Source organism: Ceratotherium simum, chromosome 24 (assembly GCF_057802395.1).
Source record: "Ceratotherium simum simum isolate JZ-2026a chromosome 24, ASM5780239v1, whole genome shotgun sequence".
Taxonomy (NCBI): domain Eukaryota; kingdom Metazoa; phylum Chordata; class Mammalia; order Perissodactyla; family Rhinocerotidae; genus Ceratotherium; species Ceratotherium simum.
In genome coordinates, this window is record NC_141923.1 from 5,855,485 (window position 1) to 6,139,419 (window position 283,935).

A 283,935-nucleotide genomic window follows, 5' to 3' on the forward strand; every position below is an offset into this window, starting at 1 on the left:
ACACTTGAAAATGGTTAAGATGGTAAATTTTATGTTACGTATATTTTACCACTGAAAAAATAAATAAAAAAACATATAAAGTGTTCGTTAGCAGCACCTTTTAATCCGCCATGTGATGGGACTGCTATAAGCACGTGTGAACTGCGAGCCCACGGGTCCTGAGGGAGGATAGGAGCACCAAGCACGCTCTGTGCAACCTCTCTTCCCACCACCCAGGATCCTTTCTGGCCCCTTGGGTTTTTTCCAGGGTTCAGCCGGCTGCTGCTGGGCTGGCTGGGCTGGCAGCCTCTTGTCCCGCCGCCTCCAGGGAGCTCTGACACCCTCAGAACTGAGGCTGGTTCTTGAGGAGGCCCCAGCCCAGCTTGGGCCATCAGACTCTCCCTGCCCAGTGCCTCAGGGAGGAAAGGGCATGGCTCATGCCGCGCCCTTCCTCAGGGTCACGACTGGGACAGCCTTGGGCTCTGCTGGGGGCGGGAGGGGGTGCTCCAGGTGGAGGTCCCCAGAGCAATACTGACCCTCTGGAGGCCCCCTCCCCCTTCTGAGAGCTCCCGGGAGGGAAGGAGGAAGGCCCTCCCCCAGCAGTTGGCTACCCTGGCCCACGTGCGCTAGGTCAGGCAGAGGAAGAAGGGGGCCACCTGAGGGCGGGAGCCACCCACGGGGGCGTGGGGCAGAGCAGGTACCCGCTGAGGGGCAGCTTGGCCGGCCAGGTCACGCCCTTGGGCATCGCAGTTTCTTCATCCGTAAAACATAAGCTTCTAAGGGCCATAGCCTCGGGGACTAGAGTAGGGCTGGTATACAGTAGGTGCCCAATAAATGTTGAGGGAATGAATGAATGGGTTGGACAGGTCAGTGCTGAGGGCCTCCTGGCTTTCAGGGCCCATTCGCTCTTTCACTCAACGATCCCTCGCGCATCCATTCCTCATTCATTCGTTCCTCCCTGCGCGCGGGCACTGCACTCATTCATTCATGCACTCTGCCATTCAAGCTCACACGGGTTCATTCATCCCCTGCCCCGCCGCCATTCCGTCCGCGGCTCAGCGCGCACGTGGCATCCCACGCCCGGGGTCCGGCCCCGCGCCCCCCGAGTGCGCCCGGGCTGGGCGCTGCGGGGGGAGCCGCCGAAGCAGCCGCGGCTGCGCGGGGCCGGGGCTGGCGGGGAGCCGGGCTGGGGGCGGGGGGCGGGCGCTCCCTGCGGGAAGCCGGGCGGGGTGGGGGGAGCCCCGGCCGTGCCGGCCCCCGGCGCGCTCGGCCTCGGTGGGGAGGGCGCGGGCTGGGGGCGGCGGCGGCGGCGGCGGGACCGAGCGCCGCGGCGGCGGTGGCGGTGGCGGCGAGCGGCGCGGCTGTCCCAGGGCCATGTGGACGGGCGGCCGCCGGCCGGGCCGGCTCCGCCGGGCGGTGAGTACCTGCGAGCCCGAGGGCAGCGCGCGGGCACGGGCGCGGAGGCGGGGCGGGCGCCACCCACGCCTCGGGGCGGTCTCTGCACCGCGCCGGAGGCGGCCGGCACCCCTCCTCCGGCGAGCGGGGCGCCTGTCCAGCCGCTCCTCCCCTGCCCGCGGCGCGCCCTCCGGCGCCGGTGCGCCAGGGCCCAGCCATGCACGCTTCAGTGGCCCGGGGGAGCCGGCCGGGCACTCCCGGGAGCCGGGCACTCTCGGCGCGGGGCGGGGACTCGGCCTCAGCGCGCTGCCCTGCCCCCCGAGCGCCTGGGTCCGATCGGCTGGGTCCTGGCCCCCAGCACGCGCGTCCCTGCGGCGGGAAGGAGGGTGGGACGAGGGGCCGGGGCTTGGCCTGAGGATCTGGGACCCGCTGCTGTCCGGGGCCAGGTGGCCAGGGTGCAGGCAGGCCTCCACCTGCCCTGCGTCAGGGGGCAGGGCCGGAGCCGGCTCGGGCAGGCCGCCCGGGAGAGGAGCCGGAAGGAGGCTGGACCAAGGGCTGGTTCATTGAGCGTTTGCAGCGCGTGGGCGCTCGCCAGCCCCAGGCACCTTCCGTCTCATTCAGTACCTGCAAGGCAGGTGCTATCCTTCTCCTCAGTTACAGGCGAGGAAACTGAGGCTCAGGGAGGCGAGGACTCCCCCAGGGCCGCTCAGCTGGCGCTCTCACCCTCCCTGAACCCGGCACGTTGGATGGGAATTTCTGCCCGAGCGTTTCCGCTTCCTGCCTGGTGTAGAGGTGTTTCCTTTATCGTCCGGGCCCCACCCCATCCCCAATGTGGTTCCTTTAGGGCAGGAACAGCCTGGACCACATCCTGGAGTCTCCGGAACCAGCAGGATGGGAGCAGAGTAGGCACCCAGGAGTGCGTGGGGGATGGCTGAATGGGCTGCGCCTGCAAATGTGGACCCCTGGATGGCCAGGGTCGGCCCACTTTGCAGACAGGGGTCAAGACCTTGGGGCTCGGTGGGGCAGGGTCTCCATGGGCCTGGCTCCCATCCAGGCCCTAGTGTCCTAGATCTCTGGAGACCATGGACAGGTTCTTTCCCCTCTCGGGGTCCCAGTTCCCTCACCCACCAACTGCAGCAGAGGCCCTTTCCCCTCCCAGGGCCAGTGAGGACGGTGGGAGAAAGCCCCTTATGAACTGTGGTGTGCTGTCCCGGCCAGGCCTGGTGTGGCACTGCAGGCTGGGGCAAGTGGCCTTTGGAGGCGGCTGTGCCTGGCATCTGTGACGTGCAGGGCGGGGAGGCAGCAGTGAGGGCCCTGGCAGCGTCCCCGAAAACCCTTAATTTTCCCGACTCTCACTATAATCAGGGCGGTACAGAGAAGCAAGCACAGAGCAGATGCGCCTTCTTCCCGGCTGCTCAGCGTGCCGGCGCTGGGCGCAGGGTGGCCGCACTGCCTGCCGGCCCTCCCGGGCTATTGTCTCATATTTATAGAATCCTGCACCCTGCGATCTGGTTCCTCTCCTCGTCAGAACCCGGAGCTGTTGGCACCTGGGGCGCTGCACGGGGAGGGCAGGGCTGCCTGGAGCCCTGGCTGTGGGACAGGCTTCCGTGGGCCGGGGGTGGCAGTGGGACATTTCCAGGTCGAGGGGGAGGTGAGTCAGAAGCAGTCTGGAAGATGATCTCCCTTCCACTCACGAAGACTCGGGCACGCAGTCTGGCCCACAGTAGTTGCCATTTATTGAGCACCTACTGTGTGCCCGGCCCAGTCTAAGCATTTTCACGGTCATCTCCATGGCAACACTTTGAAGTGTTGCCCGTACTCCTGTAGGCACTCAATGATGTTGAAGAATGAAAGAATGAATGAATGAATGGACGGGAGGGAATGAGAACAATCCAGGAATCCACGGCTTGTTTGGAGACTGTCCACAAATAATTTCTCAAATCCTGGGAGGCTCATGAGGCCCAAGGGCTGAGCAGGAGTTGAAGAGGGAGGGTGGAAGTACTTCGAGTGCAGCGTGGGTCTCCGGGTGTGGGGGAAGGGGGAGAGGGCAGTGGGTCCAGGGATGAGAAGAGCCTCAGTCCTGCCGGAACCTGGCAGTCAAAGGTGTGGCCATGGGTGGGGAGAGGTGGCTCCTCCCCCTAAAGCAGTGAAGATCCCTGGGGACAAATCCAGGGGTGACCCCGATGGCTCACTGTGTTGGCCCAGAATTGCCCCCAGGGTCCCCTCCTGGTTCCCCCTCCTGCCCCAGAGCTGGTCACTAGCCTGGGTGGAGAGGCCTGGACGGGAGTCTGGAGTCTTGGGTTCCAGTTCCTCCTCTGCGACTGACTCGCTGTGTGACCTCGAGCAAGGCCCTGCCACTTTCTGAGGCTCAGTGTCTGACTTCCGTGGGCGAGAGCAGGCACCAGACTGCAGCCTGTGATGGGCGAAGCTGACCAGAGCTGTCTCTGTTGGTTCAATATTATAGGAATGAATTAATGAGTGAGAAAATGAATAAGTGAATGAATTCCACATTCGCCTAGCATATCTCCTCATGTTCCCCGCTCTGCACCATTCAATGGGGCCACTTAGGTGAATCTGATACAGACCTCACCCTTCAAGAGCTCACAGTCCGCCAGGAGACGTGGACTTTGACTAGTGTGGCAGGCGTTAGGAGGGTGGTGGGGACATTCACTGCCCCCTAGCCGGGAAGGGAACCGGGCAGTGGCTCCGGCTCCAGCAGGCCCTGAGTCTGGAGGCTAGTACAGCGGCCCCTGGAGGCTTCCCGGGGTGGGGATCAGCTAGTGCCTGCTCTGAGCCAGGCCAGGGAGCTGCGACCACTGTTTAGATAGCAGGCCCAGAACAAGTCGAGGTGGGGGATGGGCCAGGCGGGGTCCTGCCTGGGGAAGACAGACGCAGAAGGCTCCAGTGGTCTGCAGGTGGTGCATGCTGGGATTACGGGGTGCACAGATGGAGAAGCAATGTGGGGTGGACTGAAGGGGACGGTGCTGGATGGTGGGTAGCTGGACAATGATGGGAGGCATGTAGCAGGACAGAGCAGTGATGGATAGGTAGAGAGAAAGCTAGAGGGATAGATGGACGGGAGGAGAGATCGATGGGTATAAGTGGCAAGATAGATAGGGGTGGATGGGTGGATGGATGAGAGAACTGATAAGGATACAGGACTGGATGGATAGAACAAGATATCAATGGGTGGATCGATTGATGGGAGCATGGATTTCTGACACATATGGAGGGATGAATGGATGGAAGGATCTAAAATGGATGCATAGATGTCAACAGATGGATGGATGGATACAGAAGTACATGTCAGAGGATGGATGGATAGAGGTATGAGAAAATGGATGGGTGCTAAATGGATACAGTCAATGCGTGGATGCTGGGGTGGGTGGGTGGGGACTTGAATAGTGTCAGTAAGATGATACAGGAATGGATGGGTGGATGGATGGATACAGGAAGAGGGGATGGATAGGTCACGAGTGTATGTTAATGAATGAACGGATACAGGCATGGAAAGGTGGGTCAGTGCACAAATGGACACGTCGATGGATGGAAGCATCCGTGGGTGGGCAGATGGATATATGGACACGAGACACAGTAACAGGGATGGATATATGGATGAATGGGTGGATGGGTGGATGGATACAGGAATGAGAGGATGAGCAGATGGGTGAGTACACATCAGCAGACGCAGGTACAGGCATGGAAGGACGCACTGATGCCTGAATGGGGACGTGCTAATAGATGAATGGTTACGTGGATGGAGGGGTGGAAGGATGGTTGGATGGATGGGTGGAGCATCTTGATTCCCTTGACGCTGGCATCTTGCTCACGTAAACTCTAGTCCCTCTGGTTCAGTAATACTATAGCAGGGAGGCTGTGGGGCTGGGGGGAGGGCAGTGGGCCATTAGGCCCCTCCAGTTACGTGTCACTGGAAGACACACTCAGGGAACGATGGAGCAGCGGCGTGGCCTCTTGTAAAAACAGGTGACCAGCCGGGAGTCCCACAGGGACTTCCTTGTCCAGGGGAGACTTCCTGGAAGGTCTGGACGACTCAGGTGCAGCTCCCTGCTGAGGCAGGAAGGCTGGGGCAGCACTCAGAGTGCAGAAACTGATGGCACAGCACGTGTGTGGATGCTGGGACTCGAGACAGCTGAGGCCTGTGGCCGCCCTCGAGGGTTCTCGGGCCAGCACGGAAATATCCAGAAGCAACGAGGCAGGGTGGTTAGAAGCACAAGCTTGAGATTTCTCAGACCCTCAGAGTCCTCGTCTGTAAAGGAGGGTGGTAATAGAAACTTCTGCACCGGAATGAGGGAGGCTTAAGGAAGGTGACTGCACTCCTGCGGGCGTTTGCGACAGCACCTGGCACACGGCAAGCCATGCTGTCTACCAGGAACCCTCAGAGCCCATGTCCCCCTCCGTGAAATGGACTAGCAGGTCCTAGCTTGGGGGGCGGGTGCCGTGAGAATTAAGTGAGGTGCTGTCTGAGCTCTCAGCGGATGCCCAGCATGCCCCGTCCATCCTGCAGGTCCCACTGGCGCCCTGTGGGGGGTGTTCCTCTTGCAGCCCCAGGAGGCAATGGGGATCCTGTGTCGCTCTTTTCTCGGAGCTTGCTGAGGCCAGCTTTCCACCTTGGCAGCAGGGTGGGGCAAGGCGGTGCTAGAGAGGGAGCAGGGCATGAGTGCATGACCTCTGGGGTCCCCATCCCGGGTCTGCCGGGTCTGAGCCATGTGACCTTGGACAAGTCATTTCGCCTCCCCGAGACTCAGTTCCTTTTAGCATAAAATAGAGTTTTATGAGTTGTGGCCGTCCCACCTGACAGGGCTGGGCGAGGACGCGGGGAGATGATGGGTGTGCTCGCCCCGCATGGCACACAGTAGGGGTTCAGGAAGGGGGCTGAACAGATGAGTCTAAGGCAGGGGCTGCCCGGCAGCCCCTTCGGGAGAGGCAGCCCCAGCTTCGGAGAGGTGAGCAGGCCCAGGCGAGCCTCAGCCGCTAGCAGCATCCTCCGGGGCCTCGGGCCCAGGCGGCTGAGAGCCAGTGGGTTGTTATGACAACGGGAACTTGTGTGATGCAGCTGGCAACTCCGGGAGAGGCTCAGGACTGGCTGGCCGGAAGGCTCCTGCGACCACATGTACTAGGGGGGTGGACAAATGAGAGCCCTGTGCTGTAGTCCTGAGGTCCTACTAGGTGCCAGGCTCGTGCTGAAGGCGCCCAGCACCCTCCTGGCCCAGCGCCTCCCACCACTGCCCCGGGCTGGGTACGGCCATCCCCTCGTGACGGTGAGGAGGGGACGTGACTTGCCCAAGGTCCCGTTGGGGTGCTGGAGGGGCATCTGCTTTGGGTCTGCTGGCCTCCGCGTCCGGTTCCCCCTGGGGCTGGACAGGGGCTGGAGGGCTGCTGCTGGCAGGGGTTGTCCAGGTGTAAAGGGCTGGCCGTCAGGGGTCTGCGGGGGGCAGGGAGGGACACTGTGGCCTTCCCAAGAGCCTGAGACTCCTCCCCGTGTTCTCCTCCCTGTGCCCAGCCCCGAGGAGTCTGCGCTGGGCCTGGGATGCTGTGAGCTGACAGCCTGAGCCTGTGATGCGTTCTCTTCTTCATTTGTCCGAGAGCTCCTTACTGAGCGCCCCTCTGTGCCCAGCCCCATGCGGAGAGCTGGGGTGGCATAGAGCTTACGTTCTAGTGGGATGCAGAGGAGAGCATATCAGTTACAGTTGGGGCCAGGTTATGAGAAGAGCAGGGGTTGTTGCAGGGTCTCTGAACTGATCTGGGAGATGGAAGGGGACAGGCTGTTGAACCGGAGCCCTGAAAGTTCGATGGGAGTTAGAGGATGAGAAGGAGGGGAGGCAGAGGGAGTGAGGCGCTCCTGGCAGAGGGAACAGCAGGTGCAAAGGCCCTGAGACCACATAGAGCTCAGCAGGCTCGGGAACTTGGTGGAAGTTCCTTTGCAGGCGGGGGGTGGTGGAGCAGAGAGAGAAGACACTGGGCCCTCAGGGCTTTGCAGGGCATTTGAAAGTGTGACATTGGCTGGTCGTCTGGTCTGTGGTTTTAGAAGTTGACACTGGCATGTTTGTGGGATAGACGGAGGACCGGCGTAGGGTCAGGGCCCCAGGGAGGGGTGAGTACAGGTGTCCAGGTGAGACATGGTGACACCTGGGACCAGCAAGGTGACTTGGGGATGGAGGGCAGTGGTCAGGTCTGAGAGAGGCTGAATCGCCAGGGCCTGGTGGTTCAGGGTGGGGTGGGCAGAGCAGGAGAAGGACGGGTCCTGTCCCTTCCCGGGCAGCTGAGCCCAGGGAGTTTCTCAGACATTCAGTCAGGGATTCAGGGGGGCGTCCAGAGGGGTGTCCAGCTGACCGAGAAGAGAAGGGGTCCCTGGCACTTGCTGTGTGGCGTAGGCACTGCCAGGTGGGGACCCAGGTGCACGGCCCTGAGCAGGCAGTGCCGAGGAGAGCCCTCTCCTTATCACCTGTGTATCGCTGAGGAATTGCACACAGCTGCTAGTAACAGAGACTGGAAATAACCATGGCTTAAGTAAGACAGGAGTTATTTCTCTCTCAAGTTAAAGAAGTGCCAGAGGCAGGTGGTCCAGGTCTGGGGTGAGGTTCAATGGTCATCAGGGACCCAGATTCCTTTGTCTTTCTGCTCCTCCATCCTTTATATCTGGCTTCTGCCACAAGTTTGGCCTCATGGCACAATATAGCTGCAATAGCTCCAACCATCACTTCCATGTTCTAGATAAGAAGCAGGAGGGTGGGGAGTGGGAGCAAAAAGGGCAAAGTCAAGCTGTCTGATCCCTTTTAAGGAGCTCTCCCAGCAGCCATACCCAATAACTTCTGTTTTTATCTCATTGGCTAGCCCTGGCTGCAGAGGAGGCTGGGAAATGCAGTCTTTTAACTCAGTGTCTTGCCTCCCGGAGTAAAATGAGTGTTCTTTCCCAAGGAAGAAGAGGAGAGCAGTGGGCAACCAGCGGTCTCCACCACCCCCTCCCATTTTCCAGATGGGAGCGGTTCTAGTTTCCCCTTCTCCAGGCCCTGTGCTCACCCTGTCATGGCGGTTGTCATGGCCATCTGTGTCCTGTCTGCCTCTCATGTCCCTGCACCCAGCACCACACCTGGCAGCGGAGATGGGGGAGTGGAGTGCGTGAGGCCCGGCCCAGGGCCCCTCCGTGCACACAGCAGGTGCTCAATCAGTGCAGGCTGCCCCCCAGGCAGACGCAGCGCCCAGGACATGACCTTCTCCTCTCTAGTACTTTCTAAGCCCCGAAGCCCAGCTTCCATTTAGTGAGAATCAATGTAGGGGGCAGGAGGCCCCCTGCCACGTGCTCTCTGGATCGATGGGCAGGCGAGCGTTCGGCTGATCACTCTGGCCAGTGAGGGACGGGTGGCCCTGGCTGCCCCCCAGAGGGTGTGGGGATCCAGCCCCATGGGAGGAGAGAAGTGGGGGTCAGCGAGGCACTTGGAGAGCTTGACCTGGGACTGACCGAGGAGGATGCTCTCAGAGGCCGGCTCCCAGGCCCGGGGCCCTGACCCTGGCAGCCCCAGGAGGGATGCCAGGAAGGAGGCGCACAGAGAGGACCTTCACGGCCGCAAACCAAGCCCTGGCCCTGGGCGGAACCCCGAGCGCCAGACGCCTCTGCCCAGCTGGGTTGCTCGGCCCGGCCAGGAGGAGACACAGGCGTCCCCTGGCCTGCCCCCCACCCCAGAGCCCCTGAGCACGGGCACCAAGGCTGCCACCGGCCCCCTCGCCCGCCTGGGCCGCCGACGGGAGGCCAGGCTACCCTTCTCCAGGTTCCTGGATGAGGTCACTGTGCGGGTGCTGGACCCCAGGACCCTGGAGGCCTTCGGGGGGCTCAGAGGCCGCAGCCCAGAGCCCTCCCCGGGTGAGCGAGGGCCAGGCCTGGCCCAGGACCCCCTTGCAGGAGCTGCGGCCCCAAAGAAGATGCTGGCCCTGAGCCCCCAGCTGTCCTCAGAGACGGCAGCCGAGGCTGCAAGCAGAGCGGGGCCAGGCAGGGCTGTGGAGACCAGTGGGCTTCTCGTGGGCAGCGGCGAGCACGGAGGCCAAGCTGCCTCCCCCTGCAGACCTCCAAGCCAGGTGAGTCTGAGTGCCAGCCCACCCCCCAGCAGCAGGCCATGGGGCAGAGGTCAGCTGCGGCCCCTTCCCTCCTCCCTCCACGTGCCATCTCCCCGAGTCCTGGCTGACCCCTCTGAGTTCCCTCATCACACCCCTTTTATAATATCTGTAATAAGAAAGACCTTAAGCGCCAAAAGAATGAATCTCTAAGGTGAAATTTCTGGCTTTGGGGCAGGCAGAATATTTCTAGACCGAGTGTGCATGAGTAAACAATAATGATGACAATAATAACATCACCGCCGGTTGGCAGAGCCCTCGGCAGTTTACCATGGGAATTCATGTAATTATCCCCTTGAATTTCTGAACTTCAGACACTGCCACATGAGGTAGGATGTCACAGTCCTGTCGGGCAGTCAGTGGGTCCACGTCCTTCACGGCCACCCCTGTTTTATGCAGTTGGGGGCCTGGGGTCACACAGGGGACTGGGCTTGAACTGAGGTCTTCAGATCTAAACGCAGGTCTCTCTCAGCCCCCCGTCCACCCACCCACACACACACACACATGCACGCTGGCCTCACACGGATGGGTGAAAGGATTTGGTGACTTGCTCAGCTGTCCTGGGGATGGAGCTGTGCAGAACGTCAGGGTGGCAGCCCCCCACGTGCCTGCAACCCCACCTTGGTGCTGACCTTCTGTCCCCAGGGCCGGGGTGGTTCCTCGTGGGCTGTCAGGGACATTGCCTCATCCCGACTTCCCCTGACGCAGGACCGCAGTGGGGGCTGCAGGACCAGGTTGGTGGAGATTTCGACCAGGCCCTCCCTGAATGGCTTCCCTGCGGCGAGAGGTTGTTTTAAAAACAAAATCCTGGGTGGTCGCCATGGCTGATACTTGCTGAGTGTTTATGAGTGTTGTCTGAAGCTCTTGGTCCGAAGCCTCAGTGCACCCCCAAGGAGTGGGTGCCGTCGTTATGCCCACAATGTCCAGAGGAGGAAACTGAGGCCCGCAGGGTCATGCAGAGGGGCTGGGTTGGACCCGGGCAGTCTTAGCCCCGCCCTGCACCTCCGCTGCCTTGGCGTTGCTTGCCCTCCAGTGACCTGCCTCTTTCTCCAAGGAGAGCCAGGGAGCAGCACGGCTGGTGGGGAGTTCTGGGTCTTTGAAGCCCACCCGCCCTTCCCCTGCGCATCTGCTGTGGCCAGCTGGGCCGCGCTCGCCCCGGGAGTTCTCAGCTCAAGGTAGACTCGGCTCAAGGATCTGCTGCCTGCTGTGTGACCCTGGACAGGTCGCCCACCCCCGCCCCGGGCCTCAGTTTCCTCGACTGGGAAGAGGCAGTGATAGTCATGATTGTTCCTTTGCCTTGTCACGGGAAAGCATCCAGAGGGCACCCAGGAAGCATCGTGTCCCCAGCCTCCTCCACAGGGGCCTGGCGATCTGAGCCCCCCAGCTCTCTGCCGCTCTGGGCTCTGCACACCACACAGACCTCACTCTGGGGGCCGCTGGGCCCCAGGGGAGCCCCAGAATGCTCAGGCCTCCAGAGGATTCTGTCTCAAGGCTCCTCGCATATGCCTCTCAGGGCTGCCAGGCAGCACAGAGCCTCGGGGACCAGTGCGTGCTGGGGGGCAGGGCTGCGTCCTGGCCCCAGCTAGGAGTGTCCTTCCCAAGGGCCCCGCATTGGCTCCTTGAAACAGGAGGTGGGCGTCAGCCCCTACCCCGACCCCGCTGCCACCCAGGGTCGTATCCATCTGGGCCCCCTCAGCTGTGGCCTTGCATCAAATACTCAGAACAGGCCAGTAGATCAGGCCCACTTTACAGACCAGGAACTGAGGCTGAGAGGGGTGGGCCTGGCAGGGCCCTGGCTGGGCCGTGTGCTGACTTAGTGGACCCGGGCAAGCCGTGTCTCCCTCCGTGTCTTCACGTGTGTGTGTTGAGGGGCATTAGAGCTAAGGGGCGAAGGCGCCTGGCACACAGTAGGAATTCATCACTGGAGTGATGATGGCAATGAAGACGCTGACAATGCCCTTCTGCTGGGTGCCGCCTTCCCTGCAGGCCTGGACAGGCCTGCGTCCCCAGAATAGTTCCCAGGGTGGGGGTGAGCTTTGGGGAAGCAGGGCAGACTCCCGGCTTCCCACCTGCCTCTGCCTCGTCTGGCTGAGTGGCTCTGGGGGGTCCCTGGTCCTCCGGTTCATTGTCTAGCAAACCAGAAGCCACTGTAGGAGGTCTCTGGGACCTCCAGCTATCTCTGTCCACAAGCTCTCTCATACTATAGTGTGAATGACTGAAGCCAGCCATTTCCTGAGAACAAAAGGGTCAGAGAAGAGAGCAGGAGGCACGGGGCCCAGGGCATGGAATGAAAGGCGGCTGGGGGCTCTGAAGTGGCCTGTGTGGGGTTGTGACAAGACCCCTGAGCCACACCTAGAAGTCCCCAGAGCCACAGCTGGATCCTGTCCAGGGGCTTTCCTGCCAAGTGACCTCAAACTCGTCAGACCACCCTCCCGGCCTCAGTCTCCCCATCTGCAGGGCAAGCAGAGGTGTGGACGGTGCCTCTCCCCACAGGGGGACCCCCGAGGTGCCTCTGGAGGGGGCAGCTGCTTCCCGGCTCCCCGACTATGACCACGTGGGAATGTGGGCCAGAGTTGCCAGATCTTCCAGAATTTCAGTAGAAGCCAAAAATATGGATTTTAAAATGTAAACGCTCCCAATTTTTAAATGTTGGCTCAAATGTTTTAAAAAAATTTAAAACCCTCTTGCTGGCCAAATACAACATGCTGGTGGGCCAGATTTAGCGCAGGAGCCAGTTTGCAGCCGCCGGCCTGGGCCTTCTGCACGGGCACAGGGAGCCTGGGGCCTGCCTGAGGCCACTGGAGCCCAGACACGTGCAGGCTCGGGCCGGGAGTGGGATGGGGCAACTCCCAACCAGCAGCCAGGCCCTCTACAATCCCAGGGAAGGACATGCCTGGCCCCATCTGGGGACAGCCCCCAGCCAGGGCCCGGGTTCAAGTCCCCAACCTGCTGGGGGACTTTGGGCAAGTGCTCGCCCCTGTCCCATCCATCAGCTCAGGCCAGGAGGGCAGGGCGGCTCCCTTGGGGTTCCCGCTAAGGTATCGGGGTGACCCGCTGTGCCCAGCACAGGCTAGCCCTGCGGGGGAAGCTGAGGGACGCGAGACCGGCTCCTCACCCACCACACGGTCTGTGACAGCGCCGGGCCCTCCCTCCTCCTGGAGACACCCCTCCCCACCTGCTCCTCCTCTTCTCCTGGGCTGGCTCCACCCCTCCCTGAACCCTGACCTGCCAGGGCCCCCCCTGCCCCCCCCACCCAGTCTCCACTCGCTCCCTCAGCCATCTCCCCCAGTGTTGGGGCTCTAAGTGCTGGCTCTCTGCAGACCACCCCCACATTCACATCTGGACCTGAACCTCGATCTTCTCCCGCCCGATTAGGCTGCTCAGGGGTCACGCCTGGCAATTCTCTTCCTCCCGCACAGCCTCTAGTCTGGCAGGGCATCGGAGCGCCTCTCCTCTCCCGCCTGGGCCCACTAGCCTGGATTTGTCCGGGCGCCTCTGGCTGGACCCCTCGGGCACTGCGCTCACCACGCGGTGCATCCCCCCATGGCAGCAGGTCCTCCTCTGCTCAGCCCTCCGGGGGCTTCTGACCCGCTCAGGAGAGAAGCCAAAGTCCTGACGATGGCCCGCGAGGCCCCCAACTCTCCCCACTGGTGGCCAGCTGCTTCCCAGTCTCATCAGGTACCCCACCCCAGGGCCTGCTCCTCCGAGGCCCCCCGTCTTTGCTCACATTTCGCCTTGACCTCCTGTTGACAGGTGCCACCCCAGCCCGGCCCCCACCTTCCCGTCCTCGGCAGACGTCTCCCATCAGACACACTGGGGTGGGGGAGTGGGGGGGGGCGCTGCACCTATGTCCCATGTAATCTGTCCCTCTCGAGAATATCAGCTCCATGAGGGCAAAGAATTTCCTCTAGTTCGTTCACTGCTGAATCCCCTGGAACAGGACACACAGTTAATATTTGTTGAATGAATGCAAGAAAGCAAGGAGTGATGTAAAACATCTTAGAAGGATGTTCATCCCAATGATTAAATTAAAAGGCTGGCTCTCCGAGCACCAGCAGCCCTTTAGAAGCCCTGTCCCCGAGACACACGGCCACCTTGTCACTCACAACGTCCTTTGGAGGTTTTCCATCCTCCCTACATGAGGGATGGAGCTCAGAGAGGTTGAGAGCCTTGCCCGAGGTCACACAGCTACTTAGGAGGCCCAAGTTGCGGTCAGTGGGGGTGGGTGGCCCCTGTCTCAGCCACGCCTGGGATTCGTCTCCCCCAGTCCAGGCCTCATCTCTACCCTCCATTTCTCTGGCTTGTTTCCTCCCCTTGAGGTGGGGATGGGGGAGCAGGATAAGAGGGAAACTGAGGAAGCTGGAGCCCAGAGTGGACAGAAGCAGGCCCTGGGGGTTGAGCACTGGGGCTAGAGTCTGAGAGGCCGGCCCCAGGCCGCGAGGGAGGGCAGGACGGGCCAAGGTCACATGGCGAGTGGGAGGCAGAGCTGGGACCCGCACCCAGCAGGCCCCGTGTCCTGGACTTGCTCTCCTCTCAGTGGTCTCAGGAATCTCAGGATTTAGGGGAAGGGGCAGCGATGCGCCCAGGCCAGGTGGTCCAGGAGAGGATACCCACACCCAGCCGTGGGGCCGGAGCGGGCCTGACCCGCAGCCGCGGAGGAGTTCCCTGGGCAGGGCTCTGTGCCGTGTGCGGATGCCGTGCCGGGTACCAAGTGGGCTCAGGTGCCCCCCAGCGGGGGGTGGGCTTTAGGGAGCGGCCCGGGATGGTGTGCAAGTGAGGGGGACCGAGAGAGCGGGATGGAGGCTCGGTTTAGGGGCAGATGCCTCTGACTGGGGATTGAGAACAACAGTGCCTCCGTTCAGGCTCACTGGGGGGCCTCCGTACCAGGCCCAGGGGATAGAGACACAGCAGCCGAAACCCAGAGGCCCTGCTGTCGGGGGTCATTTATAGTGCAGGGGTGGGGCAGGGGCAGGGGCGGGCAGCTGACCAAAGAGAATGAGTCCACAGAGACGGGGAGTGATGAGAGGTCATCTGGCGGGGAGAGGGGCTACTTTAGACAGGTGATCAGAGAGGGAAGGCGCCAGCCGCGCAGAGATCCGGGCCGAGCATTGCAGGCGGAGGGGAGAAGTGCAAGGGCCCTAAGGCAGGAGTGAGCTGGGTGAGCTCGGGACCAGCAGGGTGACCAGTGTGGCCGGTGCGTCCCAAGTGAGGGGCAGGTGGCAGGGTGTGGTCACAGGGTAACTCGGGGCCAAGTCAGTATTTACCAACCCTCACTGAGGCCTGACTGGGGGCACAGAGTTGCCCCCCTCCGTGGCCTCCTGGGAGCGCCTACTGTGTGCATCAGTCACCGTGCCCAGGGGCCGTCCGGAAGATGGCAGCTGTAGGGGCTGACAAGAGCCCTGGCCCCGCATGTCCACACTCCCACACACAAACTGCAGGGGCTGCCTCTTGGAGCCTCTGTTCGTGCATCTGTAGAATGGGGTGATAAGACTCACCTCACAAAGTCGCTGCAAGGGTTAAATGGGATTTAATTCCTCTCCCGTAAGTGGACAGACTAAAGGGTGGACAGGCCTGCTTCTGACCTGGAGGTCCTCCTGAAGCTTCAGAGTTGCGCAGGGAACAGGAGAGCAAGCAGGTGGCAGGAAGGAGGCAATGGGGCTGTGGTCGCCAGGGAGCTCAGAGTGGGGCTCGGAGTCGGAGGGAACGGGCCATCCAGTGGGTGGGGACCAGCACAGGCAGAGACACTGCAGGAGGAGACAGCAGGGGGGCTGAGACAGGGACGCGTGGCACAGTCCACTTTGGCCAATGAGTAGGGCTTGTGTGAGGTAGTTGAGGAGTAAAGGTGGCCGCTAGGCTGGGCAACCCAGAGGGGACAAGGGGAGCGTTTAGGGCAGACGGTAACGAGGTCACAGGTATGTTGCAGGAAGAGGCATCCGGCCTGAGTATGGGGGGCACTGGAGGGACAGCGCCCAGAGGCAGGGACGCACTGTCCCACTCAGAGTACCCAGAGTGGCCAACCGTGTCCCACCTGTGTCAGGAGAGCACTGGGATCCCACTTGCCTGCTGGGCCCTGGAGGAGCCAGAGAGGCCCCTAGGGTATTTCCTGCCCCGTCATTTCTCACTGGGGACCTGGGCATCCCACAGGCCCCTCACACTCGTGGTCCCCACCCACCCCTGCCCTCCTCCTCCAACGGAGGCACCACCTCCGGCCCAAGACCCAGGCGCTGCCCCCTGTTCTCCTCCGCACAGCCCACCAGGCAGGCCTGGGCTATGGCAGGTGACTCTGAGCCAGCCCTTTACTGCTCCGGCTTTGGTTTCCTCATCCGTAGAACGGGCATCTCGGGAGCATCCCCAAATCTTTTGGTTAGTGAACTGCAGAGTCGAGACTTGAACGTGTGGCTCTGGCCTCCACACCAAGACCATTGCCAAAGGCACAGCACCTCCCTACAGGCCCAGCCTCATGGCTCCCCAGCCACACGTAGCCGTGACTGCTCATTGCACACACAACCAGAGCCTCATGCACACCCCCTGCCCCCCGCTCCAGGTGAGGTGCTGGGCTAGCCCCAAGACACAGCCAGAAAGACACAGTCCCTACCCCAGGGAGTGAACATGTGGTGTGGAGGTCTGGTGTGAACCCGTCAACGCCTCTGGGTCTCCATGGAGCGCTGCCTGGAGGAGGCAGCTTTAAGGGTGAGGGCAGTGGTTACCCCACAGGCACTGGGTCTGGGGAGAATTTGAGACATTGTGGTAAGATCCGGGCCAGGCGTCAGGTCTGGAATAGCAGAGTGAAGGGAGGGGCTGCTGAGGTGCCAGGGCTGGACCCCCCTCCCATTCCCTGTCTGTCTCCTGCCCTGCCTTGCCTCCCACCCCCTGCCACCAGAGCAACTCAGCAGCCTCTCCTGGAGTCCCTCCTTGTGGGGGGAGATTCCCAGACACACCTTTCAGAAGAGCTGAAACATTCAGTGTGAATAATTAATGCTAGATGTTTAAAATTAAATTTTAATATATTATTAATTTCAGACAAACTCCCTGGCAGGTCATTCACTGTGAGTGATTGAAGCAACTGGAGATAGATGAGGATAGATGTCCCCAGTCTTGGGTGGGAGGGGCCCCTGAGGAATGGGGTCCAGGCCCCGCTGGGCTCATCTCTCCCAGCGTTGCTTCACTGTCTGTAAACCGGAGTGACCGCTTCCCTGCCGAGCAAATGGACGGGGGAGGGGGGGCGGTGGCGGTATTGTTATTTTTGCCGTTCTGCTGAGGGCGGACTCCCAGGAGGGCAGTGGGAGCTTCCTTTCTCAACCATCGGCCCCCGGAGGGCAGGGCTCCCTTCATTTGCTGCCCCTTCCCCACCGCAAGAACTTAGCCCAGAGCTGAGACGTGAGGGAGGAACCATTGGTGGATGAACGGAGACTTGGACTTGGGGTTGGGTCGGAACCTGCTGGGCTGACCCTCGGAATGCACGGCTCCTCCTCCCCGCGCTGGGCCCGCGAGGCCAGGCCTGCTGGGTGCTGGGGGGGGCCTGGTGAAGGGACCGGGCTCCTGCCGGGCACTCACAGCCAGAAGGGAAGACGCAGGAAGAGACAGGCCACAGTGCCGTAGGAGCCAGCATGCATTGTCCGTGTGTATTGAGCACCTGCTGTATGCTGGGATCCAGTGCGCTCAGCATGGTGATGGGGACCTGGCAAAGGTGGGCCTGGGGTACATAGGGGGCTTCGGAAGGTGTTGGCCAGGCGGCCAACTCTTTGTCTTGGGGGAGGAGGGAATATAGAGGGGGTCCAGGCTCGTGGTCTCGGACAACTTTTAGAGTGTCGGGGATTGTGCTTGGCCGCCAATCCGGCCCCCTTGGGGATCCTTTCCTCTGAAATTCCTTCCCCCACCCCAGCCCTTTCTCAGACCGCTGGTGCTGAAGGGCAGCAGAGCGCTTTGTCCGCCTCCCCCTGCCCCCAATCCCGGCCTGCAGGTGAGGAAACTGAGGCCAGGGGAGTCCCGAGAAGGCCGGCCCGGGCACTCGGGGAGTTGGTGGCGAGCCTGGCCCAGGCCCCCCGGCCGGGCCTCCCAGCTCGGCGCTGGCGGCCGGGCTGCGCCCTCGCCCGGCGGGGCGGTGGGGGAGGCGGCGTGGGGCCCGGACCGGAGCGGAGCGCGCTCCCGGCGGACGCGGCGGCGGCGCCCGGCGCGAGGGGCCGGGATGGGCAGTCATCAGTCTTCCCAGGTGTGTCGCGTGGTCCCTGGGCTCAGCCCCTCGTCCCCTGTTAATGCTAGTCATGGCACAGAAAGACCAGGAAAGCCCCCGGGAGCGGCCTCTCCCGGACGGGCGATGGAGAGCCCGCCCCGCGCCCCCAGCTCCGCGCAGGAAGTGCGATCCCGCTCGGGCCGCTCGCGGTCCCCGTCGCTCGCCGGCGTCCGCAGGGTTAACGGCAACGGGTGTGTCCCCCCGCCCGGCGCGCAGAGGGGCTGCCCGGCTGCGCGGGGCTGGGCGGGGAGGGTCTCCAAGGCGCGCGCGGGCGGGTCTGCGCAAGCCCGGCAGGGAGCCCCACCGGAGAGCCGGGCGCGCAAGGGTTAATCCCTCGGGCCCGGGAGGGGCGAGCCGGGCCAGAACCTCAGCATCTGAGGGCAGCAGGGTCCCCGATTGAGGAGTCTGAGGTCCCAGATGCCATCCCCCTCGGATTGTGTAAGTGTCAATCCCGTAAGGCCCCCAGTTCCCCGGTTCGAACATTCTCCGACTCGGAGATTCTGCTCGGCTTCCTCTGGGAGGGAGCGCGGGGCTGGAAGGGTTAACGGGCGGGGCGGGGTGGGGGTGGAGCAGTGGGGGCCGCGGCCACCGGAGAGTTAACGGGACCGGGCCGGGTCCCCTTCCTTCGGGCGAGACCGGGATCGCCCCGGGCCGTACCAGCCCGAGTCTCCGGGCCAGCCCCCTCCTCCCCACGGGGGGCGTAACTCGGTGCCGGGGAGAGCGGCAGCCCAGGCGGGCTCACCTGTTACTCGGCCGCGGTCCGGGGCACCCTCTGAGTCCCGGGGACCGCGCCCGGGGGGTGGGGGCGGGCGGCGCGCGGGCCGGGCTCCCCACCGACCGAACCACGCGGGGGTGCCCCGCCGCCGCGCCAGCCCGTGCCCGCTGTGCCCGGCTCCGCCCGGCGCGGCCGCGGAGCGCACGCCTCCTCTGCTGACCCTCTCCTTTGGTTTCTCGCAGGCCTCTGCCGCAGACATGGAGAAACTCAGGTGAGTGGAGCGTCTTCCGTGCCGCGGCTCGCGGGGGCCGGGGTCGGGGGTGGGGGCGCTGGGGACGGCGCGGGGAGGGAGGAGGCTGTGCCCGAGCGCATCTCCGGGGCCGCGGCCGCCTCGGCGGGGCTGGCCCGGGCCGGGGTGCCTGAGTGTGGTGCGTGTGTGCGCGCGCGGCGAGACAATGGGGAGCCCCGCGTGGGGGCTCCTCGGCCGGGCCGGGGCCGCCGCGGCGGGGGGAGGGGGTGCGCCACGGGGGCCGGGCCGGCCCGCACGCCGGCCTCCGCGGTCCCCGGTGCCCTGCCCTGGACTCTCCGCTGTCCCCCGGGACCCTCCAGGTTTCCGCTCCTGCTGTTACGCACCGGGTCCTCGGCACCGGCTTGTCCCCCACCCCCCAGCTGACTGTAGCCTGGTTCTGAGCTTTTAAGTTTCCGCCTCGTGGGGGCGGGGGTGGGGGATGGAGTCCTCGCGGCTGGCCGAGGCAGTCGCGTCTTGTAGCCATTTTGGGGGAATCCCGCGACGGCGTCTGGGGAGTGTCCCCCGCGGCCTCCCTCCCGGTGCTCAACTTTGAGCCTCTGCGGACTCCTCCGGGCTCCCTTCACGGCAGGCCGGGGAGCAGCCGATTTGAATATTCACGACTTCCTCCGCGACTTCTCTCGGCCACCTTGACCCCCACTTTGGGAACACCCCTCCTGTGTTTTCCTTCCGGAGTCTGAGCCGAGGCGGTGTGTGGGCAGCAGGCCCGGCTCCGGCTGCTCGCTCCCAGCGCGGTCAGCCCCGGCCTAGAGGGTCTCTTGGCCTCACCCCTCCCCTTCCTCCCTCCTCCCGAGGCTGGAATCAGCATCCGTGGGGAGGACTCTAGGTAGCAGCCCACCCATTCACCAAGAGGCAGGGAGCCAGCAGAGCCTGGGCTTGCTCCGATGCAGGTCCCTGGGTCTGGGGGAGAGGGGCTGGGGGTCCTCCCATGTGACCCTTAGCGCTGTGGGTGAGTCACTTGGGAATGCCAGGGTGGGCGTCTGGGGACAGCTGGGCTCACAGAAGCAGCAGACTGGACACCAGAGCAGGGCCATCTCCTGGCCACTGAGCTGGAGTGCAGCCCTCCCTGGTGGGTGCCACAGGACCAGGACCCACTTGTCCTGGGCTGGGAGGAGAGGTCCAGTCTCGGCTTTAGGAGCTCAGATCCAAAACCCAATGTCCGTCAGCCAGGCCCCCTTGTCACGGTCAAGGTCTGGGTGGGGCTGGTGAGACCCAGAGAGGGCAGCCCTGGCTCTGGCCACACAGATGAGCTCAGGCCCTCCCTGGTACCCCACAGTGGCTGTCATCTCCCCGGTGCCCCCACCAGGGTTGAGCTCCCTATGGGGGAGGGGCACTACTTAACTCAGCTGGGACTGGAGAAAAAGGTAGTGTTCGTGGGGCACTCTGAGGCCAGCCTGGAGGATCCCCTCTGTGGTTCTCTTTCCCTCTCTCTCCATGCCCAGCCAGGGCTCTTGAGCGCCGACCCCTGTGCTCTGGGCAGTAGGGGCAGAGACGTGGCCCAGCCTGGCTGGGGACACAGGTGGGCAGGTGAGCCAGGTGAGCAGATCCACTGGCCGAGCTGCTGAGGGCACCAGGCATCTTTTAGCCAGGTGGGCTGAGGGCTTCCCCTGGCTGAGTCCTGAAGGCCGGTGGCAGTGGCCAGGGCCTGGGCTTCTGGGCTGCACTGTGCCACATGGCCTTTCGGACAAGGCAGAATTCTGGAGCTGGCGGGAATGGGGGTCCTGCAGGGCCAGGACCCAGCATAGCCTCCTGGAATTGGGGAGGCTCCTGCTCTCCTCTCCCTCTCACCCCATCAGTGTTCACAGAGCTGCCTCGAGGGCCTGTCCAGAACATTCCTTCCCAGCCATTGCAGGGGGGCTGCCCTGTAGGGTTCTGTCCTGCGTTTAGTTCAAGGAATCCAGGACCAGGAGGCCCAGAGGGATGTAGGGGAAGTTGGTCAGCGTGACCTCCTACAGGGAAGGTCACAGGGTTTGGGGTCCCACAGACCCAGTGTCTGGCAAAGTCTCTGGGCCTCAGTTTGCTCATCTGTAAAGTGGGTGTCCTGCCCCCCCACACACAGGGCTGTTGGGAGGCTGACGAGAGCTACTGTGGCCGGCATGCGCCCCGGGGACCTGGCCCACAGCAAGGGCCCAGGGAGCGGTCCATTGTGGGGCATCGGGACCACACTACCACACGTTCCCCAGGCAGGGGAAGAGACACCTGTGGTCGCGGGGAAGGGGTCCTGGGGGGTCCAGAGGGCGGCCCCTGCGCCTGAGTCCTGCCCCTTGGCCCTAGAGTGCAGTCTCTGCACATCGCAGGCAGGGCCTGGGGGTCTGAACTGAGAGGGCAGGGCAGCCCTGGGAGCCATCCGCCACTTGACACCCCCACCCCCACCCTCCACTCCCCCACCCTTGTGCCTGGAACCAAGCCTGGCTCCAGGGAGAGTCCGGTAAATACTTGTTGAAGGAGCAAAAAGACTATGTCATTGTGACTCTCCATGGCTCCCTTTGGGGGAAGGTACACAGCTGGGCTGTCCCTGCCCCAGCCCCTCTGCCTGACTCCCACTCCTCGCCACCCACCCCCTACTGCAGTGCTGCGTCCGAGTCCCCAACAAGCTGTCACCTTCAGCCTCTCTGCCTTTGCCCGTGCTGTTCTCTCTGCCTGGCATGCCCTTCCACCTGCCTTCTTGTCCTCATGGCAAACTATTTGTCCTCCCTGTCACCTTTTCTCTGGCTTTTGTGACCCACTTGCCCCTCACTCCCAGTGGATTCATGCCCCCTCTATGTACCAGGTCCTGCGCTGGGCGCTGAGACACAGTAAGAGCCAGCCAGCCCTCCAGAGCAGGGACACGGGCCCTTCAACAGATCCTCCTGGGGATCCCAGGTCAGGGACACTGGCCAGGGGTATCAGGGAGGGTTTCCTGGAAGCAGGGACACTTGAGCCAAGGCTTGAAGGATGAATAGGAGTTTGCAAGGAGGACAGACAGGATGAACTTTCCAAGAGGTGCAAAGGCCCGGGGGCCTGAGGAAGCAAGGATGTGTCCAGGGAGACAGGTGAGGGGTGGAGAGAGGAGATAGATGGGAGTGTCCTCTCTCCTCCCCCCTGCCCCAGATGGGAGCCCCTGCAAGCAGAGCCTGGGTCTGACCCCTCGATTTCCCAGCCCCACACCTGGCAGCGGCTGGCCCACAGTTAGGCTCCCCACGGTCTGGCACCCTTGGCTCTGACCTAATGTGTGCCCTCTGCCCCTTGACCCTCACTCACTCAGCATCCTGCCTCTGACTGCTTGAAAAACTTTCCCGTGACGCTCAAATATTTATAGATATCAGCAAGTCGCGGCTGGCTCTGTATGCAGCGCTGGCTGCTCCGTTAATCCCCGAGTTAATCCCCTCCTCTGCCTTCCTCTGCCCAGGGTCCCTTCCGCCCTCACTCCCCCGGGCCACTTTGTCCTCTGTGCGCCTTTGGGCCAGCCCCTTCCTCTGCGCGCGCTTCTGTCCCCTCCTCTGTCATCTAGGAAAGTGGGTCAGTCGCCTCTCATGGCACCTGGGATGCAGAAGGTGCCCAGGAAACCCAGAGCTATTCTGGTTACAAGTCCACCCCTCCCCCCAAAATAGAATTGTTTGAAGTTGTGAACCGTGATAGGCATACAGAAAAAGTCATGCGTATCCATGCAGCTTTGAGGTTAAGTTCAGGATGACCACCACCCAGGTCAGGAAGTTGAACGCTGCCAGCCCCCTAAGAACCCCCCAAGACCCTTCCCCAATCACAGCGCCCTCCAGCTCCCCAGGGGTCTCCGGGATCCTGACTTTTGTGATCAGAGGCTCCTTGTTTTCTTCACGGTTCGGCCACCTGAGAGCACAGCCAGCTAACAGAGTGAAGTCCTGCCCGGTCTAGAACCTCACGTACGGGGGGTCTTTGAGCGGTGGTTTTCAGGCTGGTCTTTTTTCACCAAAACATCATGTTTGCAATCGTCGTCCTTGGCGGTGCGTGGAGCTGTCCGGGGCGGGCTGTCCTGGGGAACGGCGTTTGGGGGCGACGTTACTGCAGCCTGCTTCTTCCCTGATGGGCGTCTGGGCAGCTGCCAGCCGGGACCACGGGGAACAAAGCTGCTGTGGAACCTCCTGCCCAGCGGTCTGGGAGCACGCGCTGCATTTCTGGGGGGGTACCCGGAGCGGAACTGTGGGGCACAGGGCACGTCTCCGGGGTCTCTGCAGTCCCCGCCCCCCAGGACCTGGGAGCTCCTGTGTCTCCACCGGCTCCCGGCACTTGGCACCGCCAGGTGGTGGGCATGCGCTGTGTCTTGGGGTGTGCTAATTGCGCCTCCCCGGATGCCCGCCCGTTTGGGTTTCCTCTCTGTGACTTCTGGGCGTGCTTTCATCAAGTTGTCCTGTGATTTGTAGGAGTTCTCCGGCTAGTCCTTGTCAGTTACGTGTGTGGCAAATACACCTCCCACCGCTTGCTTCTCCCTCTTAGATGGTCCTCTGATGAACAGACATTCTTAATTTTAATTCTGTCGAATGTTAGGCTTTTACTCTCTGATGAAAGCTGTCTGTGTCTTGAGAAACCCTTCTGATGTCATGAAGCTATGGGCCTTTAAACCACTTGAAAGTGATTTTTGTGTGTGATATGAGATTGGGCTCCTTTGTTTTTGGCACATGGACACCAAATGTTTGGGCCCACACTCAGATTTATTCATATCACCCATATTTGTTGCAGTCCTGCCTATGCCAGATGCTGTTCTCCATGCTGGAGATACTGTGGGGAGACGCCAGGATGACGCCCCGGAGAAAGAGACAGACGGTTGTCAGGCCGGCTCGTGAATGAGCCCACGCTGACCTCATCTCCCACCCCCCTCCCCTCGCCCACTCCCCTCTGGGCACCAGGCTTGCTTGCTGTTCCTCAAACACATCAGAGAGGTTCTTGCCCCAGGGCCTTTGCACATGCTGTCCCCTTCTGCCTGGAATGTCCTTCCCCGGGTATCCACAGGACTCCCTGCCTCCCCTCCTTTCACATCTTTCTCAAATGTCATGGGGGGGCCTTTCCCGGCAATCACCTTGCTCCATTTACAATTATACCCCCTCCCCCTTTCCTGCTTTGATTTGCCATCCCCCTGATCCCACCCGACTCTCAATTTGTTTTCTTTATTTATCCTGTTTATTATCTGTTTCCTCCCAGAACAGCAGCCCTCCCCCGATCCCCAGGGCTTAGAACTGGCACACAGTAGGTGCTCAGTAAATGCTTTTGAACAAGAGTGAACTGGGGAGACAGTGAGGAGGGAGCGCGTGTGGGGGCAGCTGTTTCCCACGCCTCATGATCCCGAGGGGGGACTCTCCACTCTGCCCCCCAAGAAGAGGAGTGCTGGGAGCACTTGCGCCCCCACCCCACTCCCTCGGCCCCCAGGGAGTAGTATTTTCTATTGTTTTTTAAAATCCCCTGACAAGAGAGCCTCCGGTGGAGGGATCCGACCTCAGCAGGAGTTAGAGGCCTTCCTGGGAGAGATGCTTGAACTGAGAGGAGCAGGAGCGGGGGAGGTGTTCCTGGGGGGGACCAGCAGGGGTGGGCAAAGGCCCCGTGGCAGGAGGGGACCGGCGCGGAGGCTCGGCAGGAGGGCGGGCAGGCGTCCGTCCTCACGGGTGGCTGAGTTCTGACCTCCATGCTCTCGGCCCCTGCCCTCGCAGCCATGGGGGATCGCCGCACTGGAGGGGTTTGGGGAAACTGAGGCCAGAGGTGGAAAGGGACATGTCAGGGTCTCTGGGCCCAGGAAGGCCACAGCCTCGCCCAGCAGCTAGACACTGCCCCGTGGGAGGCGTTCTTGCTGCACTTGGCCAGGTGGTGCAGCCCGCCGGCCCGTGGACGCCCAGGGCACCTGTCCCTTCAGACAGGCCACCTGCCTCCCCTTCCAGTGTCCCCCTCCTCGGGGCCACACCCCACGGCCTTCCTGAAGCCCAGAGCTGAGGGTGCACCTCCCACACCTCCAGGCCCCCCTTCAGCCCAGGCACAGCCGCTCCCCCACGCCGGTCACTCAGCAGGGCCTTGCCCTCCTCCCTCTGAGCCGTCACCTCGGGGCCTCCCTCACTCACCTGGGAGTCCCCGGCCCGGCCCTCTGGGTGGTCACTGCTGCTTTAATGTGCTCGTTGAGCACATAGGTGACAAGTATGTATTGAGCACCTGCTGTTTGCAGAGACTGTTGTAGGCGCTGGGGGTAGAGCGGTGACCACACAGGGCAAACGTCCTCTAGTTAAGGGAGACAGGAAACCTTTTAAAATAAATAAAGATCACGGTGACAAGTGCTAGGGAGACCGAAAACCCCACCAAGAACTAGGAGGGCGGCATGAGTGTGCCAGGGTCGGGGCGCGGCCTGGGAGGACGACACCTGGGCACGGACCTGAGCAGGCGAGGGGGCTAGGACGGCTGGGGGAGAGGGCTCGGGGCAGAGGGCAGAGCAGGGGCCCAGGTGCAGAGGAGGGAGCGCTCTGCCCCGTCAGAACCACGAGGGCCGGAGTGGCTGGCAGAGGACGAGGAGGCCGGGAGGCAAGGGGACAGCTGGAGCCTCGGAGTCCAGGGGACCCTTGTCCTCGGGTGAGTCGGGACCGCGGAGGGCTTGCAAGCGAGCGTGACAGGGTCAGGTGTGTGCTGCGCTGCGTCTGGCTGCGGGGGGGCCGAGCGGGAGGCCAGGGCAGAGACCGAGGCAGGACCGGGGGAGAGGTGACGGCAGCACGGCCCAGGCGGTGGCCATGGAGGTGGCAGAGGAGGTCAGGTTCTGCTGTTAGGGAGGAGAGCCAGCAGGTCTCCTGACGGGCGGGACATGGAGTGTGAGGGATGGGGGCATAGAGCAACTGACAGGACAAGAAGGGACAGCTGTGGGGGAGGGGCGGGCGTCTCTCCCACAGGCCTGGGTGTCCCCTTCTACTTAGCAGACCCCTGCTGCACACCTGCTGCAGGCCGGGCCCTGTCCTGGAGGGCACCCCAGTTCTCTGGGCAGAGTGGGTATGCAGTAGGCGCTCAGGGGACTGAGGGGCATTGTGGTCTGGGACCTGCCAACTCAAGAAGGGGTGTTCTGGGGGTGAGGCTGGCCGCCTGCTGGGACCCACCTGCTGCCTGCAGGACTGCTGTTGAGTTTCCTTGTCCCCTCCCTCCAGACCCTCTACTCTTCACTTCTTGTCCTCTCTCCCCCACCTAGCAGGCCCAGTGTGTCCCTAAGTGTGGTCCTTCAAGGCTCTCTGCCCCACTTCTAAACTTGATCCTAGTGGAGGAAGTCTTACGGACTAATTCTCACTACAGTGTGAATGACTTCCTCACTTCGATTTCTCCCTTGGGGATTCAGGCCGTTATAAAGAGACCCTCCACATAGACTGTCCTCTCTTCTTCTGCGCTGCCCTTCAAATTCTCCTGTCCTCACAGCCCATCTGAGTCCCCACTCCTCCAGAAAGCCTCCCTGATGAAGGATGTGATTAAGAAGTAGACTCACCGGGGTTTGAATCCCAGCTCCGCCACTTACTGGCTGTGTGGCCTTGGGCAAGTTTCTGAACCTCTCTGCCTCTCAGTGTCTGCATCTGTAAGATGGTGATGGTCATAACAGCACCTACCTTAGAAGGTGTTTTGAGGACTGACTCGTCCACACGGAGCTTGGGACGTGGTTAATGCTGGTGGCTAGTTCTGGCCGTTAACTGTCTGCCCCTCTCTCCAATGCTCTCGTTGTGCCCAGGCCCCGTTTCCCCACCCGTCGGGCAGGTAACATTATTCCCCCTGTGAAGGAGAAGACCCAGCAAGGTGGGGGGTGGGGGTGTGTGTGACCGCAGCCCTGGACTAAGTTAGGACTGTGAGAATTTCAGAGTGGGGTGGGGGGCCAACTCTGCACCCCCAGACTGTCTGCACCTTTCCTGGGAGGGCACATCCAGGTCCCGGGGGTGGCGGGTATTTCAGAGCCGGGACGGGCAGTGTGCCCGTTTCTCAGCGTCCCACCTCACCCGCATGCACCACGGGCAGAGGACCAGCCCTGAATGTCTGAGATCTCTGGGCCCACTCCACGCCAGGCGCCGTGCCCGGCCCTGCCTGTGCGTCCCACTTCACCGTCACAACAACCTTAGCGTTGCTGCGTCTCCCCGTCCCCCCACAGGCCCATCCAGGCCCTGGGGCTCATCGACCACCAGGGCGCCGTGTCGGGGGCAACGCCGAGGACACTGTCTTAACGGTGTTGGCACTGCCTGAGATGGGAAGATGGAGAGGGGCGGGCAGGGGCTACACGAAATGTCTGCCAGGTGAAAGCAGCAGGACCCTGGACCAGGTCTCCTGGCTCCTCAGCCCCCACTTCCTGAGCCCTGTGACCCACACGGGGGGGGCGGTGCTCTGCCGGGGGGTTGTGGTGTTGTGCCTCTGTGTCCTGTATCCTGGCGAGAGAGGTGAGGGCCAGGGCTGGGGGACCAGTGGTGACGTTTGGGGTGGCCGCCTGGAGAGGGGAGGCCATCCAGGGGGGCGTTGGAATCCTGGCTCTTGTGCTCATGGCCGGGTGCCCTTGGGAAAGGCCCTCACCCCCCAGACCACGATGCCTTCATCTGTGCGGTGGGCAGCACACCCCACCCCAGGCCCCGGGTGAGGATGCAATGAGGAAAACGCCACTGGCACACAGTAGGTCTCACTGGGTGACTGAATGATTGAATGGGGGTGATCTTAGGAGGAAGCTTCTAGAAAGAGGTCATGAAGGTCACAAGTGCCCCTTTGGGCTTTGATTACAGATTACAGATGGGGAAACTGAGGCCCAGAAAGGAGCCTCCTCCCTTGGCCCCCGTGCCTCCTTCCAGCCCCCCGGCTGATGCTGAAATCCACTGTCATATCTCCTGCCCTTTCCTTCCAGACTCGGTCTTGCTCTCGGGACTGTCTCCTGTGGGTGTGGAGAGGTGCGGGGTCGGTGGGGAGGTGAGGGCGGGTGTGACCAGCCAGGGACCGAGGGCATGCTGGAGAGGCCCGTGGGCGTGGAGGGAATGCAGGGCTGGGCCGGCCGCCCCACGCCCTGCCATCCAGGTCACCCGTGGGCCTCCCGCAGCCCTGGTTACCTTTGTGATCCCCAGAATTGCGGAAAACAGGCCCTCCCGCTGCTCCGGTTAATGTGTGTCCGTGTCTGTTTGCAGAGCCGGCTGGTGGGGTGGTCAGATTAGTGAGGCCAGCGGGGGTTAACGGTGGGCAGCAATGAACCTGATCATCAAAGTGTTGAATGGCAGCCCCTTGTCACCTGGGCTCCAGGGTAGGGACGGCAGTGCTGGGCGGTCAATTTGGGAGCCTGTAGGGAGCTCCTCATCGGCCATGGGGCCGACCCTGTGATCATTGCATCTGCCCGTCCTCCCCGCAGACACCCCCTGAACCCTGACTCTGGGTGGAGGGTAGGTGTGGCCTCGGGACAGGGGAGGCCTTGCTGGAATGGGGGTGGGGAGGAGAGGGGGATTCACACGGGCCCCCCAGGTCAGTGCTGCGTGCAAGACGTCCAGGCAGAGATAGAGGCAGCAGGGGGTACATACAGCTGGAGTCAGGGGAGATGGAAGTTTGGGGGTCCTCAGCGCAGAGCTGGTGTTTGTGGCTGGGGTCACCATGGGGTGAGTGTACCCAGGGAAGGGGAGGGGCTAGAGCCCTGATCTCCGGGACCTGCTGGTGTCAGGAGGTTGGGGAGATGAGGAGGCTGAGAAGGGCCACCATGGGGGAGGGTGTTTGCAGTAGGAGGGAGGGTTCGGCCGTGTCACTGGCTGCTGAGGACTCAGGTCACGTGAGGACCGAGAAGGGACCGGCGAGAGCCGGGTGGGCCTTGGTCCCGGCAGGATGGGAACGAGGACAGACATTTCCACAGAGCAGAGAATGGAGGCACCTGGAGAGTCAAGAGAGGGTTGTTCTCAATGTGGGAAAAGTACCTGCATGCTATGCCAGAGAGAATGATCCGGAAGAGAGGGAGAGATCAGTGGTTCAGGAGTGAGGGGGGACTAGCGGGAGCCTGGCCCGGAGCGGGTGAAGGGCTGCCTGGCGGCTTGTCTGTAGTAACAAGCGGGCGACGCCGGTGTTGAGCAGATGCTGGCAGGTGGGTAGACCTGGCGGTGTCATCTGTGGAAGTCCCTTCTGGGTGGCTTCATTTTCTCGGAAGCGGAAAAGGAAACGAGGTCATCTGTGGTGATTGGGGTGGGGAGGTGTTGGGGGGGTTGGGCAGAGTGAAGGCGTGAAGTTGTTTTCTAGGTGGGTGGGGGGGTACTGGAACAGAGGGTGTGGTAAGATTCCCGGGTCAGTCTGCAGGTGAGCAGAAAGGGAGGCCCGTCAGCTCCACTGTATGATTTCCTCTTGTCCGTGTGGGTGCGGGCGCCGAGTCTGTGGAGAGGTGGCCCCCACCACGGGCATTTGGCCCCAGTGTTGTACAATGAAGAGAGAGATGGGGAGGGAGATTTGAGGGAGTGACACAGTGGGGACAAGGTGGGCGAGGGGCTGTGGGAAGGTGGCGTGTTGAGGGAGCAAGGGGCATCAGAGGGAATGAGCTGGAAAGAGAGCGGGTGTCAGAAGTGGGATAACTGAAGGGTCTGGCATGGGTGAAGGCCCGTGGGACATCCCAGTGGCTCTTGGAGCTGGACTGGGGCCTGACACCCCTCCCCAGCCCCCAGACACCCCAGATCCTCCACTGTGTCACCCCGTTGGCCCCCAGTGATTGTTTCAGCAAGTGTCAGCTGTGCACTTCTATGTGCCAGCCTCAAGGCTGGGGCCCATGTTCCCTGCCCCAGCAGTCCCCTCTCCCAGCCCTGGGCTCCGGAGGCCAACACAGCATCTGTCCATCTCCTCTCTGTAGGCTTTTGTGGCTGGAAAGGACTGGCAGAGCCCGGAGCTGAGGGCCAGGAGGTCTGGGTTTGGGCTGCCCTGACTTGCCTGTGACACATCAAGTCACGTGGCTGCTCAGGGCTTAGGTTCTTCATCTGCAATCCAGGTCTGATGAGGACCAGTGCAGACAGTGATGGGCCATGGCCTGCAGAGTGGGCGTTGAGGCACACCCAGGGCTGATGGCCCGCTGTCCTAGGTGGCTCTGCCCCACCTGCCCTCCTCAGACCCCCAGAGCCCTGCTGTTTCTCTCGGTTCCTGTCTGAGGGCCAGAGTCCCCAGGCCTTTCCTGAAAGGGCTGCTGGGAGCTCAGGGCCGCTGTGCTTTCCTGAGACCAGGGCTGCCCCGAGGCCATGGGCTCCTCCAGCACGTGGCCATCAGGCCCTGCCATGTGCCCAGCCCCACACCAGGTGCTGGGACCCTGAGGAGGAGGACCAGACACAGCCCCTGCACCCGGAGAGCACCCCATGCGTTGTAGGGCTGGGACAGGGATAGCGAAGAGGGCTCCTGACCCAGTAGTAGGTTGGGAAGGCTTCCTGGACGAGGCAAATAGAGTGAACCAAAGAGCAGGGAAAGGGATGTCCTGCTCTTTGCAGGGGGAGCAGCATGTGCAAAGGCCCAGGGGCGACGCTGCAACTGCTCCATCCACCTGCCTGGTTTACCCTGCTTTGCCCACCCGCCTAGAGCTCACCAGGCTGCAGTGCTGCCAGCTGCCAGCACGTGGTTCTGCCTTGGCAGAGAGAAGGGCAGCAGGAGCAGGGCTGCAGCCTCCTGATAAGATGAGGCGAGATGAAGCATTTCCTGTCTCCTGTCTCTGGGTAGGAGGGAACCGTGGAGTAGCCATGTCACCCGAGGCCATGGGGTGGGGGGTAGTTCCACTGGGCCACCTTGGTGGGCGGGCCAGGAGAAAGCAGGACCTGGGCAGGTGTCCAGTTCAAGGAGTCGCTGCACCCCTGTTGGGTCCTCCTGGCTGGGGGCCCGCAGGTCAGCACTGTGACGTTCCCCTCCCCCAGCACACATGCACACACGTGTGCACACGTGGGCACCACCTTCCCACCAGCTTTCCACAGCAGGCTGGCGCCTGTGGCAGTGGCATCCGGGGTCCCCACCTCTGTGCAAGTGTCGCCCCCTGCGGGGAGATTCAGGAATGGTTTCTGGGTGGGGCTGGGGGCAGGGTCGGTTCTGCAGGGACCCACCCCTGGGCCCGCGCAGGGGGTCCTGAGAGTCTGCTGCGGCTGTGCCAAGGGGCCAACCAGAGGCCCAGCTGGGAGAGGACTGGCTGGGTCTGAGCATCTCTGGGGACAAAGACTTTCTCTGGGACCAGGGTCACCTCCGCCGGGGCAGCGCCTGCGCCCATGAGCACGCGTTCCAGTGGCAGATACGAGGGAGCCAGCTGCTCGGGGCTGCGTGAGAGGGCGGGGGCCGGGGCGCTGCTCCTCCCTGGCATTGGAGGGGAGGAGGTGGTCTTAGGGTCTTTCCAGCCACCCCCACTTATCCAGTCCCAAAGTAGGCCCTGGGGATATAAAAACGCCCCAGACCTTGCCGTCCCAGAGACGAGATCAGCTCCTCGTTGTGCACGTGCTCGTGCAGCTGCTCATTCCACATGTGTTGGTGGCGCTGGCTCTGGGGACACAGTGCGGGGCGCTGGGGACAGAAGGTGAAGGAGGAAGGCCAGTCCCAGGCAGGCAGGCAGGCGGGTAACCAGGTGGTCGCCCCTCCAGAATGAGCTAGAGCTGGGGGAGGACAGGCTGTCCCGGGAGGCAGGGCCTGAGGGAGGAGGGGCGGGCCCAGAAAGAGCCGGGAGAGAACGTTCCCAGACGGCTGAGGGACCAGCAAGGACAAAGGCCCTGGGGTGGGAAGAAAGGGGCTCAGGGTGACTCGTGCGCAGCCCGAAGGCCAGCGTGAGGGAGGGGAGCCAGCGCAGGGTGAGGCAGGGCAGTGGGCGGTCCAAGGGGACAGGACTTGGGGCGACAGGGAGTCGTGGGGAGTTCTGACAGGAGGCGGTCATGGCCTGGCTGGGTTCGGTGATGTGCCGTCTGGCTGCTGGGGCAAGATTGGAGCTTGGGGGGCAAAGGGGGAGCGGGAGACCCTGGCACCGTCGCTCAGTGATAAACAGGACGGCGACTGAGCCCCTGTAGCGCTCACGGAGGAGGGAGCAGCGATTGGTCCCCACCCAGGGCCAGCTGGGGCGGGCCGGCGTGCCAGGGTCCCCCCCAGGCCCTGGGTGGGGAGCAGTTAACTTGCAGCAGGAGGGAGTGAGTGCGATCCTGGCAGAGGGGACACGGGGACAAAGTCACCAAGACCAGAAGCTGCCTGCAGCCTGTGAAGAATGACGAGCAATTTGGTGCTGCCGGAGCATGACTGTCGGCCGAGCCCGAGCGCCGGGAGCGGAGGAGACGGGCTGTGCCCCGGGGTGGGGGGGGGCAGCCGCAGGGACGCGGGCCCTTGCTGACCACGGATGCCTCTTGGCATCTGGGAGCTGGCGGGTGGCGGCTTCAGCCCAGCCCCAGGGGCACGCAGCCACCCAGGCGCCTCCGCCGGCCTCCCACCCAGCCCCGCCCCCCACTAGAGCCCGCCAGGGATGGGAGCTGCAGGCCCGCCCGCCAGGGTGCGCCTCTGCCCCTGGTAACCCGGTCAACACCGCAGAGCAGGGAACCGTTTCCTCCTGCCTCCAGGGCCCCCGGAGCTCAGGTGCCCTTCCTCCCCATGTGCCCAGCACAGCACCATAGGCGTCGAGGGGAATGGGGAACAGCCCAGGCCAGGGCCCCAGGTGGCCCCGAGTGATGGAGGAGGGGCAGCAGGAGGCAGTCTGCCTGATGGGGACCCTTCAGCGAGGAGGAACCAAGAAAGGCTTCCCGGAAGAGGTGGCATTTAAGCAGAGCCTCACAAGAAAGGAGAGGATCTGGGGACTCAGAGAATGGAGGCAAGGGCATTCTCGGTGGAGAGAACAGCATGGAGAACAACCTGGAGGATGGGTGTGAGTGCGGCCACAGCGGGGCGATCAGAGGAATGGAGAGGCAGCTGTCCCTTTCAGCAGGGAGAGGAGGAAGGGGGCCTGGCTGGCTGGAGAGCAAAATGTTGGGTCATTTTGCCTGTGGGCGAGGTGTGCGGGGGTCAGGGTGTGGCCAGGCGTGGCTGTAGCCCCCTTCCGCCCCCTCTCCCCCATGGACGAGGTCAGAGGGCGGCCACATGTGGCCACAGCCGTCTGCATCTGTCCCCTGGGGGTGACTGGCGCCCCTCTGAGGCTGAGCTGAGGCAGGGGAAGCACCTGGCACTCGCTATGCCCCCTTCCACCCCCACCCCCCAGGGACCCTCAGCCGGTCCCCTCAGCCCCTCGAAGCGGGCCTGGCTGGTCTCCCCCTACTCCCTAAGCCAGCCACTCCCTGGTGGGGAGTCAGACAGCTGCTCCCATCCTGACCCCGACTGCTCCCCGGGGTCCAAGCGTGCCCTTGACTCCTAGGGCTCCAGGCCCCCGGGGGCCCATCTCGTCCTGAGAGACGCACAGGGCCAGGTGGCAGCTGTTCCCCACGTGAGGACACCCACATGCACAAGGGGCGCCTGGGATCACTGAGGCCCTGGTGACTCAGGGAAGGTCAGCCTTGGCAGCCCGGGCCAACCCTCTGTCCATCCACCTGCTCAGTGGTCACCAGGTGCTTCTGCCAGCAAGGGTGGGAAGTGGCTTCATGTGCCCAGCTAGGGTGACACTGCGGCTGGCCATACCCAGGGTAGTGGCTCCACCATGCCAGCTCCCACTGGGGCGATCGCTGGCCCTACTGACAGCCCGCGGCCAGGAAAGCCGAGTGGGAGGCAGTTAATTCCCTCTTCCACCGTCTCCCTGAGTGCGTCTACACTCCTCTCAGAACACTCTGGTGGGCCTTTGGGCAGGGGCGGCCCTCTTGCTGCCATCCTCTCGCAGAGGTGCCCCGGGAGGCACCCCCGGAGGCGGCCCCGGGAGGGGCCGGCAGATCTGGTTCTCACCTCATCCTCACTGCAGATTTGCTGTGTGATCTTGGGAGAGTTACTTAACCTCTCTGGGCCCCAGTTTTCTCATCTCTAGGATGGAGGCGCTCCCCATGCCACAGGCTGGGAATGAGAATTTTCCTCAAAACAAGAGCAGGTTGTCTGTGATAAATGCCCTGTGTGTGACTGGAGCCAGAGTCTGGGTCGAGTCACGGTCGTGCCCCCCACTCGCTCTGCCTCCAGGCAAGCGCTGCCCCTTTCCTGGGCCTCAGTTTCCCCCTGGGTCCCAGCCTCCCTTCTACTCTTCTGAAAACTCATCTGCCAGGAGTCCCTGCTGTCGAGGGGCCTTTTGGGGTGGGCCTGGCTGACGAGGGCTGGGAGGGCGACGCCCACAGGAATCGCTGGCCTCAGCTGAGCCACCGAGGGCAGACTGGTCACCTCGGGCTGCTCCCAAGGGAGGCGGCCCCTCCTGCCCCGCTCTCGGATCACTCAGTAGCATTGGAGCCTGCAGAACTTAACCACTAGCCCACCAGGCCAGCCCCATATGCGGTTATGTTTTAAGTGGGATTATACTGCTCTTTCTCCTAACGTGAACATTTGCCTGTGTCTCGAAGCGTTCTTTGGAAGCCTGGTTTCTGGGGCAGCATCCTCTTGTGAGGTTCCCGCTTTGGCCCCAGAGCCAGCGAGGCCACAGGAGCGTCCCTGGAGAGGCTGCAGGGAGGGGATTGGCCGAGGCTCTGACGTGTATCCTGTTGCCAGCAGGGCGGCGCCGTCGCAGGGCCAGGGCAGGCCTGGGTCCCTTCACATGTCCATCCACGCCGCTTCCTCCCCACTCCGTCCCACCCACTGCCCTGCCCAGACAGGCCACAGGCAGGGTTGGGTGAGAAGGGGTCCCAGGGAGGGTGAAGGGGGCCCTGCCCTGGACCCCTGACATCCATCAGGTCCCACAGCCTCCAGAACACACCCCCCTCCCAACTGTCCATACACAGCAGCCCGTCACAGCCTCCCAGCAGAGGTGGGGGGCTGGCGTCAGTGTCCCTCCCTCCTCCTTGCCTCCTGGGGTCTCTGACCAATGGGTCCTGCCTGCGAGGAGCAGGAGCCAGATAGGAACCCAGAGCTGGGGTGCCTGCCCTCCCACACCCCCGCTCCCCTCTGAGGCTGAGATGGCGGATGCAGGCCTGCGGGTGGGGACCCTGCCACTGGTGGGACTCGGGCCCACCAATGGGCTCAGGCAGCCAGGACTGGCAGGTGCACAGGCTGGGGGCACCCACCCCAGTTCCTACACTCTCACCCTGCCACCTTGCTGATGGCAAGTTTTCCTGCCAGGTGGGGGGCGGATCCCCATCCCTCTGTGACGGTGTGCCCATGGTGGGCCGGCGTGGCCCCGCCCCTGTTCTGAGCAGCTCTGTCCTCTTCGCCCACAGGCTGCGCAGCCCCTGGGTGCCCTCGTGCCTCGGGCAGCCCCGCGTCCTGCAGGGCCGGCTGGCCAGGTCCTCGCCCTCGCTCTGGGACAGGTAACATACCTGTGGTTTCCCTGGCTCCTCGATGTCTCTGCATCTGTCCCCAGACCTCCATCCCATGTCTGCATCAACTCCCCAGACCGATGGGAGGCCCAGAAAAGGGAAGGGGGTGGGTCGCTCCTTTCCGTGCCATCCCGTCTCAGAGGCGAGGCCCTCGTGCCCCCACAGCCCACAGCCCCTGGCCCCAGCCGAGGGCTCCGTCCTGGGTGGCCAGAAGGGGCTCCCGGGGAAAGGCAGGAGGGGATTTCTCGAGGCCCCACTCTGCGCTGGATGAGCCCATCATTCTTCCCTGGAGGCGAGAAAGCACTTCGGGGCTTTCCGTGTGCAAGGAGGGAACAACGCAGCACCCGCCCCCGTCAGGTCAGGTTCAGGTCCTGGTTTAATTCACCAGGACACGGGGCAAAGCGAGGGGACCTCACCAGGCTGCAACCTGAGCCGGGCTTCCCGAGCACCCTACCTGGGGTGGGGTGGTCCTGATCTAGAGGGCGTGGCACCGGCGGTCTGGTCACAAAGGACTTCCACACTCTCCCTGTGCTTCTGTTAAGGGGCTGTTTCCAGACGCCAGGGCCCCTGAGTCAACTCCCCACCCAGGGGGAGGTGGAGGCCACGGAGCCCCAGGCCCCCAAGCAACCCCCTCGGATTGCCAGCGACCTAGAGGCCCCACGTCCACACAGTGCCTGCCTTTGGCGTCATCTCCCAGTAGTTCTAATGACCCAGAGTAGTACAGCGACTACAGTGACAGCCCTGCTTCCCCAGTGTGGGTGCTCCCGTGTGTGGGCGCTCCCGTGTGTGGGTGCTCCCATGTGTGGGTGCTCCCGTGTGTGGGCACTCCCATGTGAGTGCTCCCATGTGTGGGTGTGTGGTTGCTCCCGAATGCGAGTGCTCTCGAGTGTGGGCGCTCCCATGTGTGAGTGCTCCCATGTGTGGATGTGTGGTTGCTCCAGAGTGTGGGTGCTCCCAAGTGTGGGTGTTTGTGTGTGTGCTCCCGAGTGTGGGTGCTCCCGAGGGTGGGTGCTTCCGTGTGTGGGTGCGCCTGAATGTGAGTGCTCCAGTGTGTGGGTGCTCCCGAGTGTGAGTGCTCCCGAGTGTGGGTGCTCCCATGTGTGGGTGCTCCCATGTGTGGATGTGTGGTTGCTCCAGAGTGTGGGTGCTCCCGAGTGTGGGTGTTCCTGTGTGTGTGTGCTCCCGAGTGTGGGTGCTCCTGAGGGTGGGTGCTCCTGAGGGTGGGTGCTCCCGTGTGGGTGTGTGGTTGCTCCCAAATGTGAGTGCTCCCAAGTGTGGGGGCTCCCGAGTGTGGGTGCTCCTGTGTGTGGGTGCTCCCGCGTGTGGGTGCTCCATGTGTGGGTGCTCCCGCGTGTGTGTCTCCTGAGCGTGGGTGCTTCGTGTGAGGGTGCTCCCATGTGTGGGTGCTCCATGTGAGGGTGCTCCCGTGTGTGAGTGCTCCCGTGTGAGGGTGCTCCCAAGGGTGGATGCTCCATGTGTCGGTGCTCCCGTGTGTGGTTGCTCCTGAGTGTGGGTGCTCCACGTGTGGTGCTCCTGTGTGTGCGTGCACACATCCCTGTTTTACAAACGTGGAGACTGAGGCTGAGGCCAGGCAGGGCTCGGGTTAATGCCCTGGGAGGGGAAGGCACTGGAAGGGATGGTGGCACCACCCAGGTGACCACAGAGCCTGGGTGCCCAGCCCAGGGCCCTCCGTGGACCAGGCAGAGGAGGGGACACGTCCATAGCTTCTGAGTAGCTGATTGCCAGGACTTGGTGATGGGCTGTGAGGGGCGAGGGGCAAGAAAGGGTCACCACGGCCTCTTGGGGTCTGACTGGGGACTGAGGGTAGCCATGCCCTCCCCGGGGTGTGGGGAGCACAGAAGGCAGACAGCTGGCAGCATTGGCCACACTAAGTGTGAGATGCCCATGGGTCATCTGGGCAGAGAGGATGCTGGGTGGCTGGACATGGAGGAGAGGAGCCCTAGAGCGAGGCCCGGGCTGGAGATAGGGGTTTGGGAGGGGTCCGCGTGGGGCTGGGCATGGGGGAGACTCGGCCTGAGACGTGCAGGGGCGGGGCGGGGCGGGGGTGCAAACCAGGGCCTGGAGGGTCAGCCTGGGCAGAGTCCTGGGGTCTGAGGACGCAGCAGAGCCGGAGCGCAGAGACGGGGAGAGACATGGGGGTGGGGGGCACCGGGGTGGGCGAGCCTGTGCATCCGCTGTCACTGAGGGGCCGGGAGGCGTGTCCAGGGCCAGGCGCCTGCAGCAAGCGAGCAGGAGGGTGAGGAGGGGGCGCTGCTGGCCCAGGCTTGGCCGGGGTGCAGCTCAGGGGTTGGTGGGTGTGAGGGGCTCGGGGAGGGTAGGAGCAGTATTTGAGGGTTGGTGGGACAGGGCCACCCAGTATATCTGGAAGGCCATCCATCCAGGGGCCGAGGGTAAACTGAGGCTCAGGCGGCCAGCTCAGTGAAGCTAGCTGCCTGGTGTGGAAAGGTCTCGACCCAGGTGCCCCTCGGCAGGTCCTGGCTCTGCGGAGCCCACCCCACAGCCCTGGGGTACACTTGCCTCATTGACGCACCTGTTCCCTGTTCATCGTCTGTCTCCCCTGGAGACTGAAGGCTCCGCGGGGTGGGGACCACTTTTGTCTAATGCACTGCTGTAGGTGCTGGGAAGAGGGCAGGGCGGGGAGAAGAAGAAGGAAAGAGGGGGACAGGTGGAAGGAAAAGGGGGGACAGGTGGATGCGTCGTAGGATGATACGGGTCTCATCAGGAGTGGGCAGTCTGCATGATGGCAGGGTACAACCTGTGGCTGCGGGTGGGTGGCCGAGCTAGGGGAGGGAGGTTGCTGGCTCTGAGAGGCGGGGAGTGGGGGCTGAAGTGGCCACACGCGTGGACAGACGATGCTCATCTGGGATGATGTGAGACTGACTTCAGAGGCTGCTGCCCCACCCCGACACCGACACTGTGTCTGCAGGGGCCCTGGATGACGTGGGAGAGCCCCCAGGAAGCTTGCCACGCCACTGGGGAGAAAGGCCTGGGCGGGGGGCAGTCTGGGATCTGTAACTGCAGGGTGCTGGAGGGGGGCAGTCAGGCACGCTGCCTGGAGGAGGAGACTGGACCTGCGTGGGCAGCTGTGGGCCTTCTGCCTCTGGGCTCCCTCCTTGCTTGTCACTCTGCATCCTCCTTGGAGACTGACTCGGGAGGACCTGCCCCGTCCTTCTCTGAGGTTCTCAAAAAGTAGACAACTCTTCATTTTTATTTATTTTAAAAAATGTAGACCTGGGCGGGAATCCAGGAATGCTTAATCGAAGTCTTCTGGGTGTGCGCCCGTGGGAACACATGCGGTTTACTCACGGCCCGAGACTGAAGAGAACTCTGCCCTGGGGGCTGGGGGACACTCCTGCCTGTCCCCTACTCTCCCACTCGGGTTGTGGTCTGGGAGGTCCCACAGCACATCCGGGCAGAGTCGGGGTTCCCAGGCCCCCGCACCACAGGTTTCCAGGTGACACAGAGGGACTTCCCTCCTGCCCCCACGCGATGGTCTGGAGCGGCCACTGTCCACTCCCTCTCTCCCGTCCCACAGCAAACCCACCAGAAATTACCATCCAAAGGGATGTTGGCTCCAGATGGTCCCCTGAGGGTGTGCACTTGTTCCAGCAAACTAATGGCCTGCTCGGGCCCCCACCCCGGCCTGGGCACCTCTCTCTCTGGGCGGAATTTTTCTCAGAGCCTGGGCTTTGGGGCCACAGGGCAAGATGGGGGCAGTCCCCACTTCCCAAGGGGCAGCTGAGGCTCTGGTGGATAGTGGGCACCTGGGGGCGGACGGAGGGGACCGGCAGTCAGGTCTGTGTGCCAGCAGCGCCCCCGCCCATGCCGTGGTGCAGGCTAGAGTTCTCCTGTGGCCGCACCACCCTGGGCTTCGTCGTCACGTAGTGCAGGGGGTGATGGGGCAAAGTACACGCCCAGAGCACTGAACAGCAGCTTGAATCTTGGCTCCACCTGTGGCTAACACCCAGCAGGACTTCCCTGGTGCCCCTCACCCATGCACAGCGGCCCCCTTCCCTGTAGAAATCAGCTCTGCGGCCCCACTATTAAAGACGAGTCATTCTGCTGCTCAGTCAGGAAAGGGACAGGGCCATCAGGGCAGCGCATGTTTACAAGTACCTAGACGCTCCGCTCTGGGTGCTGCGTGGCTGCCGACAGGAGGGGGTGGTCCCTGCTCTGGTGGAGTTCACGGCCAGTCCCCTGGGCGTGGCCACCACACCTGCCCTTTCTGCCCTGTGCCCAACTGATGCCCAAGTGAATTGACGGCACGCAGCTCAGAGGGAGGATTGTCCTGAGTCTCTGTTTTCTGAGCCTGGGGGCTCAGCATCCTGGGGTTCTAGAGGAGACCCCAGTCTGTGGGGAAAATAGAGCCTCAAAAGCCGGGCCTGGGGCTCTGAAGGCTTCCTGGAGGAAGCGGGGACAGAGCAGGCCAGGGCTTTGCTGAGCTTCTGATGCTGTGTGCAGGCAGCTGGCCACTGTGATGGACGCGGCCTGGGCATGGGGCATCGCGGCCCATCCTCTCCCTGGCCCAGAGGTCACACAGCCTGCTGGGGCCACGCAGCCAATTTGGGGAAGGGAGGCCTGGTCTAGAGAGTGGCACTGCCACCTCTGGGCCTCCGCGTCCCCAGCAAGCGCTGTGGAGGAGCAAAAGTGGGGGCCCCCTAAGCTGTGCCATCGGAGGTCGGAGACACTGGGGGCTGAAGGGCGCTCTTTGAACCACGTCCTGTAAGCCGCCCCAGACACTAGCCAGGTTCTGGGGTCGACATCGTTTCTCCTCCGAGGTGGGATTCACCTCTGACACGGCGCTGCTGGAGGCTGAGGGATGACCTGGGCTGGACTGGCTCAGTGTCCGAGTCCCTGACTCCCGAGGGGCCGTAAGCCTCGAGCGCCGCCCGGGGGGAAGGCGTGTGCGTGTGCGCGTGCACTCGCGCGTGTGAGTGCGGCCGGACGCACACGGTGCGCCCTCGCGCGCCCCAGCTGGCCCGCGCGGCCTCAGTCTCCCCGTGCTCAGCGCCGCGGCCCGGCCCGCCGCCGCGTGTCGTTGCAGCGCGCTGCAGGAGCAGAAGGGCGAGCTGCGCAAGCGGCTGTCCTACACCACGCACAAGCTCGAGAAGCTCGAGACCGAGTTCGACTCCACGCGCCACTACCTGGAGATCGAGCTGCGGCGCGCGCAGGAGGAGCTCGAGAAGGTCACGGAGAAGCTGCGCAGGTGAAGGGGCAGGGCCTGGATGCGGCGGGGAGGGGCCTGGACGGGACGGGCCGCACGCGCGGGGTGGGGCCGTGTGGGCGGGGCCTGGATGGGGCGGGGCCCGGGAGTGGTGGTTGGGGAGGGGCCTGGACAGGGCGGGGCTCGGGGAGGGGGGAGGGAGAGGGAGGGGAGGGGAGGGGAGGGGGAGAGGGAGGGGGAGGGGGAGAGGGAGGGGGAGAGGGAGGGGAGGGGAGGGGAGGGGAGAGGGAGGGGAGGGGGAGAGGGAGGGGAGGGGAGGAGGGAGGGGAGGGGAGGGAGGGAGGGAGGGGAGGGGAGAGGGAGGGGGAGAGGGCGGGGCTCGGGGAGGGGGGAGGGGGGAGAGGGAGGGGGAGGGGGAGGGGTGGGGTGGGGCCCAGGGATCTCAGCAGGCAGAGCTCTGCCTCCCAGCGAGCTGTCGACCCCATTCGCAGATGGGAAGTCCAGGGCTCAGTGAGGACAAGCGCCTTTTCCAGAGTCACACTTTGTGCCAAGAGCCACCAAGCCAGGATCTGAACCCGGGTCTGGCTGCTGCCAGGGACAGGCTCTTCCCAGGCCCCTCTCCATCCCCTGCTGATTCCTTCTCTCATATTTAGCAGGCACCATGACACAGAAGCGGCCGTCTCCAGACCCCAACTGGTCCACCAGGGCCCCAGCCACTGTCCCCTGGGTGTTTGATAGGAAAAGCATTGTCTAGCCCTGGAGAGGAACCAGAGTTTAGGGACGTTCCCTTGAGCAGCATGGCAGGGAGTGACGTGTGGGATGAGGTGTGCGGGATCCTGAGCGATTACCCCCTTAAAAACCAAACTTTTCTGAAAACTTTGTTCTGCACATTTAAGATGGATATTTTCCTAAAATATATTACACACTTTCCAGCCTGCCTTTAGGAAGAATGCAAAGAGAACGCAGACTTCGCTGCTGGCCTGGTTTGTTTTCAGTATTTATAGAGCATCACCTGATGCTGCCTGGACAGGAGTTGCCAGTGGGGTAGGCCATCCTGCTGGGCTTTCTGGATGCCAACATCGAGTCATGCGGGAACCAAGCTTGGGTAGTGCCGTCAGATCTTGGTGAAGGTCCCGGCTCTGCCACTTACTGCTTTAGGCGCCTCTAGCCTCAGTTTCCCCACTGGCGAGATGGAGGCAATAACACTACACACAGGGTGTCGAGAGGATCGACACTGTCCCGAACCCCTTCCGCCTTCACCTGTCCTCTGGGGGAACCGTCCCTCCTTCACACGTGTCTCTAGCACTCACTCCCAGGCCCATCACACAGTCAGTCTTAAGCCTCTTCCCTGCTAATCTGTTATTAGCCAGGCCTGCAACTGTGTGTGAAATGCAAGTAAACTGGCTCTGAGTGAGGACCCGTCCGAGTTGCTTGTGAATAACAGGCCGTCCCCTCTGGTGTCCAGGGGGTCCTGGACCCTGGCCCAGGAAAGGCCTCGACAGGTTAGCTTAGATCAGATGCTTTCTGCTGTGTGCAGAGGAGCAATTAGACCAGGGTGGGCCGGTGGGTGGGCTCAGGGGGGCTTCTCAGCGGGCAGTGTGGCTGGAGGGGTCACGGGAGGGTCAGGCCTGGCACCACAGTGACCCACTGCCTCCTGTTCCAGGATTCAGAGCAACTACATGGCACTGCAAAGGATCAACCAGGAGCTGGAGGACAAGCTGTACCGCATGGTGAGGGCCACAACCCCGGGGCCCCACGGCCCCCAGCTCTGGCCTCCAAGGAGCCCACCTGCCCAGGCAGGAGCTGGGTCACAGGCCTTGTTTCCTGTGAAGGCTGGTCCCATCCTTTCTGCACTGAATGGGAGGGTGCTGTCAGGACAATGGAGCTATAGGTTCAGAGCTGCCCCCCAAGCCTCAGCAGCAGGGTGTGAGCACCAAAGCAGGACTGTGGGAGAGAGGATGTGCATGCATTGGGCACAGCCAGCCCAGAGGCCCAGACCTGGGAGGAACAGAGGCCTGAGTTCAGGCCCTGCGTGAGCCAGAGCCAGGGTCAAGCCCCGACTGCGCCTCCCATAGGGACCCCTCCCTCTTAGCTCGAGGAATAAATGAGACAGTGCCGGCCCGGCTCCGGGGAGGGGCGAGCAGAGCCCCTCCTGGGTCACACCATCTGCAAATAACCAGCATGGCTGCCTTTTCTCTCTGTTGGTCTGGCTGGCGAGACCTGGGTGTGGAGGAATAGAAACGGTGGAGGTGGGCCCCCTGGTCTTCTCTGATGTCAGAGAGGATGCTTCCAGAGCTGGCCCTCAGGGAGAGGCGGGGGGGTTTGGGGCGCCTCCCTTCCCCCGAGAGAGGAGTTCCCTCTCTTTCTAGTTGGTTACAAGCTTGTTTTGTTTTTGAAAATCAGAAATGGGTGTTCAACACCTGCCTGTCTTCCAGGCGCTGGTGGGGGCTGGGCCAGCTCTGCTGGGACCCTGGACAAGGGCCCCTTCCTTTCTGAGCCTCAGTTTCCCAATCTGTCCAGTGAGATGGCCAGGCTTTGTGCTGAGCACAAGCCGTCCTCACTCCAGAGGAGGACGTGACTCCCGGGGTGCAGATGAGAAACAGAGGCTCAGGCAGGCTGTGACCTGCCCGAGGCCCACTGGCCTGGCAGTGGTGGCGGGATTTGAACCTGGGGCGGTCTGTGCTCTGACCCTGCATTCCCTGGGCGTCCAAACACCTCGTCATTATCAGCTGCGAGAGGGCACACGGGAGGCCTGACGGCACAGCTGGGCTGGAGGCCCAGGCCTGGGCTGACGGCTGACCGCCTCCTTCCACTGCCCCCACCCCCCGCAGGGCCAGCACTATGAGGAAGAGAAGCGAGCGCTGAGCCACGAGATTGTCGCCCTCAACAGCCACCTGCTGGAGGCCAAGGTGACCATCGACAAGCTGTCGGAGGACAACGTGAGTGTCGGGCCATTCTGACCCTGAGAGCCGGGCCCAGGCACTGCGGCCCCCGGGCTCGGGGGGCTGGCACACGGGCAGGGGGAGGGACAGAGTGGTCAGGGCCTCAAGGAGCACGGGGCAGTCGGGGGAAGACAGGGGCTGCCTCCCCAGAGACACACTGCCGAGGGTGCCTGGAAGACCCTGGAGGGAAAGAGGACTCCAGGGAGGGACCACCAGGCAGATCATCCCCTTCAAGGCAGGGCTTCCTGACCGCACTCAGGACTCCTGCCTTTAGCCACCCCGGTGGGCATCAGGGCCGTGTGGCACACCATGGGGCCCGGTTTCAAGGGCCCTGTGCAATGGGCCCGGCCGCCCTCCACAGACCCCTGACAGCTGACCACGCACTCACTAATTGGTGTCAGACCCTGCTAGGCCCTGAGAATATGGTGTGAACAACACAAGCAAAACAGTCCCCTGCCCACGTGGAGCTTATATCTGAGCCAGGAAGACAGACAGTAAACAAGATAAATACACAGCCATGCAGTGTGTCAGAACTGCTAAATGCCACGGGGGAAAATAAAGCAGGGAACCGTGCTAGGGAGTTGCTGGTTGTAGGGTAGCACATTTCCACAGGGTGCTTCTGGAAGAGGCTGCGGCAGCCCAGACCTGAAGGGGGTGAGGGAGCTAGCCACGGGATGTCCTGGAAGAGCCTTCCTTCCAGGCAGGGAGACCACAGCGGCGAAGTTGGGCCCGGAGCAAGGAGACAAGAGTGGGCTCTTTGCGGGGAGGGGAACCAGGGTCTGAGGTCAGAGAGATAACAGGAAGCCACATTGTATAGTCTCCTGGAGGAATCTGGGTTTTATTCTGAGTGAATAGGGAGCCATTGAAGGTTCCTGAAGAGAGGAGTAACAGGACTAGACTTACTCTTTTACTGGGCTCACGTGGCTGCTGCTGAGAACAGACGGTAGGGGACGAGGGCAGGAGCAGGAAGATCAAGGAGGAGGCTGTGGCAACAATCGGGGCAAGGACGACAGGGGCTCAGCCCGCAGGGCAGCCATGGAGGTGGGGAGAAGGGCTCAGATTCTGGTTATAGTTTGAGGATGGAACCAGCAGGATTGACCTAGATTTTGGATGTGGGGTGTGAGAGAAAGAGAGGGGTCCTGCCATTTCCTGGGCTGAGGACGCCTGTGGGAGGAGCAGGAGCGGGGACAGCAGGAGCTGGGGTCCACAGTGCATCCAGGTGGAGATGCCGTGAAGACAGCTGGACAGCGGGGTCTGGAGTTTAGGGCGGAGATCAGCATCACAAGGTGTTTAAAGCCGCAGATGGGCTGAGGTCCCCAAGGAGGGCACACAGAGGAGAGGAGGGGAGGCCCCAGACAGGGCAGCTCTCAGAAGTCTGTTAATGACTCAATGGCTGACCTCGGCTGGCCGAGCAGCGCCCACAGCCCTCTGACACTGGCAGCAGCCAGTCTGGGCCTCACAGGGGGTCAGTTCTCAGCTCTCAGCCAACTGTGCCCTTCCCAGGAGGCCCAAGCAGGCATCGAGGGGGTGGGGATCCAGGTGCCCTCCACTGTGCAGGCCAAGATGGGGGGCAGCAGCCTCAGCACAGAAAGCAGAGGTGAGGGAGCCTCCAGGACCAGGAAGGCAGGATAGCAGGGTGCCCACGCCGTCAACAGCTGCCCTGAGCCACAGGACACCTGGTCCTCGCTGAGCTGAGACCTGGGAGCAGGTGGGCCCTGGACTCCTCACTGTCTGAGCCCTCAGGGCGGAGGGTCCCTGGGTGGGGCGGGAATGAAGGCCCAGCCACAGGCACATGCAACAGAGATTTTCCACAGATGAGACCAAACCCCCTCGATTCCTACTGTTTGCATCTGTTTTCAGCTCAGGAGGCTGAGCTGGTCCCCGCCTGGACCTGGGGTCACACAGGCCCTCTGCCCCGACTCGCTCTGACCCTTGCCCAGCCCTGCAGCCACCTCCATTGCCAGGTCATGCTCTGAGAAAGCAGTGTGAGCAGCGAGCCTGGGACGTGGGGCGGCAGGGGCTGTGGGCTCCCTCTGCACCCCTTGTGCCGGCGCTGTCCACTGAGCTCTCTTTGGAGGGACTCGGGAGGCCAAGGGACAGGGAGACCAGGCCTGTCTCCATGTGGGGGGCCTCTGTGAGTTCAGAGGGCCCTTCTCCCACTGCCCTCACCTTGCGGGAGGTTCCCATCTGGGGCGGCAGCAGGACCGCCTGGCAGGGGCCGCTCCATGCACCAGCAGCTCCAGGTCAGAGCCGAGGCCCCCATTCTGCAGGCAAGAGCTTGAGGCCCAGAGACGATCCTTGTCCTGCCACCCGCACAGCCAGCTCTGCCCACTGGGTCTCCGTGTGGCCAATGGGCGGCGGTCAGGGCAGCAGGGACCTCAGCAAGGGGCAGGCCTGCGCCAAATGCCTTCTCTTGTCTTTCAGGAGCTCTATAGGAAGGACTGTAATCTAGCGGCCCAGCTGCTGCAGTGCAGCCAGACCTACGGCAGGGTCCACAAGGTGTCTGAGGTAACGTGGGCCGCCCCAGCCAGGCCCCACCCCCCCAGCACCATTACGGAGCCTTTTTTGCAGGTCCCACTCCAAGGCCACTCCCCTCCCTTGAAGGGAAGGTGCTGGGTGTGCCTGAGCCCCTCTGCCCCTCCTCCCTCCCACAGCCTTTTAGAGATGTGGTGGCGGGCGCCCAGGGGACAGCCCCGCTCATTTCCCTGGGTTTCCTCTGCAGGCTGCTCCTTGTCCCTGCTCCATGCCGCCTGTCCTTGGAGCACTGATGGGGCAGAGTGACCCAGTGGGAGCCTCACAGAAACCCTGCACTTTGGTTTGGGCACAATTACTGACAGTGCCCATTTCAGGAAGACTGGCCAAGGCCCCAGGGCTCTCTGGTGTCAAGGCCAGGCTGGCCTAGGGCCCCCCTCCCTGGCCAGGCTGCCCCTCCCTCCATGCTCTCCCCTCACGCAGGCCTCGGTCCATATCCCCTCTCCCTGGGCCTGGGCCACACCTGACACACTCACAAAATAGATCACACAGTAGCAGGACGTCCCCCCAAGACACCAGGCACCCGGAAATTGCTGGGCGCCTGGCCCTGGCCCTCAATCTTTGTCACATCTGTTTCTGTCTGTTCAGGAGCATCCAGGGCGCATGACTGCGGGGGGGGGGGGGGGGGGTCACAGACCCTGGAGCTGGGAGAGCAAGTCGGCCCCTCAGTGGGAGGAAATGTGGGAGGAAATAAGGGGGCTGCAGCCCCAAGAGGGGCCCGAGTCAGACCCTGGGTCTAGGCTCCGGGATCTGCGGGGTCCAGTGGGAGTGGGCTGGGGGGTAGCGGTGACCAGGGGAACCCCGGGAGCTTGTGAAGTACAGCGGCCTGGGCTGGCTCCCGCTGGTGTATCTGAGACGCCCTGGGCAGGTCCTGCGTTTTCCGCCCGCCTGTGGGTCCTGGGCTGACTGCCACCCGTCCCCGCCCTCCCCTCCCCCTCGCACCCGTCCCGTCCCGTTCCAGCTGCCCTCGGAGTTCCAGGAGCGCGTGAGCCTGCACATGGAGAAGCACGGCTGCAGCCTGCCCTCCCCGCTCTGCCACCCGGCCTACGCCGACAGCGTCCCCACCTGCGTCATCGCCAAGGTGCTGGAGAAGCCCGACCCGGGCAGCCTGTCCTCCCGCCTGTCGGATGCCTCGGCCCGCGACCTGGCCTTCCGCGACGGGGCCGAGAAGCCGGGCGCGCCCCCCTACAAGGGGGACATCTACTGCAGCGACACGGCCCTCTACTGCCCGGAGGAGCGGCGGCGCGACCGGCGGCCCAGCGTGGACGCGCCCGTGGCCGACGTGGGCTTCCTGCGCGCCCAGAACTCCACCGACAGCGCGGCCGACGAGGAGGAGGAGGCCGAGGCGGCCGCCTTCCCCGCCGCCTTCCGCCACGACGCCTTCCCGGGCTACGCGGGCTCGCTGCCCACGTCCAGCTCCTACTCGAGCTTCAGCGCCACGTCGGAGGAGAAGGAGCAGGCGCAGGCCGGCACGCTCACCGCCTCGCAGCAGGCCCTGTACCGGGCCGGCCGCGACGAGCTCTTCGAGCGCGCGCCGCCCGCCGCCGCCGCCTTCCAGGGCAGCCCGCGCTTCGCCAAGGCCGCGGCCGCCGTGGCCGCCCCGCTCGAGGCCGAGGTGGCCCCGGGCTTCGCGCGGACCGTGTCGCCCTACCCGGCCGAGCCCTTCCGCTTCCCGGCCTCCCCGGGCCCGCGCCAGGCCCTGATGCCGCCCAACCTGTGGAGCCTGCGGGCCAAGCCGGGCGCGGCGCGGCTGCCCGGGGAGGACGCGCGCGCCCGCTGGCGCCCGCTGAGCGTGGAGGACATCGGCGCCTACTCGTTCCCGGCCGCGGCCGGCCGCGCCTCGCCCTGCAGCTTCTCGGAACGCTACTACGGCGCCGCGGGCAGCCCGGGCGCGCCGGCCGAGGGCCGCGCCAGCCCCCGCTACGCCGCCTACAAGGCCGACAGCTTCTCCGAGGGCGACGACCTGGCCCAGGGCCGCCTGGCCGAGCCCTGCTTCCTCCGCGCGGGCGGCGACCTGAGCCTGAGCCCCGGGCGCGCCGCCGACCCGCTGCCCGGCTACGCGCCCGGGGACGGGCCCGGGGAGAGGCTCGGGGCGCAGCTGTGCGCGGCGGCCGGCAGCCCCGAGCCCGAGCCCAGCCCGCACAGCTCCAGGGACTCCTTGGAGCCCAGCTCCATGGAGGCGTCCCCGGAGATGCACCCGGCCGCCCGCCTCAGCCCCCAGCCGGCCTTCCCGCGGACTGGAGGCGCGGGGCTCAGCCGCAAGGACAGCCTCACGAAAGCCCAGCTCTACGGAACCTTGCTCAACTGAGCGCCTGCGCGCAGGCGCGGCCACGGGACACCCCCCCCACCACCTGCCCCCACCCTCCCGGCCCTGCCAGCGAGGACCCCTCTCGTCCACCTAACCCAGTCGAGCCTGAGAGGAGCAGCCCTCCCCACGTTGTCGCGTCCCCAGCCCCACCACGGTGGAACTCCCCCGAGAACGTTTTTCACATTCCAGCATCCCTCCCCACCTGAAATGAGCATTCCCCCCTTTTATAAAGTGAAACTATTTTTATAGAGAAAAAGGGTCTTTCTTAACGCACTTGGCCTCCAGCTCCCTGGATGGCCGCCTTGGCGTTTTCAACACAAAGCTCCTTTATTTTTCGGGTGAGGGCAAGTTGGGGCTTGCCCCTTGGAGGGAAGGACGGTGTCCTGTGGGGACACCCCGGTGAGCCAGTGACAAGGGAACCCCGAAGCTCTGTCCACAAAGAGGGGAACTGGAACGGGTGAAGGGATGTGAAACGTTTTAAACTGTTTTCGCCGTGTGGCCGACACACCCCCCGAGCTCTTCCGTGGTCCGTAGTCCCGAGTGGGGCCGGTGCTCGTCCCCCAGTGTCCCGCTCCCCGGCACCACCTCGCTCTACCTCAGACGTAATGAGGCCCTCTGACTCCCGTTTCCGTAGCTTGCTTTCCTGTTGTCTGCCTTGCATGCTCTGTCTCAGTTAGTACTGTATTTTGCATTCATTAATAAAAGACATCAGTGGAAAGAACGTGGGTTTGGGTTGTTTCTTCTCCCCACTGCCTTCTGATCCCAGGGACACGAGGCCCTGGTGTGCTCCCCTGTCCTTCCCTCTCTGCGGCCAGGGGGCTCCTGACAACATGCTCTGTTCCCCACCTGGCTTCCTGTCCGGTTTGAATTCTTCCACTGCCTAACCGGTAGATGTTGGGATTGCCTTTCATACAGCCTTCCTTTACCTTCTCCCACACATCTCTACTCCCTCATTCTGTCTGGCATCTCAGACTTTGCTTCTGCAAAAGTATTTCCCTGAGGCGTGTCTCGTTGTGGAGTTATCCTTCTTGGGAGTTCACAGGGAGTCTTGTATCTGTGGGTTGATGTATTTCATCAGTTCTAGAAAATTCTCAACTATTATTTTTTTTCTCTGCAGTTTTCTCCCTTGTCTCCTCCTGGGAGTGCCATCAGAGTGATGGCAGACCCTCTCACTGCATCTTCTATGTCTCTTCTGGATATGCCCCATTTCCATCACACTCCCTCTGCATAATTTGTCTTCCATTTCACTAATTCTCTTCTGCGCTGTCCAGTCAGCTGCCAAGCACAGCCACTGAGTTTTTAGCTTTAGTTATTAATGTTTTCCATTTTTAGAAGTTCCATGTGGTGGTTTTACACATCCACTGTGCTACTTTGATAGTCTCCTGTTCCCTGGAGATGTTTCCAAGCTTGTCTTTTATCTCCTTCCACACCATGGGCACAGCTGGTTCACCGTCTGGGTCTGGGGCTTCCACCCATCATGTGGGGTCCCGGCAGATCTGTTTCTCTGGGTTCCTGACCATGTTGCTTTGTTTCTTCCCGTGCCTAGTTATCTTGGATGCATGCTCATCGTCGCCCTTGAGAATGTACTTGTGGGGTTCTGCAAGGTTCCTCAGGGGGCTTTATGTCTGCTTCTTCCAGGGGGCTGGGCACTTCCCGCTGGGGACCACCTCAGCCAGGGAGCATGCCTGAAGTTCCCTGGCCCACCCAGCTTTGTGTAGCTCCAGGGTCTGCCTCTTGCCAGGCAACCCCAAGGAGGGTGGGCCTCGGCTGTGGCTCCCAGCATCCCTGCACTTGACCTGCCTCTGCGGGAGAGGCCAGAGCCCACCTGGTTGCCCCCAGGAGCAGATGCGCCCCAGGAAGCAGCCTCCCCGAGCCAGAGGGGGCTGCAGAGAGGCTTGGGGGTCAGCTCACCTCTCTGGGGTCCAGTTTCCCTGTGGGAAGATGAGAGAAGCAATCCTCACTGAACTGGGGGGGCAACTAGGTGGGTGGAGGGAAAAGCATGTGATCCCTGGGCACCCAGTGGGCACCCACCCAGCGGGCTCTCACCCAGAGGGGAACCCGAGAAGCCCCACGTGTCGGCCATGCGATTGGGCAGCAGGGTTGGGAACCCCAAGGGCTTCGCAGCCTTGGCCCAGAGGGCCGTCTCAGATTCAGGGTCATGGCCCCCACATTGTCACCTCAGAGGCCCCCTAGATGGCCTCCACACCTCACAGAGCTGTCCTGCCATGGCCTGCGAAGCCAGCCACAGCCACGGCGGGTGTGGGGTTCCCTCCACCAATCACCCCCTCCCTCCACTTGGAATCCTGCTGACCCCCAAAGGGACCGTCTGTGCACCCACCATCCGCCTACCTGTCCATGTACCCCCAGTGGGGCAGTGCAGCGCTGGGCTCTCCCTCCCGGCTGGCCGTGTGACCTTGGGCAAGTCCTGGGGCCCTCTGGTTTCCCCTTCCGGAGCCTGAGGACACTGACTGAGGAGATTCCAGGGCCCCTAGACAGTTGGTGGTCCCACTGTTGGAGAGCCCCAGGCTAGGCCAGAGGTGGGTCCCTGGGGATGGGGGCGGGAAGATCACAGGCTCCGGAGTCAGACAGCCCCAGGCACGTCCTCTGCCCTCTCAGCAGCAGTTTCCTCCACTGGACAGCGGGGATGGCAGCGACCTCGCAGGGAGGCTGTGAGCATCAGCTCCACTTGACGAGGCCACGGCCACGCACTGGTGGCACACACAGCCACGCCTGGCGTGTCAAGATGAAGCCATGTTCTCCCACGATGGCTTGGAGCTGCACCTCAGATTCACAGGTGAGGGGAAAGGTGGGCCCTCAGCCCCAGGGCGGGGGTGGAGGGACGGCCTGCTCTTCTTTTCTTTCCTGAGCCACACTTTCTAAATTTAGCTCTCTCATTTTAAAATTGCAAATGGTGAACTCCCAGACACCTTGCAGAGGATCAGAGTGAGCCTTTAAAAATGCTCTCTGGAAGAAGGCATTTGGAAAAAGAAACAGATAAAGACATGGAGTCCACCTGCCATTCGTCCCCGAAAAAAACCTAAAAAAGGGAGGGGCTTGCAGCCGGCCGGCACCTACAGGGCACCGGGCTGAGAAATCAGATCCACAGGGAGCAGCACTAAGGAACAGCCACTGTGGTTTCTGGGGCGCCTGGATGTCTCCTGGCCCCACAAGGATCAGAGCTTTGGTTGGGTCAAGGCGACGACCGTGGGAAAGAAATGGACTTCCAGGACCGAGATTTGGATGATGTTTGCCTAGTGAGGTGCAGAGGTAACCTCTACAAAGCCCTTTCCTCTGCAGTCTCCCCTGTTCATCCCCACTTTACAGATGAGAAAACTGAGGCTCAGAGAAGCAAAGGATCTGCAAAGGCCCCGGGCACGCAGGTGATGGGCCTGGGACCTGAGCTGGGCTCCTGGCTCCACATCCCACAGGGTGGCGGGCAGCCGGGGCGGTGGGCTCAGCACAGGAAGGGGGCCAGGCAGCCCAGTGGATGGGGAGGTCGTCCCACCGCCACGCCCCAGCCCCCAAGCCGAAGCCTGATTGAGAGTCTAGAACCGATGCTCATTGAGTGGTAATGTTAACGTATCCCGGTGGGGAAAGAATCAGCAATCATGCCAGGAAATGTCACTCAGAAGACACTCCCATCAGGGAGGGCAGAAAACCCCTGCTTCAGGCGGGACTAGAAAGCAGGACGTCTGGACTCCAGGACCCGGGGCTGGACGCAAGGGGGGCAGGAAAGGCAGACGAGAGGCACCCTGGGAAGGCCAGGCCCCTCCACCCCGGGCGGGTGCAGGCTTCCCACTTGGCCTGTGTCTGGTTCACCCACATCACTCATTCATTCCACACACGTGTGCTGAGGGCCTGTTCAGGGGGGACACGGGGAGACACGCCCTCGTGAAAACACTGGTGGGGGGGCCCTCGCTCTCCCCACACCTCTGCAGTGGGGAGCTACACCTGGCCAAGGACCCTGGTCCGGGGAGATGTGAGTCAGGGTCCTTCCCCGAGACTTGTCAGTGGGGGAAGGAGGAGGAAGGCCGCCCCTCAGCGGGGGCTTCTGCCCTGAGAGCGAACCTGGATGAGGCTGATGCCCCGAGAGGACAGGAGAGGGCCCCGCCAACCCTTGGCCCACATGACAAGTTCTGAGAATGGGGCCAGACTGTGCCCTCAGGCCCACATCAGGGGAGCCAAGCACCCTGGGAGAAGGAGGCTGAGCGTGACAGAAGCACATTGGACACCGAGGTCAGGGGAGGCCTCCCTGAGGCCCACCGTCGGCACAGAGCCCTGAGTGAGGGGGGAGGGCGCGGGAATGGGGGATAGGGGCCAGCAGAGGGACAGCGGTGCCAGGGGCGCACAGTGGAGTGAGCCGTGATCTGGGAAGGCTTCACACAGAAGTGACCCAGGGAGGGCTTCACAGGTCACAGAGCTGCCACACAAGGGGGGGTGGCAGGGAGTCACCTGGGGGTAGAGGTGAGAGATGGCATGAGCCACAGGCGGGGCAGGGTGGCGGTGTGAGGGCGAGGAGGAACGTGCGCCTGCACCAGGTTCTGAATGGACGCGTGCTCAGCCCCCGCCCTGCTCAGGCCAGGGCAGCCCCTGTGGGGGCCTCCACTTCTGCCAGGGACCAGGCCTGCTGGGCATGGGATGTGATTATCTTTATTTTCACCAAATCAGCCACTCTTGAGCCTAAAAGAGAAGGTGATCCCACTCTGAGCTCCCACCACATGCAGCCTGGCGGCATTCAGGGTCATTGGGACCCCGCGTCCTGCATGGGCCTGGGGACCTCACTCCCTCCACCCTCTGAGGAGCCCTGCGTGGGGGACATTTGGGACCATGTGCTCGCCTGTCAGTGGGTCCCTGGGCTCTTGGGGCAGCCCCTCAATTACGGCCCTCGTGGGGTGTAGTGCTCACTGGCCTGCCCAGATCCCCGGGGAGCTGGGTCTTCCCAGCCCAACTCCTCGCAACTCCTTAAGGGCCCTTTGTGTCTCCACATCACTTCTTCACCCAGGGCAGACACACGCGCGTGGGCAGCATGCACACCACAGGCACCAGGCAAGAAGAAGCCCAGAGGGCCCTAGGGCTTGGGCAGACCCAGGGGCCCAGCTGGCCATGCTTCATGCAGAGGGTGAGAGGGGCCTGGGCCCTGTGAGACTGGCGGGGCCTGCCATGCCCCAGCACAGAGTTCCTGAGGGCAGACCTAAGACCCAGAGTCCCCCGGAGCCCCCCACAGCCCTGGGACTCCCTCGTCAGGACCAGCAGAGCAGGGCTGCCCCATCCCAAGCTCCCACCATTCTTTCTGTCTCAGAGCTCCAGTGGGCCTGCGAGTGGGGAGGCGAGAGGAAGCTGCCAATACATATTTGTCGCTGAAACAACCTGAGAAACAGCAAACACTCACGTTTATTGAGCATCACCTCAGTGCCTTCACTAACGTGGTCCTCACAACCCTGAGACAAACGGATGCTGTCCTCATTTTACAGACGAGGAGACTGAGGCTCTTAGGGTGGTGGAGGCAGCCAACCCCCAAGCCAACCTCAGTGCGTGCTCACACCCACCCACTCCAAAGAAGAAGGGGAGCCTGGGGCCCGGCCAGCGTCTAGAAGGTTCCACGCTGGGTGCTCAGTGCCAGATCTTAATGTCGCCCTCCCAGGAGCAGGTGGCGAGCACAGAGGGCAGCACGGGGTGGAAGGTGGTGCCGACGCAGGCCTGTGCGTGCCCTGGCAGTGTCCGCGCCCGGCTGGCAGTGCGGAAGCTGTACAGCAGGACCCGGCCGTCGGCGCTGCCCGTCACCAGCAGGTCACCATCCGGGGAACACTCGCAGCCCACCGAGTAGCCTTCCACCTACAGAGAACAGCACAGAGGGTGAGCAGGCCACACCCGTTCCCCGAGGCCGCCTGTGAGGCGGGGTTACTACGCCCACTCTACAGAAGAGCAGGCTGAGGCCCGAAGCAGGGGAGCAGGAGAGCTGGCTTCACACCCAGCGGCCCCAAGGCCAAAGCCCCAGCTCCTCCCACGAGGCCGGGGTCCGGGCATGGACCCTGTTTCACAAGGCTGGTTTAGTGGAAGCCGGGTGGAAGAGCTCCAGCACAGCTGAGGGTGTCTGGGCTCACGGAGAGTCCCCGGTCCCCTCTGGCCCAGTGAGGCAGGCCTCAGTGGAGAAAGGGGGCAGATGTGGACATGGCCCCCACCCCCGTTCTGTCCTGCCCCCTCCCCCACCCCTGTGACCTGTCCATGAGAGCCAGCGAATCAGGGAAAATTTTTCCTGCCAACAGCTGGGGCCTGGGGTAGGGCCACCAGGGGATGGCCCTGGGCCTTGAGTGGACACCAGACCACACGGCATATGGTCACCTGTGAAACAGGAAACAGAATCTGCCCGGACAAAGGGTCCGTGCACTCTGGGGCCCCAAGTCCATTGCTGGCATTGTCCGGCAGGAGGCTCTGGGGCCAGTGCTCAGCTCTCCAGCCGGGGCACAGGGACGGGGTACCTTGTGCCCTTCGTAGCGCCGCCTTTTGCTCATCCGGTAGGGCCACACGGCAGAGAAGAGGGCCAGGTAGTTGCCATTGGTCTGCGCCAGGAACACAGGCTCCCGTGGGTGCAAGGTGAGGCTGGGGCAGGTGTATCTCTCCTGGGAAACAGCGGGGCCACAGAGAGGGTGGAGAAGGCTCCCAGCGGGCCTCGTGCCTCTGGCAGACACGCCACCCAGCACTCGGCTCGTAGGGGCTTGTGCCCTCCTCCTGGACCTTGTCCTAGGGGTCTGGATGAGTTTCCTGTGGCTGCCATAACAACTGCCACAAATTCAGTGACTTAAAACAACACAAAATTATTATCTTACAGTTCTGGAGGTCAGAAGTCTGAAATGGGTCTAACTGGGATGAAACCAAGGCGTCAGCAGAACTGTGTTCCCTCTGGAGGCTCTGGGGGGACTCGGTTTCCTCATCCTGTCCAGCTTCTAGGAGCCACCTGCACTCCTGGGCTCACGGCCCTTGAGGTGGACTGAAAAATGCCCCCTCAAATATATCCATGTCCTAATTGCTGGGACCTGTGAATGTCACCTTACATGCCACAAAAATATTTTAAAGGGCCTTTGCAGATATAATTAAGTTAAGGATCTTGAGATGGGGAGATTATCCTGTATTACTGCCCTAAATGCAATGACATGTATCCTTATAAAAGGGAGGCAGAGGGAGATCAGACGCACAGAGCGGGTGGCGTGAAGACGGAGTGCAGAGAGGTGCGAAGATGCTGGCGTGAAGACTGGAGAGATGTGGCCACAAGCCAAGTATCACCGGCAGCCACCAGAAGCCAGCAGAAGCAAGGGACAGATTCCCCCAGACCGTCCAGAGGGAGCACACCCTGCCAACGCCTTGACTTCAGCCTAGTGATACTGACCACAAACTTCTGGCCTCCAGACTGTGAGAGAATAAACTTCTGCTGGTTTAAGCCACCAAGTTGCGGCCATTTGTTACACAGCAATGGAAAACGAATCCACGTGCCCATCTCCCCACCTCCACAGTGAGCCCTCAGGGCAGCCCCAGCCCAGCCCAGGGTCCCACACAGCAAAACACACAGCAAGTGAGGCGGTGAATAGCCATGGGAGAAGATAAATGCATGAACCAAGTGTTCAAAACACAGGCAGGGAAATCTCACCATCTGATAGGCTTGGTCACACAGAAATACCCATAAAAACTCTCTTCTCAACTGCACCTCTCCTTCCATGTTCTAAGTGTTGTCCTTAAGCCACACTCTCTAAATGAGCCCCAACTCAGAGGGCAAAGTGGGGAGCAGTCAGAACCACGGCTGCAAACTAATGTGCCCACCGGAGGCATGGAGGCCATGGCGGCCCAAGGATGAGCTCCCCAGAGGGATGCAACCAGGCAGAGCACCTCCCACCTGCACAGAAAATGAGGAGGTGTGATTCTCAGAGGGCTGACAGCTCGGGCACACAGCACTTTCACCCACCTCACTCGCTTCCCCTGGTCTCTGCAGTGGCTTTTGGAGCCAGGACTCCCTGGCGGCCAGACATGTCCCTCCAGGCCCCCTGGGCCCTGTCCTTCCCAGTGGGTTGCACTGGAACCCTGAAGTGAAGGTCTAGAGGCAAGTCTGCTCAGGGTCACTTAGAACCCTCTGAGAACAAGGGAAAAGCAAGGAGAAGGGGAAGCTGTATATGTACAACAAATATATATTTTTAAATTCAGGGTGGGAGCACCAAAGAGATTAGCCATAGCTTATCAGAAATCATAAAAGATAATAATGGTAGTGATGATGATGGTGGTGGTGACGGTGATGATGATGGTGATGGTGATGACGATGATGAAGATGATGGTGGTGATGATGGTGGTAGTGATGATGGCGATGGTGGTATGATGATGGTGATAGTGATGATGATTGTCATGACAGTGATGGTCATGACAGTGGTAGTCACAATGATGGTGAAGATGGTGGTGATGGTGGTGGTGAGGATGGAGCTGGTGAGGATGGTGGTGGTGATGGTGGTGGTGGTGATGATGTTGGTGGTGATGATGGCAATGGTGGTGTGATGATGGTGATAATAATCGTGATGGTGGTGATAATGATTGTCATGACAGTGATGATCACGATGATGGTAGTGATGGTGATGGTGATGGTGATGGTGATGGTCATGATGGTGGTAGCGATGGTGATGGTGAAAATGATGGTGGTGATGGTGGTGGTCATGATGGTGGCGGTAGTGATGATGGCAATTGTCATGATGGTGGTAGTGACAGTCATGGTGAAAATGATGGTGGTGATGATGGCAATGGTGATGGTGGTGATGATGGTGATGGTCATGATGGTGGTGGTCATGATGATGGTGGTGGTGATGATGGTGAAAATGATGCTGGTGATGGTGGTGGTGGCAATGGTGGTGGTGGTCATGATGGTGGTCATGATGATGGTGGCGATGATGGCAGTGGTGGTGATGGTGGTGGTAGTGATGATGGTGGAGGTGATGGTGGTGATCATCATGATGGTGGTAGTGATGGTGATGGTGAAAATGATGCTGGTGATGATGGCAATGGTGATGGTGGTGGTCATGATGGTGGTGGTCATGATGGTGGTGGTGGTGATGGCAATGGTCATGATGGTGGTAGTGATGGTGATGGTGAAAATGGTGATGGTGGTGGTGGTGGTGATGGTGGTGATGACGGTGGTCATGACAGTGGTCATGATGATGGTGGCGATGATGATGACAGTGGTGGTGATGGTGGTGGTAGTGATGATGGTGGAGGTAATGGTGGTGATCGTCATGATGGTGGTAGAGATGGTGATGGTGAAAATGACACTGGTGATGGTGGTGGTGGTGGTGGTCATGATGATGATGGTGGTGGTGATGATGATGGTGATGGTCATGATGGTAGTAGTGATGGTGATAGTGAAAATGATGGTGGTAGTGGTGATGATAGTGGTGATGGTGATGATAGGAAGTGCATTTATGGAGCACCTTGTGCCTGGCACTGTACTAGACCCTTTATAAGCATTATGTCTTAATTCTCAAAAACACTCAAGTAATATTCTCATCCTCAATTTTCTAAGAGGGAACTGAGAATCAAAGAGGTTAAATAATGTGCTCAGGGCCCCCAGCTTGTAAGTGGTGAATCCAAGACTTTAATGCAGGTGGTCTAACTTCAGAGCCCCTGCTTGAACTCTTGTGTCACAGCCCTTGCCAAAGGGCAGGGCAGAAACCCGTGGGCTGGCTGGGCTGGCAAAGGGAGGGTAGTAGTATCTTGGGTTGTGGGGCCATCTTCCCATCAATCTGGACTGGCCTGCCCCTCCACACCCTAACCGTGTGGGGTGGCTGTGCTGGGTGGAGGACCTGTACTTCACCTTCCCCAACCCTAGAGATTTTAGGCAGCCAATCTGTCTCCAAAGATCCTGCCTGCTAAACCGTCTCCCACAGGAAGTGACCCAGGATCCCAGACAGCCTGGGGCTACACGGATGTGTCCTGGGGCTGAAACTGAAAGCAATGCCAAACAGGGTTTCTCACATGGAAAATCTGGTTGGAGATTTTGGCGGAGGTCCGGAAATCCCAGGCGATAATGGTGCGGTCGGCGGAGTCCCGGCTAGAAGCATCTGTGCTGCTCAGAAACTCGGAGCCTTCCTGGAGGAAGAGGATGTCCAAGGTCTGCTGGATGGTCGCCTTGTAGCTTCTTACCACCTGCAAAAGTGGGCACCCATCATGCTGGTGGGCCTCAGGAGTACAGGGCAGGCACCCACGGGGAGGGCTGCTGAGCACCCAGAGGGCAGGTGGGTTTAATGAGGGCACTGCTGGGCAACGTGCCCCCAGGCTGAGCAGCCCTAGCTGTGGAGCTGGGGGATGGTGCAGGGAGACCTTGGGGCCCTCCCACCCCACCAGGCAAATGTCTGTCTCCCTGGGGACCTGCTCCATGATATCTCCCACAGCCTTTCCTAATGCCCCTCCCCACGGAGGGTCCTCCCCCTCCCACACCCACGCCACATCCATTGGTGCGGGGGCCCAGGAAGACGTGATGATCTCCCCAGTTAGAATGGTCCCCAAGAGAGCAGCTGGTGACCAATGAAAGTGAGCTTAGGGAAGGGCCCACGGCTAGTCAAGGGCAGCTAACAGGTATCAGTGATGCTCATCAATACTGGGGCCATACTTTGTGAGAGGGTCTTGCTTCTGAAGACCTCACATAATTCACAGCTCACAAAGTCCCAGCCTATTGTCCCTGGAGCAGTAACTCTATCACAAGGAGCAAGTGTTCTTGGAGACCATAAAGCCAGAACCAGAGTACGCAGGTTAGCTTTAAAGACGCTTTTTATTTCTTAGCATCAGTGCCAATATTCCATTGCTTCCTATCTTGTGAACTAACGTGATTAAGTATCAAGCGGTTGTTCTGTTTCTTCAGAGCACTTTATCACATTCACCTTCTATTCTAAAATAACTGGCTTGAGTAGGGGGGCGAGATGGGGTGGAGGGATCCCAGTACCAGAACTAACAAGTACCTCCACTTAACATTAACTCATGAAAAGATATTCTGTGCTCAAAGATTGGAAGAATAAACATAGTTAAAATGTCCATATTACCAAAATCAACCTACAGGTTCAATGTAATCCCAATCAGAATCCCAACAACACTCTTCACAGAAATAGAACAAAGAATCCTAAAATTTATATGGAACAACAGAAGACCCCAAATAGCCAAAGCAATCCTGAGAAAAAAGAACAAAGCTGGAGGTATCACACCCCCTGATTTAAAAATATACTATAAAGCTATAGTAATCAAAACAGCATGGTACTGGCACAAAAACAGACACACAGATCAATGGAACAGAATTGAAAGCCCAGAAACAAAACCACACATCTAGGGACAGCTCATCTTCAACAAAAGAGCGAAGAACATACAACGGAGAAAGGAAAGTCTCTTCAATAAATGGTGTTGGGAAAACTGGACAGCCACATGCAAAAGAATGAAAGTAGAACATTATCTTACACCATACACAAAAATTAACTCAAAATGGATTAAAGACTTGAATGTAAGACCTGAAACCATAAAACTCCTAGAAGAAAACAGAGGCAGTATAGTCTTTGACATCGGTCCTAGCAGTATCTTCTTGAATACCATGTGTACTCAGGCATGGGGAACAAAAGAAAAAATAAACAAGTGGGACTACATCAGACTAAAGAGCTTCTGAAGACAAAGGAAATCATCAACAAAACAAAAAGGCAACCCACCAACTGGGAGAAAATATTGGCAGATCATATATCTGACAATGGGTTAATTTCCAAAAAAGAAAAAAGAAAACCAAAACTTATGGACGACAGATCTTTGAATTGCAATATGGAGCAACAAACAACAGGCCGCCAGCGCCTCGGGCCTGCCTGCCGGGCCTGGCCAGCCTGTTTACCAGCTCCCAGGGTGCCACCATGTGGCCACAGCATACACATAGTTCTCTGGTACCTCAGCCTGTTGGCTATGAAACAAGCCGTCTTGACAAATTTTTTAAAAACGGGAGCTCACAACCTTTTAAACGGTGCAGACATATTTTCTATCATCCTCTTTCAATGTACATAAGTCACATTCACATTAAATGCAGCACTTCATAAATCCAATTTAGACAGGGGGTATATGGGGACCCATTCTCCAGATGAGGAACACTGAGGTTCAGAGAGATGGGGGGATTTGCTGGAAGTCGCACAGCCAGGGTGTGGTGGAGCCTCTCCCTGCCCCAGCTGCCCTGGGGCCCACATCCCCATCTCCTGCTGGCCAGTTCCTGCCTCAGTAAATGCTGGGACAAATTCCTGGGGGAGGGTGGGCAACAAATGACTACTCCTCTCTGAGCCTCTTCAGAAGTAGCCCCCAGCTAGGGCAATTTCAGGGTGGGCCCCTGAAGCCTGAGGAATGGTCCAGGGGCAGAAAGAGGGCAGCCCTGCAGGCCTCTGAACACAGGGCAGGGAGACGGGCTGCCCCTTACTGGCCAGCCTATGTGCTGCTCCCCAGGTAGCAGGGACTGCTTGCCTTCCTCCCTCCCTCCCTCCACGCACCAGGATTCCACACGCCGGCTCTGCCCTCCCAGGGTAGCTCTGAGTCTCACAGAGTGTGCACTGGGAGGAAAGCTCCACACCTCCAGCCAAGAGGGGCACAGCAGCTGTGCTGCTGACGAGATGCTCCGGCCTGCCCAGACAGGGGCTGGGGCAGTAGTCTAGGGCCTGGGAGGGGGCGTGGCACACCATGGAAGGTGCGCCCAACATTTGCTCTGATGAGTCTGCACAACATTCCAACTCACAAGAACAGCGCCATCCCAAGGCGGTGTCTGGAACCTACTTTGGTGGTGGCGGGGGAGGGAACAATGCCCCATCATCACGGCTCTGGACCAATCTCTTTACTGGCTCCAAATCCATCCGCTCCTCTCACCCCTGCCACCATTCCAGTCTCCCCACACTTACACCACCAGTGCCCCCAGGCCTCCATTTGTCTGGGCCGCGTGGAGCTTGAAGGCCTTCCTTCCCCCTTTTCCCTAAGCCCTGTCCATCACCAAGCTCAGGTGAGGAGCAGGGAATCAGAGACGTCCAGAGCAGCAAACGCCGAGAGAGGAGTGGTCTGGCCACCTCGTGTCCCTAGATGTGGCCTGTGCACTGAGGCGCCTCTCCTCCCCTGTGGTGGGGGGCACACAGCAGCCCCAGAGCCCCCCAGCCCATACAGAACAGCCGCTGGTGGGCACCCACTCGCACCGGACAGTTCCCCGCTCCCTGCAGGAGCGAGAGCAGGTTCAGGCCTTTGCACCACAGCCCCAGTGGCACCTTGATCCCCACGGGCGCTCAGGAAGCGCCCCGACCCAGGAGAGGATGGAAGAAGACGGGGGCCCTCCCTTCCACTCACTGAGCCCCCGTTAACTTCCAGCCACTGGCAGGGAGTTTCACATAAATTATCTCATGACCACACTGGAGATAGCTTCTCCCAGGGGGCAGCGAGAAGGCCCAGAGAGAAGCAAAGGGCCAGGGGTCCGCAGCACCACTACCTGCGTGCCCCACCGACACACCACCTCCCTCCCAAGACAAACTTTTCCAGGAGCACGAAAACCGTCGTTCTATACGTTTCCTGAGAATGGATGGAAATGGCCCAATTCATTAGGGGGTCATAAAATCGAATGGCAGGGAAACAACGTGTTATAGGTGATCCCTGCCAACAACGCTGCTGTAAGTGGAAGGCTGACCTTTGAAGTGATCGCCGCCGAGCATGATTTACTTGCCTTCACAACTGCTCAGGCCCCGGGAAAGAGCAGAGGAGCCATTTGTGTGTCTAGCTGGTGGGTTTTATGGCAACCTTAATTACACCGACAGCTGGTGCATCCCGTCCCAGGGGCGTGGGACGGCGCTACGCGGGCCTAACTATCCGGATCCAGGAGGGAGCCTCACCCGGGCTCTTCTGGCAACCGGGGCCTCTGTCGGGTAAGCAGAGCCTTGGCCCAAGGTGTAGGGTTTTGGGGAAAGTGGAAGACGTGATCATGACACATTCAGGTGTGATGAAAATCTGCCAACCGCTTGGCCCGCCAGACACACCCGGGAAACTCTGGGCTGCTTCTGATTCATCCAAAGGCACAGCTTTCCCTTCCTTCAGTCCCTGCCACTTCCACAGTGCGTGCGGCTGGGGTGTAGGCGAGGCCCTGGTCCTGGCCCGGCTGCTGGCTTTACTGTGCCTGGGGCAGTCCCTTCCCTCTCCGGGCCTGGCTGTTGAGCCACCACCACGAACGGCCTGGACTGGACAACAAGCGACCCCTGAGCCTCTAAGCACTGCTGGACCTCAGACAGAAGAAAGACTAGGGTACGCAGCTCCCCTCACCCCACCTCTGCCAGTCCTCTGCACCCAAACCTGAAGCAAAGGTGGGGGGAGACGCTGCTCTGGCTGTGCTCCCTCCACCACCTGCCTACCCCACAGGATTGTGAGCTCCTGGGGACAGACGTCTGTCACATTCCTGGCCACCCTTGGCCAGCACTGGGTCTGTACACTGCAGGCATCAGTACAGTGTGCTGAATTAACACTGGATAAGTGAATGAGTGGACAAACAAACAGACGCATGAACAAAACAACTTGAAAAGGAGGGACCTCAAGGACTCTGGCCCCCAGCCACTCCTGGCACTTGAGGCTGAGGCCACACAAGCGGAGCTGCTGCCACTGGCTCCAGCAGGTGCCCTGGGAGGTGACACTCACCCACAGGGCCCTCCTACGGTCCTGGACACAGACAGAAAGGAAACCTGATCTCCCAAAGGGCTCCAAGACCGCGGCAGGGGTGGAGGGGAGAGCAGAGCCACGGTCCCCAATGCCACATCATCACTGGATGGGCCTCTCCCTCCCCAGTGGGAGGCCCTAGCTCTCAGGAGCCTGACGGCCCATTACTGACTGCGTAGTCCTAGGCAAGCAACTTGCCTCTCTGTGCTTCAGTCTCCACGCCTGTAAGGTGGGGATAATAATGGACTTCGGCTTGGGAGTAAACCAAGGTGACACGCCTGGCCAAGTGGCCGACATACAGCGGATGCTCACAAACCTTCTCTTCCCAGGCCAGCCAGAGACAGAGTCCCCAGGACGGAGCTGTGAGTCCTAAGGAAAGTCCCTTCTCCCCAGATTTCAATTCCTTCTCCCCGGAAATAAACACACTGGTCTCTTCAAATGCTAAGATGTGAGGAGTTTCTGCATGAAAGTCAACTGGAACAGGTGAGTGAGGGCCCCTTTCTATGGTTTAAATTCACACAAGTAGCCCATCACACAGGACAGCGTACACCAAAAGTGCTCTGTTGATAAATTCAAAAAGGATCAGAAATTTACATTGAAAAAAAAGAAAACATGATTGCATTTTTCCACAATCTGGGATGGGGGGAAACTTTCCACGCTATGATTCCAAGACCAGAAGCAATAGGAGAAAAGAGGGGTAAACCTGACTGCATGAAAATAATAATAATAATTTTAAAAACTATTGCATGGCACAAAAAACAATGAAATAAACAAGTACAAAAGGCAAATGGGAGAAATATTTGCAACTTCTATTAGAGGCAAAGGTTACTATCCCTAACATACAGTTTCTAAAAAGAGATGAAAAAGACCAACAGCTCTACAGAAAAATGGGTAAGAGAAGTGAACAGAGAGTTCATGTAAAAGGAAATGTAATTGGTCCTTTGATTTGCTCATAACAAGAGAAATGCAAATTTAATTACACAGAGATACCATTTTTTACCTATCAAATTAGCAAAATCCAAAAGTTTGACAACATACTCCGTTAGGTGGCTGTGGGGCATTAGTTACTCTACACATTGCTGACAGAAATGCAAAGTGGTCCAATCACCGGAGAGAGAATTTGGGTAACATCGAGCAAAATAACATATGCCTGCTACCCAGCAGTATGCACGACCTAGCAACCCCACTTCTAGGAACTGATCCAAAGTTATACTGGCAAAACCTCAAAAAGATATAAGTACACCATTGAAAGCAGCATGATCTGTAAAAATAAAAAACTGGAAATAACCCAAATGTACATCAAGAAGGGACTGGTTAAATAAACTTCGGTCTATGCACACTCTGAAATGCTATGCAGCTGTAAAAAAGAATGAGGCCTATCTCCCTGCCTGCTACGGGGTGATCTCCAGGATTTGTTCAGTGAAAAAGCAGGGTAGGAGAAAAAGTGTGCAAAGGAAATAGAAGAGGTGATATGAATATATGTGTACGTGTGCTTATATTAAAAAACAGCAGATACGTTATAAACCAATGTTATTGCAATAAAATAAAAAAAAGAAACAGCAGAAAGATAAACCAGAAACTAAATAAGTAAATAACTAAATAAGACTGCCTCTAGAGGAAGGGAGAGAACAGAATGGAGGAGACAGGGCTGGAGGCAGGACTTGGAGGATTTCTGTAAAGGGCCAGACAGTAAATATTTCAGGGTTTGTGGGCCACATATAGTCACTGCTGCATATTCTTCTGTGTGTGTGTGTGTGTGTGTGTGTGCGCGCGCACGTGCACGTACACGCACACGTATATATGTTAACAGCCATTTAAAAACATAAAAACCATTCTTAGCTCAAGGACAAAAACAGGCCTCAGGCCAGACTGGGCCCATGGCCTGTAGTTTTTCAATCCCTTCTCTAGAAACATGTACATATTTTATAAAATTATGCAAAAAAAATTACCTTAAAAAGCAGTCTCTAAAATGTGAAAGCAAATGAAACTAACCATGTATTGAGCTTGTAGTTTAACCACACAAATAAGATTTATTTTAAGAGACATTAAAGCACAGTAATTTAACAGTAGATTCTTAGTTGAATACACAATATGAACAGAAAACCAGTATTTTGACGGTAGATCCTAATTGGATATACATTGTGGACAAAAAGAACTGTGAGAAATCTTAAACTGTTTTCAGTTATTATGTTGCTAGTGGCAATATATACGAAAAAAAAAATCGTGTTAAGGCAGACAGAAATAAAAATTTTCAGTATAAAAGAGATCAAAATATATAAAACAAAGAAGTTAAAGAAAAATTCTGTAATCCTAAATTTGAATTGGAAAAATCAGTATAAATGATGTATTTTTTCTTAACAACAAAAACGTTTCCTAGCTCTGTGCACAGAAGGAGCCTAGAAATAAGGACCAACCACATCACTCAGATTCTGGTCTCTAGACCCAGCTAAACCCAGAAGTGACACTGATGACAGGCTGGGGCATGACAACAGTTATTCTAACTACACAGCATCTGTTCAAGAAGGTGGAGGAAACACTGACCTAAGTAAGCAGGGACGTATGAGACCCTCACTGCACTTTCAGAGATGAAATACTCCATGTTTGAGATAAACACATTGCAAAAGAAAACATTAGTGAACTAGAAGACACAGCAATTGAAATTATTCAAAACATACTAGAGAGGAAAAAAAAGACTGAATTTTAAAAATGAACAAAATCTAGTAAAGCCACTGTGGCCTCTTACTCTCTCCCACAAATCACAACTAAAAACTCTGGACAAAATTTAAAAAGCGACTACTTGAAAACTTTGAAAAGTAAATATTAACCAGGTGGATTGGGGAGGGAAGTCAAAATTTGAAGAAAGACCATTATGGCAGGTGTGGTTCTAGGCTTGCGGTTTCTTTAGTTCTGGGGGTTTTTGTTTTTGGGGTTTGTTTGTTTGTCTTTTAACACCTAATGTTGATCCACAGGCTGACAATTAAGGAATTACATAGTAGGCATGGACAGAAAAAGTTCTGAAATGAATCCATCACTCTGGCCAAAGGAACAAGAAAATGGGCCACTCTAAGCCAGACAGTAGAGTGAGAAATCTTCTAGCTCTCCTAGCCCTGCCCCAGTGCCAGCCCCAACAGCAGAACCGCACCACTCTGGCAGTGCAGGGCAAGCATCTGAAGCCCAGAGGTGAAAGAATCTGACTAGAAGAACTGGGGAAAGGGCCTTTATTGTAAAAACAGGAAGGGAGAAGTCCATGTTACTTTTTCCTCTATTTGATCGGGCCACTTGGCCTTGAAAGAGATCCCGTTTGTGGGCACAGTGTGGCGAGGCAGGAGGCTAACAGTCTGAGAGAACTCCATCTCTCTGGGCAGAAGAACCAGGGACAGAGGCCTTGGGGAGCCAGGCAGTGTGGGAGAAATTCCAAACAGGAGAGAGCTGAGAAGAGACTCCTCTAATTCTGTATATGAACTGACATGCACCCCAGGACAATCATGAAGCTGCACACACATGGAACACAATCAGTGGAGCACAGCTAAAGCTTTGAGAAGTGGAGGACCATATAACCACTACCCAAGTCTGAAACTAGCCCTTTAGTGCCTCAGCATCACCAAGGTTTTGAATACTGAGCTGAAAATGGAATCACTGCCCACAGAAGGAGAGAAAGAAATTGCAATCTGAATCTAACAGGGTTGGTTGTCTTTTAAAACAAACAAACCACTCTTCTCCACAGGATTTTAACAGGACCCAGGATCTTACAACATAATATTCAAAACATGCAGGATATATTCCAAAATTACTCGACAAGTAAAGAACCAGGAAAATGTAAACAGTAACCACGAGAAAAGAGAAACAACAGATGCCAACCATGAAATTACCCAAATGTTAGAATTATCAGACGCTTTTAAACAGCTATAATAATAATTCTCAGTTAGATAAACACTCTTGAAATGAATGGATAGATGGTCTCCACAGAGAAATAAAAGTTACATATTTTTTTAAATAGAAATTTTAGAACTGAAAAAAATCCAAAATAAAAAAAAAACTCACAGGATAAGCCCAATAATAAAATTAAAGTGACAAAAGAAAAACTCAGTGAACTTGAACATAGATCAACAGAAATAATGCAATCTGAAGAAATGAACAAACCTTTAGGGACCTATGGGATAATATCAAAAGCTTAAATATTTTTGTCAATGGAGTTCCTGAAGGAGAGAGAAGAGACAGCAGTGTAGAAAAATATATATATATTGACTGAATATATATATTTGAAGAAATATAGACTGAAAGTGCCCAAATTTGGTGAAAAGCATAAATTTACAGAGTCAAGAGGTTCAGCAAGCCACAAAGAGGATAAAATCAAAGAAAACCAAGCCCTGATCATCACAATCAAACTGCTGAAGACCCCAAAGAAAAAATCTTGACAGCACCCAGGAGGAAAAAATGAAGCATCCCACGAACAACAATTTGGACTACTACGGATTTCTCATCAGAAACTATGGAGGTCAGAAGACAGTGGAACATGGAGACGGTGAAAGAGAGAAGTGTCAACCCAGACAGTTACAGACAGCAAACATACCCTCCAGAATGAAGGTGACATGAAGACCTTGACAGATAAAAAACTAAGTGAATTTGTCATCAGCGGACCTACTCTATCCAAAACAAGCGGTAAAGGAAGTTCTTCAGGTTGAAGAGAAGTAACAGCAGATGAAAACGTGGAACATCAGGAGTGAAGAGCAACAGAAATGGAATATAATTGAGTGAATATAAAAGACCACTGTTCTCCAGTTTCCTTTGAGATATGCATAACTACAGAAAACAAAAAGTATACGTCCTTAAGGCAGAAAGAAAATTATACCAGACCTGAATCTACACAAAAGAATGAAAAGCAATGGAAATAGTAAATATGTAGGGAAATATAAAATATTTTTTATTATTAAAATATTTTTAAAATAATTTGCTATTTCCAACTAAAATAATAGCCGTGTATTGTGGAGATTGTCATATACGTGGAAGTAAAATGTATGCCAACAATAGCACAAAGACCCTGAGGGGAAAAACTGAAAATCTGTATTGTTGTAAGGTTCTTATATAATACAGAAGAGATATCACATGATTTGAAGGTAGACTGATAAGATAAAGATGTACACTATCAACTCTAAATAAACCACGACACAAAACCACAGATAATAAAGCAACAAAGGAGATAAGATAAAATCATAAAAAATACTAAATTAATCCAAGAGAAGAGAGGGAGAGAAAAAAAGAAAAAAAGAAGAGAAAAGAATAGATGGAACAAACAAAAAACAATAGCAAGGTGGGAGATTTAAACCCAACCATGTCAATAATTACGTTAAATTAAAACAGGATACATAAACCAGTTCAAAGGAAAAGATTGTTAAATAGAATTAAAATAAAAAATCAATACCCAACTAAATGCTGCCTAGAGGAAATGTGTTTTAAAAATAAAGACACAAATGGGTTAAAGTAAAAAGGTGGAAAAAGATATACCAAGCTAACAGTAATCAAAATAAACCAGGAATGCCTATGTTAATAACATACAAAGTACATTTCAGAGTAAAGAATATTATCTGGCATAAACAGGGTCTTTTCACAATGATAAAAGAGTCAATTTATGAGGAGAACACAACAATAATCCTAAATGTTTATGCACCTAATAACAGAGCTTCAAAATAAATGAAGGAAAACTAATAGAACTTAAAAGGTGAGTAAGAAATATCCACTCCTGTAGTCACAAATTTCAACCAGTCACTCTTAACTAACAGAACAGACAGACAGAAATATCAGAAAAGATATAGAAGACTTGAATAACACTATCAACCAACTTGATCTAATTGAGATTTATAGAAAACTATGCCCAACAACAGCAGGATACACATTCTTTTCAAGTGTTCATAGAACGTTTGCCAAGAGAGGCTATATTCTAGGACACCAAACAAGTCTCAATAAATTTAAAAGGATTCAAACACACAATGCATGTTTTGTGACCACAATGGAGCCAAATTAGAAATCACTAACAGATACCTGGAAAACTCCCAAGTATTTGGAATCTACATAGCACACTTGTAAATAATCCGTGGATCAAAAAGAAACCAAAAGGGTAACTGAATGAAAATGAAAAATAATACATCAACAGTTGTGTAATGCAGCTGCAAAACCTAGAGGGAAATTAATAGCACTGAATATCTATAATAGAAAAAACTAAAAATCTCAAAATAATGACCCCAACTTCCACTTTAAGAAAGTAGAAAAAGAAGATAAAATTAAGCCCAAGGTTTAAGCAGAAGGAAATAATTAAGATAAAAAAGAAATGATTAATTTTTTAAAAAGGAAATAGAGAAAAATCAATAAAACCAAAATCTGGTACTTTGAAACAATTAACAAAATTGATAAACCTCTACCCAGACTGATCAGAGGAAAAAGAGAAAAGACACAAACTACCAATATAAGGAATGACAGAAATGAGGTAACATCACTACAGATTACACAAATATAAAAAAATAATAAAATTATGAAAAACTTTATGCCAAAAAATTAGATAACTTTGATTAAATGGATAAATTTCTTGAAGGATACAAATTACCAAAGGTCACAGGAAGAGAAAGAGAAAACTGGAATAATCATATATTTACTAAATAAATTTTATTTGAGGTTTCAAATCTTCCCAAAGAAAATTTCAAGCCCAGATAGCTTGACCAGTCAGTTGTAGCAAAAATTTGAAAGAAATAATACCAATTCTACACAAACTCTTCTAGAAAACTGAAGAGAAAGGAACATTTTTCCCAAGCCATTCTATGAGACCAGAATTACTCTTGATACCAAAACCAGACAAAGACATTACAAGAAAAGTACAGATCAATACCACTCATGAACATAGATATGTTAAAAAAAATTTTAACACATTTTAGCTAATAGAATGACAAATCATATAAAGAGGATAATATATCATGATCAAGTGAGATTTATCCCAGGAATGCAAGGTTGTTTTAATATTTGAAAATCTATTGACAAAATTCACCATATTAACAGAATAAAATAGAAAAACTGTATTATCTCTTTAATATATGTGAGAAAGGCATTTGACAAAATTCAACCTTCATTCATGATAAAAACTCTCAACAAACTAGGAATAAAAGGGAATGTCCTCAAACTGAAAGGGGCATCTACAAAAACCTACAGTTAACATCAGATGTAACTGTGAAAAAGAATGAATACTTTCCCTCTAAGGCTGGGAACAAAGCAAGGATGTCCACTCTCACCACTTCTAGCCAACACTGTTCTAGAGGTTTGAGCCAGTGCAGTAAGGTAGGAGGGAGGGACGAAAATACGGCAACCAGATTGGGAAAGAAGAATTCAAGCTGCGTTTCTTCACAGATAACCTGACCATCTTTGCAGAAAATGCAACAGAATCTACAAAGAAGCAACTAGAACTAGTAAATGAGCTTAGCAGAGTTGCAGAATTCAAGGTGAATATACAAATATCCCCTGTATTTCTATACACTAACAACGTATAATCAGAAATTGAAATTTAAAAATACTACTTACAATAACATAAAATATATAAATACTTAGAAACAAATCTAACAAAACATGTGAAGCAGCGATACAATGAAAACTACAAAACATTGGTGAGAGAAATTAAAGAAGATTTAAATATATGGAGAAGTATACTATGCTCATGGATTGGAAGACTCAAAATCGTTAAGAATTCAATTGTCCCCCAAACTGATCGCAGATTATGCAATATCATTCAAAGTTCAAGCAGGCTTTTTTGTAGAAATTGACAAAGTGATTGTAAAATGGAAATGTAAGTGCAAAGAACCTAGAATAGTCAGAACAATCTTGAAAGAGAAAAAAATTGGAGGACTTACACTACCTGATTTCAAGACTCATAAGATTACAATCATGAAAACAATGGGGTATTGGTGTCAAGATACACAAAGAAAGCAATGGAACACAAGAGTGAGTACAAAAACAGACCAACAGATACTTAGTCAACTGATTTTCCATGGTAGTATAAACACATAGATATTGTTTTCAACTAATGTTGCAGGAATACTGAATATCCATATGCAAAACCATGAGCTTCCATCCATACGTTGCACCATATACAAAAATTAATACAAAATAGACCACATGCTAATAGAAAGCCCCAAACTATACAACTTCTGGAAGTAAACATATGAGCAAATCTGTGGCCTTAGGTTATGCAAAGTTTGCTTAGATACGACACCAATAGCATGATCCAGAAAACAAAAACGTTGCTAAATTAGACTTTAAAATTTTTTAAATCTGCTCTTCAAAAAAACCTACTACGAGAATGAAAATACAACCCATAGACTGGGAAGAAGTATTTGCAAATCACATATGTGATACACATCTTACATTCAAAATATATAAAGACCTCTCAAAATTCAGTGGTACAAAAAAATCCAATAAAAAAATGGGCAAAAAATTTGAACAAACACTTCACCAAAAAAAATACAGATGGCAAATAAGCTCACGAAAAGATGCTCAACATCATTAGTCATTAAGGAAAAAATGCAAATTAAAACCACAGTGAGAGACCGCATTACACACATTTTAGAATGACTAAAATTAGAAAGATTGATCATACCAAAATGTTGACTAAGATGCAGAGCAATAGAACCTCACACAATGTTGCTGGGAGTGTAAAATAGTGCCAGCATTTGGAAAACTGGCAGTTTCTTTAAAAGTCAAACATATACACCAGCATATGACCAACCCAGACATTCCAATCTTAGATATTTATCCAACGTCTTAGTCAGCCCAGGCTGCCATAAAGTACCACAGACTGGGTGGCTTACCAACAGACATTTATTTTCTCACAGTTCTGGAAGCTGGAAGCCTAAGATCATGGTGTCAGCAGGGCTGGTTTCTGGGGAGGCCTCTCTCCTTGGCTTGTAGACAGTGCCTTCTTGCTGTGCCCCCACGTGGCCTTTTCCCTGTGCAGCACACAGAGAAAGCTCTGGTGTCTCCTCCTCTTCTTATAAGGACCCCAGTCCTATTGGATTAGGGCTTCACCCTTATGACCTCATTTAACCTTAATTACCTCTTTAAAGGCCCTATATCCAAATATAGTCACCCAAGGGGTTAGGGCTTCAACAAATAAACTTTGGGGGGACACAATTCAGTCCATAACACCCAAAGAAATGAAAACATGTGTCCACACAAAGGCTTGTACATGAATGTTCACAGTAACTTTACCTGTAATAACAAAAGACTGAAAACAATCCAATGTCCGTGAACAGGTAATTGATAAACTGTGGTACAGTTATCCGTCTCTTAATGACAGGGATACGTTCTGAGAAATGTGTCGTTAGTCAATTTTGCTGTTGTGTGAATATCACAGAGTGTACTTACACAAACCTAGATGGTACAGCCTGCTATGGTACACCTAGGCTATGGTACTAATCTCACAGGACCGCTGTCGTACATGTGGTCCGTTGTTGACCAAAACGTTGTTATGCGGCACATGACTGTATATCCTTACAATGGAGTACTACTTAGCACTATGAAGGAATGAACTATTATTGATACACACAACATGGATCAATCTCAAAATAATTACACTGAATGGGAAAAAAAGCCAGGCAAAAAAGAGTAGACACCATATTACTATATTTACACAGAAATTCTAGAAAATGGAAACCAATTTATAAGGACAGAGAACAGATCAGTGGTTGCCTGAAGACAAGCATGTCACGGAGGGGCAGGAGGAAGCGATTACAAAGGGGCACAAAAAAAGGTGATAGATACACTACTTATCTTGATTGTGGTGATGGTTTCATGGATGTACATGTATTTTAAAACTAATCAAACTGTATACTTCAAATATGTGCAGTTTATTGTATGTCAATTATACTTCCATAAAGGTATTTTTTAAAAGGCTAACAGGAAAAAAATGAAGGCAAAATAAAGACTTTTTTTTATAATTTATGTTTTAATCGTTTATAACTGTGAAATTTTGTTTGTACATTATTGTTTGTCAGTCACTATATACATGACTCCCTTCACCCCTTGTGCCCACCCCCAACCCCCTCGCCCCTGGTAAGCACCAAACAGTTCTCTCTGTCCGTGTGTTGGTTTATATTCCACATATGAGTGAAATCATGCGGTGTCTGTCTTTCTCTCTCCGGCTTATTTCACTTAACATAATATCCTCCAGGTCCACCCACGTTGTTGCAAATGGGACGATTTTGTCTAATAAAGACTTTTTTTGATAAACAAAAACTGAGAGAATTCACCACCAGCAGACCTGTCCTATAGGAAACGTTAAAGGAAGTTCTTCGGACTGAAGGGTAATGACACCAGAATGGTACTCAGATTAACAGGAAGGAATGAAGACCCTACAGCCATTAAAAAAATAATAAAATAATGTTAAGAACAATTTTAGGCCAACAATTTGACAACTTAGATGAAATGGACAAATTCCCTGAAAGAAAAAAAGTTATAAAAATGACTGAAGAAGACATAGAACACCTGAATAGCCCTATACACACCTTTTTGAAAACTTTGTAATTAAAAGCCTTCCAACAAAGAAAACCCTGGGTCCAGATGTCTTCACTGGTGAATTCTATCATACATTAGGAAGAAATAACACCAATCCTACAGAAACATTCATAAAGTATGAGAGGAGAGAACATTTCTCAATTCATGTTTTTGAAACCAATATTAATCTCATATCAAAACCAGACAAACACAAAAAAGACAACACAAGAAAAAAGTACAAGCCAATAATCCTCTTGAACATAGTTATAAAATCCTTAACAAATAATTAGCAACTAGAATTAAACTATATATCAAAAGGATAATACATCACGATGAAGTAGGGTGTATCTCAGAAATGTATGATTTAACTTTTTTTTAAAAAAACCAATGTAATTCACCATATTAACTGAATATAGAAAAAATACATAAATGTGGTAAAATCATTTGACAAAATTCAACACCCATACATGATAAAAACTTTCATAAAACTAAGATTAGAAGGTAACTTCCTGGGCCGGCCCCATGGCTTAGCAGTTAAGTGTGCGCGCTCCGCTGCTGGCAGCCCGGGTTCGGATCCCAGGCGCGCACCGACGCATTGCTTCTCCGGCCATGCTGAGGCCGCGTCCCACATACAGCAACTAGAAGGATGTGCAACTATGACATACAACTATCTACTGGGGCTTTGGGGGGGACAAAAAAAAAAGGAGGAGGATTGGCAATGGATGTTAGCTCAGAACCAGTCTTCCTCAGCAAAAAAGAGGAGGATTGGCATGGATGTTAGCTCAGGGCTGATCTTCCTCACAAAAAGAAAAAAAAAGAAGGCAACTTCCTTAAACTGATTTAGGATTACTCTGAAAAACCCACATCTAACATTAATCTTAATGGTAAAAGACTAAATGCTTTCCCCATAAGATGAGAAACAAAACAAGGATGTTCACTCCTACCACTTCTATTCAACACTGTACTGGAGGTGTTAGCCACTGCAAAACAGCAAGAGAAAGAAACAAATGCATACACAGTGGAAAGGAAGCTGTAAAACTGTATTATTCACAGACAACATGATCACATACATGGAAATTCCTAAGTAATCTATTAAAAAGCTACTAGAACTAAGAAGTAAATTTAGTAAGGTCACAGGATACAAGGTCAGTATAAGAAAGTTAATAGGATTTCTATATACTAGCAACAAAAAATTGGAAAATCAAATTAAAAATAAAATTCCATTCACAATAGTATCCAAAACCATGAAATACTGAGGAATAAATTTAATACAATATGTGCAACACCTGAACACTGGAAACTACAAACCACTGCTGAGAGAAACTAAAGAAGACCTAAGCAAACAGAGATGTGCACTACACTCATGGGTCAGAAGACTCAATGTTGTGAAGATGTCAATTCTCCGAAACTGGACACAGTCCTAATCAAAAGGCCATCAGGCTTCTTTTTTGTAGAAATTGACAAGGTGATTATAAAATTGAAATGGGAATATCAAGAACCTAGAACAGCCAGAACAATTTTGAAAAAGAAAAACAAAGTTGGAGGGCTTGCACTATCCAATTTCAAGAATTACTATAAAGTTACAGTAACCAAGAGGGTGTGGTATTGGTAAAAAGAAAGATAAATCAATCAACAGAACAGAACTGAGAACCCAGAAAGAGACCCACACGCATATGGCCTGAATTCCGACAAAAGGACCAAAACAATTTAAAGGGGAAAGAAATGTCTTTTTCAACAAATGGCACTAAAACAACTGGTTACCCCACATAAATAAATAAATAAACCTTACCTCATACCATACACAAAAATTAACTCGAAATGGATCACAGACCTAAAAGTACAAGAAAAAACTATGAAATTTCTAGAAGAAAATATAGGAGAAAAGCTTTGCAACCTCAGGGTAGGCAAAGAGTTCTTAGATAGAACACAGAAAGACACGGACTTGGAGAAAATCCCAGAATATACAAAAAACTCCTACAACTTCATCATCATCTTAATTAAATAGGCTAAAGATCTGAACAGACTCTTGGCAAAAGAAGATATTCAAATGGTTGATAGACCCATGAAAAGATGTTCAACATCATTAGTCATCAGGGAAATGAAATTAAAGCCACAATCAGATACCACTACACATCCACTGCATGGCTAAAATGGAAAAGATTGACAATACCAAGTGTTGGTGAGAATGTGGAGCAACTGAAACTCTCCTACACTGCTAACGGGAATGCGAAATGGCACAACCACTCAGGAAATAGTCGGGCAATTCGTTATAAATTTAAACATACACATACCATACCACTTAGCAATTACATTCCCAGTTATTTACCCAAGAGAAATAAAAATATATACCCACATAAAGATTTGTTCATGAATATTCACAGCAACTTCATTTATAATAGCCAAAAAGTGGAGACAACCCAAAATGTCCATCAACAGGTAAAGGGATAAACAATGATATACCCATAGAATAGAATACTACTCGGCAATAAAAAGGAATACTGATGCGTACAACAATATGGATGAACCCAAAAAACATTACGTATGCTAACTGAAAGAAGTCAGATACAAAAGAGTACCTACTGTATGGTTCCATTTCTATAAAAGCCCAGAAAAACGCAAACTGCTCTTTAGCAACAGAAAGTGGGTCAGTGGTTACCTAGGGGCTCAAGTAGAGGAAGGGATTTACTGCAAAGGAGCAGGTGGGAACTTCTGGGTGATGAAGATGTTCTGTATCTTGATTGCAGTGGTGGCTCCACAAACGTATATACCTGATAAAACTCATTGAAGTGTGCACTCTAACATGGCAGTTAGTTGTATGTAAGTTATACCTCAGTAAAGTTGATTTAAAAGCAAGACTCAGAGCCTACTTAAAGAGGCTCACTCACCAAATATAGGGCAATCTGACTGCTGGAATAATAATAGCCACAAATGGTGGAAACGTTAAATATGTTATAAACCCATGAGTTCATAATGATACTTAAAAAAAAAAAAAAGAAAAACCTAATTAGGTACCTTTGGAGAATGCTAGGGAAACAAGTCATTATTCTGAAAACTTGTAAATAAAGGAAAAGACTCAAGCCTTTCTCCTGCCCCTCTGGTCCTCAGGGTAACTAAGTTTAAAAGCAAAGCTTTCTTTATAGAAGCAGTGCAGTTATCTCGCAACCCCTAACGAATTCATAGATCCAGGCGATGATCATTAGCAACTCCTGAGACCATTAGGTGAAAAGCTGATGGGGACTTTATAATGGAGCCATCAGGCTGACACTGGAGCCCCTATCAGTCACAACATCACTAAAAGTGGTTCAACCAGACGAAGTATGCACCACTACCAAGAAACTGTTCTTGCCCAAAAATTGAGCCTGAATCTGAAATGAATTTTTCAAGAAATGAAATATTCTTGAAAAAAAAAAAAAGACTAAAATCCCCTCAAGCCTCTATCTAGATCCCGCTACTCAAAAAAAATACACAAAAATATATAGCCCCTGGACCAGCAACGTTGGTATCACCTGGGAGTTTATTAGAAATGGATCTCCTCCAGCCCCACTCCAGAACCCACTGCGTCGGAATCAGAATGAGAGTCAGAGTAACAAGCTCCCTGGGGAGTCTGTGTGCACCTCACAGTGTGAGCAGCACTGTTCTCGCTGTAACCACCAGTTTACAAGACATACAGGGAACAGAGGAATGTGCTAAATGACACCACAGGGGATGCAATCAGGAGAATGTAGGGCGAACAACCAACTTACGTCCCAGGAAGTAAGTTACAAGGAAAACAAAGGAGAGAAATCTATAGATTAAACAAGACTTAGGAGATTTATCAACCAAATGCCTGGACCCTGATTTGAACAAGGCAACTCTTCAACAATGTTTAAAATTATGAGGTAATCAGGAAAATCTGAATAAGGTTTGGATATCTGATGATATTAAGGAATTATTGCCTGTTAGAGCTGACAACGGTATTATAATAATTTTTTCGAGTCCTTATCTTTTAAAGAAACAAAAGTATGTACAAATGAAATGACAGCATGTTTCTGGGATTTGCTTCAAAATAATCGTGCAGTGGGGCGGGAGGGAGGAGACTGCTGGAAAAATGGGTAAGATTATAGATAAAAGAAGCCCGGCCATAAGTGTATAATTGCTGAAACAGGGTGCTGGTTGCACAGAGGTTCATCAGATAGTCTCTCTACTTTGGTATATATTTATATTTTTCAATAATAAAAAGTTCCTTTAAAGTGCTCTGTGGGGAGAAATGAGCTCCACAAATGTTAATTCTTCTTATCATCGGCCGGGCCCGAAATAATAAGCCGAGTGGGGACCAGCTGAATGAAGCAGTAGGTACAGAACAGACATAATTAAAGCAGAATTACAGCTACAGCAACATACACCTGTCCCATTCTGTCCAGAACCTAGTCCCACCCTGCCAATGGGACTCTAGTGGTCTTCAGAGGCTGGGGCCACATCGCTGAGGATGGAGGCGACGCCGTGTTGTGTGAATGACGCTCTGGAGCTCAGCAATTCTCCTACCTAGGTGCCAGTGGTTTCTATAGAAACCACCAGAGAATGATATTTCAGAGAGCACAAAGCACTCCACTGGCCTCCACCAGCTTTGTTCACACTTACCCATCAGCATCCGAGATCCAGCCTATCAAAGCAAGCCTCGTGGCTCACTTTTAAAATAGGTACAGCTCATTATAAAGCACCTGCTCTCAAACGTTTCCAAGGAAACAGAGGTCCCAAGACGCCCCTCTCTAAATTCATTAGCATTTAACACTCCTTAATGAAGCTTAAAGATGGCGTGCTTTAATAACCATATGCTGGGGGAGGACACCTTTCCCTTTCACATTTAGGTGTAACTGATGAGCTGGCTCTGGCTCGCAGAGGACCAGCCATAGCTCCAAGCCTTCCTTACAGGCACCGTCGGGAGCGCTGGGGGTCTGCGAGCCTGGGGAGGGCTCCTTGTCTCAAAAGCCTCCTGTGGGGTGTTCGGCTCTGGACCACAACCTAAAAACGACCAGGGTGAAGGCCTCGCACTGACGGCCAGGCTAACCTCTACAACACACACACACACAAACACACACACACTCACTCACACACCCTAGGTGCGTTCCAGCCACACAGACCCCTCACCACTCCCTCACCTGTCGCACCCTCCACGCCTCTGTGTATTCCTTATGCCTACGATGCCCGACCCTGACTTGTTGCCTAGAAACCACCTATGCATCCTTTAAAACCCTCTGCCAACCAAGCCTCCATCAGCTCCCTCCCCTGCACCCCTCCGTGGCAGCTCCCATTACACTACGCTCTACCGGTCTAGTACCAGCTGTCTCCTCCCTCCACGGCGAGCTCAGTGCTCGGGGCAGGGATGAGCCTCATTCTCTCCACCCCTGGCCACGTGCCACCCAGCAGGTATTCAGTACGTGTCTGTGGGATCCCTGATGACTCCATCTAAACCGAGCAGCTCTGGGACATCGCTGGAGTCAGCAGGTGGGGAGCAGCAAGTTGTCTCGGGCCTCCAGCTGCCCTGACCCAGGAGATGGAGCTGACTACTCACAGCAGAGGCCTCAGCTGAGCCTGTCCCAGCTAAACACCAGGGAGGGAGCGGGCGCCGCTCCACACAGACCACATCACAGAGTTCAGCCCCTTTCTGACAGATGGGGAAACTGAGGCCCAGAGAATGGGGCATCAAATGTGGGGGACTCACAAGGGCCACTTGGGCCTTTTCCCGAAGGGGGTCGGGGGGAGTGGAGGGGAGGTGTGTGGAACTGTCCCTCAGACAACTCGGAGAGGTAGAGGGCGCCATCTGTCTGGAGCTGTATGGGAGGGCAAAGGGTGGCGCAGCAATAGGGTCTCTCCCTGTGCTTCCTGGAACTGGCTGGGGGTTGTGCCTGAGGTACCTCCACTGGGTCCAAGCAGAAGCAGAACATGTCCCCCAAGGACAGCCTTCCTAGGGGTGATCCCCACAATGCAGCTCGAAAAACTGGCCAGGGGATGGGAGGGGGCATGTCGTGGGCCTTGAGCCTGGAGGGAGGGGGCATGAAGGGGACACCTGGAGAGAAGCAGCCCCCATGTGTCTCGCTCTCCAGGAGCCCCCACAGACCCAGGAAGCCCTCTCCCCACCCCCACCATCCACCCCTGGACAGGTCCTGAGGAGCTACCTTCCTCTGTCTCAGGGTATCTACTGGCCGATATTCCAGGAATCACAGGACCTCGGACAGCTCCAGGGCGCCTGGGGCCAGGGTTCCCATGGTGCCCTCTGCTAGGATACCACTCTTGGTTCTTCCCCCACATTCTGAGCATCCACACTTCTAGGCAATAATTAATTCATCTCTCTCTTTTAAAAATTAATCAAAGACACAGGGGAATGTATACCCGAGCCTCTGATCAGCCTGAGAGGACCGGTGTTATCCCACTGGGCTAGAACATTTTCAGCCAAGCACAGACACTTGACATTTTGGTCAGGCACGCAGCCTGGCTGGGGGAAAGGCACAAGCCCTGCTCAGCTTGTAGCAAAACTGAAGACGGCTCATGACCACCAATGTCACGGGCTTGTGGAGGGCACGGCCCTGCGGTGACTATCATCTGAGAATACTAAGATGGCAGGCAGCATTAACTGAACACCTACTGTGTGCCATGCACCCCACTAGGTGCTTTACATGTGACCTCACTGAATCCTCACGACCACCTTGGGGGTCGGGATTACCAGCCCCACTGTGCAGACGAGGTCACCTGTCTCAGAGAGGCGAAGTGGCCTGCCCATGGCCAGACAGCTGGGTGAAGGCAGAGCCAGCGTGACACCCAGTCCTTGGCCGACACTGGAGCCTGGTCCTCCCCACCGCGCACGGCAGGCTGCCAAGCCAGAGGCAGAGAGTAGCTGCTCAGTTAGTGCTTGCTGAATCCGAAACAAACCTGAACATATCCACAGAGAAGCTGTCACGTTGGAGACCGTGAAATTTTAAATTACGGATACAGAATGTGAAGGAAAGGCAGAAAAGCACAAATAGACAATTACACATGTATCCATGTTGCTGATCGTCTCAAGTGAAAAATCGGTTTCCCTCACTTTACAATAGAGCCACAAACTAAAAGCGGGTTCTAACAACGCAGCCACCCCCAAGGGCAGCCCAGTTCTGCAGAGTCCGGGCCCCCGTGCTGCACACGGCATGCCACCACCTCTTCCCGGTGTCCCCAACCCCCAAGAAGCAAGAAGGGGCAACACACAGAGGCTCAGACCTCCTCTGGACACGAGAGCTGGAGGGTGTGGGGATCACGGCCTGGCCTGTGGGGTCCTCAAACACCAGGTCCTGCCTGGCCCCCGCGACTCTAACCAGTGCACTCAGGGGAGGGGTCTATCTCTCTGATGAGGCACAAGGACCAAGAAAGGCCCCTTCGCAGTGCACTGGCCTTGGGCTGGACCACGGGGAATGCCCCACACCCAGCACACCTCTATCTGACCATCACCCCTGCCCCCATTTTCCACCCTCCAAAGCCAGGGCAGATCTCGCCTCGGGCCCCTGGAAGAAGGAGCAGAAGAGATGAGCTGGCCTATCTCGCAGGCAGCCAGCCCCTGGGCAGCAGAGAGGAAGAGAGGAGGGGCAAGGCCTCCTCCAGGGCCCAAGCAGGCCTGGTGCCACACAGAACCTCAGCAGGGCAGAGGGGAGAGGGAGCGAGCCCCCCACCCTTGGCACCTCCTGTGTTCACACCCCCAAGAGCACACCCAGAGATGAGCAGGAGCTGATCCATCTCATCAGGATGCTTGGTGAACACAGAGGAGGAGATGGGGGAAGGGGACAGAGGGCCAGGTCGCAGGGATCCTCTGTATGGTGCAAGGCAGGCCACAGCCCCAGCTCCGCAGCTCCTGGGCCTGGGGCCCGAGCAGCCCCAGGGAGACCCAGAGCCAGATCCTGGTACCTGCCACAGGGGGGCCTGGGTGGGCCACTCCTCGTCCTTGGCTCTCACCTGGGATAAGCATCCCAGCTGCCTGCCCTGTGTGGCTGACAGGGCCACACACTCTGCTTCCTGACTGTGGTGAAAGTCCCAACGCTGGCACTCCCAAAGGACACAGCTAGAGGAGATGACAGAGAGACAGACCCCTCCCCTGAGTTCTGTGTTGACAGAACTACATTGAGACTTGGGGCCCAGGGGCCCCTCCCTAAGAGGAAGGGGCATCTTTTCTGAGAAGCCCCCCCCCGGTCCTGCCCTCAGGATCACCCACCGCCCGTGGTGGGGACCCCACTTCCCGATGCTTGTACCCCACTGAGAGCGTAGGTCCATCTCCTGCTACCTCAAGGATGCCTCCGTCTCCCCACTAACCATTGATTTCCAATCCTTATATCCCACCTAACTCCAAATCTTGGATTCTATGTTCATCAGGCATGCAACACGTGCTAGCTGCCCATCTGAGGACTGGGGTGCGGGGCTGGGCTAATTGGCCGATCTTAAGGACTGAAAGAAGGTAAACCAGAGCACAGTGACTTCACACCCCAAGACCTAGTCCACGGCCAAGACAGGGGCCCTGGAAGGAAGCCGGCCTCCCTGGCCCCCAGCCCCACTTCCTTCTATCTTGAGAGGAAGTGGCCCCTCTCTAGCCCCACCCTGCTCCCATACCACCTTCTCTCCCCACCCCAGCCCATCTCCCTGCACCAGGTCTTCCCCAGGATGGAGGTGAGCACGCACAAGCCTCACCTATACTAAAAACAAGCAAGCTAACACCCAACCCCGTTCCTCAGTGTGAACCGGTAATTCCTTCCGGAAGGAAGGGGGCAGTGCTACCCAGAACCTGAAACCACACATTCCCATTGATCAATTCTGCATCTAGGAATTTATGTACAGAGATGTTTGCCTCAGTGTTGTAATGCAGGAAACACTGGAAATATGATAAATATCCAATAATAGAGGACCGGTTAAATACGTCATAGTATATTGGGTAATTATTAAGAATTATATCATCTAAAACTTTTTCACAATATGGGAAACGCTAATGATATGATAGTTAAAAAATTATATAAAATTAATATTATATAATTATATATTTATATATACATAAATTGGAAGGATTTATATATATATATAAACTGGAAGGAAGGATACCAATTGCCAGTGGTGGTTACAGCTGGGTTAGAACTGAGTGGGTTTTCTTCCTCGTGACAGTTTTCCATTTTCCAAGTAGCCTGCAAAGAGCACGTCTTACTTTTGTAATCAGAGTGACTATCTGGAGAACAGTCCCCACCCCCGCTCAGGTCACAGGCGCACTTGTGTCTCCAGGTCTCTGACCTGGCAATTCAGTGGCTGGCGGCAGCCCTTTCCCCCACGCCCCCCACCCCCAGCCCTGGACCCAGCTCTCCTCCTGAGGTCTCTGGCTGCTCCTTTGCAAATTCCTCTTCCTCCACCTTCTTTGGAAAATAATTCACCTCCTTTTTTATTCTTAAGAGTGATACCCACTCACAGCAGACAAGTCAAACTGTCTGGGAACGGGTGAAGTCCTCCTTCTTCTTTGCCATCCCCACCCCAGTCCTGTGAGGCGGTGGCCGTGGGGAGGGCTTGGGACAGGCTGGGTGCTTGGAGCCAAGGCTGACGAGGGAGGCCAGGCTGTGCCACACGGAGCCGTCCTCACCAGAAGGCGAGGCTGGGACCTGCCCTCTGGGGCAGTACAAGGTCGGGGAGAGCTCTGAGCCAAAGGGGAACGCGTTCAGACTCGCGTTTCCCAAGGCTGACACTTGCCGCAGTGTGGAAGACAGACGCGGGTGGGCAGTAGCAGCACTAATGTCCCGGGAGAGAGGGTGAGGAGCAGCCCCGGGCGAGACTGTGGGGGTAAGTGGGAGCAGATTTCATCAGGCTGGGTAGCAGACAGAAGGAAAAGGGACAGGGCCACCACTGGCCCAGGCAGCACCCTGGTTCATATTAGAAAAAGACACTCCAGGTGGAGACCACTCCACGCCAGGGGCATGGCTTGGCCAGCAGAGCACAGGCTGGATTCCAGCCCCCAACCACCCTTGGACAGGAGCCAGTGTGCAGTGGACAACCTGCACAACCTCACGTGTCGGGCCCAGAAGAGGAAAGCACAGGGTATTTGTGGGGTGAGGGGAGGACAATCCTAAAGCTGCCACAGAGGTTCCCGGCTTGTCCAGCAACTAGGTGATGGCAGTGCCAACAGCTGGGCACGAGGCATTTCCTGTAGCTTCTCTGAATCCTGCAGACTAGGAAGATGCCCTAACATGGCAGGTGCTCAGCAAACGATCAATGAATAAACGAATGAGGCAAGCCAGATAACCAGACCTTTTTTAAAAAAAATTTTAAAGTGAAAGACTATAATTAAAAACTGAGAAATGTGCCTGACGTAAAAAGGGCGTGCAGAGGGTGAGGACAGACGCCCACCCTCCATTTCCTCTCTGAACACAGCATAATGAGTGGACCACTCTGCACAGCCTAATTACAGGATGCACCACGAGATTGCCTCTCAGCACATCGCAGCACCTTTCCCAGCTTTCGTGACAGATCTGCTAACAAGCGCCAGGCAGCCTTCCTTCAGAGTGGTTAGGAAAGGCTGCGGCTGCCAGGAGAGTCTGCCCACTGACAGGGGACACAGAACATCTGTGTGCTTCAAATGGCACAGCCGTCAACACCGCCCCATAACTGAGGACCTATTCGCCGGGGCCCAACTTAAGGTTGCACAAACTTTCCTAAAGTCATAAAATCTTGGCAGAGTTATGCTGCAGATTGACGGAGGCTAGTATGATCATTTATTTGTGAGCTAAGCCACTGACCCTGTGCCAGTAATATGAGGTCTGGGGATACAACGCCGGGTTGACAAGACTGTCGTGTCCCCCAGCCCTCACGCAGCTCACGTTCTAGTGGAGGGACGACATTCGCCAGGCTGCTACAACCCAGATTGAGGGAGGGGGGCACCCAATCCCGTGGGGCTCAGGGAGAAGCTCGCGGAGAGACCTCAGTGGAGACCAGCAGGACAGGTGGCATCCACCAGGAGAAGAGGGTAAATTGAAGGCCAAGAGAAAAATTTGCTCAAAATCCACCCGGGGCCCAGTTGAAGCAAGTCTCTCTCCTCGCCGATTACAACACTCTGGACAAATACGCAAAGCAACTCCCTGAGGACTCTCAAACTAAACAGAAGCAGATAGACTGAGGGGAGAGGTAAAAACTTGGAGAAGTGACCGACGCACAGGTGAGCTGCCATTTTCTTTTTTTCCTATTTTCTCTAATAGCTCTGACCTGGGAGCAGGCCCCCAGCAGAGCTGTGGTGGCAGCTTCAAAATACATCAAGCAAAAAATGATAGAACCGAAAAGAAACACACAAAACCACAATTATAGCTGGAGACGTCAACGCTCCTCTCTCAGTAACTGAAAGAACAAGTAAACAAAAAATCAGCAAGAACATAGATGAACTAACTGAACACCACCATCCGCCATCTGACCGAACTGCCACTTACAGAACAGTGCAGCCAGCAACAGCAAAGGACATACTCTGTCCAAGAGCACGCAGAACATTCGACAAAACAGACCATACTCGGGGCCATAAAACCAACCTTAACAAATTTAAAAGGACTGAATTCATACAAAATATGTTTTCTGACCATAACAGAAGTAAACTAGAAATTAACAACAGAAAGATACCTGGAAAATCCCTACATACAAGAAACTAAACAACACACTTCTAAATAACCCATAGATCAAAGAACTAAAAATAAAATTAGAAAATATTTTAGAATTGAATGCAAGTTTAAATACAGCATATGAAAATTTGTGGGATGCATGCTTAGAGGGAAATGTATAGCATTAAAATGCTTATATTGAAAAAGACTTCAAATCAATGATCTAACTTGCCACCTTAAGAAATTAGCAAAAGAAGAGCAAATTAAACCCGAAGCAAAATCAGAAGAAAATAAAAATAAGAGCAGAAATTAATGAAGTTGAAAATAGAAAAACAATAGAGAAAATCAATGTTTCATTGAAATGATCAAAAAGATTGAAATCTCTAACCAAACTAAGGAAAAAAAAGACACAAATATCAATATTAGGAATGAAAGAGGAGACAGACCCTAAAGACATCAAAAGGATAATAAGGGAATATTATGAACAAGTTTATGTGCATGAATTTGATAACTTAGATGAAATAAACCAGTTCTTTGAGAGACACAAAATGAAGCTCATTCATGAAGAAATAAACAGTCTGCATTGTCCTATATCAGACCTTAAGGAGACCACAATGAGACACCACTTCGCACCCACTGGGATAGAGATAAGCATAAACACAGATAACAAGTATTGGTGAGGACATGGAAAAACTGGAACCCTCATATGCATACTCTGCTGGTAGGAATGTAAAACAGTGCAACTACTTTGGAAAACAGTCTGGTGGTTTCTCAAGAAATTACCCACAGAGCTACCATATGACTCAGCAATTTCACTCTCAGTAGAGCCCAAGAGAAATGAAAACACGTCCACACAAAAACTTGTAAACGAATGTTTATAACGGCATTATTCATAATAGCCAAAAAATGGAAACAACCCAAATGTCCATCAACTGGTGAATGGATAAACAAAATGTGGTCTATCCATACAACGGAATATTACTGGGCCATGAAAAGGAATGAAGTACTGACTCATGCTACAACGGGGATGAACCTTGACAACATTATGCTAAGTGAAAGAAGCCAGGCACAAAACACCACAGTGTATGATTCCATTTATACAAAATGTCCAGAATACATAAATCTATAGTGATAAAAAGTAGACTAGTGGTTGCCAGGGGCTGGGACTGAGGCCGGGGTGGGGCGGGGGGAGCGGGGGGTGACCACTGGAGGGCACAGGGTTTCTTTCTGATGTGAGGGAAACGTTCTAAATTGACTGGGATGATGGTTGCCTAACTCTGTAAAGCTACTAAAAACTAATGAATTATATACTTTAGATGAGTGCATTGTATGATATGTGAAGTATATCTCAACAAAGCTGCTAAAAATTTAATAAGTATTTCAAGACCAAAAATAACTAGGGCATCAAATTCATGATTTTTTGGATACCATTAGTTATGGCAAAGTAAAACAAGTTTTCAAATAAAAAAATAATAAATTGTGAATCAATTTCAATAAAAATATTAAATTTTTAAAAATCTCAAGGAAAGGTGTTCAGTATAACACAGCCTATTTTAGTGGCAAAATCTATTATAAAGGACTCATAACTTAGCATTACATAAATATTGTATTTATATAACCATGACAGGGCCAGAGTCTGCTTTATATTTTCTGATATACCCTACTGCATTTTTAAGAGCAGAAATTATCAAATGGGGTGTTAACGAAAGTCTTGGGACATCGCCCTCTTGATGCCATGGGTCTCCCATTATCACATGCGAGCTCCAGCTGGCCACTCACACACCAGGTTTTAAACAGGAGTCTGCCTGCCAGCCCTGAGAAAGTGCTGCAGGGTGAAGTCAAAGAGGAGGGTTGGGCTGGGCGGCAGGTGTCTGCAATTCTGGATACTGGGAACCACTTCCCCAGCTCTGCCTGAGATTTTCGATGACCCAGGAGACACACAGGGACTCCCCAGCCGCCTGTGAAGGCAACCAGTGAGGCTGATGGATCCATCAGACATCGAAGAACTGTGCGTTCTCAGCAGGGGCTTCCCGACAGACTGTGAGCTCCTAGAAGGCGGGGACTGTCTAACTGGATTTTGTCACCCAAGCCCTGGGACAATGCCTGGTGTCTGGTGGGGACTCAGAAAATTTGTGTGACATCAGTAAATGAAATGTGTCCTCTTTCTGAGGCAGGGAAGGGGAGAATTTAGAAGAAGATCTGGGTTCAGATCCAAGCCCCACAGTGGCTGCCCGCCCCTGCGCCGAGAGCTGGACTTTCAGAGCTGGTTTCCTTGCCTGCACCGTGGGGACAGAAAGGCTGCCCTCACAGAGGTGCTGGGGTTATGATTTCAGGCCTAAGGCTGCAGAGCCCACCACTGTCCCGCTCACAGCCTGGTCCCTGACACCAGGCACCAGCTGCATGTGGCAGGGCTGATGGCACATCTGAACTCAAGGGCTGCACCGTGCAGGCCTCCCCAAGAACAGGACACACCACACTCACTGACACAGCTTTATTTACACCCAAGACTAAAGCTTCATTCGCGCTGGGAATGGGAGGACCTGTAATGGCGTAGGGGTCAAGCCACTTGGTTCAAAGCCGCACCCCACCAGTGCTGGTTGCTAGAACCTTCCTGAACCTCGGGTGCCCTTCCAGTGTAATGAGGTGACAGTAGCACCTGGTAAGCCCCCCAGGATTGCTGTGCGGTAGATGAGCTATGACACAAAGTGCTCAGTGCAGAGCCCAGCAGGTGGTGAGTGCCCAGCACACGCCACCTCAAACCAGTACTGACTGTTGGCAGGGACCCAAGGGCACCCCAGCCCCACCACCACTTGACAAACGGGGCAGTGGGAGCCCAGAAAAGACAAGGAACTGCCCAAAGTCACACAGAGCATGGTGGCCACAGGGCTCCCCTGGGCCCCCTTCCCATCTCTGCCTCTGTTAGTCTCCTGCTCTCATCTGCATAAAAAGTTTGGTTTGTGGCAAAACTTAGAACTGCAGAAAGTACAAAGAGTCCAAATAAAAAGGCTTTTTAATATAAAGCTGATGAAAGAGACAAATGGAGAGTAATCAAAAGCTCATTAGGGCAAATAAGCAACCTGCCTACAATGCCACAAAAACTGATGGCACCGAGAAGCACGCAGCGAAGGCGCTGAGGCTTCCAGACAGTTCCCATTGCGGGAATGCAAATTTCAGGGAGGCAGGCGGAAACCTTACACAACCCCACTCAGGATTCTCACCTAGGCACCCAATCCATGGCCTCCAGGGCTGTTAGCAACTCTGTCTATACATTAGAATCACCTGGAGAGTTTCAAAAACTCTCCATGCCTAGGCCCCTTGGGGCGGGGTGGGGGGGGTGGGGGGGGCAGCAGTAGTCTCTAATGCTCCCCAGGGGCTTCTGACCATTGCACCAGGTGAACCTGTCTGGCTCAGCAACCACCAGCTGCTTAACCAGCCCCTATCATTGCTACTCAGGGAAGGATGCCCACAGGAGGGGCGTGAGATGAGCAAACGCATGACAGTGGCTCAGTGTCTGCCTCAACTCGGTGAGCACATGACCTGGGATCTTAAAACTGGTCTTGATTAGGGCTGTCAGTCATTCACGCAACAGTCCTCCCCTCTCCACTTTGCAAGGTGCTGGGAATACAGCAGCAAAGGAGGCAAATTCCTGCCCGCCAGGAGTTTACATTCTGCTGGGAAACTGCAGCCTGCGAGTCAGGGGCTGTGACAACAAGAGGCCGAGAGGAGGAGGCAAGCAGAGGGAGGGCGAGCCAGGGCCTCCCCCACCGTCACCTGCACGGCAGGACACACACCTGCAGGGGGTCTTGGACAAACCGCCAGAAGGAGGTCACAAAACTAATTCAGGATCTGGAAGTCAAGACGGCCCTTTACAAACTTAAAAAGAAAGAAAAGGTGTAGAACAACCGTGAAATGTCGATGATTCATGTCAAATCAACCCTGCAGCCAAACTGAGCCGGCCTGTCAGAGCCGACTTTATCACGAGAGTTTATCCCAGAGTGGAGGGGGTCAGTGCTTAGAAGCCCAATGGGGGCTTGAACGCACCTGCAGCTCTGGGGAGCAGAGCTGTGCGCCCCGGGCTCACGGGGCCCCAGCCTGCCCATTGCCAGCCTGCCCACTGAGGGGAAGAGGAACTGGGGCAGAGGCCAAGCTCCCAGCTCCGGGAGCCACGTGGCCTAGATTTTCTGGAGCTGCTCCAATTTCCAGGGCTCGATCCTGCTCAACTGAGAGGTAATTTGCTGAGGTTGGGGTTCCATAATTTAGACTTGCAAAAAGGGTGATTCACTAGATATGCAATATGACTTTTAAGCCTCTGTGGGAGTTTTTCTACAAATTTGATTCATGATACAAGGGGGAAAAATTTATTTTACTACCCATCCTAACTTGGCTCAAACTACAGAGTCATCTTACAGTGAACTACCACCTTGAGCATTTCCCGCAGTGCTGGTGGGCCCTGGAGAGCTGGGCCCGTGTCTCACACTCTGCAACTCTACAGCTCCCGTTCCACGCTGGGCACCGAGCCAGGTCCCTGCGAGCCTGGAAACAGTGAGGCTGGTAACTCTGTTAGCCACCAAACTCCGGGGAGCACAAGAGCTGGGACTTGGCCAAGAACTGCAGGGTTGGGACCAGCACCCCACACTTCATCTGACCCGGGAGCTCCTGTCCTCTGCCTCTGTTCACACTTCTGCAATGACCAGTTGCAGCTGAACTGCGGCGAGCCTTTATAACCCACTTGTCAGATGGCCACTCCCTCTGCGTAGATCCCAGGGTGGACACTGCCCCTGAGCTGTGGGCAGGTGGGTGGCCCCTGCTCTGGTCCAGGCTTTGTGGGAGATGCAGGGGCATAGGCAGGCAGACTCAGCCCCCCACAGAGGCAGTTGTATATGAACACCTGTCAGATGGGGGTGCTTACAATCATGTAAGGCAAGAGCTGTCACTAAGATAGGTCACAGGTGGTGCAGGCCAATCGAGGACAAAGGCTCACATGAGAGAAGCCCAGGACCTCTGTGTTCAGAGGCCCTTTGGGCCCTGGCTTCTCAAAGTGTGGTCCATGGACCATGTGCCTTTGTGTCTCCTGAGAGCTTGTTAGAAATGTAAGATCTCATCTGCAACGGGCTAATTGTCTGTGTCCCCCCAAAATCTATATGTTGAAGCCCTAACCCCCAATGTGATCATATTTGGAGGTGGGACCTCTGCGAGGTAATTAGGTTTAGACGAGGTCATGAGGGTGGAGGCCCCTCATGGGAGTGGGCCCTTACAAGAGGAAGAGAAACCAGAGCTCTCTCTCTCCACCCTGTGAGAACACGGCAAGAAGGCAGCCATCTACATGCCAGGAAGAGGGCACTCATCAGAACCCCACTATACTGGCACCTTGATCTCTGACCTTGATCAGCCTCCAGAACTGTGAGAAATGAATTTCTGTGGTTTAAGGGCCCCATTCTGTGGGACTTTGTTATAGCAGCCTGAGCTAAGACATCATCCCTGTCCCAGACCTGCCGAAACAGACTGCATCCTAACAAGAGCCCCATGTGCTCTCCTACACACGAGTGAGCCTGAGCAGCCCTGCTTTAGAGATGACCTCATCCTGCCCCTTTACTACACCAGTGGGGAAACCATGACTGAGAGACACTGGGCCTCAGGGGTTTGCCTAACACCACCCAGCTGAGTGGCTGGTAGAGCAGTACGTGAGCCCAGGCACTGGAGGCCAGGAGAGGCTTCTGGAGAGAGGGACCCCCACCATGACATGAAGGTTAGACCATGGACGTCTTGAGTTCCAGTTCACACCCTTGTTCAAGCAGACTGCCAGGAGGAAAGGGAGTCAGAAAATTCCGTCCTGGTGACACTAAGCCAGCTCAAGGAAGCATGCTCCGCTGGCTCATGCGAACACATCCTGCTGACCTGTTGGAAATGAAGTCAGGCACTTTGCTGCAATGAGGGATGTGCTCCAATCACCAAACCCGAGGCAGAGACAGCAGCCAAGAGAAGAAGAAAGGGGAGCCAAACAGCCCATTTGCTGTAATGAATTGGGCTGGCCTGTAGAAGGCCCGAATCCCAACATTTATCATTTGGCTTAGCCCAAGGAATCATAAAATTGTATGACTGGGAAGCAGCTTAAGAGTGATCTGTTCCAACTACTCTCCAGACTCTGTTCTCCGAGAGCCTGTAAGAGGTGGTCTGGCCCTGCAGTCCTGCTCAGTGGTGGCTCACAGACAGCACGCCTCAGCTCCCCAACTCCTCACCTTCAAAAGGCTGACTCCCTTTGACCTGGCAATTTGAGTTCTAGGACCCAAGCGTAAAGAAATAAACCTCAATTGTGGAAAACACTAGATGCACAAATACGTGTCGTATAGTGGAATATATAACAAAGTAGACCTGGATGGTTGTTCAGAGATTATAACAAGAGAGAAAAATGACTTAAACACCCCTGATTGAAGAAGAGTTCTCTGGAAAAGACATTCTCTGACCACACGGTTTCCACAAGGATGCCCATAAAAGGGAGAGGCACAGGGGTACCCACCTTCTCGGCCAGATCAGGAGGATTAGTCCCGATAATCAATAGGGTGACAGACGTCACAGCCAGATCTATCCATAGCAGGGGTCAGCCAGATCATACATATTTTTGGCTTTGCAGGCCATGTGGTCTCTTGCAACTACTCAATTCTGTCACTGTAGTGTGAAAGTAGCCATAGACAATACATAAATGAATGAGTGTGACTGTGTTTCAATAAAACTTTATTTATAAGAACAGGAAGCAGGCCAGATTTAGCTGCAGGCTGCAGTTTGCCCACTCCTGATCCCCATATTCCTATCTATTAATTTTAAATGGCAAAAAAAGAAAGAGAAATATCCTTAATGTCCAACCTAGGGAAATGGTTTAATAACCTAAACCATTTGAAGTTGACTCATTTGATCCGTATTTATCAAGTGCCTACTTATTTCATATGCTGCTCTGAGTACCGGGGAAAGGGCAAGGAGCAAGTTGGCCAAGCACGCTACGTCAAGGGATGTACCGAAAATTCTACAAGAGTTTGTGATAACAAGGAAAACCCTTACAATGCTATGAGAAAAGCAAAATACAACACTATGTATAAAAATAAGACCAAACAATGTTTTTTAAAAACACACAGACACAAGGGAAAAGAACAATGACAGAAAATTATCAAAATGTTCCTAATGTTTATCTTTGGCTGGCTCGCCTACTTCTTCTATTTCCTCCTATTTTCTAATTTTTTCATACAATCACATATTACTTTTACAAAACAGTCCTCCCTGTGGTATATAAAAGGGGAAGCTTGTCTTGATTTTAAGCTAAGGTCTGTGTCCCTCTCGCTACCACCGCTGTCCCTGAAGGCAGCCAGAAAAACCCAAGCTGCCCAGCCCTAGATGTTCCTCCACGCACCAGGGAGGGCGGGAGAGTTCAGCACCAGGGACAGAGCTCCGCACCCCGCGGGAGCCCAGCAGGGTCAAAAACGAGAGGCCCAGGTGGGAGCCCCAGAGGGTATGGAGTCTGTGCCTTTCTCTCTAGTTCTCCCGCTGGGTCCATATGAGACACTCAGGCAATACCTGTTAGAAGAAATGAAATTGAAGCAGGAAAGAGAGTTGTCCCCTGGGCCTGGCTGATGCAAAATGGAACTAGCCCTGCAACCCAGCGGGGGAGGAGAGGCAGTAGCATTGTTGGTAAAAAGAAAGTAAAAACAAATATTACACAGATCCCCTCACCCACATTATTAGCTTGGGAGAGACTCCCAAACATGCCAATACCAGTCACGGCAACATCTGTTTCTAATTTCTTCTCCCCCAGCATTTTCAAAGCTCATCAGCTGGCGTCTGCCTTAGGAGAGAGAAAATCCGATATTTTTAACAAACTCTTAAATCAGATGGCGTCCTTGGTGAGTAATTTCTTACGTGTTTGGTCTTCGAGACTGAAAACAGTAAGCGCACCTTTCAGGGACGTGGCCATCAGCGGGGCTGGGTAATCAGGAGGCCTCGCTTCACTCAGCATGACTAAGAGTTTCCAACCGGAGCAGCACTTCCCTATGTTTTCTTTCATTTATCGTGTATTTATATCCCAAATAGAAGTGTTCTAGTGTTTTTTAAAAACTTCACGGGTAACTTTCCTCTCTTTTCCAAATATTTTTGTAAAGAGAAGTTTCTTTGTAAAAGAAAAATGTGTCATATTTTTGAAAAGAGGACATCTCTCTGTACCTCTACCATTTGTGAAGTACTTTAAGCAAGATATCTATGGATAAAACTTCCTGTTCTCTTTGAAGAAACTCTCTGTTTTTAGGTTCTCCTCAAAACACCGGCAGCCCCCTCCAACAGCCTGGAGGGACAGCGTCCCCTGCAGCAGCCAGTGAGAAGCACCAACTCGACCTTCTAATCTGGCCTTGGAGGCCTGTCCCACCTCCCTGCGTCCAGGCCACGTGGGACGGCCTCTGCTCAGCGCAGACTTGCACGGGGCTGCACCTGTCCAGGACCAGGCAGGAGGCGGCCCCAGAGGGGGAAGCCTTTAGGTAGAGCCTTTTGGTGCTACAGACCCAGCAGGCTAGAGCCCTTCAGGTGGGACCCATGAGTCCCCTGAACCCCACACAGAGGACGACACTCGCTGACATTCTGCACCTCCTTCTTTCAAAGTCAAGTTCTACATGGGTTTTATCATGAACTACCCTGTAGGACTCGAGCGGCTGTATGCCTCCTTCAGACCAGGGCAGTGCTTCTCAGGTCTCGAAAACCAGCCATCCTGAAGTCACTGAGCCCGCAGAGGCAGTCAGGCTGGCACCCCTCCATCAACCCCTCCTCAGCCCTGATCCCAGCACCTTCTGCTCACAAACTTCCCACGGCTCCCACTGCTAATCCAAACCAAGACTCATGGCACTGGAAGCTTCTCTGCCCAGGCCTGGCTCGCTGTCTGGAGCCCATGCCCAGCCAAGTCCAGCCGGCCACTGGTCACTGCACACATTTCAGGTCCCCACCTTCTGCACTTGCACACTCCATATGACTGCCTTCCTCCTTCATTCACTCATCCAGTCACCCGAGGTTTGCTGGGTGCCTACTACATGCCAGGCACTCTTCTAGGAGCTAACAGCAAACAAAACAGACAAAATCTCTGTCCTGGAGGAGCTTATGTTCGAGTGGAGGGAGACAGGCAAATAAATAAACGTGTAAAATCCAAAGTATGCCAGGTGATGATAAGTGCTCCAGGTGAGAGAAATGAGGTAGCAAAGGGAACTAGTAAATGCCAGGGGGTGGCCGGCACTGTGCCCAGGAAAGGCCTCACTGGAGAGGTGGCATTTGAGCAGAACCCTGTAGCAGGGAGGGAGCGAGCCTCTACATAGGAAATTGGGAGAAGAGCCTTCCAGGCAGAGGGAGCAGCATGTGCAAAGGCCCTGAGGCAGGAATGTGCTGGTGTGTTCTAGGAAAGGCAAGGGGCCCAGCAGGGCTTGAGATGATGAGAAGGAGCTGAGGGAAGATCACATAGGCCTTGGGGGCCATTGCAGGGACACTGGTTCTTCTGTGAGTGAGATGGGAGGCTGGAGGAGTCTGACCAGAGGAGGGACACATCTGACTTACACTGTAACCACACTGGCTGCTGTGTTGGGACCAAACTGTAAGGGGCAAGGGGAAAGAGAGATACCAGACAGGAAACCACTGCAGTTATGCCAGCGAGAGACGATGGCAGCTTAAACCAGAGTGATGACAGCATTTGCTGATGGTCTGGGTATAGGGGGGACAGGAAGAGCAGAGGCAGGGATGGTTCTGACGGTTTTCGCCTGCACAACGAAAAGGATAGAGGTGCCAGGTATTAAGCTGGTGGAGGCAACAGGAGCAGCAGGCTGTGGCGAGGGTGGGAGTGGGCATCACTTCTCTACGGGACTGATGGTGACCGGCCTTTAAGCCCCAAAGGGAACACGGTCTCCTCTAAGAAGCTTCCTCACACCAGGCTGAAAGCACTCCCTGCTCTGAATTCAGGCCCCTCTCTTCCTCCCCCTTTCTCTCACACACACTCACACACGCGCACACACACACGCACACTCACACACACACATGCGCGCGCGTGCACACACACTCACACAAACTCACACACACATACACACACACCACTTCTCGGCACCAGTTATCTGTATACACACATTAGTCCCTTGAGTGACCCAAGGGTGATTCATCTTATATCACCTGGAAGCATTTGCACATAGTAGGTACTCAATAGATATTTTTAGTAAGCTGTACAGAATTGCATCTATGATGTTTTAATAGTCCTAACAACTCAAGAATGTTCTTTCAAAGCATCTAAAAACGACGATTAGCACTGATTAGATATTAAGTGGTAATTATTCCATCTCTGGGTCCTATATATAGATGCTGCCCTGCCCCCAATCATTCAAATCGTCAGGCAAGCTCTCCTGGGGAAAGGCCAAGCGAGGAAGACGTGGTACCTTGCCGGTCCGTATATCCCAAGCTTTGACTTCAGAGCTGAAGCCTCCACACACAAACAGGCTATGATCTTTCGGATGAAACTTCAAGGTAGTGATTCTAAAGTCGCTCTGACCACTGAACAGCCGGGTTCCTACAACACGAAAAAAGAAGAGAGGGTTAGAAACTACTCAGATTACAAAATAAATACCTTAAAACTAAGATGCCCTCTGCAGCCCCCTGGGCCCAAGGTGGCCAGTGGAGACTTTCTAGAAACACAACAGCAGCAGCAGCAGCAACTTTTGCCCTCACTCTCTGGCCCCCCCGCCCTTGATAGCTGAACTCCCCCCCAGGGCTAAACCAGATGACTGGACCCATGACTGTCACCTTTTATGTGCTCCGTACACATTATATGTATCAACTCATTTAAACCACACAACCACTCCAAACCCACTTACAATTGGAAAAAAACAAGGCTCAGGGAGATTAGGTAACATTTCCAAAACTGCACAATTAATACAGATTATTTACCTAAATAAAGTCTAAAAACCAAAAGCAGGATGCTCCAAAGTGATTCTTTTTAGAATCAGCGATCTTACAGTCAAGCCCTTACAAAAACCCATGCATGGTTTGCTACAGAGCGTGGCAGGTGGAGGTGGCTTGATGCTCTGGGCAACAAATAAGAGTGTGACATCACCGTGGCCCAAGTCCCAGGATGAACAGGTTGGAGTGGACCATCGGGGTCTCGTCCTATACACACCTGTCATGAAACTGTTGTCAAGCATTGTGTGCACTGTGCAAATGTTTGTGTGCACAGATGTACATCTGGTGTGGAGAATGTCTGTTTGTCACTATGGTCTTTCAGAGGTGAGCTATATAAACAGGTCAGACTCGGGGCACATGGGGATCAGATCTTCTGCCCTGAGCCCAGGTCTGGCTTTGGGCTCCAAAGCCAGAGCTCCTTCCTCTACGCTGTGCCTCCTGGGGTCCCAGAGCACCAGCTGTGGTTCTCCTGTGTTCAATTCAACCCCAGGGACACTGCATCGAGAAACCAGACTGGCCTTAGAAGCCATTCTCGCTGCTGAGTCTGAGTGCTGCCTCTCCACATGTCCCCAGGGGCTGGGCCACCAGGCCACGTCCCTGCTCACACGGCAGGTGTGGCACCTGCCACACACCACGCCAACCAGGAACGTGAAGGCGGCTTCCCTCAGAGATGTCGACCAGGGCTCCCGCAGCCCAGGAGAGAAAAGCTTAACTGCCTTTGGCCCAAGGAAACTCCTCTGCTGGACGGAGGCAGTGGGCAGTTAGGGACACAGAAGCTGCTGGCCAAGAAGGCCAATGTGACGCCAAGATCTTGAGCATCACGTCCTCTTACGGGAACCCAGGATGCACATTAGCTCATTCAGCTCAGAAAGCACTTCCGTCAGGTTGAACTGCTTCGTGCTCAGGACGCCGCCACGTGCTTGGTTAACTGCTCTACCAGCTCACCAGGCATGGAAAGGAAGCCGTCCGTCGGCACTCTCAGGAGTTACAGCAGAAGCCTTTGTAAATCCAGTTTGTCCAGATCCATGGTCTCCAAACGCGTCTGACAGCGCACCCCATCAATGAGAAGCCCTTAGGCACATGTCTGTTTCTTGATAAGTTATACCATGTGCTCCTGCACCGATATATTATGAATATCAAAACAAATACCAAAAATGGAACATTTTAAAGGATGAGAAAAGGATAAAATAACCAATATTTTTAAATATATTTTAATATGCCTTTACTAAGAATATCAACAAACCTCTTTGAAATCATTAAATCAAATGTTACAATATTTTTCGTAAGAACAACAGGACTGACTACGCTTCCATTTTTTCCAAATGTAGGGAACTTTCCGTGACTCAGTGATTTGACCGTAGCCCAGCTCAGCTTCAGTTTATTCACTGAAGTCTACCAGAGCCCACCAAGACTCCTCTCAGAGATGTGCAGGCCCAGATGGATGATGTTCACCAAGGGGGACAAGGAGACATTTTCTATCTCCATCTACCACCGATGCAAAGGCTTTTGTGAACATTTTGCTAGGAAAGCTCCGTTTTCCCTGATGTCAACTAATGGCTCCTGCAACTAATCAGAGGGTATTACTACATTCTCATATTTTTAACAACCCAATTCAAAATCCACTGAAATTTTCATTTAAAAGGTTTTAAAGCAGATTAGAAAAACCCTGTTCCCAAGTTAAAGGTGCAGATATTACAGTTTTTAATAGGTGACACGTTTACATCATTGTTTTGGCAACAAAAATTACAGAACGATGGAAACAATTAAAAACATCTGTTCTCAAAATGTTCTCTCTATAGTGCAAATTTCTTGGAAAGCAGTTACTCCCTTAGTCTTTGTTAAAGCATCACTTTTACCTTGATAGATGATTAAGTGTGTCGATTTTTTTCTAATATCTTCTAGGGGCCTAAAATTGGCAGTCATTTGTCACCAGAGAAAATTCTGGAAACACTTGACCTCTTATAAATGAAGACTCTACACCTCTTTAAGCTCAATAAGCCCCTTAAAATATTTTGCTACAAAATGCAACATACCAAGATTTTCCTGGTCATCCTATGTCATCACAATGTTGTGGAGAGCCAGCCACTTCAGGTCATATACCCGTCACGGTGAAGGGACTATAAACAGCAGCCCAGCTACCCAACACAAGGGAGCAGCTAAGGCAGACATGGTTCTCTGCCTGGTGGAGTGCTGAAGGGCCATTTAAAACTGGAATCACAGACAGCACTCTGTGGCAAAATGGACAATGCTTGATACCTGTTCTTGAATTACAAGAGAATTACATAGGCGGTGATACGGACAAAGACCAGGAAGAGATTTACCAATGGGTTGTTCTAGGGAGAGTAGGATAACTGTTTAAATTACACTAATGTTGCCATAATATTGTTTTTTCTAATAAATAAAGAATTCTTCTAAAAAGGCATCAAGCAGACAAGCAGACTTATAGTGGTCTGGGTGCTATGTCCCTTTCACGAGGTCAACAGACAAGCAACACTCACAAGTAAACAAAACATTGCTTCCCAGGGAATTAATCTAGTTGGGGACCTGGTATTTCTCGAGTTCACTCTTCTTTTCCTTTCCTGAAACTCCCCTGGAACCCAAGCTCTTCCTCGCCTTTGGAGCTACAGTTAGTCAGAAACCAAACCCAGTTAGCAAATCCCCCTCCCAGGGAGGATGGAGCAGAGGGCAGCCCCCCTCAGTCTCCACGCTCGTGCCAGGATGCGGAGCAGCATGTGGGCAGCCCCCAGGGATGGGCATCATGTCTGCAGCACAGGCCTCAGGATGCTCGCTCCAGCCAAGTGGCTGGAGGCTGAGGGCGGGGACCACCATTACGTCGCCTCTATGAAAAAGGGGCACACAGATGCCCCTGCAGCCCCCACACTCCAAGAAGGCCCCAGTGGGCCAGAAGTCTCCTCTCCTGACGGAGACAACTGCGCCTACTGCCGACTACTTGCTCACTTGGAATTCACTGCCAATCCTTAAGCCCAAAAGGGAAAACAAACTCTGTCTGGAGAAAATTTTCTCCCTGTTTCTGGGGCGATAGAATATAACCATATGCTTATTTGAGAAATGGCAGTGAATTCGCCACGTTTTTTCAAAAAGTGCAGTAATACAGTCTTGCCAACAATGGGAAAAAAAGATGGAAGGAAAAGTGAAAGCTGAGTTGCTAAAAGATGATGATTGAACTTGTTCTGGTAAAAAAAAAAAAAAAAAAATGCGTTTCTGAATGTTATTCTTCCTCACCCTCTACAGAGACTGAGAATTTAAGTACTAAAATTTTCCAGTTAGAAGACAAGCTATGGTTTATATCTTTTTCCTACTTTTACTTATAATAACTAGACCTTTACTATATTTCTTTGTTAAAAGCCTCCAAAGCTAAAAGATTTTTAAATTTTTAAATAAGCTTCCAGATACCTAATGGGAAAAACTACAGGAGAAATCCCGCGGGGTACGGAGGTCTAGGACAAGTCGATGGCTCAGAAATCAGGGTCTCAGTCGTCATGGTCTGGCACCGTGTTTGAAGTGGGAGGTGGTACAGCAAAAGGGTTGAGAGTCACACAGAACTGGTCCCACCCCAGCTCTGTCACTTCCAGGGGAGGGCCCATGGGCAGGTCCCTTCACTGCTGTGTCGCATGCCCTCATAAATGTAAGGCTGTGGGGAGCGTGGTATGGAGAGCATTCTAGAGGGCATGGCAAACAGCAGACAACAAAAGGGAGCTATTACAGTGTGAAAGAATTAAACCCCAAATTACTGAACTCATCCTTGGTTAAAATAAAAGCCAAAACCAAGGGATACAAGTTTTCAACAGCAGGAACCTTGAGAGATGAAAGATTTTGAGTTTTTGTCGTGAGGCTATGAGAATAAAAGGCCCTGGGCTGGCCTTTACATTTTGTTAGAGAGATATGGATAAAGGCTGGAAAACATCAGAAACTATCTTGAACATGAACATCGGCCACACTGGAGGTGAAGGTCCTCCCTTGTCAGACGTGTTCCTGCTCTGTGCCTTTTCATACATCGAGTGGCTTGTTTATCACGTCCTCTCCTGAGCGCTGCTGCTTTAAGCACAATGGTTAGTTGCTACGTAACCTTTAACCTTGAGACTATCTTGTTTACATATCTGTTATAGAAAATTCTATTTGTTCACTGTATGCTGCTTATAGGAAATTGAGTTTTAAAATATTCAATCCACTAACACTGATCTTGTTATAATGAACTCAACCAGTATAAGAACTGTTCAGATCCTCTTAGAGTTAGGAAAAACATCACTTCTTTTCCTCCTTGAATCAATAATGATACAAATAAACTGTAAACCGTCATTCAAGCAAAAACATGTTTAAAATAGAATGCATAAACTCACTTTGTTCTCTTGACACTATTATTACTATCAGTGCTTCCATCACCGATACTGCCGTGATAAGGCAGCTGGTAACGCTGGCCAGGTAACTCCTCGGAGCTGCCCTTCTTCCTTTCTCAGGGGGAGACGTCAAGCTTCCCCGAGGTGACCACCCACGTGGCCAAGGCAACACTGCCTGTCCACCCTAACGCCTACTGGGGGACCCAATCACCATGCAGGGCTCCAGGTCCACTCAGCACGTCTGGTCCCCAAGAAAGGGAAGGGAAGTTCATGCCCTCCTCTCCAGGGAGAGGGTGCCTGTTACCCCAGGCCTGCCTGGGCCTTGCACACGTCCGCCACAACCCCATGTGGCAGGTGTAATTAACCATTTTACCGCTGGGGAAATGGCAGCTCAGCGAGGCGATGGTTCCTCCAGGGCCACTCGAACCAGCCACGCTGGGACACGGGCTGGCCCCGCCCAACCCCAGGGCCCAGCGCTCTGCACCCCGCCTCGCCTGCCTGTGAGCTGTTCGTGACCTTTCCTTCTCCTTAGCTCTTTGCGCACATCCACAGACGCGCGCACATGCAGAGAAGACGCTGACGAGGGGAGCTGCTGCTGCTGCCGGCTGGTGGTGATTGAGCCTGTGTTCCCAGGCAGGCGGCATATGACTCATTTCGCCAAAATCAATATCGTTACACTCATCCTCTGGGAGGTATTCAGCCAGCTGTAAATTTAACCATCCTGACTCAAAGTTAACGAGAAAAGGAGCTTACTAACTTTCAAATCAAACTCTGTGAATCAGAAACAGGGGCCGTCTTGGCACATGGGGTAGAGAGCCAGACGGGCCGTGTCTGAATGTTCCCCGTGGATGAGCTGGGGGACTCTGGAACAGCCAGCAATCCTCTCAGATCCATGGGATCCTAATATGTAAAGTCAGGACAATAAGACTCACCTTGAAGGATTGTTGTGAAAACTGGAAATAATGTATGTAAGACACAAGCCCAGCAAACGACAGGCCCAATAACCAGGAGCTGGAGCAGCAACAATAGTCGCAGTAGAGAAACAGAAGTGGTTGTGGTCCTTTCTTTTATATCAGCTTCAGCCACTGCTTTTACTTATCTGGACGAGACTGAATTTTCCAAAAATTTTTTTATAAAAAGAGTTCTCAACTTGCAAACAAGGTGTGTCCCAACGGTTGACTTTAGGCTTGTGTTTTGGGACTCAGAACTCACCTCTCGGTCAGCAAACATGCTGTGAGTGTGTTCAGGTCCCAAGGTCAGTCAACAGAGGGCTCCTTACCAATGCAAGGAGCCAAACGGCGATGCAAGTGCAACGAAACCCACACAGGGATAAAACGTCACCACTGTGCAATAACAGCAATGGATGAAATCGTACTGTTGATTAAAAACCTCTTTTTATTTATCCAGAGGGCTGGCACGACTTAACCAGAAGAGGATGATGGGACAGATGTTTGTGGAGAGGCGGAAGGACCTCCAGGCACTTTCCAAAGCGTGAGATACAGGGCTGGCAGGGTGTTTTACTGAAGTTTAATAACATCTGTGTTAACATCCATAACTAGGGTCAGCTTCTTACCCAAAGCTGCATGGAAAGAAGGGGGGAAAACACGGTTGAGATCGGAGAGACAAACTCTTCAGAGTGAAAGAGAAAGGGTGTGCATGGGGGTGGGGACAGGTGCGTGGGGCTGAAGGGGGTGTGGCCTTAAGAACAGACATGCTTAAAAGAAGCCCAGGAGGGGACGGCCCGGTGGCGTAGAGGTTAAGTTTGTGCGCCCCCCCTCAGCGGCCTGAGGTTCACAGGCTCAGATCCCAGGCACGGACCTAGGCCACTCATCAAGCCATGCTGTGGCAGCGTCCCACATACAAAATAGAGGAAGATAGGCACAGATGTCAGCCCAGGGCCAATCTTCCTCACCAAAAAATAAAAAAGTAAGCCAGGAAATGGGCACCAGTAAAGGAAGGAGAGGAAAGTGGGGTCGTGGATGACAAGGGAAAGGCCGAGGACTCTGTGGGGGTCCTGCTGCATCAGTGGGAGGGAAAGAGACAGGGAGCATGGGCAGCCACTCACTGGGCAAGGAGGCACTTGAGGGGCAGCAGCCGGGACCATCGTCAGCTCAGACCTCGCTGAGCCCCTTGGAGCCTCCATGCCTAGATCTAGCAGCAAAACCCCTAGGACCAAAGGAGTGAGTATACATGTGCCTGAACCACCAGGAGCTCCGTAAATGTGCCCACGAGCAGGAGACCCTGGAAGCAGCCAGCATCTGCTGTGTATCTGCCTTCCTGGTCTCCACAGGCACCTGAAGGATGCCTAACAGAGTCCCTCTGAGATGTGCTGGGGGACACCGTGCCATGGTGCTCAAAAGCCTGAGAATGGAGAAGCCCAGACCCCTCGGCAAGCACCTCCTCCAGGCCCGGCAGGGGCAGTCCCACTCTAAAGGCTCAGCCCAACAAGAAGCCCCCTTCTGCAGCTGCTTCTCTGAAGCTCCATGAGCTCCTGGCACTCTGCTCCAGGGTTTTCATTTGGACGCTTCTCACCCTTCCTATGCCAAGTGTTCTACAACCATCAGGGCCAACATTTCTCCCCCTGGAGCAGCGGCTGTCAATAGCCAGAGAAGCATCCTTGGGCCTGTCACTTAATCAGAGGGATCAGTCAAGATCAGTCTGGGCTCGCCCTCCTCCCGAGGCCCCGAGTGATCCTCAGCAGGTGGTGAGCCGGCAGCCCTGCTGAGAGCCAAGCGGGCTCCCCAGCAGTCGGCTTAAGCAAACTGTTTGTCTACAGCAGGAAAACAGACGTGGTGAGGGCATGCCACTCCCGGGCTTCAACAGACAAAGCCCTTGCCAGTCACACAGGCTGGAGCTGGATTCCCATCTCTGTCACTGCTGGCTGTATATGTCACCACACACTCTCAGCCTCAGTTTCTGAGACCATGAAGTGGGGATAAAAACACACCCTCACAGGTGAGTGTGGAGACTAAATATGTCATGAGCAATGACATATTTATTCATTTCAGCTTGATACAAGCCAGGCAGTGTACTGGAAACCAGGGCTACCTGGCCCAGGGCCTGGCCCACGGGGTGTGCTCAGCCAATGTGTCCTTCCTTTTCCTTGTAGTGTTTCTGTGATGGGGGCCCGAATCATGATGCAAAAATGAGAGAGTCACCAGAAGACACTTCTTGGAAAACAAGAGAAATGGTCAGGTATGGGTCTAGGCCCAGTTGGCCACTCATTTCCAAGCACCAAGACCCCCGTCAAAAGACCCAGGGACACCTAGAACAGGAAGAGGCAGCCAGGCGCTGGAGACAGCAAGCCTGTGGGCAGTGGAGTCCAAGTGAAGAGCACGCCCACCCCAAATAAAGGGCACGTGCAGTCCCATCACGAGGAAGAAGCTGCTAGCCCATCAGCAGGCCATTTCGTCATGAACAAGTGAAACATGGAGAAGCTGGGAGAACCCTGGAAGACCGGTCTTGCTCCCAGTCTGCCCTGAGACCCACACATGGGACCAAGCGCCATGTAGTATGCTGGCTTGGGGGTCACCAGAGGCTTTTGGAACTGAGCCACCACAGCTGCTCCATTTGGGAAAGGGCCCAGCACCTGGGGTGCTCTGCACACTCACTGGGAACAAGGTCATTATTTCCTACCTTCTGAAGGGCCTCCTGGGGTGGTGACAGAGGAAGGGAAGGGCACCCTTTGCTGAGCACCTACCATACACCAGGTACTCTGCAAAGGGCCTCTGCATCTCAGCTTTTAGCTTTTCCTCTCAACAACCCCACCAGCCACGCGCTGTTCTCCCCTTTCACAGAGGTGGAAATCGAGGTGAAGAAACCCGAGGACGCCCAGCTCAGGTAAGTGGAAAAGCCGCACTATACCCCACCCATGCTCCTTCTATCACACTGCGCTGCCTCCAGCATCCAGGAGCTGGGACCAGGTGGCAGAGCACGGATGTCCCAGACTAGCCAGGGCACATCAGGAGAGCTGACCAGGGCAACAGGAAGGAGGACAGGGTGCCCTGCCAGGCCAGAGCCCTGGGGCTCCAGGGAGAGGACCATCTCCTTAGCAGCCAACAAATGCAAAGTACGAGGCCCTGCATGCCTCCAAGGCCTCAATAGCCAGGCTAGGGCCAGCCTGGGGGGCTGGAATCGGCAAGAAACCAGTACCACTTAGAACTGAGCACGCTCTTCGAGGGATTTTAAGGAGACTGGCTGGTTTGGCATGCAGGAAGAGCTGACTCATAAAGCAGACGACACTCGGGCCCTGATGGAGTCGGCCAGTGTTCCCTGAGGCTGCCTCAGCCTAATGCACCAGAGACGTTTTGTTAGGAAGATTACAGACGGAAACGGGAGCACCAAAAATAATTGATCTGTGAGCGGATTTTATTTAAGTGTTGATTCATGGTTGTTCTATAAGCCAACAGCCCGTCAGAACTATAAATTAATGAGATAAAATGTTGCTGGCTCTCCATATTTCAGGCCAGGTATTGACGTTTTCGAATCCACAGATTTTTAACTGTATTGATCGAGGACACCAGGATAAATGGCCTTGGCGCCAAATTCCCATTAACGACAATGGGCACCGAGTGACTAATTCCCAAAGCACTGCAGCGAGAACACCCTGCACTGCCTTCTCCTGGCAGGGAGTTCTAATTAGATTGAAATGAAAAAGGCAAATCACCAAGGGCAGAAAGAGGCAGACCAAATGAAACGGGAGATGAGACTCGGTGACGAGAAAGGACGAGATAAGTCAAACCAGGCCAAGAGCCACGGGGGCTGCCCAAGCTCTGCTAAAGAGAGCACCCAACACAACCCGGGCCAGGGGAGGGGTGCAGGGACGAGGAGAGAGACAAGAGTGGCGCCCCCCACCTCAACCCCGGTGGCCCCTGATGGGGTTTACTGCCTGGCAAGGTCCAGCCCCGGTGTTGTCTCATCCACACACACACTGAGCAGCTGCTCCCAGCCAGCATGACGGAGACATGATGACCACCAGGACAGGCCCCCATCCTCAAGGAGCTCCCACACTAGCCAGGGAGACAGACACCCCCAAAACAACCCCCTCAGCAGGAGAGGCCCCGTCTAGGGGCTGGAGGGCCTGCCCAAGGGTGAGGTCCAAACGCCTCGACCCTAGCCCCCAAGAGACAAAGGACTTCCAACAACCTCACCACCGTGGCCCTAGCACCAGGACCTGGACATAGTAGGCGCTCTATAAGTAACTCCTAAAGGAATGACACCGGGACTTCACCAGGTGAACCAGTGGTGAGTGCCATTCCCAGCAGAGTGGTGGAACGGAAAAGTCCTCCATCACCTCCCTGACCGGATGGCAAAGCCCCGAGGGCAGGGCCATGCCTGTCCTGTACCATCCCACACACCACAGCCGGAGGGGCTCGCTGGGCCTGGGGCCGGACACGTTTCCCTCCAGCGACAGTTCCACCACCAGCTGGGTGAGGCATGCCTCCCCTCCTCCTCCAGCTCTCCATCAGGCCTCGGTCCCACCCACCAGCTGCAGCCACTAGGGACACCTGCGCCGAGTGCAAATCCAGCCATGACTCTCTCCTGCTCCAAACTCAGCAACGGCCCCCTACTGCCACCTGCTGTGGCAGTCCCTAACTTGTCAGGCAGGAGGACTCTGTTTGAATATCTGAAAATTTCAGAACCCTACCACACTCACACACACACGGCAGTGTCTGTTTAACATCTGTTGATTGAGAAGAGAGACATGACACAGGGCCACTAGGAATCCACTGACGTCATCAAACGCACTTGAATTATCCCGACAGCATCACCAGCATGTGAAAGCAGCCTTCTTTACTCCGAGGGCGGGAGGCACGGGCAGAGTGCTCAGGGACCCCGGGGTGGGGGGGGGCAGTGCCCAGAGAATGCGCCCCCCACAGGCAGGGAACTGTGTGAAGCTCAGGCTCCAGTTCCTGCACCCCCAAACTCACCTCCCCGCAGTCCCTGTACCCCACATTTCCACACACATAACACGGTTCATGTTCCTGTGACAACTCTGTCCTCATTGTTCCATCTGCTGAGAATTCACTTCCGTCCTCCTCGACCACGCCCCCTCTACCCCAATTCTCTGTCCCCCTAACTCCTGCCTCAGCGTGGGTTCCACTTCCTCCAGGAAGTCTTCCTGGATCTTCCAGGCTAGCCGTCCTCGCAGTTCCTCTATCTCGCTCCATCACTGTGACCTGGGGCTCTCTCTGCACTTCTGTCTCCCCAGCAGATGTGAGCTTCTCCAGGGTGGATCCGGGTCTTGTTCACCTCTGTGTCTCTGACACTCAGCGTGGCTTACTGGACACACGAGCAATGGACTGTAACAGTCAGGCCCAGGCCTTGGAGCCTGGCAGACCCGTGTGCGTCCTGGCTCTGCCACTTCCTGGTTTGTGCCTCTGAGCCAGTATGTGAAAAGAGGACTCTAGTGGCACCAGCCTCGAAGGGTGAGTGGGGCCTAAATGAGACCCCGTATGTAAGGCTGCAGAAGAGGGCCTAGCACACAGCAGGTGCTCGGTGGCAGTACCTGCTGCCATCAACACTGACCCAATGGTCACCGTCACCAAGTGGCACCAACTCCCTGAGCCGTGGCTCCCTCATGGGCCCTGCAGGGCTCTCAGTAAGACCACCACCATCAGGAAAATGCTTTGTTGAGAAGAAGAACGCCATGCACTCGGCAGTGTGGAAAGGGCACGGGGTTTGCAGCTGCACAGATATGGCTCCAAATCCCTGCCGGCCATGCACCAGCGGGAGCCCTGAGCACATCACTCAGCCCTTTGAGCCTCAGTCTCCTCGCCTGTAAAATGAGGAGAATCCTCAGGGGAGGAGCGACATATCACGAGTGGAGCCTGTGGCACAGTACCAGCTGCTGACACACCATGGGTCTCATCACCACCCCGACTGAGAGCCTTGGGGCTCACTCAGAGGAGCTGCAAGGCCGCCCCTCAGTGGCCTGGAAGGAGATGAGGACACTCGAGGTGCAAAACAAACCCCACGGTTACCCCAGACCACCCGCTGCATTCCTTCCCCGCGCCTCCTCTGAGCTGCTGGGGAGGAACTGTGCGGGGGGATCCGGAGTTGTTGCCCTGGGAGGGGCACAGGCCCCACACCACCACTGCTGGGCCAGGCAGGCGGGGGCTGCCCGAGGGCTCAAGGGATGCCTCAGGGACTGGCATGAACTCCAGCCTCCTCTCCTGGCAGTGGCAGTGGTGCCCAGCAGCACAGAGACCCAGGAGGAGCCCAGGGAGGAAAAGGTAGGTGGGCACTGAAAGCAGCCGGCCTAGGAGTCGGGGCAGAGGTGGGAACCCAGCCCCGTGCTCCTGACTCTGTTCTCACCTGAACCACAGACAGCACCCCGCTCAGGCCTGTGGCCAGATTAAGTGCTAACAGGGCCTGCTGCACAGGAGCGCTCGGTAATGGAAAGTTCCTTCCACCGACTTCTCTCTCCTTCTCGCCCTGCTTGTCAAGAGCCCCCTTAGGATTTACCAGCACGGATCCATCTCACCCAAATGCCTTTTCAGTGTGGGCATTAAGGCAGAACTAGTTTGCAGACTTTCCTTACGAGCTGGAATCATTCCTTACAGCCTTTCGACGATAATGAATTGACAGGAATTCTAAACTGATTCCAACCAAAGGACGCTGTGATAAAGCTGAATCCATTTCAGTACAAATTACACGTCAGAAGTTGACTAAAAAGCCACCTCTTTATCCAGCCCCACAGCCTAGAGCTGAGACAACCTTGGGGCTCTGTCCTCTGGGCAGGCTGGCAGAGGCCCACCTCGATCCCTCCGTGGAGAGTCCTGGTTCCGGGCAAACGGCCTAGAAACACACTCACCAATCTGAGCCTGTCCTGAGGTCCATCTCCCACTGCCCTGAAACCGTACACAGCTGTGGCTGCAGACACCCAAGAGAAGCTTCCCCCGTGAGGAAGCTGGCTCAGTTACCAGCTCTGAGGAGGGGGCACCTCGGGGTAACAATATAGAGAAACATACCTGTTTCGAGGTCTGTTAGGTGCAGGGCGAAGTCGAAGCCACCACTGAGGATGCGCTGGCCGCAGGGAGACCACCGGGCAGCCCGCACCGCCTCACTGTGCAGGGAGTAGGTCTGCAAGCAGCTCCCCGAGTCCACGGCGTTCCACACCTACAAGGCAAACACAGCGCAGATGTCACAAACGGGGGCCTGGACTCCGGGGCTCTGCTCAGCCCCTCTGCGCCAGGAAAAGGGTCCCGTGGTGGCACCGGATTCCCATTATTTACCATTAAAACAATATCTAGATGTTCAACTTTTCCTTGTAGAAATATAAAAGCTTGGGACTGCAAGGTGAGGGGGGGCTTTTCCCAACAGTTCTTCCGGAGTTAAGGGGGCCCACAGAAAACAGCATTCCATGTGTTGCTGCTCCGCCACCAGCCCTTCACACCTGCTCCACACCTGCTCACCACCAAAACGTCCTGCTCCACTCACAGCTCTAGCACCATCTCACCTGCATCTCTGACATCTGTCCTCTGAGACGGGGCTGTCTGAGCCCTGCAGTGGACACTGCACCAGGCCGGGCTATCTTCACAGGTCCTGCTTCACAACCGAGATCCCAAGGAGAGCCTCCACCCCTGTGTTTATAACCAGCCAAGAGCAAACACCTGCCTGAAAGGCAAGCTCTCTTTCTGTCTGGGAGAGAAGGTACTGGCCCTCATTCCCACCCTGGCTTTCCATGGGGAATGGGGCTCACAGCAGAAAGCCCTGTGTACCTTAATGACTTCTGAAACATGTTTGTAAGCCCTCCGGTATAGAACCATACATTCCGAGAGCCGTGGCCACTCCGTGGGTGAGAGGGCTGGGTCCAGCTCTTCACCAGGTCTCCTAGGAAACTCCACGACCACCACACAAGCCGACAGGGCTGGCCCTGGGCCTGGCACCCGGCGGTACTCAGCAGTGCTGGTCTCCCACCCTCGCTGTCACTATAGGGAGAAGGGGACGCTCCCACCCCACCATCCGGAGTGGCTCAGAGGGTTGAACAGGAGGCAGGAAGAGCACCAGCATCCAGCGTGGGCATCAGAGCCAAGTGCCTCACACGTGACACTGCTGCTCAGGGGCCATGTGACTCGGCTGAGTAGCTTGGCCTCTCTGGGCCTCAGTCTCCTCCTTCGTAAAGTGGGAATGAGAAGAGCCCCGTCTGAAGGGCAGTGGTGAGGAATGAGTGAGGACTGAGCACGCAGCACCGTGGCTGGCACACAGCAGGAGCTGTGGCACTGGTGGGCATGTTTCTTGACGCCTGCAATGCGAATGGTTCCTAACAGCAGGCATCAGGGACTCCTCGACGACGTCAGGGAACCCAAGCTTCATCTCCTTAATAAGAGAAAAACCCAAAGTGCACCCACACACATCCACAAACCTGATCCTAGAGATAACCTTCCCTTTCAAGATGAGAAAATGCATCCTACCACGTCCTGAAGGTTCTCAAAGTGCAAAGGAGCAGAGTTCTGAAGGCACTCTGGGCATATGTAAACGTCTAAGCTTAAGAAAACAAGAGGTCAACAGTAGCCTTTAAAGAATGTGCAGAGAGCTCAGTTCCTTTCTTCCTTATTAGGGGTCAATAGCTGGGGTCTCAAACTGAAAAACCAAGTAATAGCAACATTTACATTTAGAAATATGGGCAGAAATAACAGAAGAAACATCCAGAAGACTTCAAAGTGGAGTGGGAATTCATGGTAGAAGGGCAGAGTGCAAGCAACCTCTGTTTTTTCAAAGTTATGTACAAGCATGATTTTAATAGAAAAAATAAAGTTAATGAACTAGATCTACAGGGTTAACACAGCTACAGTAAAAAAATAATATTGAGTACATAAGACAAGCTGTATATATGCAGTACGATGCCATCTAAGTTTTAGAAACACACAAAACACCACCTCACACCCATTAGGATGGTTTCTATCAAAAAAAGAAAAGAAAAGAACAAGTGTTGGAGGGGAAGTGGGAGAAATTGGAACCCTTCTGCGCTGTTGGTGGGAATGCAAAATGGTGCGGCCACTATGGAAAACAGCATGGCAAAAAATTTAAAAAATTAAACATAGAGTTACCATTTGATCCAGCAATTCCACTTGTGTATACACACCCAGAAAACTGAGACCATGGTCTCAAAGAGATATTTGTACACCAACGTTCATCACAGCATTATTCACAATAGTCAAAAGGTAGAAGCAACCCAAGTGTCCATTGACAGATGAATGGATAGACACAATGTGGTATATCCATACAATGGAATATTGTTCAGCCTTAAAAAGGAAGGAAATTCTGGCACATGCTAAAACATGGATGAACCTTGAGGACATTATGCTAAGTGAATAAGCCAGATACAAAAGGACAGATACTGTATGACTCCACTTACGTGAGGTACCAAGAGTAATTAAATTCAGAGAGACAGAAAGTAGAATGGTGGGTGCCAGGGGCTATGGGGATGGGGGAAGGGGGAGTTAGTATTTAATGGGGGCTGAGTTTCAGCGGTTTTGCAAGATGAAAAGAGTTCTGGAGACGGATAGTGGTGATGGTTGCACAACAATGTGAATGTACCTAATGCCACTGAACCGTATACTTAAAAATGGTTAAAATGAAATTCTATGTTATGTGTATTTCACCACAATTTTAAAAATACACATGAAGCAAAACTCTATCACGTTTATTTATCCATTTGTAGTAAGACTAGAAAAACATGAATGGAGAGGGTGGTTGCTCCTGGGAATAGAGGGAAAAGACAGCTGGGAACACTATGCTGTACCCCCTCTAAAGAGGGCAGAGAGAGAGAGGGAATATGCTCTGAAGCAAACGTGCTCGAACGTTTCCATCTATCAAACTCATTCATTTATTCATTCATTCAACCAGCATTTCCTGAGTCCCTGCTATTAGCCAGGCATTGCTCAGCAGTATAAACAAATAAGACAAAATCCCTTGACTTCGAAGAGTTTACAATCTCGTAGGGGAGACAAACACGAAACAAGACAAGCAGAATCTATATAGTGTATTAGGTGGTGGTAAAGACTGAAATTCTACAAAGGAAGTAGGAAAGGGGCCATAGGTCAGGAAAAGGGGCTGAAATGGTGACCCGGAAGGGCCTCTCAGAGAAGGCAGCTGAAAGAAGGCCTGAAGAGGTGAGGAAGGGAGCTATACAGAAACTGGGGGAAGAACCTTCCAGGCAGGAGCAGGGCCACCTGGGCTGCTGTGTGGGGAGGAGAGTGAGGGGCAAGGGAGACACAGAGAGATGGTGAGGAGCTTCTGCAAGAATCCAGGGGAGAGAGGAGATGGCTTGGACCAGTTGGAGGCAGTAGAGAAGTGGCCTCACGTGGAAAGTAGAACCAACACAATCTCCTTGGGTTGGAGGTGGGCTAGGAGGGCAAGAGAAAAGTCCAGGACAACTCTGGAGGTTTTGGCTGGAGCACCAAGAGGAAAGGAGCTAAAGGGGTGCCTCAGACAAGAGGAGGAGCGAGTTTGAGGGAGTAAGACCAGGAGCTCGGTTTTGAACCACAGAGAGCAGGCCATTGGATACGTGAGCGTGATGTCCAAAAGAGAGGTCCAGGGTGGAGGCTGAGCTCTGCAAGTCATTGCCAGAGATGGTGCTTCAGTCACGAACTGGATGAGCTCTCAGAGGGAACAAATGAGGACAGGGCCGAGAGGAGGCCCAGAGCTCACAGGAAGGGGTTGAGGAGGCTATGGAGAAACTAGAAAAGGAATCTGAGAAGAAGAGGCCAATGAGGTGGGAGAGAAAACAGAAGAGGGGTGTCAAATGCTGCTGCGTGGTCGACGGGACGAGAACCGGGGCCAGAGCCCTGGATTCTACAGTCTGAGTGGTGGGTACACAGGTGTCTGTTATGTTCCTTTCTAGACTTTTGAGTATGTTTAAAAATTTTCATAATTTAAAATAAAAATGTTAATGAAGAGGGAGAGGAGAAGAAGGGAGAGAAGGAGCGATGGAAAAAGGAGACGGAAGAGGAGGTGGGGAGAGGAGAGAAGAAAGCAAAGGGGATGGGGAGGAAGGAGAAGAAAACGGAAGGAAGGGCCCAGGGGGAGGAAAAGGGAGGAGGGAAGGTGGGGGAGGGGAAGGAGCAGGGGGAGGAAAAGGAGGAGGAGGGGGAACAGGAGGAGGAGGAGGAGAAGGAAGAGGAGGAAGGAGGATGGATCATGGTCGTAATCAAAGAAAGACAAAAGCAGAGAGTGGAACTCTCGCACCAAGGCCAAAAGCAGCAAACCAGGAAGTTTAAATTCTTGGCCAGGAGGCCTCCTGAATCAGCCACGGAAATACCTTTAAGGAAATCTATCAATCTGTAAATTGTCCGATAACTCCCCTCTGAAGTAAAAAATGCACACTTGGCTCTCCTGGTTGATATATGCACAATGATAGCGTCCGAATCAATGCAGACTAGTCAGCCACTTCTCAAAGCTACCCAGGGTGAAGAAGAGAAGAATCTTTGCTAATCGCTCTCCCTAAGTGAATTTTATGTTCATTGTCAGGTTTTAAAGATTAATTCCCAAACCCTGCAGCAGCCTGAAGTGTGTACCTTTTTTCAATTAAGTAATCAGAGATCCCGATGTGCCTTCATGGAATTAAGGAGTTAAGTCTTCTATCAAATGTTCTAAGATGACTTGATGTGTTAACTAGAGACATTCCATGTGTCCAGCAAAAGTCGGATTTGGAAAGAACATGACATGTAAAATGTGGTGCAGTCACTTGCTGGTCCCACGTTTACTGCGGTTTCCACGTCCTGGTGACTGAACCGTGGCCCAACAGGAGTTCCTCGTAGGCTCTTAAGACCTGCTGCTTTAGCCACAGGCCATGCTCTTCCTGCCTACTTGCCTGCCTTTTGTTTTTGATTATAAAACAAATACAACCTACTTATAAAATATTCAAATTATACAGAAGTGCAAAAAGCAAAATCCCATAAAAATCAACTACAGGATTGTTGTTTCTCTGCTTACATTGGAAACAAGTGTGCTCTGCAAAAAAAAAAAAAAAAAAAGTCAAAAAACAGAGAAACACAAAGAAAACAAGAGTCATCCATAATCCCACCACCTGGAGATATGGCTGTCAGACTTCTGGGTGACCACCTGCCTCCCACTTGGCCCTGCCCTGCCAGCTCCTGCCCCAGGGACCCTCCTAGTTCAGCCCTGGCTCCTGGCCTCCTCTCCACCTCTTGAGAGCCCCTGCTGCCCCAGGAAATCATTCTAGAGACCACTCTTGGACTCACACAGCTCAGCACAAGCCTGTGCAGCCAGTGTGCAAGGCTTCACCAGGCCGTTTGCCTGCAAAAGCTTTGGGAATCCTTCACGGTGTGCATGTTCAAGGGCTGAAACTACAGACAAATTTGGGGAGATGTCTTAACAATATTGAGTGCTTCAATGCATGAATAAGATAGATCTCTCCTTTTATTTAGTTCTTTAATTTCTATAAGCAAAAATCTTGCACACCTTTTGTCAAATTTATCCCTAATTATTTCACATTTGATACCGCAAATGGTATTTCAAATTTTAATTCGATTCTTCATTTCTAATACACAGAAATACAATTAATTTTGAATATTGACCTTGAATTCTGCAACCATGCTAAACTAATTTATTGGTTCTAGAAGCTTTTTTGTAGATTCAGTAGAATTTTCTACAATCATGTTGTCTGTAAATGAAGACAGATTTACTTCCACCTTTCCAATCCAGATACTTTTTATTTCTCTTTCTTGCCTTATTGCACAGCCTAGAATCTCTAGTACAATGCCGAGTAGACATGGTGAGAGTGGACACCCTTGCCTTGCTCCTGATCTTATGGGGACAGCAGTCAGTCTCTTACACAGTTAAGTGTGATGCTAGAGCTAACGTTTTCGTAAATGCCCCTTAACAGTTTGAAAAAATTCCCTTCTATTTCTAGCTTGCTGAAATTTTTTATCAGGAATGAATGTTGGATATTGTCAAAAGCTCTTCCTGGGTCTACTGAAACGATCATGTGGTTTTTCTTTTATAGTTCATGAATATGCTGAATTACATTGATTGATTTTCAAATATTAGGCTAACCATGCATTCCTGGGACAGATTCTACTTAGTCATTATATAATACATACATACATACTTACATACATACATACACAGTTGGATTGATTTGCTAACATTTTATTTAAAATTTTGTATCTAAGTTAATGAGAGATATTGGTCTGTCACTTTCTTCTCTTATAATGTCTTTTTCTTGGTTTGATATCAGGGTAATGATGGCTTCATAGAATGAGTTGGGAAGTGTTTGACCTCTTCGATTTGCTGGAATAGTTTGTATAGAACTGTGTATTAGGTTCCTAGGGCTGCCCTAACAAAGTACCACCAACTGGGTAGCTTAAACAATAGAAATGTATTGTCTCACGATTCTGGAAACTAAAAGTCAGAATCAAGGTGTTGGCAGCGTTTTCCTTCTGATGGCTGTGAGGGAAGGATCTGTCCCAGATCTCTCTTCTCAACTTGTGGATGGCTGTCTTCATGGTCACATGGCATCCTCCCTCTTGCTTTTCTGTCTCCAAATCTCCCCATCCTAATGGCCCACCCTCACTTTAACTTGATTATCTCCGTAAAAACCCTATCTCCAAATAAAGACACGTTCTGAAACACTGGGAGTTAGGAGTTCAAATCGTAAGTTTTGAGAGAGATCCAATTCAGCCCATAACAAATTGGTATTATTTCTTTTGGTAGAATTCACTAGTGAAGTCATTTGGACCTGGAGTTTTCTTTGTGGAGTTTTTTAATTATGAATTCTATTTCTTTAATAGGCACAGAGCTTCGAATGTTATCTATTTCTTTTTTTTTTTATAATTTTATTTATTTATTTTTTTCCCCCAAAGCCCCAGTAGATAGTTGTATGTCATAGCTGCACATCCTTGTAGTTGCTGTACGTGGGACACGGCCTCAGCATGGCCAGAGAAGCGGTGCGTCGGTGCGTACCTGGGATCTGAACCCTGGGCCGCCAGCAGCGGAGCGCGCACACTTAACTGCTAAGCCACGGGGCCGGCCCTTATCTATTTCTTCATGAGTGAGCTTTTATTGTTTGGGTCTTTCAAGGGATTTATCCATTACATCTAATTTGTCAAATTCATTGGCATAAAGTTGATCATAGCATTACTTTAGTACCCTTTTAATATCTGTAAAATTTGCAATTAAATCACTTCTCTTACTCATAATATTGGTAATTTGTATCTTTTCTCTTTTATTCCTGATAAGTCTGGCTAAAGGTTTATCACTTTCATTGATCTCAAACAACTAGCTTTTGGTTTCACTGATTTTTCTCTACTATTTTTCTGTTTTCTATTTTAATTATTTAATTATTTCTGCTCTTATCTTTATGTCTCTCTTTTCTTTTTTTTTTTTTTTTTGCTTACTTTGCATTGAATTTGCTCTTCTTTTTCTTGTATCATAAAGTAGAAGTTGAGATCACTGATATTAAATTTTCTTCCTTACTAATATAGGCATTTAGTGCTATAAATTATCATCTGAGAACCACTCTAGTTATGTTCCACAAATTTTTATATGTTGTGTTTTCATTTGCATTTAGTTCAAAATATTTTCTAATATCCTTATCAGTTTCTTCCTTGACCCATGGGTTATTTAGAAGTGTGTTGGTCAGTTTCCAAATATTTGGGAGTTTTCCAGATATCTTTCTGTCATTGATTTTTAATTTAATCTCATCACCATTAGAGAATATACTTTGAATGATTTCATCCCTTTTAAATTTACTGAGACTTGTTTTATGGCCTCTAATATGGTCTATCTTGGTAAACATTCCATGTACACTTGAAAAAAACGTGCATTCTGCTGTTGTTACATAGAGTGTTCTATAAATATCAATTAGGCCAAGTTGGGTGATAAGGTTGTTCAAGTCTCCTATGTATTTACTGATTTTCTGTCCACCTGATCTATTGATTATTGAAAAAGGGGTGTTGAAACCTCCAACTATAATTGTGGATTTGATTATTTCTCCAATTCTATCAGTTTTGCTTCATGTATTTTAAAGCTCTCTTTTTAGGTGTATAAATATTTATGCATCTAATGTTTATGTACCTAATGTTATGTCCTGTGATGAATTAACCCATTTATCATCATAAGATGGCTCTCTTTATCCCTGCTAATATTCTTTGCTCTGAAATCTTCTGTGCTGATATTCACATAGCCACTCTAGCTTTTTTTAAATTACTTGGTATATCTTTTCCATCCTTTTACATTTAACCTTTTATGTCTTTATATTTAAAGTGGGTTTCTTGAAGTCATTGTATAATTAGGTCTTGCCTTTCTAGCCAAGCTAACAATCTCTGTCTTTTATAAGAGTGTTTAGACCATTTCATCTATTATTAATATGATTTGGTTTAAATTTTCCTATTTGTTTTCTATTTATCTCAACCATTCACTGATTCCTTTTTTTTTTTTTTGCCTTCCTCTAGACTATCTTTTGTTATTTCATTTTATCTCTCATTGTTAGATTACTAACCACTAATCTTTGTTTTATTATGAGTTGATTAAGGTTTATAGCATACATCTGTAACCTATCACAGTCTACCTGCAAACAATATTATCACCTGCTTTATAAGAACCATAACACTATACACCACTCCCCTTCTCAGTCTTTGTACATTATTATACATTTAATACCTACATCTGTCATAAACTCCACAAAACGTTATTATTTTTACTTTAAGCAGTCAATCATCATTTAAAGTGATATTTTAATAAGAACAAAAAGGATTTATATTTACTCACAGTTACTATTTCTGGTGCTCATCATTCTTCTATGTAGATGCAGATTTCTATCTTGTATCATTTCTTTTCTGCCTCAAGAACTTTTTTCACATTTCCTATAGTGCAGGTCTGCTGGTGATGAATTACTTCAGCATTTAAATGTCTGAAAAAGTATTTTGCCTTTATTTATTTTTTTGTTTATTTGTTTTGAGGAAGATTGGCTCTGAGCTAACATCTGTTGCCAATCTTCCTCCCTTTTTCCCTTTTTTTTTTTTTTATAATTTTATTTATTTATTTTTTCCCCCAAAGCCCTAGTAGATAGCTGTATGTCATAGCTGCACATCCTTCTAGTTGCTGCATGTGGGATGCGGCCTCAGCATGGCTGGAGAAGTGGTGAGTCGGTGCACACCTGGGATCTGAACCCGGGCCGCCAGCAGCGGAGCGCGCGCACTTAACCACTAAGCCACGGGGCCGGCCCCCTTTTTCCCTTTTTATCCCCAAAGCCCCAGTAGATAGTCGTATGTCATAGTTGTACATCCTTCTAGGTGCTCTATGTGGGATGCAGCCTCAGCATGGCTTGACAAGCGGTGCGTTTGTCCGTGCCTAGGATCCGAACTGGCAAGCCCTGGGCTGCCGAAGCAGAGCGCGTGAACTTAACCACTGCACCACTGGGCCGGCCCCTTGCCTTTCTTTTAAAAAGATATTTTGCTGGGTATTAAATTTTAGGTTAACGGTGCTTTAGGTTTTTTTTTCTTTCAGTACTTTAAATATGTTATTCCATTGCCTTCTGGCATTATGTCCAATAAGAAGCCTGCTGTCTTTCTTATCTTTGTTCCTCTGTATGTGACTTGTCTTTTTCTCCCTGTCTGGCTGCTTTTAAGATTTTTCTCTTTATCATTGGTTATAAAAATTCTATTATGACGTACCTTGGTGAACTTTTTTCATGTTTCTTGTGCTTGGGGTTCACTGAGGCTCTTGGATTTGAGGGTTTCTAATTTTCATCAAGTCTGGAAAACTTTCAGCCTTTATTTTTTTTTAAATATTTTTTCTGCTCTCTTTCTTTGAGGATTGCAATTTCATGTATATTGGGCGAGCTTGAAGTTGTCCCACAGCTCACTGATGTCCTGTTCATTTTTCCCCCAAGCTGTTTGCTCTGTTTTGCATTTTGGATAGTATCTATAACTATGGCTTCAAATTTGCTAACCTTTCCTTTTATAGCTTCTAATCTGTTGTTAATCCTGTCTAGTGTATTTTTCATCTAAGATAATTTTTTTTTCATCTCTAAAAGTTTGATTTGGATCTTTCTTATATCTTCCATGTCTCTCCTTAACATGCTCATGTTTTTCTCTGCCTTTTTGCATATATGGAGTATAATAGGTGGCTTAAGGTTCTGATCTACTAATTGTCTCATCTGGGTCTGTTTCTGTTGATTGATTTTTCTTATCATCCTGGTTCTTATTTTTCTACTCCTTTGCATGCCTTGTAATCTTTGTTTGGATGTCAGACACAGTGAATTTTACTTTAGTAGACGTTCTACATTTTTGTATTCCTATAAATAGTCTCATCACGAGGTTTGTTCTGGGACACAGTTAAATTACTTGGACACAGTTCACTCTTCGCCAGGATAGTTCAAAGCTTTGATAGGAGGGGCCGAAGCTGCATTTAGTTTAGGGCTATTTTACCCCACTACTGAGGCAACACCTCTGTGCACTGTGAGGCTTTCCCACTCTGGCTTGTGGGAATATGAACTATTCTTGGCCCTGTGAGCTCTGGGGATTGTTCACCCTGCTCCTTTTGAGTGGCTCTTTGCCCACCTCAAGGAGCTTCCTCACACACGTGTGCTGATTGGTATTCCACTGAAGACTTGGGGGGGAACCTCCTGCAGATCTCTGGAGCTTTCTCTCTGGGTAGTTCTCTAACCTCTGGTTCTCACCCTGAGAACTCTAGCCGCCTTGACCCTCCTGGACTCCCAGCTTGTCTCCTCAACTCAGGAAGGTCACTGGGACCCACCTGGGTTTCTCCTCCCTGTGCTATAGCCTAAAAACTCACCAGACAATAAGCTGGAGCAATTTTAAGGCTCACCTCACTTTGTTTCCCCTCTCTTGGGGATCACTGTCTACGCTGCCTGGTGTTCAGTGTTTGAAAACCACTGTTTCTTTTGTTGTTGTTGTTTTCTTTGTTTTCTTGTGTGTAAGCCCAGCAAACAGCACAAATGTTGAAAGCTCATTTGAATTTTAAAGAATTCCTAACCTACTGATCAATTCTAACTTAGAATTTCTCAATTATTTTTTGTCTTAACTCAGGCTCCTCTCTGTCATTTTCATTAAATTAATGCAAAGCAATTCTCATCCTCGGGCTGGAAGAAATCTTTTAACTCCCTTATCTGGTTGGGTTTTGTTTTTTCTTTTTCCTAAATTTTTTCACCCATTTCTCCCATCCCCCAACCCCTGCCACTGACAACCACCAATCTGTTCTCTGTATCTATGAGCTCTTTTTTTTTTTTTTTGATTCCATATATAAGAGAGATCACATGGTATTTGTCTTTCTCTGTCTGACTTATTTCACTTAGCCTAATGACTTTGAGGGCATTGTTTCTTATATTTTGTCCAGTTTTTAATTGTTTAAGATTGGAGCATAAGTCTGGTCCCTATTACTCCATCTTTGCAAAAAGCACAAGTTCCCATAAGTTATTTATAAGTGTGTGGTTTAACTGCCAAATGTTTATAGAGTTGTTCTTATTGTTCGGTGTCTTATTATTTATTACTAATTTAATTCCATTGTGATCAGAGACTAGGCTCTGTATTGTTTCAATCCTTTCAAATGTATTAAGATTTGCTTCATGACCTAGTATAAGGCCTACCTTAGTGAAGTACTATTTGAATTTGAAAAGTATATGTACACTTTTATATACATGTATACTTTGAAAAGTATATGTGCACTTGTTATGTAGTACTATATACATATATATAACATATTTAACATACATATATAGTGTTCTATATGTATCCTGCATTTATGTATAGTGTTCTATAAATGTCAATTAAGTTAAGGTAGTTAGTAGTGTCATACACATCTATCCTCACTAATTTGTCTAGTTGTTCTATCAACTACTTAGGGAAGACTATTTGAATCTCCACCTATGACTGTGGATTTGTTTATTCTCCCTTTAATTCTATAAAAAATAATTTCATGTATTTTGAAGCTCTGTTATTAAGTGTAAATATGATTGTTATGTCTTCCTGATAAACTGGTCCTTTTATCATCATGAAATGTCCCTCTTATCTCTGGTAATACCCTTCATCTTGAAGTCTATTTTATTGGTTAGTATTACAATACTTTCAGTCTTCTTATGCTTACAATTGAATGGCATCTCTTTATTCTATCTATTTACTTTCAGCCTATTTGTTTCTTTTTCACTTAAAGTGTATCTCTTGTCAACAGAATATAGTTTAGTTTTGCTTTTATCCATTCTGACAGTCTCTTTTAGTTATAGTGGTTAGTCCATTACATTTAATGTAATTGTTGATATGAGCAGACTTACATGTATCATTCTGCTATTTATTTTCTGTTTTTCTCTCTTTTATTCCTCTCTTCCTCCTTTACTGTCTTCTTTTGGAATAACTGACTATTTATAGAATTCCATTTTATCTATTGGCTTTTAGCTATACCACTTTACGTTACTTTTTTTAGCGGCTGCTCTGGGGATTACAATACACATCCTTCGTATTTTAAAGTTTCCTTACAGCTAATATTGTACCGTTTACATAAAATGTAAGAAGCTTGCCACCATAAATTTTTTTCCAACCCCACCTTTACTCCATAGTTCTCATATGTATAACATCTACGTATGTCATAAACCCCACAATGCAATACTATAATTTTCGCTTTAAATTATCATATGTATTTTTAAAAATTTAAAAGGAAAAAATGGTCTTCAATATTTTCCAATCATATATTTACCATTTCCAGTCTCTTCATTCCTTCCTGGAGATCTGAGTGCCAATCTGGTATCATATTCTTTCATCGAGAAAAACTTACTTTAACGTTTCTGTAGCACACATCTGCTGCCAGTGAATTCTCACTTAGTTTTCATTTATCCGAGAATGTCTTTATTTTACTTGCATTCTTGAAGGATACAGAATTATGGGTTGACATGTTTTTATTTTTCTATCAGCACCTTAAAGATGCCCAGCCCCTGTCTCTGGATTTGACTTTTTCTTGTGAGAGGTCAGTAGTGTTCTATCATTATTCTCCACATGATATTCATTATTCTCTGGCTACTTTCAAGATTTTCTTTTTATCTTTGGTTTCCAGAAGTTTGGCTATGATGTGCCGAGGTGTGATTTTCTTTGCATTTGTCCTGTTTGGAGTTTGTGAGGATTTTTTTCCTTTTGAATCTGAAAATGTACATATTTCATCAAATTTGGGAAGTTTTCAGGCCTTATTTCTTCAACTAGTTTTTCTTCCCCATTCCCTCTCATCTCCTCCGAGACTCCAATTACACATATATTATTACAATATATATTGCACAAATATCTTTTGATATTGTCCGCAGGTCCCTGAGTATCTGTTCTTTTTTTTCCCGTTCTTTTTCTGTTATCAGGTTGACTAATTTCTATTGCTCTATCTGCAAGTTCACTGGCTCTTTCTTCCGTCATCTCCATTCTGCAATGGAGGCCAGATGATGAATTCTTTTTTTTTTTAAAGATTTTATTTATTTAATTTTTTCCCCCCAAAGCCCCAGTAGATAGTTGTATGTCATAGCTGCACATCCTTCTAGTTGCTGTATGTGGGACTCGGCCTCAGGATGGACGGAGAAGTGGTGCCTTGATGCGCACCCGGGATCCGAACCCGGGCCACCAGCATTGCAGTGCGCGCACTTAACCACCAAGCCACAGGGCCGGCCCCAGATGATGAATTCTTTATTTCAGATACTGTATTTTTCAGTTACAGAATTTCCATTTGTTTTTTCTTTATAGTTTCTATTTCGCTACTGAGATTTCCTATCTTTTTATTCATTGTGAGTATATTTTCCTTTGTATCCTTGAGCATATTTATAATAATTGTTTTAAAATACTTACCTGCTAATTCCAACATGTGGATCATCTTGGAGTCAAGCTCCACTGATTGCCTTCTCCTGAATAAGGGTCCCCTTTTCCTGTTTCTTCTTACATTGAGTAATTTTGGGTGGAATACTAGATATTACAAAATTTACTTGTATAAACTCCAGATTCTGTTACGTTTCTCTGAAGAACACTGATTTTTTTTTTTTAAACAGGCAGCTAACTTGGCTCTACTCACATTTCAAACTCTGTCTCCTCTGCCGTGTGCAGCAGCAGCAATTTCTGCTCAGTTCTCTTATCCTTAGCTGAGCTGCTCAGAGTCTGCCCCATGCAGGGGTTCAGGAGCCATCCAGAGATTTGGGCAGAGACTATACACAGAACTTGTGGCTCCCTCTCTCTGACTCTTTCCTTTCTGAGATTTCTCTCCTCATTTTCCAGCTGCTATGGTTGTGCCAAATTCTGTCCTCTCATTCTTCAAGCCGGTAACACTGCTAGTTTTCTATCCAACTCTTACCTGCTCTGCCTGGCATGGACTGGAACCTACCCTCAAGCAGAAAAACATAAAAGCAGAAGACTCACTCAGTGCCATTTCCTTCTTGTAAGAACAGACTCTCTTCCAGGGTCTACCTGCTGTTTGTTGCTCTCTAAAACCTTCAGGTATTTGCTGTTGTTGTTGTTGTGCAAAGTCTGTAGTTGTCAGTGGTGGGAAGGTTAGTCTGATAGGAACTGCTCCTTCATTACTAGAAGCCAAATCTAATATCTAATTTTAAGCATCTATTTTGCAGTAAAGAAAGTAATGCATCACCTCACCTCCTGATTTCCATCCCCATGCCTGCCATACACAAACCCATTACCCCAATACTTTAGTAAAAATCTCCCCACACTTGGCCTTCTGGTAGGAATATTTAGAAGAGTGAAGAGATTGGAGTATTCGTTCTGCGGGTGAGTCACTATGTCACAGAGATGACAAGAAGGCCATTGGTGATCTACAGATTGATGTCATTTACTGCAGGCTGAAAGGGGAGCCAGGAATGATTTGAGGAGATGACTCCTCCCACACTACTCCCCCAACCCCTGCCAGCTTCAGGAAAACTTGTAGAGAGCCTGGGAAGACTGCAGGGTTCCCAACACACATGGTATAGGAGTTTGAACCAATTTTACATGAAACCCTAATGGCAGGGTACCTCAGCTGATATCTGTCACAAGGGGCTCTCATCTGCAGAAATAGTGAGAGTCAAAGCAGTGTTTTCATTTTACACCATCCTCCTAAGTGCTTCCTAAACTGTTTTTTGTACCAAATGATGCAAGGTCCCTCAAAGTAAAGGTTAAGGAAAAACTTGATCAGAATCTGTAAGTACAAGAACATTCATTATGCAGAGAATTCCAAGAAATTATTCTAGTCAATAAGGTCAGAACAAAGGGAAGGAGTTTTAAATGTCAATAGAAGAAGGAAAAGGGCAAAGAAGAGTTTTCTTAGAGTAAAAAAGGATTAAGAGCAAGACATATCGCAGAGGTTGCTGAAGAATGCACAAGGGAGCTGGAAGTGGGGGTTCTGGAGGTCACGAGTCCACCCTCCTAGTAGAGTGGAGATGACCCCTGGCAGCCTGCAGGCTCCCCAGAAGGTGGTGGAGCCTGTCCAACAGTGGGGAGTGCAGAACTCTAGGAGGAGCCTGAGCCCCTTCTGAAAGCATCACAATACTGGACATTACTCTGAGACAAAACCTACCACCCCGCCTCCCACCTCCAGGTGACAATAATCTCATCTTCAGCAGTCACTATGCATCAGGCATGCTTTCAAGCACTTTACAAGAATTAACTCCATCCTTACCACAGCCTATGAGGTGGAAATTGTCATAAATACCATTAAGCAGATGGTGAGGTTTCTGCCCCAGCTCACACTGGGCGAGGTGGAGCAGGGAGTCAGACCCAGGCAGTCTGGCTCAAGAGCCCACAGACTTAACCACCAACGTTATTCCCCCCTGCCCCTCACCTGCAATGTCCCATTGCTCCAACCCATCGCTCCTAACCCTGCTATGCGGAGTGACACAACACCAAGCAGACGGACCCCTCTTCCCACGGACAGCCCTTTAGCTGTTCCATGGTGATTCCCCACTGGATCACTGCCTCCAAATTTGGTTCTCCAAAGTGCTTCAGGCCTCCTCTGTGTTCTTTCTCCCTCACCTGTCAGCCCTATCTTCAAATTATATCCCAAATCCAACCACTTCTCATCACCTCCGCTGCTACCTCCCTCATTTGAGCTGCCGTCACCTCTCCCCTCCACCCTGCAAGAGCCTCAAAACTGGTGTTGCGGCCTCCACTCAGCCCCACAATCTGCTGCCATGCAGCAGCCAGAGGGGTCCTCCGCGTCAGAAGTCAGGTCACACCCCTTCCCGCTGAAAACTCTCCCGTGGTTTCCCGTCAGACCTGGAACCTATCCCGTGTCATCTCCACTCTGGCCACAGCGGCCTCTTGACTGCTCCTCACACACATCAGACCCTTTCCCCTCGGGGCCCCTGCACCTGCTTTTCCTCTGCCTAGAATGCTCCTCCCCAGACAGCCTTCCCTTGAGCTCACTCAAGTCTCTACTCAGAGACGCTCCCTGAACCATCCAATTTAAACACTGCTCCCGTGGCTCTCCTTCACCTCAGCTGGCTCTACTCCTCTTCAGAGCAGGCATTACTTCCTAACATATTTATGTTATTTGCTTCTTTGGTTGTTGTCTGCTTCTCCCACTAGAATGTAAGCTCCATGAGGGTAAGGACACTATTAATTCTCTATATTGTTCATTCTATATCCCCAGTGTGTTAAACAGGGTCTGCCATATATTAGCAGCTCAATAAATATTTGTTGGGTAAATAAAGGAATAGATGGAATGGATGGATGGATGGGTGGACAGATGGATGGAGGGACAGACAGACAGAAAGATGGAAGAAAGGTTGGATCTCCTGGCTCTGGGTCATCTACAACTTGGACAAGTAGATCTCCCTTCTGTAATATTACTCAATTTGTTTATTATTAAGTTGTAGAACAGAAGAATGCTAAGATTCTTTGGCCATGAGAGAGCTTTCCCACTCTGAGAGTAAATCATTAATTCTTTGGGCTGGGTGCTCTTTTTCAACAAGCCATGGTCATCCAGGTGGACTGTGTCACCTGGTAGACACCTCTCTCTATGTTCACAAGCACAGCCTGATACTCTGGCACCATGAGGACCACGGGCTGGTTCCCACTCTTTTGTAAAACAAGGATGAGATGAAATCGCCAACGTTCTAATGCGTCATGTGCCTTTCCAAATCAAGATTCACTCGGTCTCTGGCCTCACAATACACAGATCCTGTGAGTCTAAGAACTCATGAGAGAACGAATGGTTTTGGGGAATGAGTGCTGGCTCCCAGCAAGCACACCTGTCTTTCATCCTGCAATGCCTGGGATTTTCCTGCCTGCCCGTGTCTATCCGCCCTTTTCCTTGTATGAGCATCCACCCTTCCTTGGGGAACCATCCACACCCCACTCGGTCACTGTGGTGCACGAGGCACTGACTCTAGTTTCTACAAAGGACACGTAACCCAGGCCTGGCCAATCGGAGGCAGTGAGGTGCCAGCCCAGGGCTTCAGAGGGCAGTAAAAGGGAAGAAGCATTTCGTCTCCACTGGAGTTGCACAAGAGTAGCCCTGGAGCTGAAAGAGAGCCACCACAGGCACGGCATGTCCCTAGAACCGGGGCCCACCAAGAGACAGAGAAAGTGAGACCAAGACATGAGGACACCTGAGTCCCTGAGTGCAGCCATGCCTGAAGCTGCACAGCCCTTGGCCTTGTCACCTCTTGAAACAACAGATTCACTTTTTTGTTTAACCTACTAGGAATTGAGTGTTCTGTCACTTGCAACCAAGAGTTCTAACACAAATCCATTCTAGAATTTTGCCACAAGTCAATATTAATTTTATTGATAGTTAGCTTCTAACACTACCTTTTTTCTCTCTTGGAAAATGGGTTTAATATTTGCCCATCTCTAGTCCTCTCAACCCTCTCCCATCCTCCATAATTTCTAAGCACTATCGCAATCTGTTAGCACAGTTGGAACCCTCTATGTCTCAATGCTGGAGCTCCCTTATCACTACTAAATGCTCCTGCGTACCAGCCTCACCTGATGGGGACTGGGAAGTACATTTAGGGACCTTTCCAGGCTGAATGTCACATCTGTCCCTGAGCCACAGGCCTCTCTCCTCCTCGGTGTGCTTACGCTGAACACAGATAAAAGAGGGGCTTCGCACTGCTCCCTGCTCTTCTATCCTAAGAAGTACTCTCCCCTTCAAAAACTGGAGAAACTGGGAAAGCGGAGGGTCTGACCCACTTAAAAGTAGTAATAAGATTATACTATAACTTTTGTGCATCACTTTCCACGCACTTTTCCAAATTACAGTATCACATGATCCCCACACAGACTCGTGAGGTCAACAGGCAAGTTATCTCCACTTTACAGATGTGGAAATGGAGGCTTAGAAAGACTGAGCAACTCTATTCATTCATTGGATTTACTCAACAGATATTTACTCGGGGTCCACAGGTGCCAAGAATGCTGTTCACTGCTAGAATCCTGGGAAACAGCAGAGCTCACGAGAGTCAAGTGGAAGAGAAGGAGATTAAGCAAATGCACAAACAATATCACAACTGGGGATAAGGGCCGCAAAAGAAAAGACCTGGGCTCTGGGAGATGATAGCAGGTGAACTTGATGTGGGTTGGGGAGGTGGGCAGGACTTCTGAGGAAGGAGTGAGGTAGGCAGGAGGGTGGGCAGGCCTGTGGAGGGGAGAGCGAGCCTGCAGCGGGGGCTGGCAGGGTGGTGTGGCCCATTCTGTGTGTGAAGGGGGAGACCAACGGGACTGGAGCAGGCCACACTGATCATACAGGGCCTGGCAAACACTTGGAGAACTTCCAACTGTCTCCCTCCATGGAAAATGGGAGGCCATCGCAGGGTTAAACACAGTGAGCAAAGCAATAATCAGATTTTCCTTTTTAAAGACTCCTCAGGGTGCTGCACAAGAGGCCAGAATAATGAGGGGAGATCAGTGACAAGGGCGTCCAGAGGGGAGAGGGCAGGTCTGGGTAAGGGGGCGGCGGGCAAGCTGGACACGACTGAGGACACACCGACGTCTGTTCTGGAGAAGACCACCAGAACTTGGGGGTGGATCAGAGTGGGCAGTGAGGCGGAAGGAGAGCAGCTGAGAAGGTGGGGTGCCGTGGGTGCACCATGCGGGGAGAGCATGCTCCTGAGCACACTGTAATGGAGGCAGGGGAAACAGAACCTGGGACTTCTTGTTCCCATGACCCCATCATGGTGCCACCTCTACAAGTGACGGCAGTGGCAGACGGTGGGGACATGCTCCACACGCGCCAGGATGATGAGCCGGCTCAAAATCAACATGTCTGCTTCCTCCACACGCAGGGACTGGGGCTGCTCTTGGCACTTACCGAGTGGGGGCTGCTGAGAGCACAGTCTGACTTGTTCTAATGGCCTCCAGCTTAATTCCTTCTGCAGGCCCAGTCTGGGGGGCCACGGCGTCCTGGCTGTGAGACACAGCCTTGTCCCAGGGTACAGCCTCCCGACAGCTTTTCCAGAAAGCAGCTGAGGCAGCCTCTCCCCGGCTCACCCAACAGGCAGCCAGGGCAGGGCCCCACAACAGAGGTAACCACTCTCAGAAAGGGAGGTCACTCAGGTCCTGCTGCCATGGCAACGGCCACAGGCCAGTGTCAGGCTGTCTTTACTCCCCAAGGAGGCCTTCCAGGGCAGCCCTGTGGGCATGCTCCATCAGGCCCACGCTGCTTGCCGAAGCCACGAAGCCACGGTTCTCAGCAGCCCTCCCTGATGGGGTCTGGGTGGGGTGATCATTTTCAACAAGACTCCTCCATACACACAGAAATGAATGCCAGCTCCTCACCCCAAAACTCCATCCAGAAACCCAGTAAGGAGATGCTCTCAGCCTTCTGGCCACAAGGCCTTACCTGGCTGTGGGCTTCTGCCAGGCACAGCCAGGGGCTTAGTGGGGGTTGTAAATGGAACCGGTCCAGCAGGAAAGCCTTCAGTTGACACGGGAGGCCCACCCACCTAGGGCCTCACCTCTCCCTACCTCCACCTCACTTGCATATCACCTTCCAGCCAAGTTTCCCAAACTTGTCCTGCTCTTTGCAATCTCTGGCCTCAGACATGCCCTTCTCTCTACTTGAAGCAGGTTCTCCTTCTCTACCACACTGGCCCCTACTCTTCCTTCCAGTCTCAGCTGAGATGCTTCTTCCTCCAGGAAGCCCTCCTGACTCCCCCAGCTGGGATAAGGCCCCAGTGGATGTTCCCAGAGCCCTCCATGCCTCCCCCCTGGGAGGGCCGGATGCGCCATGTGGTAAAGGTCCCGTTGCCACCCGACTTCCTCTTTCCTGAAGACGAGTAAAGAGTGGTCAGTGCGGTGGGGACAGAGCGGTCAGTGGGACCGTGGAGCTGGATGGACTGCTTTGGTTTTTCATTCTCCGTCATTACTCCTTTCCCCCATTATTTTAGTTATAACGTTTTTCTGATTATGAAAGAAATACATGCATTTTTAGAATAACCCCCATTAGCACCACAAGGCTATCATTTCTTCAGAGCTCCACAGGCCCCCACACTGCCAGGTGCTTCCACAGGTAATGGAGTCTTCACAGCACCCTCTGTGGTGGGTGTACCTGGGCCATTTTACAGATGAAGAGACTGAGCTCTAGTATGAAGGAAGTTGCCCCAGGTTACACAGAAAGCAAGGACCAGGCCCAGGAATCCCGGCCAGAGTCCGTTTGCTTCCCCCTGGGGTGCTTCCTACCTGGGTGCCAGGTGTTACCACGCCGGCAATGGGCAGCGGGTAAGGTACTGAAAAGGAACAGAGGGTGACACGAGATCTAAGTCCTGCACTCAAACAAGGTAGCCATCGTGACCCTGCCGGCAGTGTCTGCACAGTATTTTTCTGTGCATACTTTGTTTTTCCTGAGATCCTACTGAATATACAATTTGGCATCCTGCTTTCTTCACTTAACATTTTCCAATGTTCTTAAAAACTTCATTTTCAAAAGTGCAGCTACTCATCAATTCCAGAAGAGCCAAGCACGGATACAGCAGGGGCCTTGAACTTGACCATTTTCCCCTGGCGCCAACAGCTATAGGCACACAGCAAGAGGACTTAACAGCCTGATTCAGCACGGTGGGAAGGAGCAAATTGCTGGAGTCTGGGAAATACATTACCTCAATCTCGCAAATGGTTTTTGAAAATCATTAGGCCACAGAAATGTCATTCTGCAGGCCCAGCTGCCTCCCCCACACGGCCCGACAGCACCCCACGTCGCCGCAGCAGACGTCAACAAACTCGGAGCGCTCAAGGCTGGGGTGGGAGCAGGCTGGGCCTCTCCACCCAGACCACCCCAACTCCCTCCTGAAAAGCAAGCAGTGTCCTCTTGGCCGCCCCGATCTGCTGGAGTCAGACAGTACAGAGCTGCTGACACTTGACAAAGAACGGCTTCATCTGCACCTGGGGGAGCGTCACCCATGCCGCAGCAGCGCTGCCGTTAACTCCCGGGAAATTATCTCTGAGATCTCCAGGTTGGTGTCCAAAAACAAAATTGTGGCAGATTTATGGGTCTTGAGTCCGTTTCTCAGAAACAGTTCCTAAGTCTAATTACTTCTAAAAGGGCAAGCTGAGGACTAACTAACCAGTTTCTAGTAGCTTTCAGTTCACGCAAAACTCCTCAGCCCCCAAGCTCAGGCCCAGCCTGGGGTTCTTTGGGGTTGAATCATTTCCTAATAAATTTTACCTTGAATGCATTGGGTGGTATTATAAATCAAGCCCCCAAAATTTCTAAGAGTCTTGAATTAGTCTGTGTAATTACATTACTTCAATGAGCACAAAATTATTTTACCTATAAAACTTTCAGAAGTGATTCTAAAGGATTAAGAAGAGTTATACAACGGGATAATGAGGCTAAGTCTACAGCACTTAAGTCGATGATTTTTGTGGTCACACAGCCTGTAATTTACAGAAGCTGCTTGGCAGTGAGCACAGCAGTCAGAAATCCCTTTATCTGTGCCTGTGCTGACAGCAACAAGAACTCACGTGTCAGGGAACAGCAATTCCCTCAAGACCCAGTGTGATCGGCGATGCCTGTACGGATGACAGAAAGCCCACTGTCCATTAGTCAATCTGTCTGTCTCTCCTATACTCTTGCTCAGAAGCTTCAGACACAGCACATGGCTTCCAATTTTTTTACAAGAGGAACACAGCACAACTGATGATTAACATTTAAGCTGTTGTTTTTAAATTAATTATTATCGGTATTGTGTTGTGTACCATGTGTTGCAATTTATACATTTTTACTGATGCTGATCATCGGCATCAACGATGTACCTGTTGTGGCTCTGGGTCCTTTATGAACACCCCGTGGGGACCCAGGTCAGTGCTCACAAAGCTGGCCCACTTCTCCTCTGGACGTTAGGGTTGGGGTTAGGGTTAGGGCTGGGGCCTCGTGACCACTCCTTTCCGCCCCACCAAGAGGCAGGCAGGGCACAGGGCTGAAACAGCCAAGGGGTCACAACGCAGGGATGGGGGCACACTTGAAGGTGAAGCTGAAGGCTCGGGATCACTGTGAACTGAGCTTTCCTTCCCTTCACCAGGACGGCCCACTTCAAGTCCGTCCCCTTACCGCCCAGGCGGCCCATGTCACCTTAGAGGAGCAGCGCCGAGTGGCAAGTGCAGAGTTCTAAGCCCCGCGGAGTGGAAACGGGCTCCCCAGGGTCGCCGCCACTCCGGTTAGGATGGCACAGAGTCTTTCTACCCAGCCCTTCTTCTCCCAGACGCTCCCCAGCAGGCTCTGGGCCGCCTCTTCCTAGAGACAAGTCAGAAGCTCAACAAGGCAACCGAGGGGCTTCAGAACAAAGGCGTAAGGAAGCTTCCTGTCATCCAAGGATGAGAAGCCTGTGACCCAGCACGTCTCCCTTTCGGTTCTGGCAACAAGGAAGCTTCCGGCTGATTTCCCAGCCCGGGTCAGATGGCTACGATGCGGCATCCCTCCTTCCTCACACCCTCGTGCTACATGGCTTCTGAACTTTCTTTCCATCTTTACAAAAGCAAGCTTTAAAATCCTCTTGTTGTGCATAAGTTTTTATGATAAACTAGTTTAAAATCTCTTTTGGAAGTTATCATGGCATAAATTATAAATAAAGACCAACAAAGCTAAGGCTTTGAGGCAAAATCTCATTACCACCTTGAAGGATTTCAGTGTCATTTATCTTCCAGTAAACATGTAAATCCAGTGTCCAAAACAAGACAAGTTGCTTTATTCCATGGCTTATTTGCATGATCTTTAATGGCAAACAATAATAAAGTGTAACTGAATCCTCTAATCCTAAATCCATCTAGACTTCACTGCAGAGAAATACACAATAATAAATTCCCAAGTTCCATAGGAGAACTCGCAGTGCAAACTCAGACTGCTAGGGGATGGGAAAGTGTGAGCAAGCCGGAGGCACAGGGGGCCACGGGGCGATCGCAACACGGACATCAAGGCCTGATTCCACAGGGCTCTTCAGACACCCGAATCCTAACCCCGTTGTGCCCCTTCTATCAACATGGCCTGAGCGGGTGGCCATGTCTCTGAGCAGCCATTTCCACGGCGAGAAAATGGGGCTAACATACCACTTCCCGCAGTTGTGGGGAAGCCTAAAGGGAATTAAAGTAACAGAGTAGAAGGTACAACAGAAGACACCACAAGCCATTCATTCATTCTCTTTCCTATCCTTCACCACCTGACGCCAAGACGACCCAGGGTGGGCCCATACAGGGCTCAAGACCCTGAAAAGGGAGGATGAAGAGGAGCTGTGTGGGTGCTTCCCTTTAGGACCACGGCCGACCAGATGAGGCAGCAGCACATGTGAACATACCAAGTGCCCACCCTCAGGCCAGTCCCAGAAGCCAAGCACCAAAGCCCCAGCCCAGGGCCACTGCAGACACGATGGGGACATCCAAGGCCAGTGCGGAAGGGTCCAGAAGGTATGTGAGGAGGATGATGCCTGGGCCATCATCCGTGGAAAGGCAGCCGCCCTGACAACTGCTGTCTTGGCCTTTAGCAGCTGCCCTGGCCTTGGCCTAAGCTGGAGATGAGATCTATCCTAAGCTGGGCAGAGCGAGACCAGGCCCTGGACAGACTGGAGCCTAGGAACCCAGGCTTGACGGGGCCCCAGACACCTGGGCTCCACCTTGCACCACGGGCCTTAGAGGGGTGTACGTGCCACTGTTCCCATGGCAGCTCTCCTGACCCACAACTAAACGGAACGGGAAGTGCTCACAAGCACGGCTCTCTGCATCTCCATGTGTCTGAGAAGGATAAACCGCTACTTTCAAAGTAGAAAAATTACCATCAGCTTCAGTGAAGCACCAGCCCCCTCCTACCCAGGTTTCATTCATTTTCCCAATGTTTCTCCTGTGCTTCTCAGGCGCACCCCACTAGGATGTATCTATCTTCCTGTGGGCGGCTCCATACAGAATTGAGGCCACTGGTGGCGGCCTGAGGACCAAGCGAGGCCGTGGACGGGACGGGGGCATGGAGGCCAGATGCTTAGGTACAGGCCTGGCTCTCCCTCTGGCTGCCCGGGTGGACTTCACTCTGCTGCTTCACCTCTCTGAGCCTGAAGATCCTAATTGTAGGACAGAAAAGGCCATACCCCTCCTCACGGTTGCTGGGAGGATACACTGAGAGAGAACGAGCACACAGAGCACCTCACCCAGCGCCGGCACTAAATGACAGCGATTATTATTACTCATGCTCCAATCATTCAACAAATATTCCTCGTGCTTTCCAAACGCACTCATGTCACACCAGCCCGGAGCGCTCCCAATTAATGAAAGAACAAATTAAACTGTCATTACTTTGGTTTAATTCTGTAATTAAAGAACTTCAAGAGGCGACAGGCTCTAAATAACGCATGCTTTTGTCAAAGAAACATTGAGTTCTGGGCAAAGAGAAAAAAATAAGGGGGAAAAGCTTTGGGGAACAGAGGGAGAAGAGATATGAGGCAGGAGCAAAGATATTCATCCCCAAAGATCAGAGGGAACAATCAAGTGACAGCTGAAGGACTTAATCTGTTTTTGAATTAAGGCTTCAGCTATCACCGAAAACAGGAAAATATACAGCCCCCACCCCAGGCTCCTGCTCCACATCTGCCATAAACAGAAACGGTGTCGGGAGTAATTCAATTGGTGGCTTTTCCAGTTGATGAGGCAAAGCGTGGCAGTCATTTTGACATCTGCTTGTATGTGACTCTCCTTTTTATGTCAGTTCAGGGGAAAGAGAAATAAAGAAAGGAAAAGCATGTGGCATGTGGGTTTTTTTAAATGTGTGTCTCTTACCCAGCAGATCATGTGGCTGCCACATGTTACAGACCTAACGAGGTTGCCCTGTGCAAGGGTGAGGAGAGATGGGCCTGGCGTTGGACTGAGGGACAGGATTCACACTCAGCTCCGATGCCGTGGCCCCGAGTGGACCCAGGCCCGGGCATCTGGGTGAGCCAGGGGGCGGCGAGGGCCTGGTGAGTGAGCGCCTGTGGGCTGGTGAGCAGAACACACGGTCTGAATTAGGGACCAGCAACCAGGCCTGCAACTTCAAATTAAATAACTTATTGAGATGTTTTCTTCTCGTTAGGCATTAATGTTTTCATAAATCTCATACGCGGTGTAATTGCGGTATCCCGATTCTCTGAATCACGTCAAGAAATGGCTTTCAGACATGGCTTCCATTTAGGCTTCTATTAGCTGCAGAACCCAAAGGATGAAATGTTATTAAATATAACGTTTTTTTCCCTGCAATATTGCCAAGTTCCAAGAACAGCTTGGAGGTTTCCCTGAAAAGGTTGGCAAATGTGCTTAGTACACAGAATAGCAGCTGCTTTACAAACTGCATACTTTTATTAAATTACTGCCCCTGCAACATCCTGCCAGCCACAGGATTAAAAGGGAGAAGAAATTAAACGGATGGGAAAGGCTCCCAGGCACAGGGCAATGTCACAAGTGATAAATCTCCTCTGAGTCTGTACTGTGGGGGCAATGGAGGTGGATTTAGTTGGGTTTGGAGGGAGAGTCTAATGTATAAAACTTTAATAACATACACCTGCTATTTCAATGCTGAAATGTTGCTTATCCACGTTGTTAGACACACGATCATTTTCTTTTCTTTCCTTCTTTCCCCACCAGGTACCCACCAGGGTACCCAGGGTCTGGCAGAATGCCTGGCATGCAGTAGGTACTTACTAAATACAGTCTTAGTGACCAAGTGAATGCACGTACCCCCAGCAGAGGGCTGGCCACACAAAACAGGTGCTCAGGAAGTGTCCAGTTCATGGCTCCATTCAGGGGAGTGCGACAAGTCCACCCTTACTGTCATGACAGGCCGTGTTCTAACCCCCTCTGCTATACAAGCCCATTCCTCTCACAGGAGCCCTGGGGCCCCTGCACCCATCCCAGCTCCTGCACCGTCAGCACGTCTGTCTCTTCCACAGGGAAGCACTGGACAGCAGCAGCCCTGCATCAGACCCTCTGTCTAGCCGTGTGTGACTTTGGACAACTGCTCAACCCTCTTAAGAGCAGGTTTCTCAACTATAAAATGGGAATAAAAATACCTAACAGAGAGTGAGAGCGAGGACTTCAGCCCAGCACTTGGCACGCAGTCAGCGCGCAGTGCGTGACCGCGGTACTGTGACTCTGCATCTCCACAAACCTCCCTCCTCCTCCATCAGCGTCCCCACAGGATGCTCGCTGACCGGCTCCTCTGCCAAGCACTGGCTGGTCAGAGCTTTACACGCACTGTCATTTCGTCCTCACAACAGCCCTGGCAGATGTGAGATTATGACTGCCCCCACTTCGCAGACAAGGAAACTGAGCACAGAGATCTTCGGTAACTTCGGTGGCAGCCTAAGAGGCAGCAGAGCCCACACTGTTCTCAGTAAAGCCCCCAGCCCATCAGCAGGGCCACACCAAGCTCCCCAGGGAAGCTCTTGCCGGTGCCCCCATGTGCCTCTCACCCTCCCACCTCCAACGCCCCTCCATGTCCTTCTGTGCGCCCCCAGGCACAGCCACTTCCAGCCTCTGCCTAGAAAGCTCCGGAGGTGAGATCTGCCTGGTGACATGATGCCCTCCCTTTGAGACCCAAATCACCCCCTGTGCCACCTTCCTCGTTCCCCTGGCAGAGAGGGCAGCCCTGGTCCTGCCCCCAAGGCCTCAGGTCACATAATTATTGCCAGGGGCATCTACCCGTCCTCCACTCTGCAGTGATGGCTCCCTTGAGGAGAGGGCCCTCAACCACACCTCTGCACGGCTCGGGCCCCAGCACACAGTAGGAGCTCAGCCGACACTTGATGCCTACATGGGTAAATGAAGAGTGCCTCCACAGGGTTCATCATGATGCTGGTACCAGAAGGTTCTGGAAACCTAATCCCGGAGGCAGAGCATGGCTCCCCGGCCTGGCTTCAAGACCAAGTCAGGCAGGGCTCCATGTGCCGAGTTTGATTAAAGCGATGGGCAGGAAGTAAACACAAGGCTGTTTATTGGCTCCACACAGAACCCTCACTCCAAATGCCAGGGACCCGGGACTTTGACACAAATTCAGCAGCAGCATCTTTAATCATTTCAGGGTTAATAAAAAATGTCAATTACATTTGTCATCATGGTTATCCTGGGGGAACAATCCCAGTGCAGACAATCTCTGCCCAAATGACAGCCTGGTCTGTTTGTCACACATCCCTCCAGCTGCCTCGCTGATGAATTAATCGAGTCAGTTACCTCCCCCTGGCCTGTCCCTTCGTCAATAATCAGAAGTAATATGGATCTCCCAAACAATCTGACCTGAGAATTGCTGCTCTGACTCTCCCTAAAGAAGAAAAGGAACAAAAACAAGGACTGAGGCTCTCAACACCCCAGAAGGTGAAGATTGCCTGGAGAGGTGGCTGTGGTGCAGCCCAGGACGGCTTCTTCTACCTCGATAGGGCAGATGGGGCCTGTCTTTCCGTCCCAGTGTCCCTCAGTGCCCAGCATGGCCCCCACAGAGCTAACACACTGCTGGCCAGCCCGCCTCCCCTGTAACCTTGTGGGGGGTCCCATTCTACAAGGCAGCGAGCAGCAGCTGAGGACAGACTAAGTAGCGTGTCATAAAGGGGACTCAAACCCAGGTGTCTGGCGCCACCCCACTGCCTGCGGCCGAGGGGCTCCTGAGCGCGGCTGCCTGTCTGCTTTTTGAGAGTAGCTATTTTGCAATCAAGGAATTCCTGCACATTCAAATTGCCAGGTGCAAACGCATCCAAGAGGAAAATGCTCCCCTGGTAAAACAGACTTAACACATAAAGAGAGGAATGGAGTTGGGCTGAAATGGAAAAAGGAAAACACTGCTTTGCTCCCCAGGACTGCTCCAAATGCTCTGAAACTGTTACATTTGTCTAAATGAAGCACTCTGTCTTTATCAGAGAATGACTCGAAAATGACTACCAGGGACTCACACGTGACAGCTTCGCACGTGTTTTAAACAGTGAGGCCTTGCCTGGACACAGACCTGATCCCCTGACCAGAAGCAGGGCCAGGACAACTCTCTCGGCCCCCACAGCACAGAAGTTGGCGGGCTTGTTCTCTCCCATCCGCCACAACAGCTTTCACAAATGGAAGGAATTTTTGTTAGAAAAACCTTCAAAATCACTTATTTTCAGAGAAAACATGGAGAACAGGAAGAATATACAACTATCTCCCGGATTCATTTTAAAGCTATTGAAATTCGAAGGGTTAAGCTGAACAAACCCCTCGGAGACCACCGTTAATTTCTCCAACCTACTGTCACATAAAAAGCGTCCGCCCCCACACAGCAATCAGAGGCTGCCCAATTGCCCTTCCAGAGAGTTCTGTCTCCGGTGAGAAATCCAGATGACACTGTTTCGACAGCCCAACAGTCATTAGGTTTGCAAGTTAACTTTCACAAGACAGGCAAAGGCTCTTATTTTGATGGCTTCCCTCCATTTCGGCAATTTTATCACCTTCATAAACACTAATGGCTCTTGAATACCTGCCGTGGGTGGGGGGTTCTGTGCCAGGCTGAACTGCACCATGCCACACAAAATGCCATCGAATGAGTCACCTGTCTCAGCTGGTAATCAGCTCCACGAAGTCCGGGGGCTGAAGTAACAGCAGCTTCTTAGCCGTGACCAATGACAAGCAAGGACTCCAGGGGGCAGAGATCCTCACTGCAGCGCCCACCTCGGGCCAGACGAGTGGGAAAAGTGAGGGTCAGAGAGGAGACATGCCCCTTGCCCAGGGCACAGAGTTAGAAAGTGCCCAGGAAACTACAGCCCAGCCCCACCTCTGTACCACCCCTCACCTCACCGTACAGGAAGGCGCCCTAGCCATCAGTGCCAGGCCATTTTCACAGGCGGGTGGTCAGTCATGTGCCAGAGGAAATGCAGATCCCCAGAGGGGTTCTAGAAGGAACTCTGGCCTTGGAGCCAGAGGGTTCTGAGCTCATATCCCAGCTCTGTCTCTTACCAGCTGTGTGACCCTGGGCACATCACTGCACCATTTTGAGCCTTAGTTTCCTCAGATGTAAAATAGGGAAAATGCAACAAACTCGAACTTCACGGGGTGGGGGTGGGGGTTGAGAAGATTAAACAGGATTAAAAGGGATAACATATGCAAAGCCACTCAACCTGTCTCTTCTCTAATCAGTTCTGCCTGTAATCAGCTGGCGAGGAAAGAGCATAAGAATCAGACCTAACTTTAAATCCCACCTCCCAGATTTGCCAGCTGGAGGACCGTGGGCCTGGTACCACCTCCTGGGGCCTCTGCTGGCTTGCTCCCCACAGCCACCTACGGGCAGTGCAAGGGTTAAGGAGACCGTAGGGCAGGGAGTGGGCGCTCAATAAAAGCTCATTCAATTCAATTTGACTTAATTAAAAAACCTTACTCATAGCCTTGGGAACGGCAGGAGCAGAGGGCTAAACTACAAACTCAAATCCATTTGAAGCCCATAAATTTTATATGCTGCCGATGAATGCATTTTCTTATTAAGCGACAATATTATAAACCTATTCTGAATTCCTAGCAATGTTTAAGAGTCATATCTTCATTGGGCTGAAAGCTGTTGTCAAATCACAAAGAACTGAAAGGGTTCTGAAACAAGCGATGAAAAGGAATAACTGAAACCAAGTTTACTGAACAAATCACATTATTCCACTGCTGTGCCTGTCTTTGCAGAGCTTCTCCAAATTACACTTCATTATGAGACTCGGAAATTAGACACCAGTAACAAAATGAGAAAGCCAGAACATGTAAATATTTACATAATCGTCAGAATCATATTCTTCTCCTGTGCAAATCCACCTCCTACTTTGTTTATCCTTATTAACTCAAGTTAAGAAATGGGACAATCGTGTGCAACAGGGCCCCGGAGATTTCTTTCCCTGACTCAAACCACTTCTTTTTTTCTTTTGAGAAGACAGTGGCGTGTCAGGAGAGAAGAGGATGAGAAAACAACGAGGAAGGGAGGGCAGCCCCTGCCCCCAAGTCCCCTCAGTCCTCAGTCGTCAGCTCGGGCCTCTGAGCAGCGTGGCAGACGTGGACCTAGGCCAGCTCCTCTCTTCTCGTCTTCCCCTGCTGGAGCATGTTAACACACCAGGACAGGGGTTGGACAGTGCCAGCAGGGGCCCGGAGACAACTGCAGTGGGGGTGGAATGGTAATAGTAATGACAATAATAATAGCAACTAATGTCCACATGTCTGAGCGCCAGGTGGTCCCCACGTCATCTCTACCCCTACAGCCACTCTCTGCAAACTGAAAGGTATTATCCCCATTCACAGATACAGAAACCGAGGCTGCCAGAAGTTAAGCAAGCCCCTTGTCCAAGGCCACACAGCTGGTGAGCACCAGAGCTGAGGTAGGAGCCCAGCTTTGGGTGGCTTTTTCCACCACGCTAGCAACAAGTGCCAGGGCTGAAACCACAAGTGCAGCTCGGCTCGGCCCTCGACTGGCACCAACTGGTCCCTCGGATGCAGGGCTTGCTAAAGCCAAGTTGAGGGGCGTCTCTCAAGGACAAGGTGGGGCTGAGGCAGGACGGCCGAAGAGACAGAAGGGACCCGCTCTCTGCTGCCGGGTGCTCTCCCAGGAACAAGGTCAACAAGTGGGCTAGTCAGGAACAAAAGTCCCTGGGACTAGGTTTCACCACCCCTTTCTTACCATCATCTTCAGCCCTCAGTCATAATAATTAAGCATTCATTCATTTGCTTGTTCTTTCATTCATTCGTTCAACAAACAAGCCCTGAGCCAAGCACCGGAGGGACTCAAATGGCTAAGGCACAGCCCCAGCCCTAAAGGGCCTTCTGTGCTCCACCAGGCAAGACTCTAACTGTTGTGCCACGTTTTCCAAAACAAAAAGGCAGAACAGATGGTTCAGCATATGGCGTGGCACAGGGACAACAAGTGAAAGCAGGGCACCCCACCAAGCGGAGGCCCCTGGAGCCAGCATTCTAGCTTCCGGGGTGGGCGTGCGCCCTCCACATCTCAAAGGGCTGGAAGGCAGAGACTTGGACTTGCTCTTCTGCACAGATGATGCCCGGCCAGATGCTGATCCGTCGAAAACCACCCCAGGAACAACACGGCAAAGTGAAACCAAGCCGCACGGGGGACTGACTCCCTCTCCTCTCCCCAGTGCACGGAGGCCTCCTCGCCTCCCTCACCCCGACACACATGGAACACCTGACTCAGGGCTGCTCCACCGGCCTGAAGGGCAACTCAGACCACAGTTCACAACCACGTGGCCACATGGTGCTGTTCCGTGGGGAAGTTAGGATGACAAAAGTATCCGACTGCAAATCCATGGAGACACCATTAAGATGCCATTAAAACACCATTAAAACATGTAAGCTCAATGTAAAACTATTTCATTGCAAATTATAGTGCTGCAAAATAAACAAAGGAAATGGATTCCAAAAAGCATTACAGTAACATTAAAGCAAACTGAACCCGTCTCAAGTACAAGAGAATTCTCAGTAAGAAAAGCATGCAGCCTGTGGTGAAGAGCGGAGCCCAGACCAGGCAATCAGCCCTGCGTTCCAGCCTTGCCTCAGTCCCCAACGAGCTGTGTGACCCTCTGTAAGCATTTAACCTCTCTGGGCCTCAAGGTCCCGTACGGAAATGCCACGTTGATGGGAGAGTTAAATGAGATGAGATGAGAGAGAAAGCTACACAGCGAGGCTCAGACACCACACATCCCAAGGACATGTGGCCTGTTGGTAGAACAGCCAAGAAGTGCGAAGCCTGAGCTGTGTCGACACCTGAGTCTGGGCTCTGAGCCTCTCCACTGATCTGAGAAGACTCAGCGCTCGCTCTAGGCGCTGGCAGTACTGTCGTTCCCTTTACAGGGAAGACCACTGAGGCCCCAAGAGAGTAATGATTTGTGCATGGTCAACTCCTCACGGTGCCAGCAGCCACGCTCCCCCCTCCTCCAGGCAGCAGAGGACTCGCCTGCCCCGCTTCATCTGAAGACTCTCACCTACACGTAGGTCGTCTTTGCTGTCACTTGTCTCTCCCCAGAAGTTATGTCCAGCCCCCAGATCTCACTTAGGTGACCCATAGCACATGCTCTTCCCTGAGGGGCCTGCCTGCCCTTCTGGCATGGGAGGCCCGGCCTGGACTGGAAGGCACTCCTTGTGCTAACCTCACTGCCCGGACCCAATCAAGTGAACGAATCAGTGAATGCCTGACTCACTGCCAGACGTGAGGGGCAGGTGGGATCAGGCCCCACATCTGGACCTAAGGCCCAGTCAGGCTCTTGCCACTCCAAGACAGCTCAGACAGCAACTCTTTCAGCTGTCTCCAAACTTTTTTGATCATATATCGTTAATATTAAAAAATTTTTTTGAGCACACAACTTTGAGTACATAAATACTATTCTACTGATACATTATAAAACATGTACACACACAAACAGAAATTTTAGAAGGATGATACGGAAAGTAGATGTAAGTGGAATATCCGATGCTTTCTGCTGGGTGACCCCTCTCTCTCGGGATCTTTTTACATGGCACCCAGGGGTGTGAGCCCTGCTTGTAGGAGCACCCTCTACATGCTCCCCATCTTCTGACCGAGGATGGGCATCTAGGGCATGGAATGAAGCCATCGTACATGAGCCCAAGCTCCGGCACCGCACAGACTGACCTCAAACCCCAGGACCCAGCCCACACGTGTGTAACGTGTGGTCACACTACTACTCTGAGCCTCAGTTTCCTCCTCCAAGCACGGAGCCCCTCTTCTAACATCAGGTGCAAATGAGATGCCCTCTAGGAAGGTTTGTGTTGTTACCAGCACGTAGAGACACGAAGTACAGTTCATTTTCATGCACCCAAATAACAGCGAAAAAGAAGAATCAATGGAAAACTCTGCGGCTGTGACAAAGCACCAGGGTAGCTCCAGGGACAGGTGAGGCTTGATTGCACATGTTGTTAAGTGGGGAAAGAAAGCAAAAGCAAAAGAGAACCCATAACATGCTACTTTTTATGAAGAAAGAAGGGGACAAAAACTTCCCATTTGAGCAAAAACAAACATGGAAGGAAAAACCAAAGACCAACAAGACTGGTTTCCTACAGGGCAGGGCTGGGAACTGGGTAGATGGGATAAAGGGAACGAGGTGGCAGTGGGCAGATGCCTCTCTAAATAGAACTTTTTGTATAGACCTGACTTTTGGAAGTATGTTAGCGGTTCACGTGGAAGGAAAGGAGGGAGGGAAGATCGGTGGGTGGGAGGGGAAGGGAAGAAGTCCACAAGATTGGGGGAAAACCCTAAAATGGAATACAAAGAGAAACAAATGAACCAAATTGTATATTTCAAACAAATAACACCACCACACTGAATGGAGAAAGAGAAAAAGAACTAGCCCAAGGAACATCTGAACATGGTTGGACTATATGCCCTCATGCTAAAGGCAAAAAGAACTCTAACAATGAATTCTAATTAGTATGCTGTTTTGCAGAGATCAGCAATTCTGAATCAACTTTTTGACATTCTAGGATTGAGCAAGTACGTAAATCAGTTGTGAAAATGGGAGCCAAGTTTCACACTATTGAGAAGGGAGTCACAAATATGGAAATGGAAAAGAGCAGAATGAACCCTGCAGTACTGATGAGAATTAGAGAAATCCATGAGAACTCATGGGTTTAATAGAAAGAATTGGATAAAGGTGTGTAAGGATATGTGTATGCACAGGTGCATGTGTAGGCACACATCTACTGCCCAGATCTGTCTTCTGAGAAGCACTGACACCCCAGTAGCAATCATCACACCTAACACCCAAATCTTGGCTTCCTTTTCTCCACTAAAAAGAATAGAGCTCCTTGGAGATGGGGCAGGGCTAGAACAAGGAGAGCCTGGAATAGCTTGCTGTGTCAAAAAGTAAGGACATGTTCAAAGAATGACAGCGACATCTCAAATGGACACGGGAGACAGCTTGAAGGAGCTTCTACGGGTCAAATGACAAAAACAGATCAGAATGTATTAAACTAAGAGTCCATGAATCCACACTGATACAAAATAAACAAATAGATAAAGTAGAGAAAGGAAAACTTCTCTTTATAATAGGAAGAAATGATAGACTTAGCAATCACCATTTGCCAACCATCATCATAGGAATTGATACAGGTAGGAATCATCAATGGATGCTAAAACTAATGGATAAAAGTTTGAGGAATAACAGGCTATCTATGTAGTCTCAAGGTGTCTCCCCACATGATACTTTTTAATCACAAAAGGTAACGTAGTGACTACGCTGGAGAAACCTGGCAGACGCCATCTTCACCCAATGATCAAAGTTAGCATTGCCAGCAGGACTAATCAACAGCATGTGCCTCCTGATACAATGCACTGAGAAGGACACAACATCACCCCTGGGACATTCCTGCCAAGAAGTCCACAGTCTGAATCTAACATGAGGAAGCACCAGACAAACCCAAAATGAAGGATGGTCTACAAAGTAACTAGCTTGTACTCTTCAAATATGTGCATGTCATGAAACACAGGAACTGTTCTAAACCAAAAGAGACTAAGGAGGCATGACAATGAAGGTATCACATGATCTTGAATTTTCTTTTGCTCTAAAAGGCATTATTGGGCCGGCTCCGTGGCTTAGTGGTTAAGGGCGTGCGCTCTGATGCTGGCGGCCCGGGTTCGGATCCCGGGCGCGCCCCAAGGCACCACTTCTCCGTCCAACGCGAGGCCGAGTCCCACGTACAGCAACTAGAAGGATGTGAACCTACGACATACAACTGTCTACTGGGGCTTTGGGGGGAAAAAAATGAATAAATAAAATCTTTAAAAAAAAAAAAAAGGCATTATTAGGACATTGTTGGAAAAAAATTTCAATAAGTCGTACAAGTAGATTATGTTGTTTCAATGTTATTTTCCTGATTTTGATAATTGCACGGTGGTTATGTAAGAGAATTTCTTGTTTTTAGGAAATACACACTGAAATATTTAAGGATAAAGGGCCATCAGTCTGCAACTTACTCTTAAATGGTTCAGACAGAAAAAGTATATATGTATGTATGAATGTATATACATATATATCTACATATTGAGAAAGGAGAGAGAAAGGATAAAGTGATATTAACATTTGAAGAATCTGGGTAAAGGGTTTCTGGGAATTCTTTGTACTATTCTCACAACACAATAGTCTGAAATTATGTCAAAATTTTAAAAAAGAAGAAGAAAGGAGAGAAGATTCTTTTCGGAGGCTGGTAAATTGGGTGAAGTTATCTGCAAGGTCCCTTTGGGCAAGGCTACACTTTGGGGAGATGTTGGCATTGTGATGGTAAGCTTTCTAAAAATAACTAATGAGAGGAGTTGACTCTTACAAGTGGGAGAATAACCATTGACTTATCACACCTTCTTTACAGTTAGTGTTTCTACAAGAGGCTTTTTTCTTTTCTCTTCTTTTCATTTCTTTCTTTCTTTCTTTTCAAACTGCTACCTTTGGCAGACTTCCTGACCGAAGTGAGATGAGAAGGAAACACCTGAATTCTGTTCAGCTCTCCCATTTCAGCTGCTGTCATAATTCACAACTTGCCGATGCTGAAATTGAGATGCACAAGGGTAACACGTCTACCGCACAGAAGAAACTCAAAGAAGAAAAGCGCTCCATCTGGAGGAAGAATCGCAAAGAAGTTCTGAACAGAAATGCACTCCTGTTTCTCCGGGCCAAATAGCTCTCCGACTGTCAGATTCTCCTCACATCCTCAGAATTAATTCAGCTCTTACAGATTTTTTTTCCCAATATATAAAGAAGGAGACTTGAATAAATAATCCTTTAACTGCTTTTGTCAAATGTATATTACTTTTAATTTGTATTAAGCAAAACCAAACGAAAACCCAATTTCTTTCAGTTAACTAGGGAATAGAAGTACCTTGCCAGGCAGTTATATGATTCTAGAAAAATTCTTTTTTTTTTTTTTTTTTTTTTAAAGATTTTATTTATTTTATTTTTTCCCCCCAAAGCCCCAGCAGATAGTTGCATGTCATAGCTGCACATCCTTCTAGTTGCTGTATGTGGGACTCGGCCTCAGGATGGACGGAGAAGTGGTGCCTTGATGCGCACCCGGGATCCGAACCCGGGCCGCCAGCATTGCAGCGCGTGCACTTAACCACCAAGCCACGGGGCCGGCCCTCTAGAAAAATTCTTTAGAAAATATAATTAAGTCTAAATGATCTAAAATCACTAGTCTTATCAAAAGTTGTTTTATTAACTGAATCTCCAAGGATACAGACACCCAAATCAATTCATGTCAATATTTTAATGTCATACATTAATTAGCCAGACTAATAAAATAAGAATGCACCTCAGAAGGAATGTCCGGGTGATAGAAAGTGACAGGTTAACTAGCTGAGCAGAAATGGCACTGACTTAAACCTGTAAGTGTGGGTAACGTGTCCTTCCACTGACTCACTCAGTCACTTAGGAAACCCCTGCTACAGGCCAGCCATAGAGACCCAAGATAGGCGACAGGAAGACCCCCTCCAGCGGTTTGTCGCTGCAGGCTGAGGCCAGGGGGCACCTCTGGAGTGGGCAGCTCCCGCCCCCATCTCCCCCTCCCTGCCAGCCAGAAAGGCGCAGGCTGCCAGGTGGGGGGAGCAAGAAGCAAGCCTCCTCTATGCCGGTCCACCCAGCCGGGTCCTCCTGGGACTCACCCCACGTCCCTCCCCTGAGTCCAGCAGGGCAGGGTGCAGGCTCCCTCACTGGGTGACCTAGAACAAGCCACAGCTCCCTTTTGTGCCTCAGTGTCCTCACCTGCCAACAGGAACAGCAGCCGCGCCCCGTTGCCAGCATGTGAAGTCATTTTGCGCACCATCGGGACCCTCCACTCTTTTAATCAAGTCAACACCCATTCCGGGAGCACCTGAGCACACGTGGGGCCAGGCGCTGTTTAACATGCTGGTGATGAAACAAACTCCCTGCTCTCCCGGGGCTAATTACTCAAAAATAAGGTATTACTGTTAATAAATAGATTAAGAATTTGGGCTTCACAGTACATGGCCCCACTTGTATCATCCCCTCACCTTGGCCAAATGTCGCAATTCTTCCATTTCCCCAAGAGGGTCAGGAGGGCAGAGACTAGGGGGTCTGGAGATGGCTCACATTAGAAGGGCAGAGGTGGACCTTGTCTCCAGCCTGCCACTCAACACTGGCCAGCGCCAGCAGGCCAACTTCAGGGTGTGCCTTCCTGAGAACACACACCACTCCCCAGGGCCTCTTGGTCTTTAGGGTTTGGCCAGAGCCTCTGGGGCCAACTGCATCTTATCTTCCCAGACTCTAAGATCTTTCATATTCAAATACAACGGACATCACTGATCAGTACCCACCACGTGTCTGGCAATGTACTAAACACGTTAGGGACTGAACTGTGTCCCCCCGGAATTCATATGTTGCAGCCTTAAGCCCCAGCACGGCTATATTTGGAGATGGGGCTTCTAAGGAAATAATTAAGGTTAAATGGGGTCATCATGGTGGGGCACTGATCTGATAGCATCAGTGTCCTCATAAGAGACCCCAGAGAGCTTGCTCGCTCGCTCTCTCCAGGCAGGAGAAAAGCCACAAGAGGATACAGCAAGAAGGCAGCCGTCTGCAACCCAAAGGAGAGCCCTCGCCAGACACCAGCCCTGCTGACACCTTGATCTCGGACTTTCAGTCTTCAGAACTGTGAGAAAATAAATTTCTGTTGTGTGGGCTCCCCAGCCTGTGGTATTTATTACAGCAGCCCCAGCAGACTAACACACAGCATTTCACATATACTACTGGGTTGAATACTTGATTTTCCAAGGCTCTCAGAAGCTATATGTGTAAGACTGTCTAGGCCTTCCCCAAGCCACTGGGACCTTGTTTATAAAAGGCATCTTGAGAGATAAACAGTGGATTCTCCTGTAAGAGGGACAGGCGTATATCCTGAACCACCTGAGCCCCTGAGACCCGCAGGGATGGCTCATTCTCTTTCCTTCACGCCAGGTCCCACTCACCTCCTGACACATAGGTCTCCTGTCAGCCCCAGGTGGTGGCAGCATGCAACGCCCCCCTCCCCATGGCAAGCTGTCCTCTGCCACGCTACCCTGCCCCCAAGGAAAGGAGCTGAGAGTCAGTTCTAGAAGGTGGGTGGACCACCTTTGATGGAGCAGCAGGTTGAGAACAGAGGGTCAGGACGGGTCCTGTTCTGTAGCCCCAGATTAAAGCCAGAGGAAGAAAAAGCAAAGTGCCAAGTAGAAAAACAAAATGTCTCAAAGTTTTACAAATGAGTACCTGCGGCTTGGTAAAAAGTTCCCAGTGACAGCATCACACAATGATTCAATAAGTGCCGGATGTGAAATGACTTAGGTGGAAGTGAAGCTGACACGCTCTGGAAAACTGCATTAGATGACTCAGAGGGGCCCGGGGATCACGATGACTCTGGTCCCAGATGCAAGAGGAAGCTCGGTAATATCGCTTCGTGAAAGGTGAGAAGAAAAACAAACCAATATCACAAAATTAATACATATGAGATTTTAAATAGGAATGTGCAACTAAATTAAAGTTATATTCAAAGTAGAATAAAAGCTAAAGTACAGTACTTTTTTAAAGAGGTATCAGATAAATATATATATATATTTACATATATCTCCATTTGATTAAAGAAGTGAGATGGCTCCTCACAGGGGCAGTTCCAGGCAGGGCACCTCAGAGAGAGAAGCAACAGGGAAGGGTCTGCTCCCTATGAGGTCCAACAGGGCAGCCAGCAGCCAGCACAACGACGCCTGCAGGGCCACCAGCCCTCAGCACCCCCAGGTGACGGGCACCGGGCTAAGCACTCAGGGCTCCACGGATGAGGCCCAGAGAGGCTACCATGGTGGCCCAGGCACACACGGCTAGTGAGTGGCAGAGCCAGGCTCTGCGCCCAGGCTGCCCGACTCCGGGCTCCATGCTGACCCACCTCGCCACATGAGCTCAGTCACCCGCTCCCCTCCCAGGCCACCCTCAAGTCTGGAGGCAGAGGGGGAGGGAGCCTGCCTCTGGCCTGTGTCTGGGGACGACCCGAGACAGCCGTGGCACAGCCTTGAGTCTTGTCTAGGGCGCTGTGCTCACAGTTCTAGACACTGTGCCCTCACGCATCAGCGGCTACGCTCTGGTCAGAGCATACAACAGCTGTCTTCTCAGAAGGGAAAAGCGGCCTTGTGAGTGCTCCCCAGGGGACCAGGCTTCCCTGGGAAAGGGGAGGGAGAAGCCTCCAGCTCCAGGTGACGGAGCGCCAGAGTGAGGGGACAGCAAAGTCACTGCAAGCGCTGGCTGGCCGTCCTGGGCAAGGAACCCACTCCAGCCCCCAGCCCTCCTTCCTCGCTGCTCAGCCCTCCCTCTCCCCGCCTGGAGAAACAGCAGGGATGCGGAAGGAGCACTGGACTGGGAGTCAGGAGGCCTGGGCTCCAGCACCGCCACCCGGCCTCAGTGTCCCCATCTGCACAGTGGGGTGGGGCAGCAGTAAGGAAGCCCACCATGGTGGCTGAATGGCCAGCACTCTTGCCAGAAGTCATTTTTCTCATAGCGGCAGCAGCACGGACACCCCTGAACGTGCACTTTGAAACAGGCCATTTTTCCCTCCGTGGTGAAGGATGTCAAGCGATAGGACCAGTTTAATAAAGAAAGTGATGACTGGGACCCCGCGCACATCCTTCACCCACAAGCCACCTCCAGTGCTTGCCTCGCGACCTCCATTAACACGCTGACAGCTGCCAGGGCTGTCACCTGCTCGGCACCGGGAGGCCAGCCCCACAGAGACAGCTCCTTCCTCCAGGGCACCGTGTGTCACTCCACAGACATTTACAAAGCACCTACTGCATACCGCTCCCTGTGACCATGCGGGGGATACAAGAGTGAGCAAGACCATGCGTCCCCGCCTCTCAGTTAACAAATGGGACATGGTAGGAGAGGCGACAGTAAGTGCTGGGAGGGAGGAGAGTGAGGGCAGTGGGAGCACGCTGGGAGGCGCACCTAACCCAGCCTGGGATGTCAGGGGCTTCCTGGGAAAAGGATGAGCAGGAATTAGTCAGATGAAGTAGCAGAGGGGAAGAAGGCCCAGAAGGCCTCAGAGGCACACTGAAGAATCTGGGCTCTATTCTCGAGACAGACGGGAGCCGCTGGAGAGTTTTAAGTAAGACCCTGAGTGATCAACTGGTGTTTGAGACCCTCTGCCTGCAATTTTGCTGCCACTAGAGAAACAAGCACAGCAGGCAATGGGCACAGGGCCCAGCCAGCAGGGTTTCCTAGGGTCTGGGGAGCTGATAGCAGGGAGGACAGGGGGGCAGCCACACCAGGCAGCATCTCTGGGGCAGAAGCACATCTTCTTCTGTTGTGTATGCTCTACCGCCCAGCACCACACCTAGCCCCTAGAGGGTTCTAGTACATGGGGAGGAGAGGGCTCTTCCTCTTCGATGGGAAAGATGCTATGAGTGTGGACGACAGGTCTGCAGGGCACAGGCACTCCCTCCAGAGGGCTGGGGCTCAAACGGATCACGTTCTAGGACGGGCTGTGCGGCACAGGGAAGTCACAGGGCGAAAAGTGCTGGAGAACTCGCTGTAATCGGCCGTCTGATCCTGCGCAGAGTACATGCAGAACATTTGACAAATGCTGGCTGGGGACACGCTGGCGCCTGAGGACTTTATTGACTTCTGACAGCTCTACACGCCCGCCTAAAATACAGCGCCACAGCACCATTGTCTAAGATTCATGATTTCTTCAGAGAACTTGGAGCACAAATTTATAACTTGTTGTCAAATAGATGCCCACTGTTCTCTGGGAGGGCAATCCCATTTGGGAAAAATAGCCAATAACTCTTCCGAATTGGAAACCCATTCTCGGGCTGATTTCCCAAAGCATGAAAGAAGAAAAACAAAGAAAAGTGTAATTGCAGAAAACAATAACCCTATAGACATAACCGAATATAGGGCCCATTATCTTCTCCACACTGACTTTTCAATAATTTTGTGATGGATTCTCCCAGAAAGCTTAATTTGTACTTTGAACCACAAGAGTTAGTGGTCTAGAAAAAATTAATTCCAAGCACTGGCTTGTAGAGAGAGAAATAAAGGACATATCTATTAATTTTTTAAACTACCCTATGCGAAGCTGGGGAATGCACACGCATGGCGACACCGTGCCGAGAATAACCCTGCGCTCGTTTTGCGCTTATGCAAATTCAGTTCAGGGTGGAAATGTCAGCACAGAGCCCTGGGAAGCCTCGGGGTCTAACCCTGACCCCACCCGAATACCCCTTGGCTCATGTTAAGGGCTCCTTCCCCCAGATGACTTCTGTGGCTACATCCCCATGCCTGAAATGAAGCTGAAATCGTTTGAATTCTGTCTCTAGCTCATTACATGCAAGAGCTTTGGTAAACAGCCCACACATTTCAGCCAGGAACACCGTTGGATTAACAAAGACCCCTGAAATGAAGCCTGTCATTTTCGAGAATTCTGTCAAACCAAAAGCTTGACAAGATCTTCATAACAGCCCTCCGAGTGTGCGTCAACGTGGACCTTCCCCACCACCTCAGGCATATGACAGCACTGCCTAATGGGTTTCGTGCAGAGGCGAGCCAGCCTGCCAGGGACGTTTACTGTGAAATACACAGGTCAGGCTCTGGCCTGAGTATCTTTCCCCATCAAACATTTAATAATCAGTGGGAGGGGGCAGAAAGAGCAGATGTTTTGGACTGTAACAGATTGAGTCCAAATCCTGGTCTCCCTAATCTTTAGCTGTGCACCCCATGGCAACATCTGTATATTTATCCAGCAGCTACTTCTAGTATCTGCTGCACGCCTCCCCCGCACTGGGCGCTGATCAGGCCCGTGGGGGCCACTGGACATGCACACTGAGGGGAGCAGGCTGGAGAGCAGGCAGCACCCCACCGAGGAGGCAGACTTGATCCCGAGCCCTGGAGGCTGTGCGGTCTCGAGGGACACACCCAGGTATGCCTATTCAGAAAGCCCACTCTGGCTGCCTGGGGGGAAACAGACAGGCGGCCAAGGAGAGGGAGGAACGTCTCTGAGACTGCTGCACTCGTCCAGGCATGAAAGGGGGGTGGCATGGGCCAGGGAGGGGTCAGTGAAGATTGAAGTGGACTTCAGAAGGAAGCCACAGCTGTGTGACTGACGGGATTAGCGGGAGGCGGGTATCAAGCCAACAAGCAGGCGGTGGGATCACTGGCCACGAGGGGCAGGCAAAAGGAGCACGAGTGCAGGAAAAGGCATCACCTTGCTGGGCCTCAGTCTCCCCACCAGTGCAACGGGATGATTAAACTCTTGCTCTGCATGACTGCGAGGTGCCTGGCAGAGTCTGGTCCACAGCAGGTGCTCACTAGGTGGTGACAGTGGCAGCAGCTGCTGGAAGGAGCCCCGAGATCAGCCCAACCCCTGAATTTCACCAAGTAGGAAACCAAAAATCAGCAGGGAAGGGCTGGTCCCAGAACCTGGGTGCTGGACCCCGGGCCCAAGATGCTCCAACCCAAACGCCAAGCAGGCAGAGTGTCCTTGCCTTCAGGACCCCACAGGAGGTCACACCTAGGTCATCAGACAAGGAAGCCCTGGGGTCAGTGAGTCGGTCCCCAACAGCAAAGGATGTGTCCTGCTAACTCTCAACAGGCAAACGAGGTCTGAGGAGTAATTAGGAGAACAGGCACTGGTGTCTGTTTATGTGGGATACAAACTGTTAGGCTGCGAATAAACTTGTCACAGAAACGGAGCTAATGCCTTGCCCTCGTTAGACTTCTGCTGGCACCTAGAATGTGGTGCGAAAACTCACAGGCTCCGAAACTCGGCTCCTGGAAGTGGTGCGGCCTCTGGAGTGCCCGGGCTTGCGGGCACCCGCCCCGCCCCGCCAGCCTAGGAGGCCGTGCCCAATGAGCCCAGATGAACACACCCCAAAGCCTTCCTCCCCTGAAAACACCAAGTAGTGAATTCCTCATTCATAGCTGCAGTGGCAGCCCTGGCTGTCCCCCCTGTTCTGTCTGGCCACTGGCCTCCACAGGACCAGCACCGAGCCCGGCCCGGACAGATGTTCCCCCTGTCCTTCCTGGAGTGACCTGTGCCCCCATTGAAAGATCTGGACAGCCAGGCACCAGCGACGTTGCGAGGACATGTTGCATCCGCCCGATCTAGAAGGCTCAGTTCACCAGGGGCCCTGGTTTAGATGCAGAGACTGCTTCCAGAGCGTCTGCAGAGGGTCTGAGCCGACTCTCAGCACAGATAGACGAGGCCTCATTTCCGCAGCAGAGAGGCTCTGGTTCCAAACACAGATAAGAAGCCAAACACCCCTTAGGAGGGAAGCAGAGAAGATAATGTTCTCTAGCAAGACGCAGACAGAGTGTTCAGACGGAACCAGATTAAATTAAAAAGTAGCCAAAAGTTCACTTTTCGAGGAAAGCTTAGGATTTCATTTTAAAACTCTTAGTCAGACATGGCTATTTTCCAGATGTTTTTGAGAGAAGCCAGTAGGTCAGATTGATCATTATTATAATCAAGCATTTTGAATTATTTGGTTCAGTGCCTGTTTCTCAAATGCTCCCGGATGCCAGGCTTTCTGCCAGATCTGAAGGTGACAGACTGCCCCCTGCGAACTCATGTGTCATTAAATAACGTGTCACTGAGTAATGCACTGCCGAGTGGGCCAGGGAGGACTCCAATCCAGCCCGTGGGTCCAGGGGAGCCCCCAATCCAGGGCCCACCAACCCCCAAAGGCAAGTCAGTCCGGGCTGGCGTTCTCCCTGGAAGCTTCGCGCACACACTGTTCTAACAGACCAGGTGGGGGAAACTGGTACCAGAAGTAATTAAATGACCGCGGAGATAGCAAGAACTCGAGGAGACACATATTGGCACCATTTCTTATTACTATTATTGCGATAACACATAGCAAGAACAGGACTCCCAGACAAGGAGAAAGCAAGCTTCAGGGCATTTTTAAATTGGGCAAATTATAGAGAGGTGAGAGATTAAATGGAAATCCATCACATTACAAATACAGCCCGAAGTTACTGAAAGCATATTTTTTTTCATAAGTGAGTCATACCAATAGCAACTCCAAGGTCTTCATAATAGTTTGCAATAAACTCTGTGGGATACTCACCACTTCTCTCTTGAAAAATTGACATCATAAGCCAAAAAATAGCACTTTGACATTTCTGTTTTCTTTAGGGCATCCAGCTGGGAAGGGAAGACAGCATCATCCCTGGAGGCGGCATGGGGCTCGGCCTCAGCGGTGGGCAGGCAAATTAAAACGACAAGACCGTAATTCACACCCACCAGACGGGCAAAAATCAAAACCCCTATCAGCAAGTGCTGGAGGGTGTGAAGAAACGGGACTCTCAAGCACTGTGGTGGTGTCCATGGAACAAACACTCAGGACAGCAAGCTGGCAACACTGAGTCAGCTCAAAGGGACACATGCCGGGGCCCACCAGTCCACCTGGAGGGGGGGGGCCGAGAACCTCTCACAGGTGCATACAAGGAGGCGCATCTAAGGAGGTTGGTTTTAAAACAGCTCTGCAAACTCTGTGACCCTCGTCCCAGTAAAGGTGGGTCTAATTCCCCTCACCCTGAATGGGAGCCAGCCTCAGGGACTTGCTTCTAGTGAACAAATGCAGCAAACAGGATGCTGCCTGACTTCTAAGGCTAAGTCATAAGACAATCCAGTTTTGGCCTGGTTTTCTCTCCCTCTCTCTCTCTCTCTCTCTCTCGTAGAACCAGCCGTCATGTTGTGAGGAAGCCTAGGCCACATGGAGAGGCCACGTTTAGTGCTCCAGCCAAAAGCACAGCTAGGAACCTGGCTGACGGCCAGAGTCACCCTCAGCCACGTTAAGTGAACAAGCCTTCAGATGACTCCAGCTCCAGCCTCCGAGCCACCCCACGTGACACCAAGTGGAGCAGAGATGAGCTCTCCCCACTGAGCCCAGTCCAAACTGGAGATTCATAAACAAAATAAACATTACTGTTGTAAGCTACTAAGTTTGGAGGTGCTTTATTATATAGTAGTGGACAAATGAAACACATGTTTGCTACAGTATTGTTTGCAAGAGATAAAAAGTAAAAACAGGGCCGGCTCCGTGGCTTAGCGGTTAAGTGTGCGCGCTCTGATGCTGGCGGCCCGGGTTCGGATCCCGGGCACGCCCCAAGGCACCACTTCTCCGTCCAACGCGAGGCCGAGTTCCACGTACAGCAACTAGAAGGATGTGAACCTATGATATACAACTATCTACTGGGGCTTTGGGGGGAAAAAAAATGAATAAATAAAAAAATCTTTAAAAAAGTAAAAACAACTTAACCTTCCACAAGTCGGGAATGAAAAAATAAATTCTAATTTATTCATACAATGAAATACTACACAGCAGTTAAAAATGAATGGTCCAGACAGATGGATGCACATATGTGTGTGTATGGAAAAATTGCAAAAACATGTTTAATGTTTTACAAAAACAAAAGGATATAGAGTGTGGTGACATTTCTATAAATCTTGAAAATACAAAGCCAATATTATATATTGTTCACAGATAAACACATGTAGTGAGCATTCAAAAGCATACCCACCAACCTCAGGAGAGGGGCCATTGCTGAGGAGGGAGGGAGGCAGCGTTTTAGCTCTATCTGCAATATTTTACTCCTCCCAAAACAAAAAGAGGGACCCAACACAAATAAGGCAAAATGCTCTGTTAAATCTGATGGTGGGTCCACGGGAGTCTTTTATTATCTTTTATTTTCTGTAGGATTAGAGTAGGTCACAAATCACTCATTTCTGTGCCCACTCGGCTTGGTTTACGCAAAGGCGTTTCTGCCTGCTTCCTCCACTCTCCTGGGAGCTCCCTGAAGGCAATGACTTCGCTCACAATCCCCCTCTGCACTCACTGGGTACTCAATAGACTTCTCTTTGCATGACCAACCAGAAGAACCGACAGGCCCCAGGAAGATTCCGTTCCCTCCCCTGGTGCACGGAAACCAAGCAGTGAGCAGAGGATACGTTCTAACTCGAGGGACTCTGGAGGACTAGAAACACAGGAGGAAAGACAATCCCATTAAAAAGAAAGATGAGCTCTTGCCTAGTCCTGAGGCACACTGCTCTCCTCTTTGCTGCCTTCACACTGTTAAAATTTCAGCTTTGGCCAAATAGCGTGTCACAAACACAGGCAGCTGCAAATGCAGAAAATGCAGAAAAAAGAAGTCAATATCTCAAACGGCCCAAATGCAGGAGACTCTGTCTGAGGATCAAAAGCAGGCAGAAACAAAAAGACTCATGCAGTGGAAGAGGTGGGAAAGGCTGCAGAGAGGCAGGGGGGACACTATGACGAGGGGAAGACTGAGCGGGGGAGGGCCTGGCGTGGACGAAGGCCAACGCTGCCAAGAACAGTGGGACAGAAGGAGGCAGCAGGGTCTCCAATGGCATTGCTTCCCCGGGAACCAGCCACAGACTCTCCTCTAACGTGCTGCTCCCTGAGACAAACACTCCACCTGGTGAAGCCCTCCAGGCAGGTTTCCTGTTACTTGCAGCAGAGTGCATTCCTCCTTGATAGGGTGGTGAACACTGCATGAGGGGACAACTGGCTATCTTTATTTTCTTTTTCCTACCTTTTCCTGTTTTCCAAATACTATTACCATAATAAGAAAATTTTTATTTTTTAAAATAAAATTGTTGTTAGTCTTGGCTAATAATTCCAGCCCTAGGAAATCAAGCCTAAGAAAATAACCACACAGAAGCTAAATATTATGTACATAAAGACAATCATTGCAGCCTTGCCTGTAAAACAACAATAAAAAACCTGCCAGAACAAACCTCGATGTTCAGCAATAGGGATACAATTTAGTAAATTGTGGTGCAACCACATGAAAGAAGATGACTATTATGAAGGCTGTAAACATAGGGATAGAGATTAAGCTTTAAAAACAGGATCCAAAATGATAATATGAATAACGCCTATGGAACTGTAAAAATATGTTCACAAGGCAAAAGTAAAACATAAAACCCAAGTTATTTGCTGTGGGCCAGGAAAGGGAGGTGGGAGAGAAGGGGGCCACCAGGGCTTGATGCCGTGTGCAGATGGGGAGCTGCGGAGGCGGCAATGGCCTCCTTGCCCAGGAGGCAGCGGCTTGCAGGCCTCCAGGTGGACGGTCTGGGCAACACAGCCCAGTGAGAGACGCTCTCACGAGGGTGCTGTGGGTGCTGTCCACTCCCAGGTGCGTTGTCACACTACCCCAGGGCATGAGGCAACCTGATACAGAGAACCCAAGCGAAATTTCAGATCATGGGCTCAGGTATCCAAAACCCTTCAGAAAAGAAAATTTCCCATTAACTTCAAATATGCACATTCTCTGAAGATTTAACACAGGACGTTTCTGAGCACTTACACCACTGGCTCAAAACACAAAGCACCCTCCAGGGACGTGAACTGCCTGTGTTTGCAATGTCATGCCACTTGTGTGCGATTAGATGTGAGGGTCCACCTCCTGACCTGAGATCTTCCCCCAGCTATGAAAACCACTCTTGATGTCAGTGTCTAAAATTACTTGCTCAAAATTATAATTATTATATTAATGTGGATGACTCTAAAACTATACCTTGGCTTTCTAAATGAAAACACCAGGCTGCCAAACCTTCTAGAAGAAATTAAACTGTTAATGTGTTAAAGACTATTACATCCCCAAAGACATTACCATAGAATTTTCCCCCCATTTCAACAAGGCAAGATGCTGGACTATATTGGAAACCTCTGTGAATTGCCTAATTATAGTTAATAAGGTCATCATCTTCCCATGAAATAGCCTTTTCTGTTTTCCAACAGAGCTTTTGACAATTCTAAAAACTGTTCATTTGAAGACTCCCTGAGAAGGCTATCACATTACAGGGCAGACAGCGGAGGAAGGAAGTGAGAGGCAGGTGGGAAGGAGACAAGGCCCCGGGGAGCCACAGAGAGAAAACCCCCGTGGAGAAGGGAAACAGAACTTTCTTAGAGCACAGCATTTCACGGCCAGGACCCAAGTGAGGAAAGAGAAGAGGCAACTGGATTCACATGAGTCGTGGGTGTGGGGACCACCCCCCGCCCCTGCCCCACCTCCGTGGGCCTAAATCTGTCAGGGAGGGGACTTCCACTCACTCACTGGGTGACCCCTGGGTCTGTCCCATAAACCCACCTCAGCATAGACCCTGCCCTTTACCCTTGTGGCTAAGACTACCACACTATTGCTCAAATTTTTCTTTTTCAATAGATGCATGGGAGTTGGAAAGTCAGTGCAGGGTGCCACTGTGTGTGCAATGCACACAATCACAGGCAGTGAGAAAGCAGGACACAAGGACTTCAGCAACAACCTTCATGCCAACCCAAAAGAACACGCATGGAGTGTTAAGCGTCCAGGCCAGCACAGGGGAACAGGTCAGCATGATAAGCCCCATCCGTGAGAGAGGTGATAGAAGGTAGATGGCAGTGGCCAGGAACAGCTCAGGGTCACTGCAGCCAGGGAGAAGTCGAGTAGAAAATGCGATCGCGGCCGTGTCCGTCACACAGGCAAATCACACAGCATTAAGGTAAAGGCCGTGGTCCTGGCTCACTCTCCAGCCTGGCTGGCCGACAGTCCACTAGGGAAAGCTCGGTCTCTAGCACCCCTATCGGCAAGAGGAGGTAACGCTCAGGCAGCGGCCCCCTCCCTGCGGGAGGAAGACGGCTCACAGCAACCTCTGAGCAGAGAGGGGGCGGCTGGAGTGACAGCCTGGCTGCTCAAGTCCTTCCAGGGGGTGTCACCCAGGTGTGGGAGAGAGCCTGGCCCCAAACCTGGCTCCACCTCCATCTCCGAGGGCCTGAGCTTCTCTCTCTCCCCAACTCACTGGGAGATCGGGAGACTGTGAAGTATGCGAAGCACTCAGCATGAGCTCCTCAGGGTATGGCTGCTTTCTCCCTTAGCTGGTGTTGGCTCAGGCCTGGCACAGGACAAACCCACAGGTAACAGGTGGGTGAGGATACGAAGAAAGGAATCGGCCACGGAAACCACCAGTAGAGCGGCCTTGTGTGGGTAGCCAGTTTCCCTAGGCTCACAGAGAAGGCGGGCTCCCCGAGGCTCACCCCCCTGGCCTGGGGTAGGTGGACTGTCCCTACAGGGACTCTCCTCCAAAGTTAAATAACACTGCCGAGTCACCAGTTTCCAGGAATAATGTGATTTCTAAATCATCAGCCCAGATCTTACCCCTGGGCCAGCATGGGTCTTCCAGACAGGGTTTGCGAGGGTGACTCTCCCTGGGGTAGGTGTCATGGCATTTTCTCTTCAGTTCAAGTCATGCAGCTCGCAAGTGTCAAGGTACCCAGTCCCAAACGTAAGCCCCAAGTGTCTGCTAGAAAAGAGTACCCCACAGTGAGTGACCGGCACCATGCTGCTCCCTGGGGACGGACGGTCAGCAGCCCCTTCTCAGTGAACGGCAGGTCAGGTGCACATGGTGGGGCAGTTTATGACAGCCTGGCATCAGGGAGAAAGGCCCCCCAAGGGAGGTACAGACAGAGGGGACCATGGAGCTGAGTCCTGGGGGATAAACAGCTCCTCGCCTGGAAGAGAAGGAAGGAGAGGACAAAGGCATGCAAGGGGGGTCGTGCTTGGGGAAGAGCAACCAGACCGACTGGCAAGAATTCAAGGTACACAGCGGGTGGCTGGTGACAGGACCAGGAAGAAGGGCAGGAAGAAATGGGCCAGGTCATACAGGGTTCTGTTTGCATCCTATACCGTTTGGGCTGCATCCTATATTGTAGGCTGGGGCAAAAACAGCAGAGGTTTTCCACAGAGGAGTGACGATCAGAATTCCAATAATCAATAACAGAAGTGGCAGCAGCCGTCACCGTCTGGGTAGCTACTGTTTACCAGAAACCATACCAGGCCCTTCCCTAGTACTGACTCCTACTCTTGCAACAACCATGAAGACACGTAACCATCAGAGGGAGAAACCCCCCAGCAGCGAGGGCGGAGAGGACGAGATGAATTCAAGTAAGATTAGGTGAGTAGATAAGTCACAACTCAGTTATGGATAGAACAGCTCCGTGAGGGCTGGCCCCTTATCTGTCTTATTCACACTCTGTCTCCTGACCCTAGACCTGCCACCCAGCAGATGCTCAATAAAGATCTGGGTGGCAGCATTTACAGAGATGCAGAAGCAGAGAAGCACAGCAGCAGAGCAGGGAAGAGGAGGGACACAGCCAGTTGTGCCAGGGCAGCCCAGAGGCACTATCAAGAACTGTGCAGGCTCTGACATAGCACCCTCCAGCAAGGTAACACGTTAGTCTGGCAGTTTTATACATACTGGCAGAAGATACGAGACTCCTGGGTCAGAGACAAAAACAGTTTATTACTCACAGCAACAGTGGTAGCCAGAACTAGAACACTGCACCGGCTCCCCAGGCCCAGACTCCCACCGAGCCATGCAATGAGCGCCAGGTGCTACCTACACACAGCGTGGGAGGCAGCCCAGGAGGGGAATTCTGACGTTAGGAAGCCCCAACCTTACATAAGGGCTGCTAGGTAACCTGCCCAACCTCTGCTCTGGAGGGAAACATTGTCTTTATGACCTTGGAATGTAAGTGAATCTGCTCCAGACAGAGATGCTATCTCCATCTTCCAAAGCTGCTTGCTACACAAACATCCCTGAAAAGATAGGCCAGAGTAAATTAGCTTTGCTCAGAAGACTGTGCAGAATGTGAGAGACCCAAGAACTGTCTTCCAATAGCCATGCACATGCAACCAGCGTGACCCCTCCCCCCACACTCACCCCTTTAGGCTGCCCGTTGTCCATCCAAGGCATCTCCACCCCTTCTCTGGTTTGTTTGGAAAAAAAAAACTAACATTTTCTTGCCAGTCCCACTGGGTAGAACAGAAGTGAGCCTCAGAGAAATAAAGTACCAAGCCCAAAGCCTCCTGGGTCTTCCCAGTTCTGTACGTAGCACCTGGAGTTAACTTTGACTCCCAGCATTATCCAGTCCATCACCAAGCCTCAGCCATTCTGCCTCTAAACCATCCCTTGGGGCCAGGCACTTTCCACTATCCTCGTCATCCCCATCCAGCCACTGGCCTCGCCCACTTGACACCAGTAAAGGCCAAGTCATAGCTCTCCCTGCTTCCAGCCCAGCCCCTTCACGATCTGTTCTCCACCCAGAAACAAAGGGGCCTTTTAAAGATGTAAATAAAGTGGTGTCCCACTCCTGCTCAAAACAGGTGGTTTCTTCCAAAGTTGAACATACAATTACCATACAACCCAGCAGTTGCAGTCATAGATATTTACCTAAGAGAAATGAAAACAAATGTGCACATGAATGTTCATAAAAGTACTATTTCTAACAGCCCCAACTGGAAACAAATCAAATGTCCATTAACACAAAAATGGATAAACAAATTGAAGTATCTTCATACAAAGGAATACTATTCAGCAGTAAAAAGGAATGAACTGATGCACATAACAACATGGATGAATCTCAAAAACATTACGTCAAGTGAGAGAAGCCAGACACAGAAGATTACATGCTACATAATTCCATTTACATGAAATTCCAGAACAGACAGAACTAATCTATAGTGACAGAAAGCAGATCAGCAGTTGCCTGGGGCTGGGGTTGAAAGGAAGAGACTAACTGATGAAGGACGCTAGGAACTTTCTGGGTTGTGGAAATGTTCTGTATCTTGAGTGGGGGGTGGGGATGATTTCACAAGTGTACAGATTTATCAAAACTCACCTAACAGCACACTTAAAATGGGTGCATTTTATCATATGTAAATTACACCTCCATAAAGTTAATTCACTCTTTTTTTTCATTTTAAACAACTTCAGTGGCTTTCCACTTCATTCTGAATAAAATCCTAAGGCTATCATGTCCTCCGAGGCCTCTCACAATCTGGTCTTTGCCTAAATCACCAAACTCCCTCCAATTCCTCTCACCTTCGCTAATATTCCATATCTAAGGCAAACCACAGGCACCGCCCTCATTTTCCCAAAGAGAAGATTAAAAACAAAACAAAAAGGTTAAAGGCTATCTTGAATATACATATACTTGTAGAGATATTGAGGAAATAATCAAATGTCTATATTTACATTTATTAATTTAGATGCACATGCATATTTAAAATCACCTATTTATAACAAATGCAGAAATACTGTATTTTTCCACTGCCATCCCTTCTCTCCCTAGGCATCTTTGAGACCAGTGTCTTCCCCACTCCTAGGACACAATTCTACACCAGCTAAAGGGAACCCTTGAGATTGAGAGACAAGGACAATTACTAAGCAGCTAGTACCCGGCACTGCCCTGAGCATTTCCATGGATCGTTTCATTTAATCTTCACAAAACCACACGAGGGAAATATCACTGCAGCTCCCAAATTGTGCACTAAGAACCTCAGGGCACCCCAGCAAACTCACAGGGTGCCAGGGGATAGTACTTTTTAAAGGAAACTTTAACTTTTAAAAGTAACATCTGTTGACACCACCCAGACTACTGGCAGAGGCAGTTAACTGTTTCAACATTACATAACACTGCATTTCTTTCAATGATGTCATATCTTTGCAAAGCTGGGTTTTCAGCAGTTGCTGTGATAAAAAGCAACTATCACATGAAAATCATCGTGGAACAGGAAGTGAGGGTCAGTGCCGGACCTGCCTCCACACTGGAGAACTTGTGTCCAACAGGTGTGAAGTCATCAGGACACAAATACTCATTAGGCTGCTTGGCCCCAACTCCTTAGCCAACAGGACCGTTGAGGTGTTTGCACTGGCACGGAGAGCCATGAAAAAAGTGAGTGACACTCGGCATTGAGAACTGAGAACATCTGAGACCCTCTACACTATTTCCTCTATTTTACGGATGGGGAAACTGAGGCACCAAGAGGTTGCTGGCCCAACCTCAGAGAGCTAAGAAGTTGGGGTTTAAGCTCAGCTACAAAACAACCCAGCCTTCACAAACCGATTTACCACTAAATGGTTTACCAAAGACTGTTTGCACGGTGGGCAAGCGGTTGAAACAAATGAGGTGATGGACAATGTGTCAAAGGATCTGCTTAAACTTTGTGGTCCAAAATTAAGAGAGTGTCCTGCAATTTGAGAAACTTCTTACAGACTCAACTCTAAAGGAAACATCTCCTTCTCTAAGGACAAGCTGAGGACCAGCTAGGCCTTGCATTCCCCTTCTTGCCACACCACGCTCCTCCCAGCCTCGCATGCCCTGCTCCCTCCACGTCACACTTCTGAGTCCTTCTCACACTTCCAATCTCAGCCCCCGCGTCATCTTTCCATGGGTTCTCCCCACCCATGGACCATTTTTCTCTATTTCCCAGTAAACAGCACTTTGTGATTTATAATTACCTCGTTAACGAATTAATTTATTAGACTGTGAGCTAGGTATAGCCGGCCTGGCATGGAGTCTGGCACCCTGCAGGCCCTCAATGAGTAGTGGCTGCCACTATCAATGTCCTTCTTCCCCGGGGCCCACAGGGTCAAGAGCCAAACACCCGCAGCTGGCCAGGTGGAGGCCCTCTTCCATGCCCTCCATGCTCCCCGGGGAGGCCCTGGAGCATATCCAGACTCCAGGAGGTCATTCCCGGAGAGCTCCCTGAGGCCAGGGACCAGCACTTACATGTTTGATGGGGGCAGCTCTTGCTTATTCCTAATCTCAGGGGCTGCCGTCCCCAAAAATCACTTTAAAAATAGAGCTTTAACTATCTCCCTCTGGAAACTCAGAGGGGCTCTGGCCCAGAGTATTCTTATTTTAAAACACTTATTTTCTAAAATGGTAAACTTTTGCGGCTACTGCAAACAATTAAAATTGAGAGAGATCCATGGGGAGATGGAAGGGGGGTGGGTAATTATTATCAACAAAACCAATGAGAGGGAACAGATGTATTGGGCCAAAAATCTAATAAAATAAGTATGAGAATTCTGGCGCAGCTCTGCGGGAAGCAAATTACTCTTCTGCGTCTTCACAGACAATACACGGGAGAGGCAATTTATTAACTTGCACCATGTTGGCCTCAACATTAACCTGTATCCCTAAAGTACTTAACTCTTACCCAGGAAACTGCTTACTTAACTTGCATTAGGACACGCAGGGCCAATGCAGGCTTGCTATTCACAGCTTCAAATTCAATTTAAAGGGATCCCTGTTCCAATTTCCTGTAGAAAGTTACTCCATGTTCTAATATATCAGTGTCAGGGAACACGGCCTTTACTTAATTTCTTCTCATTATTCATACAACCAGGGATCACCCAGAGCAATTTCTCCTCCTTTGTGCGCCTAACAGCAATGATGGGGCTTTTACTTTTCATCTTTTCTTTTTTTTTTAAAGATTTTATTTATTCATTTTTTTTCCCCCCAAAGCCCCAGTAGACAGTTGTATGTCATAGGTTCACATCCTTCTAGTTGCTGTACGTGGGACTCGGCCTCGCGTTGGACGGAGAAGTGGTGCCTTGGGGCGTGCCCGGGATCCGAACCCGGGCCGCCAGCATCAGAGCGCGCGCACTTAACCGCTAAGCCACGGAGCCGGCCCTACTTTTCATCTTTTCAAGTGCCAGCTGCTCTGAGGTCCCCCCTTCCCTCAAAAGCAGGCCCTTTAGAGACCTTGATAGCTTCCTAGGGGTCTCTAGATGGTGACATAGCTGGCAACAATGACATTCAAGTCTAACTGCCAATATTTCCAACTGATTCATATGCTCAAGGCAATGCAGAGTCAGAAAGCACGAAGACCAGCTCCAAGTCATCATGTCACCTTAGGCCAGACATCTCCCAACAGCCTCAGACTCCTCACTTGTGAAATGACAGGCTGGGCCCAGATCACTGAGTCCCCAACTCGATAAGCCACAGAGCCATTTGCTCAAAGGCAGCCATGTGAGGAAGCCCAGTCATGAGATAAATAACACAGAGCTACTGGGGAGGAAGGGTGGTCTCAAGCCCCGCAGCTCACCCTCCCGAGAGGCAGACCCTGGAAATTTCCATGGAGTTTTTGGAGCCCCCAAAGCACAGGCTGCAAACCACCAATCTGAGTTATCTTGACAGGGCCCTCAAACAGAATAAGTCTAGGGCTCCAAATTTCCTTTGCACAGGCAAAATATCTTAATAAGACTGTAATGGAAAAATAATTCAGGCATTTTATTTCCTATTTAATGCATTTATGTATTTTCTACAAGGAGCATACATTATTTTAATAATCAGAAAAAAACAAACAGTATTAAAAAGAAAATAACTCACATAGCTTTAAAAAAAAAACAAAACTCCAGAGGCACAGAGAGACGAGCCCGGAAGGCTTACGTACTCTTCTGGCGTCATCCACCAGCGTTAACTGATAATTACTTTCGTTCCTTTAGAGTAGCAAAATATCACAAGTGTTTGGAAAAGGTCTGATGAGTCACCAGACGCTCCGCTTGGTGGCTTTCAGCTGCGTCATGAGTCCTCTGCAGGCCTGCGTAAATATTCATGGTGGCCCGGTTTGCCCTGAGCTTTAGAGACTGGGGGCGCTGAAGTGGGGCTCCAGAGGGAAAAGAGATGGCATTGGGGGGGGGGGCCTCAGCCCCGACCCTTCTGGGCTGTGTGACCTTCCATGGAGAACGTGACCTTCCCACATCTCAGGTTTCTTCAGCCCTAACACCCACCACATAGGGCTGGGCAATATTGGAACTAAATATATGTAAAAGTGGGTTTTCAGTAAATGGAGGCATTTTTAAGCCCCTAAATTTTAATTACATTTATGCTTAACTCTTGGGAGTCTACAGCAAAGGAGAAGAGGAGAGGCAGAGTTACCTGAAGTCGGGGCTAACACAGCCCATCCATGTCTGCTCAACCTGAAGGGCCCGGATCATCACAGAAGCCGCCTAAGAGGTCTCCCCAGGGGTTTTCCCTCCTATTCCACACACACCAGTTCAGGAACGTTCCATGGCTCCCAGTTCCTACACTAGGAAACACTCTACATTCACCCAAATGCCTCACAAAGCCCGGACCCCCAGTACAGGCCACTATCCTGACCATGGCTCTGTCCCCCAGCCCCTCCCCACCGCCCCCAGTGCAGGCACCTGTGCTCTGCTCCCCTCCCCCCCCCGAAAGAGGGGGCCCCTCTCTCTCCCCCACCGCTCCCCTGCCCCCAGGGCCAGCTCATGTGTCTTCTCCCACTCCATCAGGACTGGCTCTCTCCTTTGCTCCCCAACATGTGGCTTACACAAGCCAAGGGTCCTTCCTAGGCCCACCTCAACTTCTTTGTCTGGATACCCGGCAGGCACAGCGAGCTCTTGGGGGAGGGGCTGGCCACGGCTCTGTCCCGGCTCCAATCTCAGGCACCAAGACTCACTCTAGCGAAACTGGGCGTAGGGGCCTGTTGGGGCACTAAAGTGTGAAACTGTGGTCCCTGCTCTTAATAATTTTATGCTTCAAGGGACAGTGGCTCCAGAGCCTGTGGAAAGAACACAGCCAGTGCCCCAGCATACATGTGGTCCAAAGGGTTTCTTTGATTTGCAGGTAATAAGCAGCCACCGGCAGCAGCTGCCCTGGGAATGCACTAGCTTCCAACAAGGGCAGCTGAAGAAGGAAGCAGAGGAGCCTCGAGGCATCCACCCGCCCCCCAGGACTGCCAGCCCCATCCAGAACCTGACAAGTGCCACCCAAGAGGCCGGCCTTGCTTATCTAAGCCAAGCTGCCTTTCCAATCCCCATCTCACCTGAGCCGGGAAGATGGCTAGAGCTTTGAATTAAAAGCTTCTCCTCACTGCCTCCTAGACTCCGAGAGGTATGTGGGCCTGAGAATAAACAGGGGGATTATTCGTGTCAAAAGAGGACAACTACCCCAAAAAATGTGAGCACATCAATAAGAATCTGAAAGCAACTTTTCAGGAAAATAGGAGACAATGCAAATTAAATATCTTGAGCACTGAGTATATATCATCACCTAATCTCTCAGGAACTCGCCAGCTACCATCAAGATGTTAACTACAGCCCCAGCCTGCAGCCACCTTCTCCCCCCGGAAGGACTTGAGCAAACTTCGTCTTCTGTGCTTAACTCGCGCCACACCAGAACTGTTGCCACCATCTTGCCCACTCCACGCACGAACTCTTTGAGGTTTCCCTAACGAGTCAGCCTCCTCATACATCGACACCTTTGGTCCTGCTCAGCAGCCCTCTGCCAGAAGAGCAGTTCTGAATCACCAGGAGGAAGGAAGAAGGGGATGAAGAAAGGAGAGGACCATCTACGGACGTATCGCCGAGTCTTTCAATCATGTTTCACATCTGCCCAGCTGCCTTGGGCCTGCCCCTTCCTTCTCTATCCCCATGGTGCGTCACTCACGCACAACACAAATGCCTATCCAGCACCCACTCTGTGTAAGGCAGAGAACACAGGAAGTGCAAGATGCGGCCCTGACCTTAAAGAACTCAGTCCAGGGGGACATGGAGCCAGACCAGGGTCCGGGGCTGTGCACTGTGACAACACTAGCTCTGGAGATGCACAGGGAGGGGAATCAATGAAGCTAGGTGGCATGGATTCCAGCCCTGCCACTTGGTAGCAGTGTGACCTTGGGCAAGCCACCCAGGAGGGACCTGGTGTCATCCACTCTGCTCACATGTGCACTTCCCACTCAACTCCCAGTTCTTCACGCTCAATACAGACACCACCAGCTTAAGCCTCAATTCCTTCAACTGCAAAACAAAGGTAAATGCCTAAGAGTGACTCTTGTGAAAACTGGGGCTGTCCATGTAAAGACCCCAGCACACAGTGATGCTCGGTCAACGCAGCTGCCCTCGTTGCTCTTATCATATCACTGACCTGTCTCCCACACCCCTGCTGGGGGTACCAAGAGGAGGAGACACACCTGCCTTTTGCTCCTCAATCAAGCCCACACCATCAACACTGAACAGTCCAATTGGCCTCCAAAGCCAATGGCTCCATGTCTCAGTGCCAGGACACACCTGGCAATGTGAGAATGAGGACTTCAAACCTCCCTGCTCCGTCCTCTGCTTTGAACTTGGGCCCCAAATGTCTTCCCTGAGCTGGAGCCTCTAAGCATGGGGAGCATCCAAACATCTGACTTGCTCCTTCGGGTCAACAGGGGAGAGTGGAAAGAACACAGCCTTTGGAAGTAAATGGTCCTAGACTCCGGTCCCAGCTCCGCCACCTGCTAACAGCATGCTCCTAGGCCCCTGGGTCCTCGACTGCAGGATGGGCACGCCATTGACATCTCAGAGGTTTCAGGAGAATCAATCATGTGTACAATGCCCACCACTGGGCTGGGTACATGGCAGGATCTCAGCACATGGGAGTTGTCATCACTGCCAAAATTCAATCTCGGGGGGAGCCGCCACCTTGAGTTCTTGTTCCACTCAAGGCACTTCATCAGGCAAGCCTGAAACCAGGCCAACGGGAATTAACTTAATGCTCCATTTGGCAGTGCTTCCCTAGGTCCATCATCCATTCTTATTCCCTGGAAGCTGCCAGCCAAGCAAACTGGAATATTGATCGCCGCAATCATCTCGATGGAAGTCTGAGAGCCAAGCACTTCATGTGCGTTTCAATTAGAGTAGGCTTGCCATTCTGCTTCATTCCAGCCAGCTTCACTCTGGGCAACAAATGGGCCCCTAAAAAGTTGAGTTAATCGGCAATCTATTAATGGATTCACACCTCCACATTGATTTTACATTATCATTTCAAAATGATGCATATTCATTGTGCATCTTCAATTTTAAGCACCAGGAAGGAGCCAGGAGCTACCATGTCTGTGCCAAGTTCCAGGCATCACTCAGGGCTGCCACCTCGCTGACCACACACCACAGTCCTGCAGGTGGACCGGCACTAGCCCCACTTCACAAGAAACCGGGGTAGGGAGGAGGCTGAGGGCCTTCCCTGGGCCCCAGGTGGAGAGAACCCTGGCCAAGGACAAGTCTGCCCAGCTCCTTCCAGGAGTCCCACTGATCCCAATAATTCCTAAGGCTTTTGCCTCCAATTTATTCCCTCAATATTTGGCCATACATGCTTTGGTTGGAAAGGTGGCCAGGTCATTCTAATGCAACTGAGCCCAAGTCAGCTTTGCTTCCTGCATGGGGGCTGGGGCCTCCCTAGGAAACAGAGATGGGTGAGGAGTGGCTCCTCCAGATCCAGGGCAGCGGACCCGGGGGCAGGGGAATGGAGAGGAGGAAGATTCATTTTTCTCTGTACATCCTTTTGTCTCTTCTGAATTTTGTACCAAATTCATGGATTTCCACACTTAAAAATAAGTTTTTAAATGAAATAAGGAAAAGTTGTTTCTTCCCTCTGAGGAGGCTGACAATCAAATAGGGGAGATCAGATTCAATCTACAAGAGAAATTTTGATTCACCCTGACGACCATTTATTGGGCACTTTTGATACGGAAGTCCTGAGACAGGCTTACAAAGGTTGCAAAACTCAGCTGTCAATTCCTCAGAGAAGGAAGGACCTTCACAAGGTAAGGGTGTCCCCCCTACGGGTCCCCCCAAATGCTGGCTGCCTGAGTTTCATCCCCACGGCATTTTATTTCATCCCGTGGCTCTGCTCCACGGTGGTCACAAGGTGTCAGAACTTCTCTGCTTGCTTAATGACTTCCTCTGGAGGGCACACGGAGAGAAAGCCCATTCAGCATCGGGAAAGCTCATTTCAGCGACTCTTCGGGAAGAGTTGGGGGGACACCTGTAATCCTCTCATTACCTCATTTAGCTAAAATCAGTTTGCAGATCACAAAACCACCCGGCTTAAAAGGGCCTTAGGGATCACAGTTGAACCTCCGTGTTTTCCAAACGAGAAGCCAAAGCCAGAGCAGGCCTGACTGCTGGTGAACGGCAGATTCCCAAGTGGACGCCTGAGTCATCACTCTCTCCATCCCCCGGGGCCCACCTGTCTTGTCCCTCTCCACATGATAGCACCGCAAAGAAATGAGTCACTCGCTCGCCCAGATCACGCCTTCGAAGTCAGAGGGTTGTTTTTTTAGGAAAAAGTAATAACAAAGGAAATGGAATAAAAAAAAAAAGCGTCTTAAGTAAAGGTTGTTCTTCCTGACGTGACGGATGGAAAGCTTTTGGGCGTGGGATGGAACGGTGTATGATTATAGCGAGGTAATAACGGCTGTCATATGTCAGGAGAGCAGATGCCACTACCTTTTGACAGAGGGCACTTGGGAGGAAGAAGTTACAAATAGAAAGCTTTCCCTTTACTTTCTGAGGGGTAGAATAATAATTCACCTGAATTGTCAAGTTCTGTTCCAGGCAGCATTTGTGCAATAGAGAGAGGCCCAGAGAACCTCCCGTGCCATTACAGGCGTTCATGGGAGCAGCAGTAATAACTGGGTTTTAAAAGTCTTGCACGATTGAGCAAAAGTACTTTCCAGCACTTACTACTTCTTCACCAGCACCTACTACGCCAGTAACCCCCCAGGAAGATGCACCCCAAAAAGGAGCTGGAGCCCCTCCCGGGAGTCGGTGCTGGGAGGACACCCTACAATTTCAGAGGGAATACTTCGAGCACCGGCACCACAGAGAAGGAGCGGAACGCAGAGGGCAGAGCACCCTCAGGACACGGGGCAAATTCCCCATGATTCCTCATCCCCCTGCTTCTGAGACACTCTAGTACTTTCCCATTCCTCTATATGAACATGTTTTTCTCTTAGAATCAGAAACAAAGTGAAAAGCCAAAAAAAATATTTAAACAATTTGTTTTTAAAAGGACCACAAGGTACAAAGCTATGGGGAAAAAAAAGAGATCAATTCCAGCAGGGTGGTGAGCGTCCAACCAGAGGAGACGCAACTTGAGGCAGCCCATAAGCGCAAGGACTTGCCTCGTGGGGAAGCGGGGACGTGGGGACGTGGGCTCGGGGGCACCTCTGCCAGGGCTGTGGAAGGGACAGGGAAGCCTAAGACACGGGGGAAGGGAGAGGTCCTGCCCCATGACACTTAGAACTCAGGGGCAGGACTGGTCAGAGACCCCTGAAGCAATCACAGAAGGTGATAAGCAAGAAAACACCTAATTTGGCGGTGCAAGGGGGGAATCCATGTGGGACCCAGGCCACCAAAGAGGCCGGGCAGGAGCAGGGCCCGCTGGAGCAGAGGCTGAGGCCGCAGAGGAGGAGAGGCCCCGCCCGCCCCAGAAACAAGAGCAGCCGCCGACGCGCCCCGGAGGCCCAGAGGAAATATTACTGCGAGACAAAAACTGAATTATGAAATCCACAAGCAATAATTAGTTTAAATTACTACTTCTACTTGAATAATTAAACACGCTTATTTTCACTCACTGATGTTTTATTCATTACCATACATCTTTCCTGAAAGTTGTTTTTAACGTGAATATTCTTTTATTTGCAAAGATCCCACAGAGATTTACTATGCTAATTTCAAACCTTTCTTCTAAAATAAAAACAACAATAACAAAAACACTCCAGATTATCATCCATTAGTTACTGCTGTGTGGGGTCCATTATCTACTTAAGTCATAGCAACTGGCTAGAAATACTGTGGGTAGTTGTAAAGTTATTCACACCAAAGCTTCATTCTCTTAAAATTCACTCCTGAAAGGGCGCTATTTAAATAAGGTCGAAATGATTATGAAAATAAAAAGACCCACGTGAAGAAAGACCATTTAGGCACAGGCAGAAAGCCCTTTTGCTTTTTATCACACCCTCTATTAATGAGAATGTTTTTGCATTCCCACAAATAATGTTTGGATTTTATAAGTCTTATTTTTACACCCCGGAGCCAGGGTACTCATAAGCACAGTAATAAAGGCTTAAGGTTTTTATTAAGCAAAGGTACCTTTGGGAATAAGCACTAACTTAAATATAATCCATGAACGAACTCTTCCCTGCTGGGCTATTAGCTGGTGTGGGCTGAATGGCAAAACTCCAAATCCTCGCTAATGCCCACAAGCTGGGCTGAAGTCAAACTCTGGACAAACAGAAAGGAAGGAGGCCGCCACCACTGTAAACCCACTCCACTATGGCCCAGAAGCCAGCAGCCCTCCAAGGGCACCACAAAGCCTACTTAATGTGCAGGCATGCGGCTTGGTCTGCAGAACTGACACAGCTGGACTCACTGGATTACTAGGACAAATATCAGGCGATGTTCTTCTGCAGTAAAGCGCACACACACACACAACGCACACACACACCCGGCTCTGTTACCCAAGTAGGAACTTCTCAAACAAAGGAACACCTGTCTTGGAAGTGGCAAGTCCTCACTGAACATCTGTTGAGTGAAACTAAGCATCTGAAGATTTTTTAAGGCCCCAACTATATTCTCTTTGCCCCAATAGTCCTTTCTTTTTTTTTTTTTTTTTGCTGGGAAAGATTCACCCTGAGCTAACATCTGTTGCCAATCTTCCTCTTTTATTTTTTTCCCCTCCCTAAAGCCCTAGTACACAGTTGTATGTTCTAGCTGTAAGTCCTTCTAGTTCTTCTGTGTGAGCCGCTACGTGAGCATGGCTACTGACAGATGGGTGGTGTAGGTCCGCGCCCGGGAACCGAACCCAGGCCGCCAGAGTGAAGCGCATCAAACTTAACCACCAGGCCATCAGGGCTGGCTCCCCAACATTCTTTAAAAGCGATCAGTCGTCCAGCCCCTGAATTCAGCAAAGGTGTAGACCCCGCCTTCCACGTGCAGTTTGACTCCCCCAGAGAACTGGCAGCACCTCGGCCTTCACCAGGTGTGTTCCCGCCGTTGATACAAGTAAACTCAGCTGAGTATTTTTCACATGTACTGCAACCAGTCGTCCGGAGCGACAGAAACGTGGATTACTCAAATTTTGAAGTTTCCAAATCAAAAATGACCATCTGCTGAGCAGAATTATGAGCTGTAGCACCGGTTTGGCCTTTGGAAAATGAAGAGACTCTGGAGGCCACAGGCTGGGGCTCAGCTGATTCTAGAACTCAACATTATCTGCGTCATCATCGTTAGAAGCATCCGGAAAGCAGAATAGAGCTTCTGCTGGGCTTCTGTTTCCGTGGCAACAGCTTCACTGGCCTGTCACGGGGAAAGGAATGGAAGAAGGAATTGAGACTGGAGAGGGAGAGAGGGGAAGAAGGGGGGAAGGAAGGGAGGAGCAGCAGAGGAGAGAAGGCGCACAGGGGCAGGACATGCAGGAAGGCCCAAGGAAAGCAGAACGGAAAAGTCAGGACCAAGACGGGAAAGAAAGCATGCGAGAGAGGGGAGAGAAGGGGCAGGGTGAGAGAAAGAAGGGAGGGGGATGGCAGGAAACCATAAGCAGGGACTTCTGTCAGGGCAGACCACCCACAGATGTGCAGCTATCTGGGCGCAGAGACTGGTCTAGTTTCACTCATTAAATGTAACACATTTCAACTCCCAGGTACTGCCTCCAAACACAGTTATCAATAAACCGCAGGAAAGCTGGGCAGAAACATCAACGCGGTAAGAGGTCTAACTTCAAACCCACACTACGTCAATATTTGCCCAAAGGTCAGGCTGGCTAAATCCAGAAGGAAAAGAGAAAGAAAAAAGAAAAGGAATGGGAGAGCTGTTCTCACTTCAAACAGCAACCATTAGGACGAGGATCACTTGGCACTTGATAAGTGAGCTGTCATTAAGCCTCATTCACGGCCCAAACCTTCTGCTGGTCTGCTCATGATTCAACAGGGAAGCAGGTCTTGAAAACCAAAGGTGCCAGTCTGAGCTTGGCTGTAGGGCCCCGACCTGGGACAGCAGCCAGGGACCATGTCGGGGGTTGGCTCAGCGCAGGGAACTCATGTAAGTGGCCAGGACAAGATTCAGTCCACTGCCTGTCTCCCCCACCCCCCAAAAAAGCCAAATCATTAACAAATAAAAATAACAAGAGCCCTAAATGCAAGGTGGGATCCTGAAACAGAAAAGGGACATTAGTGGAAAAACTGGTGAAATCTGAACAAAGTCTATAGTTTAGTTAACAGAGTTGCACTGATGTTAATTTCTCAGTTCTGACAAACGCCCCAGGGTTATATCACATTTAGGGGAAGCTGGGTGACAGGTAGATGGAAATTTTCTGGATTACTTTTACAACTCTTCTATAAATCTCAAATTATTTTTTAAAATTTTCAAAGAAAAATAACAAGGGCTGTGTAAAAACAAGACTCTTGTTTTTCTAACAATGATTTATCTTTTTCATATAAAACCAATGCCCTTGATAGGGTTTAACTATCACAAAGTCTTACTGACATGCTGGCTGAAACACCACAGTAAAACCTGTACTCCTGCAGCAAAAGTGAATTACTAAACTTAAAACATGTTAGCAGGGTCCCTTCCCTCTGAAGCTAAGACATAAGGAGTGACGTGCCTTCATGCATCGAGGAGCAAGGGCTCTGTCCAACAGAAACAGAACTCCCTTGAAGAACGTGCTTTTACAACTCCTCACATTCCACAGTCCTGATTTCCTGCCTCATAAGTCTTCTCTGGACAGTTTTGTTCCTGTTGCTTTATGCGTCCAACCCACCAGCCGCACCTAACGGCCTTGCAGTCAGCTGATGGTAGCATGTTCCTCCATGCCTTCCAGCCTTCGAAGTCTGTTCCCTCTGCCTAGAATGCCTTTCCAGGTGAACAATTTCTACCCATCCTCTGAGACCTCTTGTGACTCTCACTGACACTGCCCCTCCCCGGGGGCTATCCATCATGTCCCATAGCATTTTATCCTCCACCCCCCAGGGCAGTTATAATGCTGCACTATAAGTATCTTTCTACCTGTTTCCTTTTTCCAAAGCGTCCAGGAGTCTTTCAAGGAAGAGTAAGATGCCATGTTCATCTCTGTATCCCACTCCCATCCCTAGCACCCAAGTCTTGCAACAGATGCTGAATGAATGAAATACTATTGAGTCAAGAATGCAGGCAATTCTTTTAAAAGAGAAAACACCAGTAACAGCCTTCCATCTTCTGTTCAAAGGTCAAAAAGCTTCTATTTGTAAGAAGTGAAGGAAGGAAGCCCTTTCAAAAGAAGCGGATTCTGTTACAGAGCGACAGGTCCATGTCCACAGACAACATAAGCACTGCAGAAGTATCCTCATCCGACCGGGAAGCTGAAAAGCTTTTCAAAGGTTTTGGTTTCCTTGACAACAGCATTGCTGGAGACAAGCAGGGAAATAATTAAAAAGTATGTTCCCTTCGCTTCGAACTCCGTAAGTGTATTTAAGCAACAATGAACAGGCCACGCTCGGTGTGGAAAGTGTCAGTATGGACAGAGCAAGGGCACACAGGGCACCCCATCCTGCCACCCCCTCCGGCGGCACCTCCTCTGAACTTGGGGGCCTGAGTGAAGGGCCTGAGCCCTCTGCCCAGGAGGACATTCACCGCAGGAATCCAGCTCATACAGGTGAGAGTCACAACTGCACCTTCTAAGTGCCGGGGCCCAGGCCAAACGCCATCACATTTAACCCTCACAGCAGTTCTTTGAGCTGGGTGAGTATTATTATCGCCTTTTGGTAGGAGAGATACTGAACTGCAGAAAAGTGAGTAACAGCCCAGGCAGTCGGGCCCAGGGGCCCGTGGCCCTGCCGCACTCCCACCTCCAGGAGAACACGTAAACTCCTTAGGCTGATCTCTACAGAAATGGCCCCCAGATCTGACCCTCTCTGAAATGCCCCACTCTGACCCTCGGATCTCATCCCAGGGCAGCCAAGGCATGGCCCTGGAAGAAACTGCCTTTCCTCTGAGTGCCACCATCCTGCCAGCCCACATCCCCACGCGAGGCCACTTGTGTTGGCTTTGCTTGGTCAGCAAGAACTAGGCGACCCTTCACTCCTGCCCCGGGGCTCGAGAACACGCAGGGCAAGGCGGAGGCGCACCAGGTCCAGACGGTGGTGGGCTCTGAACTTGATTTATGTGCCTCCTTCTCTTTTCTGGGTGGCTTTTCATGATCTGTTTTGTTTTAACAGTTTTACTGTATCCATATCTTTTATTGTAAGCCTCCTCAAATCCTCTCTGGATTTATGATTTATAAATAAATAAGAAATAAACAAAGGCGCCAGCTGCAAGCATCGGCCCGAGCCCATTACCTGGGAACGTAAACGCAAACACTTCAGCAGATGGGGCCCGGCCTTCCCTCTGATCTAGTCCCAGCCACAGTCCTCAAAGCCCCTTCCGAAATCTGGCCCCCTCGCAGGGATGCTTCCTGCACAGACTGGAGGTGGGAGACAGGGGTCAAGGTGTGTGGACAAGACCACCCTGAGACCCTCCATACCCCTGAGGGTCAAGGAGGCCCCCAGGAGAACGTAGACCAAGCAGATGCTATCCATTCATTCACGAGGGCTTTTTAAACACCTATTGTGTGCTCAGCTCTCATCCAGGAACTGGGGCTACAACAAGGGAAGAGAACAAACCCCCTGCCATCGTGGAACTTACAGTAGAGTTCTGCCCATCTTACAGATGAACTAAGATGCAAAAAGATTAAGAGGCTCGCCCACACTCACATGACTACTTTCTGGAGTTCCCGAGCAGGCATGTGACACCAAACAAGCCCAGAATGCAGAGGAAGGAAGGATGTGAACTCAAATACCGGCTCTGTGCTTAGGAGCAACGTGCCCCCTCTGGTCCTCAGCTTTTTCATCTGTAAAATGGGCATAAGGATGCTGCTGATGGGCCGGCCCCATGGCTTAGCGGTTAAGTGCACGCGCTCCACTACCAGCACCCCGGGTTCAGATCCTGGGCGCCCACCAACGCACCGCTTCTCTGGCCATGCTGAGGCCACGTCCCACGTACAGCAACTAGAAGGGTGTGCAACTATGACATACAACTATCTACTGGGGCTTTGGGGAAGAAAAGGAGGAGGATTGGCAATAGATGTGAGCTCAGAGCCCATCTTCCTCAGCAAAAAGAGGATTAACATGGATGTTAGCTCAGGGCTGATCTTCCTCACAAAATAAAAAAAAAAAAAGGATGCTGCTGATGCCAGCTTACATCATGGAGTGCCTGTAGACGCCTGGTACTCTCCTGAAGTTTTCCATGGGTTTTCTTGTTTAATCCTCAGAAGACTGAGGCAGATGCTATCATTATCTCCACTTTACTGATGAGGAAACTAAGGTCCCAAGAGTTAAATAACTCACCCAAAGCCACACAGTGAGGAAGCGCGGGGGCCGGGGTTGAGCCCGCAGCGGGACTCCCGCACTCGGCTGACTGCCCTGTGCCCCCGCCGTGGATAAATGAGATGTAAAACCCCAGTGTGATGCCCAAGCCAGCGCAAGCCCAGGAAGCAGCAGCTGGCCTCCTGACGCTGACTGTCCAGGCCTAAAGCCCACACAGGCCCCACCTGGCTCCCCTCGGTGGTCCCCAACACTGCCCAGGCCCACCCTCAGCGGCCCCTCCCTGCAGTGTGGAGGTCAGCCCAGCACAGGGCAGTCCCCCCCAAACCTGGCTGCTCATCTCATCTTCCAGCTCGACTTCCCCTCCCCTGAACCCTGTCCAGTTCACCGTCCCTCCCCCAACGGACCCACCCCACGTCCCCAACACAGGGGGCGCCTGGAGGGCCCGTCACATTGTCACACTCCAATCTGTTTTGATGCCCGTCCCCCATTACCTTTCTGGCCAGCAAGGGTGTGTCTGGTCCCTTCTGAGCCCAGGGCCTGTACAGAGCCAGCATTTAATCAGTGGCTGGACCAACGGATGACCAAACGAAGAAAGAAGTGGAGAAACCAGGTCTCCTGAGACTGACCCCCAGGGCTGTGACTCTCACACACTCTGCGGCACCCGGTCACCCTCTGGGGCCCTCCCTGCTCACACCACAGACAGACAGCCTCAAACAAGGCCCAAGGAATTCACTGGCCATCCAGCAACAAGTCCAGACGGCCCGGCCCATCAGCCGAGCTGTCCCCCAAGTCTACCACCTCAGCCACCAGCAGCCAACGCCACGCCGCTGAGCCGGAAAATAGGAAGCCGCGTCTAGAAGAGCCCAGCCCCTCGAGAGGCCTGCGGGCCTCAACGGGTGCGTACCAGATTATTTGTTCAACGAGTCAAGGCAAATGGAGTCCAATTGGATCGCAAGCCTCCGATGCTCAAGAGAGCGGCTCAGGAGGAAATTACAGAATAAAACCTGGCTTGAAGTTCTTGATAATACCTTCCATTTGTAAGGCTTTATAGTTTACAAAGTGGTTTCGCAGATCTAACCTCATCTGATCCGTTACAGCCCGGAGAGGTAATTACGTCACAGACGAGAACCCGGAAGCCCAGAGAAATCAGGGCAGGGCTGTGCCTTCCTCGTTCTGAATACTCGAGGTGTGCCAAGCACCACAACAGGCTCGAGCGGGGCCGGGGGCGCCACAGTTCAGGCCAAGCTCGGGCTCTCTCCAGGGCAGGGCAGGGCACAGCCACCATGGGCACACCGTGCCAGAAGGGGCCGTGCAGTCCCCGACCCACACCTGCATCTGCCTCCCAGCCCCCTGACAACTCGGGCTCCCACCTGCACTGAACCCCTCCATCCTCGTCCTCTTTCCAGGGAATCCACTCCCCAAACTGACCAGTTCTGAGTGCTGGAAAGTTCTTCCACACACCGCGCTGACCTCTTCCCCCTGCGGTTTCCACCGCTAGTCCCACTTCTGCCCGGGGAGCAAACCAGGGTACATTTCATTCCTTTGCCCCACCACAGCCCTGCCAGCACCCGTGCACAGCCGCCGTGCTCCCCACCTGTCCCCTTCACCGGGCCACCGGCACCGTGGCAGGACTCCAAGGAACCAGGACATTTCAGAGCACACTTGAATGAGAGCAGAGGAACAGAAAAAGAGACAGGACCAAAACAAACAACTTTTCTATCCAAAGGTTACAATGAAAATGTGTTTTAATTTGTGTTTTTGTACCTTTCAAAATAACACTTCAAGTAGTTCAGAAAGAGACCACTTCTGTTTATAAAAGCTCTTCAGTTTTCCCTGCGGTTGTCGAGCTGTGTAAACACACTGAGAGTCGGGAGGGAGAAATTGCTACTTGTGAAACTTTTAATGCTAGCATGCGTGCCAATGAGAATTCTAAACTCAGCAGGTTAAAAATGTTCTGAAAGCAATTTTGGTGTTAGTCTAAATAATTATAGATCGCATTCACTTAGATAAGGGCCTTTGCCCCTCGGGGCTCCAAGGGAAAATTCTAGGCATGATAGTTAAGCAAAATAGTTGGTTATTACGCAGGCTTTGGGGTGGCAGTGCAAATTGGTATAATCCTTTTGGAAAGCAATCTGACAGGAGACGTATCTGGACCCACGGAAATGTACAACCCTTTGACCCAGCAGTCCCACTTCTGGGAATCAATCTGAAAGAAATAATCCAACAGAAAAGAGTTTCATGCATGAAGATAACCACTTCGGCATTATCTATAATAGCAAAAATTAGAAACCACCTAAGTGTCCAAGGACAGGTAATAAATTATAGTTAATCAACGCGACAGAGCATCATGGAACCAGCGAAAACTGACGGCCTCCAAAGACGCTGAGGCGGCTGGTGGCGCTGCGGCAGGAGAGGCTGGGAGGGAATGTTAAGTGGGAAAGCAAGCTGCAGAACTGCGTGCTCTCGGGAGAACACAAGCCCACGTGGACCAGAAATTGATGGGAAGGTGGTAAAAGGATAATCATAATTTTAGTGTATGTTGGAATTGGGTGATTTTTTGCCATCATTTTGTAATGCAGTTAAATCATCCTCACAAAGGGCAGGAGGTGGGCAGGGAGAAGGGGCAGGGGACTGAGGGAGGCTTGGACCCTCCAGGATCGTGTTTTGGTCACAGTTTGGAGATCTCACCACACAGAAGGTGGGGGCACCGCTGGGGCTGACCCGGTGCACATCCACCAGGGCAGGGACGTGACACCGTGTTCACCAACAAGTCCATCCCCCAGAATGGAATCACAGACGTCAACAAAACCGGGGGTCTCAAAACTTTCAGTCCCTTTTCTATTCTCTAAAGACAGTGAGGAGGCCCAAGAGCTGCTGTTTATGTGGGTTCTATCTATCCATGTTTAGCATATTTGAAATTAAAACTGAGGACAGTTAAGAATATTTATTAATTTATGTAAAAGTAATAATAAACCCATAACACATTAACATAAATAACGTTTCTTCTGAAAAATAACTACATTTTCCAAGACAAAAAAATTAGTGAGAAGGCATTGTTTACATGTTTGCCATCTCTTTAATAACCGGCTTAATACAAAACAGCTGGGTTCTCAGAGCTGCTTCTGTATTTAATCTACGGCAATAGCACATGTCTCGTTGCCTCTGGAAAAACTCCATGTGCACGTGTGAGAGACTGAGGATGACAAAGGCAAATAACTTCTAGGAACTATTAGGAAAATGACTTTTACCCCACAGACCCCATGAAAGGAGACTGCAGACCGCACTGAAAACCATTGCAATAAATTACAGCATTAAGAGCTGTGGCTGATGTACGTAGAGGGGAAGAAGGATTTAAAATTATATGTCTAGCTGGAACTCAATGCTGTTCAATTTCTTTTTTTCTTAAGACTGGATGGAAATATACCAAAAAGTCTACAGTCATTGCCTCTGGGTGGAGAGATGATGGGCAATTTTTTCCTTTATACCTTCCTGTTTTTCCATAGTGTATGTGTATTTCTTTTATGGTCAAAAACAACATTTCTTTTCCGAGGAAAGGTTTGGGTAGCAGCGGTGTACTGTGCCCTGCGGAATCAGCTGGATGGGAGGAAGGTCATTTTAAATCATTAGCAGCCAGCGTCAGCGTGGGGGGCGTCACGAAGGAGGCCTGCTCCTTAACATGCCGATCAATCCCTGGCACCCAGCACACATTCATCACAGCGCACAGCCTGCCCCGACCCACGGAGAGCCTGCCAGAGACGACGAGAATTGAAACTGGCTCGAGCTAATCACTGCTAGATGAAGGTCAAATATAGGTGACTATTTATCAGATCCAGGGATGGGGGAGGACACAACACGCTCTAAAGCCACGAGACAATTACAAAGGGAAAAGTCCAGAGACTTTGCCACAAAAAATGCTAGGTTTTCTGTAAAAAAAATAAAATAAAATAATGAAATACCAAAACTCAAACAACAAACCTATGGGGGGCGGGTATGATGACGATGGGTCAATACTGTTAGTACGTAAATTGCCCAGGTAAGAGAAACACTAAGACTACAGGAGATTAATGGATAGGAACTACGACCACTCACACTTACTTAGCATTAACGAGGTGCCAGGCCCCATTCTAGAAGAGCTGCACATAAATGAACTCATTTGGTTCTCAAACAAGATACCATTAGATTAGCAAACGCTTAGAAAAGTAATAATTCTACCACCTTCGAGGGTAAGAAGACAGGATCACATTTACACATAAATGATGGTGTGTGCCGTAAATGGAAGGCTATGGAGCCACTAAAAAGAATGAAGGAGATCTGTGCACGAGACGTGGGTGACAAAACCAGCTGGAGGACGGTCTGGAGTGCAGTTTGCATGCTAAACACTAAGGCCCCAGCTCAGATGCCTGACTGCAGGCGGCCAGGCTGAGCCCACCCCAGGGGGTGGAAGATTCGGCTCAGGGAAACGGACCAGGCTAAGAGAAAATACCTAGAGATATTCACATTTGGGGGTCCTGCGATGAGCACCTGCTTGCCACCTCATCACCCTACAGCAACCTCACTGTGGACAAGCCACACACACTCACACTGACACACACACTCACACACACACTCACACTTACACACACACTCACACTTACACACACACTCACACACACTCACACTTACACACACACTCACACACACTCACACTTACACACACACACTGACACACACACTCACACTTACACACACACTCACACACACTCACACTTACACACACTCACACTTACACACACACTCACACACACTCACACTTACACACACACTCACACTCACACACACACTCACACACACTCACACTCACACACACACACACTCACACACACTCACACTTACACACACAGCCTCTGGTCAGAGCAGCTTTTTTGGACATCCTTCCTGAATCAGAACGAGCAGCAGAAAATCTCTCACGTGAAACACAGACACCAAAACAACAAGACAAAAGGAGCTGAAAAGAGACAGAAACATCTCAGAAAACACAGGAAAACTTCTGAAGAACTTAGAGAACTAAGAAAAGACCTTGCAAATATGCAATAAAAAATAATATACTATATTTTAAAAAGGAACATTCAGAAAACAAGAAACAGTGCTTGGAATGTAAAAATATGATAGAAGGGAACACTTTTCTGAATATATGTTATACTTTAGTAAAACAGTTTAAGTATTTGACCACAGAAATACAAGATACAAAAAAAAAAGGATTGAAAGATAAAGTGGAGGAAATTTCCCAGAAAAATAAAACAGAAAGGCAAAGAGAGAGAAAACTAGAGAGAAAAGATAAGAAAATTAGAAGCTCACTTCAGAGACACCCAGACCTTCTGACAAGCAGAGTCCCCAAGTCAAAGCCCCTGACCGGGAACAAAGCCCCTGACACCGCCCAAGGGTGTCCCCATCTCTCTACGGCCCCTGCTCCATGGGAGGGGCCGCAGACCCCGGGCCTCACTCCTGGCAGGGAAGACAGGCCTGCAGGCAGCTCGGGGCTCCTGGCAAAGCAGAGCTACAGGACCATGTCAGTGTCAGGCTTCTGAGGCCCATCTGTCCTCCCAAGTCTCAGCCTGGGTCACAGTGTTCTGAGGGGTTTCGAGGCATGCTCTCTTTTATCTTGTCAAGTAAGGAAACTTCAGGAAGCTTGCCGAGGGAGGCCATGTGAAGGCAGGCTCCCAGGGGTCCTGGGCTGACACCCCTGGTCTCAGTCACATGCCCATTCTGACTGCACCTCACTGCGCTGCCCCTGCATCCTACTCCACTTCCCCAGTTACGGGGTCCATGCTGGAGCCGCGTCCCGTGGGAGAGACGCCAGAGGCTAGGAGAAAAGGCTGAGAGGTCGCAGTGACTCACCCACTCCTTCTTTTAAGGGGGATAAATACTAGCAATCTGAGGGGGAAATGACCATCATGTAATTTTTTTGTGTGTGTGTGAGGAAGATCAGCCCTGAGCTAACATCTGCCAATCCTCCTCTTTTTTGCTGAGGAAGACTGGCCCTGGGCTAACATCCGTGCCCGTCTTCCTCCAGTTTATATGGGACGCCGCCACAGCATGTCTTGCCAAGCAGTGTGTCGGTGCGCGCCCCGGATCTGAACCAGCGAACCGCAGGCCGCCGCAGCAGAGCTCGCGCACTTAACCGCTTGCGCCACGGGGCCGGCCCCATCATGTAATTTTTAAATGCTGGTTACGAAGACAAAGTAGCTGCGTTCAGATTCAAACCAGTTGATGCGCACAGGAAAAAAGACTGGAAGGAAACGCTGCTCGCAAAACGTTCACAGTCATTACGCTTGAGTGGAGGGTCCATGGTTACATTTTTAACTTCTGCCATTTTTTTGCATTTCTTTCCAAAATTTTACTACTTTGATGATAAAACAAAGTTAAATCTAAGACAACTCATTTTTTGGGCCGGCCCCATGGCTTAGCGGTTAAGTGCACGCTCCGCTGCTGGCGGCCCGGGTTTGGATCCCAGGCACGCCCCGACGCACCGCTTCTCCGGCCACGCTGAGGCCGTGTCCCACATACAGCAACTAGAAGGATGTGCAGCTATGACATACAACTATCTACTGGGGCTTTGGGGGAAAAATAAATTAAAAAAAAAAATTAAGACAACTCATTTTGTAAAAAGGAGACAGGCAGAGCCATCACTGGGTGCTAGACGGGCACCTTTACGAGTCTTCTGTGTCCAAGTTTTAAAGCAGCAAGAAATAATTTCCTGGACTGTCTCAACGCCTACGTGTGCCAATTTTGCAATCTGCATTTTTCAATTACATTAAAAGCATTTTCCCAAATTGCTTTATTCTTCCCTTAATGACATGTGCTGAGACTGGCTGCAGCCAGTTCCCCGAGCACCTTCACAGGCTCTGTTTCCCCCACAGGCATCCAGCAGGCACCCTGCCCTGCCCCGCCCCGGGCACACTCAACTGTTTAAGTTACACGCAGTGAAGTTTTCAAAAAGCAGAAAACACAGCTTGGCTCCTGCCACACTTTCCTTCCCTGACTCCTCCTTCAACTCAAGGTTTCCTGTGTAAGGCACAAGCTGCAACGCCCTTCTGGCAAGCACACGAGAAGTGGGAAATGTCTCATTTCTTGGCCCCAGACCCGTCGCAGCTTTCATACGGAGGAGAGGAGTGTCAAAAAAAACTTCGCTTCCCACGAAGAGAAGGTTCCAGCTCAGGATCTCGAGCTCTTCCCAGAGGCTCGGCAGCCCTGCTGTCGACCAGCCTGAAGCCCCCACTCCCAACCCTGCCTGGGACAGTTCGGAGGACCGTGAACTTTCCCTGGAAGGGAAACTCTCAAAGGAAAGAGAGAGGAGCAAACAGTGTCCAGAGAGGGAAACATCTGAACACTTCCTACGCACGCACGATTTCAGCAAGACTCCAGCTCCGACGGCCACCTGACCTCGCTGTGTGCCCTCAGGCAAGTGTCCTCCTCTCTCTGGGCCTCTGCCAAATGAAGATGGAACCAGATGATCTCTGTGCGTGCACGCATACACACACACACACACGCACGCACACCCATGCGCGCACCACCTATTCTCTCCTCGCCTTCCCCTAATTACCCTCGATGCACTGTTAATGACTCACTCCCCAAATACCAAACGCCCACCACCATAACCCGACCCTCCTCCCCAGCTGTGCGTCTCATTGTCAATTGATTTGCCTCGTGCTTGGAATAAATTGCCAATCATCTGCATAATACTCCACGACTCCTCACTCTACACATCAAATCATTTCTCAATCTCATTTTGTAAAATCCATCAAGAATAATTCTTTCAAAACTGAAATAAACCCTCACTCTGGCACTTGAATCCATAAATTCCTTATCTCTGAATCTGAGATATATTACTTTCTACAAAGCACATCTAAGATACCCTCACATAATCAGATATGCTAACAATGATAAATCAGCGGGATCCTGTAATACATAAAAATGCAAACCCAAACCACCATGGGAATCGTCGCTTCTCCTCGCTCCCCTTATCAGAACCACATGGTTCTGAAGCTGGGACAGAGCTTGGGCACCACTTGGGCGAGGGGATATGCTTTTCCATCCTTTATTCCCAGAGGCAGAAGAGCCGAGTGGGTTTGTTAGCTCTCTTTGCTCAGGCTCTGTAGTCTGACAGCCAGCTTCCCATCTTGCCTCTACCATTCACCAGCTGTGCGACGGTGGACAAATCCCTTAACCTCTCTGTGCCTCAACTTCCTCATCTGCAAAATGGGAATAAGAGCAGCCCTTGCCTCTTAGGCCTGTTGTGAAGATGAGATGGAGTGTTTAGAACTGTGCCCAGCAGGTGGTGATCACTCAGGGACAGTTAGCTCTCTCCATCCTCTCGTCCATATTCAGTCAGAGATCACAGAGCCGGCCAGCAGCACAGTGAGACCCCAATCTGGGTCTTCAGCCTCCAGAACACAGTCCTTTCCTTCAGAGGCACATGGCAAGGGGGCCCAAGACCCAGCTGAGCCTGGCCCGCCCCAGCCAGAGGAAGGTGGTCGCGGCTTCCCTGCCCAAGGACTCATTCTCTGGGTCTCTTCGGGGTGAGATGCTTCTCCAGCACTGGCGGACGCGCAGACGCAAAAACACTCTGTGAACTGGCAAAGCGCTGTGTGATTCATTTTCTTCCATCCCGTTTTCAACGTCATCAGTCTGCAGACACAGACCCAGCCCTCCGACACGCACCTTCACGAAGTTCATGGAAAGGGAGCAGGGAAATGGCTTGGGACAGACAATCTCAAACACTTTTTAAATTTCAAAAGTATCTCAGGAACACTGACATTGAAACTCTTGAAAAACAGGGGTGCACAGACAGGCTATGAAAAGACTCAAACAAAACCAAGAGTTACATTAACTTGGAAGATTCTAGGTGACTTGTCTTTTCTCTAATTGTTTTTAACTCATCAGCACAGGTGCAGGGGAGTTGGGAGCGTCTCCTCAGCCCCTCCTGTGTGCCAGGCACCAGGCTTGCAGCTTCTCATTTCTTCTCCACAGCAACGACCCTCACAGGTAGCCATTATCCCCATTTTACCAATTGGAAAACTGGGGGATCAGAGAGGCTAAGTGCTTTTCCCAAAGTCACACAGCTACCCAGCAGCAGATACGGAACAGGAACCCAGGAGTCTCATACAGCAACGGCACTGAAGGTTTGCCGATCTATCCAGGTTCCACTCACCACTCAAAGACTTTAGCTAAGGCCTGGATGTAAATCAAAGCCCATTTTAACTGCATTAAGGCAGCAAAAAAGACAGCATTAACGTATAGCCACGTTAACTGCAGTACTATTTTAAAAACGAAAGCAGGAAATAATAGGAAACAACATGGAGATGACAAAGCAAAGTCTAGAATTTGAGACAGTCATAAAAATATGGTTGGGGAAAGTTTTTAACATGGTAGAAAAACGCCCCTTACAAACAATATGAAAGATGGAGCAGAATCGAAACTGCACCTCCCCTGCAGCGTGAGCCACTTCTGTAAACGACCGGGATGCAGCGGTCCAGACCAGGAGGGGTCCCCAGGGGTAACGAGCTGCCGACTCAGGATTAGGATTATCAACGACTTCTGTTTTCACCTTCATACTATATTTTTCTGCATCTTCAATGTTTTTCACAATAAGCATCTATTACATTCATGATCAAAAATGAAAAACTGTTTTTAAAGTATTTTAAGGAAGCTCGTTATTGAAAGAACTCTTGGGGGCCGGCCCGGTGGCGCAAGCGGTTAAGTGCGCGCGCTCCGCTGCGGCGGCCCGGGGTTCGCTGGTTCGGATCCCGGGCGCGCACCGACGCACTGCTTGGCAAGCCATGCTGTGGCGGCGTCCCATATAAAGTGGAGGAAGATGGGCACAGATGTTAGCCCAGGGCCGTCTTCCTCAGCAAAAAAAGAGGAGGATTGGCGGATGTTAGCACAGGGCTGACCTCCTCACAAAAAAAAAAAAAGAAAGAAAGAACTCTTGGAGCAAATCATCTTGTAAAGCAAATAAACAACACCTAATTCACACATTTTATTTAAAATCTTCCTGTGTCTCAGAACGCCGGATTTTCCTACATGGACATCAGGTCCCTGGAAGCGAGAAACATGCCATATGGGTTTGGGAAGCCTCTTGGGGCCTGGCAGGGGGCTCTGCACACAGGGCCAACGAGAGGGGCTGACTGTGTTTGGTTAAAGCAGACAATGTTTGTGCTTTTTCCTTCAAAAACGGCCTCAAAGTCTGAATTTCATCTTTTTGTGCAGTGGGTATTCAAACGTATTGAGCCAAATGAGGACACGGGGAAATGAAAAGAGTATAGAAAAGGGTATTCGTGCTGGGATTATAATTATGAAAAACAGACGCACGCCGCAGACGGGGGCAGGAAGGGATCATCGGGAAAGAAAACAGAGCATCGGGGCGGAATTATGAGTCATTGTTTTAGTTTACTTAATTTCTCTAGCTGTAAATTTTTCAAAACTAATATAAGCATATTTTACAGCTCACAGAACATTTAGAACATATTAAAATAAGTATCTTTCTACCATAATGTGCCCAATTGAAATTTATGAATTCCAAGCTACATTTTAAGGAGATGAAGGAGCTGGCACTCCACGTTCTTTAGATTTATCAGATGGATTGTGTTGTTTTTCTCCTGAGCAGAAAAGAAATCATATTTCAGTAAATGTTACCTTGAATCAAGGATTCTTCCACATTCTAGAAGCTGGGTGAGCTGCTTATGTGAAGTCTTACTGTGCCCCCTAGTGGCGAAAAGGATTAATGCATTTAAAAACAATCCTTTCCCAAAGACTGGAAATAAAATCCAAAAAATTTTTTTAATCTTTATTTACCACTTAACATGTACAAAACTTTGTGGCAGCTGCTACAGAGACTATAAAAATGGATCTGGCACTGTTCCCATGCTCAAGAAGCTTAAAATCTACAAGGCAGAGCAGATACGGTCATATGGGTAGGCAGCTAGAACGAGGCGCCACCACACGGTAAGGAGGGGAGAAAATTCCTGGGGAGAGCAAGAACGCAAACACACAGTAAGTGCCTACCACCACACTAGGTAATTCATATCCCATATTATTTATTTTTCACAAAAACCCAGCAAGGCATACATAATTATCTCCACTTTACACATACTGGTTGAGGCTCAGAGAAGTTAAGTAACTTGCCTGAGATCACACAGCCAGTCATGGGCAGAAGGAGGATTCAAACAGAAGTCCTGTGACCCCAGCCCCCAAGCTCTTCCCTCCTTCTTGATCCAGTGGGGGGAAAGAAGGTACTCTGGCAGACTTTAACCAAAAGACACAGAGAAAGGCACCCTAGGAAGGGAGCACAGAGTTGGGGGCTGTCCTGTCCCACCAACCTCTTCTAGGTCATTCCCCACTGCACCCACCATCTGCTCTCCACCCAGGACGGGGCTGCAGCAAGCTGGGAATCCTGCCTGTGCCCATGGCCCTGTCCCCACTCCAGACTCAGGGTCCAGACAATGCCCCCACTGCCCCCTCCATCTCATCCCAGATCACAAGGCCCCCAAGATCTACGACGCCGCCCACCCTCTGGCAACAGGGAGGGAAAAGAACACCATCCTGCCTGGGGCTGCCAGCTGCCCTCCAGGCCACACACGGACCTGAGGACCCTGCACGTCTCCAGCCTCAGCCAGGACTTTCCTCCCCAGCTTCCGGCCCGGCGCCCCTCTAGTCCACAATCCATCATCTTCCCATCCTGGCTCCTCTGGCCCCTGCCACACATTCTTCACACCGAAAAGTTGCTCAAAGTCAATTTGCCCAAAACCAATTTGCCAAATAACTCTCTGTCAAATATCTTAAAGCAGAGGGGACCCTCGCCCAACCGTCTGCATCTACAGCTTATAAAAGCCCTGATTTTGAAGACACCGCAGTGAGAAGAGGGTGAGGAGATGCCGACCCCAGCAGCCAGGACAGCAGCCATGCTCTGCCCCTGGGGCCACCTCCAACGCCACCCCTGCAGCCTCGCCATGAGGGATGGACAGTGCAGTGGACAGGGCTCCCTGCAGGGTGCCAGGCCTGCAGCGCACACAACCTCCTGGGAACGGGCAGCAGGCACAGCAGCTGCGCCCAGCCCCGCCCAGGCCATCCCCACAGCAAATGGCCCTGGCCCCAGATCTCAGTGACTCGCCCCAGCCCTAGGAAGGGCTTTCCTACCGTGGTCCCCGCTCCTGAGCGCTTTTGCAGCCTAAGCTGGGCCAGCTGCGCCCTCTTCTGGTCATGAGGTGTCACAGCTAGTTGGCTGCTTGGGGTCCCTCAATGGGAGCCTCCCGTACCCCCAGTGCAGCGCCTGGCACACTCATCTACCCCACACGGGGCTCCACGACTGAACAAACACAACCCCAGATCAGTGGCTTCACTCAGACGCTCTCCATTCAAAAACTATCGTGGGGATGCCTCTGCTTAGGAAATCTAAACTTCCCAGGAGAAAGGGACCGAGCAGGGCCACAGAGCACCGCACTGAGGCCAGTGCAGACTAGTCCCCACGGGGCTGCCCCTCACTGTCAGGGGACACGGCCCCACAGGTGAGCGGGCAGCGGGCAGCCACCAGGACCCACCTGCTGCCCCCACATCCCTCCACCGCTCTCTGCCCACAGCCACCTAGCCTCCTCCTCAAGCCGGTGCCGCCAACGTCTGCCAGACCGCCCCCTCCCTCCAGGGTCCTAGAAAGGGGCCACCCTAAAGTGGGCCCAGTGGCCCACTGTAACCACACTACCCTCCACAAGACTCCCCGTGCCTGCATTAGACGGGGTGTTTCAGGCCCACAGCGCATGGGCACTCGTCCCACCCGCGAAGCCCCAGCCACAGGTCTCATAAGCTTGTTTTATCAGAGAAACAGGCTTAGACAGGTCAAGTGCCCTGCAATGGTCACCAAGCTGCTGGGGACAGAGGCGCACCCCAAGCCCAGATCACTCTAACTCCAGCCCACAGCCGGGGCCAGCCAGACACCGCCCATCTCCACACGGGCCCTACACATGCCCACCAGAAACCCTGCGGATGGGCTCCCGACCAAAGGGACAAGCACCCACGGTCCTCCGTGGGCGCAGACTCTCGGGAAGGAGAGCTGGGAAGCCCCAGGACCGAGGGGTAGACGCAAGCACGTCACAATGCACAGCAGGGAGGCCAGAAGCCTCCTGGGCAGACTTCCGAGCCCCCAGCCTCGCAGGAAGAGCCCCGAAGACCTGCCTATAAATCCCTGGGTCCCAACTGAAGACAGAACGTGACACTGTCCCCACAGGACTCCACTAGCCTCGCCAGAAAGAAGAGACAAGTCATTTCATGACTCACAGGGGCCACATAAGATGACACCCAGTGATTCAGCCCATTTCAAGACTTCCCTGTACTTGGGCTTTCTGTCTTGATTTCAGAAGATGCCCCCTAGGAAAAAAGCTCAAAACATAACTTGCAAGTACAATGTCCTGGGCAGGTTGGTTCCAGAACTCTGAGGAAGACAGAGGGAAGAAGCCAACATCATTGAGCGCCGATGGGGTACCTAGCTCTGTGCCAGGGGCTTTGTAAGTGTCTGTTTCACATGCTTACATGCAATCGCGCTCCATACAGATGAGACACCAGTCTCGGAGCGGGCAGCTAGGCCAGTGACCAGCCGCTCCATTCGAAGCCACGTCCCTCCAAGTCCAAAGCCATTTTCTTTCCAGGAAGCTTTTGTTCAGCTCGCATTTGTTTGGCACCTACTATGTATCACTGCTTTGCTAGGAGCCAAGGACAGTGAGGAGGAGGGAAACAGAGCACAGCCCAGTGGGGCTGCAGACAGGTCACCGGCAGGTGCGACACACCTGTTACACTACACACTTGTACATGGGGACTGCTCGCCGCCAGTCTGCATTACTTCAGGAGCTTTTAAAATAAATAAATAACAATTCTGTGTAAACTGAAGTCCCCAGCAGGGCATCGCAGACCTCGCTGGTCTGGCCCCTGCCTAATTCCCCAGCATAGGGCCCTCACCCCTCGTCGGGCCCCTCAATGTCTCCTGTGCTTACAGCCAAGCACGCCCTTCCGTCCCCCCACCCCCTTCACTGAGCGACCCTTCCCCTCCTCCTGGAAGCTGTCCCCAAGCCCTCCCAGGCCGGGCTGCTGTCCCTCCCACTGGGTTCCCAGACACTTGTGTGTCCTGCTGTGGTCCCGCCCTCACAGCCCTGAGCCCAGGGTTGTTGGTGACTCCCCACTTGTCCATCCCCTTCCACACCATGCACGCCCTGAAGCCAGGGGCCAGGTCTGTCTCCCTCTGCACCCCCCGCACTGGCCCGGCGCCTGGCACAGAGCTGGCATCACTCAACACTCAACGCGGGTCACAGAGGGCGTCCCTGAGTGCCCGGGGCTCAGTCCCGGGCCTGCTTTCTTCTCCCTCCGATGGCTCTCGCTCAGCAACCTCGTCCGCCCAGGCCTTCAGAGTGTCTGGACGTCCTCAGCGCCCCCACGAGGGATAAGGACTAGCATCCTCTGGTGGCCTGGCCAAGGGGGGAGGGGGCGGATGGGGCAGAATGGACCAACTATCCAGGGTGGACCCTGAGAACCTGCTCCTGAATGTAACAAGGAGAATCACAGAAATTCCCAAAAAGAAACGGCCAGCCTTAACCGCCCCCACCTCACTGTTTCGAAGAATAAAACATCCCAGCAGTTCCTTCCTAAGAGCATCTGAAAAGAGCATTTGCACTCAAGTCTCACCTTGAAGGTTTTGTCCATAGAAGCCGAGAGAAGCATGTGGCTTCTCGACAAGACTGGACACCACTGGACGCTGTTGACCGGGCCCCTGTGGCCTCTCAGGTGGAACAGCACACCCCTGGGCATCTTGGCTGCTTTATACTGACCGTCCAGATGCGGCTGAATCAACTCAGACACTCGGGGGGCCACAGGGAGACGGGCCTGGGCGGGCGCTCGCCGGGCGGAGGGGCCCTGGGGCTGCACGTCTGTACTCTTGTCTGTCTCTGCGCTTGATGCTTGCAGCTGCCTCAGCCTTTTCGGGGTGTAGGGGACGACACAGTCCTCACGCCTTTTCCTCTGCAGGGAGCTGCCGTTTGTCCCTGGGCTTCCACATTTGCTTTGGGCACAGAAAGACGGCTCGGGGGAGTCCCCAGGTCCCCAGGCGGGTGTCACCTGTCTAAAGCGGGCAGCCGCCAGAGGCATGTGGTTGGCCGGAGTGTGACTGGTCCACAGGGAAGGCCGAGGAGGCTCACTTGTGGGGAAGGTGACTTCAGGCTCTGCCCTGGGCCACTGCAGCCTCTGGCTGGGGCAAGACCCTGGGTCCCTTCTCCAGAGCCGAACCAGAGGGAGACGACGGCCGGCCGGGTCTTCATAAGAACCGGGCTCTGTGGGGAGGGCTCCCCCTTCCGTCACGTCCAGGATGCCCGACACAAAATCCTGCCCGCAAGGCCTGACCATATCGCAAGTGTCTCTCATCTGGCTGGCTGCATCAGGACTTCCCGCAGGCTCCGTCTCAGCCTCTGAGTCTGAGTCATCATAAGCCACCAACGAAGCCATTGAGGACACAGTTTCTTGCTGTCCTTCGAGGGCAAACGACCTAAGACCCAACAAAGTCAAGTGTCAGAAAACTTGCATGGAAGCATATCTACCACCACATGTACTTAAAAGAAAACAAGGGGCTGGCCCGGCGGCGCAAGTGGTTAAGGGCACGCGCTCCGCTGCGGCGGCCCGGGGTTCGCTGCTTCGGATCCCAGGTGCGCACCGACACACTGCTTGGCAAGCCATGCTGTGGCAGCGTCCCATATAAAGTGGAGGAAGATGGGCACAGATGTTAGCCCAGGGCCAGTCTTCCTCGGCAAAAAAAGAGGACGATTGGCAGATATTAGCACAGGGCTGATCTCCTCACAAAAAAAAAACAAAGAAAGAAACAAGCCACCTAGCAGATCCAGGACCTAAAAACCTCTGAGAATAAACACATACAAAATGAGGGCTTTTCTATACACCAGGCATAATTAGTTAGAAGATATAATTTTTTTAATTTTTTTTTTTTTTTTTCACTGAGGAGGATTGTCCCTGAGCTAACATCTGTGCCAGTCTTCCTCTATTTTGTATGTGGGTCGCCACCACAGCATGGCTGTCAACGAGTGGTATAGGTCCGTGCCCGGGAACCGAACCCACAAACCCAGGCCGCTGAAGTGAAACATGCCAAACTCAACCACTAGGCCACGGGGCCAGCCCCTAGAAGATGTAATTTTTAAAAATGAAGACTGTGGAATATTTGGGAATAAATTTAACAAAAAAATCAGCAAGATCTACATGAAAAAAACTACGACTTTACTGAAAGACCTAAAAGAGGACCTGACTAAATGGAGACACGATGCCTGGCCAGAAAGACTTGGGATTTTAAAGGTGCCTTTCGGAAGGCCAATTCAGGCAGCATCTATTACAAATGTAAACACACGTAGTTTTTACTGCAATAACCACACTTTAGAACTCTATCCTACACAAATACTAGCATATGTTTGCAAAGATAGATGTATAAAGAGAGCTGGCAGCGCTGTTTATCAGCAATGAATGAGAAGAACATACACTCGTCAACATGAATGAGAGTAGGGCTGGAAATATGGAAACGGACAGACGTCCAGACCCCGGTGGGAAAAGCACACTGCCCTCAACCTCGTCCTCCTGCTTGTGCTGCCGTCCTTCCTTCTGTTCTCTCGGCCTAGAACACTCTTCACCCAGCCATCTCATCTGAATTGTAGGCCAGCTGGGGAGCCCCACCTACAGCACCAGGCCGAGGTGCCTGAGCCACCATCAGTCCACCCTTCTGAGGGTGTGATCCAAATCCCCCAGTTTCCCTTCACAGACTCACACAGCAGGGAACGTCCCCTTTCTAGAACCATCATACATGATAAACTGTCGCCAACTAGTTTCTAGGAGAAGTACTTCAGTCTGGAGTTCAATTCTGTGCTGTTAACACGATGTACGCTGGAGAGGAAATCAAGGATGCTGGACACGTCCGGGACAGCAGAGGGCGCAGTGGAGCAGCACTGACAGCTCAGGCAACAGACCAACCTCCCAGATCACCCCTGTGCCCGACCTTGATACACCACGCTCAGCATCTCCTCCCCACCCCTCAGGTGGGGTAAGGGCAGCGCCAGAAGCTTCCCTCTGCCATTCCAGGCAGCCTGTCTATCACCCACCTCTTCCCCTGGACAGCGGGTTTCATGTCCCCTGTTAACACGATGTACGCTCGAGAGGAAATCAAGGATGCTGGACACGTCCGGGACAGCAGAGGGCGCGGTGGAGCAGCACTGACAGCTCAGGCAACAGACCAACCTCCGAGATCACCCCTGTGCCCGACCTTGATACACCACGCTCAGCATCTCCTCCCCACCCCTCAGGTGGGGTAAGGGCAGCGCCAGAAGCTTCCCTCTGCCACTCCAGGCAGCCTGTCTATCACCCACCTCTTCCCCTGGACAGCGGGTTTCATGTCCCCTGGAATCAACCAGCCCACCCCCTCCACGCCTTTCCCCCTAAGGGCGCCACTCGCCTGACAGGCTCCACTGCCAACCAGTTAGGTCACCATCAACAATCATCTGTAGTCCGCCTCCTCCGCAAACCCCACCTTCACCTGCAGCCCAATCCAGGCAGGTAACGCCTTCCACACACAAAACCATCGTCTAAATGAAACCCCATAGGGCCAGCCCATCTCAAATGGAGCTAATACAATATAACAGACTAGTTACGAACTAATGAACTGTGCACCGCGAAGGAGCTGGCATTTCTGTTCTCTGAATACTTAGCCTGGTCCTGAGGCCCTCCCTGATCAGGCATCTCACCTGTCTCAACTCCTGTGTACAGCATCCCACTCCTCCCGTCAAAGGGAACCCAGTGGGTTCCACCACCAGAGCCTTCTTCAGCCAGGAGGACGGATTCCTACCCACTCGTCATCCACAGAGGTCGACTCACAGGAGAGGCCAACGGCCAGAACTAAAGACCAAGTCTATGGCAAAAGATCCCAGAGTAGGGGGCTTGGGGCCCATGAGCCCCACTTCCTAACCAGGCAGGGCAGCAAGGACTGAATGAATGCCAGAGGATGGGCAGTAGGGCTCCCGTACCATCTGCTTCACGTACATTTTGTTCATTCGCTCAACAAACATTGATGGAGCATGGGCTACTCGCCAGGCCCCACACGAGACATCAGGAAACCAGCAGCGAGCAAGACAGTCAAGGATGCCCTGGGCTCACGGTGCTCACAGGCCAGCGGGGAGAGACAGACCAGAGTCAAGTGAGATCGAGGGCGTCAGGTGGTGAGAAATTCTAGGGAGAAAGGTAAGACAGAGAAGGAGAGCAGGGCGGCGGAGGCCGAGTCAGGGCTGAGGCAGAAGGCGACACCTGAGTGACGCTCTGGAGGTGAGGGAGCGGCGGTGGTGAGCAGCACTGAAGACAGAACCAAGAAAACGCATCCAATAGGGTAAGAGAGGAGGCAAAGACGACTCAAGGAAAACAGGCAAAAATGAGGAAGACTGGGAGCCACCGAAAACAGCATAAACTTCAGGAAAAAGGCGTTTGCTGCCTTCTATGTTTCTAAAAGGAGACTTTCTTCCTGGAAGGAGGGGGTGATTAAGAGAGAGAGGTACCGCTAGAAGGAAAGGTACGGTCATTGGAGAAATGCGGCTACGGGAGAGGGGGCGGCATTGACGGTCACTAGCATGTCAGCCCCACCAGGGCAGGATTTTCTGTGTTTTGATCACTGTTTGATCCCCAGCATCTAGAAATATTTGTAAAAAGCAACCTCGTGGGAGGGGGGCACAGAAATAGGGTCTTCTCATTCAACAAACATCTCCTGATTACCTACTGTGTGCCAAGCCTTATGTCGTATCTGGTGTGGCCAGAGATTAAACACAAAACACGGATCCTGCGCCGGAGGCCACAGACTGATGAAGGCAGCAAACAAGATACGAGCAGAGATGGGTTTTGAAGGATGAATAGGAGTTAGCCGAGCTGTCAAGAGTGAGAGGTAAGGATGGTCCAGGGCACTGCGCGCTCGCAGGGAACCGGAGATGGAGGACAGGCGAGCGGCGGGGAAAGGCCGGCGCCGAGGGGCTCGGAGCTCTGCAGCCGCTGCCAGGTCCCGGGCCCTCCCGCCCCCGGCCCGCCGCTCACCACACGCACCGGAAGCGCTCGGTTCTCCCGCAGGCGTGCCGGCCTGCACTCTACCGCCCAGTCGGGTTCCGCCGGCGCCGGAGGCGCCAACCAATCAGCGGCGGCCTCCGCCCCGCCCCCGCGCGGCCAGCCAATGAGGGCGCAGCAGGGCCGGAAGTTGTTCCGGCCGGACGGCGTTTCCACGGACGCCCGGGGGAGCCCCCGTGGGTGAGCCGCTTGGTCCACGGGCCGGGCCTGGCTGGTAAGTGGTGGGGTCGGGGAGGAAGCGGGGCGGCAGGGGTGGTGTCGTGACCTGGCCCCTCCGGAGCGGCGCGCACGCCGCCCGCGGTATCCTCCTCCGAGCCCGGGCCGCTGCGCGCCGCGGTCCGGCCCCACGAGGGCCTCCGCCCGGCGCCCCTCGCCCTTCCTCCCGCCCGCGCCGACCCTCGTCCTCTCCCAGCCCTGCCCTTCCCCAGCGGGAGCGGCCCCGCCCCGACGAGGGTCTGCCGCGTGCCCGCAGTGCCGCGCGTAGCCCCCACGTGAGTCTAGGCTTCCTTATGCCGGTTTCACACACGAGGAAGCCAAAGATGAGGCGGAGGTAGCGTGGTCGCCCGAGCTGGGATTGAAGCCCAGGTCCGTTTGACCTCGGCGCTCATCCTTCTCCCCCTGCAGTGCCCCGCCCCGGTGGCCACACCCGCGGGGGCTTTACAGCCCTCCCCTCCCCTCGCCTCCCCTCCGACCACACAGGACAGGCTCCTGCTGATGCCGAGGGTGGGGAATGGGAAGAGGGCGGGGAGGGTAGAGGGAGGCCGGGCTGCGGTATGCGGTGGCTGATGCAACGACCCCGTAACACCTCGGTTCTCAGGAGGGTTGGTCCCCACCCCTGATTGAACGGAGTCAAAGGGGCTGGTCAGGAGACTCAAGTATTTCTGAGAAAGGGGATGGTTTCTAAGAAACTCCTCCCTTCAAGTAGCTGAAGGGTGGGGTAAACAGGGGGGAAAAAGAGGTTTTTTTCTAAAAAGGAAACTGAAAGAAAGAGGGGGAGGCTATTAAAGCGTCTGGCTGCACAGGGCAATCTCAGCCACGCAACTGCCCGGCAGGACCAGTGGCCACCTCTGCCCCTCTGCAGTGTCTCCTACGACCTGGGTATGTATTGCCGTCTGTGCCAGACTTAGAGCTTGTTGGTATTTTTAACCTTGGCTCAGATGATGAGGGGTTGCCTCTCTTAGGCTCAGGGTGTGGTGCATTTGATTTCATCCAATTGACTCCAGGTTCAGGTGATTCACGGCTTCCATAGGGACCAGAGATGAGGGTGAGCAGTTGCCTGCTGGATTCATAGCTTGACTCTCAGCACCTTCCTGTTGACTGTCAGATTTTTCACTGATGAAGCCTCCTTAAATAGTCAACATCCAAACTTATTAGCCTTCTCGTTGTGGTACCCAAAAATATCTTATGCCTGGCTTCATATAAATTAATGTCTTCTTTGCCTTTTAAGATAATGTGCATTTTATTATTTAGAGGGAAAAATAACCTTTCCTCTTGGGTTTAAAAAAGAAAAAGTGAACATAATCTGTTCCAAGATTTGAAGTGTTAGTGAACTCCTTGCTCTAAAGAAGTCATTTTCTCGTGCTCTGGGAACTTGACGAGTTCACCCCAGAGGTGAACCAGGATGTGAAGGATGGTATCCCACCTCCTGGTGGATTCCAGAAACTCCTGGGGCACCTGCTCTTCCTAGCTGCTCCAGCATCGGCTATCTGGATACCACTCTTCCCCTAAATTGCAGAATCAGTGTATTCTGATCTTACCTGTGAGTTGATTTCATTATGGCCCAAGTCATTGTTGTGTTCTTCTGTTAAACAGTTCTGTAATTCTTTCCATTTCTCATCCCAAAACTGTTCCCAGTTTCTTCAAATGCTTGTTATGCTCCTCCAGAACAGTGGAACCTTTCAAAATGAGCCTGATTCAAGTTCTTGAAAAAGTGAAATTGAGAATTAAGAGCCTTTTAGCTTTCTCTTTCTCTTTAGTTGTGCTCTTTATACTCCCAGAACTTTTTTTAGAGGAGATAATAGATTACTTCACAGATTATAGCTTCATTTGTTTGTTTTAGATTGTAGTATTTGTTAAGTAGATACAGCAACTTTCCTTAACAAAGATTCAAAGCCCTATTTACAGTGTATGTGGTAACTTGCCGACGTTGGTGCAAGCTATTGAGGTAATTTCAGAGGTTCTGAACTCTAGGTTAAACCTCTGAAGTTAAACTTAGTCCTAAAAGTTATTTAACAAAGAAATAAAGGAGGATGTTGACTAGATGGGAGAAAAACAGAGAACATGCATACAAGAAACGGGGGTGAAGTGGATAGATGCGTGAAATGGGAGAGATGATAGTTCTGTTCTCCTTGTCTCTAATCTCTCCCGGAGTACTCACTCAGGGAAGTTGCATCATACACACAAGATTTGTAGTGTGGTTGATTCCCACACAATAAGCGTGTGCCTCGTGATCCTGAGAGCAGAGAGACCTCGTCTACTGTTCCCTCAGTTGGATTTAGTTCCCGTGTGCCTCTTCTTAAACGGGATTCTAATATTTAAAGATAAATATTTTTTCCTACAACATGGACCCAAAATGCAGGTCCAGTTCGTCTAGCTGATCCTCCGCAGCTATCTGCGCCATTGCAGGGGGAGATTGGCTGTCTGGGGCTCGCCCAGTCATTGACCTGGCACTTTCCCTAGGAATTTCTAAGGGTAATTTTAATCTGGACTTGATTTTGGTACTACTCACAGATTTCAGCACCTTACTGTGCCGCCTGCTGCCCTCTGTACAAGACACCACATTTTCGGAAGGACGGGGAAACCAAAGGGAGTTCCAAAAAGAGTGACTGGAATGGTGGGCAGATGTTAGCAATGGGTGAAGACACCAGCTTGGGGATGTGAGACCTGGAGAAGATGCCGTGAGATCCACCAGGCTCTTCCCAAGTCGCAAGAGGCTCAGCACAGTGTCAGGATATTAAACAGGAGGCTGTCTAAGTCCAGGTGGGGGAAATCTGCCTTCAACAGGAATAAGCACTTAGAAAGATATTCTAAGAGGATATAAACCTTAGAGGAAAATTGAACTTATGAGATTTATTCATTCAGTAAATGTTCGATGACGAGCTACTGTGGGCAAGGTACTAGAAGCATGTGAAAGAATAAAACCCAGTGCTTGCTTTCGCTGTCTAGTGGAGAAGACAAATAACTAAATGCAGTGTGAGCACCCTAATAAAGCTACTAATGGGATGCTCGGGGATCACCGAGGACAGGGTGACCAATTGGCCCCAGAGGTCCAGGGGTCGGGAAAGGCTGCAAAGAGGAGCTGGGGTTTGAATTAGTAAGACAGCCGGCAGTGTGCAGGCAGAGGAGAGTGTAAGCCATTGGGGCAGAGGGAGTAGCTGGAACTCTGAGACAGCACATGATCGAGGGTCGCTTTGGCGGCACATCCTGGCTTAGCTACTCTGGCGGTATAACCTCAGAAGTTTGCTCTAACCTCCCGAGCCAGCAGCGTCTCGTCTGCTAATGCAGAGCGCATGCTGTAACACCCAGCTTTGAAAGTTGGGAGAATCTGGAATCATGTGTAAAGTATCTGAATGTAATGTTTGATCATTCATGGCTAGAAGTATTTCATCACTTGGATTAATTGATGTGGACCTGAGTGTTTCTCTCCTCAGCACTAGTGAGAAGGCTCTTCTGCATTCCTTCTCTTCTCCCTAAACTGTGAGCTTCGTTATCTTGAGTCAGTTATCACAGCTTCCCCTTCTGAGAACTGAAGTGGTTGTCAGCAAGGAGGGAAAGGAGGCTGGCTGCTATCCCATCCTGGTTTCTGCATTATGGTTTCATTGAGTTGTATAAAGATTAGTTCCGTTTAGATTTTCATGCTTTTTAAACAAATATTTAACAAATGGATAAATAAAAATAAATTACTCTTCAAATTTGTGTGTTTGGTTCATAGAGTTACTAGAAAAAGATTTTAAATGATTAAAAAAACAAAATAGTCTTTTATGAACCCTCTCCTGTGGGGCTGATGCTGTGCTAGACTGTGGAGCCACCTGCACCGTCTGCGCGACCCGTGCTCGTGAGTGTTCTGGTGGTTATCCCCATTTTACAGTCAAGGCTGGGGCCCGTTACAGTTAAATGACCTGTCGGTAATATTGGAGAGTGTGGGTTCTAGGGTCACTCTGCTTGAGTTTGTATCCCGTCTCTACCACTCACTTGCTGGGTTATCTTGGGCAAGTATTTTTTTTGTTTTTTGTGGGGTTTTTTTTTTTGTGAGCAAGATCAGCCCTGAGCTAACATCCATGCCAGTCCTCCTCTTTTTGCTGAGGAAGATTGGCCCTGAGCTAATATCCGTGCCCATCTTCCTCCACTTTATATGGGACACCACCACAGCATGGCCTGACACGCAGTGCGTCGGTGTGCGCCCGGGATCCGAACCTGGGCCGCCAGCAGTGGAGCGCACGCGCTTAACTGCTACACCACGGGGCCGGCCTGCTTGTGCAAGTTTTTTAACCTCTATGTGCCTCAGTTTACTCATCTATGGAACGGAGATAAATCTGTCTCATAGGATTGCTGTAAGGCTTAAGCGAGTTGATGTGCGTAAGGTGCTTAGAACAACAGCAAGTACAGAAGTGCTGGGCATGAGCTGCTCTGGCAGAGCCTCATTGTCATCGTCATGCTCATCCTGCTCACGGTGAGGAAGCAAGTTACAGGTGGAGCTGGAGTTCAGGAACCCTCAGAAACAATACCTGTAGTGGTGTGTCTTTATGTCTTTATACTTGACAAAATCCTGCCATGGCCTCTTTTCTCCTTTCTTCTCGTAACAGCCCTTGAGGTAGGTGAAGAGGTTCCTGAAGGCGGCCCTTTGTAGATGAGGAAGCTGACCCTCAGAAAGAGGAAGCGACTGCTCCAGGCAGGCGCTGATGGTGGCCAGTCACTGCCCCCCGGGCAGCATCAGGTGGCCTGCCCTGTGCCCCGCCCTTTTCAAGGTTAATGGTAAATAATGAGTAATAGAAGGTGCAGGTACACCTTCTTCAAAGGTTTGCAGTGAAATAAGGCAGCATGTGGAACGGGCAGGCTATATATAGTTCTTACTTCGTTTGGAACCCAGGACAGATAAGACCCTGCCCTCCACCCCAGACCTCCCTTTGTCTGAGGACAGAGCAGCTGGCCTGCAGAGGAAGTCATTCGCTCAACAGTGCGTTATGGCTGCAGAGGTCTGGGAAGTCGTCCCCAGTACAATTAAGATAAAGAGTAAATAGCAATTGCCAAATGATTTTAGCTGTGGTGGCCTTAGGTTTATGAAAGCACTTTGGTCTTTTCTCCCTACCAAACCTGCATCCTTCCTGTGTCCCGGCCCTGGGTGAGGCCCAGGGACAAATCAGCAGCTGTGCACTGGGTGTTGGTTGGGAGGGCTCCTCCCCCGCAGTCCTCAAGTGCACAAATCATCGATTCCTGGAGTCCTCACCATTGGCATATGTTCTTCCTTTTCCTATTACCCAAAATTTCTGCTTGTATTTCTATTAATGTAGTATCTATTATAACTCACCTCCAACCGTTCTGAAAAGAAGGACTAGATACAGGTGTGTTGCTCTCTCTCTCCTCCCCTGCAGTTCTGTCTGGACCGCTGAGCAAGGCCGCCAGCACCCAGGGAAATGGCCTCCCGAATGGAACTGTCCAGCAGCATAGTTGCTCAAGAGGAGCTGGTGAAAACCCTCAAAGCTGAGAAGGCGTCAATGGTATGCAGTTTGCTGGGTTCTCCACACGTGCATCTGAGCCATGCCTGCGGGGTCACGTCACCTGGGAGCAGACTGTTCCCAGAATCAGTCCCCTCAGTAACTGAGGCATTTTGGCTGTGATTTTACATTTATTTTCTCCTCTATGAACATTATTGATGCATGTGGTCTACAGAAGAGCCACTGTGAAATACAGCCGTCATCCACCCACCTCCCCCTGCCCTACTTCCTGCTCCCCATGTCCTGCTCTCAGAAACAAATATTTTCAATTCTTTTAGCTGATTCTTTTGATCAGTACCCCCCATATCTCTAAAACTCATGCTTATGATGTTGCTCCTTGTTGATTTTCAAGGGGCTTTTGTTTGGGGCTTTCACTGTGAAAGAGAGGAATTGGCCCTTTCATAAACACTTCCTGTCCCTCCAGTCTCCCGATCCGTGTCGCAGTTCTCGTTCGGTCAGCATTAGCCTGGACATTCTTCTGACCACATAAACGCTACTCACAGCTGACCCATTGAGTGTAACATGAGTGCTTTTCCTTTCCTGCCCAACTTTGTTTTCCCTGGAGTTGATATTTGTCTTAGTTTCTTTTTGCTTGGCTTTTGTGTGTCCTATGATAATGGATCTCCAAGCTCTCCCCCACTTGGGTGAATCCCCTCTCAAGGCACCCACGTCAAGCAGTCTGTCGAGTTTGTCTTCTTGAAGAGGTCTCTCCTTCTGCCTTCTTTGCTCTGGACTGGTGACTCGCCTCCCACACTGCCCATCGTAGGACCTTCTCTCTCTGTCCACCTCTCTGTTGGGTCCTGTTTCCTGACCTGGGTCTTACTCCTTCGTTTACTGTGTTTGGGCAGAGTAAATCCTCCAGTGGTTTCTGAAAAAGTTAGTGCGAAGGAAATAATTTTGGGGGATCTTGCATGGTCTGAAAGTATCTTTATTTTACCTAATATTTGATTGATCACTGGGCCGGTTATAGAATTCCAGGGTGGAAGTGATTTTTCCCAGGGAATTCTGAAGCCATTGCTCCGTCATAGCCAGCTCCCAGGGTTGCTGTGGAGAAGCCAGATGCCATTCCTTTGTGTTTTCTCTGGAATTTTGAAGAATCTTCTCTTTGTTCCAGTGTTCTGAAATGTCTTGAGACAGGTGCTCAGTGCTCCTTTCAAACTAGAAATTCGTGACCTTTAATTCTCAGAAATTGTGTTATATCTCTGATTTCTTCTCTTCTGTTTGCTATTTATTTATGGGGTTTTTTTTTTTTTTCCCTCAGAGACTGGTCCCCTGATTTTCTTATTTTTTGACTTCTTTTTCTTATTTCTTTTTCTTTGATTCTTTCAGGTACATCTCCTCAACTTCTCACCCTCCCATTGTTTGTCACTTGTCCTCCTCATTTTTAATTTTCAAAAGCACATTTGCTCTCCGAATGTTCCTTCCCTCACGCTGCCCTGTTCATATTTCATAGCTATGGTGGCCTTTGATCTCTGAGATCTGATGATGGTTTTCCTGATGTCCCCTGCCCCCTCTATAAACTCCGTTTCCTCCAAGTTAGCTTTTTTCCTCTGCCTTTCGTATTAGAGGCAATCCTCAAGTGTTTGGTGATACTTGCCATCCACTCACATGTCAGAAAGGAGCACGGAAAGATGCACAGAAGCTCTGCACACGTTGGGGGAGCTTATCAGGGTAGGTTTCCCTTCCCTGGAGGGCCACCAGACTGCTCTTTTGTTCAGAAATCTTCAGTGTCGGGGTCTTCAGATCTCTTTGGGGTTGGTCGAGTCCCCAGAGAGGACCCCTCCAGTCTGCTGTCTAGAAGGAACAGATCTGGCTGCCAGTGTTGTGCAGCTGAGTGGGACAGAGGATCTGGCTTGTGTGACCCTTCACTGAAGCTCCCTGTTCTCAAGGCACTGCCCCTGCCCCCACTGGGCAGAGCGCCCCCAGTCTAGACACTTAGAACTCTTCCTTTCTAGACACTAAACCTCTGGCGGGGGGACAGGGTGGCACTCGCTCAGCTGTGTGGGGAGGCTGGGGTGGAGATCTGAATCACTGCTTCTTTGTGTGTGTGTGTGTGTGTGTGTGTGTGTGTGTGTGTGTGTGTGTGTGTGTGAGGAAGATCAGCCCTGAGCTAACGTCCATGCTAAACCTCCTATTTTTGCTGAGGAAGACCGGCTCTGAGCTAACATCTATTGCCAATCCTCCTCCTCTTTTTCCCCAAAGCCCCAGTAGATAGCTGTATGTCATAGTTGCACATCCTTCTAGTTGCTGTATGTGGGACGCGGCCTCAGCATGGCTGGAGAAGCGGTGCGTTGGTGCGCACCCAGGATCCGAACCCCGGGTGCCAGTAGCGGAGCGCGCGCGCTCAACCGCTAAGCCACGGGGCCAGCCCTGAATCACTGCTTCTTAAACAGACTTTCAACCAGTGTTCCTCTTGTCATAACCCACTTTCACCCTCACTTCCTTGAGTACCTGGGGCCACTAATGCCCCAACCTCACGGGAATTCCACAGCAGCATAAGTCCAGTCACTGCCCAGCATTTCCACGACATCTTAGCATTCGTTGTTCTCACGTGCTCAATCAGTTACCAGCCACCCATCTGCTTTCCAGCTTCTGAAATCTCGTTGCTGTCATCCTCTTCCTGTTCCCTTTGTCCTCGTGGAATTCTGCCTTTTTTAAAGCTCTCTTTGCTGCTGTTGCAGTGGGTTTCAGAAGTGTGATCCATTCCGTCTGCATCTTCAGCTGGCACGTATGCACTTCCTTTCATCCTGGGGTGCCTCCCCTCTTGGGTCCCCCAGCTTCTGCATCTCCAGGACTTCCTCATCCATCACTTCCAACCCCTGTTGTCTTCTTTTCAGAACTCTCTTCCGAGTTTCTCAGCAGATGCTGTCACCCATCTCACACCTACCCCAGTGGTTTACTTTAACTGTGTGGACTCCAAATAAACCATTACATTTTAAAAGAAATAAATAATACTGAAAGAAAGTGATGTCAAAAAAAGGAGTTGATTATTTATAGAAAGAGGTTGACATACCAGGTGGGGCCTAATGGATGAGGCTGAGTTAGTTGTTTAAAAAACAAAATCTAAAATAATAAAAGATGCAATGTTGATCATTTACTCTATAAACCCATTTTGGGACCTTGACAGTGATATTTTTGTCCATTTAACATTAAATTTGAATAACTTTTAATAAATATTTTTAGTTAGTAATTCTTAGTGACTCCAGTTATGTGCGTTATTTTAACAAACGAGCAATTCTTAACACAGTTTAGAATAACTCTTCCAAGCATAGTCTCTGACTAATGCTTAGTTGGCTGACACTCAGCAAGAGAGATCAGAGATTCCACGATGAGACCAGAGTTAAATGACAAAAATTCAGAGGTTCATTTGTATCTGACCCTGAACTGTATTATAACAGAAGCTCCTGATGTTTTAGAAATTCAGTTTACGCAAAATGGTTGAGCTACTTCAGGAGTGCCAGTCCAATGAGGGCGCTTTCTCCAGCTGTCCCTGCCATCTCTCTAGGCCGTGGGCCTTGACATTCTATTCTGCTCTGTGCCCCGAGGGAATAAGACCCACTGCTTTCAGAAACGGTAGCTCAGGGCCGGCCCCGTGCCTTACCGGTTAAGTGCGCGCGCTCCGCTGCTGGTGGCCCGGGTTCAGATCCCGGGTGCGCACTGACGCACCACTTCTCCAGCCATGCTGAGGCCGCGTCCCACATACAGCAACTAGAAGGCTGTGCAACTATGACATACAACTATCTACTGGGGCTTTGGGGGAAAAAAAAGGAGGATTGGCAATAGATGTTAGCTCAGAGCCGGTCTTCCTCAGCAAAAAAAAAAAAATAAGAAAAAAAAGAAACGGTAGCTCATAAAGCAGGGAGTCTGCTGGGGGACAGGTCAGAATCTGGGGGCTCGGGCAGGAGACAGTGGCTGAGGGCATGTACAGTGTGACCAGACTCAAGAAATGACACTGCATCATGGAGGTTAAGATAGAGCAGAGCCTTTTTGTTCTTTTAATTCACGTAAACTTTTTAAATTGAAATACACCTGTTCAGAAAAGTGTGGAGATCTGAAGTAGGCAGCTCACTGAATTTTCACAAGATGACCACATCTGTGTAACCGGCACCCAAATGGAGGAAGAGCATAGTGGCACCCGGAAGCCATCCCTGGCCCTTCAGTCACTGCCTCCCCCTCCCACGGGAGGCCTCTGCCCTGACTGCTCCTCCGTGGGTAGTTCTTCCTGGGCTGGGACTCGATGTCATCGGGTAGTATATAGTCTTTTGTGTCTGGCTTTTTTTTTTTTAGAACATCAGCTTTTAAGTTCTGTTTCAGTATCTTGGTCCATGTTAGATTGAGAACAGGAAAAGAGGGCGAGCCTGCTTGTCTATTTCAGGCCCATTCCAGATTACAGATAGTCCTCCAGCAGGAACACTGGTTGAATGTTTGTCTTTCAAAGAGCCACCTAGGGCCGGCCCTGTGGCTTGGTGGTTAAGTGCGCGCGCTGCAATGCTGGTGACCCGGGTTCGGATCCCGGGTGCGCATCGAGGCACCACTTCTCCGTCCATCCTGAGGCTGAGTCCCACATACAGCAACTAGAAGGATGTGCAGCTATGACATACAACTATCTACTGGGGCTTTGGGGGGAAAAAATAAAATAAATAAAATCTTCAAAGAGCCACCTAGTTGCAAGCAGAGTTAGGCCAGATAGAGTATGAAATGCCAGCACAGCCAGTGATTAAAGGGTATTGGCTGCAGTGTGCTTCGAAGCAAGGTAATTCTTCCCATAGATAATTCGATAGATCGTGCTTGCTGAACGGTTATTTTGTTGCAAGCGCTGTGCCCAGGCTCTGGAGAAGAGAGGGCGGTAAAAGGTGCTTCCCTGTCCACCCTTGGCAAGCATCCTGTCTCTCATATGAGGGGTATCTGAGGGGTTATTGACTCTGCAACTTGGACTCGTTCAAATGACGAATTCCAGATAGTTTCAGAGTTTGAAACACATCGTGTCTGCGCACTCAGCCTCAATAACAGTCCTTTGTGGCCCAGGTGCTGTACCTGGTGGAGCACTTCTCTCTGAATGGGGGTGGGTGTTGCAGTGTTTCTCCAGCGGGAAGCCCAGTTTATGGCACATTAGGTATAAACTCTACATGGAAATGTTTGTATTTCCCTTGGCAAGCAAATCGGACTGTGTCTATTCTCTGTGCTCTAATCCAGCAAGGCCAATTACGGGAGTAGAGCTTCAGGGCCCCGTGTAACTAATCTGCTTCATTAGTCTGCTCTTGGAAATGCCCAGCTTCCAGCGGCGGGACTGCAGGCTCCTGGAAGAGGAAGTCTTTAATAGATTTCCAGCGTACCCAAGGATACATTGTACATTTGTTTTTCTTATGCTTATTTTAAAACACTTAAATACGCAAACGCTTCAGAGAGTTTGAGAAGCATCCAGACTGCAGTGGCATCTCTTTCCCAGTGAATCCCTGCTCAGTTGATGACCTCAAAGCCTGTATTTTTCCCTTGCCTTTTATCTGTTTCCTGATGTCTATTTGAGTTGCTGTTACTGTCCTTGGTGGCATCATTGTTTAAATTTCCATAAACATTCATCTCAAACTGTGGGATGTAAAAGCAAGTTCCAGTGCATAACTCAGTATACTCAATTAAAGGAACTTGTTACGCGGGTCCTCTGGCGTGAGTGGTGTTAGAGAAATCTTTAGTGTATTAACTCTGTCCTCAACAACAGTGTACATCATGTCCCTACATTTCTCCCATAGTGTTTGTAGTAATAATCCAGAGCAGTAGAAAAACAACAGATTAAAATAAAATACATTCAGGCCCACAACTTTCTGTGTGTCCATGGGGAAGCTCCTTCACCTCGCTGAATCTCAGATTCTTCAACTGGAAAATGACAGTGACAATGATGCCTGCCTCTGGGTTGTTGGGAGACTAAACAAATTAATGTGTGTGAATGCCTTTAACACAGTGCCTGCCCCGTAGTAGCAATGACATTCAGCAGATGTTAGCTGTTGTTAATATTTTTAGCCTTCATCCTTATTTCCTTTGTTCAGGGTGAAATCGACTCTGCAATGCAGAAATTATCGTCACTAAAAATGAGCTACAAAGCTGCCACAGGAGAGGATTACAAGGCCACCTGCTCTTCAGAGAACCCGGCACCTGGCAGCAAGGGTGGCCTGGATGACACGGAAGCTGAGGAGGATTTCGTGGACCCGTGGACAGTGCAGACGAGCAGTGCAAAAGGCATTGACTATGACAAGCTCATTGGTACGTCCTGGGAAGAGCCCCATCTTTTAGAAGTGATTCCATTGATGTTTTTTATTTTGAATTAATCATCAATCCAGTCAAGCTTCAAAGTCAGGAAAAAAATAGATCCTAAAATCTTTGGGTGGTGCATTATATTCCCAAAGGATTATTTTTAACTAAAATAATAATATAAAACTGAGTTCAAAATAGTGGTCTTCAGTAGACAGTTGAAGATAAGCTTTTCCCTTTTTTTAAGTAATTCAGAATGGGGGAAAAGTCTATGGAAGTGGGCATCTTTGCAGTCATTTAAATTGTCTTTAACTTATTGGTGACAAGTCATTCATTGATTACTCAAGTTTCTCGTCCAGTGATGTGGTTTATGGAGCTAAAAAGCGGGCGGTCAGTTTGAGAAGGATGATTGCCTAACAGATGGCAGGTTGTCGTTGCCACGCCCTTCCTCGAGGGCTCCTGCTCAGGAAAGTCCCTGCTCTGAGGTCACTGATGAGTGACAAAGAGGAAACACAGCTCATCTGTTTTTATCTAAGTCGAAGCCATTTTCCATGATTTAAGAATAGACAATCAATGAGTGAAAATTTACTTGAAGACAGACGTTAATTCGGTTCAACAAATAAAAAAATATTAAAATTATGGTTGTCAGTGTACATAAATTATACCCTAGTAAGCAGCTGTATGTGTGTGTGTCAAAAGTTGCTAGCTAGACTGTATTCTGGGTATGTTTCCCATCAAAATCCAATCCCAGACAAAACCGAGTTTTATGCTGTAAGCTGTTTCCTGTTTTGCTGCGTGTGGCCTCAGCTGTCATTGTTAACGTGGAGGACGCTGACTTTGTGTTGAGGACGGCCCAGAGCAGAAGGCCTCGAGAGCTTTGGGTTCATTAAGGTCGTGCACGGATCGCTTGGTTTCCCCTTCATTTCAGTAATGTCTGATCGCCGAACCTCCCACTGCCTGAGATAGTCATCTCTGCCATTGTCCAATTTCTTTCCAGTTCGGTTCGGAAGCAGTAAAATTGACAAAGAGCTGATCAACCGCATAGAGAGGGCCATTGGCCAGAAGCCGCACCACTTCCTGCGCAGAGGCATCTTCTTCTCGCACAGGTCAGGGGCCTATTGGCGCAGAGCTTCTCAGCCCTCTTCTCTAATTCCAGAGATGACTGGGAGGCCACCTGAGACTGGGGGGAGAGTAGTAGCTGCTTGTCAGGCGACGGGGGTGCCCTTTCTGTCCAGCTAGTAACTGTCTGCAGGATCAGGCCATCCCTTCACCTCCGGCCCTTAGTTTATTCATTTGGAGGCTGCCCACCTCACGAGGTCGAGGTCAGGTACATAGCAGATGAGATTCATGCCGGATTATGTGCTATAAATTATAAAATGTCATAAAAACAAAAGAGATTAATATGTCCAAGTTGAGTGTTTCCTGCACGATAAGCAGTAGGCTTCCTGAAATTATGTACCCTCTTCCTCCTATTCTACTGGCCTGCTCACAAATAATATCAAAAAAGAAACTAATGGAGTATCCATGGAACAGAGTTTGCCTACCTTAGACCATAAATTCCATGCAGATAACATCAGAAAATAGGCAGGTTCCAAAAGGGTTCCTGTCTCTCCCACCCACAGGTGACCTCAGGTTGAGGCCGGCCTGCTTTTGAGGCTGTGTTCTTGGAGTTTATAGTCCGAGGTAGGGCTGTTCTATTCTGCTCGAGCTTTACGGTCACAGAAGAGCACACACAGGACAGAACTCGGCAGTCTGCCCGAACACTTCAAATTCTCTGTGCAGAGAACTCCAAGCCCCACTCGGTCCTCCTTCTGGGCATAATACAATCAAAGCTTTTTCCTTAATTGAGATTTAATTCACCTTTTTGAAGTCTACAGTTCAGTGGTTTTTAGTATGTGCACAAGGGTGTGCAGCATCACCATCTAATTCCAGAACATTTTCATCACCCCCAAAAGAGACCCCCTACCCATTAGCAGTCGCTCGGCATTCTTCCCTTCCCCCCGCCACCACTGGCAACCACCAGTCTGCTTTCTGTGTCTATGGATTTGCCTATTCTGCACATTCCATATAAGTAGAATCATACAATATGTGGCCTTTTGTGTCTGGCTTCTTTCACTTAGCATCATGTTTTCAAGGTTCCTCCATGTTGTAGCATGTGTCAATACGTCGTTCCTTTTTATACCTTAATAATGTTCCACTGAATAGATACACCCCAAATTTTGTTATCCATTCATCAACTGACAGACATTTGGGTTATTTTCACTTTTTGGTTATCAATAATGCTGCAAACATTTGTATACAAGTTTTTGTGTGGACATGTATTTTCACTTCTCTAGGGTGTGTACATGGGAGTGGAATTGCTGGGTCATAAGGTAACTGTGTTTAACTTTTTGGAGAACTGCCAAACTGTTTTCCACAGTGATTGCATCATTTTGCAGTGTACAAACAAGGGTTCCCATTTCTCCGCATCCTCGCCAACACTTATTATTTTCCATGTTGTGTTTGTTTTTATAGCCATCCCAGTAGGCATGAAGTAGGATCTCATTGTAGTTTTGATTTGTATCTCCCTAATGACTGATGACATTGAGCATCTTTTCATGTGCATGTTGGCTATTTTTGTATATCCTTTGGGGAAATGTCTATTCTAATCCTTGGCCCACTTTTTAATTGGATTGTTTATCTTTTTATTATTGAGTGATACTAGTTCTCTTTATATATTCTGGATAGTAGTTTCTTATCAAATATATGATTTGCAAATATTTGCTCTCGTTATGTAGATTGTCTTTTCACTTTATTGACAGTATCCTTTGAAGCACAAAAATTTTTAATTTTGATGAAATCCAATTTATTTTTTTCTGTGGTTGCTTGTGCTTTTGGTATCGTATCTAAGAAACTGTTGCCTAATCCAAGGTCATGAAGATTTATGCCTGTGTTTTCTTCTAAGAATGTTATGGTTTGGGCTCTTGCTTTTAGGTCTCTGATCCATTTTGAGTGAATTTTTGTGAGGTAGGATATCCACTTTCCCAGCACCATTTGTGGAAGACTGTTCTTTCCCTATTGGATTTTCTTCGCACCCTTGTTGAAAATCAGTTAACCATATATTAAAGGGTTTATTAAATGTACTACAGAATCTTGATGACTGCAGCTTTATAGTAAGTTCTGACAATGGAAAGTGTTGAGTCCTCCAGCTTTGTTCTTTTGAAGATTATTTTGGCTAGTCTAGGTCCTTTGCATTTCCAAATGAATTTTAGGATCAACTTGCTAATTTCTGCAAAAAAGGCAGCTGGGGTTTTAATAAGGATTGCACTGAATCTGTAGATCAATTTGGGAAGTATTGCCATCTTAAAATATTAAGTCTTCCAGTCCATGCACATAGTTGTCTTCCCACTCATTTAGGTCTGTAGCCTCTTTCAGGAATGCTTTATAGTTTCAGTGTACAAGTCTTGCACTTCTTTGGTTAGATTTATTCCTAAGGTTTTATTCTTTTTGATGGTGTTGTAAATAGCATTTTCTTAATTCCATTTTTAGATTGTTCATTGCTCCTTCTGAGGGAAAGACACATTCTTGCATTTCTCCTGTCTCTCAGCCATCTTCTACAACTGCACTGCACTTCTGACACAGGATGTGTGGGGTTTTCACACCTAACTTAACGGTTAAGTTAGCAGTTTACCATTCTCACTGCCCTTGTGACTTGTTTATTACTTCAGTGTAGTCATCGTGTAGGCTCTTGGCTTAGGGAGGCATAGGACTTGAAGCTTTTGGCATTCTCAAATTTGAGAACGCCTCTCTGTCTAATTTTATCTCCTGAAAAATAAGGGGTTAGGTGAGATCTACCACGGCCTGTAGTGACTGGGCCCCCTCACCAGCTGGGCGGGTCCCTGCTAGAAACCAGAATGGGCCTCAGTCAGTTGCCCACACTCCTCTCCTCAGGACAGCACACACAGTGAGTCCCCAGAGACTCCCACAGAGGCATCGAGAGTAGCTCATGTGACAGCTGCATTTTCTTCTCTTCTATAAGCCCATAAAAGTTTTATTTGGTTCATTGTGAGAACCAAAGAAGGACTTGTTTCTTCCAAAATTAAGTTTTTTATTCTTTCCTTATTTCAAAAGCAGTGTGATCATTCCATGGGGGAAGAAAATCAAAACTAAGCACAAAAAAACAGAATACTCATAATCCTATCTGCCCAGAGGTGAGCACTGTTAACCTCTGGCTTGGGGAGTAAGGAAAAGTCACTTTTAGAATACTGTTGTGTGGATTCTCCTTCCCAGACCTCTGGAAAAGGTGGCTTTTTCTTGTATTTTGGGCCACTTTGCCCAGAAACAAAGAGCATTCACAGCTAGAAGGGTGCCAAATAGTGCAATCACTGGGGCGTTGGGGGTGCTTTTAAAGGTACAAATTCCCAGACGTTACACCACACCCGCACAATCAGAATCTCTGAAGGTTGGGCCCAGGCAAATGTGGTGTGGAAACAGCCGGCCAGATGATTCTGATGCACAACCAGGAAGGGGGACCCTTCATGTGCATTGTCTGTGGACGCCAGTCCTAGGGGAGGGCAGATGATTCCACAATGACTGCCAGATGAAGACACCTGGTCCCAGCCTGGCTGAGGGAGCCCAACTCAGATCTCCAGCTGGGGACTTCACCTCTAAAGTCCTGGGGGACGTTCCTTACTCCCCTCTCTCAGTCAGGACTGTATGGAACCCTGCTATTTCCCCAGCCTGGTCTCCAGAGTCTCAAGGCTGGGTGATTCTAAACGAAGATTGTGCAGTGTTGGCCTGGTGTCCCTCCCAGGAAAGCAGGTGTAAAGCAGATGGTGCATCGACATGGATATTTGGAAGAATTCCAAAAGAGTTCCAGTGGCTACCCAACCGTATCCATCTTTTAAACACGTTATTCGAAACCTGCATGTAGAACAATCACAGGAGAAACCATTTCAGTAGAAGTTTCTTGTCGTTTTGATAACATAAGCACCAAGGATAACAAACTAGTTATTATCCGTGTTATTTTATCTGTCATTCCCAAATGAGCATTAGCACCTTGATTTTTTTTCTCTAAAATCACACTATTTCCTGGGCCGGCTCCGTGGCTTAGCGGTTAGGTGCGTGCGCTCTGATGCTGGCGGCCCGGGTTCGGATCCCGGGCGCGCCCGGAGGCACCGCTTCTCCGTCCAACGTGAGGCCGGGTCCCACGTACAGCAACTAGAAGGATGTGAACCTATGACATACAACTGTCTACTGGGGCTTTGGGGGGAAAAACTGAATAAATAAAAAAAAAATAAATAAATAAAAAAAAATAAAATCACACTATTTCCTTTTCTCCTTTTTCCTTTAGAGATATGAATCAAGTTCTCGATGCCTACGAAAATAAGAAGCCATTTTATCTGTATACGGGCAGAGGCCCCTCTTCCGAAGCAATGCATCTAGGTCACCTCATCCCATTTATTTTCACAAAGTAAGTATTGCATCGTATGACTTTTCTCACTTTTATTAGTGAATCGGGAATGTTAGTTGTAAACTGTGTCTAGAACCGACAAGACAGTACTAGTTCATGTTTGCTGAACAATCAAGGTCCTAGGGACTTGGCACCTTTGTGGCTTCTGTTCTCTCTGTTCCGGGTGTCACTTTAGGAGAACGTGACGTGATGGAGAGAGCACAGACCTGTTTCCTCCTCCTCCCTGTCCCTGTGACCATAGGAGACTTTCTTCTCTGAACCTTAGTTTCTGCATCTGTAGGAGGGAAATAACACCCACCCCATAAATTATTCTAAGGCTTCAGAATAAAGAACATAAAGTGGCTAGCACAGAGCTGATGTGCAGGGCCCTCCAAGTTAGCAAATAGGAGTAGCCCTCATTCTGATCAGTAAGATCATGCAGTTCTGGAGACAAGCAAGCTTTGATGTACATTGTTAGCAGGAACTGTGTTTTCAAATGCAAAATGGCCTTTTTATGCAGGGGAAATGAGCTCTCCGCCTTCTTCCTGTGTGTCTCTTAGGTGGCTGCAGGACGTGTTCAACGTGCCCTTGGTCATCCAGATGACGGACGACGAGAAGTACCTGTGGAAGGACCTGACCCTGGACCAGGCCTACGGCTATGCTGTAGAGAATGCCAAGGACATCATTGCCTGCGGCTTTGACATCAACAAGACTTTCATCTTCTCTGACCTTGACTACATGGGGTAAGAAGAAAACGTGTGGCTGCTTTTTAAATAAATAGATGCAGACAGCAAGTCGTCATGACCATAGCTAAACCTGAAATATCTGAAGTGATCTTAAGGCCTGGTAAATGTGGAGTGGCCGTGAGTCACAGCAAGTCTGGCCCGTGAAATAGGGTTAGATGAGACTATCACTGTCATCATTGTTATCATTTCCATGGTTCTTTATTTTATTTCTCTCCCCCCATTCCTTAAAACAACCTGATTCCGCTGCTTGAACCCCTAGACACACCATGGGTTCTGCTGCTCATTTTAGGACAAGGCAGCGTTGGGTAGCCCAGTCCCTAGCGCACGTTTGTGCAGCCTCTTCCCACCCACCGTGGCCCCTCACAGCCTCAGGTCCCCCACCAGCCAGCACTCTCTGTAAACGCACATCTGGTCCTGGCCCCCAGTCACACCCTTCCTGGTTCTCCATCATCATTGGGGTGAAGTTCTTACTTTCCACTTGGCACACAAGCCCTTTTGTGATCTCGCCTGTGTTCCTCTCCAGCGTCACTGCCACCTCCTCTAGATGGAACGGTTTCCAGTTCCTCATCCTCACTTTGTCCATGCTCTTCTCTGCCCAGAGGTCCCCTCCCTAACCCACCACTCCTGGCTCAGCGGAATCCTACGCTTTCTTCCAAACACGTGATCAAGCATCGCCTTTTCCTGGGAGCTCTCCCTCCCACAGCCAGAGTTAGATGCCCCTCCCCCGGTCCCCCAGCAGCCCGTGCTCCACCTCCCCCACATCTGCTGCAGTGTGAGGGGTGGCCCTGTCCCACGAGGTCAATAAAGCAAACAGTCACAGAGTGCTATGGCAGGTGCCCTCGGAGGCCCTGCGAACACAGCAGTGAGCACACCAAGTCCCTGCCTTGCTGAACTTAGATGTTGGTGGGGCAGAAACAAACCTCTAAAACGCCCGTGAAGATGACTCCATGGGTGGGCATGCAATGGGGGTGGGGGGCGAACCTTTGAACAGTCCGCATGAAAAGACCACCACATGAGCCCCCCCTATTTTAAGCACCTTCTGAGAGAGAACGTGGGGTCTGGGCAGCTGTTTCTCAAGCTGTCTTCTTTTTGGTGACTGGGGTTTCACATCTTCCACCTTTGCTTGGTGAGAACATCCTTTGTGTTTGCAAACATGGGAGGAAAGATGAAAGCCCAGACGGCGTGTAAGCCCAGGGTCTCTCCTTTCTCTTCTCAGAAAGGCATCTTGTGTTTGACCTCAAGTTAGGAGAGACTTGTAAAAGTTAAAGCCTGGGGCCGGCCCCGTGGCTTAGCGGTTAAGTGCGCGCGCTCCGCTGCTGGCGGCCCGGGTTCAGATCCCGGGTGTGCACCGACGCACCGCTTCTCCAGCCATGCTGAGGCCGCGTCCCACATACAGCAACTAGAAGGATGTGCAACTGTGACATACAACTATCTACTGGGGTTTTGGGGAGAGAAAGGAGGAGGATTGGCAACAGATGTTAGCTCAGAACCGGTCTTCCTCAGCAAAAAGAGGAGGATTAGCACGGATGTTAGCTCAGGGCTGATCTTCCTCACAAAAAAAAAAAAAAAGTTAAAGCCTGTTTTCAAATGTCTTACTCCCTTTAAGTTTCTTCTAAATACTTGAGCATTTTACTCTTTTTCTTACAATTTAACTCAGATTTAACGAAGCCCCTTCCTGGTCTGTAGGAGCTGGAAAGACAGCAGAGCCAGCTCCACCCCCTCTTTGGGTGGGGGGGTGTGGCAAGGGCTCCATGGGGACAGAGTCAGTGGCAGGCAGGCAGCTTCCCCACCCCGTCCCCCTCAGGGTTCTGACCCCCCATGTGGGCCCAGAGAGGCCTTCCTGCTGGGCGTCCCGAGGGACAGAAGGACACGCACCAGGAATCTGAAAGCTGGTGTTGCAGGCCCAGCTCTGCTCCTGGTTGGTTCGGCAAGTCCTTGGCTTCTCTGAGCCTCCGTTGTCCTGGGAAGTGGGGCCCGTGAGAGGCAGGCAGTCTAGCGGAGGGGTGCAGAGTGCTCTGCCGGGATCCACATCCTGACCCCCACATGGTGTGATCGGTGGTGACCTGCCTCCTCTCTGCCTGCTCGCTCGGCTCATTTATTCAGCAGGGGTTTATCGAGCATCTACTAGATGCCAGACTGGTGCTGGGGTCGCGGCAGCCAACACGGCAGTTACCCACCAGCTGTGTCGGTTATCCTCTCACGGGGAGAGTCAGCTGGTTAACAGATAACGTGCCCGGGGATCGTGCGTGTGGTGAGGACAAAGGAAGGGGCTTCTGTGGTCGGGAGGGAACGGCACCTGGGCTGCAGGGCGTTATGAGGCCTGCGTGGGTTACTGCATGTGAAGTGATTCCAGCAGTGCCGGCTCCTGGTGAGCGCTCGGTGCATGTCACTCTGAACCTCTGACACTGTAACCCTCTCTGTGCCTGTGGAAGGGATCTAGGAGGGCTTCTTTAAGGCGTCTGAATGTGAAGGGCCAGTGTTCTCCCCGGGGGCAAACTGTGGTGTTCACCCGCCATCTGTGGGATGCAGCCGGGTCTGTTTTCTGTCACCAGGGGCAAAGCCTCGGGCTGCGGGCACTGGGTCACACTGTGTGGGCACTGGCGTGTGCCCGGGGAACCAGTGTCCCTCTGGGGAGGGCTGCTGCTCACGGTGCGGCCCCGCACTCATCCTGCAGCCTGAGCACCGCGGCGAGGAAGTGACCTGTCTTCCAAGAAAGGTCAGGGTGGTCTTCAGGAATACTGCTCAAACACCAGGGAGCTGGAGTCCGGAGTCATGTGGGGTCCTGTAGACTCCCTCCTTGTGGGGCCCTGGGGGCCGTCTTGTGCAGCATGACCCCAGCCAGAGGGGTGGCCCACCTGGCTGATCTGCGCTGGAGCGTTTACAGTTGCCCCCACCCCAGGGACTCGTGGAGTCGTTGCTGCAGCCATCTCCCCCAGGTGGAAACAGCTGCTTGTCCCGGCCGGGTGTGAGCAGCGTGAGGCCTGCTGCTGCCCTGCGTGCAGGCATGCCTGTTTCAGCAGACGACAAACGGGCACCTTTCCAGGCGGCTGCTGCGCTCTGCTCTCCTTTGTTTCCATCACCCTGAGTGGGGGACCCAGGCTGGGCCTACTTGGCTTGTTGCGGTGCTCGTGGTGCATCATCTCTGGTCTTCTCTCTGTAGCACTGTCCCCACCCTGACCAGTGCCTCCAGGGTTGGAACTTGGCAGGCCGGCCGCCGCTCAGTAAAAGCCACCTCCCGCTCCCTGTCCCCATCCCTGTCCCCATGCCCGTCCCCCTGCTGAGTGGGCCTCTGCTCAACTCGGAACAGACCCTGGTGCGAGACTGTCTTTGCCCACCTCCCTGCCTCCTGGCTGCCCCTCACCCAGGCAGCCAGTGTCCCTGCTCCTCTGACGCTTCACCTGTCTGCCCAAAGACATTCGGTAGTTGTCCGCCCTGGGCCAGAAGTCTTCAGCTCCTCAAGCTGTGAGATGGGGTGAGACAAGCACAGGCTTTGGGGCCAGACGAGCCTGGGTTTGGATCCCAGCTCCTGTAGCCACTAGGTCTGCGACATGACCGGTAACCTCTCTGAGCCTCCATCTCCATCTGTAAAGTGGAGGCGAAGCTGCCACCTGGACTGGCAGTGTTAACATGTGCGCGGTGCTTAACACAGCTCCTGCCACGCTCTGCAAGCACTTAGGAAACGTTCGCTTTCTCACTTTCTCCCTTTGTATCCTGACGGTGCCTGACACTTGGCAGGGCCTAGGCAATAAAGCTGCTGAATGCGTGAGTCAAAAGATGTAGTGTGAGAAGCCACTCTGGGTTCTGCCGCCTCCCTGTATTTGCTTTATCCTCAGCCTGGTTTCCTCTGGTAACAGAACGGCTGCCACAGATAGAGGCCTCTTATCCACATGCGCTTACCATCCAGAAGAAAGAGTCTGGTTGGTTGAACCACCACTGTGGCCCAGCCCTGTTGCTGGGGATGGGGCCATCCTGCCCAAACGGCACGGCTGCCCCACCGTGGAGGTAGCAGTGGTGGCCGGATATGGGGAGAACCCGCTGCACTGAGACAAGCCCTCCTTCATGGACCCATCCGTTGCTATCCAGATGCCTCATCTAGCGACAAGTTGTAAATTGTCTTCCATAATACACAACACCGTCTGTCTCAACAGAAAAGCTCCCTTGGGGGTCCCAGACTTGAAGTCCACAGCACGCTCAACCACTGACCCTGGCAGAATTTACCTGTTTCGTGTTGGCCGCTGGGTCTGAATCTGGCTGTGTTCTTAGCTCCCCTGCTTGTCGTCTCGAATTGGTTTCACGCTGGTTTCCACCCTTCCCGGTCCACTTTGCCTGCTGCAGGTACCTTTGCCTACCACTGGCTTCTGGGCACCTTCCTCCCAGGCTGTGTCCTCGCCCATATCTGGCCCACGCAGGTTTTCCCATCTGCTACTTTGCCCTCGGCGGGAGGCCGCCCTCTGAACCTGGGGTTTGATTCTGGTGTCTTTGCAGGTCGAGCCCAGAATTCTACAGGAACGTGGTGAAGATTCAGAAGCACGTCACCTTCAACCAGGTGAAAGGCATCTTCGGCTTCACCGACAGTGACAGCATTGGTAAGGAGCCGAGGCGGCCCCGCCCCTGTCAGAAAGGAGCGGCACTGGGTGCTGGGGTGGTGGACGTGGTGTCTGCCCTGGGCCGAGCTGTCGCTGAGATGGGAGCATGTGCCGTCTGTCTCTAAGTAGTAAACCCAGAGGTGGGTTTTCCCGTAACGTAAAGAGCTAGGGCAGTGCCTTCAGCCACATTTCTGGGCCATGTGGAGCTGTACTTCAGGATACCATCTGTCCCTCTCCTCAGTCCTCCATTTTAAGGTTTAGAAGAAAGAAAGAAAAGAGTAGAGGTGATTTTGACCTGCCATAATTGTCTCCCTGGACCTCAGTGTCCCCACCTGGAAGGAGGGGCTTGACTGGAGCCCTGTGGAGCCCGCCCCGCCCCCAGCTGATGGGCACATGTTTGCCTGCCCTGTGCATGTTTATGGGCCTTTCCAGAGAGTTCCACACCTCTTTCAGATGCGTTGCCTTCTCTCCTTTTCTTGACCTAAGAATCAATCCTTGAGACTGCTGGCTGGGTCTCCTGATCCCCCACACACCCAGGACAGTTCCAGGATGTGCCCGCAGCGCTATGCCCTGCTGGGAGGGAGCCCGTTCCAGGGCCTGTCAGTGAGGGCCTGCAAGGATAGGTGCCGAGGGAGATGCCACCGAGAGGCCTTGCTGGGAGGCTTGGCACACAAGCAAACCTTTCCCTCGGTGTCTCAGTCAGATTCCTTCCCAACAGTTGGGGCATGAACCCTGTGCTTTTGAAAGAGCTTTCTCCTTGGAGTCCCAGCCTGCAGAGGGAAGACGTCTCAGTGGAGGCTGCGCTGAGCGAGTAGGGAGACAGTGGACATAACGAATAGCTGCACACACTTCGCTCCAGGGGACCTGGTTTGAATCCCGGCTCAGCCAACTGCTTGCTGTGTACTAGCTGTGGCAAGCTGTGTACACCTTGAGCCTGGAGGTCCGCAGTGTAAAATGGGGGCGATGCTGGCACCTTCTCGTCAAGTTGTGAGGAGCAGAGGAGCCAGGGAATGCCCTGAGCATGGAGCCTGGCCCCCACATGCAGGGAGTAGCCACCGCTGCTCTGCTTTAACGGGGCGCTGGTGGCGAGGGCAGCCATCCCTTGGTCCCCCAGAGAAAAACAGGAACCCAGAAATGGGTGTCTCTTTCTGAGGTGGGCAGAAAACAGCTGCTAGGAGAGAGCAGCGCAGAGACAGGACTTTCAGAGGAGAAGAGAAGCAGCGCCCCCGAGCTCGCCCTGCGGTGCCGGAGCAACAGCCAGGGGCACGTTCTCAGCACCAGCTGAAGCCCGACTGCCAGCCAGCCCCGGGATGCCTGGGCGGGCACTACCCAAGTGGCACGGCTGGGGTGGACTGGCGCAACACCACTTGTCAAGGGTCATACAAAGGTCCATGCCCTCTGACCCATAAGTTCTGCTTTTGTAGGTCTAAGCGAGTAGCAAAGCAGTGTTAACAGCAACAACTTCCAAAACATTGAGAACAGTTTTGTGTACCAAGGTATCATAGTTTATAATAATTAAAGAGGAGGAACCACCCAAATGCCCGGTGGGTAGAGAACAGCTAAATACTGTGTGACAGGAATCTGGGACAGAATCCATTCAGCAGCAGCGTGGGAGGGTGGCACAAAGGGGAAGAGGTCAGGAAAACTGAAGAGTGTGACCACAGACCGCACAGAGTGAAACAGAAGACAGTGAAAAGAGCCCCCAACTGAGACTGTCGGTTTCGTCCTTTTACTTTTCTGTGTTTTTCAGATTTTCTTTAATGATTATTACTTTTCTAATGGGGAGAAAGCCTATATTTGTCCATCCCTGTCACTGGGTTAATCAGCCAGAATAGGAATTGGTCTCGTGTGTGACAATATTCTGTCCTTGCTTTCAGGGAAGATCAGCTTTCCTGCCATCCAGGCTGCGCCCTCCTTCAGCAACTCCTTCCCTCAGATCTTCCAGGACAGGACGGACATCCAGTGCCTCATACCCTGTGCCATCGACCAGGTCAGGAGGACAGCTGGGCTTTCCCGGTCGGGGGCTGTGCAGAGGGTTCCTTGTGCTCTTCCGTGGCGGTTTCCCGTGAGGGCCCGCTTCGTGCTGCTCACTGGCTGAAGGCTGGCCCGTCCTTCCAGCTGTCCTCAAAAGGCCCCTCTCCCCACAGGACCCTTACTTCAGAATGACGAGAGACGTCGCCCCCAGGATCAGCTATCCTAAACCAGCCCTGCTGCACTCGACCTTCTTCCCTGCCCTGCAGGGGGCCCAGACCAAGATGAGCGCCAGCGACGCCAACTCCTCCATCTTCCTCACAGACACGGCCAAGCAGATTAAAAACAAGGTGAGCGCGGCCGGGGGCGGAGGGGCAGCCTGTGCGAGCAGAGCCACGCCTGAGAGAGACGCACACTCACGCATGCACACGCACCACCACTCTGCTTTGGGCGTCCACTACACAGGGATGCTGAACTCCAGGATCAGTAACTGCTCCCTGCTAACTCGAGGCAGCCTGTCCCTGTTCCCGGATTTCAGGTGAATTTGTTTTGTTTGCCCTTTCATTTAGGCAATACTGTAGATTTTTTTTCTTTTCTTTTCTTCTCTGCTTTTCTCACCAACCCTCTGCTCTGGAAGCAAACTCATGCCAGTTTCCTTTAAAGTTACTATTGAACAATAGAAAAAATATTCCCACATTTCTCAGCGCCAGCTGTAATCCAGGAGCCGGACCAGGTGCTTTGCTTGTGTTTTTTGGTTTTATTTCTCACTGGGAGGTCGTCGTGTGTTCCTTTTAACGATGAGAAGGTTGAGGCCCAGAGAGGAGGCCCAGCTTGACCTAGTTTCCATGAGCAGAAACCAGCGAGTGCCCTCCTGGCCCAGGAGCAGCCATTACCAAGGTGGGGCTTGGGGCTGAGTGTTCTCCCTGAGGCCGGAACTGACGGATGTCCCCCGACAGGACAGTCGTGTCAGCCTGGGAGTGCTGCGCCCGGCCAGTACACAGTGGGCGCCCAGTAAATGCTGGTCGAATCACCAGAGAAACTGAAAATAGGAGTTAGTTTGAACTTTCTTACTTGTCAGGGCTGCACTTCTGTTGCTCGGTACTGAATTGCCAGTGTGTGTGTGCTCCCCTCGCTGTTCCACAGAGCTGTTGACGTTTCATTTGGAACCAAGTGTGTCTTTGCGGGTTGGACGATCACAGTAGGAATAACAGAAACTGTATTTGAGGCATGTAGTGCAACCATCTGAGACACCACCGGCCCCTGACCCTTGTGGAGAGCCCCGAGCAGGTTCTGGCCAACAATGGGGAGAGCGTTCCTATCAAAACTTTCATCCAGAAAATGGCCGTCACCACTTCTCCACCCTCGGTTTGAAGCTGGTATAAACGGCTTTTTCTTTCCCTTTCACTTCTGGCTGAAACTTCTAGAGCACAGAGTGCAGAGGAGGGGAGGGGAAGCTCCTGTTCCCTGCGGCAGAGAAGTCATTTGGTTTTGTTTTTGAGAAGTGGTTTTAAAGAAGTCATTTATGGCTCCGGGGCATTTTTCATTCACTTAGGGACCAGCAGAGACCCCGAGGGCTGGGTGAGCAGTGAGTGTGAGGTCAGGAACCACATAGGCTGCAGAGGCCACAAGGGTCACGAGGCCTGCGGGGCGGGACAGGCTCAGGCCAGGCCCTGGTTCTCAGTCCCCAAGCCCACCTTCCGCTCCAGAATCAGAACCTCCACACAGCCGAGCCCCTCCCAAGAATGACAGCAGCCATGCCAGGGACACGCCGCCAGGCCGTGGTCACCTGCCCTTGCTCACCTGGGATCTCCTGGAGTCCCAACAAGCCCCCGGTGGCTGTGTCCATTTGGTAGGCGAGGAAATCAAGGATCAGGCAGCTTCCCTACGTTCACACAGCTGGAAGCAGTGGGCCAAGACCGTGACCCAGCTCCACCACTGGTGGCCTTCCGTGGCCTGGAGTCCAGAGCCCTGCTTGTCTCGGCCCTGCCACTTACCTGCTGTTGCCAAGCGACCTTGGCTCTCGGTGTCATTTGTGAAATGGGAGCAGCTCTACCAGCTTCCTAGACTTGAGGCTTACGTGAGATCACATATGAAAAGTGCTTGTAAACTGTAGCGTGCTGCCCAAATTTAAGATTGTAGTTTAAAAAGTGAATAGTTGGACAGCTCCTTTATAGCGCAGGCCAAAACATGCCTTCCCAGGCTGTCACCTGGGCCCTGTCAGAGCCCACAGGCAGACCCTTCTGCAGCAGCGCTTGGAAGTGTGGAGTCTCCCCTTTTCTAGGACGAATGTCTAATAGTTTGCCAGCCTGGCCACCCAGTTGTGATTTCTGGTCACAAGACCCCTTTAGTGCCCGTTCCCACGGCTGGCCTCCAGCTCTAGGGTCAGAGGTCCCGTGGCACATCCCCACCCTGGGTCTGGGGGCTCCTGGAGGCCAGCTCAGCCGTCCCATTGGATTGTAGTAGCCCAAGCCCACTGGCTCTTGGGGCTGGAGGGTTGAATCAAGTCCTCCATCCCTCCACCCTGACACACTTGGCATAGTTTCCTGTTACACTGAATTATGCTGAATCATGCTGGTTTCGGTAGTGCACCTCACTTGCTTCTGTCATTTTGGGTCCTGCCAGCAGCATTCTGGGCCCCACAACCAACACTGCCCTCCACCCTAACTCAAACCTATTCTCCTGTTGGTTTCCTGTAAGTCAGGCCCCAGCATCACTGAGGACTGGCCAGGTCCAGCACCAGGCTGACTTAAGCCACTCTCGGCAGCCTTGGTGTCCCAGGAAGAGTGAGCCAGGCTCCACCCCAACTGCCGCAGACAACAGCTTCTGGACACTCTCGCCTCCTTACTTCACCTGTAACATGGAGAAGGCAATATCGAGGTCACTGGGGCATCAGGGATTAAATGTTTGTAATAATGATGACAGCCGCCATTAACGGCGAGTCTGCTGTGTGCCACTATTGGCACGAGAGGCCTGCCCGGGGGGAGTGATGTGCAGGAGGCGGGCAGTGCCCTGGCTTCTTGGAAAATGAGCAGCAGACATGCCCTTCCTCGTCCTTCTCTCAGACAAAGACTGGGAACTGTCCCCGGGCCCTTGGAGCCTGGGAGACTCTGTCCTCAAGACTGTTCCTGGCACTGGAGCGCCTTCCCCGAGGCCCAGCACTGGCCTGGCCTGGGAGTCTGCGCCCAGGAAGATGCCTGTGCAGGCAGGGGCCACCACACGGCCAGTGACTCCGTGAGACACACAGCACCTGCCCAAGGGCACACAGCCCTCAGGAGAGGCTGATACCAGGTGGTTTTCTCTTCTTTCTGTATATTTTGTGTTTTTCATAGTTTTTGCAGTTCGCATACATTGATTTTATTTTATCACTTGCTCTTTTTTGTTAAGAAAAGGAAAGTTGAGACTTATTGTCTTTATTTTTCCTGCCCCCGGCCCACGCACCAGCAGCCACCTTTCACCAACTTCCCTTTGTACAGGGCCTCACCCAAGCATCTCTGGCAGCTTCCTCTTTCCCTGAGCAGCCCTTAGCGGCGCCCTCCAGAAGGAGATGGGATTCCCTGGCCTCACTTGTGCCCGACAGCCTCTGCCCCTGACCCTGACGTTCCTCTGCTTCTTCCAGATGACCCCAGTACCCAGTTAGTAATCTGCCCTGGGCTCCTTCTGGGGAGACTTACTAAATGTCTCAACTTAGGAATTATTGACTCCACACACCCTTCTCCCCATTAAAAATAAAATTAGTGTGACATTTGTGTATAGTAGGTTTCTCAAATACTTGTTGAAAGAACATTGAAGGAACTTTGTCTATCCTTTTTGGCGTTGCTCTCGTCTCTTGGCCCTGATTTCTCCAAGATTATCTTCAATAATTCCTAAAAACCATTTTGGTAGTTTCTGAGTCTGTCTTTTTTCAGCTCCTGAATTTGCATGTCTTCAGGTGGGGCCCAGCCTGCGGGCTCTGTCTGCCTCCACACGTCTCATGGGTTCTGCTTTCCCTTACGAGCCGTGTTCTTGTGCCTCCCGTTCTCCTTTCCCGGTGGAGAAGGCAGCAGCCAAGCTGGGTCGGGGGCTGCTCTCGTGTCCTCTGTTAACAGCACACCCACCCCGGCAGCAGCTGCCTCTTCGTGTCGTCTGTTTTACTCTGAAGATGTCTCCTCCTCTCTCTGGAGCTCATTACCTGAGAACACTTTAGGACATTTCCCCCAAATTTCAACACAGTTAGGGGTTTGGTTTTCCCAACTCTATTCTGTGTCTGAGGGGAGAGGGGACTTCAAAGCTCCTCTGCCCTCCCTTCCCCCCTTCTCTGCAGGGAGCCCCAGTGTGGCTCGTACCCAGGCTTGGCAGGAAGGAGCCTTTTGTGGGGCGCCTCCCACTGTCCGTGAGCCTCAGCCTCCCTCTGGTCAGGCTCTGATGGGCAGAGCAGTTGCCAGCCTGGCTTCCAGTACTCAGGCTCCCGGCCAGTTTCCACATGCAGGGCAGCCGGGACTGACCAGCGTATCTGTGTCGTCTTGCTGGTGCAGGTCAACAAGCACGCCTTTTCTGGAGGGAGAGACACCGTTGAGGAGCACAGGCAGTTTGGGGGCAACTGTGATGTGGATGTGTCCTTCATGTACCTGACCTTCTTCCTTGAGGATGATGACAGGCTCGAGCAGATTCGAAAGGTGAGACGGGAGGCCAAACCGCCCTGAAAGGTTCTGGCAGCCGTGCTTAGGGTGGCCAGAACTTCCTCAGCACCTGGGCCTTAAGAGCTGGCGCTCAAGTGAGACAAAATTGAGTAGGTGGATCATGTTTTTAACCATGTGCCAAGGAACTTTATGAACAGATAGCTCACAAAAGAGAAAGTACAAACTGCTATTTAGAACCCACAGAAAGCTTTAATCTCCCTGGCGATCAAAGAAATATAAGTTAAAACAAGACACCAAGAAAGTGGAGATGACTCCCCTCCCGAGCCAGTGGGGCTTGTGTTTGCGCTGGTTGTTAGCAGGTGAGCCGAGTGTTCGCACACGGCCCCTCGGCGAGCAGTTTGTGGTGGGTACATAGAGCGCAAGGAGTCTTCATAGCCTGTGCCCCGGGTTCTCCATTTCCTGGGATCTTTTCCAAGGAAGTAATCCTAAATAAGAAAGAGCTCTCTGTACCAAGATGTTGAAAACGATAACAGCAGCAAGTTCAGCACAGACTGCACAGCAGAGGAGACGTGCGCTGAGTGGTCACGGGGTGGGTGAGCGTGCAGGCGTGAGGTTGTAGTGACACGGGCGATGTGCCTAGGATAGTGGTGGAAGGTACCAAACTGGAAATGCAGTGAGATCAACTGTGCTTCAATAAAATGCACCGGGAAGAAAATCTAAAAGAAAACGTGCCAGAACGTTAACAGGACCCTCAACCTAGGTCTCGGCTGTGCGGGGGACTTTCCCTCTGCTTGGTGCTGCTTTGTGGTTCGGGTACTTGATGAAGTTTGTGCCACGGATACATATCACTCCCACAGTCAGAAAATGGAAAATATCCAGCAAGAATTTTAGAGAAGCGGGTGAGGCTGAAGGGAGCAGTCACTTGTTCCTCTGCCTGTAGCCCGTGAGCTGGCAGGGAGGGCGGGCAGGGTGCAGTGACACTTCCTGTTCCTTCCCCTGTGTAGAGCGGGTCACAGCCACTCGTCAGAGCCGGGCTCTAGTTATTTTAAGAAAGCGTGGTTTAAGGTACAGGTTCTTGTACTTCTGGGCGCCGCCCGTGCACCAGGCTCTGCATGGGGCGGGGGGGGGGGGGGGGGGGGGGCTGGGCAGGTGCCCAGAGCAGGGAGGTGCCCAGGGTGTGGGGAGCGATTCTCATTGTGGTCTGTTTCCTCCGGGGCAGGATTACACCAGTGGAGCCATGCTCACCGGCGACCTCAAGAAGATACTCATTGAGGTCCTGCAGCCCTTGGTGGCTGAGCACCAGGCCCGGCGCGAGGCAGTCACAGACGAGATAGTGAAAGAGTTCATGACCCCCCGGAAGCTGTCCTACGACTTTCAGTAGCGCTCATTTTATGCCATCAGCACCCCAGCTTAATCGAATCACCGCTCCCCTAGGCCCTGCCCCATGGTGATTACTGGCCTCGGGTCTTTCGGCCCGTGTGTGTCAATACTGCTTCTGTGAGCGTCATCCTGTCCGTCCCTTGTGAGCAAAACCCTGTGGGGTGATTGGTGCCGTGTAGCGTTGTGTGGTCAGACAGACCAGTCTAGCTGGAGTCTCTCCCACAAAGCAGCCCGAGGGTGTGGCGCCTTTGCCAGATGTCCTGGTCCACAGGACGGCCTCCATTTGAAAGCGTCCAACGGTTCCCAATACACTCTTAAAGCCTGCCCCGTGAAAGCATATGTAGCCTGTGTGTGCATATCATGAAACTAAAAAGTGCTTTGAAAAGTCGATGTGGGGAAGTTTAATGGGCACAAGATGTATTTCAGCCCACGCTCCAAAAAAATAAAAACAATTGCTAGCTAAAAGTTTTGCTTGGTGTTTGACTAGGGGATCTCCCAGTTTGAAAGCTGCTTTGAACATTGAGTATTGGCCAGAGTTGGCCAGTTTTTGTTAAATTGAGTCTTTTATGGGCGAAACGTTCCAGTTTACTTAGGAAACTCCAGACCTTGCATGTCCTCTCCTCCAGAAATCATGCTTTTTTCCCTGGACACACTAAGATTTTGTTTCCACCAAATAATCCTAGACACTCCAGCCTGGAAACCAATGGCGCTTTGCTCTGACCAAGCCAGATGCTGAGGGGAGTCTGTTCCCTTTGCAGATACTTTTGACCCTTGACTGGTGTGGAAGTCTGCCTGCACAGAGCAGTGTCCTGCCCATGTCCCCCAGCGGGTGCACGTAGCTAGAAAGCTCACAGCAGCCCCTTCCCGCGGCCCTCAGCACTGTGTCTGTGGGAGGCCCACTGAGTTGTGTGCCCTGTGTAGTTTGGGAAAAGCTGAAGACATATATCAGGGAAAGCCCTTGGTTGAGGTGTCTGTCCCTTCTGGAGGCGCAGGGTCCACTCTTGGGTGCTCTACTCTCGTGTCGCCAGTTGGTATAAATAAACTTTTCACCCCACCTGTGTCGCTGTGCTCTGTCCAGCGTCATGGGGGCAAAGGCCTGCTTCAAGCCCAAGACTGGGCTGCACCTGCTGCTGAGAGCCCCAGCCCCTCCGTGGATGGCCCGAGTCCACCGGCGTCCCACTTGCAGATGCATGTGGGTTGGAAACACGCAGTCCTGTGGCACTGAGATCAGGCTCCCAGGAACCAGCTGGGAAGCAGCCTGGCTGCTGTTCTGGCCCTTAGCAGTCTCCCCAGGGCTACCTCTCACACCTCACTCGACGTCTCCAGCAGCCCCAGGGGAGAACGCAAGCTGGGGTCCTCGCTTTGCAGACGAGGGAGCCGGCCATGGGGTGGTGAGAGGCGGTAGTGAAGGAGCCAGGCTGCGAGCTGGGCTGGGCCCGTTCCGTGGGGCCCAGAGCAGAGACCCAGCCATAATGGAGCCCTGGGCTCACTGCCCACCCATCCTCATTTTGGAAGTGGGGAAACTGAGGCTTAGGAGAGGGGAATGTGACTTGTCCAAGGCCACACAGTGAGTTTGTGACTCCTGTTGCTGTCTCCACACACACAGAGGGACTTTTACAAACGAGGGCCTGAGGTCCCCGCCTCGGAGGCGCTGGGGTACCAGCGTGTGTCGTGACCTCATGCGTCTCCTCTCCCAGCCACAGTTTCCCGCTGAGCTGAGCCCCCAGTCCCTGCTCACCTGGTTGGCTGTGGCCAGTGGAGGTGAGCCAACTACAGAGGGTGGCCAGGCTGTGTGGCCCTGGGCAGCTAACAAAGGCGACTTCTTGTTGCTCCACTGCGCCCACCTCACGGGGGGCGAGTGTGAGGATAAAAGGAGGGGCCACATGTGAAGTCCCAGGCGGCAGAGTCGCTGCTGCTGTCCCCAGCAGAGCGCCCAGGGAGAAGTGTGTGTCATCGTGGGGGCCGCAGAAAGGAGGGGCTGTGGCCCCACATAGGCCGGCTCCTCCGCATCAGCTGTGTGACTGGGGGCTGGTCACTTAACCTCTCAGGACCCCCCTCCCCTGTAGAACCAGAGCAATGACACCTCATGTTTGGGTCTTGGGAGCAGTGTTCTGGGTCAGAGGTCAGATGACTCCCCCAAGGTCATTGCTGGTAAGGGCCACAGATCCTTCCACCCACTGCGTTCTGCTAAAAACCAGTGGGTTCTTCAAGTCCCCTGAGTGACCCCCTGGACTGGGATGGACAGGTGTGACAGCCCAGCCGGCCTCGGGGGTGAGGCGGGGGTCCGCTCCGGAAGGGCTCTGATGGGTAATGTCCACTCATCAGACCCCACCGTGCCCCGTCCCCCAGCCTGGGGGGGGACCATGGAGCTGCACCCCAGGGACCATGTGAGGGGCTGAGTGGGGGAGTGGGGAAAGGGGTGGCCGAGTGGTCAGCGGGAGCACGGTCCCCAACAGCGCTTCAGCTCCCCACACAGGCCTCGGCGCCTGCGGCATCAGACAGGCAGCTGGCCGCCTTCCCAGGGGCCCGATGACGCTCTGGTCAGCACACAGCTGTGGGAGCCCGTGGGCGACCCCCTTATCTCTCATTTGAAGTCTCGAGTGCAGCCTAGACTTTGTTAGGCGGCCCCATTTAGTGGGGAACCCCCGCTCTCCCCGATTACGTGATCCTGGGCGCCCCTTCTGCTTCCCATTCCTTCACTTCCCCATTTCTGAAGAGGGCCTGGCAGGGCCTTGCCACCTACAGGTTGCAGAGGCAGCGAGGACCGGCCTTCCTGCAAAGCCACTTCCCCAACGCGGGCAGGGCCAGCGGCTCAGTGCCCGGTGGTCCCCGCCCTCCTGACCGCACCTGGCAGAGCAGGAAGTCTCCTTCCAAGGCCAGTGGGTACTCTAGTGGGCTCCTGGCCAAAAGTGGACACAGGGTCGGGGTTTTGATGAATTACTGAAACCTTTTGTCAGCTGGCACCCCTTTCCCAGCACCTGGCCAGAACAGCTCAGCATCTTTGCCTCTAAGCTGATGAACTTCCAGGAATCCACTGCAGGACTTCATTCATTCACTCATTCATTCATTCATTCCACACACTCTGAGCACCCACCATATGCAGGCCTTAAGCAGATATAGTCCGAATCAGACATGCACTGCCCTTGGGCAGCTCAGTCTCAGGTGGGGGGTCGGGGGGCAGATGGATGACCAGACGATGAACCAGGGCCCCGTGGGAGCAGAGCAGGAGACACCTAAAGGCAGCCTGGTGGTCAGGCAGGGAGAGCTTCCTGGAAGAGGTGATGCCTGAGAAGCAGAGTTAGCCAGGCAGCGGAGGGGAAGGGCGTTCCTGGCAGAGAGCGCAGGCTGTCAGCGAATATTTGGGTCAGTACCACAGGAGCAGGCTGGGAGGGGAGGGTCCCCCTCACAACAAAAGCATGAGTTTTGTTGGGCCAGAATGCTGGAGTCCCCCAGTCAAAGAGGCAGTCAAGGCCAGTGTCGGAGTGAGTGAGTGGAGTGGAGGCAGGTGTCAGCGGGCTGTACCAGGGGCCTGCCGCGCGGGGACCCGGCAGGTTCACGCTGGACCTGCCAGCCCTGGCTCCCGATGGCCCCCAGCACTGGAAACCCCGTGGTGCCACAGAGAGGGCTGGGACCTCAGAAGTGCAGGCACGAGGCCCCCCACTCTTCCTGCTGTGTGGCCTTGGGCAGCCCCGGCTCCCTCTCTGAGCTGTCTCCTCACCTGGCAGCAGGCTTTTGTGATGACCTATGTCAGGTGCCTGGCACCCAGCAGTGTTCAGGACACACCCACTCCTCCCTCCTCCTGGACCCCATAAAAAGGTGGCTCACAGCCAGGTGTCAGGGCAGTGAGGGGCCAGGGCAGCCAGCTGGAACTGGCTGGAACCCGGTTTCGCTCAGAAAAGGGGAGGGTTTGGGATGGGGGTGGGCAAGAGAGCAGGCATCATGCCAAACACTGAACAGGCCCCTGTGGCAGGGCTCAGCGCACAGGCCAGGCCTCCCCGCCCCAAAAGCAGGAGTAGTGGAGCCGGCAGGAGTAGTGGAGCCAGCCGGAGTGCTGGGCTGGGCCTCAGTGTGCCCATCTGTGCAGTGGGAGCGCTGGCCACACAGGTTTGGAGGGCTCGGCCTCTGAGGATGAGCTGGAGGTGGGGAAACCGGTCGCCAGCCCCACAGACCACAGAGCAACACCACTGAACATCCGCAGAAACGTTTTACTGGCAACAGCTTCCCACTGAGTCCACAGGGTTACAGACAGAGCAAGGGTGCATGACTGGACCCTGCGCTGAGCTGCCCACGGCTATCCCAACAGTGTCCTCTCAGCAGCCGGTGCAGGGAACGAGTGGGGCTGGAGCCAGGCAGCTGCGCCTCAGGTCTGTCTGGCGGGGAGACCAGTTGAGCTGCGTGTGAGGGACAATGCTCGCACTAAACAGCAGTGGAGAGCCGGGGGGGCGGTGAGCGGACAGCTGAGTGAACAGAGGGAGGTGCAGACACAAGGGGGCTCTGAAGACGGGGGGGCAGGGAGAGGTGACAGCGAAGCTGGAATGAACGACAGACCAAATGCACCAACACCTCCGTTGGACGGATGTCCTCACCCAAGAAGTCCACTCCCCCTGGCTCATGTGACCCTCAGGCCAGCCCGGCTGATGGCAGATGGCCCTTGACCTTCTCGTGGTCTGTAGCCAGGCAGGCCAAGCCCCGGCCTCGGCTGACTCCGGCTGCAAGGAGGCTCCCGGCCGTCCTGGGTGATGGCCCAGAGGGGCCCAGCCCCCAACGCTCCCCCTTGCCTCCTCCAGCTGCTGTGACCTCTGGAAGCTGCTGGCGGGTGGGCGCCCGGGGCGTTGGGACTGGCTATGTGAGCAGGCCCCTGGTGAGCCTCAGCACGGCCTCGTAGGCGACAAAGACCACCATGTTGACGGGGAAGGCGCGGCAGCAGTTGAGCGTCAGCCCCTTGAAGAGGACCCGCGGCCCCTCCTCCCGCACGCTGGTCACCACGCAGTGCAGGAGGCCCCGGTAGCGCCGCTGGCCCTGCCCGTCCGCCTGCAGGCGGGACTTGATCACGTCCATGGGGGTGGCCACAGCCCAGGCCAGGACCCCTGCGCAGCCACCAGCCACCAGCACACCCAGGACACCTGCAGGGAGAGGCCCAGGAGTACATTGGTTGGAAGCAGGGTTGGGGCCCCAGAGGAGGGTGGGTAGGGCACCCAGGGCAGGGCCCGGCTGTCATGGGCCCTGGGCTCACTCCACCATCGTGAATCTCCACGGCCACACAGAGCAGTCTGTCCTGACTCTCGGTATGGGGGACACTGAGGTTCCCACCCGGGGAGGCGCCAGGGACCAGTGTGCGGCGTGACCTCAGTTCCCGCGGGCTGAGCCCCCGGCCCCGCTCACCTGCCTGGGCCCCAGGCCCTGCTCACCTGGCTGGCTGTGGCCAGTGGGGGTGAGCCAGTCGCAGAGGAGGGCATAGGACAGGAAGTAGGTGGCGAAGGAGTGGCCGTCCCTCAGGAGCAGGGCCGAGCTACCCCGGTAGAGGCCCAGCAGCCCCTCCTCACGGGCCACCATGGCCAGGCAGTGCAGCGGCCCGCGGTACTTGGGCCCAGGCTCCGGGCTTACAGGGGCCGCAGGACACAGCGGGGGCGCAGCCGAGGGCCCTGAGGCCGAGGGGCGCCGCTGCTGCCTCTGCGTCTGGGTCTGCATCTGGGTCTGGGTCTGCGTCTGCAGGCGGACCTTGGCCACCTCGGTGGGCGAGGTCAGGAACACCTGGGGCAGAGGAGGAGGGGTGAGGAGGCGCCGGCAGCTCGGCCGCACACCCTGGACCTGGCCTCCCGTTAGCCTCGTGTTGCCCACAGTGACATCCAGGGAGCCTGGGCCCCCGGGAGCTTCGGGCTGGCCCCGGGGCCATGGTGGAGCTGGGTTCAAAGCCCACTCTGCCCACCCAAGCCAAAGCCAGAGCTCCCTTCACTAGCGCACTGTTAAGTGTTTAATAACATAATTCATATGTTAATGACATATTAATGTATTATTTAATTAATGTATTTAATAACATTAATTTGTAATATATGATAATATTACTAATAATTTTTGCTGCCATTTCGTGTGTGCTCATACCTGTCAGACTCCATGCTGGGGGCTTTACAGTCATGACCTCACGTAATCCTTACCAAGCCTCTTACTGATGAAGAGAGAGAAGCTCAGAGAGGCTCCCTAGCATGCCCAAGGTCCCTCAGCTAAGGAGAGTCAGCTGAGTGCTCACCCACAGTCCCGTCCCGTCTCTGCCCTCGCTGAGCCTCCGCTTCCCCACCTGCTGGGCTTGGGGACCTCTTGGGCCCTCTCAGCCTCTCCCCATCCCTGGGTCCCAGGGGCCCCTCACCCCGCCCCACTCACGCGGACTAGGCCAGAGGCGAATCCCGAGAGGGTGACGTCAGTCTTGGCGGGCTTGGCATCGGCGCTGCCGTACCGGAAGCGGCAGACATACACAAGGCAGTGGCGGTAGGTGCCGAAAGACACGGAGGAGACCAAGGACACGGTGCACACGGGCAGCGAGAGACCCCTGTAGAAGCCCCACAGCTGGCGGGCAGGTGAGGGGACCCGAGGGCCCGAGTCAGGCCAGGGGCCCAGCCAGGAGGAGGGGCGGCCCGAGAGGCCCTGGGCCCAGGGAGCTGGGTCCCAACCCTGCTCCGCCCTCCCCTGTGGGACCCGCTGTGGGACCTCTGGCAAGTCCCCTACTGCCCAGGGCCTCGGATCCTCAGCTGTGAAATGGGGATCGTAATGCTCAACTCGTGAGGTCGTCAGGAGGGATTGAAGAGACCGAGGGCCAGGCCCGACCTAGGGCAGCTATCTGATGCTTATTGTTGCTACTTTTCTTTTGCTCGGCCCTGGCGGGCACCGAGCCCAGAGTTCCCTTTGGTAAGTGTCCCTGAGTCCCTCCTCTGGACGGGTCTCTGAGCTGGACCCTAGGGCCCTGACAACTCCACCCAGCGCTGCTTTCGAGGGCTGACCAGCCTGCAGGGGACAGAAAGGCAAATACATGGGTCCCTCCCTTGACCTTTAAAGCCCCAGACGCCACCTCTAGACCCTCTCAAGAGGCAGGACCTCATTCTGAGCACCCCCTGTGTACCGGACACCCCAGCTCTGGTCTTCAGAGAAATCCAGGAGGTTGGCACAATTATTCTCATTTGGAAGGTGAGAGAACTGAGGTGAGGCTCAGAGAGGGGCTCACCATCGCCTCGCTGGTTGGTGAGTGGCAGGCCTGGGATTTGAGGCCCCGACATCCCCCTGCCCATTACCCTGGCCCCAGCCTACCCGCTCTCGGCGATACGTGTCCCAGACGCAGTGCCAGATGCCCATGTACCTGGACTCCGTCTGGATCCTGACCTGTGGGAGAAGCAGGCTTCAGGAAGGGGTGGCTCCAGGCCTGAGCAAGGTCAGCAGGCCCTGGGGGAGGGGAAGAGCCAACCCCTTGATTGTCACAGCCATGCTGACTGTGGGCAGAGCAGAGACAGGGAGCCCCATTTAAGAGAAGCCTGAGGGCCAGCCCCGTGGCTTAGCGGTTAAGCGCACGCACTCCGCTGCTGGCGGCCCGGGTTCGGATCCCGGGTGTGCACTGACGCACCGCTTGCCCGGCCATGCTGAGGCCGCGTCCCACATACAACAACTAGAAGGATGTGCAGCTATGACACACAACTATCTACTGGGGCTTTGGGGGAAAAATAAATAAATAAAATTAAAAAAAAAAAAAAAGAGAGAGAAGCCTGAGGCACAGGGGTGAGAAAGAGAGACTGCCAGTCCTGAGGACCAGGGGGAGGGCTGGGTCTGATCAGCACACTAGAAAGGTCTTCTGGGCGTGGATGGGGTGCAGGAGACTCAGAGGGTGGCCTAAGCCCAGGCAGGGCCTTGGGGTGGGCGGTGGGGGCCTGGCCATGGCCACACCTTCACCGTGTCCAGAGGGTAGCCCACAGCAACACCGCAGACGCCTGGAAGGAAATCAAAGGAACCAGGTGAGGAGGAGGGAGCAGGCCGGGCCAGTCTCGGGGAAGGAGGAGGGGGGCGAACGCTGACCACTCCTGCTGAGAGCAGACCCACACCCGCCCTTCTTGTCCACACCCTCTCTCATCAGCGGGGAGAGTGACCCCCGTTTCGCAGATGAGGAAACTGAGGCTCAGAGAGGTAACATGACTTCTGCCACTCTGCCAGCAGTTTCTCCTTCCTCAAGTCTCTGCCTGCTGGTGCCCCATTCTGAAAGCCACGGACGCTCCTCGGCCTCCCCTCTGGCGCCATCTTTTGGAAGAACTTGGCGTCTGACCCTTGCTGGGCCCTGTCCCCAAGCCAGGCAGAGTCCCTTCCAGCCTCAGGCTGTAAGGGTTCGTCTGCGAACCAGGAGGCAACCGCACCTCACAGCTGTGGGGGTGGGTGGAGGGGGGCCAGTGAAGGAGGGGGCACAGCCCCCACAAAGGCGAGGAGGTGGCAGACAGAGCCCGGGGCACCCCAGGGCTCCGTGAAGGACTCCTTGGACCCACAAGTTTGCGTGGGACGGAGTGGAACTCCAGGCTTCCTGGACCAGGGCTCTCTGCCCCCTGTGAAGGGGGCCACCTGCCACCATCCTGTTCCTTTCTCCTTTGCTGACACCAGAGCCTCAACATCCAAGCCCCCAGCACTTGGTGGAGATTGAGCAGGCAGGTCCCTGGTGGTTATACCCCGGGGGTGGGGAGGTGAGGGCCATCTGAAGAAAATAAGCCATGGGGGGGCTGTGCCCTATTTACTGTGTATCCCAGGACTCAATAAATACGCATGAATGAAAGAACAGAGTGAGTGGATGAATGAATGAATGAACGAAAGAAGACTGACTGACTGACCTGGGTAGAATTATCCTCCTTGATCCTCACATGTACCTCACTGAACTCCTACTCATCCATCAAAGCCCTGCCACAACATCACCTCCTGTCTGGAGCCCTCTCTGACCCATATCTGGGCTGCCTCTGTGCCGGGAAACATGTTGGTCAGAGAACCTGTCACGTGGCTTTGCTACTGTCCCACGGCATGCCATCTCTGCCTCCAGAACTAGAGTTCCTCAAGGACAAGGGCCAGAACTGATCCCTGTGACCAGGGCCAGGCACAGAGCAGGGGTCCTCTCCACCCAGGCCTTCCCCAGGGCTCTGGAGGAAAGAGGCAGGACTCAGGAGTTCTTTCTGGCTGTGCAGTCATGGGCAGGCCAAGCCCCTTCTCTGAGCCTCCTCCTTAGGAGGCTGACGTCCAGGGAAGCAGCGGGCCTCAGGCCCGGCGCACAGTAGGACCTCAGAAAGCCCAGGGGTGGGGCCAGGGCCCTGGCCTTTTCTGGCTCGGCGCTGTCTTCGGTTCCTGAGGAGAGCACCCGCTGTTCCCAGAAGTGTGAGCCAGCAGCCCACTGCTATTTCACAAGATGAGTGAGCTCAAGGACGCCTCGCCCCAAACAGCCTCCACTGCCTGAAGAGCGACGGCCTGGGAGGGAGCCCGTTCTCCACCTGCTTCCCACTGGGCCCGTATCTCTCTGGGTCAGTCTTGCACAACCAGCCCTTTCTCCAGAGTGGAAAACAGTTTGGGGGCCCAGCGAGGCCAGGAGTGGCCAGGCGGGCGCACGCAGTCAGCGGGGGCTGGGGCCGGCTCCACTGGGCCTCCCCGCCCCCCACCCCGTTCCGGTCTGTGTTGTAGGACCCAGGCCCGTCTGTCCTCACCATCCATCTTGTCCTGGGGTCTCTCGTCCCTTCCCACGGCTCAGGCATCCCTCTCCGTGCCAATGACCCTCAGCCTCCACCTGGCCTAGACAGAGACCACCCTCTGCCCCCAAACGGCCCCCACCCCTGGACCTGCCCCTCAGTTCCTCCGGCCAATGCAGACCCACCACCCCCTCCCCCCAACCTCCTCCTGGGCCCTGTGTCACCTGCCCCTGTCTCCCGGGAACCTGCTGTCTCCTCCTGACACTCGTGGTCCACACCACATCCCGGCCACTTCCAGGGGATGCTCCTCAAACCCTGCTGCTGCCGGAAGGCTACCCCCGGGGCAGAGCACCCCCCCAGCTCCTCATGATGCCCTGGGGAGCAGCAGTCCCCTGCGAGGCCTGTCCTTGTCTGTTACCTCCGATGGCTCCAGCAACAAAATCCATGGACAGCGTGGGTTGTGGGGAAGGCCCTGGGGTCCGCCTGCCTGAAAGCAGTCTGGTGCCACCACCGGGGTGGCCTCAACAGCTCCCAGTTGCTCTCAGACCTTAAATACCTGCGGTGGGGGGCAGGGGACAGGAGGCAAGAGCCTACTGACCAGTGACCCGGAAGGCAGAGGCCACGCTGGGAGGCAGGCGGGTCGGTGCCCACACCCATGCACTGGGCAGCTGGACTCACTCCCGCCACCCCCCACAGGACCCTTGTCCCAGTGCCCTCGAGACCCAGGTGTGGGGAGTGTGTGAAAGGCCACAGGACGTGGCAGGCTCTCAGGAAGCAGGATCGCTGTCCCCACTGCCCTCAGGGCCAGGCCCCAGGCCGTGTCCAGACACCTCCTAGGGGGTCTGGGGATGGGTCTGTGATGCCCCCGTTCCTCCAAGCCCAAGCTCAGGCCTTCTTTGTGTCCTCGGGCACCCCGACTCCCCTGGAATTGTTCCTGCCCAGTGTTGCTCAAAGCTCCCTCCATTATTCATTCAACAAACACTTTCTGAGCTGAGGCTGCACTGAAGACCCAGTCCTCATCTGCAGGGAGCTCCAGTTGGTAGGGAGGGAGTGGGGGAGATGGGCCACCAATGACTGAGTGCCAGGGAGGCTGGCCAGAGCCCTCCTGGGAGCCCATTTCTGCTCCAGGCCCTTACACTGCCCTGTCCCACATTGTCCCTGCCGCGTCCACGCCTGTCTCCCCCGCCCCCAGGGCCCTCCAGAAGTGGACGCCACTCCAGTATGCAGCTGTTTCCGTCCAATGGTCACAATTGTTGTGAAAAGAAGTGCCCCCTGGGAGTGCACTTCACTTTACAGTTTACCAAACACTCTTCCTTCACCAGCTCGCGGGGTCCTTGTCACAGCCCTGGGAGGGAGGCAGGGCCGACAGTCCCCATTTTACAGATGGAGCCACTGAGGCCCAGAAAGGGGACTTGCCCGAGGCCATGCAGGCGGCAGGGCCAGGCTTGATCACCAAAGACTCTGGAACAGCCAGCCCCCATCTGATGCTGAGGGCTGTCGAGGGGAGGCCCTGATACCCCTGAGCCCGGCCTTCCTGGCCGTCACCCCACTGGGCCCTCAAAGGGGCTCAACACATGCCCCCACATGACCCACGCTGCAGCCCCACAAGGTGGCCACGGGGGACGCCGAGGCTCGGGGAGGCTGTGCACCTGCCTGGGGTCACACAAAGTGAGTGTCCCACTGACCAGAACGCTGGCAGGACAGGGAGAGGGGCAGGCATGGACATTGCAGGGTCCGGGCAGCCCTATCTGGGTGGTCCTGGGGCAGGGGCCACATGCCTGCCCGTTTTCCTGTCCTCTGATGGGCAGACTCGCAGGCTGGCCTTGAACGTGCTGAATGCTGACCGAGGGGCAGCTCACCCCCGCCTGCCCGCTGTTTGTGTGGTGAGCGGGGGACACAAGTTGGCAGTGGCAGCTGCCATGCAGAGGGCAAAGGGCAGGATGCGGCCCGTTCAAGGCCAGCCCCGCTGCCCGGCCTGGTCTTTGGAGAGACCCGGCTCAAATCTGGTTAGGAGCCAGGCTGTCAGCGTTCAAATCCCAGCTCTGCACTCGTCCCTGCTCCAAGACCTTGGGCAAGCCCCTTGACCTCTCTGTGCTTCCATTTCTGCATCTACGAAACGAGGATAGGACCTTCCCAGCATCTGTGACCACTCAGGGCAAGCTCTGGCATGTCCCTGTGGGGGTGGCCAGCCAAATGCTAAGGCTGCATTAATTGGAGCATAGGGTCTAGAAGGAAGGAGGTGACAGGCCTGTTCTGAACAGGGCAAATACACTTGGGACGTGGGTTCAATTGCAGATGCTACACTCGAGAGGCTAGTACCTTGACGATGACAGAGCTGGAAGCACGTCATCTAACCAAAAGAACAGGGACTGTTTAGTCCCAGGTTTCCTACAGTGTCCAATGTGCCCTGCCCCCTGGCACCTGAGCCAGGAGCCTGGAGTTGCCCTGGACGCCTTTCCCCCTGCACCTCGCATCCAGCGAGGCACCCAGTCCTACGGTCAACTCTCTGAAGTTCATGTTCAGATCCCCTCCTGCGATCCAGCTGCACAGCCCCCGCTGCATCGTCTCCCCCTGGACAACAGTCCACTCCCGCCCGTGCCCCTACTCACGCAACAAACACCACGTGTCACGACATGCCACGTTCCAGGCACTGGGCCACAGCAGTAAACACAGGCAAAAGTCCCTTCCCCGCGGATCTGATGCTCTAGGGAGGGAGAGAGCAGCCAACACGATAAATAACCAAACTGCAGAGCCTCCCAGATAGGGTTGGTGCCAAGGAGAGAAAGAGTGGGGAGGGACAGGGAGTGTTGGGGGGCAGTGTTAGAAAGGGCAGCCCAAGAAGGTGACATTTGAGTCAAGCGTGTTTTCTCGGTCACTGTAGCCAAGTGTCACCTGCCGTTCGTCTCCTGACCAAACATGCCCCAACTTCACCCTTCTCCACGGCAGAAACAGGAAACATGCTGCCCCACTGTTTAGGCTGCTTTGTGCAGGGCTACACATTTCCCCACCCAGCTGTGAGCTACTGGCAGGCAGGGTCGTGCAGGATTTGTTTCTGTGCCCAGAGAACCCAGCACGGGGCAGGCGCCCTGGGGGGGCTGGTGAATAAATGCGTGAGAAAAGGAATCAGTGAATGGATGGGTGGGCGGGTGGGTGGATGGCTGAGTAGATGGGTGGATGGTTAGATGGAGGGATGGACAGACAGAGGGACAGTCAAATGTACAATGAATGATTAGATGCAGGGTGGGGTCACCTGCTCACACTTGGCTTGACCTAACCCAGGAGGTGGCAAAGAGGCCGTCGAGAGGCTGGGCAGGCAGGGGTCTTGGCCGGGGAGAGCCCCACACGGGTTGGGGGAGAGCTCAGGCTGGGCACTCTCAGTCTGGGTTTGCCTCCGGGCTCCCTGTCTCCCAGCTGTGTGACCTCAAGCCAGTGGTGTGCCGGCTCTGATTTCTCCAACAGGGAATGGACCTTGAGTTTTGTGTGGATGGCAGGAGGCAGAGCCCATGGGGCACCCGCTGGGGCCACCCTTCCTGGCGGGCAGGGTTACTATTACTAGCAGCAAGGCAGGCTTTAGGCCTCCACCAACACCAGAGCCCCACCGTGTGTGCCCCGGCCCGGCCTATCCTCTAGGGGGAGACAGATATTGCACAAACAACCCCAGCCAAGGCCCCAGCAAAGCGCTCGGGGAAGGGGGAGCGCTGGCCAAGGGGCTTGACACATCCTAAAATGCATTTTCACATTTTATAACGAAAGGAATAACTACACGTTTTTGTTTTGTTTGGTTTGGTGAGGAGGATTAGCCCTGAGCTAACATCTGTGCCCATCCTCCTCTACTCTATTTGGGACACCTGCCAAGCATAGCTTGATAAGCGGTGTGTAGGTCCACGCCTGGGATTCAAACCTGTGAACCCTGGGCCGCCGTAGCGGAGCGCACACACTTAACCATTACGCCACCGGGCCAGCCCACACGTTATTTATTTTAAATCCAGACCAAAGAGACGCAGCCAACATAGAAAGTGAAATCCCCACATCCCAGGCCTGGGCCCTGAACTTCCAGTCGGATGCAGGCAAACACCAACATTTTCTTTTTCACTAGTGTTTTGCCATTTGCTCCGTTCCCTCATCGATATGTCTGGGCTGCCTTGCCACTGCGGCGCCTCCGGACCCGCTTCCCTTTCGTGCACATACACGGTATCTGTGGTGTGGCCGCAGGGACAGGGGCTGAGCCCGGCTGCCTGGTTGACCCTCGCCCCCTGCTTCTCACTGTGTGACCTGGGTGAACCCCAGCCCACCTGGGCCTCAGTCTCCCTGTCTGTAAAATGGAAATTCTGTTACCTACCGCCCTACCCGGCGGGCCGTGGGAGGACTACTGTGTCGGTAGCCGTAAAGCTCCCACAGCCGCGCCTGGAGGCAGCAGGTGCTCTGAACATTGCCATTGTGATTTAATTGCCTGGTGATGTGCTTGGGTTTGTTTCCAATTTATTACAGAAAGCTCTCCAGTAATCACGCTTCGGGGTCCTTTGTGTTTCAGAGGGGCACGTTCTCAGAGGGGAGATCACTGGGTCAAAGATACCTGACCTACTTTTAATTTTCATGTAGTTTGCCATTTTGGCAGGATTTGGAGGGGCCAAGTAGGGGCAGTGGGACTTCCAGGTAATGGAAGTGGCTCAGGAGCCCAGAGTGGGCACTGGGGTGCCGGGCCGGCTCCACAGATCGGTAGCCCTGGCATTTCCAGAAAATGGGGCTCCTTGGCCAGTCTGGACAAGGTCAGGAGAGTCCAGGTGCTCACCCGGCTCACTGTGACCAGGAGCAAGCTGCGGACCCCTCCGAGCCTCAGTCTCTTCATCTGCAAAATGGGACAGGAGACGAGAGTCTGTGCTCTCTGGGCCGTGCTCCGCCTGGATCCGCATGACACCCAGCTGCAGGCTGCAGACCACACAACCCAGGGATTGGGAAAGACTGCCCCCACCTTCGGGAGGGTGTGTGTCTCTGGGGGGTGACTGGTTTGTAGAGTGGGATGAGCCCCGGCCTCGGTCCTCTCAGACACCCTGGCCTCCCTCTGACATCCTGCTGGGTTAGAGCCCTGGGCTGGGATCTCTGAGCCTGTGTGGTCCCCAGGAGGGGCCCCAGAGCTACTGAGCATGTGACAGGATGTTCCCTGCTGCCTCCTCTGCCTGTGCCTCCTCCCTGGACACGGGGCGCACAGGTGGGGTTGCCCCCCAGCTCCGGCTCCCCCTCCTCTAGCAGACGTGCTGGATACTGCTGCTTTTACCCCGGAGACGGGCAGAGGCGTCGGACCGAACCTCCCGGCCCACTGGAAGCACTCCTGTGTTACAGGAGGGGATACCATGGGCCCGAGAGAAACGGCCAGTGAGAACTGGCAGGAAGACCTGGAAGCTGAGCCCAGCTCTGCCACGATGACACTGTGGCCAGAAACCAGGCAAGGAAAGGGTTAATGCAAATCTGATCCATAACTAAACATAATCTGTCAAATGTTTTCCCGACAAGGAGAAAACGGTGCTGTTTCAGAAGTTGATGTCCTCCATGTCTTCCTGTCTGTAGAAGTTGCCATCCTACAGTGAAACTTACACGGGTGCAGCAGGACTCCTGCAAATTGCTCCAGCTCGAAGTGTCCAAAGGTTACCTTGCACCTGTGACGTGATGGCACGTCGCATTGAACTTGTTATGTAATGGCCTGCACGTGTGCCCTGATTGGGCCCAGTTGTCACACAGCTGTGACATATCCTCTGCACTCTGGTGTATGAAGTCTCCACCTGCACTAAGCTGGGCAGTGGGGGGACACTGTTTTGGGGAGCTGTCCCCGGTGTTCTCCATTGCTTGTGCAAGCAATAAACCTTTTTCTTCACCCATTTCAGCCTCGGTTGTGCTTTTTGGCTCCCCACTCACCAAAAGACGGACCCATCAAGTTCGGTTACAGTTTTTGGTGACCCAGATGGGACTTCTCTGAGACCTGGTGTCCTTGTCACTCAGCCTCCAACAGGGGAAGCAGTGGGCAGTGGCAGCTCGCTCGGGCTAACTTCCCTAGCCGCTGGTGACATGGTGAAGGGTGAAGGGAGAGGTTCCTCTTGGTGCCTGATTCACGGCCCTGCACCACCGCCGCCTCGTGCAAACTCGGTGGCCGCAGCGGACCACTTTGTTTAGGAGTTCTCCTGGAGCGGTGAGTGGTGCCGGACCCCCGAGTCGGCTCTAAGAGGCTTTTTTTAACTGCGTGAAGAACGGTTTTGGGTGCAAACTGCATGGATTTCTGGTTCCTGGGTTTGGTTTCTGTTCTGGCTGCAGCAGCTACAGGTCTGGGAAATTGCGAGACATCTCCATCCTGGCTGAAGGGGAGGCTGGCTGGGGATGCCTGACCGAGAAAAACCTCCATAACCTCGGGAAAGATCTCCATAGGCAGCTCTGAAGTCTGGTACGGGAAGCTCAGCCATACATCCCCGAGCCCCAGTGTCAGTGAGTGTATGTGATCCTGCTAGAGAGCTCTGATAGTGGGAGGGAAGTATTTTAGTTACATCAGGATTAGAATTGTAGGATTTGTGTTTACTAACCTTTACTAACCACCCTTTAGAAACTGGAAACAAATCTGTAACAGCAGCGTGGACGGTACAGCTGGACAACACAGTCCACGCGAAGGAGAGCCCACGGGGTGCCTCCTCCATCACTGGCAATTGTTTGGCTGGACTCCCATGACTAAAGAGAGAATGAAATTCTTTTGTAATACAGCTTGGCCCCAATATAACTTGGGAAATCAGGAAAGGTGGCCAGAAAATGGGTCACTGAAATATAACACCATTGTACACTTGGACTTGCTATGCAAAAGAGAAAGGAAATGGGAAGAAATTCCCTATGTACAGTGCTTTATGGCTTTATATCAAAATGAGGGACTACTGCAAAAATACAAATTGGCCAAATTTAAGACTAAACCTTCTGCCCTAAAAGGGATTCCTTTCCCGGTGCTGGATAGTCCTGCAGACGACGAGGACTATTCTACCCTCTAGGAGACAGGACGGGGAAGCTTTGCCCTCTGCTCCCCTCACCCTGGCTCCACGGGGACATATAGAGCAGTCCCTCCTTACCCTCCCAATCAGAGGTCTGCCCCCAAGGAGCTGCACCATTCACTGCCGCTCCTAGACCTGTCTCCCCTCCCCTGCCTGACAACACTACTAGACACAGGATGTACTATAGCCCAGGGAAAAGCGGAATTTTTCCCTTACACCAGGTCTCTGATGGGGATGGGAACCTTATAAACGTGCATGTCCTTTCACCACCTCTGACCTTTACAGCTGGGAGGCACATTCTCGGGGTCTGTGGGCAGACTCTGGAGAGCTCCTCAATTTAATGAGGGTATGTTCTCTACTCACAACCCCACTCGGGCTAATATACAGACTCTCCTGTCAGCCCTCCTGACTGGAGAAGAAAAGACAGCAGTTTTAGCTGAAGCCCGAAAAGAGGCACATAAACAACATGCCAATCAGCTGGATCACCAGATTTGGGGACCGGCTGAACAGTCAGTGCCGTGACAGATGCAGACTGGGATCCCAGTAGAGCGGGAGACAAGGCAGCCTTAGAGCACTATAGAAACATGCTCTTGAAGGGGATGCAGGCAGCAGGAAAACCCCCCGTAACCTGGAATAAATTAAGGGAAATTCAGCAAAGGCCAGAAGAGAATCCGTCAGCCTTTATGCAAAGACTGAGGGAATACCTTCAAGAGTATTCCTCCTGGGGGGCCAGTCCTGTGGTATAGTGGTTAAGTTCTCGCACTCTGCTTTGGCGGCCCAGGGTTCACAGGTTCAGATCCCAACCCGGGCTGGACCTACACACTGCTCATCAAGCCATGCTCTGGCAGCGTCCCATATACAAAACAGAGGAAGATTGGCACAGATGTTAGCTCAGGGACAATCTTCCTCAAGCAAAAAGAAGAAGATTGGCAACAGATGTTAGCTCAAGGCCAATCTTCCTCACCAAAAAAAAAAAAAAAAAAAGTATACCCCCTGGAACCCTGATGGTGAAGGTAGCCAAATAGTGCTGGGACCTATTTCATCTCTCAGAGTGCCCCTGATATCTGGAGGAAACTCCAAAAATTTGCCATTGGTCCTGAGACCAACCCCTCCCAGTTGGTGGAGATCTTTAAGGTCTTCAACACCCGAGATATGGCAGAAGAGGAAAAAGAAGAGAAGAAGAGGAAAAAGAAGAGAAGATGAAAAAGCAAGCAGCCTTGTTAGCAATGGCATTGCAGTCTGTCCCAGGTAACCCTGGAGGAAGAAAGAAATCGCCATGGATGAGTGCCCCTGGTTCCCAATGTGGGACCAAAAAACATGCCTGAAGGGCTTAGACCTGGTCAATGTGCCTACTGCAGGCAGGAGGGAGACTGGAAGAGGCAATGCCTGCACCGTCCCCAGAGAGGGAAGGGGCCAGACAAGTCCAATTCCTTCCAGCTATGCCTGACCAGAGAGGATGACTGACGAGGACAAGGGGCTCCCCGTTCAGCTCTTGAAGTCTCCTCCGAGGAGCCCTGGGTTACTTTAGATATTGCTGGAGAGGAAATCGAGTTCCTGCTCCATACAGGAGCCACATACTCTGTTTTTGTTACTGCCCAAGGGGCAATCTTCTGCCCGTCACAAGACATGCCAATGGTCAAGAGGCAAGGTGGTAGGAGAGAAAGGACTATTTATTACAGCTTGCTAGCAAGAAGGAAGATGGCTGACTACTGTCCAAAAAAAAACATCTTCTAGAACAAAGATTACAGGCCAGGGGCTGGCCCAGTGGCATAGTGGTTAAGTTTGTGTGCTATGCTTTGGCAGCCCAGGGTTCGCAAGTTCAGATGTGGACCTACACACCACTCATCAGGCCATGCTGTGGCGGCATCCCACACACAAAAATAGAGGAAGATTGGCACAGATGTTAGCTCAGGGCCAATCTTCCTTACCAAAAAAAAAAAAAAAAGATTATAGGCCAGTTATATAGGGGGCTGGTCTCTGGGTTGGGGGAGGCATGTGGTCTCCAGGTGGGGGCATCCATCTGATCTCTGGGTGGAGGCAGACATCTTGTCTTAGTTCCTGATAGTATTTTATTTTACTGGATATGCATCAGAGACTGGAGCAATGCCCTATACCCAGATCTTTCAGTTGTCAGCGATGCTGGCTATCAGCAGACTCTCTGCCTGTGGGGTCATGACATTCCTAAGGAACTCAAAAGAACAAAGTTATTGACTTATAGCAGCTGGGAGGGGCCATAAAATCCACAGAGCTTGTCTGGGATAGTTAATCAGAGGCCATTCAAAGTTAGTAGTGTTTCTTTTCTATTGTAAAAGAATATGTCTTCCCTCATATCAACCTTGTGTTGAGCCAGTATCAATTCCCCCCTTTTGTTGTTCAATCCCTCAATCTTGAGGGACATCCTGTTGTTCCACCTTATTGAACCAGTCTCTTCATAAGACAGTGATGCAGGTGGGGTCCCAATACTAGGTCTATATTGTGGAAGCAAGTAACCAGGTATTTGGTAAGACAAAAAGAAAAACAAAGTTAATGGTGGGAGAAAATTATAAAGCAGTTTCTGAGCCCAGGCAGCAGCCAGTCAAAAGATTTCTAGGTGTCAGAGTCGAAGCAGCTCTTGCAATTTGAAATGTCTCTGATGATGTCATCAGGTATTCAGGTACCTTTTTGAGTGGCTTACATAGCAACAGACATGAATCTCTCTTAAGTTTATATCAAGTCCACCAGGTTCAGTTTGCAAGCCTTCAGGAAAAAGGGCAGGTTCAGTTCTCAGTGATTCCAAATGAAAATGATGGACAAAAGTTGAAAATGTTAGTTTGGAGACTTGTAGCCAGATATTTCAGGAGACTAGAAGAATTCAGGATCCAGTCCAGTTAACAGATATAACAAAAACCTCAAAGACAATTAACAGAACCAGCATTCAACATCCACAAATGTGTATTATACTTTCTATTGAAACATAACTTTTCTCTCTAAAATCACCCTCATTTTTTACCAAAGATAGCCGAATTAAGACTAACTGGTTTGCAAAATAAGTCTAGTTTCAATAAAACTTTATTCAATTCTTTACATAAGTACAGGAAGAATAGCAGTTGATTATATAGGCTCTTCTAAATCTGCTTTGCTGGAATTCTTGTTAGGAATCTCAGATTGAACTTTAAAGGCCTCTCGAGGCCAGGAAAGCCAAGCCAAGGACTTTGTCACAGACTTTGCCTATAACACCTACAGATGTGGGTGAATTTCTCTCTTCTTTTGAGGTTCCCCAAAGTATTGAGGTTCCAGGCACCTGCCAGGTAAGTGACCTTCCTTACTCATCTGGGTAAGATTGCTTGGAACTTCTGTAAACAAGTTATCAGGCCAATATTTCCAAGTGGCTTTATTCCAGAAAGTCAAGCTTTATTCCTCAAAAGCTGACTTGTCATATCTGAGTCTGTATGTTTTTCTCAAATATGATATTCCAGTCAAAGCCTTTGTAATATAACCAATGTTTCCAATTGTGTCCTGTTATAAGGAGAACAGATTCTTATTGAACTTATGCAAATAACTATATTGCCATGAAAACAATACTCACTCACTAAGAGTTTCCAAATCCTGGAGGGATCAGGTAGGGGAAAAAAGATATATGTTTCAATTCTGTTTATGAAGTTATAATTTACCAAATTTTTATAAGTCATAGTTAGCTTAAGAGAAAAAGCTTTTTCTTAAATCTGAAAAAACCAAAACATTAAAAAAATCAGCAATATTTCAAACAAAAGTCATAAAAATTATAATCATCCTCATCAGTTCATTTAGTCCTGTGTAATCAAATCATCATCTTAATCATGAAATCAGTTTCTCCATTAGAGTTCTGTAATTATTTTTTACCCAGTTCAGTTTTATAATCTGAAAGTTTATCAGAAAACTGCACTCCAGAGTAAATGTCAGAGTCCTTTCCATGAATCTCTCTGAAGATGAAAACATTTGCAAAAGTGTCAGAGTAAAACAAGAACTGTCTGTAAACAAGACCCCAAAATGGCAACTGACAAAGAAATTTGGTTAATTTTGTGACATACAACACTTTAAAATAATAACCAGATTTATGACTGATAACCAGGACAGATTAGAATTTTAGTAATGTTATACTATTTCAAAACACCTATATCAATAACAGTTACCCACATAATATCATCGGTCCCTATGAAACAATGTTTAGTTATCCATTCAATCAAAGTGACAACAGAAACAGTCAAGGGCAAACAGAGAGTTAAAACAGTCAAAAAAATCTTAATAGAGAGACCTCAGTCTTTTGAACATAGGCCTTAATCACGTATTAGAATGTTTAACTCTTAGAAACCTTAATTTTTAAGTAAAAACTAAGTAAGCAATTATAAACTTCTTTTTACATTAGCATTCTGTGGCTTGGAAAATTTATAAATACTTTTTATAATTTCTGGCAACATGTTACTTCATAGTACAATCTTTTAATAAAACACAAGACATGTTTACCAATAGACCCAAAACACCTTTTAGTTTTTCTGTGATGAGAGGCCAAAAGTAGATAAACTTAGACATGTTTAGCAACAATGTCTCGGTATTTTATTTTATTTGAAAATGACCCAGATACTCAACAAATTTTTATCATTTAACTTAATTTAGCAAAACTCTAAAGTTTTAAGTTACCAAAAAGGATTTGGAAGCTGTTTTTTTCAAGTATACAGACCATAAAACTTAATTATTGTACCCAAAAACTCTTACCCATTTTCATCTATCTAAATCATTTGTTTCCAAAAATTATGTTTAGATTACCCATAAAAATTTCATGAGATATTAGACAAAATTATCTATCATTTAAAGCTATTATTTTGCTGCCCAATTTGTAGCAGGGATAACAAGAGCTTATTTGACTAGTAAACCTAGGCTGCATGTGGGCAGTATCCAAATACTGACAACTCTGAGGACATGCCCATTTCAATCAAACCAACAAACTTAAACCAGCTTTCATGTACCAAATATTAGTTTATATCACGTTAACTTGAAAGACATGTAAGTGCTTACTTTAAGCCAATTAAACAGAGCTCTTAACTTTGACCATACCATCTGGAGATAAAATATCACATATATGTAACATACATATAGACACACATACACAGAGTCTCCAAAGCTATTGTTTTAAAATCACTGTCATGAATCAGGTATGGTAATATAAAGCTCCCTAGCTATGAATCCAAATTTTGTTTTAAGACTTTTTTACTATTTGTGGAGAAGACACTGAAGATGCTAGATTAGCAGTGTCCAGAGAGGCAAGGTGACAACCCTTTCTGAGATAAAGGAACTGGGTAGAATCTGAACTGCCTCCAAAGCTGCATTTCCAGTCTTCCAAGGATTTTTTTTTTTTTTAAGGACAATTGCTCTTAATTTCTCGGAAATTGGGTTGTAACTGAAATGACATTATAGGTTGATCTACCTGTACAACTATATCATAAAGACACAGAGAAACCACTCAAGTTTTCTCCACGATGGATTTTCTGGGACATAACCCATCCAATTGAAAGTATTTCCAATTAGTTAAAATGCATCAGAGAGGTGAGTCTCCGGGGATGCTTGGGGTGTTCCCCACAGCAGTAGCGCTGGTGTCTGACTAACAGCGGGCCCAAGAAGGGTGCAGAGCCCAACTGTGGGTGTCAAGATAGTTATAAGATTTAGTCAAGTCCCACTCAGCCCAGGCACTCAGTCCCTGAGCCAGCACAAGTCAAGCCAGGGAGGCAAGAGGCAAAGGCCTGGAGTAGGCCAGGGGCCAGGGCTCCTAATGCCGGGGTTGAAAGTTAAGTCCCTGGCAAAAAGGTTTTTAAGTTTTTGATTTTACAGAAGGTCCAGATTCTGCTCAGGTCTAGCCTGAACTTAACCCCAACTTGGTGACAACAGAGGAGGTGACGAACGAGACAGACAAAGGGAAAGGGGTGATCAGGCCTCAACCTCGTGGCCTCTTCCCAAGGATTATCAAGATAAGGATCACACAAACAACAGTTCCGGGCAGGACAGTTTACAGAACAAATTACAGATCTCCTGTCCCCATAACTGACTCAGTAGATGCCTAAAATACTCAACAGGTTCTTGACAGGAGACAAAACAGGGTCCCAGATTGTCAGTCAAATGACCCAGGGCCAACCTGGAATCACTCCAGGTGCCCAAAACCCAGAGGAGAGCTCCCAGTGGTGGAGCTCAGACTCTCTGAAACCAGCCAGAGGAGAGCTTCTAGGGGTGGAATGCGGACTCTCTGAAACCAGAAACTGCAGCCTTGTCAGTCAAAGGACTGACCCATGGGCCAACCTAGAATCATTCCAGGTGCCCAAACAGATTAACAGAAACCAGAACCACCAAGAGAGGGCATCTCACTTGGGGTCTCTGGGGTGATCAGGCTGGAAACCAGAGAAGAGCTCCCAGGGGTGGAGCCTTTGACTCTTTAAAGATTTCTTTGTTTCTCGGTTCAAAAGCTCAAAAGGAGCCCAAAGTGGCCACTGTAACTTTAAATTATCCCGAGTTATCTTGCCAGCTGTTTACAGTTATCTCCATTTAAGGAGGCTTTTCCCAAGGTGGCCATAACAAATAAGGTAATTTCTAAAGAGAGTTTGTCATGATCACCAAGAAATTCAGTCCCCAAACAGCCAATTTTAAGTTATTTACTGACACAGACATGGACACAGACACAGAAAAACCAGACACCAGTGAACTAGGTCTGATTTAAGGTGTAAAGTCCTACAGCTGTTCTCACTCTGAGTGCGTGCCCAGACAGTCCTATTGGACCCCAGATGGCCCTGCTGTAAGTGGAAGGACCCCAGATGGAGGGGAAGGGAGTTTACAAGTGTCCTTGAGGCAACTTACCCTATTCCAGATTGAGCCTGTCGATTCACCAGATGTAGCCATTTCTCTTCCTATCACAATCAGCATTAGGAGGCAGCCAGCGTCAGTATGGGAAAGCAGGAAGGGCAGTTCCCTGAGACAAAGAGAGCCTCGGCAGCCACTAGGGACTTAGCCAACAGATTGCCCGTCCAAGGTTGGCTGGCCACAAGCAGGACTTAACGTCCCATCTGGGCCACCAAATTGTTACTGCCCAAGGCAGGGGGTCTTCTGCCCGCTGCAATACATGCCAATCGTCAAGAGGCAAGGAGGTAGGAGAGAAAGGACTTTTTATTACAGCTTGCTAGCAAGAAAGAAGATGGCCGACTAATGTCTGAAAAAAAATCATCTTCCAGAACAAAGACTACAGGCCAGTTATATAGGGGGCTGGTCTCTGGGTGGGGGAGGCATCTGGTCTCCAGGTGGGGGCAGACATCTGGTCTTAGTTCTTGATAGTTTTTTGTTTTATTGGATATACATCAGAGACTAGAGCAATGCCCTATACCCAGATCTTTCAGTTGTCAGCGATGCTGCCTATCAGCAGACTCTCTGCCCGTGGGGTCATGATATTCCTAAGGAACTCAAAAGAACAAAGTTATTGACTTATAGCAGCTGGGAGGGGCCATAAAATCCACAGAGCATGTCTGGGTTAGTTAATCAGAGATCATTCAAAGTTACAATAGGGTTTCTTTTCTACAATATGGCTTCCCTCATGTCAACCTTGTGTTGAGCCAGTATCATCTTGACCACTAAAAAGGACACTCTATCCAAGAGGGAACATAATATAAAAAGGATGTCAGGAAAAGGAGAAACAAAGCATTACCTAGAGGTTCTGACCTGTGAAATAGGTTCCCAAGTGTTAAACACTCCTTTTTATATGGGCCAGAGTGTCCAATTCCCTTGTTAGGGAGGGATCTGTTAGCAAAATTAGGAGCCACCATAAGTCTGCAGCAGGATAAATTAGAAATTCAGGTTCCTCGGAACAGAGAAGTAGAATTTATGGCACTTCTTCACGAGCCGACCAAACCGGCCGAGGATATTCCAGAAAACATTTTAGCTCAGGTTGATCCCAATGTTTGGGCACAAGGACAAGTGGGGCAAACTGTTAACACCCAGCCTGTTAGGGTGGACTTAAAGCAAAGTGACCACTGGCCTCGGGTAAAACAATACCCTCTAAAACCTGAAGCGTTAGCTGGGATCCTTCCTCTACTAAACAGGCGTTTGAGACAAAGATTAATAAGGCTTTGTAGATCTCCCTGCAACACCCCCATCCTGCCTGTTAAGAAACCCAGAATGAGGGGGAGAAGACTGGTTTGTACAAGACCTCAGAGCTATAAATGAGGCTGTCAGGGACATACACCTGGTGGTCCCAAAACCATGTACCCTCCTAGCAAACTTGCCTGGAGATAGTAAATATTACACCGTACTGGACCTAAAGGATGCCTTCTTCCACATCCCTTCGGATCCTGAGTCTCAGGAATTATTCACTTTTGAATGCAAAGATTCTGAGATTCATCAAAAACAGCAATACTGTTGGACTGTGCTGCCACAAGGATTCAAAAATTCCCCAACCATTTTTGGAGAAGTCCTGGGGAAGGCCTTAAGAGATGTAAGATTGAGTTGTGGGGCTTTATTGCAATATGTAGATGACATCCTTACTGCAAGCCCTACAAAGGAGGACTGACAGGAACACGGTTGTGGTCCTGAACTTTCTAGCCAAAAGGGGTTATAAAGTCTCTAGAAAAAAGGCGCAAATAGCTCAGGAAACTGTTAGGTATTTGGGGTTCATAGTTTCCTACGGCCAGCTTCAGCTTTCCCCGGGAAAGAAAACCAGCCGTTTATCAACTGGCTCCTCCAACCACCAGGAAATGACGACAAAGCTTTCTGGGAATGGCAGGTTTCTGCCACTTTTGGATTCCTAATTTTGGATTAATAGCAAAACCTCTATATGATAAGTTGCAAGGGCAAGAAATCGATCCCTTTGAGTGAGACAAGCAACGTGAACAGGCTCTACAAAGACTGAAGGAGCTTTTGATGAGTGCTCCTGCCCCGGGTTTCCCTGATTTAACTAAGCCTTTTAATTTGTATGTGCCTGGAAAAACAAGGAGTGGCCTTCGGAGTATTAACTCAAATGCTTGGACCGCTTAAGAGAGTGGTGGCCTACTTTTCAAGACAATTGGGTATGGTGTCCAGGGGCTGGCCACCTTGCCTGTGGGCTGTGGCAGCCACCTGCCTGTTAACTAGAGGCAGAAAAACTTACTAGGGGACAGTCTCGAACTGTGTGGACCCCACACCAGGTTTCGAGTGTTTTGGAAACAAGAGGACACCACTGGGTGACAAGTGGCAGAATGTTGCAGTATCAAGTGACAACTGCTGGATACTCCTCAGCTACTCTTAAAGCCTTGCCAGGTCCTAAATCAGGCCACCTTGCTTCCTGTATCACAGGATCCTCGAGTGCAAGACTGTTCCCAGCTAGTGGATCAGGTGTATTCAAGCAGGGAAGACCTCCAGAGCGACGCTTTGCAGAAGGCAGAGGAAGTGTGGTTTGTGGACGAAAGCAGTTCTGTTGTTAGTGGTCAGGCGGAGCAGGCTATGCCGTGGTTCCCCTCCATGCCACCACAGGAGCAAAGGCGCTCTCCCTAGGGACATCTGCACCAAAGGCAGAACTCATTGCCCTGACAAGGGCACTAGAATTGAGGAAAGATGTTAACTATCCATACTGATTCCAAATACGCCTTCAAAGTTATTCATGCTCACGGGGCCATTTGGAAGGAAAGAGGTCTATTGTCAGCCGACAGTAAAGAAATTAAATACGGAATGGAAATTCTCAGGCTGCTTTTGGCAGTCAAGGAGCCAAAAGAAGTTGCCGTTGTCCAAATTCACCCTCAAATCCTGCCCAGAAGAAATAGAGATAGCTAAGAAAGCTGGCTTCCAAATGTCTCCTGTCTCAGGGGAGTGGATGAGGGACAGCACAGGAAAGGTCTGGTTGCCTAAAAATACAGCCTGGGCAATAAATTAAGTTCGCTCACAGTTCCACTCACTAGGGGAGGGAAACTTTGTACAACTGGCTCCCGGGCATAGTGAGAACCCCAGGTTTAAAGGAGATAACAGACAAGCTAATGGAGCAACGAGTACACTGCCAACAAAACAATCCACACACCAGGCCCCCAATACCTCCTCTGGGGAGAGCTGTACAGTCCAGGGCAGCCCTGCCGGGGGAAGACTGGCAGGTGGACTTTACAGTTATGCCAATCGCTCCAGGAGGATTTAGGTATCTCCTAGTTTTTGTAGACACCTTTATTTGGTGGGTTGAGGCCTTCCCCTGCAGAACAGAAAAGGCAGGGGAGGTGATGAACGGAACTGATAAAAGAAAGCATCCTGAGGTTTGGACCGCCTAGGTCAGTCCAAAGTGACAATGGCCTGGCCTTCATATCAAGAGTAGTTGCCAGAGGTTCTCAAACAATAGGCATACAATGGAAACTGATGCGGCCTGGAGACCTCAGTCTTCAGCGAAAACTGAAGAACCAACCGCACCCTGAAGGTCACTGTGGCCAAACTCTGCCAAGAGGCACAGGACAACTGACTGAAGCTCTTGCCCATTGCCCTGACCCACATCAAGACTGCTCCAAAAGGAAAGCTGAAACTAAGCCCTTTTGAAACGCTGTGTGGAAGGGCCTTTCTGGGTGATACAGGTTCAATAATGCACCCTGATAAAGAGATCAGGTCAGCTGTAAAGCACATAATTAACCTGGGGCAAGTACCTTCTCACCTTCATAAACATGTCAATCTGAATCTGCCTTCTACAGGAATAAAGCTTCATCCCTACCAGCCAGGGCATGGGCGGACTTGAAATCCTGGAAGTCTGGGTCCCCCCAGGACCAACTTAAGCCCATTTGGACAGGACCTTACTTGATCTTATTAACCACTCACTCTTCTCTTACACTGCAAGGTGTGACCCCCTGGCTCCACCACACTCGAGGTAAATGAGCTCAAGAGCCAGAAACTCTCACCGTTCTCACCGACTCCTATTCCTGCGAGCCATGATCAGACTTGACATTCCTGCTTAGGAAGGGTGCCTAAGATCCAGAGATAAGTAATGCCCGAGTCTACAGGTTATATTATAGCTTGTATCCTTGTCCACCTAAGCTCACAAAGGGCATCAACACAGACCCCCTTGATTCCTTGGGAAACTAACGCAATAGTAAACCTTTCTAGAGTCACAGTGAAAGGTAATGGATTGTCCCAATGCTGGATATGCCATAGGGACCAAAAGTGGATGGCCTGTCGCTTATCCTATACAATCTCACCCAACACCCTCCCAGGGAGAAAAGGGCTATTAGATTGATTCTGGCAGGAAGTGGATTAACGGTAGGGCTGGCTGTACCCTGGGAAGGATTCATGCACCACGAAGTGACCCTAAGAAACCTAACTAAGTCTCTTTAGATACTGGCTAATAATACAAGAAAAGCACTCCAAAACTTACGAGCCTCCTTAGATTCACTAGCCATCGTGGTGCTGGACGACAGAACGGCCTTAGATTACTTCCTGGCTGAACAAGGAGGTGCATGTGCAGTGACTAATACTTCATGCTGCACATGGGTAAGTACTTCAGGGGAAGTTGGCATGAAAATTAAGAAAATATTCAACCAAGCCACATGGTCAACAAGATATGGGATACCATGAAAAGGCCATTCCCTTTGCAACCTGGTTCTTGCCTTTAACAGGCCCCCTTGTACTTCTTCTGTTACTATTAATTTTTCGCCCATGCATCTTTAATATGTTGGTTAGATTTGTTAGTTCTAGATTGGAACAATTCAAATTACAAATGATGGTTCTGCGATGGTACCAACCATCACAGAACCCCTCAGATAGCCCTGAAACTTACCTTAGCCTGGCAGCTCGAGAGTTTACTCCTCTAACTCCCCCGAGAACGACCCCAATCAGCAGGAAGTAGTTATAGAAGACTGAACGCCATCGTTTATTCCTCAAGAATGAGGAATAAAATATCTCAGGGGGGAATTTGTGACCAGAAACCAGGCAAGGAGAAGGTTAATGAAAATCTGATCCATAACTAAACATAATCTGACAAGGAGAAAACTAAATGTGCTGTTTTTCAGAAGTTGGTGTCCCCATTTTTGCAGAAGTTGCCATCTTACAGTAAAACTTACAGGGTTACAGCAGGACCCCTGCAAATTGCTCCAGCTCTAAGTGTCCAAAATTACCTTGGACCTGTTATGTGATGGCTTATTGCAGCGAACTCACTATGTAATGGCCTGCACATGCGCCCTGATCAGGCCCAGTTGTCACAGAGTTGTAACATATCCTCTACACTCTGATGTATAAGATCTCCAACTGCACTAACCTCCGGGGGCACAGCTTTGGGAGCTGTCCCCCATGTTCTCCATTGCTTGTGCAAGCAATAAACCTTTTTATTCACCCACTTCAGCCTTGGTTGTGCTTTTTGGCTCTGCGCTCACCAAGAGACAGATCCATTGAGTTCTGTTACACCACCAATTGACTTAACACTTGTAACTCAGTTTCCCCAGCTGTCAACATGGATGACAACAGCTGAGGAATCTGAAGACTCCGGCACTGGTCGTCAGTGGAGTAGAAGTGAAACTCCAAGTGCCAGCCAGCCACCTCAGGCCAGGCCCAGTGGCTGACTCACTCCTGAGCCAGCTGCCAGGCTCCTCCAGTTCCTGCCCCGCCCCCACCCCCACCCTGGCCTTGTCTCTTCAATCCCCCGGCCACAGGCCATAGCCCAAGCCCTTCCCGGTCCATTTCTTGCAGCACCCCCTGCTGGCCACATTGCCAGCCCCTTGTGACCCCTTCACGCCCTGCCCAGGAGACTTCTTCAACCGCGGCACTCACTGTGGAAAGGCTGAGAAGGCCACTCACCCTGGGCCTCAGGTGCCTCACCTGGACAAGATGACCTCTGACCCCAACCAGATCCGAGGCACAGGGGGTTGGACTGAGGGATGGGAGGCTCTCTCCAAAGCAGGGTCTGAGGCTTATCGTCTCCCATGGTTTGAGGACAGGAAGCTCTTGTCTTCTGTCAATTACTCATTCACTCATTCACTCATTACAGTGTGCACCTCCTTGTGCAGGCCCCATGCTAGGTTCTGGAATCCAGAAATACCAGATACCAGATACCACCCTGCCTTCCCTCAGCCTCCGCCTGGTTGGGGAGTATATTAACCATCTATTACTGCATAACAAATTAACCTCAAATTTAGCAGCTTAAAACGCCAAACACTCTCTCATGATTTCTGAAGGTCAGGAATCTGGGAGGAGCTCAGCTAGGGGCTCTGGCCCGGGAGGCTGCCGTCAGCTGTCAGCAGGTGCTGCTCCCTCTGAAGGCTCCACGGGGCTGGAGGACTCCCTTCCAAGGTGACCTGCTCCCATGGCTGATGGCTGGAGGCCTCAGCGGACCTCTCCACAGGACTGCTTGAGTGTCCGCACAACATGGCATCTAACTTCCCCCAGAGATCACCTTCTCCCGTGATCCGAGAGAGAGCGGGCGTGGTGGGGGGGGGCAATGCCTTTTACAGCCCAGCCTCAGAGGCAACACGCTGCCATGTCGGCTCTTGAAGGGGGTGGGGCCTCAGCGCAGAAGCAGCAGGAGGGCAGGGCCCGCATGGGGTGAGGCACACGTTGACAGGAAGCCCCGACGGCAGGCTCATCCTGACCCCCTGCTGGCACACAAAGATGCTCAGTAACACGCGGAGGGATGGACGATGGACAGAGGGAGTCAATGGGGGAAGCCTGCCTGCCACCTTCCATTTGGACAGCAAGGCCCCATGAGGGCCACCAGCTACGTGGCACAGAAGCCAAAAGTCAGGTACACAAAGGGGCGGAGGACGGGCCTGCAGTGGGGACTCCAGAGGGCAGAGCCCAAAGCAGCAGGCAGGCGGCAGAGGCGAGATGCTGGCTCCGGGAGAGAGGGGACCGTCTACCCGGCACCACTGCCCCAGGAAGATGCCGCCCAGCCGGCACTATCATGAGGCTGGACAGCAGGACAGGAGGAGAAGCCATGGGAGGGAGGAAGGAGGGACACTGATCTAGCCAAGGCCTCTCCCACCCGGAGAGGTTCTGGACCCGGGGGGGGGGGGGGGGGGGGTGCGGGACACGACGGACGGACTCCGCCTCCAGAGTTCTGATAACAACTGCAGGGCTCCTGGATTCCAGGATGCGCAGGGCTTTCTCTCGCTCCCCGTCTCCGCCTGCCTCCGGCGCTCCCCAGGGGCCTGCCCGCCACGTCAGCGACTGTCAGGACTTTCTCGACAGGCCTCCGGGCTCAGCACACGTTGTTCTCTGCCCGCCGCCCCACCCTCTCCCGCCTGCTCCCCCCTCCCCTCCACTCACCCTGCCACTCCCACTGGGGCCCAGGTTGGGGCACAGTGCCCCCCTCTGGCCGCGGCTCTCCGGTGCCTGCTCGCACTGATCTGATTGGAGGCCTGGGACAGCCTGCTCACCCAGCCGTCCCCCACCGTGACAGCGGGAGCCCCCAGAGGGCACAGGGGGCGGCTCACGCCTGGCCCTCGCGCCAGCCCAGCCCGGACAGTGGGCTCCATGAGACCTGTGCGCGGCTCGGACGACTGAGTGCGCAGCAAGCGCACGCCATGTCCATGACACTTGGCTAAGTTCCTCCCGCCCGGCCCCTCTGTCATGACCAGTTGGCCCGACCCAAGCTGGGGACCACCCCTTGGCCTTCCAGGTCCGAGGCACCCCCAGGCAGGCCCTCCTTGGCTCTATTTTTATACTGGAAGCATTTGCCGTGTGTCTATTTATACTGCTCCCATCTTGAGTTTCTGGTCAGCTCATCATCTGGCCGGAGCCTCTCTCCCCTGGGCCTCCTGGCCCACTGCAAGGCTAAGTGGTTCTGCATGGCACCAAGCATGCGGGAGGCCCACAGCTCACGTGGGGATGTAGCCCCAGCTGAACGAAGATGCAAGAACCCCACGCAGCATGGTGGCAACTTTGGGGTTGACTAAATTCAACTGAGAGAAGTGAGTTGCTCAAAGTCTACCCAACGGTAGGCTGAGGGGCCACCAGGACAATGGCTGGCTGTCCCCAAGGGGTCCCAGGCCCTCCACCGTCTGAGGCCCAAAGCAGGCTCACTCAGTGGAGAGGCCAAGTCACTACCAGCGTGGACTGGACAAGAGGCCGGAGATACACTGGACAGCAGAGAGACCCAGCAGACAGAGCTGGTTCTCCTCAGCGCCAGGACGCACACCAACAGCCTGGTCCCCAGGCCCTTGCCACCAGGCCACCCACCTGTTCACTGCACGTCTTCAGCAGCCATTGGGGGACCTTCCAGGGCTGGGATTCCCCTCGAAGGCCTAGAAAGTTGAAGATGCCCTTAGGAAACCCTTCAGTACCTCCGTGGTCTAATTAAACCAACTCATCTTCTGTTTCCTGCAGAGGTGTCGACAGCCAAAGGCAAGGAGCCAGAGCACCTTGCTCTGGAAGAACAGCTGCAGGCCGGGTCTGCCCCAACTCCGAGCTGGCTCCACGTGAGCTCCTTCACTGGCAACGGCCCCTAGAATCCTCCCAAACCCATTTTATAGACAGCCAACCCGAGGCAAAGAAGGCTCACAGGGTCACAAACCAGGAGGGTCCGAGTTGAGATTTAAAAGCAAAACTGTTTGAGTCAGAGCTTCCTAAACCTGTCCTGGGAGACGGTCTCAACCCAGGGAACCCAAGGCCACCCGAGAAACCCCGAAGAGGCCAGTTTAAATGCCGGCTTTGCCCCACCTCCTCCCTGAGCCTGATTCCTTAGGTCTGGGGTGGGGCCTTGGAATCTGCATTTTTGCAGGATTCCACTCTCCGATCCCAGAGGTCTAGAGAAGAGAAACCTGTGGCCTGGACCACACGGCAAGACAGGCCAGAGCCTGGATCCCCTCACCCGGGCCGGGCTCCTCAGCTGCCTGCTCACCCCCTGCCGGGCTGGGAGAGTGACCCCCACTCTTGAGTCAAAACTGAAAGGGCAGCGGTCTGGCTCTGCACACACACTGCCCAGCCCAGGAGAGGCCTGCCCCATCCCAGCATCTCCAGGGTCCTGACCACAGCAACTGCGGCCCAGCACTGAGGAACTTTGTTTCTGATGTTTTTAATTCTAAAAATACATTTGAGAAAAATTTATAACCCAGAACCTCCACCACCCCTCACCTCTTCTTCACAGACCACATGTCCCTGGAGAAGTGTGACTCTGTCAGCCCCAACATTTATTGAGCACCTACTGTGTGCCGGGCCCTGTGTAGTGGTAGTAAAGAAGACAGAGAACGTCCCTGCCGCAGTGGAGAGAGGTGACAAACAGAGAAACAAATGTCACTCTAGGAGCTGAAAGAGAGCATGGCATGGGGATGTGGTGGGGGCTTCCCTCACAGGGAAGGCCAGCCAAGCCCCTTTAGAGGAGGTGAGAGTTGAGCAGGAACCTGATGGTCTGTGCAAGGCTGGGTGGGAGAGCTTCCTAGTTTGGGGAAGCAGCCAGTGCAAAGGCCCTGAGGTAGGAATGAGCTTGGGGCATGAGGCTGCAGCCAGGTCACCTTGGGCTCAGAGGCTCTGAGCTTGGGTTTTATTCCAAGTGAGAGGAGCCAGCTGACAGCCCTATCCTCCCCACCAGTCTTTGCCCAGGAGTTTTGGGACCTGCTCAGGTAGCTCCCATGCTAGAACTATACAGCCCCTGGCACCCAGCACCCCCACCCTGCACTCTCCTCCTGCACAGCCTCATTCCCCAGGTCTGCACAGCCGATGCTTGGCACACCCCACCCCACTCGCCCTGTGGTACCCTGAGCTCCAGCCCTGCTCTCTGGCCCACCCCAGGTCCAGGCAGCCTCCTGTCACTGAACTCAACAGATTCCAGGCTGGGGAGAACAGAGGCGACTTCCTTTTCCTCTTTACCTGCTGGTGTTTCTAATTTTCCCACACTGAACCTGCCTTGTGTAAGAAATTACAAATGCTGTACAAAATAAAAACTCCCCCACGCACTTTTCAGAGGCCTGGCTTGATCGCTGGTCCCCTGTGACACTCCCTACCCACTTGCTGTCCTGTCCTCCGACTGCTCTGGCTTTGGGCCCCTCCTGCCCCTCCACGGCTGGGGTCTGAGAAGAGCCCTGCAGGGCGGCCTTCCCTGGGAGGGGGTGGGGCCTGGGGCTCTGCGGCTCAACACATGAGGAGTTTGAAAAAGCACATTCTGTGCTGTAATTCTATCCTCAGGAATCAGGAAATGAACTAGAACAACAGACTCAGACCCAACTGCTGATGTAATGATGCAGGCTCCAAGACATGGGCGTCACGTACGCATTTACTTGGCAATGACTTCTCCTTTCTGGTCTCTCCCCAGCTGCCATGGGAGCCCCTGGAGGTCAGGGAGGTGGGTCCGCCTTGTCCCCACACCAGGCACATCCGAGCGAAGGATTCTTGGGCAGCAGGGAAATACACATCTCTTCAGGGAAAGGTGGTTTTTGGGAGAGATGTGGTTTTTCAGTTTCAAAACCCAGCTCCACACACGAGTGACCCCAGGCCCTCCCAGGGCCTGCCTTCACCCCTTCCTTACATCCCCCCCAAATGCTGACTCGAGCAGGCCCTGGCATGAACAGGACAGACTCTGGACCTGCCCTGGGGTGTTCCCGGTGGGAGGTCGCCCCCTGGTACCCACAGTCCCAGGGCTCTGTGGCAGACCACTGTGGGCAGACCTGCCCCAGAGCCCACCCCTCCCCTGCTCCCCACATACTGGACCTTTGTCCCCAAACCCAAGCCCCAGCCTGAACACCAGCTCCACCCAAACCAGCCCCAACTAAAAGCTCTCCCTGCAAGATGCACAGCTAGAGGCCTCACATCTCGCCTCCTCCCCGGCCCTGCAGGATCCCACTGCTGCCTCCATCAGCCCCCTCACCTGGATCCCTGCAGGGGCTGCCCAAACGGGGCCTCCTTCCAAGGGGCTTTCTGAAGCGCAAGGACTGAGAGCCTACTGTATCCCAGGCTGCTGGGCCCCTTCCTAAGACCCCTAGGGAGTCAGGGCTCATGCAACCTGCTCCAAGCACGACAGTAACCTAAAGGCACGTGCGTTCTCTTAAAAACAAAACAAAGCAGGTTGTCTTGACTCCTCATCAATTGTTCCACAATAATTTACTGACTTACTGCCCTATTGAGGTACTTTCCTCTCAAACCTCCAAAAGCAGAGACGGAAGCTGCAGGGGTTTATCCTTCACCTCCTGAGGCCTCTGCAACCCAGGAACACCCTGCTCCTAGGAGTGAGTCACCTGGATGTGGGTTGTCCAGTTTAATCACAGTGGCCTCCGGGCGGCCTCCAGCCACCTGGTTATCCCCACAGTCAACTACTGCCACTCTTGGGGTCTGGGCTTGTCCTGGGGGTCCCACGCTACTGCTTTTCTGGCTCATGGGCCACTCTCCCACCACCCCCACCTGCCTTGCTGAGGCACAAGCTGGGTCAGTGGCTGGCGATATTCAAACTCAGGCCTCCAGACTCCTAGTTCAGGGCCCACTAGCCATCACGAGCACTGGACTAGGAGTCAGCAGACCTGGGTTTGGGTCTCTGCTTAACGAATATTCTATTTCTATTCTAAGAAGAATAAAAGGAAACCACACATGAAGGTTGGATTCCCAGTGGCCTCTGATTCACCATGCTTCACTACCTACATGTGCCTGATGTATATGCCCTGGTACCAAAGACACATAATCTTTAAAACTTGTCTATGAGATACATATCCATTGTAATCCCCACCCTGATTTCAGAACCGGTAAAATGAGAATAAAAGACCCGTGTGATCTGGAACCCAGACGCGGCAAGGTATGGTCCTGACTACAGGACAGTGAAGAAGGAAGTTGGGTTCGGGCCTGAGGGTGTATCTGACTCTCATTGCCAAGGAGAAAGCACGCGCCCAAACCCTGCCGCAACTGGACAAGCCGGACTTCACGAGGCGCTGGGGAAGGAGGGGAGGGGAAATCGCTGACCCAGACCCTCCCCCGGGACCAGGGAGGGGTCCCTGGCCACTGTCAACCTCAAGGACTCTGGGGGGGGGGTGGACGCGACGGCTACTTAGCCCCTCCTCCTCCTCCTCCTCCTGCCGCCCAGCCACCCACGGTGACCGGGGCCGAGCGCGCTCCCACCTCTCCGCCTTCACTCACTGCCTCCCCTCAGTCTGACTCGCCCCGGCCCCCGGCCCCCTCCCAGGCCGCGGCCCGGCGCCCGCCCCCTCCGGCCACACAGCGCCCCGGCCGCCGCCAAAGGACGCGCCGCGGTCTGGCCTGTGCCGCCCCGTCCAGAAACCTCTTCCGCTCCACAACCCTCCGCGGCTCCCGCGACCCCGCGGTCCTGCCCCGCCTCGGCCCCATGGCCCGCTTCGTTTTCAAGTTCGCTCCCCGCCGCCCGAAACGCCGGAGCGCTCAGACCCTGAGACCCCGTGCGGCGGGCCAGGCGGCCAGAAGCCCCAGAGGCCACCCAGGGTGGCGCGCAGGCGGGACGATCCAAGGCAGCCCGAGGAGTATGACAACTCGTTGTGTCCGAGCCTGCAGGCTTTGGGGGTCCCGGCGCTCCACGCCGTTCTCGCAGCAGTCCCCATTATACAGGCGAGGACGCTAAGGTTCGGCGGCGGAGTCGGGATCGGGACCCAGGTCCCAGGTCCCGGGCCCAGTCCAGAGCGAGCGCACCACCCCACCCGACCCCCTGCCCAGCTGGCCCGCATCCCGCACGCCGGGAGGCTCCGGGCCGAGCAGGCCGTGGGGTCCCGGGCCCGGCCCCACCATCCCACCCCCGCGCACACCCGGCTTCCTCTCCCTCCCGGGCGGCGCGGGCGGGCGCAAGAAGCACACTCTTTGTCTGCAGCGCCCCGCACCTCCCCCGCCCGCCAGCTCTGTTCCCCCCGCCCCCCACCCGGGCACGCCCAGCCAATGAGGAGCGGCGGCGGCACGCAGGCCCCGGGGTGTTGTCCGCGCCTCGCCCGCCCATTGGCTGCGCTCTGCGCCCCGCCCGAGCCCGGTCGGCCGGCCCGAGGGGCGGGGCGCGCGGCCCGAGGTGAGGGACCACCGGCGGCAGGCGGACGACAGCGAGCGACGTGTGCCGGGCGAGGAGCCGCGCGCTGAGCCGCTGCCGCCGCCGCCGCCGCCCCCCCGACCCCCGCCTGCCCGGGTCTCCGCGCCAGGAGGCGGCGGCCAGGCTGAGTACCAGCCCAGCGAGCCGGGGGGGCCCCCGACGGCGACCAGCCCAGCGAGGGACCGGAGAGCGAGAAGGACGAGGAGGAGGAGCGGCCTCTCCGGGGCCCCGGCAATGGCGCTCGACTTCCTGGCTGGATGCGCTGGGGGTAAGGAAGCGGGAGGGTCCCGCCGGGGCGCGCGCGGGGACCAGGGACGCCGGGCGTCCGGCTCTCGGGGGCCGGAGCGAGGCGTCCGGGGAGGGAGGCCAGCTCCCCTACAAGCGCTCGTCCCAGCGGCCTTCCGTCTGGCGGGGGTCTCCTCGTCTGTAAAATGGGGATAACAAAGGTCTTGTCTCAGGTGGCTCTCGTGGGCATGGGTTGACATCAGGCCCGAGGGCGTCTAACGCCCTGTCGGCGAGGGCAAGTGTCCTTCGGGCACGTTCGGACGGGAAGTCTGGGGCCCCGGGGCAGCACCGTGGCTTGGCGGAGGCGGGGACTGCCAGGAGGATGCTCCCCTGCGCCCTCCTCGCCCTAGGCTGGCGGATGCTGAGGCCCCGGCGCATCGTTCCCACCCCCTCCCCCATCCTCAGCCCGCGCCCACCCGGAGCAGCAGCCCCTCCCTGGGCCGGAGGAGTTTGGGCTGGCTCCACCCCCTCCCCCGCAGCAGTCTAGGCAGAGTTGGGGCTACCTGACGACCCCCTAGAGGGCTGGCCTGGAGGGCACTGAAAGGCGCCGGCCGGACCCCAGGCGCCGAGTCACGCGCCGCCCCCCCCCCACGCGGTTCAGTGAGCTGCTGGGGGGCGGACTCCACCCGGGTGGAGGAGTGGGCCTGACACGCCGCGTGCGCCAGCCCACCGGCGTGGGGCACCGTCACCGAGGCCAGGCCTCGGCGCGGGGGGCTTCCCCGATCCTGTGTCCCCGGGAGGGCCGGAGTCAGTGTGCGGTCCTGGCTCTGCTGTCGCCGACCGTGACCGTGGGCGTGGACGTGGGGCAGGGCACTTCCCTGTTTGTCTTTCAGTTTCTCTGCTTTTACGTAGAGAGTTAATTTATTCAACAGGTATTAACTGGGAGCCAGGTTTAGCTGTCACGGATTCAGTGATGAACTGACTGACGTGGCCAGTCCTGCCTCACGCAGAGGGCTGGCTGGGTGTTCCCTTCTCTCCTCCGACACCTGCCCTCATTTTGGCTCTTCCTCCGCTTGGATTTGGCTCCAATAAAGCCCTTAGCTACCTGCCAGCGGTAGGCGCCCTGGAGGAAGAGGAGTGACCAGTGGCGTGCCCTGCGTGCACTTCCTGCTCTGAGCAAGAGGAGGCTGGTGGAGGAGGGAGGGTGCCAGGGAAGTGATAAGTGAGAAGGGATTTAAGAACTTCCCGGACGGTTACCCAACAAGCCCCAGGAAACCGCGGGCTGGAGCTTCCCGGAGGGGGAGAAACCACAGGCTTCTGATAAATCGGTGGAGTATTTCTCCTAAGCCCAGGGTGCCAGAGGAGACTGGAGGGGTCTGCCTCTGTGGATACAGCTCTCAACTCCCCCCACCCCTCCCTCTGATCCCACTCTCTGCTCTTCCCATCCTCCCGGACGACTGCCCTTCAGCGCCTGCCACCATGCCTGCTGGCTCCTCCTGGGCCCCAGACCCTCCTCTACCCACCTCCAGTGGTGGCTCCGTCCCAGGGCCAACGCCCCTTTCCAACTTCTTGGGGAGTGTGGGTTCTTTCCGCAGAGAGCCAGGTTGCCTTCTGTATTCGTGCATGTGTCCTGGGATCTGTGAGGTTTGGGATAGGAATACTCATCCTAGGGCCAGGCCTATTTAGAGACCCCCAGACACACGTGTTCCGTCCCTCTGGGCTCTTGCTCACGCAGGGCCCTGCCTGGAATGCCTTCTGCCCATCCTCACCAAGCCCACCTGGGAGAGATCCTGTCCAGGCCCCAGGGTTGGGGTGAGGCCAGGGTCCAGCACCCTGCAGAGCTGTAGGCGCAATCATCGTCTCTTGTCCGTCTGTGATCCCTGTCCCCCCACCCCTCTCAACCCACCCCACCCTCCGCTGCCCCACCCGGTCCAGGTGCAAGCCAGGGGCAGATGGTGCCCACCTACTTCTCCAATGTGTTAGCAGAGACGGGAGGGGACAGAGGGTCATCAGCCCCCAACCTCAGGGACCCTCTCTTGGTCTTATTTGACCCAGGAGAAATTAGGCCCTGGGGCCCGCCCAGTGGCGTAGCGGTTAAGTGCGAGCACTCTGATGCTGGTGGCCAGGGTTCGGATCCCCGGGGTGCACGGATGCACTGCTTGTCAGGCCATGCTGTGGCGGGGTCCCATATGAAGTGGAGGAAGATGGGCACGGATGTTAGCCCAGGCCAGTCTTCCTCAGCAAAAAACAGGAAGGATTGGCATGGATGTTAGCTCAGGGCTGATCTTCCTCACAAAAAAAAAAAAAAAGAAAGAAACTAGGCCCTGAGAGGTGGACAGACTGGTACGAAATCACGTTGTGGGGCCGGCCCCGTGGCTTAGCGGTTAAGTGCGTGCTCTCCGCTGCCGGCGACCCGGGTTCGGATCCCGGGTGCGCACCGAGGCACCACTCCTCCAGCCATGCTGAGGCCGCATCCCACATACAGCAACTAGAAGGATGTGCAGCTATGACAGACAACTATGTACTGGGGCTTTGGGGGAAAAATAAATAAATAAAATATTTAAAAAAAAAAAAAAAAAGAAATCACGTTGTGTACTCCTCCGACGGGGCAGGGCCGGGCGGGGTAGATGGGGGCTGTCCTCTGCCCTTCCCCCAGACTCTAGGGCCTCCGCGCCGGCCCATGGTACAGCAACCTGATTGTGTCCCAGGCCTACATTCCGGGCCCCTGGCACAGCCTAGCCAGTGCAGAGGGGCCGTCCAGGGACCATGCACGGGCGGCACCCCCACCTCGGCGCCTGGCCCCCAGAGGCCCGGGGCCTGGTTCCTTCGGGTTTGGGCTCCTCAAGGCCTAGAGGCTCAGTACGGATGATGGCTGTGCTTTTCCCTGGGGCCTGAGGTCGCTCTTAATTCAGATTCCCAGGAGGGAGGACGGTACCTCACCTCTGATTGGCTGAGTCTGGGTCACGTGTTCAACCTCACCCTGGGGGAGGCGGGGCTGCCCCTTGATTGACAGCATCCCCGGAGGCCTCCCGTGTTGGAAGGGTCCAGTGCCTCTCCGCCCTCCCCCATCAGGGGTCAGTCCCAGGTCCTGAGCCCACATAGCTCCTGGGCTCTGGTTGAGGGTCTGCCTGCTGCGGGCATGGATAGGAGGAGGTGCAGAGAGAAGCTCAACCGTGGCCCGGGGCCCCGTGTGGGGAGGACAGGTCTGTCATCCTGATGTCCCCTCTCACCACCTCTTCTGCCAGGTGTCTCCAGGCCAGTGGCCCCTCCTCCTGCCCTGGAGGGTCATGGGATGGGGGTGCCCCTGAGAGCCCAGCCTATGTTGGGCAGTGGGCACTGGCTTTGGAGTTGGGAGCCTGGGGCCACGTCTGCTGCTGTGACTGTAGCTCTCAGTGTCCTCTCAGGGAGATGGCAGGGCTTCCTGGCTCTCAAGGTGACTGAGGTTAAAAGGATAATAAGGTTTTGGAGGCTGGAGGCCCTGATGGAGGCAGGACCCACAGCCTACTCTGTTTCTGTGGATGGGAATGTTCTGGGTGAGAGGGACCCAGCCCTTTGCCTGAGGGCACTGAACCAATCAAGAGAGAAAGTGGGACTGCAAATGCCTGGAGTCCTTGTGTGGGGCCTCCCAACAGAGGCTGGTGGGTGAGGGTCTGTCCCTCCCATCCAGAGGCTGATGAAGGCTGTTGCTGGCACCTGGGCAAGCCTGGGGCCAGAGGCAGAACCATCCACCCACAGGAAGGGGACCCCACAGCAGGGCCTGGCTGCAGGGGAACAGAGGGCCGGAGGGTCCCACAGCTGGAGAGAGAAGGAAGGCTAAGCAGCACACCCCAGGCAAATCTTAGGTTTCGAAAACCCAAGGATCCAGTTACAGCCCAAGAAAAGAGGTTCTAGAACTAGGATTTTCAAATTGAGAAAATTCAAAACGTGAAATGAAAAAGAAGGTAGATCTCAAAAGACAGAAACCAACATGCCTTAGAAGACCAGACACAGACAGAGGAGTCTCGAGGGAAAAGACAGGCTGGGGGATATCTCTTCATCCCCCTGTGAGTGTTAGGGGTTCCAGAAGGAGAAAAAGGTCTGGAGATGATGAATATGAAGCATACATAATAGTGGAAATTTCCTCTGATCAGAAAAAGGCAAATCAGCGGAATGAAAGGGCTGGTGGAGTTCCAGGCAGGGTTATTTTAAAGAAAAAAGACACACCCTTGGCATCACCTGGTGACATTCCTGAAAGCTACAGATAAAATTTCAGAGGCTTCCCGGCAGAACAAATAAATTATTGACAAAGGAGAAGAAACCAACTGGCAGCAGATTTCTCATCTGCAAGTGGCACTGGAAGCCAGGAGATTCTAGGACACTGCCACCCTAATGACATGGGCCGGAAACCTTGCCAGAGCACAGAACTCTTCCTGATGGCATTGAAGAAATGGATTTTGCAGATGAACTGGAATTCAGAGGGCACTTCCCCCATGTGTTACATCTGAGGGAGATAATCAAGAAAGGCTCCAGTGGAATGGCAGTTGATCGGAGTAGAGCCCCGACATTCAGGGGAGAAATAGTAATTTGCCTGAACCAGCAAAAATGTAGGAAGAAAAAGGAGTAAAATAAGTCATCCACATAAAATAAGATGGAATCGTGTCAGATCTCTCTGTTGTTTTGGCAAAATTGGAGACTGCTTCAGAGTGGGGCAGAAAACAAAACCCAGCTGTTTACAGGAACATCTAAAACAAAGTAGTAAGAAAAGGTTGAAAATTAAGAGTCGGACAAAACTATACCAGGCATATGTAGCCAAAAAGAAAACCGGATTGACAAAGTTAATATCAAACAATGTGGATTTTCAGGTCCAAAGCATGAAGCAAGATGAAGAGGACATTACATAAAGATAAAAAATACCATTTGTGAAGAAGCATAGTTAACTCCCACCAACCGCTGGGCACCCACTGCCATGGTCACCAGCTCTACCAGGGAGCAGGAGAGATGAGTAGCTAAGGAAGAGGGCACCAGGGCCAGAAGGTCTGGGTTTGAATCCCAGCTCCACCACTTACTAGCTGTGTAGTGTAGACATAATACTGCTCTGTGCCTCGGTTTCATCATCTGTAAAATGGGCCAACAGTCCTTTCTTGACAGGTTTATAAGAGGGAGAATTAGGACATGTACAAAACTAAGAACAATAAGCAGGTGGAAACGTTACTGTTTGTTACTCAACAAATGTTAGCTGTTGTAATTATACATAAACACTCCTAGCAATAAAAGGAGAACTTGAAGATGTCCACACATGAAATTGTAGAGAGGAAAGTATGGTGGTTGGTGTGGCAGTTACTTGACCTCACTGAGCCTCAGTTTCTCCTTCCGTGAAGTGGGGTGATGAGGCTGCCTGATTCACAGGGATGTCGACAACCCACACAGCACGCAGGACCCTGAGACGTGTTTGTGAGCCATCATGGAGGAGTGAGCTTTGTCCTTCGGGGGGAACAGATTTTGACAGGGCTGATGATGACCAAGCATGACCGCAGAGTCACAGCTGCCTCCCCGAGCATGAGGCGGCTCCCACGCAGGGAAGGGAGCTGTCAGCCAGCTCCTGCGACGTGTCAGGTCCTGGGTCAGTGCGTCCCGGGGGTGGCCCTGGGGCAGGTCAGTGCTCACACCTGTGCAGGTGAGGGGAGAGGGGCTCAGACACCGAGGCCTTTGTGAGCTCGGCCCTCTGGTACATGCCAGAGGGAAAATGAAAATCTGGGTGAGGGTCTAGCCCCAAGTCCAAAGTCCCTGCAGCCCCGAGCCCATGCCGGGAGGTGTTGGGAGCAGTGGGATCCTCTTAGAAAGAGCACGTCCGGCTCCATTGTGGGTCAAGGGAGAGAGAGCAGCTTTGAGTTGGACAGATCCTGGCTTGACCCTGGTGATGTCCCCCTCAAGGTCCCCCCACGCCCACTCCCCCAGCCATCAGCATCAGCAGCTCACGGGTGCGCCCGGCACTGGGCAGGTGAGCGTGTCTCCTGTCCAGTCCCGCAGCCCCTGCGCAGTGCTCCTGCCGGCCCCCGCCCCACACTGCAGGTGTCCGGGGCATCTGGGTCACAAGTCCTCTCTTCTTCCAGGTGTGGCAGGCGTGCTGGTGGGACACCCATTTGACACTGTCAAGGTGAGTGTCTTGTCATAGTTTGTGTTCTGAGGCCCCCGTGGAGGTCAGACACTGGAGAGAGCCCGAGGGTCTGGCCGGCTGGAGGCCTCTTTCCAGTGACCACCTCGCGAGCGCCTGCGAGGGGTCCTGCAGGTTCCAGAATAAAGGTGGAATCCGGGGTCTCCGTGATGCCTAGGCCCAGGTGGGCTCCCTCCTGGGTTTGTCCCTGCATCTCCCAGCTGGGGCTGGACTTGGAGGTCCACCCTGGGGCTTGGCCAGCTGAGACCGAGGGGCCGAAGGGCAGGTCTCCCCTCACCCAGAGCGGGGGACACGCACACTCTTCTTACGCAGAATTCCTCCAGACGTCTTCTTGAAAGAAAGAAAAGTTCACAGAAAATACAGAAAGACAGACAAATCACAACTTGTCAGTATTTCCCGTGCACGTGATCCTCACAGAGCGGTGTCTGTCATTGTTGAGGAACCGAGGAGTCGTTTCCCAAGGGCTGGTGAGCACCTGGGAGGTGTCTGTGGCTCCAGAGTGGCCCGGGGGGCAGGCCCTTAGTTCCTCCTCCATAAGCCCCGCACCTCGATTAACTGTTCCAGGTTCTCAGGCCTTCCGTTAGGATGGAAACCAAGGAAATCTATGTTCTCCAGTTGGAAATTCCCAACCAGGATTTTCCCGTTGTTGGGGTTTGATGTCTTGAACTAGCCAAGTCGGGACCCTGCCTTGCCAGCTTCACCTGGGAGCCAGGGCGGGCTGGGAGCAGCAAGGCACTAGGCTGGACCTTGTGTCCTGCTGTAAATGCTGAACTTGGCACCTCTTCCCATTGGGGCAAGGGCACAGTGAAGGCAAGGTCACCATCCTAGCTGGGTTCGAGGTGACTTCCTTCCCGTCTCCTCTTTTTTCAGGAACTCAGGTGTTCCCTGACCAAGAAAAGGACTCATGGACTTAGGGCTGGGATTTCCTCCAGCACAGGCATGAGGGCCTGGCCTTACGCATTGGCTCTGACCTTAAAAAGCTCTGTCCCTGGGCCTGGTGCGGGTCCAGGGCCCCTCCCGGCGACCTACTGAGTGACCGTGGGCCAGTCACTTTACCTCTGGGCCCAGATGTTCGCAGCTGCAAAATGAGGGGTTGGGCAAGGTGACTGAGGCCCTCGTGGTGCCTGGCCTCCACAGGAGAGTTCGTGTTGGTGAAACGCTGGTTCTGAAGAGCACAGTTCTCCTTCCATCCCATTGTAGGCCAGTTTGTGGAGGAGGTGGAAGGGCCACACGGCAGCCTGAGTTCCCGACATGGGCCTGCCAAGAGTGAGGCCCTGGGGGAGCCTGTCCACACGACTGCCCGGCCCTGCCCAGCTGGCCGCCCCGTGAAGCCTGCCCAAGTCCGGAGCAGCCCAGGACAGCCTGGCAGTGTCCACGTTACGCTATGTTTGTATCTTGTGGTCATGTGTTTTAAATGCCTCTTGAAGCCGTCCAGCCCAGAAGTACCTCTGATTCACCTCCTCAGCCCAGCTTTGCGGAGGCCTCTCCAGGCTGTGACTCGGCTGGGGCCTGGCCAGGCCTTCTGCAGTCCCGCCTGGTCCCTCAGTCAGTCCCCACCAGGCTGGGGAGCACTTTGTCCTGGTGCCTCCACCTCTCTCAGCTCCTGAGCCGTGACCAGCAGCCCCCACAGTAATTTGCGTGCAGGAGCCTCTCCACCCCACTGGGTTCCTGCCCCTGGGACCCCCTTACCTGGCACCTGGAGGGTGGTCTTTGAGGAAATCCACTTGTGACCATTTTTTTTTTTGCCACTGTGGTCCACCAGCATCACACCTGGGCAAACCTCTCTTAAACAGCTGAGTTTTTGATTATGAAGGGGAGAAAACCTGCCCCTCTAATCACCACTGTCACTCAACCCTGTGAGCCCTCTTGTCACAGCCATGGGCTTGCACACGATTACACTGTGCCGAGCGTGGAGCACACTCATTTGGTTTAATTTAATGCCGTATCACCAATGGCCTCATTTTTTTACTGGCTGTTTCCCATTATAAAAGTTAAACATTCTCATTAAAAGAAAATTGGGAAATGGAGAAACGCAAATTATTTCCTTCCACCAGACACATCCGTTTTCACATTTGGTGCATTGCCTTCAGAATCCCCCCTCCACCACAGTGCCCCCCATGGGCATGCGATATTTTTTAAATGTGTTTTAATCATCAGGTCCATACACATTTTTTTGGTTGGCTTCCTACTACAAAGTTAATGTAGGTTGTAAAAAAATTTTAACCATAATAGAGACATATAAACTAAAAAGAAAAAACAGTCCTTTATGTATCCTTTCCCCCAACCCTTGTTCATGATTTCTACTGAAAAACCGAAATGCACACAGACCCAAATAGATTCCTTGCTTTTGGCAAAAGTGGGATTTACTTCCTCGCTTGGTGATTGTTGTTGTTTTAACTGAAATTTAACACACGTGGAAAAGTGCACACATGCTAAGTGTAAAGTCGGTGAATGATCGTGAAGCACACGTCTGGGAGGAGCGGAACAAGGCCAGCCCCCCGAAGCCCCCGCTCCCTCCTCACAACTCCCCTCCCCTCCTCCAGCCGCCCACCATCCTAACTTCTGACAACGTGCTCCATTTTGCCTTTTCCTGAACCTCATCTAATGGGACCCGTGCTCCGGAATGTTCCATGTCAGTCCACACTGCCTCATGGCCAGGATGTTCGCAGGTTATTCCTCCAGGCCCTCGGGACCAAAATTTGAGTCCAAAATTTGGTTTTCCTCTGTTGTGCCCAAAACCAAAGCCACTGTCCTCAGGCACTGCCTGCACACGTGTTTCTGTACGAAGGCGGCCTTCTGTCCTGCTTCACGGACAGGACAGGGATCAGGGACCCCGAGCCTGGCGCCCGGGGCGGGGGAGGGGCGGGAGGCCAGGGCTGGCGGCGGGGGCTCCGCACCCCGATGCGATGTTGAAATGTTGTGTTGTTTTAACCGCCTTTACTTTCTGAGCTAGGGGCTGTCTCCATCCATAGCAAAGTGTAACTTTGTTGTAGATGAGCGTAAGCCTCACCCTGGAGAGCGCTAGTAAGTACAGACCAGGTGAACCCGACGCTTCTCTTCTCTGTCCTGAACCAGCCCCGGGCCGGGACCCCACTCCACCCCGAATTCCCTCCGGGACTAGCAAGGGACAGGGAGGGTGGGAAGTGAGCTTGGGCCCAGCTCAGTTTCTGGGTGGGGGCCCGGATGGGGCTGGTCGAGAAAAATCAGTCTCCTCTGGATCAGGGGGTCTTCATGTTGGGGTCTCCCAGCCCTGTGGGCAGCTGGGAGCCTCCTGGGCTGGTGTGTGAATGACCACTTTTCCTGGGTCAGGTCCCTCAATCCTCAAACAAGATCCTGTCACCCCAAAATGTTAAGAACCTCCACGTTAGACATTAGAATATTGGGGCCACTGGGCCACATTTCACCCCTAAACCTGGTCCAGATCGCAGGGGCTCATCCCAGACCCAGGGGTCAGGAACAAAGGGGAGAGGAGCGTCTGTGGTCCCTTGTGGGCCAGAAACAGTGTCCAACCTGCAAAGACTTAAAGATGCTGCCTGGGGGTCCGAAAATCCCACCCAAGGAGGGGACAGCTCCACTCACATGCTTTCTGTTGACACAGCCTTCTTAGTGCCAGTGTCGGGGGCCGTAGGAAGAAGAAAAATGTCCCAACAGAGACCACAGAACATTGAAGGGAAAAGGAAAAACCTTGAATCACAAAAACAACCTGAGCCAGAGCTCATGGTGGTAATATGTATTCAAGTTCAATGAGCTGTGTTGCTTGTCTCTGAAAATTCGCCCCTCCCCTGCCAGGTCCTGGCAGAGCTGAGCAGCCAGGGTGGGAAGGGGTGCTGGGGTGAACCACTGCAGCTGCTGCTCAGAGCAGCGGTCTGCAGTTAAGGTCCTCGTGTGCAGAGACGGGACTCTTCTTTACAAGACGTTTTCTGTGTATCATTCACCAATAGAAGGTCCACCTAGTCTCACCAGCCAGCACCCCCACCCCACCCTGGCCCCGACCACCACAGCTGCTCATGTCCCCAGAGAGGACAGCTTTGGCCGAGTGAGTTGCAAAACATCTCTGAGCCTCAGTCTTTGAAATGGGAGTGACCGAACGCCTCTCAGCCAGTGATTACTGTGTGCAAAGCCCCTCTGGTGCTGCCCAGCACAGAGGGATGCCCACGCCATGGCCCCGGCTATAATAATGAATTCTGAGTCAGAGCTGGGGACCAGCTCCTGAGAGTGTGACTTAACTTAGCTCAACCCCCAGCCCCGTGATACGGATTTTGAGTTCAGGAAATGTGCCTCCCATCCCACACTGTGGGCCCTGCGTATCAAGCGCAGATAAGCTCTCGGTCAACAAAGAACGCTTTCACAACAAGAGGTTCTGGACAGCTGGGCTCCAAGGGTGGCTGGGCCTGACCCCCCAGGCCCTGCAGTTGCTGACGTTCCCAAGAAGCCCGTCAGCTGCTCTCCTGTCTCCACTTTACTAACTCATGACCACTGTCCTCACGAGGGTCTCCTGGCAGAAACCAAGCAGGATTCCCTGCTGCCAGCCCCTGATGCAGGGAGTTGTGTGATGGGACACTAGATTGGGGCCCCTCTGGCATTGGCCATGGTTTGCCACCCAGACAGTGGAGAGATGCTTTGTGCCCTCGTCAGTATGCTGTGCAGAGATGGTGAGACAAGAGGCATAGCGTCCATTGTCAAAGATTCGGAGACTCTGCCTCCTCTGCAGCTGGCGCTCTCTGTGGCTGTTTGCCCACTGATACCCCTCCCTGATAAGGCTCGGACACCCAGCCCCACCCCACCCTGGAATTCCAAAGCCACAGAAAGCTACTTGGCTCCCTGCCTCATGGGTCCGGCCTCAGGCCTCCTGGAGAGAGCCTCCCCCAGCCGTCCAGAGTGCTGGGCCAAGGGAGCTGGGTGCTCTGGCCCCGGCTTGCCCACTTTCCACTGGGCCCTCTCCTTCCAGGTGCGGCTTCAGGTCCAGAGCATGGAGAAGCCCCAGTACCGAGGGACCTTGCACTGCTTCCAGTCCATCATCAGACAGGAGAGTGTGAGTGGCCTGGGCCTGGGGCAGGTGGGGGTGGGCGGGGAACCAGCCTCTAGGACGCTGCGGGCCCCAGACCACAGAGCCGGGAGAGAAGGTGTCAGGGGACTGCTGGGCAAATCAGGACTTTGGAACTGGGGAGGTGTGAATACCCAGGCCTCTTAGATTGAGGACTTTGGTTCCAATCCTCATGAGCACCTGGGGTGGGCTGGGGTTGGGGCTGCCGCCACCTGCATGGAGGGCCCTCGGGAGGTGGGCTGGGCCGCCCCAGCCCCCGAGTGGGAGCGCAGCTGATGCATCTCTGCCCCGCAGGTGCTGGGCCTGTACAAGGGCCTGGGCTCGCCCCTCATGGGGCTCACCTTCATCAACGCGCTGGTGTTCGGCGTGCAGGGCAACACCCTCCGGGCGCTGGGCCGCGACTCGCCGCTGAACCAGTTCCTGGCCGGCGCGGCGGCGGGCGCCATCCAGTGCGTGATCTGCTGCCCGATGGAGCTGGCCAAGACGCGGCTGCAGCTGCAGGCCGCGGGCCCGGCGCGCACCTACCGGGGCTCGCTGGACTGCCTGGCGCAGATCTACCGGCGGGAGGGCCTGCGCGGCGTCAACCGGGGCATGGCGTCCACGCTGCTGCGCGAGACGCCCAGCTTCGGGGTCTACTTCCTCGCCTACGACGTGCTCACGCGGGCGCTGGGCTGCGAGCCGGGCGACCGCCTGCTGGTGCCCAAGCTGCTGCTGGCCGGCGGCACGTCGGGCATCCTGTCCTGGCTCTCCACCTACCCCGTGGACGTGGTCAAGTCGCGGCTGCAGGCCGACGGGCTGCGGGGCGCCCCGCGCTACCGGGGCATGCTCGACTGCGTGCGCCAGAGCTACCGCGCCGAGGGCTGGCGCGTCTTCACGCGTGGCCTGGCCTCCACGCTGCTGCGCGCCTTCCCCGTCAACGCCGCCACCTTCGCCACCGTCACCGTGGTGCTCACCTATGCGCGCGGCGAGGAGGCCCAGCCCGAGGGCGAGGCTGTGCCCGCCGCCCCTGCGGCCCCCGCGGGGCCGGCCCTGGCCCAGCCCTCCAGCCTGTGACGCCCGCCGCCGGCCCCATGGGCCCGACCTCCCCCGGGGCCGCTTTTCAGAAACGCAACACGGACATACGTCGGCCCCCAGCCGCTCGCCCTGCCCAGACGCCCAGACGCCGTGGGCTGTGGGCTCCATCAGACCTGGGTTGAATTTCTCTCGTCCCCTGGGTGACCTGACCACAAACTTGACCTCAGTGTTCTCAGCTGTGAAATGGGGATCCTCATACCCACACTGTAGTCACGACGCTCAGAGATGGTATCGAGCAGCGCCCAGCACTGAACCTGCTGCTGTTCCTTGGAGTCTTCCAGAAACCCAGCCGAGACCCCAGCCCTCCCCGGGGATCCCAGCCACCACCACCACCGGGTCTCTGATGACCTACCGATGGGCTACCCGCTGACTCACTGCAAGTCCTCCGCCTGGTGGATCCCCAGGGACACTTGGCCACCTGTCGGGTCTGTGGTCTGTGTTAGGGACAGAGAGGCAGCTTGAGACGCCTCCTGGTCGTAGGACTGAATCCTGTGCTGAAGCGCCCCACCGATTCCGTATGGTGCTGCTGCGGATGCCCCTGCTACTGCCACTCCCCCTGGAGGGTGACCCAGGACCCACTAAGAAGCCATGGGACCTGCTGGAGGCTCCATATTAGCCTGGGGGGGCAGCACGGGCCAGTGGGAGCAGAGCAGTGGCAAGGGCAAGTCGGCACCCTCTGGGCCTCAGGCTGCCTATCTGTAAGATGAGGACATGTGTCAGCTGATCTCTGCGGCTCTGGGCCATGCCCACCAGCAGGGTTCCCCAGGTGTGCAGAGGGGTCAGCAGAGAGATCCGTATGGGAACCCACTCCCTAGCAAATGGTGTCTTTCCCAGGCCATCTCAGTGCCCCGTGTTCTGTGAGGTCACGAAGGGCCTGTTAGCAGGCACAGGTGTGGCCAGTTTGGGCCCTCCAGGCCGAGGGGGATCTGAGTCCAAGGCTCCAGGGCTGTCATTAGAAGCCGGGCCTGTGGTGTGAGCTTGGGGCAGCCCGGGCACATCCGGGATGGTGCGGCCAAGTGGTTGGACCGGGAAGTGAATGATCTTGCGCGGGTTGGAGGTGACTGTGGCCTCCTTTTCCCTGAGTGGGGCTCAGCCTCTTGGGCAATGTAACCGGCTCTCCCAGGAGGCAGACTGTGCTCGAGGAAGACAAGACACCCACCCTGTGTAGTGGTGTCATTGTTGTTCAGAAACCACCGAGGGAATAAAGAATTCTGTTTTTTTAAGAGGGTGCTTATTTGTGCATCATAGAGGAAGGGGCTTCATTCCCCACCCCCTCCCTGGAGTCAGAGGGGCTGGCTTGGTGGTCTGTGTGCCCTGGGGCCCTGGTGGCAGACCTGCAGACCTAGCTGCGTGACCTGGAGCAAGCTCCAGGGAACATCTAGACCCTCAGTTTCCTCATCTGCAAAATGGGGCTAATAAGGCATGAGGATTATGTGAGTAAAGCTCACAAACATGCTGGACGAAGCCTGAGCCGCTCAGCAAACATGCCTCAGATGTCTGTGGTCAACCAGCCTGGTGTGAGCTCCCTGGCAGTCCCGAGGTGTGCTGAGGGCACAGAGAGGGACACCAGCTGCGGCCAGAAATGGCCTCCCAGAGGCGGGGAGGTCTAAGTGGAGCTCTGAAGGGTGAATGGATCTGGCCATCTGAGACTAGACCTACTCCAGCCTAAGAGATTCCTGAGGGCTCCCTGGAGGAGGCCTCGTTTGTCAAAGGGGTGTGTTACTCTCCGCCCACCCCCACTTCTGCTCAGCCTCCTGGAGTCAATCCTGGGCACCCAAGTCTCCAGCATGGAGGCTCTTTCCTTCCCAACTGCTGAGCCAACAAGCTCCGCCCACCTGCAGGGGAGGGCAGGAGAGAGGCCCCTCACTTTCCCTCCAGGTAAGTGCCAGCTCTTCTGTGCCTTCACACTCCACTTAATCCCCAGCACCAGCCTGTGACATTGGGCTTGTCTGCTGTCTCCAGGGACAAGAGGCCAGGAAAGGGCTGGCTGGTGGCCCCAGGGTGGGGTGTCCTCAGGCACATCACAGGCTCTGCTAACCCAGCCGTCCCCTCCCTGGGGTCCCTGGCAGCAGCTCGTTCCCCCATGAGGTCCCCTGGCCCCTCCCTCCTCTTTCCTCTGAAACCAGGCAAATGCTCAAAACCAGGGTCCCCCCCAACCCCGGCCCCAAGCGCTGGAAGTTACAACACTAATCCGGGCGGGAGGAGGGGTGGGAGAGGTCCGGGGTCTTTATGAATTTTTTGACATTTTATTTTCTCCCTGATTTGAATATATATTTACTTGGAGTAAGTAATATATTAACATGGGCAAAAGTAAAAATGCAGACGGAATCCAGGCTGTGCAGTGAAGAGGAAAACCTTGTCCCCACCCTGTCCCCAGCTGGCGTGCCCCTCCCCGGAGCCAAGGCCCGCCTCCCGTTCCTGGAGGACATCCTGGCATCCTGGGCGAGTCCCAGCACGTGGAAGACCCATGCTCCCCGAAAAGCACGCTAGGTACTGACTCTTCTGTTCTGCTTTTTTCACTTGACAATTATTTTGGAGATTGCAGGAGTTCCCCAGGGCTGCCATAACTAAATACCACACACTATGTGGCTAACGCAGACATTTATTCTCTCGCCATTCCGGAGGCCGGAAGTCTGGAATTCAGGCGTAGGCAGCATTGGTTCCTTCTGGATGCTCTGAGGGAGAATCTCCTTGCCTCTCCCAGCGTCCAGTGGTGGCGGGCAATCCTTGGCTCGTAGGCCTATTGCCAATCTCTGCCTCCATCTCCGCGTGGCCTGCTCCCCTGTGCGACTCTACGTCTCCCCTTTTTGTAAGGACACCAGTCATTGGCTTAAGGGCCCACCCTACTCCAGTATGACCCCATCTTAACCAATAACATCTGCAAAGCCCCTGATCCCAAACAAGGTCACATTCACAGGCACCTGGGGGGAGGACTTCAACACATCTTTCTGGGGGACACAATGCAACCCACAACAGAGATCTTTCCTTATCAGTCTGTTCGAATTGGCCACGTTTTGGTTAACAGTTGCACAGCATTTCATTGGCTGAACGTCTTTTATTTCTCTAGCGGGTTTGGGAGAGGAACTGGGAGGAGGTATCTGAACAGTCTCAGAGGCAGAGCAGCAGCTGCCCGGCCACAGAGGAGACAGTGAGGCTGAAGCTGAGGGACCAGATGGAGCCGAGGCCCTGGGGGCAGGGGCGGGGCAGAAGGAAGCACAGTGCAGCTCACGGCAGGGGCCAGGAGGTTGGAGAGGGCCACCGGGAATCACACAGCAGTGCCTTGGGGACATTGGCAGACCCTCCTGGGTGCCTACCCAACAGCCGTCCTGCCCTCTTCTGATGGCATCCCCATGTGTTCTGGGCTTCAGCGTGTCCAGGTAAAAATACCTCTCCAGGCCCCCTTGCAGCCAGAGGTGGCCACGTGTCCCAGATCTGGTCAGTGAGATGAAGGCAGTGGCCGGGGCTCCTGAGGCAGCTGTGTAAAAGGGACAAAGGCACCTGTGGCACATCCCTTGACCTCTGACCCTGCGCCCCTCTTCCTGATGGAGACAGGATGTCTGCAGGTGTGGCGGAGACAGAGCCGGCCATGTGGCTTGGGTGGGCCACTGAGCCAGCCTGGCCTGTGGAAGGCAGGTCACTTCCCCCTTGTTCCACGTACTGTTCCTTGGTTTTTCTGTCCCTTGCAGTCAAATGCATCATGGCCACATTCTGTGGCTGCAGGTGACAGGCCCCTGGAATGGCAGTTCAAGCACAGAGGGGCAGGAAGCTGGGACAGGCCCGGCACCCACCCTGTGTGCTCCTTGGTCCCAGCTTTCTTGCTGTGGTGGCCTTACCACCCTGACCTCACGGCACCTACCCACCCTCCCGGGGGGAGGCAGTGTCCACGGAGACCAAGGTACACCAGAGAAAGGGCAGTGGCTGCTGAGAGCGGAGGCCCTCTGCTATGGCACTGCCTGGGGAAGCCCTCCCCTGGGGCCCCCACCCCACCTCGGTCACACTCTCCCTGGCCAGCTGACGTCACTCAGGCTGTAACGATCAGTTTGCACGTCCACTCCTCCCACTGCGAGGAAGCCGGCACCAGTGATCCATAAAGTTTGGGTGAGAGTAAGTGTTGCCAAGTGGGAAGCCCCACCCCGGAGGGCTGGCAGGGCACGTCTGGAGTGGCAGGATGGGTCCCATCCCTGGTGCTCCCTCCTGGTGTCACCACTATTGGCTCTCAAGTCTTGGCAGGCTCCTGGGCCTGTTGGGCAGACCCTGAAAGCTACCCCTGGGACATCCAGCCGGGTTTGGGAAGCAAGAGTGAGCAGGACTGATGGCTGAGTGGGTGAGGGGGGAGTGGGTGGGGGGAGGAGGCCGGCATGACGCCCCCTTCAGGAGTTTTGGCTTGAATGTCCAAGTGGATGATGGGGACACAGATGGGGAGCAGATGTGGGGGGACATGCTAGGCTGGGGGTGTGAAGAAAGTATATAGTGGAACGAATGAATGAGTGGATGGATGAGGGCAGGGGCAGCTGAGTACAGGGCCAGGCTGTGTTCTGCCAGGCGAGTCAGAGGGGGGTAAGGGAAGGCAAGAATGGAGGGAGTGAAGCTGGGCACGGGCTTGAGAGGCCGGATGGCGACAAGGTGATCGGTGGAGGGCACGCAGGCTGAGAGAGGCTGGGGTGGCAGTCAGACAGAGGGACCCTGGGGCACGAGGAGGGGGCAGGTGTTGGTGAAAACAAGGTTTGGGGGCAGCCATGGCAGGGGCAGGCCAGGGTGGGGTCATCAGAAGGAGGAGGCCAAAGAACAGGTAGGCCAGACCGGGATGGACCATCCTGGAAGACGGACGCAGGGGTCACCAGGGAAGATGGGTTGGGAGGCAGTGACCCAGCATTAGTAGGTGTCTGCAGCAGAGCAGGGAGTGGGTACAGAGTTTGGCGGCAGGAGCCTCCAGAGAGCAGGGTTCGCAGAGGGCAGAAAAGATTTGGCAGAAGTGGGGCCAGCCCGGTGCCGCAAGTGGTTAAGGGCACGCGCTCCGCTGCAGCGGCCCGGGGTTCACGGTTCGGATCGCGGTCGCACAGCGACGCACCGCTTGTCAAGCCATGCTGTGGCGGCGTCCCATATAAAGTGGAGGTAGATGGGCACGGATGTTAGCCCAGGGCCAGTCTTCCTCAGCAAAAAGAGGAGGATTGGCAGATGTTAGCTCAGGGCTGATCTTCCTCACACAGAAAAAAAAGATTTAGCAGAAGTGCAACGAGGAGAAGCCCACCCATCCGCCTGTGGTAAAGCAGCCCCGGCTTGGAGGGCTTCCAGCCCTGCCTGCCAACAGGCCACACTGAAGCCCCTCAGCCTCCGCTGCTCCTCTCTCACCCTCCCGGCCACCAGGTCCTGACTTCATCCAGGGCATGAGAGTGGTCGCGCCATCTGCAGCCGTGCTCCCCCTGCCCCACCCTCGAGGGGCGCCACCCCTCTCCCTGGTCCGGGGGTGCACCAGGAGCCGTCCCACCCCAGGCCTTGCTCAGGTGGCCACTCCTGGAATGTCTCCCCTGCCCCCCACTCCAAGCCGCCCTACAAGGGCATCACAAATGCCTCCCCATCCTCTCCCGGCCTCTCCTGGGGGCCAGCCCGCCCCTCCCTGTCCTCGCGGCCGCTGGTTGGCAGGCGCCTCCGCCTCCTGGACTCTCCTCTCTCAGTTCTTACAGGTGAGCAGGTGAGCATCTTCTGCTCAGGAAACGAAGCCCCCGAGGTCCAAGGTTATTTGCAATTCTGTCTGGCCGAATTCCAAGACCTTTCTACCCGGCCTCCCGCGTCCCTCCCACCACGGCGCCCCGGGTCCACTCGCAGGCCCAGGGCTTCCAGGCTTCCAGCGGCCGGACGGCGGGCGGCGCTGCCGTGTTAGAGGATGGAGGAATGGAAACCCCGGGCCCTGTGGGTCCGAGGGGGCTGCGCGAAGGCACAGATGGCTGTGGGCGCCAAGGTGACATGGCCCGAGCTCCTTCCATATCCTGCAACACGTTGCTTAGGCACCAGACCCCATGAATGTCCCAGGCGCTGGTGGCCAGAGCCCCTCTCCAGATTGGCAATAGGCCTACGAGCCAAGGATTGCCGGCCACCACCGGACGCTGGGAGAGGCAAGGAGATTCTCCCTCAGAGCATCCAGAAGGAACCAATGCTGCCTACGCCTGAATTCCAGACTTCCGGCCTCCAGAATGGCGAGAGAATAAATGTCTGCGTTAGCCACATAGTGTGTGGTATTTAGTTATGGCAGCCCTGGGGAACTCCTGCAATCTCCAAAATAATTGTCAAGTGAAAAAAGCAGAACAGAAGAGTCAGTACCTAGCGTGCTTTTCGGGGAGCATGGGTCTTCCACGTGCTGGGACTCGCCCAGGATGCCAGGATGTCCTCCAGGAACGGGAGGCGGGCCTTGGCTCCGGGGAGGGGCACGCCAGCTGGGGACAGGGTGGGGACAAGGTTTTCCTCTTCACTGCACAGCCTGGATTCCGTCTGCATTTTTACTTTTGCCCATGTTAATATATTACTTACTCCAAGTAAATATATATTCAAATCAGGGAGAAAATAAAATGTCAAAAAATTCATAAAGACCCCAGACCTCTCCCACCCCTCCTCCCGCCCGGATTAGTGTTGTAACTTCCAGCGCTTGGGGCCGGGGTTGGGGGGGACCCTGGTTTTGAGCATTTGCCTGGTTTCAGAGGAAAGAGGAGGGAGGGGCCAGGGGACCTCATGGGGGAACGAGCTGCTGCCAGGGACCCCAGGGAGGGGACGGCTCTAAGCCGTCCCGCGCCCCATCTGGGGCTCCGGACACTGTCCGAGTCTTCCGAGGGGCGGGCTTTCGGGGTCGCGCCATCCCCACGCGCGCGCGCGCACGCGCACGCGCCTGCCCACCCCGCCCCAGCGCGGCGGGAGTGCGGCGGCGCTCAGCGCCCTCCAGTGGCCGGAGGGGGAGGCGCACCCGCCGGTGCGGGCCCCAGCGGAAGGGTCTGGGACATCCCGGGGCTCCCGGAGGGTCTAAGGCTGGAGAGGCAAAACTAAATAAGTGTCAGGCCAGGCGGCCAGAGCAGCTTAGGGGAGAGGCCCCACGAGGGCATCGCAGACGGGGGGAGGGCTAGGGCAGGGGCGAGAAAGAATTTGCCAAGGCAAGGAGGGGGAGACAGCTCAGGCAGAGGGGGACGAGGGTGAGATAATGGAGGGCAGCCGGCCAGGGAGCATTGGACAGGGCTGGAGAGGGGCTCTGGCCACCAGCGCCTGGGACATTCATGGGGTCTGGTGCCTAAGCAACGTGTTGCAGGATATGGAAGGAGCTCGGGCCATGTCACTTCCAGCCAGGTACACTGCCCTCCTCCTCCCTCCCTCCCCACCCCATTCCTCTGCTTTCTTTCATAGCATCTGCCCATATTAATCTTGTATCCTCTTACGTCTCCTCTACGAGATGTAACACAAGTTCCGTTAGGGCAGTTCCATCAGCATCTACAACAGAGCCTCACACATCACTGGTGCCCAGTAGGCATTTGTTGAATGAATGAGTGAACCTGGGAATTCAAGGATAGGGAATGTTCAGAACTAAAAACTGTAAGGGGAGGTGACGACAGTGGGAAAAGTAGGTCAGAGCTGCAGCTTAGCTTTAAAAAGGGCAGGCAAAAGCTCTGGATTTTATTCCAGAGGAAGCGGAATCCACTGCAGGTTTGAGTGGGCTGGTGAGACCCCCATGCTGGAGACCCAGTTAGCTGACGGCACAGTACAGGGACATCAGGAAGCTGGAGAGGAGCAGCTGGCGCCCGAACAAGGAGCTGACAGCTGGCAGTGGGGAGCCCTGAGAGCCAGCTTCCAAAGCCGGGAGAGGCACTGTTCCGAGAGCCAGAGGCGGCAGTGCTGGGAGACAGGGAGGCTCCATAACAGGGACTATGGCTTCTTTGAGAGGGGCTTGGAGATGAACTCAGGCTGAGGGACCAGCGGCAAGCAGAGTGCAGTGGAAGCCACGTAGGCCTGAGTTTTGAATTCCAGCTGCCAGACCTTCACCAATGACCCTCATCCGTGACATATGCTTCGGAATCCCTCCACGGGCGGTTTGGAGGAGTAAATGAAGTGTTCACAATGCCCAGCATGGTCCTGAGGACGGCTAGGTCCTCAACAAATGTTATTACAGCCAGGCAGAGACACGGGCAAGTGCAGAAGTACAGACACCGGTTGCAGTGTTACCTGGCGGTGCCCACAGTAAGCAATTCCAAAGCCCTCAATGACCTCAGTTCCTTGCCATCTAAAATGTGAAGCAGCACGCGCTGTTTTTCACCATGGCTGTTCCTCAGCTCAACTCTACCTCAGGCCACCACTCAGCAGTTCTGGGCCTCACACGGGGCTGGGACTTGCCACCTCAGCAGCATTCTGTCAGCTGCCCCTTCCATCATTAGCAAAAAGAAGGGCAAGTCGCATGAATTAGAGTAATAAAAAACCTCACTCTGCAGTACACCAGGTACCAGGGTCCCAGCCAGGGGGGACCAGGATGCCTCTCTGCATTTTGCTTTGGGCCAAATCCTCACTAGCTCTCAGTATATTTTATCAAGTTTTAAAGAGTCTATCCCAGTTAGTAAGCTTTTCTTTCTGGCACTGGAGCTCCCAGAACTAACAGTGGGGATGATGGGCCCAATGGCATGAGAATTCCACTTGGCTGTGCTTTCTCAAAGTGGGTGAGGTTCTTGTTAGGATTCCTTCTGGCCCATTAGTCCATCTTGGAGCGGAGAAATTATGGGGAGGAAGCATGTCTTGCTGGTGTGAGACCAAATCCTGGGAGTTTCTGTTCCTGTGCCAAGAGGCAGCCCTCAGACCAGGCAGGAGCTTACAGCCAGGTTTACTGTGTAAGCAACTCAAGAAAAGGGGCAGCTTAGAGAACTGAGGAACAAACAAGAACCACAGGCATTAAAAAGCTTAACATTATGCATTTATTATATTTTATAGAGCCATGTTACACATGCTTGGTGCTTTAAACTGAGTTATCGTTAAATGTTTTTCTGGATGCAAAGCCATCTGATGCTTGATGCGGATGCCTTAAATACTATAATATTTCTGCATCTATGACCTATGAGCTAAGGAAAAACCAAGGACAATTCCAGAAATGGCAAAGAACATTTAAGAAAAAGATGTACATGAGACGCAATGCTAAGTCCTTGAGCCAGGGCCTACAGAAGTTACCAGAAAGTGAATAAAAACAGAACTGTTCTATGAAAATGGTTTGACCAATCACTGTCTGTAGATAAGAGAGCCTCATAACGGTTATGGGTGTTGTAGACAAAGGTTCTCCTGTTTGGTAGTGATGCCCTTCCCCTCCATAATGTCTGCAGACATCGTGCAGCCCCAGACAGAGCAGCAAACAGAATACGACACAGCAACTGGCCCCACTCCCTGCGGCACCCCAGTGCTGTTTCTTATGGCGTCTGAGTGTCTTTAATGAAAAGAAGTCAATTTGATTAAACTTGCCACTTTGTGGAAAATCAATCA

General features: G+C 52.9%; 5 protein-coding genes across 21 annotated transcripts; 3 read left to right on the forward strand and 2 right to left on the reverse strand.

The window, feature by feature from the left end:
• The first annotated feature begins 7,670 nt into the window (after window positions 1-7,670).
• BEGAIN (brain enriched guanylate kinase associated) lies at window positions 7,671-48,724 on the forward strand. 2 transcript variants are annotated; one of them, XM_087447935.1, is made up of 8 exons: window positions 7,671-9,462; window positions 18,686-18,714; window positions 34,944-35,033; window positions 40,108-40,269; window positions 41,891-41,957; window positions 43,059-43,166; window positions 45,594-45,677; window positions 46,663-48,724. In XM_087447935.1, exons 1-8 carry the CDS (start codon window positions 8,860-8,862, stop codon window positions 48,007-48,009), a joined length of 2,490 nt encoding a protein of 829 aa, XP_087304061.1. In that variant the 5' UTR covers window positions 7,671-8,859; the 3' UTR covers window positions 48,010-48,724. The 2 variants fall into 2 exon arrangements, with proteins under 2 accessions (XP_087304061.1, XP_087304060.1); XM_087447934.1 differs by lacking the exons at window positions 7,671-9,462; window positions 34,944-35,033 and having other exon boundaries at window positions 18,658-18,714.
• A 4,655-nt stretch (window positions 48,725-53,379) lies between these two features.
• WDR25 (WD repeat domain 25) lies at window positions 53,380-194,823 on the reverse strand. Of its 6 annotated transcripts, none has more exons than XM_014790451.2 (7): window positions 194,643-194,823; window positions 190,209-191,061; window positions 108,109-108,256; window positions 95,261-95,391; window positions 58,006-58,176; window positions 54,486-54,626; window positions 53,380-53,841 (listed from the first exon to the last, which is right to left on the reverse strand). In XM_014790451.2, the coding sequence occupies exons 2-7, from the start codon at window positions 191,019-191,021 to the stop codon at window positions 53,620-53,622; spliced, it is 1,626 nt and encodes a 541-aa protein (XP_014645937.1). In that variant the 5' UTR covers window positions 191,022-191,061; window positions 194,643-194,823; the 3' UTR covers window positions 53,380-53,619. The 6 variants fall into 6 exon arrangements, with proteins under 6 accessions (XP_014645937.1, XP_087304065.1, XP_087304063.1 ...); XM_087447939.1 differs by having other exon boundaries at window positions 194,634-194,823; XM_087447937.1 differs by lacking the exon at window positions 194,643-194,823 and adding an exon at window positions 194,326-194,570.
• On the forward strand, window positions 194,787-225,806 carry WARS1 (tryptophanyl-tRNA synthetase 1). Of its 2 annotated transcripts, none has more exons than XM_087447942.1 (11): window positions 194,787-194,874; window positions 200,249-200,374; window positions 206,410-206,623; window positions 207,609-207,717; window positions 211,944-212,063; window positions 212,603-212,785; window positions 217,274-217,374; window positions 219,252-219,364; window positions 219,522-219,695; window positions 223,857-223,997; window positions 225,181-225,806. In XM_087447942.1, exons 2-11 carry the CDS (start codon window positions 200,291-200,293, stop codon window positions 225,340-225,342), a joined length of 1,401 nt encoding a protein of 466 aa, XP_087304068.1. In that variant the 5' UTR covers window positions 194,787-194,874; window positions 200,249-200,290; the 3' UTR covers window positions 225,343-225,806. The 2 variants fall into 2 exon arrangements, with proteins under 2 accessions (XP_087304068.1, XP_014646027.2); XM_014790541.2 differs by lacking the exon at window positions 194,787-194,874 and adding an exon at window positions 195,650-195,758.
• Window positions 225,807-229,888: 4,082 nt separating this feature from the next.
• On the reverse strand, window positions 229,889-235,467 carry SLC25A47 (solute carrier family 25 member 47). The gene is made up of 6 exons (XM_004434258.3): window positions 235,440-235,467; window positions 233,262-233,305; window positions 232,635-232,706; window positions 231,717-231,899; window positions 230,750-231,092; window positions 229,889-230,464 (listed from the first exon to the last, which is right to left on the reverse strand). The coding sequence occupies exons 1-6, from the start codon at window positions 235,465-235,467 to the stop codon at window positions 230,184-230,186; spliced, it is 951 nt and encodes a 316-aa protein (XP_004434315.1). The 3' UTR covers window positions 229,889-230,183.
• A 26,503-nt stretch (window positions 235,468-261,970) lies between these two features.
• SLC25A29 (solute carrier family 25 member 29) lies at window positions 261,971-275,672 on the forward strand. 10 transcript variants are annotated; one of them, XM_087447948.1, is made up of 5 exons: window positions 261,971-262,223; window positions 268,270-271,000; window positions 271,285-272,054; window positions 273,280-273,363; window positions 273,670-275,672. In XM_087447948.1, exons 3-5 carry the CDS (start codon window positions 271,911-271,913, stop codon window positions 274,426-274,428), a joined length of 987 nt encoding a protein of 328 aa, XP_087304074.1. In that variant the 5' UTR covers window positions 261,971-262,223; window positions 268,270-271,000; window positions 271,285-271,910; the 3' UTR covers window positions 274,429-275,672. The 10 variants fall into 10 exon arrangements, with proteins under 10 accessions (XP_087304074.1, XP_087304075.1, XP_087304069.1 ...); XM_087447949.1 differs by having other exon boundaries at window positions 271,285-271,355; XM_087447943.1 differs by having other exon boundaries at window positions 268,270-268,798; window positions 269,202-271,000; window positions 271,285-273,363.
• Window positions 275,673-283,935: the final 8,263 nt, after the last annotated feature.

Coding starts and splice junctions, on each gene's coding strand:
- SLC25A29 (XM_087447943.1), top strand. CDS start 272,920: ATGGTTTGCCACCCAGACAGTGGAGAGATGCTTTGTGCCCTCGTCAGT. Junction 273,364..273,669: donor CCATCATCAGACAGGAGAGT/GTGAGTGGCCTG, acceptor TCTGCCCCGCAG/GTGCTGGGCCTGTACAAGGG.
- WARS1 (XM_087447942.1), top strand. CDS start 200,291: ATGGCCTCCCGAATGGAACTGTCCAGCAGCATAGTTGCTCAAGAGGAG. Junction 219,696..223,856: donor CCAAGCAGATTAAAAACAAG/GTGAGCGCGGCC, acceptor TTGCTGGTGCAG/GTCAACAAGCACGCCTTTTC. Junction 223,998..225,180: donor GGCTCGAGCAGATTCGAAAG/GTGAGACGGGAG, acceptor CCTCCGGGGCAG/GATTACACCAGTGGAGCCAT.
- BEGAIN (XM_087447935.1), top strand. CDS start 8,860: ATGCTCTCAGAGGCCGGCTCCCAGGCCCGGGGCCCTGACCCTGGCAGC. Junction 9,463..18,685: donor CCTGCAGACCTCCAAGCCAG/GTGAGTCTGAGT, acceptor GGTTTCTCGCAG/GCCTCTGCCGCAGACATGGA. Junction 45,678..46,662: donor GGGTCCACAAGGTGTCTGAG/GTAACGTGGGCC, acceptor GTCCCGTTCCAG/CTGCCCTCGGAGTTCCAGGA.
- SLC25A47 (XM_004434258.3), bottom strand. CDS start 235,467: ATGGATTTTGTTGCTGGAGCCATCGGAG. Junction 233,306..235,439: donor TGTTGCTGGAGCCATCGGAG/GTAACAGACAAG, acceptor ATTTCCTTCCAG/GCGTCTGCGGTGTTGCTGTG. Junction 231,900..232,634: donor ACACGTATCGCCGAGAGCGG/GTAGGCTGGGGC, acceptor CCTGCCCGCCAG/CTGTGGGGCTTCTACAGGGG.
- WDR25 (XM_087447936.1), bottom strand. CDS start 192,693: ATGAAACCCGCTGTCCAGGGGAAGAG. Junction 95,392..108,108: donor CCTAACAGACCTCGAAACAG/GTATGTTTCTCT, acceptor TTCGTGTTGTAG/GAACCCGGCTGTTCAGTGGT. Junction 53,842..54,485: donor GGCGCTACGAAGGGCACAAG/GTACCCCGTCCC, acceptor TGTTCTCTGTAG/GTGGAAGGCTACTCGGTGGG.